Source organism: Canis aureus, chromosome 1 (genome assembly GCF_053574225.1).
Source record: "Canis aureus isolate CA01 chromosome 1, VMU_Caureus_v.1.0, whole genome shotgun sequence".
Lineage (NCBI taxonomy): Eukaryota > Metazoa > Chordata > Mammalia > Carnivora > Canidae > Canis > Canis aureus.
In genome coordinates, this window is record NC_135611.1 from 25,593,806 (window position 1) to 25,835,528 (window position 241,723).

The following is a 241,723-nucleotide window of genomic DNA, read 5'->3' on the forward strand; positions in this document are numbered from 1 at the left end:
CTTATCCATTCATCTTTCGTTGGACACCAAGGCTCCTTCCACAGTTTGGCTATTGTGGACATTGCTGCTAGAAACATTGGGGTGCAGGTGTCCCGGCGTTTCATTGCATCTGTATCTTTGGGGTAAATCCCCAACAGTGCAATTGCTGGGTTGTAGGGCAGGTCTATTTTTAACTCTTTGAGGAACCTCCACACAGTTTTGCAGAGTGGCTGCACCAGTTCACATTCCCACCAACAGTGTAAGAGGGTTCCCTTTTCTCCGCATCCTCTCCAACATTTGTTGTTTCCTGCCTTGTTAATTTTCCCCATTCTCACTGGTGTGAGGTGGGATCTCATTGTGGTTTTGATTTGTATTTCCCTGATGGCCAGTGATGCAGAGCATTTTCTCATGTGCATGTTGGCCATGTCTATGTCTTCGTCTGTGAGATTTCTCGTCATGTCTTTTGCCCATTTCATGATTTGGTTGTTTGTTTCTTTGGTGTTGAATTTAATAAGTTCTTTATAGATCTTGGAAACTAGCCCTTTATCTGATAGGTCATTTGCAAATATCGCCTCCCATTCTGTAGGTTGTCTTTTAGTTTTGTTGACTGTATCCTTTGCTGTGCAAAAGCTTCTAATCTTGATGAAGTCCCAATAGTTCATTTTTGCTTTTGTTTCTTTTGCCTTCGTGGATGTATCTTGCAAGAAGTTACTGTGGCTGAGTTCAAAAAAGGTGTTGCCTGTGTTCTCCTTTAGGATTTTGATGGGATCTTGTCTCACATTTAGATCTTTCATCCATTTTGAGTTTATCTTTGTGTATGGTGAAAGAGAGTGGTCTAGTTTCATTCTTCTGCATGTGGATGTCCAATTTTCCCAGCACCATTTATTGAAGAAGCTGTCTTTCTTCCAATGGTTAGTCTTTCCTCCTTTATCGAATGTTAGTTGACCATAAAGTTCAGGGTCCACTTCTGGGTTCTCTATTCTGTTCCATTGATCTATGTGTCTGTTTTTGTGCCAGTACCACACTGTCTTGACCACAGCTTTGTAGTACAACCTGAAATCTGGCATTGTGATGCCCCCAGATATAGTTTTCTTTTTTCCCTGGTTTCCCCTGGCTATTCGGGGTCTTTTCTGATTCCACACAAATCTTAAAATAATTTGTTCTAACTCTCTGAAGAAAGTCCATGGTATTTTGATAGGGATTGCATTAAACGTGTAAATTGCCCTGGGTAACATTGACCTTTTCACAATATTAATTCTGCCAATCCACGAGCATGGAATATTTTTCCATCTCTTTGTGTCTTCCTCAATTTCTTTTCAGAAGTGTTCTATAGTTTTTAAGGTATAGATCCTTTACCTCTTTGGTTAGGTTTATTCCTAGGTATCTTATGCTTTGGGGTGCAATTGTAAATGGGATTGACTCCTTAATTTCTCTTTCTTCAGTCTCATTGTTAGTGTATAGAAATGCCACTGACTTCTGGGCATTGATTTTGTATCCTGCCACGCTACCAAATTGCTGTATGAGTTCTAGCAATCTTGGGGTGGAGACTTTTGGGTTTTCTATGTAGAGTATCATGTCATCAGCGAAGAGGGAGAGTTTGACTTCTTCTTTGCCAATTTGAATGCCTTTAATGTCTTTTTGTTGTCTGATTGCTGAGGCTAGGACTTCCAGTACTATGTTGAATAGCAGTGGTGAGAGTAGACATCCCTGTCTTGTTCCTGATCTTAGGGGAAAGGCTCCCAGTGCTTCCCCATTGAGAATTATATTTTTTTTTATTGGTGTTCAATTTACCAACATACAGAGTAACCCCCAGTGCCCGTCACCCATTCACTCCCACCCCCCGCCCTCCTCCCCTTCCACCACCCCTAGTTCGTTTCCCAGAGTTAGGAGTCTTTACGTTCTGTCTCCCTTTCTGATATTCCCCACACACTTCTTCTCCCTTCCCTTATATTCCCTTTCACTATTATTTATATTCCCCACATGAATGAGAACATATAATGTTTGTCCTTCTCCGATTGACTTACTTCACTCAGCATAATACCCTCCAGTTCCATCCACGTTGAAGCAAATGGTGGGTATTTGTCATTTCTAATAGCTGAGTAATATTCCATTGTATACATAAACCACATCTTCTTTATCCACTCATCTTTCGATGGACACCGAGGCTCCTTCCACAGTTTGGCTATTGTGGACATTGCTGCTAGAAACATCGGGGTGCAGGTTTCCCGGCGTTTCATTGCATCTGTATCTTTGGGGTAAATCCCCAACAGTGCAATTGCTGGGTCGTAGGGCAGGTCTATTTTTAACTCTTTGAGGAACCTCCACACAGTTTTCCAGAGTGGCTGCACCAGTTCACATTCCCACCAACAGTGTAAGAGGGTTCCCTTTTCTCCGCATCCTCTCCAACATTTGTGGTTTCCTGCCTTGTTAATTTGACCCATTCTCACTGGCGTGAGGTGGTATCTCATTGTGGTTTTGATTTGTATTTCCCTGATGGCCAGTGATGCAGAGGATTTTCTCATGTGCGTGTTGGCCATGTCTATGTCTTCCTCTGTGAGATTTCTGTTCATGTCTTTTGCTGTGGGCCAAAACAGCACTTATCTCATGTTAGCCTTTTCTCCCAAGACTGAAATAGGTGTCTAGGGCACATCTGTTCTTTCCAGATGCTTTGCTCACCACCACGGCCTATACAGAGGCTTTAAGATCAAACAGCTCAAGCCTCCTTTCATTCTGATATCGTGACATTTTAGTAACCAGCTTTGAGAGTAGTCACTTTCATAGAAACACTGTTTTTGTGACATCCTCAAATGCCTATGTCTTTTGTATTACCTTGAACTCTGATAAGGAGCTGCTAAAAAGAAAATCATCTTCCTTATTAAAAGAGGCACTGCTGTGGAATTTTCTTCTTTCACATGGCTTTTCTTTTTTTTTTTTTCTTTTTTTCTTTTTTGGTTTTTCTGTTTATATGTTTATCTCTCCCATTGGACTCATCGAAGTCATGGACTGTTTCTTTTTCTTGGCATCCTCAGTGCTTGGTAGAGCACTTGACAGAGAGTAATGTAAGTGTGTAATGAAGGAGTTAATGAATGAGGCAGTGAATCAATAAATGTTGAGTCTATATATGACTTTAGCCTCTGTAGGGGTATGTGTAGAATAATTCTCCGACAGAAATTAGCAACACTGCAAAGTATCCAACAGTATTAGGCAGCATTTGGAATAAGATATTAGCCTAGGCAAAATTCACCCTGTTTATTAACAAAAATTTAGGACTTAGGTTATCAGTAAGTACTAATTTTAGAATATTTTCCAGGGAGGCTCCAATTTGTGAAACATTTTTAAGAGTGCTACAGAAAACTTCAAATTGGCCTTTCATATTTATGGCTAAAGTTGTATTAAAGAAAGCACAGTAGCCCTTCATTACTTATCATATGGGTCTATAATCTTCTTTGGACTGTATCTGGTTCCACTCTACGCTTCCAATCTAATATACTTCCACTTCCCATACACAGCCTTTCTCGAAGCAGAGCAGTATGCTCAATAACCACCTGTCACTCCAACACCTTGGGCACTTTTTGGTCTTTGTTCATTCTAGTGCTTCCTCTTTTATTGACCCCTCCCCAAACCTTCTTCAATCCTACTCTGTCAGTTTCTACTGGTCTTCCTCCACCATGAATCCTTCCCTGATAATTTTTACCAGGTGATTTTTTTTATGTGTTCTTTTTTAGAGCTCCTAGTATGTATATCTTTAGTTACATAGTTACAACCTAATTTCCTCTCTTTTTCTTAAGATTTTTATTTATTTGAGAGAGCATGCACATATGTACAAGCATGGGGGAGCAGAAGGAGAGGGAGAAGCAGGCTCCCCACTGAGCAGGGAGCTCAACAACAGTGACAAGGACAAGGGGCTGGATCCCAGGATCCCAGGATTATGACCTGAGCCAAAGGCAGACACTTAACTTACTGAGCCACCCATGCACCCCAGTTACAACCTAATTTCGTTTCTATTTGCTCTGTTTATTAGTTTTCTCCCCAAATGTAAACTCTTTGAAGGCAATGATTGTGTCAGTACCTCTGGATCTCCTACAATACCAAATAAAATGTTAAGCATATAAAAGCATTCTCATAGCACAGACAACAAAAGCAAAAATAAACAAGTGGGACTTCATCAAACAAAAATGCTTTTGCACAGCAAAAGAAACCATCAACAAAATGAAAAGGCAACCAATAGAATGGGAGAGAATATTTGCAAATCATATACTGATGAAGAGTTAATATCTAAAATACATAAAGAACTTACATAACTCAATAGCAAAAAAAAATCCTGATTAAAAACTAGCAGAGAATCTGAATAGACATTTTTCCAAAGTAGTCATACAAATGGTCTACATGTACATAAAAAGGTTCTCAACATCACTAATCATCAGGTAAATGCAAATCAAAACCACAATGAGATATCACTTAAGATATCACTTATACCAGTTAGAATAGATATCAAGAAGCCAAGAGCTAAGTGGTGATGGTGTGAAGAAAAGGGAACCCTTGTGTACTCTTGATGGCTTTGTAAATTGGTGCAACCACAATGGAAAAGAGTATGGAGGTTCCTCAAAAAACTAAAAATCCAGCAATCCTACTTCCAGGTATATATCCAAAGGAAATGAAAACAGGATATTGAAGAGATGTCTGTACTTCCATGTTCATTGCAACATTATTCACATAGTCAAGATGTGGAAATAACCTAAGTGTCAATAGATGGGTGAATGGATAAAGAAGATGTCGCATTTGTATGCAATGTGATAGCCATGAGAGAGAAGGAAATCCTGCCATTAGTGACAGCATGGATTGGAACTTAAAGGAATTACACTAAGTGAAATGAGCCAGACAAAGAAAGGCAAATACTGTATGGTATCACTAATATGTAGAAAAGTCAAACTCACAGAAATAGAGTCAGGGACTGGTGGTGGGGAAAATAGGGGAAAGTTGTTAAAAAGAAAAAAAAGGTATGCACAATCTTTCAGGTACAAGATATTTTAGAGTATTTCTGGTGTATAACTTGGTGACTGTAGTTGATAATACTGTACTGTATAATTGAATTTTGCTAAGAGAGTGAAAATTAAATGTTCTTACCAAAAGAAAAAAAAAGAGTGAAAAGAAAAAAAAGAAAGGGAAGAAGGAAGAAAGGAAGGAAGAACTGTGGGGTGATGTATGTGTTAGTTAACTAGATGGGGGTACCCTTTCACAATGTATGTACATCAAATCAGCAAGATGCACAGTTTAAATATCTTACCATGTTGTCATTTATACTTCAATAAAGCTGAAATTTATTTTTTTAAAGATTCCTTTTTTTAAATAATTTTTTAAATTTTTATTTATTTATGATAGTCACAGAAAGAGAGAGAGAGGCAGAGGCACAGGCAGAGGGAGAAGCAGGCTCCATGCACCGGGAGCCTGATGTGGGATTTGATCCCCGGTCTCCAGGATCGCGCCCTGGGCCAAAGGCAGGCGCCAAACTGCTGCGCCACCCAGGGATCCCTAAAGCTGAAATTTAAAATGTACTTGGCAGTGTTTTTTCTTGTCAGAGATTTTTATGTTTCGCTGACTTTTTTTTATATCCATTTCCTATTTGATCTTTAAAAATTAAAATCACTTGTCAAAATCATTCTTAAAACCTGTCATATCTTAATGCTATGTCTTAATCAAATGATATTCAAACTTGCCTGAAAGGAAAGTTTCCCTTCCTGTTTGGAAACTTGCACAGCATTCTGTCCACCAGATGTCAATGCTTCTTTTGGAAACACTTTTTGTATGGTTTCTCTTATCATGCAAAGAGCACAGTCTGTAGATTAAATATCTTGACAATTTTAACATTTGGGGGGACTTAAATCCAGGAAACTCAATGACCATGATGATAAGGATAAACAAAGAGCATACGAAAGATAGTCTTAGAGGAGAGAATATTTCTCCCCACTTTCCACTTACAGCTAAGAAGTGAAATGAATAGGGAATTGAAGGATAACCTTTAAGTCTGAAACAGCACTTTTCCAGGTGCAGGAGAGGATGTGAAATTGCTGACATTGGTTTAAAAAATCCAAACTATAAAGAAAAGGGAAATAGTACCTGGAATAGTGGTTTTTTCACTGAAGCTAAGATGAAAGCTCATCATTTCTAAGTATAAAGTAAATGGAGGCTTTGGGAATTGCTCTAATTTTAATATAGGACAATTTTCTAATTTTTGTTCACTTTCTACTGACTCATGCCTCTGTTTGCAGTTACATCAGTTTGAAATGTCTGTATTTGGGGAAAAAATAGTTTAACCACTTGTCTTTTAGCTTGGTAGTATGATGATTAGCAGTGAGGTCCGTTTGTTTAACATCTGGACTACTGTAATATTAATTAGAGAGGACAGTATTTTTTTCAGATCTCTGTGTGCCTTTATACTCTGAACCTTTTTTAAAAAGATTTTTTTAGGGATGCCTGGGTGGCTCACTGATTGAGCATCTGCCTTCAGCTCAGGTCATGATCCTGGGGTCCTGGGATCAAGTCCCATATCCGGCTTCTTGCGAGGAGCCTGCTTCTCTCTCTGCCTGTGTCTCTGGCTCTCTCTCTGTGTCTCTCATGAATAAATAAATAGAATCCTTTTTAAAAAAGATTTTATTTATTTATTCATTTGAGAGACAGTGAGTGAGCACAGGAGCAGGGGGGAGCAGCAGAGGTAGACAATGGTGGGAAAGAATCAGACACCCTGCTGAGGAGGGAGCCTAATGCAGAGCTCATCCCAGGACCCCAGGATCATGACCTGAGCAGAAGCCAGATGCTTAACACCCAGTCATCCTTAAACTGAACCTTCTGATATGTCTTACTGTAGTTGTCACACTGCAAGGCAACATTATTGGTAGCTGTGATGGAAAGATTTCATTTCTTGATTTGAAACATAGAAGAGTGTCCATATCTTAACTGAACTCTGCCTATTTGGGAAAGGAAGAAAAGATTTTGGAAATGGCAGTAATGATTGGGAAATGAAATAAAGATTTTGCTTTTTCTATTTTCCTTAGTATGTGGAAATTGCAAGATGTTCTGGGCCTCTGCAAAACCCTGCCTTCACCTTTTGTATTTTCTACCTTTTCTGTTCTTTGAACTGCCTTGGCCCTTTTTAAAAACAAGTGGGTCAGGATATTTTTTTCAAGTGCTACTCTTCAGACTTAGACTTTATAAGTACATGAGTTAACATCACGAATACCATGACTAATTATACTCTGTGCAATTAATCAAGTTTCCATTTCATCTAGGGATTTTGGTGGCAGATGACACAGCTTTGATGAGTGGATTAATTGGCCAGGAGAAAGGTGAACTCTTAGGGTTGGCTTGATAGGGTCATGGGAAACAGCCCAGATGCTAAGAAGCTGAAATGAGTCACTCCCCCCAAAAATAAAAATGATTTGAAGATTATATTTAAATTAGACAAAATATAGTCAGTCATGTGATTTTGCTTCTTGGGGCAGAGACAGTTTACATAAGCATTTTAATAAACCCTTTGGATATCTGCTAAACTTTGGTAAGAATGAGAATTGCCATGGATATTCTCATATCAATATGAGGGGTGAAGGAAGGAATTTTTTTGAAGTGAAAGCAGTTAAGAAAATTCAATTTAAAAATAGCTTTATTTAGACACTCTGTGAAGTTTGTGTAAATATTTCAAATGCCTGAAATAAAACCTTTGTGTGTGCAAGTCATTAGGGTTTGACACAGAGTTTGAGCTAGCAAAAAGAATTGTAACAAAACTGTTTTGAAGTGTCTCATAACTCCAACACTACTACACTTATGTTTCCCTGATTTGGAATAGGTATATATTTCTTAGAACAAGAGTCAAAAAAAAAAAAAAAAAACCCACAAAACCTGACTAGGACAACTGTTCCAATCCCATTGCTAGTTCTGATCTCAGGAAAAACTTTGTTGGTTATCCATGGTTGAAAGGTAAACTGAGGCACATTAAACTTTTCAAGTTTGAGTATGTTATAATTCAAATTGGGCAATGCAAAATGAAAGGTGGTTAGAAGAATTCTACCCATCAAAACTAGAGATAAGGTTTTTATAGAGCAGACACTGAACCAAAGCAAAGAGATGATTTGATAGGTTACAGCTTCAGTGGTTGCCTTATTTGGGAAAGCCTCCTTCACTATCTGTGATTGGTTGTTCTTAAGTTTCATTGTTCTGGATTCAAGTGCATTGACTCTGGCTCAGTTTTTAGTTCACTTATGCAGGCTGCATTAGAGCCACCCCAGTGTGCTGGCCTCCTTGTTTAAATACTTTAACATTATAAATATAAGATACTCTCTGATTTGTGCTGTAAATATGGACCAGCCTAGAATTCAAAATTCTGTGCCATACTATTGAAAATTAAATATCATATAGCATCATTATTGTGTATCCAGTTATTTATATATATATCATTAGCTCTGAACAGGTTTATTTATTCTAAGACTCTTCAATCTAAATTCATTAAACCTGTATTCAGACAAGCATACATAATCTAACCTCCCAACTGCAGACTTAGGGATTCAGGTCAAGAAAAGAATTGTAGCTACACAAAACCGGAGACACAGTCATGTGCAGTTGAGTTTCAGGTGTGGTGATCTTGGCAAAGGCAAGTTATCTAGGTTTAAAAGACACAGAAATCTTTTAGAATGGTATTTTGTTACCGCAGTAAAGAGACATAAGTTTTCATCATGTGCTTTCTCCTTAATATGTAACAGGAATGAGAAATATTTCTAGATTCAGAAGTTGAAACCTCAAAATCCCTTTTACAAAAATGATAATAGTTTCGTTTACTGATCCTTGAGCCAGAAAAATTTGCAACTGTACTTGTCTTCATGTGCTTGTTTCTTATACGCAAGATTGATTTGTTTCTATTCAAAGAAAAAATGTTATGTATTAATATAGAATATTTCTCACATTTACCTCTTTGCATGAGATAAAAAAGGAACAAGTCCATTTCCTTTGCTCCTGAGATTTTTAAAAATTGATTCTGGGGGCTCAACTTGGTGTTGTCTGTATGTCTTCCTAATTGCTGCTTGCTGTTGGCTTTCTAGATATCCTTCTGAACAGGCCTTTACATGAACTATATTTGTTCCTAGAGAATGCAGCATGACCACACAGATTTGGTCAAAATAATGAGTATTCCTTTAAAGGCCAGCTGATAAAGGATTTGTCCAGCACATTTTTACCACTGATGCAGCTCTCTCTCTCTCTCTCTCTCTCTCTCTCTCTCTCTCTTCCTCCCCCTACCCCCCCATACAAAACATCACATCATTCCTAGGGATGAAAAACTCACAGGCTAAAAATGTAAGGCTTTCTCTGTGTCTGGAGGAGAATTTTGTCATTTAAGTAAAATAGCTCTGACCAGGCAGGACAGTCTTCCTGAGTATTTCATTCCTAGGACTGTTTGCATTCTTTCCCAGTGAGCTATAGTGATAGGCAGCAGAACCTATTTATAGCAGGCAAGATGAGCTATTAAACTATTCAGTGCTTGGTTAAGAATAAAAGCTTCAAATGATTGGTTGAATTTCTATGTGCCTCTTCTCAGCAAGCATCCTTTGCCCTTTTGGGGGATGTGGCTATGTGTTGGGTTTGTGACAACCCACCTCAGGAATAGCATGTGATGTGAAAAGGGAAACAGATAGATTGAAACCATACATGGTGAAGTCAAAAAGATGCTCTTTCTGCAGGTGTTTCTGAAATATGCTGGGGTTATTTCAGTGCTTGCAGAATAAATAAAACTGGAGGCACCCTCAAGGATAATGTTTGATCCATATAGGACACATAAAGATCTGGGTCCAATACCTTCTTCAGATGAAGAAAGCAAGACACACTAATTAAAATAACCTAATACTGGGCAGCCCCGGTGGCCCAGCAGTTTTGTGCCATCTTTGGCCCGGGGTGTGATCCTGGGGACCCAGGATCAAGTCCCATGTCGGGTTCCCTGCGTGGAGCCTGCTTCTCCCTCTACCTGTGTCTCTGCCTCTCTCTCTCTCTGTGTCTGTAATGAATAAATAAATAGTCTTTAAAAAATAAAATAAACTAAACTATACCTTGGCCAGTTATCACAGAACTGGAATTATGTCTTATGGCTTCCTGTCTCCCTGTCCAAGAGTACCCTTCAATGAGAAATACACATCAATAGCAAAAATTACAAACAGCACGTCTATAAGGTGTTAGAGCAATGTAGTCCATTGGCAGTCTCTAGACCTATCAACCTATCTGTGCTCTGTAGCTGTGTAGCAGCCATAAATAAGGTACAACATCTTGATACTACTAGTACTTAGATTCATCTGGTTTGGTTATCTCCAGGGAGAATAAAGTCGCTGGGTATTTCAAGGGAGGGTGGTGCTGGTGTTGTGAAAAATAGATCGAGATACAGGGTATTGAAATGTTCTCATTGGGTAACCCAGGTGGCTCAGAAGTTTAGTGCCACCTTCAGCCCAGAGCATGATCCTAGAGACCCAGGATCGAGTCCCCACGTCGGGCTCCCTGCCTGGAGCCTGCTTCTCCCTCTGCCTGTGTCTCTGACTCCCTCTCTCTGTTTCTCATGAATAAATAAATAAAATCTTTTTTTTTTTTAAAAAGAAATGTTCTCATTGAGTTATTTAGGATTTAGTAGTGGGAATTGGATCTGTTTAATGGAACCCATTCTTTTAAACCTGCCTTCATAGCTAAACTTAATCTCCTAGCCGAAATTGTATGTGAGAAATATACTTCTTCCTCTCTATGAGTGCTTATTTAAATTGATATTGAGCTCTCCTGCAGACACAAAGTCATGTCTGTGAGATTCTCAGCATCCCAGAAACACATCTGTAGATGATGGTGTTTGTTATCAGTAGCATCTCTTCTTCATGCCAGGGCACAATGATGGGAAGGAATCTTTTTTCCATTTCAGCACTGCTAAGCCGTCAGACCCACTAGGGGACAATTACTGAATCTAGATCAGTTTGTGATATGAATTTGAGACTTAAATCTGAGATTCCTTCCTAAGCTGTCTATTTCACTACCTTTTTAAAAAAATTTAAATTCATATAGCCATCATTAGTTTCAGATGTAGCTTTCAATAATTCATTAATTGCTTATAAGCCAGTGCTCATCTGATCACATGCCCTCCTTAATGCCCATCACCATTACCTTACTGTAGCAAACATCTTCAGGATAACAGAGAAGGAAAATCTAGATCAACCTTTAGGGTTTTCGGAGTTTTATCTTAGCAGATTTTTTGGGTAGATCAAATGAAATAGTATACATACAAATTAGAGCCTATTGTTGTGACTTTAAACATTAATTGAGGAAGTTTTTAGTCAGTGTTAAAATACAGAAAGGGATAAATATTTATCAGGACATTATAATGATGGCACATGTATTACATTAGCCATAGACTTGAGTATGTGTGTTGATTATCTCACATGATCTTCTCAACCTTGTAAGAGTAACTGGCATGATTATTTCCATTCTTAAATGTGAAAATTGAGGCTTAAAAAGATCATGCAACTCATCAGTGGCAGGATTCCAATCTTTATGATTCCAGAATATATGCTTTTGACTACTAGATTCTGTTATCTGAAATACAAGTTATACTTTTCATTATATCATATAAACACATAGTAAATAACTTTATAACTCTACTAGTTGTGTGCTAAGCCTATTAGGTTTTGATTGGTTTTGTTAGGTCTTTTTGTTTTGTTTTATTTGTTTTGGTGAAAAATCTTGGAAGATTTACACTATCCTATGTTATGAAGAGAGATCAGAACAAAGTAGGCTGTCAGCAACTGGCAAGCATCAGTGATGCATGTGAAAGGCTATTATTGTCTTTGGTGTTACAATGAGTGCTAGGCTAAAAGCCCAGCAACAGGAATCTGCCTATCCTGGTTGTGAGATTTATATAAACAATATAACTGGGATACATTGTTTACTGTTCCTTTTTAAAAGCTTTAGGATGCCATGATTCTCTTAAAAATTTTTCCATTTGAAGGTCTGGCATTGTTTATTTAAAAGCATACTTAGTTTTAAATCACAGGAAAAAATAATGGTATCATTATATTAAATTCACACTTTATATTCCATCGAAACACTATTTCTCAGAAAAGTAGTGCCAACACATGGATTGTATAATGCCTAAAGTAATAATGTAGTAATGTGTAATATGAGGCACTCTGAGAATTATTGTCTGAGGCACTCTGAGAATTGTTGTCTGATGTAAGAAGAGACCCACAGAGGAAGGACAGGTGAAGCATTTTTGTGGAGCAGAGCTTTTGAGCATCATTCTCTACATCCCCTCCTCATGTCAACTTTAGCTCAGGGCTGAAGCCCTGGGGATTGTTCAGTACATACTTACCCCAAAGGTGTTCTGCCTCAAGAGAGTTGAGTCATTTTGAACTTCAACCCAGTTTTTCTGACTTCACATTCTGCAACTTCTTTTCATTTTTCTATCATTCTCCTTGTTGTCTTATAGGTATAGAAACTGAGCAGAAAAGGCATGAGTTACTTATCCTGGCAGAACTGAAACCAGGGTCTGGATGTATACACTGCTACTAAATTGCACATGGTAAAAAGACACTCTCGACTTTGAAATAGTTTACCACAGTATTGACTTGTGTAGACACAGCATTGGAAACTTACCTGCCTTTCTGCGTTCAGTTTTGTGTGGGACAATTGCCGATGTTTTTGTTGGTAGATGTTGGGTTTGCCTGGCCTTCCCCCCACCCTTTTCATAAGGCAACTTGAGATTATAAATAGATGATTACCGCTAGAAAATAAGAGTCGGTAGGGTCAATTTATAAATGAAGAACACCATATTTTATTCTTCTGAGTACACACAGAAACACAAAGTAAAGAAACACACAAAATCACATACAAATTTTCTCTAAATAAGATCTTTTCCCCATCTTTAGACCTCAGCCTGCTAAGAATGTTTTGGGATATCTCCAACTAACATAAAAAAAACAATTGAGTTAGGAAATTCCTGATTCTTTTAGCAAAATGAGAATTTTGTGACTGAGCTAAGTAGGCGGTTTTTCTAGTATCGATGCTATGCAATTTTGCGATCAGGTGTCATATTGCTCCTTAGGAGATGTTCCCATTCACTGAGCAACAATATCTTAATGGGAGGCTTATTCCTACAAAGAAAACTCAGAGTATGTTTCAAATAATGATAATATTAGCTATATGTTGTACTGGATATCACCAAGAATTCTGCACACATTTCATTTTTAGGATGGGAAATTTCTATTTAGTCTATGGCTTGGTGTGTGAATGTGAGTCAGTTTCTTATTCAGAAGCTGATGATGGTATATTTTTTTCTCTTGATTATTTTCTTGGGATTTCTGGTCATCCTATTTAGGCAGCTGCTGCTGGCAATGAGTCTCATCAAGATCCAAATGATGCAGGGATTGAGATGTTCTCTAAATGTCTATCTGGGGAGGTTGAAGTAACTTTCCTCTTTTACAAATATCCACAGGCACAAGACCACAAAAACATATGCCTAGCCTTTGTAGACATCTCTGTAGGATATATATATATTTTTTTTTTTCCCTCTAGGAGATTCCTGCCACATTTCTCTCAAGCCTTTTTAAAAACATGAATTTCTTTTCACACCTAGTCTGATTTTGCCCTTTGTAGATGAATATTATTCAAGGAGGAATTATTTTGTATAGAAAATAGTGAAACTGGAAAAAAGAAAACACACCTACCTTTATCATCGGTGAGATAACCCTTTTTCTGTTTTATCTCCTGTGTCATATTAAGAAAACTTTCATAATATGTAAATGTGAAGATTTGTTGCTATAGTCTGAATTGTGTGGGCTCCCCACCCTACAATCAGTATGTTGGAACCCTAACCCCCGATGTGATGAGACTTGGAGACAGGGCCTTTAGGAGGTAAGTAGGTTTAGATAAGTTTACCAGAATGGGGCTTTCATAATGAGATTAGTGCTCTTATAAGAAAAAAACCCCGGAGAACTTGTGCTCTCTCTCTTTCACTGCCATGTAGGGACACAAGCAGAAGGGATCTCTATCTATAAGCCATAAAGAGAGCTCTTACTGGAGAGCAAACTCTGTTAGATCTTGATCTTGGACTTTCCAGTCTCTAGAACTATGAGAGAATTTACTTCTACTGTTTAAGCACCTCGTCCATGGTATTTTTTTCAGCATGGATGATAAAGACACTTATCTTTAACAAATATCAATGTAAATATGATTGGTTAGTTTGATTTGCAAAGTGGCCAAGTTTTTTTTATCCATTTAAAAAGTCACTTATAGTTAACTGTACAAAATACCAAGAGGTTCTATCTGTAGGAAAAGTTGCCATAGTTTGTTCCAAAAAAGTCTCAGGCTCTCTCACAGCCTTAGAGACTCCTTTTTAGGTCTAATAATATATAGATTTTCTTGGATTTTTTATGTAGACAGCCATACCATTTACAAATTAAGTTTGTTTTGTTTTTATCTTCATGGTGTAAGCCATTTTATTTGTCTTGTATTATTAAATTGGCTAGCATACTTAATGTTTTATTGAATAAAAGAGATAGTGGAAGTTTTCCTTGTATGATATTTGCTGGAGACTTTTGATAAGAATCTTCTATCTGGTTAAGCAAGTTTCTCTTCTATTTCTATTTGCTAAGTTTTGTTTTTCTACATGAATGGGTATTGATTTAATTTTCATCATTTATTGGGAATATCATAAATTAATGACTCTTTAAGGGATGAATTACATTGCATTGCATTCTGAGATAAATTACGACTTTACTTTTAGGGTTCGATTTCTCTGTGTAATTTTTTTTCTTTCTATAAGAAATATAAAGGGGATATTTCTTATGTGAGTCCAAGTAGGTGGACTGGTCAGAGGTGGCCTCTCTTCTTCTTTTTTTTTTTTTAGATTTATTTATTTATTGAGAGAGAGAGAGAGAGAAAGAGACAGCAAGCACATGAGCCCAAGTGTGAGGGGCAGAGGGAGAAGGAGAGAATCTTAAGCAGACTCTGCACTTAAGGTGGTGTCTGAGGGGAGGCTCCATCTCAGGATTCTGAGATCATCCCTGAGCCATAGTAATCAAGAGTCAGAGGCTTCATTGACTGAGCCACACTGGTGCCCCCAGAGGTAGCCTCTTTAACTCCAGTTTTTTCATATGCATTTCAGCCAGTTGTAAGGACTATGGGGAGGAAAAAGAGAAGCTTACATTTTATGAGGATGTACATTTATTTTATGATACTCCAGTGGCCATAACTTACTCACATGTCTACTCTTAGTTATCAGAGAAGCCTCATCTCACTATTTTCTATTTAATATTTCCTGTATCCTATTTAATTTTGATATTTTCTATTATGTATTGCCTAGCCTAGTGTTATGGGTCAAATTTTTAACTCATTTATGGTCAGTCTTTTTAATTTGTTAATAAAATGATTGATGACTAAAACTAAATGTTCCCTGAAAATCATTTAGGTACATCTCACAAGTTTGATGTATAATATACCAACTATTGCTCAATTCTATACATTTTATAATATTCATTTGTGAATTCCACTTCAAACCATTAACTAGAGAGTACATTTTAAAATCTCCATATGGTTTAAGAATACATTTTTAATGTTGATTTCTCATATGATTGCCCAGAAAACATGAAATATACATTATATATTTTCTTTAATATTTGTTAAGATCGTCTTGTCATTTAATATGTGGTCAAATATTTCAGCTGCCCGTTTTGTGCTTGAAATAAATATATACACTCTATTTATTGGATCCAGGAGTTCTGTTGATCAAGATTATTAATTTTATCACTGAGCTCTTCCATACAGTTGTTAATTTTTATCTGTTTTATCTGTTTTACTTCCACATATTTCTAATAGAGGTATGTTAAAAAATTTTATTGATTGTGCTTTTGTTCATTTTTCCTGAAGTTTTTTCTTATATTTGTCTTTACTCACATTTAATTACTGATTATTGCATAAATCTGAACTTTTCTACTAGTTTTTACTTTAAATTCTAATGTATCTAATTAATATTGCTAAATTAGCTTTGCCTCTTCATTTGCCTATAACAATTGTCCCTTTATTGTACAGTTCTGTCTTTTTGTTTCAGGTATGTTTCTTAAAATAGACTTAGCTGGATTTCCATAAAATCAATTTAGTAATTTCTTCTTTTAATATATTAGTTTGACACATTTGCATTTATTATGTTTGCTGATTATAACATCTTACTTTGATTTTGTTTTCTGTACATTTTGTTTTTCCTCTTTTCTGCATTTTGTTTCAGTAAAAACTTTTAGAAAATTTATCTTTATTTTTCTTGCTCATTTGGAAGCTATGGATTATATTTCTTTTCACATAGTGCATACCTATTAAGTTTATGCTAGTTATTTAAATATATTTTTTAAAGCTCAAAGTTATTAAAAATATTTATACTTATTTCATGCATGATAATGGATCTCAGTATGCTTTAACTATTCACACAATACCCAATCCAATATCATTCTTATTAACTAATATATTGAATTTTATCTATCATTTGAAAGTAGCAAATACTCTTAAACTTTTTTCTGATCTAAAAAAATTTTTTAAATTTTCCCTCATTGTTGAATGTTGAATTAAGTATAGAATTGTAATTGCAAGTTATTTAATCTCAGTACCTGGAAGATACTACTCCAATGTGTTATATACAATCTGTTGTTCCTGATAGAGTTTGTTTTGCCTTTCTGAATGTTGTTCATTCATAGTTCATCTATTTTGCCCTTTCTCCATCCTAAAAGGCTTTTTATATTTATCTTTGATGTAAGTACCTTGACATACAGTTTCCTTATAATGTATTCAGATGTGAATTTATCCCTATTGTTCCTATATTTTACTTGATGTACACTTTCAATCTGAGAATGCATGTCTTTTTATTTTGTAATTATTATATCAATAATCCTTTAATCAGTAATCCTGGCTTTCATATTGACAACCCAGTGATTAGTTTATGCTTCTCCCCATGTATGCAACCATGTTAAATCTGGAATACAAGTCATTATTCTTTAAATTACTGTCTCAGTGTGAGTATAAAATGTGCTCTCAGGTAGCCACCATTTGTGGTAGGTTGTTATAATAATGGCCCCAATGAATGATGTTTCTTAGTAGCCATGGACTACATAGTCCCTTCCACATTGACTCTGGGCTTGAGCATGTGCTTTGCTTTGTCTGATTGAACATCCACAAATGTGACATAAGTGGAAGTTTAATATACACTTATGCATTAGGAGTGGAACCCCGAGATCACCATGTCACAAGGACTCATGGTCTAGCCTCTAGTCATGCCCCAGCCATCCCTCCAGTTGAATGCAGCCACAGGTGCAAGCAGGAGAACCACCAAGCCAACACTCAGAATTATGAAAAATAATAAATCCTTGTTTTAAACTACTTTAAACTACTGAGATTTGAAGTGTTATCCAATGCAGCAATAGTTATCTAATACAATGTCTGATTTTTAACCCTTCCCTCTTCAAAAATATGTTCCAAATGACATAGATTTTTATACCTAGTTGTGATGATGGTATACCAAAAACAAACTTTCAGTCCTTTGTTCTTTATGTTTAGTTATCCCCAGAATGAGGGCATAACACTCTGGGGTACAAGTAATCATATTTACAGAGCTTATGAATGACATCCAGGTTCCCAATGGGGATAAAAAATCAGAACAGATTAAACATATAAATAAAGTAGGTTTTTTAGAGCTGAGAAAGAAATTAAGATAGAATTGTAGGTGGAGCAGTGTCCATTTGAAAATCCCAGAGCTCTGAAGAAACAGTAGGGAGATGTTGGTAAATGAAGTAGAAGCTCTGAATCATGATCACTGTCATGATTCTCCTTCCCAATGGAATGAAATCCAGTTTTACATGGAAAAGACACATGGTTGCCTCTGTATTTATACAAAGAACTTTCAAGTCACACTTTCTTGGAGGCTATATGAGTAACTCAAAGATCAAACTTCAAGTTAGTCATTTGCTGGCCTTACATAAGGCAGGGTCAATTTCACAGACTACACATGAGCAGGTTTCCAGGATGCCCTAGGGAAATAGAATGTGCTTTTAAAGCAAATGATCCACTAATTTTTTTATTAACAGTGCATCTACATTTCTTTGGCTCAGGGCTGTTCCAATTTGAGACTAAAGAATGTATTAAAGGAACTGAGTAAATCTTTAATATATATATATATATATATATATATCACATATGTGTACACATTTCATACATAAACGTGTATGTGCATATGTATAAACTTAATCAGGACTGAGAGAAGCCATCTTTTACTGAGCAACCTGATAATTTCCTAAGAACCTGTTTAAGGGATAAAGTATGCCACCATCACAAGTATAAGCTAATAGTTATGGCCACTCACGCAGAAGACTCTTTATTTTAAAGCAATATTTTTATATGACCAACTTAAACTAAGGAAAAAAATATTCCTAACAAATTCACTGAAAACTATCAAAGAAAGATTTGAGGAACTGGACACAGATTTCACATCCTTATAATCAGAGGTCAAATAGTCCTACCCTCTTATACTCAGAGGGTCATTTGGCCATAATTCTTTTCATCTTCAATAAAGTTAATTGGAATTTGTAAAGCTTGCCAAAGTACAAAATACAGAAAGTGAACATCAATATATTTGCTCTTTCCTGATGCTTTTTTCCCTAATGACAATGTTTCATAGTTAACGGATTTTTCTTTTTTCTTTTTTTTTTATTTTACTTATTTATTCATGAGAGAGAGATTGAGAGGCAGAGACACAGGCAGAGGGAGAAGCAGGCTCCATGCCGGGAGCCTGACGCGGGACTTGATCCCGGGACTCCAGGATCGCGCCCTGGGCCAAAGGCAGGCTCTAAACCGCTGAGCCACCCAGAGATCTCCCATAACTGATTTTTCTAATTTATTGGTTTATTAGTAAGTTATCAGAGTAACAAAAACATAACAGAATTTGAAAGAGGAAAGACACAATTTATAATAGACCGGAAGGTAAGGAAATAAGAAAAGCAAACCTCAAGTTATGCTTGATCTTTACAAATAAGACTGAATTATTTTCCTCTGTGCCTGATTAGGTAAAACTTGGAAAAACTATCAAACATGAAAATAAAGGCCAACATCTAGGATTCACCTTAAGTAAATATATTCAAATATTAAACAGATATGAACTTACTCAGGGAAGCTTTCTCTGTTCTTCAAAAAGGATCAGATGGTGGGATTAATATACAAAGCCACAGTTGCCCATACTTTGTTTTTTGCTGCACTTCTGATAATGGAAATTTAAGAAGAATTGTTTGGTTAACATTTTTCTTCTGCATAAAATTAAAACTCCATGATGGCAAAGAGCAGATCTGTCTTATTTAGTGCTGTTAAATAACAAAAAATGTAGTCAAGTAAATTTCAAGCTCTTATTGGCTTTATTGATTCATAAATCAACATCCCATCTAGCAAGGAAAGGGGAGCTCCACAGGGTTCCAGTAAGGGAAGATTTTTAAAGGCAGGACAAAAAAGTCATAAACAGAAAAAAGACTTATTTCAGGTGAATATACCGTTCTTTGGGGAATGAAGGGGGCCCATGTGACACATGACCTCAATGGCATTGACCAGAAAATTCCTGACTTCCTGGTTAAGACTACATTTCTGGGGAAGGCTGAAAATGCAATTGTAGTAGGTATTAAGCCCTGGTTTAGTGATGTGGCTAGGCATAAGTGACTTCATTTTGAGTGTATGGTTTTCTTTTTAACAACCTCATCACCACCCTACCACTTTGGTCAGACTCTCAGCTTAATTGAGAGATGTGATAACAGTTTAAGGCATTGGTGCCACTCTATGCCACCTCTCTGAAGTTCTTGCAGTTTTTGTTGTTCCCTTTGTATGATGTCTGTAGTCATGATGTTTTTGCTTAACCTCTGTGAAATTCACAGGTCATGCTTCAGGTTTATGTTTTTTCATTTGGTCATTCTCTTTGTTCCTTTTCTGACAGTCCAGGCTTAGGGAGATCATTCACTTGATTGGTGGCCACAAATATGTATTTAATATACCACCCCAGGGAGATCATTATGATCATTATGAACAGAACAATTCCCAATGTTTGCAATGCACTTTGTAGTGAGGTCCCCAAGACCCAAGCCAATCAAAATAAAATGAATCATAAATAAATAAAAAAGGTGCAGGAGTCACCTTTTTGAGCCAAGTGGCTCACTCGGTGATCTTATGTAATTGAGTTTTAACTTCTCCAGAAGTATTAATCCAGGTGTAGCTAGATAGTGTTGGCCATAGCATAGACACTTCCCTTGCTCAGCTAAAAGATAATGAAGGGCTATTCTATTATCAAGAACAACTTTGGCCAGGGAGTCTACGGATCTTTGTGCATAGCTATTGCTTTAGCAGTGGATTTTTCAATAATTTCAAGAATTAGGGAGAAATCCCTGATCATAGCCTCATTTACATTTATCATTTACATTTTCAACAAGGTGAAAGGAGTGAATCCAAGTCACGAAAGCCTCCTGATAGGTGCTTTCTAATTTGATGTTGTAAATTTAGGGGAGTCAGTCAATGAGATGCTTTATTTGTTTGTGAAAAGGGAGGGGCTCAGTTAGATTTTCTCCTAGCAGTCTGAAATAAAAGGTTATTCTAAATTCTAGAGGTTATGCACCTTAGCGATGACTTAGGAGATACAGTGAGGGTCTTATCTTTTGAGGCTAATGCCAGAGTTAAGGAAGGGAAAAGAAGAAAGGGTTTCATGTTCTTTTAAGCAGGAAGTCGATCCATCATCGTGACTGGAAACAGTCTACCTCAATGTCAAATACTTCTCTTCCCTGTCACTTTGTTTTTTTTTTTTGGTTTGTTTTTTTGTTTTTTTTTTCCCTGTCACTTTGATTCAGAGGTCTCCAGTGTCTAAACAGGACCAAGTGTTAGGTGGAGTCTTTAGCTGTGTGATGTGTACTCAAGGCTTTTTGCAGCAGTGTCAGTGGTCAAGAGCACTTTATAGGGTCCCTTTAAATGGAACTTAAGGGTTATCTTCCTCTGATGGTATTTCCAGAATACTCAGTTACCAGGCTCTAAACTGTGAGCAACAAGGTTCTTTGAATTGGCATCTGGAAAGGTTTCTTTAACCTGTTGATGACAGGCTTGAGCATCATATTATTTGCCTAGTAAAGTGAGTTCCTTGATCACTGAAGATCATGGAAGGTACACCCTAAATGGAAAATACATTTCCTTTGCCACTGTGAGGGTATCAGTTTTAGGGCAGGGGGAAGTTTCAACCCATCTCTATCTAGATGTACAGTAACAAGTACATATTGATAACTTGTACTAAGTAGCAGTTGAATGATGTCCAGCTGCAGGTTTTAAAGAGTCCAGAGGGAGGACTCTTTTTTTTTTTTTTAAGTTTTTTAAAAGTTTAATGGAGCCAATAAGGCATATAAATCGTGTTCTGGCAGACATGAGACCTGCTTTCTCTTACCAAAGAAAATGGCACATGTTTTATCAAAATTTGACAATCAAGAGTAAAGGGTACTGAGATTAAGCGTCAGAACACCAACTAAAACAAAAACAAAAAAAATTAAAAAATGGTTATTCAACTCAGAAGGAGGAACTAGAACCAAGGCATAGAGGGGAGGTTATACAGGTGTTCCTCAATCTCAAAATCCTTTAGGAAGAGGAGTTCTGGCCACTCGTGAGCAATGCTTCACACCACCAAACGCCAATTCCAGAATCTAAATTTACAACGACAGAAAAAACAAAGATAACTCCAAATGCATTTCTGGGCATATTCCAAAGGGAAGCCTGAAAGTATTCATAATACACAGGCTTGTCTGTTTCAGGTAAAATGACAGGTTGCTGTAATTGCTGAGGCCTGTGGGGATAAAAATGGTTGTTTCAGGATTATGGACCTGACAGGTCAAGCATTGCTGGTAGACTATTTTCACAATTTTATAAAAGTCTCCCCAACAACATCTATTTATAATTTGAGTAATTTGAAATGTACTGTGGTGGGTGAAGGAATGCAAATGCTGAAAAATGGGATTTTTCCAGGGATCCAGGAAGAACCAAGTAACTATCTTGGGTTTCCCATAGTCCCAGCCTATTAATTTTCAACCATTGTTTCCCCATCTTAGTATCTCTGATTCAGGGGCATGCTATTGCCATGTTATAAGGCATTTGGATGGCAAAAGTATGATACCAAAGGTCTTTTTCTGAAGAAGAAGCAGAATGGACTTCATCCATGTGTGCCACAATTTTTATAGATTCTACTGCTACTGACTTTGCATGAAAGCCAGCTTGGTTACATATTAAAAAAAATCTTTTCAAAGATCCCTTTTCCACATACCTTAGTGGCTTTAATTACATATATTAGAATTTTTCTTAACCCTTTGAAACCTTAATTTCTAGTAAAAGCTAAGTATAAGCAAGTATGAACTTATACTAGCATTCTTTAGATTTTGCAAATTTCAAAGTTTCTAGAAGCATATGCTTTTTCTAATTTTCCAGTTTCTCTGTAATAAGAAGCCAAAGCATATAAACCCATGTTCAGTAATTATTTTTAGTATTTTGTCTTATTTGGAAATGATCTAGACATTTAATGACTATCCATCATCTAATTTAACTTGGCAAAATTCTTTGGTTTTAAGGTACCAAAAAGATCTGTGAAAACTAAGTAGACAAATTTCATTGAAAAGTTCGTTTATAAATGTTTATATACATCTATTTAATTCATTTGTTTAAATATGTTTAGATTAGTTGTTAAAACACCACACCACATTAAACAGCTAAGCACCATCTTTAAGTGATCTTTCATGCTGACAAATTCTGTGATAGAACATGAGCTTATTTGACTTATACTGCATGTAAGTAAACCAAAAGTATTGTATTTAAGGCTGTAAACTAAAAAACATGTCTGTTTTAGTTAAACCAACAAACTTCAATTAGATTTTACTTATTAAAGATTAATCCTAGAACACATGAACTTGAAAAACATCTGGGCTGAATTTCTGTTATATTTCTGAGTCTAATTTGTATAAGCATGGATTTTTAAAAAACATTTTATTTATTTATTCATGAGAGACAGAGAGAAAGAGAGAGGCAAAGACACAGGCAGAGGGAGAAACAGGCTCCATGCCAGGACCCCGATGCAGGACTCGATCCCGGGACTCCAGGATCACACCCTGGGCCAAACGCAGGTGCTAAACCACTGAGCCACCCAGGGATCCCTAAGCATGGATTTTTAGGTCCAATTAAATAGTACTCTTTTGCAAATGAATTTTGGCAATATCATCCAGAGTTAGAAAATACCACACATCTACAACATATATATTGGGACATACAGACAGAATAGGCAAACACTTTATTGTTTTAAAATTTTGAGCTATAAGAAGTATAATAATGCAAAACTCACTAGTTTATAAAAGAACACTTGGATCCAAACTGTTTTTTGTTTTTTGTTTTTGTTTGTTTGTTTGTTTGTTTTTTTGGCAGATGGGAAGAATTAAGCTTAGCTGCTCATATGGCTAAAGTTTTTTTCTCATAATATTGGTGGAGAAGACATGTAAGATTTTTATTTATTCTTGACAAATATAGAAGCCATGGGCTAGATTTTGGGCAAGGGTGCCATTTGTATTTTTTAAAAAGGCTTCTATTTGTGTGTTTTTTAAAAAATTCAGTCTTAGAAATTGGGAATGATCTGGATAAGTTTCCAATGTGGATCTGACTGAGTTCCAGACCAACCTGGTGCCCTATCCCCGCATCCACTTCCCTCTGGCCACATATGCCCTTATCATCTCTGCTGAAAAAGCCTACCATGAACAGCTTTCTGTAGCAGAGATCACCAATGCATGCTTTGAGCCAGCCAACCAGATGGTGAAATGTGACCCTCGCCATGGTAAAAATATGGCTTGCTGCCTGTTGTACCATGCAATGTGGTTCCCAAAGATGTCAATGCTGCCATTGCCACCATCAGCCTCCCACTGTGGTACCCGGTGGAGACCTGGCCAAATACAGTGAGCTGTGTGCATGCTGAGCAACACCACAGCCATTGCTGAGGCCTGGGCTCACCTAGACCACAAGTTTGACCTGATGTATGCCAAGCGTGCCTTTGTTCACTGGTATGTGGGTGAGGGCATGGAGGAAGGAGAGTTTTCTGAGGCCCGTGAGGACATGGCTGCCCTGGAGAAGGATTATGAGGAGGTTGGTGTGGATTCTGTTGAAGGAGAGGGTGAAGAAGAAGGAGAGGAATACTAAAGTTAAAAATGTCACAAAGGTGCTGCTTTTACAGGGAAGCTTATTCTGTTTTGAACATTGAAAAGTTGTGCTCTGATCAGTTAATTTGTATGTAGCAGTGCATACTCTCATATACAATTACTGACCTATGCTTTAAAACACAACGCTTTGTCCATTTCTCTGATGGGTTTGAATAAAGTATTCCTTGTCTTAAAAAAAAAAGAATTTGGTTGTAATCTAAATAATCTAATGGAATGATCCACCTATCCAACAACCTTATCTGCAGTTTGCTTCTATCTGGTACATTGCTCTAATTTTAACTTAGGGGAGAAGGCCTTTAAAAAAAATCCTATCAGGCTCTGAAATCAGTTTCCAGTTTGGCCAACCTTTTGACTACAGAACTACTTTACAAAATTTTTGCTTAAATATTGTCAGTCTTCAGCTGGCACATACAATAAATATTTCTGGCAGTATTGACTAAGCCCCTTTGGGTATAAGAGGGGTCCCCAAAGAGAGTGCAAAGGATACTGTCTTCCCAAGTTCCAGAGTCACTCCCCAAAGACACCCAAAGAAAGAACTAACAATCTCTTGGCAGAAAGCCCCACTCAGTTCTTAGGATGCAAAATGAGGAAACAAGAAGTCACTAGCTGTCCCTAGGAGAGAAAGGATCAATAACCAGTCTGAATTCGGGTCTGTATTGGAACAGGAAGGACAATGTGAAATTTTATTTTCTTCACTCAACTGGGCACTACAGACAGATTGGGAAGAACTGATTCTGGAAAGAATTCTTACCTTTCTCTGGATTCTGCATTTTTTGAGGATCACCTCTGCAGCCTCTGATATCCAGTTTCCCATTGGCTATTTAGGGGAATAATGTAGCATTTTACCAGAATTTTCCTCATTTTCATCAACTCTGGAAGGGGCCCATAGGAGGAGCCTTCTCTGAAGGTAGATATGGCGTGTCTGAAAAACCATTAATGGCCTTTTGTTTATGGTTATAGAGCACTTTTTTTTTCACAGTGGAAAAACAATTGAGACAGGATTACTAGAATGAATACTCAAAGGAGCAGAAAGAGAAGAAATAAGAATCCTGTCAGTCTTAATCTTTTGTTTCAGGCCTCTTACATTTTTAATTTTTCATTAGGCTTTTGCAACAACTCTTTCAATGGCATTTCTATACACTAACAATGAGACTGAAGAAAGAGAAATTAAGGAGTCAATCCCATTTACAATTGCACCCAAAAGCATAAGATACCTAGGAATAAACCTAACCAAAGAGGTAAAACTAAAAACTATAGAACACTTCTGAAAGAAATTGAGGAAGACACAAAGAGATGGAAAACTATTCCATGCTCATGGATTGGCAGAATTAATATTGTGAAAATGGCAATGTTACCCAGGGCAATTTACACGTTTAATGCAATCCCTATCAAAATACCATGGAAACTATTTTGGAATTATGAAACCTTTGAAGACTTCTGCATGCTGATTAAAACAGGTATCTAATTCTATTTCATTTAGGAACCCTTGCTTTCAAGTGTACTTCTTAAATGGTGTTATTTAATTGTAACATTTTACATAATGGCCATTATAATTCTAAGTTGCTTTTAGCAAGATTTTGCCATTTTACTAGATACCTGCAACTTTGGACACTACAGGTTTTAGACATAAAAGAAGCAGGTGTCCTGGAAGGAGGCACACTCAACTCTTTGGAATTTGAAGATCCTATTAAGTAAGACTTTGGGTCACTCAGAACCAAACTAATACCTAAAGAGAATGTGCCACTGGGTTAGAAGTTTTTTGTTTTTTTTAATTTTTATTTATTTATGATAGTCACACAGAGAGAGAGGGAGAGGCAGAGACACAGGCTGAGGGAGAAGCAGGCTCCATGCACCGGGGGCCCGATGTGGGATTCCATCCCGGGTCTCCAGGATCACGCCCTGGGCCAAAGGCAGGCGCTAAACCGCTGGCCACCCAGGGATCCCCCTGGTTTAGAGATTGTACATGTTTTACAGCGTACCTTAACGCACTGAAGTTTTCCTTGAGGTTGACAGATAACCTAGTCAATTTAACCTGTTCAGTGACTGATTTATCAGAACATAGGAGTCTTTGAGTTAGGTGGCAAGCACTTTAACAGCTTTAAATGCTTGACTTGTATCCACCAATTTCTGCCCATGGTTTTCTTTTTTACACCTCCTAGGTCCCCATGGGCAATAGCCTTTACACAAAAGAGAACATTCACCTCAACACGCCAGTTGTAGCCAAAAGATATCACTATGGACTGGCCAAGAGAAGACTGTGCCCACCATGAGCAATTCCCAGCAATGCCTCTACTATGGAGACTGCAAACTAGAACTGGGGAAGAGATTCCAGCGTGGAATTGTAGACTGAACCAAGGACCAACAACTGGCACTCCGTTAGAGCCTCCTGTCAGTCTAGGCTGACCTGTTAACCTTGGACTAGAAAGCCAATTGGTCAAAAGCTTGAGTGCAAAAAGAGCAGAGCTTGACTAGAGGAGCTCAACTGAGAAGAACTCACCAATGGCCTTGGAAAAAGGTTTATGGAGCACCACACCTGTGTTTCTCATTCTCCTCAAATGCCATCAGGGGTTCACCTTGGATCCCATTGCTGCCACCAAAACTTTTAAATAACAAAAATTCAGCCAAATAGATTTTTAAAATTTAATTGGCTTTATTTATTGATTCATGAATCAGGCAGCATTTCATCTTGCAAGTAGAGGGGAACTCCAAAGGGCTACAGAAAGGTAAAGGAAAGGTTTTTCAAGGTAGGACAAGGAAGTTATAAACAGAAGAAAGGGCTGTTTCAAATGAGTTCACCTTCCTTTGGGGGACTGGAGAGGATCCATGTGACAGATGACCTCATTGATGCTAACCAGAAAGTATCTGACTAGCTGGTTAAGACTAAATTTCTGAGGGAGGCTGAAAGTACAATTATTAGGTATTTGAAGCCCTGGTGTGGTGGCATGCCAAGCATAAGTGACTCCATTTTAGGCTTATGATTTTCTTTTTAACAATGCCTAGTCGTCAGTGAATGAATGAATGAATTCTTTTTTTTAAGTTAACTCATTAATTTACTTTATTAATCAATTAAAACACTTATATGTACTGGATCCTTTCACCTTAACTCTGGTTATAACAGAGAAAATTACTCTTGTATTCTTTTTTTTATAAATTTATTTTTTATTGGCGTTCAATTTGCCAACATATAGAATAACACCCAGTGCTCATCCCAAGTGCCCGCCTCAGTGCCCGTAACCCAGTCAGAATTCTATTTCATTCTACTGCATAGAACACTGGGAACAACCCCTCAGAGTATGGACAGATGGTTCTCCAAAAATAGAGTAGAGGCATGGTTGTCGATCTCATAGAAGATGAGCTCTGCTGTTACTAAAGTCAGTCTTGATGGAAAGTAGAAAAAGACTTTTGGACATAGGATTCTGTAAGATGCCAGGATTTTAAGAAAAGGCTCATTTCCTTGAAGAGTCTGGAGTGTTCCAATAATGCCTTTTCTGTATTGCAAGCTTTTGTTCCTCTCTGATGTCTTGACTTCTCAGGGTAGGGCTAGTGAAAAGTTCACATCATAGCTGAAGCACAGATGATCTTTGCAGGCTTAAAAGCCAATATTCTTATTATTTTATTATGTTTTTTAAATTGAAATATAGTTGACACACATTACTTTTTGATGTATGATACAGTGATTTGACAACTTTAAATGTTATGCTATAAGCCAATATTCTAACTTGTTCTTTGTAGTTTGACAAGTATAGATATCTTATAGTCATGATATTTTTCCCTCAAGTAACAGTGGCTTGAAAAATCATGGGAACACTAAGAACACACCATAGTAAGTGGTATATAAGCAGTTTTTACCTTCTGGATGGGTTGAAGTAGGCTTTCTAATAGAGATGACTATTCAGTGGGTCTATAGAGGATGAATAGAGATCACTAGGAAAATACGAGCAGAATTTCCAGACCAATCAAAGAGAAAGGGTAATTGCATGAGGTATTACATGGTAAGTTGGGGGAATTGTGTTAGTTGTCCTACTTAATTAGGATTCAAAGTGTAGGGCACATAGGGATAGTTATAAAAAGCTGATGTTTAGAGATGAAAGGTTGTTTGAAATAAGATCTTAAGCAATTTAATTACCAAAGCAAGCAATTTGCTTATCATTTATGAGGAACCAGCAGAAGTTATTAAGCAGAGAAATTATTAATGAGAATTGAGACAACTTTGATTTTTTTCTTTTTCTCCCAATATTTGTGCTTACCAGGAGAGAACACTGTATCAGAAGAATAAGTTTGAGAGTCTCAGCAGTCATGAATAACTTCAGTAGATTAAATTGGAGATTGCAGCTTGATGGAGAGTTCTAGAAATGAGAATTATTTTCATCGATGTGAGTCTTGAATATGAATGGAGATCAGAGGTCTATATTAACAGCCAAACTGGACAACTCAGTAGAATTTTGAGTCTGAAGAGGTGGCTGGGTACAACATTAGACTTGAAGTCAGTCCAGAGGAGAGTTTGGGGATATAGCTATGGATTAAGTTTCCAATTTCAGACTAATGAGGAAAGAAGCCAACAAAATCAGAATGAAGACAGAAGCCTGAGAATTGTGTCTGTGGATCTAGATTGAGGGGGCAAGTCCACACAACGGCTCAACTGGGTTATGACAGTTGTTCCTAGGCTGCCAACAACTCCCTCACTTTTGGGCCAGCTTTTGTGGTGTGGTTTAACAGCACAAGAATGCATGAGAAGTTCTTCTGAGAGGAACTCCCATTAAAACAAAGTACTTTTAGTCCAGCTGGTTCATATTTGGACCTTGTCATTGCAGCTCTTAGGGATATCAAATGGTCTTGTTAACTTGTGAGTCTGGCATAAAATAGAGCAGAGGTATAAAAGGATGCGGGAGTGGAAGCTCAGACACAAAGTCTAGCCTGCTATACATATGAAAGTAGGAAAGATGGCCCTACAAATTCTGCAATAGCCAATGAGAACATGGGCAGGGGAGAATTGGTCTATTTGAAGTAGAATTATTTATGCAGACACTTATAATCAAACAAAATGCAAAAAAAAAAATATTGGGAAAGGGAAATAAAGTAGGAGTCAATGATTTTTTGTTTTTTACTACCGATGAATTGGAATCCAAAATGCCAAAATAAACATTCTACAGGATATTAATATAACAATGCTATTTTAACTCAAAGAATGTTTAGTTTTAAATATCTGTACAAAAATGTCAACTGCTCACTGAATGCTTACGAAAAGGAAGAGGTTGCTTTCCAGCGTACCATATCAGATCTGAGCCATGGTAGCAGCCACAGCTAAAAACAAACAAACAAATATTAAATGAAAAAAAAAAAAAAAAAACAAAAACAAATATTAAATGAAAAACTACCTATCACTACTACTATTGTTTCTTAAAATACAGAGCCACCTTTTATGGTCCATTCCAATTTAGTTAACTTCTTTCTTGCTTTGAATGATACATGCCTCCAACCTCATTACTGAGGGCCAGTCAGTTAAATTTGCATCCAATAAAAGATTGGAACTAAAAAGTGATTATTAAGTAGAAAAAAATCCTTGGAATGTTAAGGGCTTCTTAAGAATATCAGATAAGTGAGCTCATTGAATGACAGAATCAGACATGGTAGAAGGTTCAGAAAGCTACAGAGGACCAAAGTTACTTAGGCTGTAAATTAATCCAAGTATTGAACTGATTTTGTTGTGCAGATTAAAAGCTATCTGAAGAAAAAGCCCAAATTATTTCATTGCACTGGAATTTTAAGTTTATCTGTTATGATTTGCAGGGAGTAGAATAGCAGTTTACTTGTTATAATGCTGTTTGTCCTAATCAGAGGAATTTGGAGAGGCAGAGACAGGGAGAAGCACTGACTGCCTCATTTCAATAAGAAGGCCCAATAGCAAGCAACTCTCTTCATGCAAAAGCACAGTATGAAAGAGTTGTCCTGAATTTCTGCCAGGGAACAGCTGCAACCCTGTGGTGGTCCAACTTAATGGTATTCCTCAATGTCCAGGGGAGGTTCAGATATTGTTATCTTTCTATCATTATCCAACCAATGTCCTGTGATTTGGGCATCTGAAAATAAGATATGATATGGAGTAGAAGGGAGTAAAGACAGTAATTTGAAATAAGGCCAACCATTTTTTAATTAGTATGAGATAACCATGTAACTACTTTTTAAAACTTGGATAGATATGAAAGGGGACCCAATTAATAATTTTACCAGGACCAGGGTAGTAAGTGGGAACTATCTTAGACAGGTAGGACATATAGTCAGTTAACTCCCAGAGAATATTATTTACAAGTCTAATATATTATTTCTTTACATCAGATGTATCTTAATAGCTAAGATAGCTAAAACATATCTAGGCTTCATAAAGTGTAAGGTCTTATTCTTCAACACTGCGTATTGTAGTGAAAATATTTGGTGCTGCATAGGCCCTGTACCTCTGATCTTATCAGGAATAAAAATTCATATTTGAAAAAAGAATTAAAGTATAGTTGACCCTTGAACAACACAGGTTTGAAATGTGCGGGTCCAGTTTTACAGGATATATATATATATATATATATATATATATATATATATATATATAAATAGTCCAGTACTGTAAATATACATGTCTCCAAACCTAATTAAAGTCTAAGTACATTTTCTCTTATGATTTTCTTAATAATGTTTTCTTTTCCCAGCTTACTTTAAGAATACGGTGCACAATACATATAACATACAAAGTATATGTATATTAAACTGTTTATGTTGTTGGTAAGGCTTCTGATCAACAGCAGACTATTAGTTAAATTCTTCAGGAGACAAAGGTTGCACATGGATTTGCAACTATGTGGGGGATTTGCCCTCCTAATGCCTAAATTGTTCAAGGGTTAACTGTAAATAATTGTGAAATAAGTGTCCCTAAAAATTTCTAAAAGATTACACACATCCAGATTTCTACTGGATAAATTTAATTAGTCATAGGGGAAAGTGTCCTACAAGGAATTAAGGACTTCATGAGGGGTAAATAATCTATTTATCAGTAACAGATTCAACTTTAAATCAATAACCATCAGAGAAAACTAGAAATACATTACGGCGAGTTTATTCATATTTTGTCTGTCCTTTTGAATATTTTTTAATTCAACCAACTTAAGCTTTAAATTCTTCAATTATAACTCAGAAGTTCTTTATTCAAAAACTAAAGAAAGTCAAAGAGTATTAAAAGAGAAAGGAGAGTGTCTAATTTGTATTCACTCACAACTGGAACCTAGGGCTGTATTCAAACAAATATGTTTATATTTATTTGATGACAAAAGCAAAACTGTGGTTTCCTGAGCCACCCTCCCCGCCAATATTGATATTGTTCTGCAATGCCAAAGTTATCTTTCTGAATTGAATCACTAATACTACTGCATCCCCTTTTGGCTGCTCTTCATAATTGGAGGAGTATGAATGCAGAACCCATGAACAATAAGACTCCCCTTTGGGAAAGGGTGGCACAGACCTCAGGATGGCCCTTTTATCTCTTTACCATTCTGTCTCCCTCTTACATCTTTTTATAGATTCCTTTTTATAAATAGAGTCTTAGTTCTTTTCCCTCTGTACTTTGAACCTAACCTATCAATCATTTCTCATAGGCAGTTTTCCTAATATGAGAGCAGGGAGATTTTTTCCTTCATTCTGTATGTTTTTGTCAAGAGCCCGCCCACCATGTTCTAGATGCAGAGATCAGCAATGAAAAAGAGCAATGGAAATCTCTGCCCTCATGACTACAAGGGGATAAAAGAAAGCCACTCTTTTTAGTTGATCAAAAGAGTGGAATATATACAAAATGACTCTTTCTGGTACTAAGATTAGTCACTTCTAAGTCATTCTCTGGCATACATTTCATAGTATATATTGCATTTATATGACATGTATGTGTAAATGCAGAGCAAAGCTTGGAATCACAATAATGAACTAGGTTCATTTTGCAGGGTTGTTTGTAGTCATGCAGTACATACTCAGTAATTTGCTTTGGCATTAATAGGTCATGTTTTTGGACACCTGTGTGGCTCAGTTGGTTAGGTGGCTGACTCTTCATATCAGCTCAGGTCATGATCTCAGGGTCATGAGATCAAGCCCCATGTCTGGCTCCATGGTCAGCGAGGAGTCTGCTTAGGATTCTTTCGCTCCCTCTCTCTCTCCTTGTCACATTCATGCTCACACTGTCACACTCATGGTCTTTATTATTTATTAAAAATAAATAGGGATGCCTGGGTGGCTCAGTGGTTGAGCATCTGCCTTAGGCTCAGGGCATGATCCCATGGTCCCGGGATTGAGTCCCACATCAGGCTCCCTGCATGGAGCCTCCTTCTCCCTCTGCCTTTGTGTCTGCCTGCCTCTCTCTCTGTGTCTCTCATGAATAAACAAATAAAATCTTTTATATATATATATATATATATATATATATATATAACATTTTAAAAATAAGTATGTTTTTTCTTTGCTTTTGTCATCAAACAAAATACATTTCCATATCAGCACATATAAATTTATCTCATCCTTTTAATGACTGTTAGTCATTAGTATAGATGTGCCTTGTCCCCTATTGATGGGACGTTTAAAGCCACTTCCAAATTTGCAATGTTTTACAAAATGATGTATAATCTTACACATCCTTTACACAGATGTGAGTGCTTTTGTGGCAGGATGTACTTCAGCACCCTGAAAAACTCAGCTCAGGAAAACTGTAGGGTACAAAAGAAAATAGTTTGTTCTAATTATCCAGGATAGAGCTGTAATGCTATTTTGTGAGAAAGCAAAAATCTTTGTTGTCACTTTAATAATGGAAAACAAATGTACAGAAGGCAAGTAATGATTCTGTACCTGCAAAGGTGAGATAAGAAAGGATAAGATAATTGGCATAGGAGAACTTTTACTTTTCCCTTCTTTTTTTTCTTAATATTTTATATATTTATTTGAAAGAGATTGAGAGACCACGAGTGGTAGAAGGGGCAGAGGAAGAAGCAGACTCCCTGCTGAGCATGGAGTGTGATGCAGGCCTTGATCCCAAGACCCTGAGACTGTGACCTGAGCCAAAGTGAGATACTGAACCAACTGACCCACCAGGCGTCCCTACTTTTCCCTTCTACATCATTGGACTGGTTTATAACAGGTAGGTATTCATTTTATTTAAAATTAATTTTCAAAAACCATATACAAAGAAAATATTTTCTCTCTATTCTGTCAGTAAAAAGCATAAGGCTTCATTGATCTGAAGAAAATTACAGGTTTTGTGTTTTTGTTGTTGTTGTTTTAATAAAGCCTAATTAAAGAGCTGCTTCTGAAGAACTTTAGGGTGATAGGAAAGAACTTGTCCAAGTAATCAGCTTTTTAAACAAGCAAAAATGAAAAAGAAATTCAAATCACTTCTAAACCTCAGTCCTGATTTCTCTGCAAATCAACAGAACCATTCCAAATTGAGAATTGTTATGTAAAAAATAAAAAAAAAAGACAAACACTTGGAGTTATTGGGAAATCCAAAATAATTTTGTTAAATTAATTGAGTAACTTCCTTCCCTGTAACCCCCACCCTGCTTTGTAGACCTGGCTCCTTTGGTTCCTCATTTATCTCCTGGCCTGGTTTTATTTTTGACCTTCCTAATTTAAGAGGTCCAAGAGCCACTTTATGAATGATGAATAAAAAAACCTAAAAATTATTTGTTCCATGATAGTCTGTATGATTTAATATTGCACAAAATACTATAACTCCTCAAATCACAAGTTTTTAGCTGTGAGCTGTTTGCCTAGGTTCCCCAGCTTAGTTTTATAGCTCCTGAGTTAGCAACTAACATCACATAATTTTTTATATAATTTCTGTGTGTACATGTGCAAATGTGTGTAGAGAGAGAGAGAGAGACTGGGAGACAGAGCAAGAAAGAAAGAGAGACAGAGATTTAACAAAGGCTTTAAAAGACCTTAAAAAGGAACATATTTTGAGCTTTCTCCATTATGTCCACTGAATGTGGATTTTATTGCTATTGTATCAATGGATACATTACTATATTTATTGGGTGAAAAGAGGATAAGCAGCAGATCATTTTCCTTCAGTAAGAAAGATCAAGGGAGAATCAAGACTTAGGACTGGTCCCAAAATTAAACTGATTTACCCAGGATACTGCAGCTCAGACATTACTAATCTTACATTTCAGCCAGGCCTGCTTGCTCAGAATGAGATCTTCCTTCAACTTTAAAATTCACCCTCAATAACCCTGCAACCCACACACTCACTAGATATCACCACTCAGGGAATGATGTTGAACTGATTTTTTAACTTTTCTGAGTATGGTGCCCAGTGAGACATATTTACCTCTTCGAAGGAAAGCTGGCCATTTAAAAACAACCTCCCACCCGTCCTTCAAAAAAAAAAAAAACAAAACAAAAAAAACAAAAAACAAACAAACAAACAAAAAAAAAACCAACCAAACAAACAAACAAAAAAACATTATGATACAGCAGTGCTTGAATGCAAAGGGAAGGAGGTGAACATTTCAGCTAGTATTGCTTTTTCTTAGGAGTGGCTTTATTCCTCCTAAGGCCCACTGTCTTGGTAGTTAACATTGGCATTCCTAATTCTGTTTTCTCTTGTTCCACTTCCAGTGCCTTTAGGAAAGCAGACTGCCATTTTGATCATATGAATGTTATTCAGAGTTGTTTTGAGGCCTTCTCATCTTACTCTTGGCTGCCCTGCACATATCAGGCAAACTAAAGTCCACCCATATCCTGCAGTAAATAAAATTTATACTGCAGTTATGAGAGTAGAGTTGCAGTTGACTACTTGATGTAATGTTATTTTTTTGTAGACATTTAATTAAGCTAATTAATTTTCATTTTGCAGCTTTCATTTTGTAGTTTGGAGCCACACTTTTTTTTCCCCCCAAGTTTCAATCATTTTTCTGGGCCTTTAAAAATCTCACAGCCCATTCGCACTGGGCTCAAATGTGTAATGGACAAAATGGCCTCAATAATGCTAATTTAATAGACAAGTAGATTTAAAACTCTTTTATTAAAAAAAGAACCAGTTATAATGGTTTGCCTTTTTAACATATATGTGTCTTTTACAGCAAGCTACCTTCCTGAATTTCTACATCCAACCTAATTATATAAGTTTTGAAATATTAAAGTACTTTCTTTCTTTATAGTCAATTTTCTTTTCTCTTTTCATATTTTGATATTTAAGATCTACAGGCACAGTCTGATCTTAAGGCAATTTCTGTAATTTATATTTAATGTCAAATCATTTATTAATTTTATTTCTTTATTATTTTTAAAGATTGTATTTATTTACTCATGAGAGAAAAAAAAAAAAAAGAGAGGCAGAGACATAGACAGAGGGAGAAGCCCGGTGTGGGTTCCCTGTGGGTAGCCTGATGTGGGACTAGATCCTGGGACTCCAGGATCCAGCCCTCAACCGCTGAGCCACCGAGGCATACCTACCAATTCTTTTAAACACTGATGTCCAGAGAACTATTTACCATTCAAATGGTCCTAAAGAGGGCAGCCCGGTTGGCTCAGCAGTTTGACGCCGCCTTCAGCCCAGGGCGTGATCCTGGAGACCCAGGAAGGAGTCCCACATTGGGCGTCCTATATGGAGCCTGCTTCTCCCTCTGCCTGTGTCTCGGCCTCTCTCTCTCTCCGTCTCACATGAATAAATAAATAAAATCTTTAAAAAAAAAGATCCTAAAGAGAAAGCTGGGAAAGACATCCTCGTATCAGGTAAATTAAACTTTATCCCAAAGACTGTAGTGGGAGATGAAGAGGGACACTATATCATACTTAAAGGGTCTATCCAACAAGAGGATGTAATAATATTGAATATTTAGGCCCTAATGGGAGAGCTGCCAAGTATATCAATCAATTAATAACCAAAGTAAAGACATACTTAGATAATAATACACTAATAGTAGGCAACATCAACACGGCACTTTCTACAAATGACAGATCTTCTAAACACAACATCTCTAAAGAAACAAGAGCTTTAAATGATACACTGGACCAGATGGATTTCACAGGTATATACAGAACTTTACATCTGAACGCAACTGAACACATATTCTCCTCATGTGCCCATGGAACTTTCTCCAGAATAGACCACATACTGGGTCACAAATCGGGTCTCAACCAATACCAAAGGATTGGGATTGTCCCCTGCATATTTTCCGACCACAATGCTTGAAACTACAACTCAATCACAAGAAGAAATTTAGAAGAAACTCAAACACGTGGAGGTTAAAGAGCATCCTGCTAAAAGATGAATGGGTCAACCAGGAAATTAAGAAGAATTAAACAGATTCATGGAAACTAATGAAAATGAAGATACAACCACTCAAAATCTTTGGGATACAGCAAAAGCAGTCCTAAGAGGGAAATACAACCATCCCTCAAAAAATGGGAGAAAACTCAAATACACAAGCTAACTTCGCACCTAAAGGAACTGGAGAAAGAACAGCAAATAAAACCTACACCAAGCAGAAGAAGAGAGTTAACAAAGATTTGAGCAGAACTCAATGAAATAGAGACCACAAGAGCTGTGGAACAGATCAACAAAACCAGGAGTTGGTTCTTTGAAAGAATTCATAAGATAGATAAACCATTGCCAACCTTATTATAGAGAAAAGACTCAAATTAATAAAATCACGAATGGAAAAGGAGAGATCACAACCAATACCAAGGAAATACAAACGATTTTAAAAACATATTATGAGCAGCTATATGCCAACAAATTAGGCAATCTAGAAGAAATAGACACATTTCTGGAAAACCACAAATTACCAAAACTGGAACAGGAAGAAATAAAAAACCTGAACAGGCCAACAACCAGGGAGGAAATTGAAGCAGTCATCACAAACCTCCCAAGACACAAGAGTCCAGGGCCAGATGGCTTCCCAGGGGAATTCTATCAAACGTTTAAAGAAGAAACAATACCCATTCTACTAAAGCTGTTCTGAAAGAGAGAAAAGGAAGGAATACTTACAAACTCGTTTTATGAGGCCAGCATCACCTTGATTCCAAATCCAAAGACCCCACCAAAAAGGAGAAGTATAGATCAATATCCCTGATGAACACAGACGCACAAATTCTCAACAAGATCCTAGCCAATAGGATCCAACAGTACATTAGGAAGTTTATTCACCATGACCAAGTGGGGTTTATCCCCGGGATGCAAAGCTGGTTCAACCCTGGTAAAACAACTAACGTGATAGATCATATGAACAAGAGAAAAAACAAGAACCATATGATCCTGTCAATAGATGCAGAGAAAACATTTGACAAAATACAGCATCCATTCCTGATCAAAACTCTTCAGAGTGTAGGAATAGAGGGCACATTCCTCAGCATCTTAAAAGCCATCTACAAAAAGCCCACAGCAGATATCATTCTCAATGGGGAAACACTGGGAGCCTTTCCCCTTAGATCAGGAACATGACAGGGATGTCCACTCTCACTACTGCTATTTCAACGTAGTACTAGAAGTCCTAGCCTCAGCAATCAGACAACAAAAAGAAATAAAAGGCATGCATATTGGCAAAGAAGAAGTCAAACTCTCCCTCTCCATCATCTTCACTGATGACCTGATACTGTAGAAAACCCAAAAGACTCCACCCCAAGATTGCTAGAACTCATACAGCAATTCGGCAATCTGGCAGGATACAAAATCAATGCCCAGAAATCAGTGGCATTTCTATACACTAACAATGAGACTGAAGAAAGAGAAATTAGGGAATCAATCCCATTTACAATTGCACCCAAAAGCATAAGATACCTAGGAATAAACCTAACCAAAGAGGTGAAGGATCTATACCCTAAAAACTACAGAACACTTCTGAAAGAAATTGAGGAAGACACAAAGAGATGGAAAAAATATTCCATGCTCATGGATTGGAAGAATGAATATCGTGAAAATGGCAATGCTACCCAGGGCAATGTACACACTCAGTGCAATCCCTATCAAAATACCATTGACTTTCTTCAGAGAGTTGGAACAAATCATCTTAAGATTTGTGTGGGATCAGAAAAGACCCTGAATAGCCAGGGGGAATGTTGAAAAAGAAAACCAGAGGTGGGGGCATCACAATGCCGGATTTCAAGCTGTACTACAAAGCTGTGATCATCAAGACAGTGTGGTACTGGCACAAGAAACAGACACATAGATCAATGGAACAGAAGAGGGAACCCAGAAATGGGTTCTATGGTCAACTAATATTTGACAAAGCAAGAAAGACTATCCGCTGGAAAAAGGAGAGTCTCTTCAATAAGTGGTGCTGGGGAAATTGGACAGCCACTTGCAGAAGAATGAAACTAGCCCATTCTCTTACATCAGACACAAAGATAAAACTCAAAATGGATGAAAGATCTAAATGTGAGACAAGAATCCATCAAAATCCTAAAGGAGAACACAGGCAACGCCCTTTTTGAACTTGGCCACACCACGTTCTTGCAAGATACAGCTATGAAGGCAAGGGAAACAAGAGCAAAAGTGAACTCTTGGGACTTCATCAAGATCAAAGGCTTCTGCACAGCAAAAGGAACAGTCAACAAAACTAAAAGACAACCTACAGAATGGGAGAAGATATTTGCAAATGACCTATCAGATAAAGGGCTAGTATCCAAGGTCTATAAAGAACTTATTAAACTCAACAGCAAAGAAACAAACAATCCAACCACGAAAAGGGCAAAAGACATGAACAGAAATGTCACCAAAGAAGGCGTACACATGGCCAACGAGCACATGAGAAAATGCTCCGCATCACTTGCCATCAGGGAAATACAAATCAAAACCACAATGACATACCACCCCACACCAGTGAGAATGGTGAAAATTAACAAGACAGGAAACAATAAATGTTGGAGAGGATGTGGAGAAAGGGGAACCCTCTTGCACTGTTGGTGGGAATGTGAACTGGTGCAGCCACTCTGGAAAACTGTCTGGAGGTTCCTCAAAGAGTTATAAATAGAGCTACCCTACGACCCAGCAATTGCACTGCTGGGGATTTACCCCAAAGATACAGATGCAGTAAAGCCCGAGACACCTGCATCCCAATGTTTATAGCAGCCATGTCCACAATAGCCAAACTGTGGAAGGAGCCTCGGTTTCCATCAAAAGATGAATGGTAAAGAAGATGTGTTCCCTATATACAATGCAATATTACTCAGTCATTAGAAACGACGAATACCCACCATTTGCTTCAACGTGGATGAAACTGGAGGCTATTATGTTCAGTGAAGTAAGTCAATCAGAGAAGGACAAACATTATATGGTTTCCTTCATGTGGGGAATATAAAAAATAGTGAAAGGGATTAAAAGAGATAGGAGGAAATGAGTGGGAAATATCAGAGGCAGTGACAGAACATGAGAGTCCCCTAACTCTGGGAAACGAGCAAGGGGTAGTGAAAGGGGAGGTGGGCGGGGTGATGGTGACCGGGTGATGGGCACTTGACTGGTTGAGCACTGGGTGTTACGCTATATGTTGGCAAGTCAAACCTGAATTTAAAAATTATACAAAAAAAGTATACAAAAAAAAGAAATGTAGGTAAAGAAAATGTCAATAAAAGTATACTGAGGAGAATAAATAAATAAATAAATAAATACCACTGATGTCCAGTGAACCCATTAGACCATCCCTTTCAAAGACTGCAGCTCCAACTTTTGCTTTTAAAAATATTTTTAGGGGATCCCTGGGTGTCTCAGTGGTTCAGCGCCTGCCTTTGGCCCATGGCGTGATCCTGGAGTCCCGGGATTGATCCTGCATCAGGCTCCCGGCATGCACCCTGCTTCTCCCACTGCCTGTGTCTCTGCCTCTTTCTCCCTCTTTCCCTGTGTCTATCATGAATAAATAAATAAAATCTTAAAAAAATAAAAATGTCTTTTAGATATTTTGGATGATGATGACCTCAGCCCGTCAACTATAGTAGTTCCTACAGAGATTTCCCTTCATGTTTCTCCAGACATTAATTTTTATTAACATCTAAACCATAGTGCACCTTGCTGTCCCATTTCGGAAAGTACATGAATGTTACTGTGGGATGCTATGAAAAGAAATCCCAAATTAGGATACACACTTATAATTCCCAAAACATGGGCCCCCTTAGTTCACTGAGTTCAGAATTTTGCATGCGCTTCAAGGAAATGAGCATTTTAGTGGAGTCTTCAAACTGTTCTTAGTTTAGTTGAGAAATTTCTCCCCTGTGGATTCTTGGTAAACCTGTATCTCTCAACTAACAGAAACAAAAAGTGTTTTTTTTTTTAATTTTTCTCTACTGTGTCTCCTATTTTACTTGTTGTCATCTGGGTTAAATGCACTTCCACATTGTTTTTATCCAGCAGAAAAGAAAAAAACTTTCGTAGGCTAATTGTTCTGCAAGGAGAGAAGATTTTGCGTGTCACAGAGGTTGGTGGAGAGTAGCAAAATAAGTGAAGTTTCAGTGCTTACATTAGAAAGACAAAACTTTATATCATTAAATCTACAGCTTGCTTTCTGATACAATGTTTTGTAGCCTGCCTAAATTATTGATTGTGATTTCAGGAGGAATCAAAATGCCATGAAGATATTAAATAAAGTATTTTTTTCTGTTTCTATTTTATAATCCTTAAGACAAAGGTGAATCCTATTTTTATTCCCATACACATTGCCTTTTACAAAAAGATTTCCACTTTACACCTTTGAGGGGCCTTCATTTTAGGATGTCTCTCTCTACAGAGTCTGGTTTTTCTTTGGAAAACCTGAGTATATTATTGCAATACAAACCTCTCATCGTGCTGTTCCCCCTCAGAGGGTGCCATGGAATTCAAAGAGACAAGAATGTTTTGGAATGATGGCAAAGAAGCAAAAACAGTGTGTCCTCCCCACACATTTAGAAAAATAAAGGTACGGAGGACATGGCGTACTTCTTATTAAAGGTTTTGAAAAACACCACACCTCAGTAAACATTCCTCTCGAGCTGAGGAAACACTCTGGTCAATGGCTTACCTCAGCTCCCTTAATTCTGTTTTAGTGAAGCAGACAATAGCATAGACACAATGCCTTCTTCCATGCAGAAGAGAGAGCAAAGCCAAGGACATGCAGGCACAGTCTTTAAACAAGCCCAGTGCCCTGCTCCAGGCAGTTTGTGTTGTCATCCCAAGACATATTTGGGAATTGCTGAATACTCATTACTAGGTAACCAAGTCTTGGTGCTTTCTTTTCCCTGAATGAAACACTTTACTCTGCCACTTCCTCCTTTATGGGCTTCAGAGCTTCTGGTGAGACTCTTTTTGGAGCTCCATGCAGGCCAACCCAAGTCCAGCTGCCTCTGATGTTAGCTTATTTACCCCTCTCCCTGGTTTGAAAATGCAGGTATCATCATCTTCTGTGATAATAACCAGAGAGAACCAAATATTCAGCTTGTGGCCAGATTGCATATTGTCATTCCCTTTTGCTTCCAACTGTTTCACCTACAGTAGGAAGTATCTTTTCCACTGAGAGGAAATGATCTACTAGGAGTGTTCCCATCATTTCTGAAAAGCCAGGCAACACTGTTGGTGGGAATGTGAACTGGTGCAGCCACTCTGGAAAACTATCCGGAGGTTCCTCAATGAGTTAAAAATAGAGCTACCCTACGACCCAGCAATTACACTGCTGGGGATTTACCCTAAAGATACAGATGCAGTAAAGCCCGAGACACCTGCATCCCAATGTTTATAGCAGGAATGTCCACAATAGCCAAACTGTGGAAGGAGCCTCGGTGTCCATCAACAGATGATGGTAAAGAAGATGTGGTCTATATATACAATGGAATATTCCTCAGCCATTAGAAACAATGAATACACACCATTTGCTTCAACGTGAATAGAACTGTAGGGTAGTATGCTGAGTGAAGTAGGTCAATCAGAGAAGGACAAAACTTATATGGTTTCCTTCATACGGGGAATATAAAAAATAGTGAAGGGGATTATAGGGGAAAGGAGAGAAAATGAGTGGGAAATATCAGAGAAGGTGACAGAACATGAGAGACCCCTAATGCTGGGAAATGAACAAGGGGTAGTGGAAGGAGAGGAGGGCGGGGGGATGGGGTGACTGGGTAACGGGCACAGAGGGGGGCACTTGACGGGATGAGCACTGGGTGTTATACTGTATGTTGGCAAATCAAACTCCCCCCAAAAATTTTTTTTAAAAAAGGGAACAAACTGAGTGTTACTGGAGGGGAGTGGGGTGGAGAATGGGTGGGGTAACTGGGTGATGGGCAGTAAGGAGAGCACGTGATGTAATGAGCACTGGACGTTATATAAGACTGATGAATCACTGACCAATACCTCTAAAACCAATAATACATTATATGTTAGTTAATTGAATTTAAATAACATTTTTAAAAACTTAAAAAATAAATTTAATGAAATTCTAAAAAAACAAACAAACAAACAAAAGAAACAAACAAAAGCCAGGCAATATTCTGGATTCATTCCCATGAGAGAGGTTAGTACTAAACTGGCTTCCTTTCTTAGTTTGTGAACCAAATATTCTCTTCTATTGCCATTTTCCTGAATCACCAACAAACTATTCACCTCACGCCAGCCCCTTTAAACAACCTGAGACAGCCTGAGCCATCTATCTGAGAGTTTTGTAAACAGCGTGTGAGAGCCCCACTTCTGTCTTCAGGTTTCTCCAGAGCAGTGGTTTCCTAACACGGCTCCACTAACATAGGAAGTCAGAAATGTGTGAGCTATAAGAAAAGACAGATGTGTGGGCCTCATTCTGAAGATTCTCATTCAGTGAGTATATTGGTGGGGACCCAGTATCAATGACTTCTTACTGCTTAGGTGGTCCTAATTCATAGCAGGTGTGTTAACTACCAATTTACACCACCACTTCTGGTCGTCTACTTCCGTCCCTCCTCAATTCTGATTCCCCTGTTCTATGATTCCTGTACATATCTCAGCTTCCCCTCTCTTCTCACTTACACCAATGACATTTTTCAGATTTGCCACCCAAGTGTCAGCCTCTGGCCCTACTCCAGAACATGACTCATGCTTACTACTATTCTGGTTTTATTCTCCTAGCCCTCTGAGCTCTTTTGTGGGCCCTACCTGCCAGGAAAAATTAATCAGACACAAGCACCTAGCAGGGCAGGATCTCCAAAGCACAGTACCAATGCAATTGCTTTATTTGCTACACTCAAAAGAAGACTTTATGCAAGGGCTTCATCAAAATGACTGTGAGTGATACATAAAATATAATTCAACAAGGACACCTCCACCTTCAGTCTTGGACTGCAAAAAGTGCATTGCCCTTGGCTGCATCTTTGGTGCAGCTTAGTTCCATCTTCTAGGGTCAACAAAAATGAAGAATATAGGCTGATGGTAACTCTAAGCAACTGTCATGCTCTGAAGGAGGCCATGCAGAACAGACAAAGTGAAGAGTTATCTGTGATTATCTGAAGCAGAGTTCCAAAAGATTTGACCATGCTGGGGACTGCTGAAAAGGAACATCAGTATAAAAACCAATTTCAAGGCAACAGTCCACAAAGGAGATGCTTATTTGGAGGCAAGTTACCTAAGCCACTCAAAGTGTAACAGCAAATACACAAAAACAAAAACATTAATTAAAAAATGAATAAGAATCAGCCAAACCAAGATGAAATAAATAAAACTTTGGAATTGCAGGCTACAGTTGTATTGCAAAATGTCTAGGGTGTATTGGTAACTTTGCTTATATGTAAAGACAGCGAATTCTTAAGATGGAAGTTTAGCGAGAAAACAAAAGGGTTGGTTGTGTAGAAACCAATCTAGAGTCAGTATATTGAAACATCATAAATAATTGGGAAAAAATCCTACATGTGAACATTTATTCTGTGCATATTTCCCAAAGAAGGCTCATTCAAGATCAGAAATTCTCTTCAGAAAGATGCACCAGGCCGACAATTCTGCACCTAGAAGGAGAGCACATTTATTAAGAGTCTACTTGGTTAAGATATGAATGACCTTGGACAGGGACAATGTAATATGAGCCCAACAGCATTCTTTTTAGCAAGGTCAGATCTTCTGCCTTTTCTGCCAGTTTCCTACTTTTTTCTTAGTCCTAAATAATGTTATATCCTGCACTGACTCTCTTACAAGGTTTATTCTATATTTTTATGTTTTAATATAATTTTTATTGATATATAATGTACAAAAAGTACACAAACTTTGAGTATGTACCCTAATGAATTATCACAAAGTAGACACATGTAATTACCACCCAATCAAAAGAACATTATCAGCATCTAAAAATTCCCCACCATATCTCCAAACACTATCGAACTACCTTTTAACATCATAGACTAGTTTTACCTGTTTTTTAATTTTATCTACATGGAATGACTGACTTCTTCCACTAACATTATGTTTGATTTTGCAATGCTGTTGGGTGTACCAAACAGCCTGCTCAATTTTTTTAAATAAAGAATATTTTCAGGTATGTAACATGCAAACATGTGCGTCAAAAGAAGACAGTTTAAGGTGCTCTTAAGAACAAACCATAGCAAGCATAGACAGTATTTTACTTACACCTAACTTGATATTATAATTTACTTTATCTGCCTGACTTGATTGGACCTTTTTAGCCTTCATGTTGAATCAAACATACAGCGTATATAGAATGATGGCCATACCATGAATGTACAGGCAAATCATTTTCATTAACTGACTATATCTATATAATGCCCACTCGCATAAACTCAGAATAGCATCAACACCCATAAAAGTCTTCTTTTTGCCATCTTCTAATCACTACCTATCCCCCAAAATAATTACTGTCCCGATTTCAAAAACATATATTAGTTTTGCCTACTTTTATATTTTGTGAAAGTGGCATGTGAAATATACTTTCTTCTGGTCTGGCTTTGTTCCTCTAATATGTTTGTGAAAGTCAACCAGATGTTGGCATATAGGTATAGAATACTAATTCTCATCTCTGCCTGGTATTCCACTATATGAATATAGCATAATTTATCCACATATTTATCATTGCCTTTGCACTCTATAATAATCTTTTGGTGAACAGATGTTTCTAACATTTTTATAATCCAATTTATCAATTGTTTCTTTTAAGACTAGTGCTTTGTGAGTCCTTTTTAAGAAATCTTTACATTCCCCCAAATCATGAATTATTTCCCTACCTTTTCTTCTAGAAGATTTTTTTTTAATTTTCTTTTAAAGATTTTATTTATTCATGAGAAACACAGAGAGAGAGAGGCAGAGACACAGGCAGGCAGAGGGAGAAGCAGGCTCCCTGCAGGGAGCCCAATAGGGGACTTAATACCAAGACCCCCGGATCAGGCCCTGGACAGAAGGCAGAAGCTCAACCAATGAGCCACCAAGGCACCCTTCTAGAAGCATTATGATTTTACCTTTTGCGTTTAGCTCTATAGTATACCTAGAGTTGATTTGAGTATGTGATATGAAGTAAGAGTCAAATTTTACTTTCTTTTTCTACTTGCACATCCAGAGGACCCAGCATCATTTACTAAGATGGGGTACCTGGACCTCAGTCTGGTAGGACTGGCAGTGTCACCTTTACAAAATATAGTGTTCATATATTTATGTTTATTTCTGGAACCTCTAGTCTGATCCATTGGTTTACTTTGTCTATCATTATACTTTGTCGTTATTACTGTTGCTTTATCATAAGTCTTTTTCTTTTCCTGGATATTTTTTAATTCAGTTGAATTTGCCAACATATACTAAAACACCCAGTACTCAACTGTCAAGTGCCTTTAATCTCTTTCACTATCTTTTATATTACCCGCATGAAGGAAACCATATAATGTTTGTCCTTCTCTGATTGACTTACTTCACTGAACATAATAGCCTCCAGTTTCATCCACGTTGAAGCAAATGGTGGGTATTCGTCGTTTCTAATGACTGAGTAATATTGCATTGTATATAGGGAACACATCTTCTTTACCATTCATCTTTTGATGGAAACCGAGGCTCCTTCCACAGTTTGGCTATTGTGGACATGGCTGCTATAAACATTGGGATGCAGGTGTCTCGGGCTTTACTGCATCTGTATCTTTGGGGTAAGTCCCCAGCAGTGCAATTGCTGGGTCGTAGGGTAGCTCTATTTATAACTCTTTGAGGAACCTCCAGACAGTTTTCCAGAGTGGCTGCACCAGTTCACATTCCCACCAACAGTGCAAGAGGGTTCCCCTTTCTCCACATCCTCTCCAACATTTATTGTTTCCTGTCTTGTTAATTTTCACCATTCTCACTGGTGTGGGGTGGTATCTCATTGTGGTTTTGATTTGTATTTCCCTGATGGCAAGTGATGCGGAGCATTTTCTCATGTGCTCGTTGGCCATGTGTACGCCTTCTTTGGTGACATTTCTGTTCATGTCTTTTGCCCTTTTCGTGGTTGGATTGTTTGTTTCTTTGCTGTTGAGTTTAATAAGTTCTTTATAGACCTTGGATACTAGCCCTTTATCTGATAGGTCATTTGCAAATATCTTCTCCCATTCTGTAGGTTGTCTTTTAGTTTTGTTGACTGTTCCTTTTGCTGTGCAGAAGCCTTTGATCTTGATGAAGTCCCAAGAGTTCACTTTTGCTCTTGTTTCCCTTGCCTTCATAGCTGTATCTTGCAAGAACGTGGTGTGGCCAAGTTCAAAAAGGGCGTTGCCTGTGTTCTCCTTTAGGATTTTGATGGATTCTTGTCTCACATTTAGATCTTTCATCCATTTTGAGTTTTATCTTTGTGTCTGATGTAAGAGAATGGGCTAGTTTCATTCTTCTGCAAGTGGCTGTCCAATTTCCCCAGCACCACTTATTGAAGAGACTCTCCTTTTTCCAGCGGATAGTCTTTCTTGCTTTGTCAAATATTAGTTGACCATAGAACCCATTTCTGGGTTCCCTCTTCTGTTCCATTGATCTATGTGTCTGTTTCTTGTGCCAGTACCACACTGTCTTGATGATCACAGCTTTGTAGTACAGCTTGAAATCCGGCATTGTGATGCCCCCACCTCTGGTTTTCTTTTTCAACATTCCCCCTGGCTATTCAGGGTCTTTTCTGATCCCACACAAATCTTAAGATGATTTGTTCCAACTCTCTGAAGAAAGTCAATGGTATTTTGATAGGGATTGCACTGAGTGTGTACATTGCCCTGGGTAGCATTGCCATTTTCACGATATTCATTCTTCCAATCCATGAGCATGGAATATTTTTTCCATCTCTTTGTGTCTTCCTCAATTTCTTTCAGAAGTGTTCTGTAGTTTTTAGGGTATAGATCCTTCACCTCTTTGGTTAGGTTTATTCCTAGGTATCTTATGCTTTTGGGTGCAATTGTAAATGGGATTGATTCCCTAATTTCTCTTTCTTCAGTCTCATTGTTAGTGTATAGAAATGCCACTGATTTCTGGGCATTGATTTTGTATCCTGCCAGATTGCCAAATTGCTGTATGAGTTCTAGAAATCTTGGGGTGGAGACTTTTGGGTTTTCTCAGTACAGTATCAGGTCATCACTGAAGATGATGGAGAGGGAGAGTTTGACTTCTTCTTTTCTAATTTGAATGCTTTTTATGTCTTTTTGTTGTCTGATTGCTGAGGCTAGGACTTCTAGTACTACGTTGAAATAGCAGTAGTGAGAGTGGACATCCCTGTCATGTTCCTGATCTAAGGGGAAAGGCTCCCAGTGTTTCCCCATTGAGAATGATATCTGCTGTGGGCTTTTTGTAGATGGCTTTTAAGATGCTGAGGAATGTGCCCTCTATTCCTACACTCTGAAGAGTTTTGATCAGGAATGGATGCTGTATTTTGTCAAATGTTTTCTCTGCATCTATTGACAGGATCATATGGTTCTTGTTTTTTCTCTTGTTCATATGATCTATCACGTTAGTTGTTTTACCAGGGTTGAACCAGCTTTGCATCCCGGGGATAAACCCCACTTGGTCATGGTGAATAAACTTCCTAATGTACTGTTGGATCCTATTGGCTAGGATCTTGTTGAGAATTTGTGCGTCTGTGTTCATCAGGGATATTGATCTATACTTCTCCTTTTTGGTGGGGTCTTTGGATTTGGAATCAAGGTGATGCTGGCCTCATAAAACGAGTTTGTAAGTATTCCTTCCTTTTCTCTCTTTCAGAACAGCTTTAGTAGAATGGGTATTGTTTCTTCTTTAAACGTTTGATAGAATTCCCCTGGGAAGCCATCTGGCCCTGGACTCTTGTGTCTTGGGAGGTTTGTGATGACTGCTTCAATTTCCTCCCTGGTTGTTGGCCTGTTCAGGTTTTTTATTTCTTCCTGTTCCAGTTTTGGTAATTTGTGGTTTTCCAGAAATGTGTCTATTTCTTCTAGATTGCCTAATTTGTTGGCATATAGCTGCTCATAATATGTTTTTAAAATCGTTTGTATTTCCTTGGTATTGGTTGTGATCTCTCCTTTTCCATTCGTGATTTTATTAATTTGAGTCTTTTCTCTATAATAAGGTTGGCAATGGTTTATCTATCTTATGAATTCTTTCAAAGAACCAACTCCTGGTTTTGTTGATCTGTTCCACAGCTCTTGTGGTCTCTATTTCATTGAGTTCTGCTCAAATCTTTGTTAACTCTCTTCTTCTGCTTGGTGTAGGTTTCATTTGCTGTTCTTTCTCCAGTTCCTTTAGGTGCGAAGTTAGCTTGTGTATTTGAGTTTTTTCCCATTTTTTGAGGGATGGTTGTATTGCGATGTATTTCCCTCTTAGGACTGCTTTTGCTGTATCCCAAAGATTTTGAGTGGTTGTATCTTCATTTTCATTAGTTTCCATGAATCTGTTTAATTCTTCTTAATTTCCTGGTTGACCCATTCATCTTTTAGCAGGATGCTCTTTAACCTCCACGTGTTTGAGTTTCTTCTAAATTTCTTCTTGTGATTGAGTTGTAGTTTCAAGCATTGTGGTCGGAAAATATGCAGGGGACAATCCCAATCCTTTGGTATTGGTTGAGACCCGATTTGTGACCCAGTATGTGGTCTATTCTGGAGAAAGTTCCATGGGCACATGAGGAGAATATGTGTTCAGTTGCGTTCAGATGTAAAGTTCTGTATATACCTGTGAAATCCATCTGGTCCAGTGTATCATTTAAAGCTCTTGTTTCTTTAGAGATGTTGTGTTTAGAAGATCTGTCATTTGTAGAAAGTGCCGTGTTGATGTTGCCTACTATTAGTGTATTATTATCTAAGTATGTCTTTACTTTGGTTATTAATTGATTGATATACTTGGCAGCTCCCCCATTAGGGCCTAAATATTCAATATTATTAGATCCTCTTGTTGGATAGACCCTTTAAGTATGATATAGTGTCCCTCTTCATCTCCCACTACAGTCTTTGGGATAAAGTTTAATTTACCTGATATGAGGATGGCTACCCCTGCTTTCTTTGGAGGGCCATTTGAATTGTAAATTTCCCTCCAACATTTCATTTTCAGGCTGGAGGTTTCCTCAGGTCTCAAATGAGTGTCTTGTAGCCAGCAAATAGATGGGTCCTGCTTTTTTATCTGGTCTGAAACCCTGGGCAGTAGGGCAGGGAGAGGAAGAAGCCTGGAGCCTTGGATAACCATTCAGATAGAAGGTGAGGGCTTCTCTCTGTCACCTCCTCCTTGAGGAACAGGGTGTGGGTTGCAAGAAGACAGGGAAAGCCCCCCTCTGGGCCACAGTCCCTTCCCTGTCCCTTTTAATGGGGTCATTTAGCCCTTTCACATTCAGAGTTACTATTGAAAGGTATGAATTGAGTTCATCGTAATACTTATTCAGTCTCTATTTTTGTAGATTATTTCTTTGGGCTTCCTCTTTCTTTTACTGGGTCCCCCTTATTATTTCTTACAGAGCTCATTTGGTGGTCACATATTCTTTCAGTTTCTGCCTATCTTGAAAGTTCTTTATCTCTCTTCTATTCTGAATGAGAGCCTTGCTGGATAAAGTATTCTTAGCTGCATGTTCTTCCCATTTAGTACCCTGAATATATGTTGCCAGCTGTTTCTGGTCTGCCAGGTCTGTGCAGAAAAATTCTGCTGTTAATCTAATATTTCTCCCTATGTAAGTTAGGGATCTTTTGTCTCTCACTGCTTTAACAGTTTTCTCTTTATCTTTGGAATTTGCAAGTTTCACTCTTAAATGTTGAAGTGTTGAATGATTTTTGTAGATTTTGGGGGGAACCTCTCTATATCCTGATCTGTTCCCTCCCCAAATCAGGGAAGTTCTCAGCTATGATTTGTTTCAATATGCTTTCTGTCCCTCTGTCCCTCTTGGTGTTCTCTGGATCCACAATTAAACGTAGATTTTTTTCTTCTGAGGCTATCATTTGTTTCCCTTAACCTTTCCTTATGGTCTTTTGTTTTTCTCTTTTTACCTCAGCTTCCTTCCTTGCCATCAACTTGTCTTCTATGTCGCTCACTCTTTCTTCTGCCTCATTAACCCTCATTGTTAGGACCTCCAGTTTGAATTGCAGGTCATTTAATTGATTTTTAATTCCGACCTGAGTAGATGTAAATTCTTCAATCATGAAGTCTCATGAATCCTTCATGGTTTTTTCTAGAGCCACCAGTAGCTTTATAATTGTGCTTCTGAATTGGCTTTCTGACATCGAATTGTAATCCAAATTCTGTAACTCTGTGGCAGAGAGTACTGTTTCTGATTCTTCCTTTTGTAGTTAATTCTCCCTTCTAGGCATTTTGCTCAGTGCAGAATGGCTGTATGAGCAGGCTGATTGAAGTATATAACCATGACCTACATAAATTTCACCCTACGTGATTTTGCCAAGGTTAGAGACCAGAAATTGAAAACAAAGATCAGAACAAAATAAAAGAAAAGGACCACTAAGTAAAAAAACAAATTTTAAAACAAAGTAGTAAAAAATAAAAGGCCAAAAGTTCCAAAGCAGAGGAAAAGAGAAAAAAAAGAAGAGGAAAAAAGCAGAAATGCTTGTAGAGAGGCCCACCATTGACCAGCAAAACAGAAATGAGATAAAATAGGGGGCCAGAATGGGAATGAGGAATCTTACAGAATGAACCAGCATGGTATACCACTTGGTTCTGGGTGCATGCTGGTCATGTATTAGAAGGTATTAACTTCTTCCATTGTAGAACAAAATGAGGCAGAGAATACAAAAAACACAAAACACAAAAAAATATCTTGTATATCTCCCAAAATTAAGTTGAGAATGTTGAAGGAATCTAGAAGTGGAAAATATATCTAGGACCTGTAATTGTAGAACTATGAAGGCCAAAAAGGAAGAAACTTCAAAATGAAGAAGTGGTGTAAAATATTGCAGTTAAAGTGGGAAAAGAGAAAAAAATCAGAAATTTATAGTCTGATATAAAATGAATTGTATAAGGAAAAGGAAGAAAACAAAAATCGGAGGGGTACCCTCTAGTTCTATATACTACAAATCCCTCTGACTTCCCCTAGAGCTTTCCAGTGCTACTTGGTCAAGAACATGCTCTTCCCCTGTCCTTCCAGCTGGTCTTCTGGGGGAGGGGCCTGCTGTGCTGTCTCAGATGTGTGTACCTGGGGAGCTGCCCTGCCCCCTGTAGGGTGCCGAGCTCAGTGGGAGTTGTTTACCCCATGAGGCCTCTGTTCCCTGATGGCACAGCCTTTCCCAAGCACAAGGTGAAGCAAGGAGGATCAACAGCACTGGTAACGGCCAGGTCTCCAGCTCTGGAGTCAACTCCCCCAGTAACTACCACAGTCTCGCAGTCCGCACTGGCCTAGATGCTCCTGGGCCAGCGGGGAGCACTGATCTGCAGGACAGCTTGGGGGCACCTAGAGGCAGGAGAGTCTTCGCTGTCCTGTGCCCTCCCGCCTCTGCCTGTCCTGGGGGTCATGCAGGATCCTGGGCTGTGCCCCCACGCCCTGAGATCTGGGGCCTACACCGCTGGAATGAGCTCCTGGGGCTGCAGCTCCTGAAGGCAGCAGGGTGCAGCCCCTCTGTCTGGAGCCCCCACCTGACGGGCTGGCCTCTCCCAAAGGCCCCACCAGCTGTGCACTCGAGACCTTTACTGAAATCGGCCAACGTTTGTGGCATGCTCTCCCCTGGGTGCACTTCCTCTATTAGTGACTCTGCGAAACTGGAGGTTTCATTGCCCCTCCTGTGATTTTGCTCAATTTCCTTCCTAAGCGCCTTTACTGGACAAAGGAAATAAAAATCCAGTGCAGATTTTTAAAGTTCCTGCTTTTCCCGGGCTGGGCTTTCCTGTCCCAGATGTTTTTGCCATGGGTCTTAGCCTGGATCCTCACAGGGCCCCTCCCTGACTTGATTCTTTTTTATTTTATTTTTTCCCACCTTCATCCCTTGTTAGAAGCAAAAACCTTTCTCTCTGTAGCGTTCTGGTTTTTCTCTCTTTAAATCTCAGGACAAATTCATAGGTTTTCAGGATGGTTTGAAAATTATCTAGGTAAGTTGGGGTGGGGGGCAGGTGAGTTGAGGACTCTACTCCTCCGCCATCTTGCCCCACCTCTCTCTATCATAAGTCTTAATATCTGTTAAAGTGAGCCATCCAACCTTATTCTTCTTTTCCTAGAATATTCTGACTATTCTTGGCCCTTTACATTTCCATTTAACTAGTGTGTCAATATCTGGATTCTCTGTGGAACTATTTATATTGTTTGCTTTTTTCCTTGGTTTTCTGTCAAAATTATTCAATGGCTTATCATTATCTAGAAGATAAAGTCCAAGTTTCTTATCATAGCATAAAAGTTGTGCCTTATATTTCCATGATTATCAGTGAGCAAACAAATAGTTGTGTTTCATGGACAGATATTCACTTTTGTACTATGCCTAGTAACATTTTTTGACCATATTTAAAATTTGACTGTCTTTTCTGGTTTGCAAAAGTTCTTTTCTTTCACTAGAGATAGATACTTGTCTTATTGTTGTTCTCTCTTCGCATTACTGACCAACCTTCATTTGTCAGTTTGAAGTCTCGTAACATTAAACTGCCGAGACTTGTTAGTTACTTTGGTTCTTATCCTCCTTTTAACTGCAGAACTTATCCCCTTCCTTCTTAAAGTGGCCAACTCCTACTCATTGTGCAAAATTTAATTTAGACCAGATTTCCTTTCAGAATTTCTTCCCTGGGGCTCTATCATTAGAATGGCTTCTATGCCACTCTATGCTTGTCTCTGTCTTGGAATTTACCTTACAATACTTGCAGTTATCTTTTTATATATTTGCCCATTTTATGTATCTTTTTCATGTCTGTGCACCATCATCTTGCACAGTTTCTGACTCATATTAAATTTTCAAGTTACTCAGCATTGATGGCAATCTCAAATCTAGACAGCTCTTACCCAAGAGCAGCTGCTAAACAACTTGAAGTATTGTTTGTATATTTGTGGCAGAAATTTTCATCTTTGAAACTAATTTTTGCATCTAAAATGAGTGAGTGAAAGATACCTATTAATAACATGTGAGACTTTGTCATGTGGAAGGTTTCTGATTTCCTAAGGCAGCCTGGGCCATAAGTCCAATGGGATACATCTCACTTGGGACACTTAGCAACTTCCTTTTTCTGGTCTTCAGAGTTTCTGATTGTGCTCCCTTCTTAGATCCATATAGGCTAACCTAATTCCAGTTTCCCCTCTAAAGAGTCTGGGGCCATAAATTCATGTGGAGACTACTGCCTCAAAACATAACATGTTTAAAGATGATTGCCAGGCAGGAGAAATGCTTCAACCAACATCTAATTACTAATGGAAATGAAAGGAATAACTTAATGTCGCATTATTATTCCATTCAAACAATACCCAACATGTTTAAATGCTCCTCTAAAATCTCCTTTACACAAATAATTTATATAATCTTTCATCAGCCTCAGTGGACTGGATTAAAATCCTGCATAGGTAAGAACAGATTGTGTCTGATGACTTTAATATATGTGAGACGTAGTATCTTTCTTTCTCTGTGGTTATATCTCTTAGTGTGAGTGACGTTTAGCAGGTGCGTACATGTGGGCATATTGAGTAGGAATAAGTTGTGCTGCCAACCAGAAGCAGTTGTTTCTCGTAGTTAAATTGGATTCTTCCTAAGAAGTGTTTAATTGAAATGCTTACTTCAAAATGACTCTGTTCTGCTGCAGCGAGGAGGGACTTCCAGTGAAAACATTTAAGTAATTCCTAATTTAGTCGGCCAGGATGATCGGCCTGTGTTTTAGAACTTGAGTTTGTGCGTTCCTTGGGATTGGTGAGTCTTGCCCAGCAGATGTGGTCAACTGTGAATAGTTAGTGTGCAGTTCACATCATGGAACAGATTTTCTCCAGCCCCTTGAAGGAAAGATAGAAAGGGATTAGGAAAAAGTGGGCAATACAGAGATAATCCTTCCTCGCTCTTCTCCTTAACCTCCCCAAAGAAGCATACAGCAAAGGTATCTCCAGGCTTAGAAGTTGCAGGTGCTGGAAAAAGTGTATGGAACTAAAGTGAGCAGGACTCTGGTTTAAACTGGTGTGATTGTTTTCACTTACTTTCAGGGTAATCAAGATCTGGGTAGTGCTTTTAGACATACAACATTCTAAGTAAGTATTTTTTAGCTAATACAAATAAATTGCTCTACTAGTGTTTATGTGAATTCGTGTGCTGAATGTCTGTGAATAATTTGATTTCTCAGTCCAACTCACCTTCTTGTTGATTTCCATAGCATAAATCTAACCTGTTTTTTTCTATCTGTACAAGATGATACGGAGTTCTGATCCAAATTCTTTTTTTTTTTAATTTTTATTTATTTATGATAGTCACACAGAGAGAGAGAGAGAGAGAGAAGCAGAGACATAGGCAGAGGGAGAAACAGGCTCCATGCACTGGGAGCCCGACGTGGGATTCGATCCCGGGTCTCCAGGATCGCGCCCTGGGCCAAAGTCAGGTGCCAAACCGCTGCGCCACCCAGGGATCCCCCTGATCCAAATTCTTTACAATAATGATAAGTCAGCCTAATGAGTTTCTGATATCTTGCTGAGAGAATACCTTCACCCTTTCTAAGTTCCTTCTAGCCAAGGGGACTTTGAGTGGATGAGCTCTTTCTCTCCAGCCCAGCTCTTTCTCCTTCACAGAACTCCAATCTCATCTGTCATATCTGTAATCCTAGCACTTAATGTTCTACAAACAACAAATAGCATAGATTCCTGCATTGTCCATCATGATATCTCACACAACTCTGATTTTGACTGTGCCTTTTATTTACCTGGGATGCCCTTGCCTGTGTCATCATCTGTACAACAATTCAAATGTGATTTCTTCCAGGAAGACATCCCTGAAACCTCCAGCTGGGCTAATGGCCTTTCCTCTGAGTTCCCTTCTGTCATGGTTAACACAGTGAGTGGTATAGGAAGATCTCAGTGGATGTGAGTGAATGCATAATATTCCAACCTATGCTGGTTATCTTTAGTGTGTCTCTGTTTACTAAACTATGAGCATCTTGAGATCCGGGACCCTATTTTATTCATATTGTTCATATTTGTATTTCTGGAGTCCAGCCAAAAGCCTGGATGGAATATGAAGGGTGCTCAATAATTGTTGAGAAAACTGATGGGAAACATTTTAATTCCTTGAGAACAATTAAAACTGGGCCTCATCCAGAAGGTAACACCATTTGTTTGAAATATTTTCCCATGTCCAAATTCTTTAAGATGCTAAAGCTAAAAGCTCACAGATGCATGTGTCACTGTGTATCACTACTTATGTCCTCCTGCCTTAGGCTATTCAGCTGGTGAAAGGGAAAAATGTCAGTGATTTACAAGAGATTTTTGATAGTAGAAAGAGCCTCTTAGAACTTCAGGATACTAATTGACATGATCTGATAAACATGAGTGTAAAGAAAGATTTCATGAACAATAAGTCATAGAAGGAAATTTTGCTAATGTCAAAAATTTATGAGGGAGAATTGGAACAGAAATAGAAGGTAAATGAATGCTACTGATCAGTGAATCATTTGAACAGAATCATAAGGGTCCATCAACTATATTTTCTTTTCACGTCTCATTGTTTTTAATGTAGGCAAGTGAGTTAAAGCAGGGATGAGGAAAACGTATGTGGGCTAACTGGCTAAATGCTTCCTAATTGCTTTGATTCATAAATGTCATTCATTTAAGGCTTATTTTCATAAAATAAGCTTTGTGAGCTTTGTAGTTGGCAAAGAATGCTTGAGTTGAGTGTAGAAGATAACATTCTTGGAAAGCTTTGTGAGATAGTTTAGTCTCTGTTTCAGAAATTAATATGAATAAAAATGAGAATGCTTATCTGGCAGAACATAATATCTCTGAAAGTATATATATTCAAATGATCTGGAAATTAGTTTCTTTGCTCTTAATCATTCTGCAAAACAATAAGAATTTTGTTCCTTTGGACTCAATCATTCTGCAAAACAATAAGAATTTTGTTCCTTTGGATTCTAAAGTGTAATACTCTACTTACTGTCAGATACCCAAAACAGCATGGAGCCTAGAACCCCGAGAAAATAAGCATGGTAGTGGGGTGTTAAAACCAAAAGCAAAATAGTCCAAAACAAAATGCTAGCACTTTGAAAGAATATGCCCCAATGGGAAAACTAAGAGCCAAATGACAAGCTGCTAAGATCACCCATATAGTGAGGTGGGTGCGTAATAGGGGCTTACCAAATAAATGATCTTATCAGATTTTTGATATCTTGGTTTTCTGAGTTATTATAATGGGTTGCCTATTACTGTGCTGAAGAAACAATCTTAGTTTTCACTTACTTGCATGAGAAACACGATTATTCACACATGGGGAGTATTTGAGAAGTAGATACATCAAAATATCCAGGACTGCCTAGGTGTACTTAAAAAGAAGGAATTGTGAGTTTCAGTAAGTTTTGGCGAGTCTGTTAGGTCCCACGGTTACAACACAGATCCCAAGTCTAGTGCTTTGGTAAATTCACACTCACATCATACTGTTAATATGCATGGGCTGAAAAACAAGACAGTCAAATAAAATATGAGTTAGCCTGATCATCAATAAACTTGAATTATTTTTAGATTAATTGCAGATGCACTCAACACTGCCTAGTGTTTAAATACATAGAATTGAAATGGTAGTAATAATACTGGCTATCCGGTTTGAAAGATTGCTATAGTTTCCAAAATTTTCTCCAAGAAATACTCTTATGTACACAATTTAAATAGAAGAAAACTATTACCTTAACTCCTTTTGGTAACTGTTGTAAATGGCACACTTAAAAATTTATTCCAGGTGGTTATAATCTGATGGCATAGAACACTACACTGTCTCACTGAGTATAGAGAGTATATTTTATGTCTCTGTGCCTTGAAATAGTAGCCTTCATTTACCTTTTTCCCATTTGCCCACTCTACTTTTGGAAGAGAAAGCTTTGGAAGAGAAAGCTTCTTGCATTGTGTCACATAAATCTTCGCCTTCCCCACCTTCTAGGCACCACTAGCAAAATTAAAACTCTTTCACTCTTTTATCTCCCCACGTAAACATCACTGAGAGCTCTGGCAAATCCTTTGCCTTCCCTAAAAGCAGTAGAAGGTTGTGTGTATATCTGCGGTTATTGTGCTTGGATATGGTGCCATACTGATGCTCTTTATCACATGAGGGGGTAAAGGGGGTCATACAGTGGGATGAGAGGATCGAGTATTTTCTACTGACTTTGCATAAATTATGGGAACAGGCCTGATTTTTTAACAGTATTCCTGGAGTTCCTTTCTTCCTTTTATTAAAATTGGTTCATATTGTTCAAACTGAACCACTCTACAACTTGGTGCCAGCCATGTTGGTTAGCCTTCATGAAGTTTATGGCCTAAACATAATGGTTCTTAAATTTAAGGCCTCAATATCTCTTTATAATCTTAAAAGTTATTGAAAACCCCAAAGTGCTTTTGTTTATGTGGGTTATATCTATTACTATTATATCTGTTAATATTAGATGGGAATACTAAGAAAAGAAAAAATGTTTGTTGATTGAGTCATTTAAAATAAAAGTCACAAATCTACTACATACAAATAGCATATCTTTATAAAAATAAGTATATTTTCTAAACAAAAAATTTTTGCAAATCTCTTTGGTGTCTAGATCAATAGAATAGAACAATAGAAGAGAACTGGATCTCATTTGCTCTGCATTCAATCTGTTGTGATACATTGCTTTGAATTAAAATATATACAGAAAATCTGCCCTCACACAAATATGTAGTTAGAAAAAGGGAAGGGTATTTTATTTTATTTATTTTTAAAAGATTGTATTTAGTTATTTATTTGATAGAGAAATCATGTGCAAGCAAGCATGTCGGGGGAGGAACAGAGGGAGAGGGGCAAGCAGACTCCCTGCTCACTGCTGGGATTGATCCCAGGACCTTGAGATCATGACTTAAGCCAAAGTCAAAAGTCAGATGCTTAACCGACTGAGCCACCAGGCAGCAAGGGATGGGTATTTTAATAGTGCTTTTAGATAGTCATGCATATTCTTCTCTGATATTGTATCAATCTTTAAGAAGTGGTAATTTCTTAAGAATAACAGTGTGAAATCTTCAACCTTATCAATGAACTTTCATACTCTTATTTTAAAATCTGTCCTGAAAAAAAATAAAATAAAAAAAATAAACCTGTCCTGTATTTTTACTGTATCTTTCATTTTGCAGAAATTCCACATATATCATTTGGAACATATTAATTAATGAAGTTATGTAAATCTTAGAATAATGACATTTCATTTTTTATTTATAAATATAAATATGTTAAAATTATATATAAATGTAATTTGAATATACTTTAAATGTTACATATAAATGTAATTTATATATCTTGCATTGATTAATATCATCACCCATCTTTTTTTAATAATAAATTTATTTTTTATTGGTGTTCATTTTGCCAACATACAGAATAGTGCTCAAGTCAAGTGCCCACCTCAGTGCCCACCTTCCAGTCACCCCCACCCCCCGCCCTCCTCCCCTTCGGCCACCCCTAGTTCGTTTCCCAGAGTTAGGAGTCTTCCAGGTTCTGTCTCCCTTTCTGATATTTCCCACTTATTTTTTCTCCTTTTCCCTTTATTCCCTATCACTATTATTTATATTTCCCAAATGAATGAGACCATATAATATTTGTCCTTCTCCGATTGACTTATTTCACTCAGCATAATACCCTCCAGTTCCATCCATGTTGAAGCAAATGGTGGGTATTTGTCGTTTCTAATGGCTGAGTAATATTCCATTGTATACACAAACCACATCTTCTTTATCCATTCATCTTTCGATGGACAACCAAGGATCCTTCCACAGTTTGGCTATTGTGGACATTGCTGCTAGAAACATCAGGTTGCAGGTGTCCCGGCATTTCATTGCATCTGTATCTTTGGGGTAAATCCCCAGCAATGCAATTGCTGGGTCGTAGGGCACGTCTATTTTTAACTCTTTGAGGAACCTCCACACAGTTTGCCAGAGTGGCTGTACCAGTTCACATTCCCACCAACAGTGGAAGAGGGCTCCCTTTTCTCCGCATCCTCTCCAACATTTGTGGTTTCCTACCTTGTTAATTTTCTCCATTCTCACTGGTGTGAGGTGGTATCTCATTGTGGTTTTGATTTGTATTTCCCTGATGGCAAGTGATGAGGAGCATTTTCTCATGTGCTTGTTGGCCATGTCTATGTCTTCCTCTGTGAGATTTCTGTTAATGTTTTTTGCCCATTTCATGATTGGATTGTTTGTTTCTTTGCTGTTGAGTTTAATAAGTTCTTTATAGATCTTGGAAACTAGCCCTTTATCTGACATGTCATTTGCAAATATCTTCTCCCATTCTGTAGGTTGTCTTTTAGTTTTGTTGACTGTATCCTTTGCTGTGCAAAAGCTTCTTATCTTGATGAAGTCCCAATAGTACATTTTTGCTTTTGTTTCTTTTGCCTTCGAGGATGTATCTTGCAAGAAGTTACTGTGGCCAAGTTCAAAAAGGGTGTTGCCTGTGTTCTCCTCTAGGATTTTGATGGAATCATGTCTCACATTTAGATCTTTCATCCATTTTGAGTTTATCTTTGTGTATGGTGAAAGAGAGTGGTCTAGTTTCATTCTTCTGCATGTGGATGTCCAATTTTCCCAGCACCATTTATTGAAGAGACTGTCTTTCTTCCAATGGATAGTCTTTCCTCCTTTATCGAATATTAATTGACCATAAAGTTAAGGGTCCGCTTCTGGATTCTCTATTCTGTTCCATTGATCTATGTGTTTCTTACTGTGCCAGTACCACACTGTCTTGATGACCACAGCTTTGTAGTACAACCTGAAATCTGGCATTGTGATGCCCCCAGATATGGTTTTCTTTTTCAAAATTCCCTGGCTATTCGGGGTCTTTTCTGATTCCACAGAAATCTTAAAATAATTTGTTCTAACTCTCTAAAAAAGTCCATGGTATTTTGATAGGGATTGCATTAAACGTGTAAAATGCCCAGAGTAACATTGCCATTTTCACAATATTCATTCTTCCAATCCATGAGCATGGAATATTTTTCCATCTATTTGTGTCTTCCTCAGTTTCTTTCAGAAGTGTTCTGTAGTTTTTAGGGTATAGATCCTTTACCTCTTTGGTTAGGTTTATTCCTAGGTATCTTATGCTTTTGGGTGCAATTGTAAATGGGATTGATTCCTTAATTTCTCTTTCTTCAGTCCCATTGTTAGTGTATAGAAATGCCACTGATTTCTGGGCATTGATTTTGTATCCTGCCATGCTACCAAATTGCTGTATGAGTTCTAGCAATCTTGGGGTGGAGGCTTTTGGGTTTTCTATGTAGAGTATCATGTCATCAGCGAAGAGGGAGAGTTTGACTTCTTCTGTGCCAATTTGAATGCCTTTTATGTCTTTTTGTTGTCTGATTGCTGAGGCTAGGACTTCTAGTACCATGTTGAATAGCAGTGGTGAGAGTGGACATCCCTGTCTTGTTCCTGATCTTAGGGGAAAGGCTCCCAGTGCTTCCCCATTGAGAATGATATTTGCTGTGGGCTTTTCTTAGATGGCTTTTAAGATGTTGAGGAATGTTTCCTCCATCCCCACACTCTGAAGAGTTTTGATCAGGAATGGATGCTGTATTTTGTCAAGTGCTTTCTCTGCATCTTTTGAGAGGATCATATGGTTCTTGGTTTTTTTCTCTTGCTGATATGATGAATCACATGGATTGTTTTATGAGTATTGAACCAGCCTTGCGTCCTGGGAATAAATCCTACTTGGTCATGGTGAATAATCTTCTTAATGTATTTTGGATCCTATTGGCTAGTACCTTGTTGAGAATTTTTGCATCCACGTTCATCAGGGATATTGGTCTAGAATTCTCCTTTTTGGTGGGGTCTTTGTCTGGTTTTGGAATTAAGGTGATGCTGGCCTCACAGAACGAGTTTGGAAGTACTCCATCTCTTTCTGTCTTTCCAAACAGCTTTAGTAGAGTAGGTATGGTTTCTTATGTAAACGTTTGATAGAATTCCCCTGGGAAGCCATCTGGCCCTGGACTTTTGTGTCTTGGGAGGTTTTTGATGACTGCTTCAATTTCCTCCCTGGCTATTGGCCTGTTCAGGTTTTCTATTTCTTCCAGTTCCAGTTTTGGTAGTTTGTGGTTTTCCAGAAATGCGTCCATTTCTCCTAGATTGCCTAATTCATTGGCGTATAGCTGCTCATGATATGTTTTTTTTTTTTTTCATGATATGTTTTTAAAATCATTTGTATTTCCTTGGTGTTGGTAGTGATCTCTCCTTTCTCATTCATGATTTTATTAATTTGAGTCTTCTCTCCTTTCTTTTTAATAAGGCTGGCTAATGGTTTGTCTATCTTGTTAATTCTTTTAAAGAACCAACTCCTGGTTTTGTTGATCTCTTCTACAGTTCGTCTGGTCTCGATTTCGTTGAGTTCTGCTCGAATCTTTATTAACTCTCTTCTGCTGGGTGTAAGATCCATTTGTGTTTTTTCTCTAGCTCCTTTAGGTGTAAGGTTAGCTTTTGTATTTGAGCTCTTTCCAGTTTTTGGATGGATGCTAGTATTGCGATGTATTTCCCCCTCAGGACTGCTTTTGCTGCATCCCAAAGATTTTTTTTTTAATTTATGATAGTCACAGAGAGAGAGAGAGAGAGAGAGGCAGAGACACAGGCAGAGGGAGAAGCAGGCTCCATGCACCGGGAGCCCGAAGTGGGATCCAACCCCGGGTCTCCAGGATCGCGCCCTGGCCAAAGGCAGGCGCCAAACCACTGCGCCACCCAGAGATCCCCTGCATCCCAAAGATTTTGAATGGTTGTATCTTCATTTTCATTAGTTTCCATGAATCTTTTTAATTCTTCCTTAATTTCCTGGCTGACCCTTTCATCTTTTAGCAGGATGGTCCTTAACCTCCACGTGTTTGAAGTCCTTCCAAACTTCTTGTTGTCATTTAGTTTTAATTTCAAGGCATTATGGTTTGAGAATATGCAGGGGATGATCCCAATCTTTTGGTATCCGTTCAGACCTGATTTGTGACCCAGTATGTGATCTATACTGGAGAAAGTTCCATGTGCACTTGAGAAGAATGTGTATTCAGTTGCGTTTGGATGTAAAGTTCTGTAGGTATCTGTGAAATCCATCTGGTCCAGTGTATCATTTAAAGCTCTCGTTTCTTTGGAGATGTTGTGCTTAGAAGACCTATCGAGTGTAGAAAGCGCTAGATTGAAGTCACCATGTATAAGTGTATTATTATCTAAGTATGTCTTAACTTTGGTTATTAATTGGTTGATATATTTGGCAGCTCCCACATTCGGGGCATATATATTGAGAATTGTTAAGTCCTCTTGTTGGATAGATCCTTTAAGTATGAGATAGTGTCCCTCTTCATCTCTCACTAGAGTCTTCGGGGTAAATTTTAGTTTATCTGATATAAGGATGGCTACCCCTGCTTTCTTTTGAGGACCATTTGGATGGTAAATGGTTCTCCAACCTTTTATTTTCACCTGTAGGTGTCCTTATGTCTAAAATGAGTCTCTTGTAGACAGCAAATAGATGGGTCCTGCTTTTTTATCCAGTCTGACACCCTGCACCTTTTGATGGGGTCATAAAGCACATTCACATTCAGAGTTACTATGGAAAGATAAGAGTTTAGTGTCTTCATGATACCTATTCATCCCTGTTTTTGTAGATTGTTTCCTTGGACTTCCTCTTTCTTTTACAGAGTCCCCCTTGATATTTCTTGCAGAGCTGGTTTGGTGGTTACATATTCTTTCAGTTCCTGCCTGTCTTGGAAGCTCTTTATCTCTCCTTCTATTCTGAATGAGAGCCTTGCTGGATAAAGTATTCTTGGTTGCATGTTCTTCTCATTTAGGACCCTTAATATATCCTGCCAGCCCTTTCTGGCCTGCCAGGTCTCTGTGGAGAGGCCTGCTGTTAATCGGATATTTCTCCCCATATAAGTTAGGGATTTCTTGTCTCTTGCTGCTCTAAGGATCTTCTCTTTATCTTTGGAATTTGCAAGCTTCACTATTAAATGTCGAGGTGTTGAGTGGTTTATATTGATTTTAGGGGGGATCTCTCTATTTCCTGGATCTGAATGCCTGTTTCCCTTCCCAGATTAGGAAAGTTTTCAGCTATGATTTGTTCAAATACATATTCTGGACGTCTGTCCCTTTCGACGCCCTCAGGAACCCCTATTAAACGTAATTTTTCTTCCTCAGGCTGTCACTTATTTCCCTTAATCTATCTTCATGGTCTTTTAATTGTTTGTCTCTTTTTTCCTCAGTTTCCCTCTTTGCCATCAACTTGTCTTCTATGTCACTTACTCGTTCTTCCACCTCGTTAACCCTTGTCGTTAGGACTTCTAGTTTGGATTGCATCTCATTCAATTGGTTTTTAATTTCTGCCTGATTAGATCTAAATTCTGCTGTCATGAAGTCTCTTGATTGCTTCATGCTTTTTTCTAGAGCCACCAGTAACTTTATAATAGTGCTTCTGAATTGGCTTTCTGAGATTTAATTGTAATCTAAATTTTGTAACTCTGGGGAGAGAGGACTGTTTCTGATTCTTTCTTTTGAGGTGAGGTTTTCCTTCTAGTCGTTTTGCTCAGTGCAGAGTGGCCAAAACCAAGTTTTAATGGGGAAAGGAGAAAAAGAGAGAAGATAAAGAAGGAAAGAAGAAAAAGAAAAAGAAAGATAAAGGAAGAAAAAAGAAAAAAAAGAGAAAAAAAAAACAGGGTGGGGGGAAGCAAACAGGAATCAAAAAACAACAACAACAAAAAAAAAAAACAAAAACAAAACAAAAAAAAACAACAAGGTGGAGTATCCTCTGATTCTGTATACTGTAAGTCCCTCGACTTCCCCTGGAACTTTCCAGTGCTGCTTGGTCACTAATTTGTTTTTCCCCTGTCCGTCTAGCTGGTCTTCTGGGGGAGGAGGCTGTTGTGCTGATTTCCTGGTGTTAGCACTTGGGGGAGCTGCTCAGCCCCCTGCCTGGTGCACGGCTCAGTGAAAGATGTTTAAGCTGTTTATCTGGTGAGGCCACTGTGAGGCTCAGTGGGGGTTGTTTACCCTGTGAGGCCCCAGAAGGAGCAACCCCAGTGGCGGAGGCCAGGTGTCCAGCCCTGGATTCAGCCCCCGCAGTTACTTCGGAGCTTTCCGTTTGCAGGGCCTGGTTGCTCCGGGGGCGGCGCCGCTGATCTGCTCAGCTGGGGCAGGACCGTCCTCGCTGTCCTGGGCCCTCCTGGCCTCTGCCTGTCCCGGGGGAGGCCGGATCCTGGGCTGTGTCCCGGCGCCCGGTGCTCCGGGGCCTGCGCTGTTGGATTCAGTCTCCGGCCGTGCAGCCCCCTCCGCGGAGCCGCTGCCCGAGCCCCTCCGAGCTGCTCCCAGGTCCAGCCGTGCAAGCTCCCTAAAGGAGCTCGGCCGCGGGGTGTGGCGCTCTCCCCCGGGTGCAGGTCCCCTGTTAGTGTCCCAGGGAGCCCGAGGGCATCCCCGCCCTCCTGGGTCCTGCTCCAGCTCCCTGCGAGCCCCTTTCCGCCCGGGAAGGTCGGTGCAGCTCCTGCGTCTCCGGGACGGGGCTCTCCTGTCCTGGGGACACTCGCCCCGGCCTCAGCCCGGCTCCTCGCGGGGCCCCTCCCCCTTGGAGGCCTTTGGTTTCTTTCTTTCTTTTTCCCTGTCTTCCTACCTGATAGAAGCGCGAACTCTTCTCACTGTAGCATTCCAGCTGTTCTCTCTTTAAATCTCAGGCCGAATTCGTAGATTTTTAGGATGATTTGAAGGTTACCTAGGTAATTTGGTGGGGACAGGTGACTTGGGGACCCTACTCTTCCGCCACCTTGCCCCACCCCCCTCCATCATCACCCATCTCATTAGAAGTCTTAATTTGTTGGGAAGTGTCAAATTCAAAATGAAAAATTTAAATTTACCAAAATCCCGATCTTCACTTTCACTCTGATTTTGCCATTGGTATCAAAAACTCTCAGTTGTTTTCCCTGGAGTAATAGAATCACTTCATTTTTGAGAAAATGTCTGATAAATACCCAAGTGTAAATTGTCTGTAGCCTGTCATTTTTTTTAATGAAAATCATGTTCCTTGACTCTGACACAAAAAGATCACAAACGTTTTTCCTGATGACAGCAAACGTATTTTAGCAAGGAGTGCTTTATATGTATTTCCCATATTTCCCATTTCATCATATATAATATTAAAAAGATACGTACTTAAAGGTTTAGGTTTACTAACATTAATTCTTTTTACTGAATATTTACAAAAATATTAAGCAAAACTAGATTTTTTTAAAGATTTTATTTATTTATTCATGAGAGACATACAGAGAGAGGCAGAGCCTTAGGCAGAGGGAGAAGCAGACTCCATGCAGGGAGCCCACTGTGGGACTCGATCCTGGGACTCCAGAATCATGCCCTGGGTGAAAAGCAGACACTATATGCTGAGCCACCTAGGTGTCCCTAGATTTTTTTTTTTTTTAATCACAAGAGCATAGCAGTGAGGATAGAATCACTACTAGTGTAGTTTGAGTCTACAGCCTTTGAGTCATGCTAAAGTATAATAACCTTTAACCTGGTATTTCTTGGACTATGAGTGTGTTCACACAGTGTAAGAAGCAGATACTATCAATATTATAAAGCAAATAATTTTTACTTTGCAGACCCCTGAAAGGATGTCCAGAAACTTAGAGTCTGGACATTTTAAGGACTGATGCCTAAAGGTATTTTAAAAAAACTTTTATTTATTTTTTATTTGAAAGAGTGTGCATGAGCCAGGAGAAGGACAGAGGAAGACGGAGAGAGGATCTCCAGCAGACTCCCCACTGAGCACACAACTGGAAGCTGGGCTTGATCACACTACCCTGAGATCATGACCTCTGTTGAAACCAAGAGTCAGCAGCTTAATTACCTGCTCCACCCAGGTGCCCCTTAAAGGTATCTTTTGGTGTGAATTTGCATTTTTATCCTTTGCATTTGAGTTCCATAGCAGCTTTTCAGAGGAGGTTTCTCTCATCTTTGCTGCCAGCTATTTTTCTAGATGCCAAGACAACGTTGATTACTATTGCCATGTTACTTGAAATCAGTGCTGCACATTTGCATGGTTGATGAAAAACTTCAAAAAGTCATGGAAGTAGAGGTTATGTTTAAGGCTGTAGGAATTCAATGGGAAGATATATGTGAAGTACTTACTGCAGGCAGGGCCTGACACATTAAGACGCTAAAGTGTCTTTCATGCAGTGGCTTTCAGGAAGCATTTGTTGAACTAAAGAGTCTATTTGCTGCTCCATTAGCCTCTCTTCTGTCCACTTCTATCCAACTGCAAGTACTGAGATCCACTACCTTTAGGCCAGGTGACCAGACCACTCTTTCTTTCATTAAATCTATATCCAGTGTGTCTGAAGAGAGATGCTTGCTCAGTATTCGACTCATTTTTTAAATTGTAGTTCTATCCTATTCTTTATGTCCCCACCTATACTCTAGGTATACCCCTATCTTAAATCTCAGCCAGCTTTGCTAGGACCCTGATGCCTCTACATACCTTTTTAATACCCACTGCTATTACTCCTCCATATCTATCAGATATCCAGGACAAGAATGCTGTCCTAACCTGTTCCTGTGTAGTGCCTGCTGACATCTCCACTGTCCTACTTACCCACTAGGTCAGCATTGATATCTGCCTGAATGCTGCTTGTTTGGATACAGATTTGTTCTGTATTTGTTCTGTCCTCCCTACCCATTCTGTGGCCAGCTATAGAAGATAGATTGGTTTCTGTGAGCCTAACCTAACTACCGCCCAATTTATTCACTTCCCCACTGGTCTCTTCACATTAGTTAGGAACCTACAAGACATCTTATTATTTTATGTCCACTACCATCATCTTCATCATCATCATTTTTGTCAATGTTCCAAGCAGTTCTAAGAAAAGCCCTCAGTGAATCTGAGCTAGTTTTTCTTTTGGACCCTAAATGACCTGATGAATCTTAAAACTCTAATAAACTCTTAGTATTACTGCTCAGTAGGTGTTAATCCCATTTTTTGTACTTGCTTTTCTGTTATATCACAGATATTTGGAAAGATCATTGTGACTTGAGCATAAATAAACAAGGGCAAGACTAGTCAGTGAGATGAGTTATGAGGCTCTTCAAGAAATCTAAGTTAGAGATCCTTAGTGGCCAAGACTAGGGAAGGCAATGGTGTTGTACACAGATGGAAAAACTAGCAAATACTTGAGGTAAAATCAGGAGGTCTTAACTAATATGTGGGTTAAAACAGAGGAGACATTTTTCTTTCTGGTTTGGACTCCTGGTGGACTTCAGTTCCACTGAAGATAGAAGTACAGAGAATCACGGCTTCTGGGGGAAGATATGGGAACAGGGTCAAGGTATCTGTAGAGTATCCAGGCATAGTAAGATAATTGGTAGTATTTACTTTGTGCTCTAGGTATTGGACTATACTGGAAATATATTGAAGTTGTCAGCATATAGATTATAACTGAAACATGTAGAAGGATAGTATTGTCAAGAGAGACAATTTAATAGAAAAGTTGAAGGAGCCTAGAACTGAGCATGGAAGTACCCAGAATTTAATAGACATTCAGCAACAGTAGGGCCACAAAGATACTGAGGTAGCATGGTCAACCCTCTTTCAATAAATATTATTGGTAAATCACTAAGCATTCAATCTTTATCAAACCTTATAAAAGACTCTAAGAGGGGAAAAAAAAACCTGAAAATTAAAATGAGGTAAACAGAATTTATAAGATTTTTGTGACCCACACTGATGCATATTCTGAAGCCATTTCAGTATTTCTAGGTTTTAAATCAGAAAAAGAATATCTCATTTAGAATTGATATTAAACAGAGTAAGCCTAAAGAGAAGGCTATAAGAGTTAACAGTACAGAGTCCAAAAGGTAGAATAATAATGAGCCTGAAGAGATGCTGAGTTATTTTACACTCTTTGGAAGGAGACAGATAAAACTAGTTAGTGAGTTGTCCAAGAGAGTTGGTTTCCTCTGGCACAATCTGGGATCCCTCTTACCTGTAGAAGGTAGTGGAGGTAGAATGGGTACAATGGTTTAAAGAGGTAGGGCTGAGAAGACTGGGAACCCTTAGCCATAGTAATTGCAACATCTTAGTAGAGCTCCCTTCAATTATTAGCCTCAACACTTCTTGACTCATGCTCAGTACTGGGACTATTGAGGGAGAGACTTTTTGTTTGCTCACCTTCATCTACCACTTCCTAAACTCAAACAGACTACTGATATTACCCATCTTTGTAGACAGATCATTAGGCCATACCAGTGAAAGCAAAAATAAAATCTCACACTATTATAATAAGGATAACATAATGGAAATGGCTTGGCTGTAATGATGATGTCATAATAATCATAGTTCTCATTTGAGTGTTTCTAGGTGCCAGGCCCTGGGGCAAGTACTTTACGTGCATTCTCTCATTAAATCCTTGTAATCCTACACATAATCTTCACTTCTAAAGAAAAACAGCCCCAAACTCACATATTCAAATACATTTATTTCTAATGTTGATTGTCCTTATATGTATATGTCAAGGTAGTCTTGAATTTGTCTAGGCTTTAATTTGTTGGTTGCATCTTTCTGCAGTTGCCAACTTATATGTCAAAGCCTGAAACTTTAGTTTGTAGTTGATGGTTAGAGATACCTTTCCTTTTACTTTAGTTTAGGAAAATAGTACTCCTCTAAACCTATTTGAACCCAACCCCAAATTTTATTTCTTTAAAAGCTTTGCACTATGGCATTAAAGAATTCTGAGCCCAGCTATTTTGAAGACATTTGTGATTCTATAAAGAAAAATCACTAAGGAATCACCAAATCAATAATCTTGTAATGGCAGTTTCTGGTTACATTTCTTTAATACATAGAGAATTATTAGCTCTTTGGCGGGGGAAAAAATCCCATTGCTCCTTTGCTTTATTGCATAAGCTTGTCAAACTCAGAGAAGTACATTTAAAAATGATTATTACTATTGGTAAACAACATGGTTCCTATTTACAACTTTTTCTTTTAAGGAGCTGTAATCTTTATGGCTTTGTTTTGGATTACTTTGAAAATTAAAAAAAAATAACAAAATAACAAAATAACAGTGTTACATAACCAAAGTTAACAAGAGTGAATGTGACTTGGCTACATTAAATCTTGAGATCCATCTCTGTTTCCACAAGTTTCTCCCTTTACATCCAGTGTGTACTCCTTTTCTCACAGGCTAGTCCTCATGATTTATCTGGGATTTTACCCAACCAACCTTCTTCAGATGTCTGAGAGGAAGGGGCAGGATAAAATTGTTATCTTCTACAAGGAGAGTACTATAGTCCCCCAAGACCAGAATTGATGGATATATACAATAAACAAAATGACATCGGCAGGACTGGTTTCTTTTTTATCTCCTCTTTTCTAACTATGGCATGTGAGGTTTTTTTTTGTTGTTGTTGGCTGTTTTTCACCATGTACCCCACAAAAACTGGTACCCTCACTCTTGCTTATTCTCCTGAGCAATATTCTCCATAATCACAGCTTCAAAGACCATACACTGATGACCTCCAAATTTCCAAACATTTCTCCTCTTCAGGTCACATATCCAGGCTGCCTATTGGACATCCCTCTGGATGATCTTGATATAACTAAAATCCAACATGTGTCTTTTGTTGAATACTGGGCATGCATAGGATAGAACTCCACAAAACTAGGCAGAAAATAACCGCATGACTGGGGGGCTCTGAACTGAACAATTCTTAGAACTCATGAGTAATTCATGATTAGGGCAAAGGATTGTCCATTTTCTCTGAAGTAGGTGTAGCAAGTTGATCTAATTAGGCCATCAAGAGTCATGTGCTACCTATCCACAGAGCATCAGTTCTAAAGGCGGAATATTGTGCTGTAAACACTTGAAAATGATATGTCCCCACTGTATTTGTATTTCTCTCAGCCACTCAATCTGATCCTTCCTCTCTCATTTGAATATAATTGAGGAAAACCAAAGATGATGAGCTGAGTTTCATGGTTAACTCTTAACTTCCTTAAAGGATCTAAGCAAAGTGCAGGTGGATGCAGTTTTGTGTATACTTAAATCTACATGACACATCTCTCCAGCATCTCTAATCCTCACCAATGCTGAGAGCCAAGTGCAGGGTCATCCAGCTGGTGAGAATAAACAGCCATTCAGGGCTTTTGGCTTGTGAGTCACAGAGAGGTGCTTGGAGTATAAAGAAAGGCAAACACATGGCAGCTCTCTAAAGCCTGTTTCTGGAAACCTAGCAGGAGGGAACACCCATTGTTCAGAGCTTATAAAGTATTGAGACTGCAGTGGGAAATGTATGCTTAGAGAAGACCAAACTTTTGATGGATCAGAAATTGAAATGCTTGTAATTAAACTGGAATTAAACAAGTGGTGATAGAGATTTTTTGAGTCAAAGGATATAGAGGCAGGAGAGCAAGAAAGCAGGACTCAAGATCAAGGAGTTGTCAAGTTCAGTTGGATCAGGAATTCTCATAAGAAAGCAAAACAAAACACTAGAGAAAACCCGATTTCCCCTGGAATAGACCAGACCATGAGAAAAAAAAATATTGCTGAAGTCCCTTTGCATGAAGTGAATCTATAACTGTATTCCTACATGGCAGTGGCCTTCTTAATAATCCAATGTAGTACATACAATCACCAAATTCTAGTCTGTCAAGGAACCTCATAGTGACATCTTTCTATGGAAGCTTGTTCATGCCTTAAGCCATTTTAGATTCTGCACATCTATGAAAGAGCTCAGAAAATTACCTAAATCCAGCACTACATTCACATGGGAGTAAAAGGTTTCCTTCCCTTGTCCTGCACTTCAAGCCCTGCCTATCAGGAACACAGAATAAAAGAATTTTGTAAGGAAACATGGGTGTCCTTACTATGAATCCAGTCGATAGCACCAGCACAGCACAACCTGTTACCATAGACACTGACACTGGAACTAACACTGTTTAGGCTCCAGGGTAATGTTCATGCTTATCTTGTGCCCTGTGTCCTAGAAAAGGTGATTATATCTGGGTCTCTGTTGCTGTTGGAGAAAGAAACTACTCTGGAGTGAAGACAGACTTTGGACAGCAGAAACCCTTAAGTACGAGAAAATGTATTGAGTGATTTATCAAGTCCCTCCTTGCAGATAATATGAATGCATATTCATTCTTGCATAACCCAGTGTGCTTTCCCACTAGTACTGAGTATCCATCGTTCCTGCTAGTCTTTGTGTTCTGATCCATGGTTCCACAGATACTCCCAGACAAGTGCGGTTGCATATGGTGGCCATGGAACATTTTGCAATATCTTTTAGTTTCCAGAATATTTATTATATTACTGTAAAATTTATATACCTATTACATCAGTCAAAGGAGTATCATTGGGCCAACAGCAGAACACTGAGATGTGTACAATAAAAATTAATATGCATGTCTTTGATAATTTGCTGACTTCCAATCATATGAAAACCATATATTTGTACATATTTCCCATTTTGTACAATTTAACAGTGACATATGTCAAAGTAAGAGAATAAGACATATTTTTTACAGTGTGTTAGCTTGATTTATAAGTTAAATATTGAGATATGGTATGCTGCCCTCCAATTTTATTTTTTTTTCTCATTTTATAGATATGTAATAGTTTACCATTGGTACAATAGGATTTTTTAATATGCAGAAAATGTGAAAAAAAATGGAACACTTCACGAATTTGTGTGTCACCCTTGTGCAGGGGCCATGCTAATCTTCTCTGTATCTTTCTAATTTTGGCATATGTGCCTCCGAAGCAAGCACTCCAATTTGAGTCCTGCAACCATTACTCCTGGACTTTGGCCACACTTCCCAAGTGACCAGAGTTAGATGACCTGGCTTACTAGGAGTGACATTTCAACAAGGAAAAGAAGTTATGTCACCTTAGCCTGAAAATATCTTCCTATTTACTCAGAAAATATTGTTATATGCTTTTGGTTCTAGGATGCAGTTTCTTTTCTAACAAGGATTTTCTTTTCCTGAAAAAAAATCAGTCATTTTTATTCTGCCTCTTATGAAGTCTTGTCACTGAAATTTCCATGCCATGAGTTGCAATACAGAACATGTGCAGAATAAATTCTGGTCTTGTGCAAAGATTTAGGGAAATCCTCACTTTTCAAAGGTCACTGCTTGGTGTCTGTGACACTTTATAATAACTTCCCCTCTCATTTAGTATTGTTTATTGCATTTTGTGTGGGGATAATAACATGGGATGTCAGATTATTGTTTGCCAGTCTACACAGCATACACAAACATATCTATGTTTATAATGAATTTACCTCTGTAAATAAACTATGATAAAGAGAGGGAAAAAATGTAACAAAATGTTAATATTTTAATAACACTGGGGGCTGATGTAGTGGCCAGGAAAAAATTTTCTATCATAGTATGAGTAAAAGCCTTCCATTAGGGCAAGTTGCCTAGAATAGAGAGAAGATAGTGGGTCATCCTCAAGAGCAAATGACAAAGATGGGATCCCATCCTGAAGAAGAGTCCCACAGCTAGGATGGATGGTCTATGACTCTTACTACTCTTTATTTTCAATGCATTTCCATTAACAAGGGACCTGAGCTTTTAGGTTCCAGAATGGGAGCCTCTATCCCCTCTTTCACATAGAGGCTCAAAACTATCTGGACCTGTCCTGCTGCTTGATTTTGTTCTTTGTTATTTTTTAACTAGTATTAGGATAAAGATTTAGACCTTTCTTCTGAAGTGAAGGAATCTTGAGTAGGTCTTTGAAACCAAGGTCAATAAGCCTTGCCCTTGAAACCATAATACCACTGCTAAAGATTATTTGTTCCAGATGTGCTTTGGAAACATAGGATAAACCACTTGGAAGATGATAAACTTTAAGAGAGAATATAATTTATGGCTTTAAAAATATATATGGTTTTTCCTAAATGTGTTGTGTGAAGCACATTATGTCAGTAAACTAAATGAAGCCTGGTTTCTCATGAACTTAGTAGCATTAGATTTATTCATAACATCCAAGGTTTTTTAAAAGTGGTTTAAAATTAATTATATTTTGAGGGATCCCGGGTGGCGCAGCGGTTTGGCGCCTGCCTTTGGCCCAGGGCGCGATCTTGGAGACCCAGGATCGAATCCCACATCGGGCTCCCGGTGCATGGAGCCTGCTTCTCCCTCTGCCTGTGTCTCTGCCTCTCTCTCTCTCTCTGTGACTATCATAAATAAATAAATAAATAAATAAAAATTTTAAAAAAAATTATATTTTGAGAAACATTTGGCAGTACACATCATTGGGAGATAATTATAGACACCCTCCATTAAATGTCTTATAAACCAGACTGATTTCCAATGTCATTGTTTGTATAAAAGAATGCCATCTGTTCTCCTTCATTATTACTTTCTTTTTTTATAAATTTATTTTTTATTGGTGTTCAATTTGCCAACATATAGAATAACACCCAGTGCTCATCCCATCAAGTGCCCCCCTCAGTGCCCATCACCCAGTCACCCCCACCCCCGCCCACCTCCCCTTCCACCACCCCTAGTTCGTTTCCCAGAGTTAGGAGTCTCTCATGTTCTGTCTCCTTTTCTGATATTACTTTCTTATTTCTTTTGTTTATTGCATAAAGCCTGTCGAATTGAAAACTCCATTGTAGAATTATCCAAGTGAAAATGATCTTTACATAAGACATTTGTTACTGTTGTTTTTTTATTATAAAGTTAGAATCATACATAAAAATGAAAAACAGTATTTATTTACATTATTTCCTCCCCTTCCAGTTTCAACCTAAGCCTCTATTTTCTTCATGCCTTGTGCCCTTTTTTCTTAAATTATGGTATACAGTCTTTTATTTTCTGATTTTCAAATATACTTGTCTCTCTTGGGCTTATCTGTCCCAAGCTTTTTTGTATTTCTATTTATTTTACTTTTTTCAACTTGGCTTGGTTCTCACATTCAGAACTCTTCTACAAGGGTCCCCTGCTTTCTAGTGTCTTTATGTTAATGGCAGTCTACATAATTGCTTTGTAATTTTGATTATTGGGCCCTCTGCCAATTCCATCCCTTCCATTCCTTGCCTCTTCACTCCTACAGTGTGATTTTTTTTTTTTTAGAGATTTTATTCATTTATTCATTCATGAGAGACATAGAAAGAGAGAGAGAGGCAGAGACACAGGCAGAGGGAGAAGCAGGCTCTTCACAGGGAGCCTGATGTGGGATTCGGTCCCAGGACCCTAGGATCACACCCTGAGCTGAAGGCGGCACTAAACCGCTGAGCCACGCAGGCTGCCCCCAATCAATGTGTTTTAACTCATAACTTAAATGTGGCTATCAAAGTTAATTAATCTGCTTGATGATTTGACTACCCATTTGGTTCTTTTCCCCATTATCTATCCAAAACCACACCAGATTTGACCATTTAGGGGCCCCCAGCCAAAGAAAACTACCAAAGTATTTCCGTATTTGCCTAACTTAAAAATCTTAATAGCCTATAAAAAAAATTCTGGATTGATCTCACCAATCTTCAAATTTTGTCTCTTCTCTCCAAAACATTATCTTCACTTAGAAAATCATATTCTTCTCAGACCATTTCCTTCCATAACTCCATTTGGCTTCTGGAAATGAATCATGTGGACCTTTCATTTTTCTTTAATGCTCTCACATATTGTTCCAGTAAACAAATCCCTGCTAAATTTTAATTGAGGCTCTCCTCCTTCATCCTGGGAATGGAATCAGAAGAAACTGCCCTCAGCTGCATTTTTATTTGGAAGACTTATTCTTTTCTTAAAGTGAGGCCTTATCAGGCCTCACTTATTTCTCCCCACTTCTCCTTTCAAATAAATTTTCCATGTGTCAAGGCTGCAGCCTAGACCAATATCACCATTCATCTATGGTTTCTGAAACTCCAGCTACTACCAGTGAAGAGTCCCAAGTGCCACAGATGCCATAACTTATCTAAGTTATACTGTCCCCTAGATGTTGGTGTATATGTGTCTTATCTCTCTGGTTAGAATGTAAGTCTCTTTAGAATAAGAACTGAATGTTTCGATGAATGTCAAACCAAATGCCATATATAGTGGGTGATAAAGTCCATTTAGAAAGTTGTGACCCACACTTAAAAATAAATCAAATATAAACAAAGAGAGGATATTCCATTAAATTGCTCATATTATGAATAAGAATTAGCCAATATTTGGAAACAATCTAAATTGTCAGTCAATAGATGAATGAATAAAGAAAATGTAGGGATAAAGAAAAAAGATATATAGAAATGGAATAATAGGGATCCCTGGGTGGCGCAGCGGTTTGGCGCCTGCCTTTGGCCCAGGGCGCGATCCTGGAGACCCGGGATCGAATCCCACATCAGGCTCCCGGTGCATGGAGCCTGTTCCTCCCTCTGCCTGTGTCTCTGCCGCGCTCTCTCTCTCTCTGTGACTATCATAAATAAATTAAAAAAAAAAAATTAAAAAAAAAAAAAAGAAATGGAATAATATTTAGCTACAAAGAAGAAGGAAATCTTCACATTAGTGACAACGTGGACAAACCTTGAGGCATTATGCTAAGTGAACTAAGTCAGACAGAGAAAGACAAATACTCTCTGATCTCATTTATATGAGGTATCTAAAAAAACAAACAAAAAACAGAACTCAGAAATATAGAGCACAGATTGGTAATTGCTAGAGGTGGGGGTTTGGGATGGAAGAAATAGATAAAGAGGGATAAAAGGCATAAAATAAATAAGTTATAAAAAAAAAGTCATAAGGAATGTAATGCAAAGCACAGCAACTCTAATTAATAATACTGTATTGCGTATTTGAAAGTTGCAAAGAGAGTAGCTCTTAAAAGTTCTCACTGCAAGAAAAGTTTTCTAAATATATGACAACTGACGATGATGGATGTTATGGGCTTTTTGTGTTGATCATTTTACAATATATACAAATACAAATCGTTATGTTGTATATCTGAAGCTCATGTTGTATGTCAATTATAACTCAGTTCATAAAGACAAAATTTAGAAATGGAAAAATAAAGGAGTAAGAATTATTTTGGGAAACATCTTAACGTGTGTCCACTGAGTCATGACCAGAATTTTGAGAAGCTGCACTACAGTGTAAGGACACAACAGATACCTGGTATTTGATCATTTAAGTTGTTAAAAAGAAGAGTTGAGGAAAGATTTGGAAGAAGCTTGTCTATAAAATTTTGAGGGTCTTTTTATGGCTCTTGCTCTTTGGCCCTTCAGGCTGTGGGCTCTACACAGTCTCAGGTTGCTTCATCAGCCTGATTCAGGACCTCCTTTCCTTGTTCAGAACAACTGAATGAGCCACAAAATCCCTAAGGGAATTCATATGCTGATGTAAGCCTCATGGTGGACACAATGCATAAACCCTACTGTGGGTTGTCTATCTCCCAAATGGGAAGTTAATTATTATTGACACAAGTGGCTAATTTCCATACCCTTCAGTTTAGTTTAGCAAATATTCATGGAGTGCCTCCATGCACTGGAGGCAGGGACTGAAGATATAGAGTTAAATCAGACATGGGTTACACTCTAGAAGAGTTTATGATTTAATATAGGAGCTGACAAATTGCAGCCCACAGGCCAAATCTGTTCCACAGTCTGTTAGTGTAAATAAAGCTTAATTGGAACTCAGCCAGGCTCATTTGTTTGAAATGTATTGTCTATGGCTGCTTTTGAGCAGCCACATAGAACTGAGTTGTTGCAACAGCAACCAGATGGCCCACAGAGCTTCAATATTTACTGAAAAAATCTGTGAAAAGGTTTGCTAATCAATATAACATTAAAATTTAAGGTAATACTTTTTTTCCTATGGTATCTCCATATACAAAAATGACAGATGTATCAAAAGCAATGTAATATTTTCCTTATTTTTTATGACTAAACAACATAGATTACTGGTCTGATGGGGCAGCCTTAAAAGTATCCAAGAAGTGACTCCTTTTGAAAAGCTGGTGAGAGAAAAACATGATCCTAAAGAAATGACATTCATGTTTTTCTCTCTTACACATACATAACCACCCTGCCCAGAACTTGGGATGTCTGCATATAGTGCCAATATTATCACAAAAATTACAGAACTAACTCAGCTGATTATTAGGTCAGAGATCACCAAGGGCCTGCCCATTAGCTGAGGATAGGTCATCATTATCATGTGCTTGGCCCTAAAGTTATTGAGCAATATTAATTTGAGAAATTAACTTAATTTTGCATTAAAATATGGGCCTCCCAATTCTTTTGAAAAATCACATTTGGCAGCACTAGGTCTCCATTCCTGCATGACCAAAGCTCGCTGGGGCTGAAAAGCAGCTTCTGTCTTTGAACACAACATACACACTCCAGATTACCCCAGTTTCTACTGCTCCCAGATAGTTCCCTGACTCAAGATTAATTGTCAATTGCCATTTACAACAAACTTACATTGCTATTTTTTTTTCAATAAAGACATTTCTCTGAAATTATTCTTTTTTAAAAGTAGTACAACAAGATTAACCAAAAGATTTATGTTTTTGTTTTAAAGATTTCATTTATTTATCCATGAGAGACACACAAAGAGAGGCCGAGACATAGGCAGAGAGAGAAGCAGGCTCCCTGCAGGGAGTCAGATTCAGGACTCAATCCCAGGACCCCCAGATCATGCCCTGAGCTGAAGGTGTGATGCTCAACCACTGAGCCACCCAGGTGCCACAGAAAATTACATGTTAAAAACAAAACTTTATTATGTACGTAATATGCAAACAAAGGATATGTTACCTGCAGTCATTTTACTGACTTATGTTCTTTCTTGGCCCCTGTGGAAATGATGATTAATGTCTTACACCCATAAGAAAAGTTGAGCTCAAATGTAGCTTAGAGCAGTGATCTCCAAAGAGACCCTACAAAGTATTTAAGATAAGCTATTGAAGTTTGGAGAGAAAATATTAGAATTTACATATTTGGTCTCCTTTTTAATTTGTATTCATGCTTTATATATTTTGTATATATGCTTCATATATTTTGTAAGTTTATAACATAGTTATAAAGCAATACATATAGCTATACACACACACATATGCACACATCCACATATAACTAGAAGGATATTCAAATTTATTTTAGCAATTAAGGCATGTGATCAAATTAGCTTGTAGACTTTAGTCTTGGGAACCTGGAGGGACCTGAGAGTCATCACATCCAAATATTCATTTTACAAATAAAGAATCTGAAGCCATGACATGTTAGCAGTCACCACACTGCTTGCTTTCCTAACAAGGCCTACATGAAAAATGAGACCAATGTGGTGATAAAGAATTCCCCTGAAACAGCAGAGTGATTTATAGGAAATGATCAGACTTCCTCCTCCAGCACAGCACACATTTCAACCACTGGTACTTCTAATAGTTTCTCCTTTTTTGTGAAAAATGGCATCTGATCAATTTCCCCACCTCCTGTAGAGGCCGCCCCTGTAGCTGCGTTCTCATTGGCCAGCTCCCCTTGGCCCTCATCTGCCTTCCTTTCCTGTGGAAATAAAATATAAGGGCAGGAGAAAGGACATATTTGGTAATGTTACACTCCTCAGCTTCCTGCTCGGGGCTGTTTCAGCTGCAAAATGTCAAGGGAAAAAATATCCCTCCAACTTGGAATGAATTCCAGACAGACCCTGATGCCTGCAAATTTGTCAGAGAGAGCCAAGTCCAGAAAAGCAGAACATGAAGAAGGTCCATTATTCAACTTCAAGAGACACTCACATAATCAGACACTCTGGTATTTATGATTTTCCCCATTTCAGATGGTCTGTAGTTCACAACATTCCCCTCCCTTTACCGCTGATTCTGAGCTTCCTTTCAAATTAAACCTCAACAGTTATAAAAAGACTCTCACATTACTTATAAGCCGCAAGCAGTACTGGGAGACACTGTTCCTACTGGGCTGTTTGGGGCTGGAGAAGGACAGCTCTTTTTGATTATTAGTCTGGGAAGAGCAGTCCAGGAAGGCAGACTCACTTCACCTTGACCACACCACTGTCCTCATCTTGCTACCACATCTATGCCAAGACCTCTTGCCACTCACAGCATTTGATACAATGATCTTTACTAAAAAGCAGTTATTTTATTCCATTGGCTTGCTTTTTCATTTTGGCTTTTATTTTTATGGGGCAAGGGGGCATGGAATAACCAGAAAGTTGATCCTGATACTCTCAGCTTGTGAATATACCAGCAAGACTGTCTGGAAGGTTGAGTTTTGGGGGATCTTAGTCTTTTCCTGGCATTCAGCACATTCTCTTTCTCTTTTTAAAACCATTGCCACATGCTGGCAAAAAGGTAAGGAAACAGAATTTGTAATCCAAACCTCATTAAATTGCTACATACACATTTTCCCTTCTGCTTCCTGTTCTTCATTTCCAAATGCCATGGCATTTGTTTGCACTCGGTTACCCTAAGTCCTTCCTTGGGTTCTCCAAAAGGCACAAAGGCATCCAAATATCAGTTTTAGCAACCAGTGGAAGTGCCCACATGAGGAATGGGGTGTTCAGTGCTCACATGTGGTCTTGATGAATGAGGGTCTTCTTTCTCCTTTTCCTGACCCGTCCAGCATCCCAACACTGGTTTTGCTCCTCAACAGTCTAAGGTTTGTGCTACTTCCATGGTGATCAACTGCTAGGTCATAAACATTAGATTGTGTCATCATTGGATGAGTCAGCTGGGAGGAAGCTGGGCTGGAAATACAGTCGAAAGGCTCTGTTGACAGATGCCATCTTAATCACGGCCTGCGTGGGAAGAGGAAAACTGTCCTGGGCCCATCCCCGGCATTGATTCACAGACCTGGGTGGCTCTAGTAGAGGCTGGGAAAGGCCATCCCCAGGGAATATCACTTTGCCCTCCTCCAGGCTTCTCACAGGATAGACACACAACTCAAATGAGGGGGAAACTGAACAAGGAAGCTTTTGCTGGTTACTTTGTGTCAGCAAAGAAAAACAACTTTCACCTTCTTTTCAATACCGGGTGCTGTTCCCTCTTAAATAGCTTACATGGTTAGCATTGCCTACACTTCTTGATGCATTCACTTTTGGTATGATTGCTTTTCCACTTTATCAGCCTTGTCTATAAAATGGGCAATGTAAGAACTCACCTTTTAGAAGGCAGGAGGTGGGACTACACAATACCATTATGTTTGTTTCAGTCAAATTTTCCCAGCTCTTTTGGGGCACCTGGGTGGCTCAGTCGGTTGAGCATTCGACTCTTGATTTTGGCTCAGGTCATCATCTCACGGTCTTGAGATCCAGCCCTGCATCAGGTCTGCACTGAGTGTGGAGCCTGCTTAGGATTCTCCATCTCCCTCTACCCCCATCCCTGCTCGCACACACGCTCTCTCATTTTTTTTTTCCTATCTCTTTTAAGCACTGGTGACTATTAGAAATTTTGCCATATTTTAAAAACACAATTTCCTGAGTCCATATTTCATTCTAGAAGAATCAATTTAATATTTCCAAATTTGGGTTTTTAATGAGTGTGATGTCCAGAGCCACTGTGCATTTGGCAGACTGGTCAGTGAGAGAAACAATGTCCTTCCCTGTGTTCCCTATCAAGAACTGCTCAGTATTCCTGCTAACCTGTTAGGCTTTATCATCCAGTCATTTTAGACCTGCAAGAGAACATTCCATCAGAGGATCAGGTCCTATCATGGGCAATGTAAGACCTCAGAAACTGTAGTACAAACAAATTTACCATGGCTCAGATTAATAATAGATAGCACTTAAATGGTCAGCCCAATTGTGTTCCTTCCCTGCTAAGGATAGAATCCAGCCAGGCAACTCAGACCAGAAGTAAGGAAGCATTTCTGGCCTTAAGTTACAGAAGTTGTGATGTTTGAATATCTTTATGATTGGCCTGGAAGATCATATTTGAATGGCTAAAGTGCATTTCTGAATGGAGATGGGGGACAAATTTATGATTCCTAAGCTTTTATTCAAGATCCAAGAGTCTCGAAGTTTTTGAAAAGTGACTCCATGCATTTCTCATTGCTATTAAGATTGTTATTCATGGTCAGGCTACTTTTATATAACAAAGACAAATTCTGCTGGTTGGAAGATAAGTGAGGAGTTATTTATTATATCTCTCTTGTTTCACTGAAGAGAAAACCCAAGGACAGGAAGGTCATTGTCAGAAAGCCAGCAGCAGAGCTGAGCCTACAATGCAGACCCCCTTGGCTCCCTGTGCTGTGTACTTTACTACACCATGGGCTTACTTATAATATGAATCTATTTAAGATGTAGCTCCAGTCTGCAGGAATTTTGTTTATTTCATGAGCAGCACTGAGACAGAAATATGAGAATCTCTGGGAATTGGCATGGATAAATATTACAATTTAGAAGAATAGCTTAGGCAAAGTACAAAAGAGGAAATGCTATTTAGATGAGTTCATTACTACTCACTAAAAAAATTAAGCTCAAGGTCCAACATTTTCCTTTACTTTGCCCAACATCAGAGGCTTTACACGGCAACTTCCCAAACAAATATGTTTCATACATTTTGTCTTTTCAAAGGAACTTGTTTTAATATCTAATCTTGTGTTTATTAACTTCTTTTAGAAAAAGTTCTATTTCATCTCTACAAATGCAAAATTGAACCTAATTTTACCTCTCTCTTCTTTTATAGTTCCTTAAATGGATAATGCTGGTTTTATAAGATATCAGCCAGCTTTAATTTCTTTTTTTTTTTTTTTAAGATTTTATTTATTTATTAATGAGACACAGAGAGAGAAGCAGAGACGCAGGCAGAGAGAAGCAGGCTCCATGCTGGGAGCCAGACGTGGGACTCGATCCCGGGTCTCCAGGATCACACCCTGGGCTGAAGGGGGCGCTAAACCACTGAGCCACCGGGGCCGCCCAGCTTTAATTTCTAAGATATAAATTCCTCCCTCCTTCCTTCCTTCCTTCCTTCCTTCCTTCCTTCCTTCCTTCCTTCCTTCCTTCCTTCCTTCCTTCCTTCTTCCTTCCTTCCTCCCTCCCTCCCTTCCTTCCTTATCTTGGAGGTTAATCTACCCATTTCACATAGGAATCCAGTTGAATTGTTCCTTCGGTTTTCTATATGGAAGCTACATTTGAAGGGTGTCCTCAGTTCTACTATTGATCAGAAGTCATGCCTCACAGATTCATTTACTTATGAATGACTTTAGGAGCTAACACTTTTAATGACACAAGAAGTCTAATTATATTAGATGATAAAATTCTCCCCTAAAACTGATATTAATATTATAATATCTGTTTTCTTTCCTGTTTTGGTCTTTTTAGATTCTTTGTTGAGTGTCTAACAAAATCATAATTTTAGTAAACTCCCCATGAAGGCCAAGTAGGCACATCCCTAGCTGGTTTGATTTAGGGGGTTCCAAAAGCCATTTTAACACCAAATATTTTTTCTGTCAATCAGTTGGAAATTAAAGTTCCAGCTAATGGATTGCATTGTTCAGATTAAGACATCATCTCTAAAACACTCTGTCGGTTGGCATCTGGCAGTATCAAAGTATTATTAACCCATTAGTCCCTATGAGTACATTGTTGTTTTTTTTTTTTTTTTAAGCTTTTATTTATTTATTCATGAGAGACACAGGAAGAGAGAGAGGCAGAAACACAGGCAGAGGGAGAAACAGACTCCATGCAGGGAGCCCAATGTGGGACTCAATCCCGGGTCTCCAGGATCAGGCCCTGGGCTGAAGACAGCACTAAACTGCTGAGCCACCCGGGCTTCCCCTGAGTACATTAGTTTTATATATGAATCCCAGCATGGGACAACAGAGGGTTATATTTTGATAGTAAGCATACATGGTCTAGATTGACTATGCTGGGTAAGGAAGCCCAGGTTGGACAATAGCAGGGGAAGATTAAGGTAAAAATAAGAGAAAGACTAAATAACAATTTTCTCTTCACTTGTTGTGGGATGCTGTATTTACATTACTCATATTTCAAGCATCCTTAATATGTCTATTGACTTCTTTGTCAAAGGTCTTCATTAGTGTTAATTGATTTGAATCTTCAGATTGAGTCTTAAGTGTGTATCATTAAATGAAGGCTGCTAGATCATTAAATGAGAGTCCTAATAGAATAATATAAGTGCATTAGATTAGGTGAAAAATTTTAAAAGCAAAAAAGGCTTGTAGTCAAATTTTATGATGATTTATATATGTCAGAGGAAGCAAGCAAGGCATAGAATATAAAAGAAAATGGAATTTACATAATTTTTTAAGTTAAGGAAAAATGAATTGGAATGAGAAGACTGGAAATTCTAGTACAAACTAACCATACATTTTAATTCCAGAGATAACCTATCAGCTCAGCCTAGTGAGGAGATCACTGTGGCCTTGCTTTCATTGCTGTTCTTTTCTGATAAAGCAACAAAATGCATTTTAGTACATGAGCACTTTGTGTGTGTGTGTGTGTTGACATTGATTTAGGAAGACACAGATAAACTATGAGTTACAGATTATATTCCTAATGTTCACTTGATAAGAAATGATCATTGGCAGCTATAATTGGCTATTTATGTCCAGCAGATTAGAGAAAATCTACTGATATGCAAACACTGTTTTCCAGAAAATGATACTTTGAGGTACAAAATCCTTCTAGAGATTGGATTTTGGAGATGTGTTAAACTCTGGCAATTTCACTGTGGAGTGGGGTCAAGAACAGAGTGATGTGGGCAGCCCTGGTGGGTCAGCAGTTTAGCACCGCCTTCAGTCCAGGGAGTGATCATGGAGACCTGGGATCAAGTCCCGCATCAGGCTCAATGCATGGAGCCTGCTTCTCCCTCTGCCTGCGTCTCTGCCTCTCTCTCTCTCTCTCTCTGTGTGTGTGTGTGTGTGTGTGTGTGTGTGTGTGTGTCTCACATGAATAAATAAATAAAATCTTTAAAAACAAACAGAGTGATATAATTCAAAATAAAGCTACCACTCCTCTCCTTTACCAATAGAGAAAGCTGGATACCATCTATTTAGGTTATCAGGAAAATAGTAGCAAGAGTTGTAACAGTTAAATTTTGCTTCTAAATTATGGAGTTTGTACAATAAGAGTTTTAATGATTATTTTGAAATAAAAAAAATTTGAACACATGCAAACATATCCACCGAAGAAACATACATACATTGGTCATGAATTAGTATTTCATTCATTCATTCAGCAAATGCTATTTGTACCTACTAAATTGTATTAGAGTTCTTTAGAGAAAAGGGACTACCTAGATGTGCATATATAATTTTTAGTTACATTTATAGAGACATTTATTTTAAGGAATTGGCTCTGGTGATGTAGAAGCTTGCCAAGTCCAAGATCTGCAGGGTAGGCCTACTGACTGGAGACGTAGGGAAGAGTTACAGTTTGTGTCTGAAAGCAGTTTTGCTGGCAGGATTACTTCTTGGCTTGGGCAGGTCATTCTTTTTTCTATTAAGGCCTTCAATTGATTGGATGAGACCCACACACATCATGGAGGTAATTTGCTTTCCCAAAGTCTTCTGTTTTAAATGTACACCTCATTTTTAAAATAGTTTCACAGAGATATCTACAAGAACATTTGACCAAATATCTAGGTACCATGGCGTAGCCAAATTGATGCATAAAATTAACCATAACATGAGGGCTAGGCATAGGCCTAAACATTATGGAAATAGGCATTATCTCATGGAGCTTACATTCTAGTGGCTTTTAGAAGTTTGAGACATGTTATCATAGAAGTTACAAAAAATACCCAAGTTAAATTCAATTGGTAGCATTCTTACCCTCACCTTTTGATGATGATGATGATGATGGTGATGGTAGTGGTGGTGGTGGTGGTGATAATGATGATGATTATTTAGCATCTTCTGGGATTACCTGGATTGAGAAAATTTAGGCACTTGTAAAGAGTTTGCTTTGTTGCCATTGTTGGTGAATGCGAGGATCATAAGGATCTTTCTGAAGAATAAAGCATCTTTTTCTTTATCCTAGTAAGTTTAGAGCAACAGAAACTATGATTATATGACACTTTTCCTAAAACTTTTAGAAAATTACACAGGACATCTCACCGAGCAGAATCAGACTGTGAGGGTCATGATAAAATAGCAGACTAACTATAATATCAGAGACATACAGGAAGTTTTATGGATTCCTGTTTGTTTACCTGCAAGGGAAATGTCTGAAAGCCTGAAATATACATTACATATAATTTGGCTGATTTCCATAGTGTAGTGGTCATCACACTTGCCTGACACATAATTTGGCTGCACTTAGAGGAAAATCTTGGATTGCCTTGCACCTTCTAACTCTTATCAAAGAACCTATTGTCACCTGTCTCTACCCATCAGTAAAACACAGACTTTATTAGTATTTTACTCTTTTTTTCCTTACAGTTTGCTTTTTCACTTCATTACACCTGTTTTCAAGTGCTAAGTGAAATCACTCCTTATCCTTGGGAGAAAATAACACAAGAAATGACAGTCATGGAATCTTCCTCTGGATATGGGAACAGAAATAATTCTCAAAATAAATTATGGCCACACACAGGTAGCTTCTTCATGAAATGACTTGGTGACTTCACAAGATAGGCCCCACCCCACTTATCTGGGATGAGCGTGATTTGGGCTGCTGTCCTTGCTGGGGGCCTATAATTATAGCACAATGATGAAGGTACATCTATGAAAGCAAACTTTGTCTAGATCTCTCTCAAAGATACATTCTGCTTTTCCAAATTACCTCACTTGGAGGCTGATAGTAGAAAACGTCATTATATGTCTGGAAAGATACGTAGAGGACCTGCTAACATTGTTTGCTCTGGGGTGGGAGCTGGGAATTCTGGGTAAGGGCAGGGTAGGAGTTTGCTTCTCAATGCACTCCTTTGTACTACTGAAAATTTACTATTTGCATATATTATCTACTTAAAATTAGCTACCTGTCTAGCTAATTAGCTAACTTAATTAATAAAATATAAAACATCCAAATAACTAGAAATACCTGGATCTTCTGTTACTATTTAGCTACTATCTCCTCAATTTACCTCTTAAATCAGTTATTGCCCCTTCCTTCCTTCCTTCCTTCCTTCCTTCCTTCCTTCCTTCCTTCCTTCCTTCATCTCTCTCTCTCTCTCTCTCTCTCTCTCTCCCTCTCTTCTTTCTTTTTTCCTTCCTTTCTTTCAAAGAAACTCTGTACCTTAATATACTGACCTTGTTCTTCCTTGAACAGATCAGGCATATTACTGCCTCAGGTTCTTTGCAAAAAGAGTTTCCAGTATCTGCAAAGTTCTCATCTCCATTATCTACATGGCTTGTTCCTTGCTACTTTTTTTTTTTAAGATTTTATTTATTTATTTATTTATTTATTTATTTATTTATTTATTTATTTATTTGAGAAAGAGAGAGAGAGGGAGCATGAGCAGAGGGGACAGGCAGCGGGAGAAGCAGACTTCCCACTGAGCAAGGAGCCTGATGCAGGATGAAGGACTCGATCCCATCCCCTGATTCTGGGATCAGGGTCTAAGCCAAAGGCAGTTGCTTAACCACCTGAGCCACCCATACTCTCTTGTTCCTTGCTACTTTAAGTCTTAACTCAGATATCACTTTCTCAATAGGGCCTATCTTGACTACCCTGTTTAAAATCGCAGACTTAAAATAGGTGATGGAGATTAAGGAGTGCACTTATGAGGAGCACTGGGTATTATGTGGAAATGTTGAATCACTACATTGTACACATGAAACTAATATTACACTGTATGTTAAATAACTGGAAGATAAATAAAAACTTTAAAAAATTAAGTTAAACAATAAAGTTGCAAACTTCCTTATCCATTTTATTTTTTGTAGTAACTATATTCTTTTAATGTACTGTATAATGTATTTATTCAACATCTTTATTGTATGTATCTCAACACTGAAATTAAGATCCCTGAGGGCTAGGATGTATCTGCTTAGTTTGCGGCTGTTTCTACAGTATCTAAATACTGCCTGACAATCATAGGTTGTCATGAAAAAATTGCTAAAGAAATGAGAGAGGGCAGCCTGGGTGGCTCAGAGGTTTAGTGCTGCCTTCAACCCAGGGCCTGATCCTGGAGACCTGGAATTGAGTCCCACGTCAGGCTCTCTGCATGGAGCCTGCTTCTCCCTCTGCCTGTGTCTTTGCCTCTCTCTCTCTCTCTCTCTCTCTCTCTCTCTGTGTGTGTCTCATGAATAAATAAATTTAAAAAAAAAGAAATGAGAGAGAAGATGAATGAGTTTTGTTTTCCAAATTTGTTATGCTTAACTGAATACCATTAAGTGATTTGAGACTGACACGTATAGTTTTTAATTCTATTAATGGTCATTGTTTTCCAAAAACAGTCCTTAATGTATATTTTGAACATAAATTCAAGAATAACCTCCTCTGTTTTTTGCAAAGTTAAGTGTACTTTTTCTTCTGTTACTTCACAAATCTTCTGCCTCGCCAGGATCCTTGTAGTTGTTAACAGTACTTTACAGTCGAAATTACTGTTATTAACATATTATTTTTGTTTATAGATTTTTGAACTTATGAGGCTATTTTGAACATAATCATTCTGTTTTGGACACGTTTACCATCATTGTTTTTTTTAGCTTTTGCATCAAGGATGTTTGCTAGTTTATTTGGGAGGTCATTGCTCTAGTTATGTGCACGTTTTATAGGTAAACCCCAGTGACAAACATGTATTGCTGTCCCTTTTCCTATATAATCATGCCACAATGGTCCAGACTGCTTGTATCTGCTCCCAAGACAGATAATGTCAAGGTGGGAAGTCCCAGCAATACCATAAGTAATCTATATAATATGCCGGTACAATAGTTTAAGAAAATGAGTAACCGTTGTTATTTTAAATTAATAATTTCCTATTATTTTCTTATAAATTATTTCCCTACCAATGCTACCTTGTCTGTAAAGTGAGGATATAGCAATACTCATTTCATAGGATTATCTTGAGGATTTAATGAGATTTTATATACATATAGAGAGAGACAGACACAGACAGTGTGGAACAATGCCTGGGCCACTGTCAGTGCATAGTAAGATAGTTGCTATCATGAGCATCACCATCATTATTATCATTATCATTATTTTATCCAGAAAAACTGACAGCTTTACATAATGGATTGATCCTTTGGGCTTAAATCTTTATTCCATTCTGTATCTATGCCTTTGCTATGGTCTCTTCATGGGCAGAGTGTGGTTCTTCATTGCTTGAATTTGAACTCAGTCATATGACTGGTTTCGGCCAATAGTCCATGAACAAAAGTGGCCATTTGCCAGCTCTAATTCTAGGCATTAAAAGCCCTGTATTTCCACTTGGCACCTTTGCACCTCCCCATTGCTGTGTAAGAGCTTTGTTCTAGGTTGCTCCTGCCTCCGCAGACTGGGCCCCGGAATGAGGACACAGAGGCCAGAGCTCCCTTGGTCAATCCACAAAAACACAGTGAGTAACAAAGCCATTGGCTGAGCCTAGCCTTGATCATCTGAACCCCATTCTGCTCACATAGGTATAAATAATGATAAATGATTGCTGTTTGAAACCTCTGTGTTTGGGAATAGCTTGTAGCATAGCAGGTGAGTTAACACGCTTTCCTTCAGATACACCTGCACAGAAGACTAACCAGGGACAGGGTCAAGTGATAACACTTACTCTCCGGCTGGATTCTATTACATGTTTTGCCCAGATGCTGGCCACAGCTGTCAGTGAACAGGGCCCAGAGTAGTGCTGCAAGGAAGTGAGTGGTGTGGGGGAGAAGCAAGGATTGGTGCCAGTTTCTGCCTTACGTGTTTTTGCCACCTTCCATGATCTGCCAGCGGGTACAGCTGCAGCCTATGGACAAATGATACAATATCCTGGGCATTAGACTAAATGGTATCACACATGCAAAGAGCCACAGCTGCTCTTTGTTGTGCTTCTTGCTGTTCTTGGCACTATTGCAGTGCCTGGGGGTGGCATGGATTTCTGCACATGAAATGCATCTTTCCAAGATTCATAGATAGTGTGTCTTTTCAAGATTCTCAAATTTGATCAAGGCCACCAGTAAGGATGAGGACTGTGCATTTGGAAAATAGGCCAGGTTCCTTTTTGCATAGTGGATTTTTTTTCCTCTCAAAGTAATCATGCAAGTAAATTAATCGTATGAAATTATTATATAACATCATCTAGTTTATCTTTCTGGGAGAAAGCTAAAACCTCACCCATATTTTTAATGTATTTTTTACATTTTTAAAAAGACAGGAACATTTACTGCTTTTTTTGCTTTGTATACTGACATTCATAACAGCACGTGTCAATAAATTCTATGGATTAATCATTCAATAAATCAAATGTATAATTAGTTTCCATTTCCAGGTAAAAAGGTGATTTATTCTGCATGTGTGTCCTGAGGTAATTGAAAATCGTTATTAATTAGTACGCTTCTGATGAATGTAATCCATCTCAAAAATTTCTGAGGTTGGTTTGAAACCTAAAAATGAGAAAGTAAGAATAAATATGAGCCCACAGAATAGTGTCATATTTCTAGTCCATCCAAAACTTAAGGTGTTTTTTTTCTGATGCTATGGAGATGGAAGAAGGAATAAAGATAAAAAAGTAAGTTATATATATTGATCCAACCAGAGTTCATAATTTAGTAGGGTGGAATAGAGCCACCTATCAGAACATTATCAGTGAGAATGTAGACAAATAAATATATAGAGTAGTTGTTTTCAATCCTGCTTGCAAAATAAACACTTGGGGAAATTTTTAAAACTATCACTGCCTTGCCTTACTCAAAGCCTTCTTCTTCTTCTTTTTTTTTTTTTTTTAAGATTTTGTGAATTCATTAGAGAGAGAGAGAGACCATGAGCAGGGGGAGGGGCAGAGGGAAAAGCAGACTGCTGGCTGAACCTGGAGCCTGGATACAAGGTTCAATACCAGGACCCCGAGATAATGACCTCATGACACCCTCAAAAAAGCCTTCTAATTTAGTTGATCCTGGGTAGGATCAAGGAATGAGTACTTCATGGAAGCTCCCCACATGATTCTACTGTGTGTGGGGTTTGCCCAGCTAGTACATGGCATTTTGAAATGGTTTTAATTCAAAGAGGATGCTAAAATGGATACACCACCTATTTTCAGACTTCTTTAGAGGATTTGAGCTTACAAGTAGGGTTTGAAAGGGAAGAAGGGTGGATTGACATAAGAAAGTGTTTTTCTTTTAAAATCAATGCTATGATTTGGATTTTCTCATATCCAAATATGTTTTACAATTTCAACCAGCAAAACTTTGATTGATTTGTAAGATGATAATTTTTGCCTACTAATTTCCTTTATCGGTATTTTTATCCAATGTCAGTCTAGATTGCATTTTCATATCTGTCTTCTTTGTAAAACTATGACTTCACTCAGTGATGTGCTGGAGCGGCTTACGGTGGCTTGCAAAAGTTGACTGTGCATGTTGCGTTCCAGCTCTTATATTCAGGAATGTCGGGTTGGTATATTGAAATTAGCCACACACAAAAAAAGTGTTTACATCATGGACATTGGCTAATGCTAAAAAATCAGATGCTCTCGGATCCCAGATGACGATTAAACATTTAGTGGCACACAACTGATTCCAGCAGAAGAGAAGTAAGGCACATAAATTGATTTTTTAATTCTTTAATTCAGTTATCTTTGAATTAGAAATCTCAATGTTTAAGTATCTATTGATCTGGGAGAAAGTAAACCTACATTTTCCAAGGATGCCTCTTCTGTATTTTTATTTCCTACTGAACCCCCCTCCTCATTTTACCCCTTTCACCCACAACAGAAATTCCCACATATTCTCTGCCGAGAAGAGATTTACTGTTGTTAGCTTAAGAATTGCTCTGTGTACTCTCATATAATCCATACTGCAGTGTTCAAGTCTTCATTTTGGCTACACAGCAGCCCTTCTTTGTTTGATGAGAAAAGATAACCAAGAAAATAAATTAGCAGTCTTATGATTGACCCTATTTTGTTGTTGTTGTTATTCAAGGAAACCCAAAATGAAGCAAAATAACCAGATTTTGCCAAGGAAAACATTTTCAACCATTTCAATTACTGTTTTAATTGGCTGGGTCTGGCTGCCAGACTATCCTCTAATCTCTACAAGAATGTTATTTGGGAAAAGTTGAAATATGCCCTGCATGGAAGCCACATTCATCTCTTCAGCACATTCTAGCTTGAATAACTCTCTCAGCATACTGGAATCATATTAGAGTAAAATTGGCAGTTCCTGGAAGAACATAATCCATAGATCACATAAAAGCCTAATTTGCTATTAGCATATTATTGAAAAGTCTGAAAAATGTTGCATACCCAAGCCCAAGATAAAGAAAAGTGAGGATGTTGAGATGTTTGTATAGCAAATACCTCCAGACAATGTGCAGATGTATGTGTGTGTGCATGTGTGTGCAAGACTGCATATGTGTCTGCGTGTGTATTAATATAACAATAGAAAGAGGAAAATGGTAGCAATTATTTGGTTTCATGAGAGCATTTTGGAGTGTGGGAGTGTGTTTTGTGAAAATTTTATAAAGAAATAGCCCTAGATGCTTATCAGACTTGGTTGAGATACAGGAAAAGGCTTTTCTTGTTTGTTTTAACTGAGTCTTGAGAAAATTGATATTAAGACAAGATTATTACATTTTCAGGCGGCCATTCCAGTGTGTTCTCATTCAAATGGGACAAAGAGTTATTTGTAGTTAGATTCCACAAACAGACTCAGAAAACACACAAAAAATATGTGTGGCTATGACAACCAATTGCATTTTTATCCTAGACAAGTCTCTTCAATAAATTCAGTTTGTCAGACACTGTATTGAAATTACAATATTTAAACTAACATAAACTTTGCTGGCATTTGTTTCATATGTTGGGACAGGCCACTGTTGCAGAAATATGTGTGATTGTGCAGTTGTAGAGAGAAGTTTTGTTGTAGCTGCTCAGAGGAAATATGTCTCTGAGAATCTATGTGTTGTTATGAAGTAAGGGTGTGAAAAAGTGTTTCTGTACTTCACAGGATTAGATGACTGGAACTGGGGTCCCATCCATTTATATTCTTCTATCAGCTTTTTAAAAATATTGTATTTATTTATTCATGAGAGGCACACAGAGAGAGGGAGAGACACAGGCAGAGGGAGAAGCAGGCTCACTATGGGACTTGATCCCAGGATCCTGGGATCACGACCTGAGCCAAAGGGAGATGCTCAACCACTGAGCCACCCAGGTACCCCTTGATCAGCTTTTTTACAGGAGTTGCTGCAGAGAAAGAAGTAGCTTGCAAAGCCCAGTCCCCATCATTAAATTCCACAGTGGCACTAATTCACCCAAAAATCATAATGTAATTAGTCTTTAGATCTGAAGTGATCAAGGGAAATGAGGGAATAGGGGGAGAGAGTACAAATTACGTTCAAGTCAAAAGAATTTCTGGAGTCCCAAAGCCCATATATCTCCAGGGACCATCAACCATTTCTTCCTGGTCAATGACCCATTTATTTGTACAACTAACTGATCTTCTCAGCTTCTTACTGGCATTTGTGATGCACCAGAATTAAGAGAAAATGGCTCAGGAGCCAGATATGGTACTCTTTACCTCAAGCTGAATCACTATTCTAATTTCCTTCCATCTTTGTTGTTTCTAACAAACTTGTATCTATATTACACTATTATTAGACCTAAATGGAATTCTAATAGTTCTCCTGTGTTATTTCTCCATCCTGTACACAGATATTTCAGTAGAGATTGAACAAAGTGTGCCAATGAAACCAGCACTTTCATCACAGTGCCTGAAGTTCTTAGTAACTAGGATTCTAACTGCAAGCCTAATACTGCCACTACTAGGGTTCACATGCTGCCCCAGAACTGGTTGACATCCTCTTTTAGAGCAGCACATTTCAACTTCCCGTCCTGGCACTGAATTGTATGGATTAAGTGTCATAAAATCATTTGATTTGGAGAAGTCTTAGAATACTGAGTTTGTAAATGAGTTAGTTTTTATAATATAAATTAGAATGCTTTAAAGCTTATTTGTGTCGTGGTGTCTCACTTGCCTGCATTCTGGTATACTTTGCAGGAGAGAATAGAGCTGTAGCTAACTCAGAAATTGTACATCCCTCAGCCCCTGACTAGAGGGTCATTAAAAACTGTGGAGATTCTGAATCACCAAAGCACTTGACGAAATAAAGTTTGTGGATGATGTGCCCATGAGAGTAAATTGAACACATAAATGTTGTTGCTTGGTGTGTCACTGAGAAGAGAAGTTTGTAAACCACTGTTTTGGAGTGAGAAGCAGCACAGAAGAATTTATTTCAGGTCAAAATGGCTTATTTAGCCATTGGCCATCAGACATGTAGCCAGAATCATGGTTTACTTTGACCTAGATTTGTAATGGGATACACCAAGTTACTTCAGTGAAGTGAAACTTTAATGAATCTTTAGGTAGAACTCTTAAGTGTCAAAAAGCATTTTCCCATAGTAAGTGTAAATTTCTTGACAAGATAAAGAATTTTTTTTGAGCCAAAGAAAAAATCTCTGTTTGTTATATATCCCCCATGCCACTTGATTGTTGAGGGAGGAGGAATGGGAGCAATATTCAGAAAGGATGGAAGAAACTTTGGAAGCAAGCACCATCTGCTTATTGTTGCTTGGAGTAGACCTTTTCTTACCTTCCATGTTTGTGCTAAATGAAGTGGGATGGATGTGGTTAGTCATGTGGTTTATAGCTAAATTAGATTGTCCCTGGGAATCAGCTTCTTTCACCTATAATGGAGACCTTAAATACTATTTTATAAATACTGAAAAAGAAATCTTTCTCTAGATAAACATCAGTAGAACAAGGATTTGGGGAATGCTAATTAACATCTTACTTTTATAGAGCTCTTACAGATTTCATACTTTTAAAAAAAACTGTTTTATAACCTGACATGGCAGCCAATACAGGAAATCCAAACAAGGTTCACATGCAGTGAGAGTAGTGTTCCTACAGCAGGAAATAATTATGGTCAGCAACGTAGGTGTAGAGTCATCCCAAAGTTAGCTGACTACAGTGGATTAAGTTCACATCTGGCTGATAGAGACTATCCACAACTGACTCTGAGAATGCAGGAAAGCATTAGACAGTGCTGTGATTTTGTCCTATCTTTGCAAGCAGCAGCTGACAGTGCTTCATCAGTGCATTCATTATGACATCATTTTATGAACAATTCTTAGACCAAGATCTGAGAATCCCTGGGGTGAAGGGAAATGCCACAGACATCCATGGTCCTGGATGCCCAGTGAGTAAACAATGGTTTTTAAGCAGTTCCTAAGGCCTGAGAAATAGTTAATCATCACACAGGCCTATACCCTTCAGCATGAGTTTTCTTGGGGGAGGAGTTAGATACATTTGCAAGCCCTATTCTGGCCCCACATGTTTTTAATACATTAGAGTAAATAAAGGTATTATGGAGGAGCGTCTCTTGAACTGAACTTTTTAATGGAAGATGTTTATATGAGGAGTCTGAATGCCAAGACACAATGCCTCATTTCATTGGTGCCAATTAATTCTCTGTCATAGCATTGACATGCATAAGTCATGAATGCAATTTTGCTCTGGAAAAAAAGAAACCCAGGATATTCTTACATCTGTGTTCATAAGCCTTCATGATTATATTTTGAGCATTATATGGAAAGATATTTCAGCTCAGTAGATGTAGGTATAGATATAGATAGATACACATACATATCTGTACTCATATATAGATATATAAAAAATCACCCATAATGGACATTCAACCTACTTTTCCTATATTAGCTCTCATCACTCTCAAGATTCTATATGGCATCTAAACAAGGCTTATTTCCTTCCATCACACCCTTATTCTCCATTTCCACTACTACCATAGCCCAGTATCACTATTCTCTGTAATGATCCTTTAAGACAACTGAAAATATATGACTAATTTTCTCTGAAATATTTAACTAAAAATGAATTCATCCTCTGTTAGCTTTTAGGATCATGTTGTCATGTCTCTCATTTTACATTCCATTCCTTCTTGTGTCATCGTCTTTCGGGTATGTACTCAAAGATATTGGGTGTGCACTTCAATAAATGTTACATTTTGGAAATGATCTGTTAGCTTTTATTTTAGGCAGCTTTGCTTGTGAAAGACAAAGCTGATCTGTGTTTTTCACTTAGGTTAATTTGACTTCTCTTTTTGTGACTAAACCCAGCCAATCAAAATATTATGTGCATATTTGTAGTGACACAACAAAAGGGCCATATACAGAAATTATTGAATTTGCAAATTGATCCCTAGTGCCATGATCTTTCCCTTTAGCTATGATTAAAAAGTTAATTAACTCTTTAAATTAAAAAGATCTGTATCTCCTGTATAGAGAGCTTACAAGGAAAATGCTTTTGGCCTATTGGAATTACTCTAATTATTCTAAAAAATTCACTTTACTTTTTGATCTCATGATGTCAAATTAGATATTTGCTGAACATAAAAAAATGAATGGTATTCTCTTGATTTATAGACATACTCCTAATCCTAAATGGACCACTTAAACATCAAACATGTTTAACCTAGCAAACACAAGTGAAGCATGAGGTTCTTTTGGTAGTTGCTAATTTATATGTCTACTTGTTCACAAGATGTATATTATTCCCTTTTGATCCTGTGCCTTATGAATAATGTGAACATTACTGACTTCTAATAAAAAATACCATCACATTATTTCAAGTATTATCTCACTGTGTATGTTTAAGAAAATATGAATAAACCTTCAAGAATAGTAAGAAAACAAAACCTATTTTAAAGAGGGGAATGAAGAAACAAAAGTTTTAGCAAGGCACTAATTCTCATATTGAACCCACAATTTCCATTACAAATTATTGTCTGATTTAATGTCTACTTTCAGAAAAAAAAATACTGGATCAAATTAAAGTTGTTTTAAATGACAGATATAGAGAATTTAGTGTTTCATGTAACAAGAATTCAGTACACTAATTTTAAATGAAAGCGAAACAAAAATCACTTAATACCTACATTGCCAGTCAAAGCCATTCTATGCTATTATAAAACACCAGACTTGGGAATGTAAGCTGGTGCAGCCACTCAGGAAAACAGTATGGAGTTTCCTCAAAAATTTAAAAATAGAGCTATCCTATGAACCAGCAATTGCATTACTGGGTATTTACCCCAAAGATACAAATGTAGTGATCTGAAGGGACACCTGCACCTCAATATTTATAGCAACAATGTCCACAATAGTCAAACTATGGAAAGAGCACAGATGTCCATCAACAGATGAGTAGATAAAGAAGATATGGTGTGTATATATGTATATACACATACACAATGGAATACTACTCAGCCATCAAAAAATGAAATCTTTCCATTTGCAATGACAGGGATGGAACTAGAAGATATTATGCTGAATGAAATAAGTCAATCAGAAAAAGAATTAAAATATGATCTCACTCATATGGGAATTTTTTAAAAAGATTTTATTTATTTATCCATGACAGACACAGAGAGATGCAGAGAGAGAGGCAGAGACACAGGCAGAGGGAGAAGCAGGCTCCATGCAGGGAGCCTGACGTGGGACCCGATCCTGGATCTCCAGGATCCTGCCCTGGGCTGAAGGCAGCACTAAACTGCTGAGTAACCCAGGCTGCCTTCATATGTGGAATTTAAGAAACAAAACAGAGGATCAAAGGGGAAGAGACGAAAAAAATAAAACAACAAAATCAGAGATAGAGACAAATCATAAGAGACTCTTAATGATAGGAAACAAACTGAGGGTCATTGGAGGGATGGGGACAGGGTGAAAGGGTAACTGAGTGATGGGCATTAAGGAGGGCACATGATGTAAGGAGCAGTGGGTATTATATAAGACTGGTGAATCACTGATCTCTACCTCTCAAACTAATAATACATTATATGTTAATTAATTGAATTTAAATAAAATCCTTAAAAAAGAAAAAATAAATGAAACACCAGAATTATCTTAATATGTATTCATCCCAAACTGTAAACAAATTTCAGTGACTGGCAATGTAGTATCTTACAAAGAACTTGGGCTTTGGAATCAGATAGACTCAGATTCATATTATATTTTTGCCACTTAATGCTGTGTACCATTGGTACTCACTTACACCAAACCCTAAGTTCTTCCTCTGTGAAAAGGGAATAATTATACTTTTTAAAAAAGCTGTATGACATGTTCATTGAGCACTATTTATAAAAGCAAAACTGGAAAACCACCTCAATGTTCAATTCCCGTTGTATTCATCAGATGTTGATACAGTACTACATGTAAAAAAAAAAATCTTATATTTCCCACTCGTTTTTTCTCCTTTCCCCTTTATTCCCTTTCACTATTTTTCAGAAAGGGAGTCAGAACATGAGAGACTCCTAACTGTGGGAAACGAACTAGGGGTGGTGGAAGGGGAGGTGGGTGGGGGGTGGGGGTGACTGGGTGATGGGCACTGAGGTGGGCACTTGACGGGATGAGCACTGGGTGTTATTCTATATGATGGCATATTGAACACCAATAAAAAATAAATTTAAAAAAATCTTCAAGCTCCATATCTGCAATAGCAAGCATTTATTATAAAGCTTATGTGTCTGCAGATTAACTGTGATTGGCCGATTTAGTCCAGGCTTGACTGGACTGCTCTGTGGTAATGGTACTTGACTCAGAGATCCAGTTTGAGTTCAGATTCACTCCAGATGTGCTTATTTTAGGGGGTCCCAAGCTGACAGGACCAGCAGCTATCTAAAGTGAGTCATCAAAGCATTGGAGCCAAACCAATTTGGACACCCATAATTAACATCTCTGCATAAAATTCATGAACTTCTATTGGCCAAAATAAGTTCCATGGCCAAGCTTGACCAACAGTGTTAGAAAATCAACTGCAGTAGAACGGGGGGAAGCAAGTATTTTCTACATAAGAATCCAGACGACGACAGTAGCTAAGCAGTGTTCTAAATATTAAGCAAGATTCATGTGATAAAGGCTATCATTAGAAAATAATAATGTAATAGGAAAAAAATGATTGGCATAGTATTATGCTTGTGATCTATTTTCTTTTTTCTTAAATAATAAATTTATTTTTTATTGGTGTTCAATTTGCCAACATACAGAATAACACCCAGTGCTCATCCCGTTAAGTGCCCCCCTCAGTACCCGCCACCCAGTCACCCCCACCCCCCGCCCTCCTCCCTTTCCACCACCCCTAGTTCGTTTCCCAGAGTTAGGCATCTTCCATGTTCTGTCTCCCTTTCTGATATTTCCTACCCATTTCTTCTACCTTCACCTCTATTCCCTTTCACTATTATTTATATTCCCCAAATGAATTAGACCATATAATGTTTGTCCTTCTCCAATTGACTTATTTCCCTCAACATAATACCCTTCAGTTCCATCCATGTCGAGGCAAAAGGTAAGTATTTATCATTTCTAATGACTGAGTAATATTTCATTGTATACATAGACCACATCTTCTTTATCCATTCATATTTCGATGGACACCGAGGCTCCTTCCACAGTTTGGCTATTGTGGACATTGCTGCTAGAAACATCGGGGTGCAGGTGTCCCAGTGTTTCATTGTATCTGTAACTTTGGGGTAAATCCCCAGCAGTGCAATTGCTGGGTCATAGGGCAGGTCTATTTTTAACTCTTTGAGGAACCTCCACACAGTTTTCCAGAGTGGCTATACCAGTTCACATTCCCACCAACAGTGCAAGAGTGTTCCCTTTTCTCCGCATCCTCTCCAACATTTGTGGTTTCCTGCCTTGTTACTTTTCTCACTGGTGTGAGGTGGTATCTCATTGTAGTTTTGATTTGTATCTCCCTGATGTCAAGTGATGAGGAGCATTTTCTCATGGGCTTGTTGGACATATCTATGTCTTCCTCTGTGAGATTTCTGTTCATGTCTTTTGGCCATTTTATGATTGGATTGTTTGTTTCTTTGCTGTTGAGTTTAATAAGTTCTTTATAGATCTTGGAAACTAGCCCTTTATCTGATATGTCATTTGCAAGTATCTTCTCCCATTCTGTAGGTTGTCTTTTAGTTTTGTTGACTGTATCCTTTGCTGTGCAAAAGCTTCTTATCTTGATGAAGTCCCAATAGTTCATTTTTGCTTTTGTTTCTTTTGCCTTTGAGGATGTATCTTGCAAGAAGTTACTGTGGCCGAGTTCAAAAAGGGTGTTGCCTGTGTTCTCCTTTAGGATTTTGATGGAATCTTGTCTCACATTTAGATCTTTCATTCATTTTGAGTTTATCTTTGTATATGGTGCAAGAGAGTGGTCTATTTCATTCTTCTGCATGTGGATGTCCAATTTCCCCAGCACCATTTATTGAAGAGACTGTCTTTTTTCCAGTGGATAGTCTTTCCTGCTTTGTCGAATATTAGTTGACCATAAATTTGAGAGTCCACTTCTGGATTCTTTATTCTGTTCCATGGATCTATGTGTTTCTTTTTGTGCCAGTACCACACTGTCTTGAAGGCCACAGCTTTGTAGTACAACTTGAAATCTGGCATTGTGATGCCCCCAGCTATGGTTTTCTTTTTCAAAATTCCCTGGCTATTCAGGGTCTTTTCTGATTCCACACAAATTTTAAAATAATTTCTTCCAACTCTTTGAAGAAAGTCAATGGTATTTTGATAGGGATTGCATTAAATGTGTACATTACCCAGGGTAACATTGGCGTTTTCACAATATTAATTCTGCCAATCCATGAGCATGGAATATTTTTCCATCTCTTTGTGTCTTCCTCAATTTCTTTCAGAAGTGTTCTATAGTTTTTAGGGTATAGATCCTTTACCTCTTTGGTTGGGTTTATTCCTAGGTATCTTATGCTTTTGGGTGCAATTGTAAATGGGATTGACTCCTTAATTTCTCTTTCTTCAGTCTATTGTTAGTGTATAGAAATGCCACTGACTTCTGGGCATTGATTTTGTATCCTGCCACACTGCCAAATTGCTGTATGAGTTCTAGAAATCTTGGGGTGGAGTCTTTTGGGTTTTTTATGTAGAGTATCATGTCATTGGTGAAGAGGGAGAGTTTGACTTCTTCTTTGCCAATTTGAATGCCTTTTATGTCTTTTTGTTTTCTGATTGCTGAGTCTAGGACTTCTAGTAATATGTTGAATAGCAGTTGCGAGAGTGGACATCCCTGTCTTGTTCCTGATCTTAGGGGAAAGGCTCCCAGTGCTTCCCCATTGAGAATGATATTTGCTGTGGGCTTTTCTTAGATGGCTTTTAAGATGTTGAGGAATATTTCCTCTATCCCCACACTCTGAAGAGTTTTGATCAGGGATGTATGCTGTATTTTGTCAAGTGCTTTCTCTGCATCTTTTGAGAGGATCATATGGTTCTTGGTTTTTTCTCTTGCTGATATGATGAATCACATTGATTGTTTTATGAGTGTTGAACCAGCCTTGCGTCCTGGGAATAAATCCTACTTGGTCATGGTGAATAATCTTCTTAATGTACTGTTGGATCCTATTGGCCAGTATCTTGTTGAGAATATTTGCATCCATGTTCATCAGGGATATTGATCTATAATTCTCCTTTTTGGTGGGGTCTTTGTTGGTTTTAGAATTAAGGTGATGCTGGCCTCATAGAACGACTTTGGAAGTACTCCATCTCTTTCTATCTTTCCGAACCGCTTTAGTAGAATAGGTATGGTTTCTTATTTAAACATTTGATAGAATTCCCCAGGGAAGCCATACGGCCCTGGACTTTTGTGTCTTGGGAGGTTTGTGATGACTGCTTCAATTTCCTCCCTGGTTATTGGCCTGTTCAGGTTTTCTATTTCTTCCAGTTCCAGTTCCAGTTTTAATTTGAGTTTTCTCTCCTTTCTTTTTAATAAGGCTGGCTAATGGTTTATCTATCTTATTAATTCTTTCAAAGAACCAACTCCTGGTTTTGTTGATGTTCCACAATTCTTCTGGTCTCGATTTTGTTGAGTTCTGCTCAAATCTTTATTAACTCTCTTCTTCTGCTGGGTGTAAGATCTATTTGCTGTTTTTTCTCTAGCTCCTTTAGGTGTAAGGTTAGCTTTTGTATTTGAGTTCTTTTCAGTTTTTGGATGGATGCTTGTAGACTGCTTTTGCTACATCCCAAAGATTTTGAATGGTTGTATCTTCATTCTCATTAGTTTCCATGAATCTTTTTAATTCTTCCTAATTTCCTGGCTGACCCTTTCATCTTTTAGCAGGATGGTCCTTAACCTCCACGTGTTTGAAGTCCTTCCAAACTTCTTGTTGTCATTTAGTTCTAATTTCAAGGAATTATGATCTGAGAATATGCAGGGGACGATCCTAATCTTTTGGTATCTGTTCAGACCTGATTTGTGACCCAGTATGTGATCTATACTGGAGAAAGTTCCATGTGCACTTGAGAAGAATGTGTATTCAGTTGCGTTTGGACGTAAAGTTCTGTAGATATCTGTGAAATCCATCTGGTCCAGTGTATCATTTAAAGCTCTCGTTTCTTTGGAGATGTTGTGCTTAGAAGACCTATCGAGTATAGAAAGAGCTAGATTGAAGTCACCATGTATAAGTGTATTATTATCTAAGTATGTCTTAACTTTGGTTATTAATTGGTTGATATATTTGGCAGCTCCCACATTCGGGGCATATATATTGAGGATTGTTAAGTCCTCTTGTTGGATAGATCCTTTAAGTATGATATAGTGTCCCTCTTCATCTCTCACTACAGTCTTCGGGATAAATTTTAGTTTATCTGATATAAGGATGGCTACCCCTGCTTTCTTTTGAGGACCATTTGAATGGTAAATCGTTCTCCAACCTTTTATTTTCAGGCTGTAGGTGTCCTTATATCTAAAATGAGTCTCTGTAGACAGCAAATAGATGAGTCCTGGTTTTTTATCCAGTCTGACACCCTGCACCTTTTGATGGGGTCATAAAGCACATTCACATTCAGAGTTACTATGGAAAGATAAGAGTTTAGTGTCATCATGATACCTATTCAGTCCCTGTTTTTGTGGATTGTTTCCTTGGACTTCCTCTTTCTTTTACAGAGTCCCCCTTGATATTTCTTGCAGAGCTGGTTTGGAGGTCACATATTCTTTCAGTTCCTGCCTGTCTTGGAAGCTCTTTATCTCTCCTTCTATTCTGAATGAGAGCCTTGCTGGATAAAGTATTCTAGGCTGCATGTTTTTCTCATTTAGGACCCTGAATATATCCTGGCAGCCCTTTCTGGCCTGCCAGGTCTCTGTGGAGAGGCCTGCTGTTAATCGGATATTTCTCCCCATATAAGTTAGGGATTTCTTGTCTCTTGCTGCTCTAAGGATCTTCTCTTTATCTTTGGAATTTACAAGCTTCACTATTAAATGTCGAGGTGTTGAGCGGTTTTCATTGATTTTAGGGGAGGATCTCTCTATTTCCTGGATCTGAATGCCTGTTTCCCTTCCCAGATTAGGAAAGTTTTCAGCTATGATTTGTTCAAATACATATTCTGGACATCTGTCCCTTTCGGCGCCCTCAGGAACCCCAATTAAACGTAGATTTTTCTTCCTCAGGCTGTCACTTATTTCCCTTAATCTATCCTCATGATCTTTTGTTTGTCTTTTTTTTCTCAGTTTCCCTCTTTGCCATCAACTTGTCTTCTATGTCACTCACTCGTTCTTTGACCTCGTTAACCCTCATCGTTAGGACCTCTAGTTTGGATTGCATCTCATTCAAATGATTTTTAATTTCTGCCTGATTAGATCTAAATTCTGCTGTCATGAAGTGTCTTGAGTCCTTTATGCTTTTTTTCTAGAGCCACCAGTAGCCTTATAATAGTGATTCTGAATTGGCTTTCTGACATTGAATTGTAATCCAAATTTTGTAACTCTGTGGGAGAGAGGACTGTTTCTGATTCTTTTTTTTGAGGTGAGGTTTTCCTTTTCATCATTTTTCTCAGTGCAGAGTCGCCAAAAACATGTTGTATTGGGAAAAGGAGAAAAAGAGAGAAGAGAAAGAAGGAAAGAAAAAGAAAAAAGAAAAAAGAAAAAAAGAAAAAAGAGAGAAGAAAAAAAAGGAAAGAAAAAAAAGGAAAAAGGGGGGGGCTTGATAATAGAAGCGTGAACTCTTCTCACTGTAGCATTCCACCTGTTTTCTCCTTAAATCTCAGGCCGAATTCGTAGATTTTCAGGATGATTTGAAGGTTATCTACGTAATTTAGTGGGGACAGGTGACTCGGGGACCCTACTCTTCCCTTGTGATCTATTTTCAAGTGAAAAGTACACTATGAAAAGACACCTGTGTGGAATATTACAGAAAGATTTTGGAGCAAAATATTAACAGTGGTTATCTTTGAGGAATGAGACATGGATGATTTTGATTTCTTCCCCTCTACACGTTTTTCAATATTTTCCAAGTCAGCTGGATTGATTACATAAGGTTTTGTCATTTTAAAGTTAATTGATAAAACTTGTTTTTCATACTTTGAAAAAATATAACCTTTTATTTGGGGTAAGAGCATCACCACATATCTGTGGTTCAAGCAAGAACAGAAATGTGAAAGAGTGTTGTAAATTATAAAGAAGAATAAAATGTAGGAGATTATTTTTATAATTTGGATTATGTCTTACATTTAGTATTCTATATTCAAGTATTTTTCCCTTGGATTACAAAAAAAGTTTTGTAATGTTTCATTTCTTTTTTTTTTAAAGATTTTATTTATTTATTCATGATAGTCACACAGAGAGAGAGAGAGAGAGGCAGAGACACAGGCAGAGGGAGAAGCAGGCTCCATGCACCCGGAACCCGATGTGGGATTCGATCCCGGGTCTCCAGGATCACGCCCCGGGCCAAAGGCAGGCGCCAAACCGCCGCGCCACCCAGGGATCCCGTAATGTTTCATTTCATCCTTATTACCAAAAGATAGTTTTACTGAGTATAAAATTCTATGCTGACATTTCTTCTTTGCTTTCTGAATTTACTTTCAGAGCTTTGAAAATATTATTCTGGCTTCTAGTGTTACTATTGAGAGATCTGCTTTGGTTTAATTTTTATTTTTTTGAAGTTATTTTATCTTGTTTCCCTTTTAAGATCTTTTTGTCTTTAGTGTTATGTTTGACAGTATACCTGGACGAGTTTTTATATTTGGACTTCCTGAAGCTAAAATTGATATCTACCAGACTTTAGAAAAATTTTAAATTATTAACACTTTGAATGTTTCCTTGTTTACATTCTTCCCGTCTCTATCACTCTTTCTCCATCTGAAACTTCAATTACTTTCTTTATCTCCTGTCTTGCTTAACTATATTTCATATTTTTAATCTCTGTCTCTGTACATTTTCTTGTAAAACCTTTATTTTCAAATTCATTTTTTCATTTTTTTACAGCTATCTAGTGATTTTTGAAAAATTTCTTGTCTTTTTGGATAATCTTGAACCTTACTTCTCAAAACATGTAACTGATATTAATTTCATGTATGAAAAAAAGTGTATGTCTTTTCAAAATCTATAGTACTTAGAGTCTAATTATTTTGGTGATTCTCATTCACAGTTGTTTGTATGGCTTCAATCTCCTGAGAATGTTCTTTCTCAGTTACTGGGATGTCACCATTGGAGGCTCTTGGTTTTGGATTTTTTTTTTGTTCTTATATCTCCCCTTGCATAGACTGCAGGCTTTATCTCTAATTTGCCCATGTAACTGTGGCCAACAAAGTATGGTAGATGCCCTCTGGACAAATATTGATTTTGAAACTTGCCTACTTCTTTGAATTTATACCTTCTTACTATCTGCTCATCAATATTTCCTTGTCTTTATCAACAGTTCAGACAAGTAATACAAAAATGTATCATTTTACAAAAACTTATTCAGTTTTTGTAGAGAATGCAGTGTTTCAGAAAAACACTATCCTACCATATTTTCAAAAATAAAAGTGCCCAATCATCTTTTCAATTACCTTATTACCTTTAGGCAAATGAAATCCCCTTGTGGATATGTGCTATGTTACGTATGTAGAAATCCCTGAAACTTAATTCCATACTTGACACACATAATGTAATGAAGGAATAAAGAAGAAATGTATGGAATAAATCATATAAACTTATATCTTAAGATCTTTGAAAAATAACTACAAAGTCAGGAAATGTGGGACATTACTATTTTCCCAAAAGATTGGGATATCAAAAAGAGTTTCTCATTTTACTGTAAAGATGCCTGAAAGAGATTCCATAGCCTAGTGCAAATGTTAATTATCTGAGAAAATTAAAAGGTCAAAATAATGCTAAAAACCTATAACTTATGCATAACTAGGTACTTTTTGAAATGTATAGCAACTGGCAAAAAACTATTATTTGATATTAGGCCTCTCTGCTTTAATTGCCTAGTTTTAACTTGTTTGCACCCAAGGAAAAGTTAACCCATGAGTGTCTTTAATCCCTAACTTTATTTTGTTCTCTACATAAATGAACCTCAATGACAGAGGGGAAAAAAGATAATTTGTACTAAAAATACCTATATTTTAGGGAAAGATTTGGGGTCTGAGTCCTAGAGGAAGATTTGAGGCATAGTAACTTATTTTTAATTTTAATCAGCTATGGATGGCCTGCTCATAAGAAACTGAATTCCATGGATTGTATTTTTTTTATTTTTTAGGTTTTGTTTTGTCTTTTATATATTCATAATATTTGTAAAGCCAAGCATTTAAACATGAAAAGAGATATGAAATTGTTCTATACTTTTACTTGGATGTTAGTCAGCTTAAAAAAAAAAACAAAAAAAAACTACATTGATGAAAATTCCCTGGGAAATGGGCCGACCAGTGTTAGTGTGTGTGTGTGTGTGTGTGTGTGTGTGTGTGTGTGTGGTGTCTACCTGTGTGTTTACACTTGTTTGTGGTTCACATATTTTGTGGTTGAATTATCCAAAGTTTGTTCCCTCCCTTCTGATGAAGACATGCATTCCAACTTCACTGCAGTGTGCAGTTCTGTGTGGTTTGCTTTTTCTTGCATCTGAAAATAATTTGGGAGAAACAGAAACATAAAATTTGATTTGGCCTGAAAAAAATTTTCTTCATTTCTTTTTAAAATATGACCTGTCCAGCCATTTCTATATAAGGATAAAGAGTCAAAGACTGGCTAATCCAGGAAAAATGTGAACCTGAAGACTTCTTCACATCCGATATTTGGACAAACCAATCCCAAAATATCCAAGACTTATTCCTTGGCTCTGAGAATTACAACATCATACGGATAGCTCTTTTCCCATTATTGGCAGTTCTTTTGCTTGTTCACACTTTGCCATTGAGATTTTCTTCTTAAGATTCTTCTTGAAAAAGATTGAGTTAACTAGAATGAACACTGCACTCCTAAAATCACAAGAAATGAAAGGCAAAATGATTTTATTTTCAGGCATCAGTGCAAAGTATTTAAATATGGAGGACTTTACTCCAAAATTAGGCCAAAAAAAGAAATCATTTTCTAAGCTATGGAACATCCAATTCAATGAAACACCACCCAGACATATTTATAAAAGTTTTGAAACTATGGTATGTGTTTATTATAAAACTAAATGGAAAAGTAAGCTCTAAAATTATATGATGCTACATTAGTACAACTATGACTTCTTTTAAAGCTAGAATAGAAGAATAAATCAGATGAAAACACACAAACTGGGCAGCCCCGGGGACTCAGAGGTTTAGTGCTGCCAGGGCCTGATCCTGGAGACCTGGGATCGAGTCCCACATCAGGCTCCCTGCATGAAGCATGCTTCTCCTTCTGCCTGTGTCTCTGTCTCTCTCTGTCTCTGTATCTCTCTCTCTCTCGTCTCTCACAAATAAATAAATAAAATCTTTTAAAAAAAGAAAACACATAAACTGTTAATAGTCTTTATCTTTTTGTTTAGAGAGTATGGAGCTTTTAAAAAACCTGTCACTTTTCTAAACTTAATGATACTGTGAGTATTCTTATGATTTTAATTTCTGTATTATTGACATATGTATTTATTTTGAAAGGGCAGTGTGTTAAGGCAGAACAAGTTTCCAGGAAGCTGAGCTCTGATTCTGTCAGAATCAGTCATGAAGAGTTTATACTGGAAAATTTATAGTACAAAAATACTATTATACTGAAATTGTATTTCATTCATGTCTTATTCTGGTGATCCATAGAGAATGTATTTTCTATTCTGCTTACATTATATAGGAACCAGATAGCTGTTTAGAAATGTATTCATATTGACAGATGTCATACAAATCACATTTTTCACATTGAAGTGACATTTCAGATGCAAATGTTTGTCTTGATGACCCCAAAATGCCTGGATCTGCCAAGGTTTAAGGTGATTGCTGCTTAATGTAGTACTGACACAGCCACTCTGGAAATCAGTGTGGATATTCCTCAAGAAGTTTAAAATAGACCTACCCTATAACCCAGCAATTGCACTACTGGGCGTTTACCCCCAAAATGCAGATGCAGTGAAACACCGGGACATCTGCACCCCAATGTTCACAGCAGCAATGTCCACAATAGCCAAACTGTGGAAGGAACCATGATGTCCATTGACACATGAGTGGGTAGAGAAGATATGGTCTATATAAACAATGGAATATTGTATATATACTCAGCCATCAGAAAGGATGAATACCCACCATTTGCTTCAACGTGGATGGAACTGGAGGGTATTATGCTGAGTGAAGTAGGTCAATAGGAGAAGGACAATTTACTCATATGTGGAATATAAGAAATAGTGAAAGGGACTATTTTATTTTCCCTATAAGGGAAAGGGAAAGGAGGGAAACTGAGTAGAGAAAAACTAGAGAGGAAGACAAACCATGAGAGATCCCTAACTCTGGGAAACAAAAGGTTGCAGAAGAGGAAGAGGGAGGAGGGATGGAGTGACTGGGTGACAGGCACTGAGGAGGGCACTTGATGGGATAAGCACTGTGTGTTATACTATATGTTGGTAAATTGAAACTGAATTTTTTAAAAGGGGGAAAATGTGGTACTGACAGAAAAATGAAAACAAATGTGAGTTATGAACCATTGCTTTTATTCGTTTCTGTGTGCTAGGTTGTCTCATGCAAAGGCCCATTTATTTAACTCTTAGATATTGCTTTAAATCCTCAGGCTCTAGTAGGTATTAATCTTAGTAAATACTTCATGCAAAATTATTTATCAAAAAGCAGAGAATATTTTCTCTCAGCCCAACTTTTTATATCATTATACTCAGTCAACTTGGCTCTAAAATAAAAGAAAACCATGAAAACTCCTAGAATGTTTTACTCTAATATATACCCTGGTTCCTATTTTCAACTGACATATCCAGCTTTCAGTATGAACTGTAGAATGTCCCTTCAATCCATTAGAGGTTATATATATTTCTATTCTTTACTGTATTTCACCAGAAACACTTTTCCTTGTAATCAAAGGCTGATGTCTTCTAGTATCTTCAACTAATAACTTCTGTGTATATGATTTCTTAGAAGTTTTTTGAAAAATGTTATAAAATAGTCTACAGGGGACCACAAACATTCCCCTGCAACATAGTGCAAATTATGTGCAAGTCTCATGAACAATCTACCTATTTAAATTATCCAGGAGGGAATTCTGACAGTGGTTTGTCTGTAAAATTGTAGCCTGTGCCTTTTAAGGCAGACCAACTGCCATAAGTGTTTTAAGAGCACATTTGTCTTGACCAGTCTGGTGGAGTTTTTTCAAGGAGAAGATCAATTTTCTAGCAGTAAACATTCTTATGGATATAAAATCCGTGTGGAAACCTGGCATTTTCAAGTGAATACTGGTGGATATCCTACAAAGCCATGGTCATCACTCAATCTAAATGTTCAGATGGGTTTTATTCAAGATGACTATAGACTTTATATTAGGTGAATGAGGCTAGTGAAAAAAATTTTAGGTAGAGACAAATATTATTGCTTTATTGGGTCTTATTAAAGTTTCTAACATTCTGTATTATACATACTGATTGACCTAGCTTGGGTAATGGGCTTACCACATCTCTTAGAAAGCACAGATCTCCATAGTAAAACTGGGGTACTATTAGCAGGTGGATGGGAATGAAGTTTGAGAAGGCAAGAAAAAAAATCCCAGTGCTTTTTATTTATTTTCCTTATTTTTTACATCCAAGCATATATAGAGAGCGATCATTTTATACTGAAGTAATACAGGTGATGGAGCTGATTTCAAACTATCTCTTTGAGTGCAAATGCTTATGGAGGTAGGTAGGTGTTCAATTAAAATTGTCAGTGGGAGGAGAAGATGATGTAGACATATTTTTCCTTATTCCTCTTGCTGTGGACAACTACAAATCCTGATTATTATATCCAAAACAAACATAGGAAGACTGAAAGATGAGAGAAGACAGACTGACTAGGGACTCTGAACCCAAGAAATGGCACAGTGGTGAGTTCCCTGTGTTTTATTTTTGCCTTATATATCTGAAACTTGGAGCTAAAGAAACTGGTAACTCAGAAACACAGGTGGATATGGACCAAAAAAGCCCCAACAAAAGCCTATTCTCCTTAGCTAAAGAACCAGGAATAGGATGGTCTAGCTAGAAAGAAAATATCTTCTTTACTTTAGCTAAATGCCACAGGAAAATAATTTGGCCCCACCTTCACCATGACACTGAATGCTGACAGGGTATTCTAGACTTCCACCGTCAACAGGCTATGAGGAGTACCCCCCAACATTGTGGTAAGGTCAGAGAAAGCCTAGTGAAGCTTCAGGATTTTCACCACCATCCAGCAGTAATGAAGCCATCTCCCTACTCTCTGGTGTCACATGCGGGGCAGTAGGATACACTCCTTTCTCTATAAGCAGGGTGGTATCAGAGGATGCTTAGTGGGGAGTCTGAATTCTCACCCACATCTAGCAGTAATAAGGAGAGCCTTCTCTTTTTAGGAGTCAACAGAGGCTAAAATAGAAACCAGAAATACATCTAGTAGTAATGGGGTAATGCCCACACTTCACCTGCCATAATGGTGTCAAAGGAAGCTAAAACTAAAGCAAATAAAATTACCAGATACACGGAGAAACAATACAAAATGTTAAAATGTCAATTCACTGAAAATACCTACCAATCCTAAATGTATATGCATAAAATAGAAACCAGAAATACATCTAGTAGTAATGGGGTAATGCCCACACTTCACCTGCCATAATGGTGTCAAAGGAAGCTAAAACTAAAGCAAATAAAATTACCAGATACACGGAGAAACAATACAAAATGTTAAAATGTCAATTCACTGAAAATACCTACCAATCCTAAATGTATATGCATCAAAGAACAGAGCAGCAAAATATGGGAAGCAAAAACTTATAGAATTGGAGAGAGAAATAAATAAGTCCACAGTTGTAGTTGAGAATTTCAACATCCTTCTCTCAATAATTGATAGAACAGCCAGACAGAAAATCAGCACAGATGTGGAAGTACTCAACACCACCATGAACCCAATGGCTTTAATTTGTAGAAAACTCCCCCAAAACCTGCAGAATACACATTCTTCTCAGAGATCCATGAAACTTTGCTGAAATAGAGTATATCCTGGACAGTAACAAAAACTACAACAAAATAATTGAAATTGTATGAAGTGTAGTCTTGAATCACATTGGAATCAAACTAGATACCAATAGCAAAAAGATAACAGGAAAACCTCTAACCATTTGGAAACTAAACAACACAATTGTAACTATGGGTTAAAAAGAAAGTCTAAGGAAAATTAAATATATATATTTAATAAATAATTATTTATTAATTAATATATATATTTGAATGAAAATTAAAATACAACATATCAAAGTTTGTGGGACATAGCTAATGCAGTTCTGAGGGGGGTAATTTATATGTCACTGAATGTTTATATTAGGAGAGAGGAGATATTTCAAATCAATAATCAACCCACATAAGTTTGATAACTTAGAATAAATAGAGCAAATCTTCAAAAAGCACAAGCTACCATAACTCACTCAATATGAAATAGATAATGAGAATAATTGTAATAGCACTAGAACAATTGAGGGAATTGAATTCATAATTTAAAAACTAATTATAGGTATTTAAAGAAAAAGTAACATCCATTATACACACCATTTTCAAAAAAAATAGGAGAAAACATTTCCCAGTTAGTTTTATGAGGCTAATATTGCCCTGATACCAAAACAAGAAAAAGATAGTACTAAAGTGAAAAGTACAGAATAACCCTCATTAATATAAAAGCAAAAATCCTTAACAAAATATTACCGAATAGTATTTAACACTATATAAAAAGAATTATATGCCACAACAAAGCAGGGTTTATTTCTGGGACGTAAGGCTAGTTTACTATTTGAAAATCAGTAATGTAATCCACCATAAAGAACAGGCTAGAGAACAAAAATCATATGTAGCAATCAGTTGGTACATAAAATTCATTTGACAAAAATTCAATATTCATTCATGATAAAAAAAAAACCTCCCAGAAAATTAGGAATAGAGGGGAAATCCCTCAATATTGATAAAGAGCATTTTCAAAAACAAAAATAAAAACCCCACAGCAAAGATAGACTTAATGATGAAACACTGAATGCTTTCCACCTAAGATCAGGAACAATCCAAGGAGGTCTGCTCTCATTGCTCTTATTCAAATAGTAATGCCAGTCAATGCCATATGACAAGAAAAGGAGATAAAAACCAAAGAGATCATTATACCCTCCAAAGTGAAATACTTCAGTATAATGCTAATAAAATATGTGCAAAATGAGGAAAATTACAAAACTCTGATGAATTAAATAATAATAATAATAAAAGAAATAAGTGGGGAGATAATCCATGTTTGTGAACTCAATATTGTTGAGATGTCAGTTCTTCCCAACTGACCTATAGATTCAGTGCAATCCCAACCAAAACGTCAGAGAATTATTTTGTAGATAGCAATAAAGTGGTTCTAAAGTTTCTATAGAGAAACAAAAAATCCAGAAGAACGAATATAATATTAAAGAACAAGTAAGAGGGTGGACACTACCTGACTTCAAGACTTATATAAAACTATGGCAATTAAGACAGAGTGGTATTATGAAAGAACAGACAAATAGACCAATGGAACAGTATAGAGCACTCAGAAGTAGACCCACATAAATAGGGTCAAAGGATCTTTGACAAAGAAACAAAGGCAATACAATGAAGCAAAGATAGTCTTTTCAATAAATGTGGTAGAACAACTGGACATCCACATTGCAAAAAAAATGAGTCTAGACACAAGCCTTACACACTTCACAAAAATTAACTCAAAAAATGGATTATTGACATAAATGTAAAGTGCAAAACTATAAAACTCCTAGAAGATAACATAGGAGAAAATCTAGATGATCTTGGGTATGGTTTAAGTACAACATCAAAGACATGATCCCCGAAAACAATCATTGAAAAACTGAGCTTCATCAAAATTAAAAACTGCTCTGCACAAGATAGTGCAGACTGAGAGAAAATATTTGCAAAGACACATCTGATAACTGTTACCCAAAATATACAAAGAACTCTTAACACTCAATGGCAAAAAAACAAATAACCCAATTAAAAAATGAGTCAAAGATCTTAGCAGACACATTGCCAAGGAAGATATACAGATATCAAATAAGTATATGAAAATTTGCTCCATATTATGTCATCAGGGAAGTGCTAATTAAAACTATGAGATACTACTACACATCAAGTGGAATGGTCAAAATCAGGAATGCTAACATAAATGTTGGTGAGGATGTGGGACCACAGAATTTCTCACTCATTGCTGATGAGAATGAATGGGCACAGCCACTTTAGGAGACAGTTTGGCAGTTTGTTACAAAACTAAACATACTCTTATCATATAGTACAGCAATTGCCCTCTTTGGTATTTACCCAAAGAGTTGAAAATTTATGTGCACACAAAAACTGTACACAGATTTATTTATAATTGCTCAAACTTGGAAGCAACCAAGATGTCCTTAAGGAGGTGAATGGTTAAATAAACTGTGGTATATCCAAATAATAGGATATTATTCAAATCTAAAAAGAAATGAGCTTTCAAACCATGAGAAGAAGAAGAAAAAAAAACAAACCATGAGAAGACAGAGGAAGCTTAAATGCCTATTACTAAGTGAAAGAAGCCACTCTGAAAACACTGCATCTGTATGATTCCAACTCTATGACATCCTGTAAATAACTAATGAGGGAGATGGTAAAAGAGTCAGTAGTCGCAGGGGTTGGGGGATAGACAGATGAATGGACAGTGCACAGAGGATTTTTAGGGCAGTGAAAATACTCTGTATGATACTATAATAGCGGATGCAAGTCATTACACACTTTACACAAATCAATAGACTGTATAACACCAAGAGTGAGCCCTAAGATAAACTGTGGATTTGGGGGTGAAAATGATGTGTCATTGTGTAGACTCATCTAGTGTAATAAAGGTAAGGAATGTTGATAATGGGTGAGGCAATGCATGTGTGTGGGCAGGGGGTCTAAGAGAAATCTCTGTGCGTTCCTTTCAATTTTTTTGTGAAACTAAAACTGCTCTAAAAAATTAAAATATTTTTAAAAACACACAAATATTATAAAGGAAAAAATAAAACTGGCCGTATTTGTAGATGATATGATTGCCTCTGTAGAAAATCCCAAGGAATCTATAAAAAGTCCTAGACTTGATAAGTGAGTTTAGCAAGATTGCAGGCTAGAAGACTGGCATATAAAAGTTAATTGTAGGTCTCCCACTGTGTCAGGCACAGTCAGCAGGATCAGTGGGTCAGTGGTGGCAGCAGCAGTGGCAGCAGCTGCAGGTAGGAAATGATGCAATAATTTTTTTTTTGTTTAAAAAAAGCTGATTTTAATTCTGCATACTAACAAAGAATGCACAGACATCAAAATTAAACATAATAAAGATGCCAATTTCCCCCAAATTCCCATCCAGGTTTAACACAATTTCTATAAGAATCCCGGGAAAGTTTTTGTATAGCTAGGGAATGATTATTCTAAAACATATGGAAAGGAAAAGGAACAAAAACAGTTTTTTAAAAGAATAAGTGAAAGGAACTCCTCTTCCTGATTTCAAGACTTACTATATAGTGGCAATAATGAAGATTGTGTGATGGTGCCAGAGGAATACACACATAGAGCAATGCAATAGAATAAAGAATCCAGCAATAGACTCACACAATTATACCCAACTCCTTTTTAATGAGGAGGCAAAAGTAATGCAATGGAGGCAAAATAACTTTTTCAATAAATGGTACTGGAGTGATTGGATGTCCATAGGGGAAAAAATGAACTTCAGCTTCATCACACCTATATTATAAATCAAAATGGATCATGGGTTTAATGGTAAAATGTAGAGCTACAATACTTTTAGAAAGAAACAAGGGAAAAGAGAAAATTTTAGGGATCTAAGACTAGGCACACCTTTTGGCTCAGCGAAAGACCTTGTTCAGATGCTCAAAACAAGCCAGAGAGTAAAAAAAAAAAAAAAAAAGTTCAAACCACATATCCAACAAGAGATGAGTATCTAGAATATAGGATGACTAAAAAATTAGTACACGAACAACTCCATTTGAAAACAGACAAAAACATTTCACTGGACAGGATGCACAGATAGCACTTACGCACTTGAAAGGATTCTTAACATTAGCCATTAGGGAAATGCAAATTAAAATCTCAACGAGATAGTACTACATACTTATCAAAATGACCAAAAGAAAATAGTGACAACCCAAATGCTTGTAAGAATGTGGAGAAACTAGATCATCACTTATAGGTTGCTGATGAGAACCTAAAATGTTCTAGCTATTCTGGAAAACAGTTCTTTGGTTTCTTAAAAACCAAACATGTAACCGCCTTACAGCCCAGCAATTATACTCCTGGTCATTTACTCCAGAAAAATAAAAACCTATGTTCACACAAAAATTATGCACACAAACATTAATAGGAGCAGCATATGTAATATCAACCGGGATGGGAGCAGATAGATATTGTTTAATGGATGAATGATTAAAAACACTGGTATATTCATATCATCAAATGTAACTCCACAATAACAAAGAATTCACTATTGAGGCACATAACTTGGATGAATCTTCAAAGAATTATATTACATTTAAAAAATGCCAATATCTGGGATCCCTGGGTGGCGCAGCGGTTTGGCGCCTGCCTTTGGCCCAGGGCGCGATCCTGGAGACCCGGGATCGAATCCCACGTCGGGCTCCCGGTGCATGGAGCCTGCTTCTCCCTCTGCCTATGTCTCTGCCTCTCTCTCTCTCTCTCTCTGTGTGACTATCATAAATAAATAAAAATTAAAAAAAATAAAAAATGCCAATATCAAAAGGTAACACACTATATAGTTTCATTATATAATATTCTTAAAATACCAAAACTTAGAAATGGAAAATAGATTAGTAGTTCCCAGGAGTTACAAATAACTGGGAGGGAAAGAAGATAGAGGTAGGTGGCTTATACAAAGGCAAAATGAGAGATGTTTGTGGTGATGGAAATGTGCTGCATCTTTTTTTTTTAATCATAAATCCTGTTTCTTTTTTTGTTTATTAAGTTTTTTTAAGTTTACATTCCAGTTAGTTAACATATGTGTAATATTAATTTCAGGTGTACAATAGAATGATTCAACACTTCCATACAACACTTGGTGCTCATCAAAAGTGCCTCCTTTATCCCAGTCACTTATCTCACCCATTCTTCTACCCACCTCCCCTCTGGTAGCCCTCAGTCTGTTCTCTGTAATTAAGAGTCTGTTTCTTGGTTTGCCTTCTCTCTTTTTTTTCCTTTTGCTCATTGTTTTGTTTCTTAAAATCATATGGTATTTGTCTTTCTCTGACTTATTTCACTTAGCATTATACTCTCCAGCTCCATCCACATTATTGCAAATGGCAATATTTCATTCTTTTTTATGGCTGAGTTATATTCCATTGTATATACACACCACATCTTCTCCATCCATTCATCAGTCAGTGGACACTTGGGCTGTTTCTATAATTTAGAATTAAAATTTATAATTTTAATCTGTAATATATAGATAATGCTGCTATGAACATCGGAGTGCATATATCTCTTTGAATTAGTATTTTTGTATTCTTTGGGTAAATACCAAGTGGTCCAAATGCTGGATCATAAGGCAGTTCCATTTTTAATTTTTTGATAAACTTCTGTACTGTTTTCCATAATGGCTGCATCATTTTTTTGTTCCCACTAATAGTGCAAAAGGGTTCCCCTTTTTCCACATCATTGCCAATACCTGTTATTTCTTATTGATTTTAGCTATTGTGACTGGTGTGAGGTGATATCTCATTGTAGTTTTGATTTGTATTTCCCTGATGGTAAGTGATGAGCATTTTTTCATGTATCTGTTGGCCGTCTGTATGTCTTTTGGAGAAATGTCTGTTCAAGTCTTCTATTTTTAAATTGGATTATTTGTTTTTCAGATGTTGAGTTGTGTAAGTTCTTTATATATTTTGGATACTAACCCTTTATCAGATATGTCCCTTACAAACATCTTCTCCCATTCCACAGGTTGTCTTTTGGTTTCATTGTTTGTTATTCTTTGCTGTACAGAAAACTTTTCTTTTTTTGTAGTCCCTGTGGTTAATTTTTGCTTTTATTTCTCTTGCCTTAAGAGACAGATCTAGAAAAATGTTGCTACAGCCAATGTCAGAGAAATTATTGCCTGCGCTTTCTTCTAAGATTTTTGTGGTTTCAGGTCTCATAATAGGTCTTTAATCTTGTGTTTGGGTGGAAGAAAGTGGTCCAGTTTCATTCTTCTGCACGTAGCTGTTGAGTTTTCCCAAGACCATTTGTTGAAGAGACTTTTTCCCATTGCATATTCTGGCCTCCTTTGTTGAAGATTAATTGACCATATAATTATGAGTTTATTTCTGGGTTTTCTATTCTGTTCCATTGATCTGTGTGTCTATTTTTGCCAGTACTATACTGTTTTTTTAAAATAATAAATTTATTTTTTCTTGGTGTTCAATTTGCCAACATACAGAATAACACCCAGTGCTCATCCTGTCAAGTGCCCCCCTCAGTGCCCATCACCCATTACCCCCCACCCCTTGCCCCCCTCCCCTTCCACCACCCTTAGTTCGTTTCTCAGAGTCAGGAGTCTTCATGTTCTGTCTCCCTTTCTGATATTTCCTACCCATTTCTTCTCTCTTCCCTTCTATTCCCTTTCACTATTACTATACTGTTTTGACCATTAAAGCTTTGTAATATAACTTGAAGTCTGGAATTGTGATGCCTTCAGTTTTGTTTTTATTTTTCAAGATTCTTTTGTCCATTCATGGTCTTATATGGTTTCACACAAATTGTAGGATTGTTTCTCCTACTTCTGTGAAAAATGGTGTTGGTATTTTGATATGGATTGTATTAAATCTTTAGATTGCTCATTTTAACAATATTTATTCTTGTAACCCATGAGCATGGAATGTCTTTCCATTTCTTTGTATCATCTTCAATTTCTTTCATCTGTGTTTTATAGTTTCATAGTACAGATCTTTCATCTCTTTGGTTGCATTTATTCCTAGGTATTTTATTACTTTCAGTACAATTGTAAATGGGATTGTTTTCTTGATTTCTCTCTCTGCTGCTCCATTATTAGTGCATAGAAATACAACAGATTTCTGTATATTGATTTTATATCGAAATTTTACTACTTTTGTATCCTGTGACTTTTTGGTGGAGTCTTTAGTGTTTTCTATGTGTAGCATCACATCATCTGCAAATAGTGCAAGTTTTACATCTTCCTTAACAATTTGCATGCCTTTTCTTTCTTTCTCTTGTCTAATTGCTATGGCTAGGACTTCCAGTACTATGTTGCATAAGTGATGAGAGTGGACATCTTTGCTTGCTTCTGGCCTTAGGGGAAAAGTTCTCAGTCTTTCCCCCTTTGAATATGATGTGTGTGTTCCCCCATTGAAAAACTGTGGGGTTTTTATATAAAGTTTTTATTATGTTGAATTATGTTCCCTCTAGGCCTACTTTGTTGAGGGTTTTTTTTTAATCATTAATGGATGTTGTACTTTATCAAACACTTTTTCTGCATCTGTTGAAATGATCATATGGTTTTTTATTCTTTCTGTTATTGATGTGATGGATCACATTGATTGATTTGTGAATATTGAACCACCCTTGCCTCCTAGGAATAAATCCCGCTTGATTGTAGTAAATTATTTTTTTACTGTATTGTTGGATTCTGTTTGCTAGTACTTTGTTGAGGATTTTTACATCTATATCAGAGATATTGGCCTATAGTTCTTTTTTATGGTATCTTTATCTGGTTTTGGTATTAGAATAACACTCGCCTCATAGAATGAAGTTGGAAGTTTCCTTTCCTCTTGCATTTTTTGGAATAGTTTGAAAAGAATAGATAGAATAGATATTAATAGATATCAACTTTTTAAAATGTTGGTAGAACATCACTATGAAGCCATGTGGTTCTGGATTTTAGTTTGTTGGGAATTTTTTGATTATTGACTATTGATTCAATTTCATTGCTGGTAATCAGTCTGTTCAAATTTTCTATTTCTTCCAGCTTCAATTTTGGTAGGTTATATTTCTAGGCATTTTTCCATTTCTCTTAGATTGTCCAGTTTGTTGGCATACAATTTTAATAATATTCTCAATATACAATTATATTCTCTATATAATATACAAAAATACAATTATTTGTATTTCTGTGATGTTGGTTTTTACTTCTCTTTCATTTTTGACTGTTTATTTGAGTCAGTTATTTATTTATTTTATTATTGTTTTTTATGTGTCTAGTTAGAGGTTTATCAATTTGGTTGATCTCATCCAAGAACCAGATCCTAGTTTCACTGATTTGTTCTATTGGGTTTTTTTTTTAGTTTCTATATCATTTATTTCTGCTCTAACCTTTATTATTCTGCTTCCTTCTGCTGGTTTGGGGTTTTGTTTGTTCTTCCTTTCTAGCTCCTTTAGGTATAAGGTTAGGTTTTATATTTGAGATTTTTCTTGCTTCTTGAGGTAGCCTATCTTGCTCTCAACTTCTCTCTCAGAATCACTTTTGTTACATCCCAAAGGTTTTGGTTCATTGTATTCAATATGATGCATCTTTAATATAGCCACATCAATATCTTTGTTGTGATAATGTACTACAGTTTTGCAAGATGTTATAATTTGGGGAAAACTGGATAAAAGGTCACGGGATCTCTGTGTTATCCCTTACAACTGCTTGTGAATTATCACCAAAATAAAGGTTAGTTTTTAAAAAGTATCCAATGAAAGTTACCAAAATTAAGGTTTATGTTGTCAACTTCCTACTGAAAATTAGTTATTTTCAAATATTGGAGTGAAAATTATGTTTCCTAGAGGCATTTGGAGTTGGAATAATTTCCATTTACAGTCATGTAATTTCTTGCTGTCAGTTACTTCTCCTATCCTGTATTGGAGAAATTCTTTAAGTGCCATTTTTAAAAGTCATTAACAGACTGAAATGATGCAATGATACATTCTGGATTTATAGTCAATTATTAAATACTTATAAATACTCAATTATTAACTACTCATATAAATCTGGTATCCTCCTTGTCTCAAAGGATACTTATTACCATTACATTGCTCAAGAATAAATAATATATATTTGGTCAATTTGTGAAAATATTTGCAGTGTTACTATATTTCCATAAAATGAAACTCGAATAAGTAATATAGCAGGTATTATAATGAATAATCTCTAGTACTTTTTTGCAGAAGCCATTTATAGTGCGGTGAGCTTTTTATTAAAGACAATTTTTAGTGGAATCTGAGATTACCAATGATAAATGTACTGTTGTCTTGGCAATGGGAGATTCCAAATTCACTAGTTGATTATTGTATGGATTCAGCCATTAAATTTAATGCTTGAGTCAAAATACAAAAAGACAGATATAAAGATAGAGATATAGATCCTAAGAAGTAGACTTCTACAGGCAATGACTGAAAATAGGATGAGTACATACTGATCCTATATAGAAATAAAATAACAAGAATGATAAAAGAGCATGAAAGAGTGATAATAATTAATACTTAAAAATTTTAGCTTTTAGAAATAATTACTGACATCGTGGAGTAAAATAACATTAAAAGAATTTTCAGTTGGAAACAATGTTTTATATATTCTAACTACTTTAAAAGATGGATAATTTCTAACATTGATAGGGAAACAGGCACACACACACAGAGTTGGTGGGAGTATTAATTTTATTACAGATTTTTTTGAGAGAAAATTTTTTTAAAGATTTTCTTCTCTTTCTTTCTTTCTTTCTTTCTTTCTTTCTTTCTTTCATTCTTTCTTCATAGAGACACAGAGAGAGAATGAGAGGCAGAGACACACGCAGAGGGAGAAGCAGGCTCCATGCAGAGAGCCTGACGTGGGACTCGATCCAGGATCTCCAGGATCATGCCCTGGGCTGCAGGCGGCACTAAACTGCTGTGCCACCGGGGGTGCCCTTTTTGAGAGAAATTTGGTAATAAATAATAAAATGTAAAATTTTTTATAGTCTTTGGTTCAGTTGTAGGCTCTTGTAGAAATCCAGTGGAAACAAACAATCATGCATGAAATATGTTCACTATAGATCTTTTAGGATCATGAATAACTATCGGTAATCAATAATGGAATTATCAGACAGATTATGTTATATTCACACTCTGGAATATTATACAGCCATTGAAAAAGCAGATCAGTATGAATTCCTGATTTTAGGGAAAAGGGAATTGCTGTTTCTTCTTTTTACTTTATATGCTCCTCTGTTATTTGAATATAGTTTCAACAAACATACTACTTCAGTAATTTTTATGTAAATTAAATGACATATACGATAGATAAATAAATCATGCTCACTTAAATAGAACCAACACTGTGAAAATTATGGAAAGATCTGCATATTTTTGTGGAAAATAAGCTTCATAAAGTAATTTTTACAATAATTTTCCAATAACTAATATTTGTTAGCAGCACAATCATGAGGACAATTATGTGTGAGCAAAATGTAGATACTGCTCAGCTTAAGATTTCAAAATTTTAAGTAGATTTAAGAGTGTCTATAAGTGTATCTTGTCAATTGTAGGTTTTTTCTTTAATTAATCAGATATCAAAGAAAGTAAAATAAGACCTAAAGTTTAACCATTTTCTAAATACCTGAGAAAAAAGTGCTGTTACCAAAAAGAGGTGAACATGAGTAATGAATGTGTGGGCATTGGACTGGACATTGAATAATTTCTGTATACAAAGCATATCTTGTATTAGCAATGGAATTAAAGGTTTTTCATAATATTTAGGTTAAATAAATAAATATGATTCATTTTTCAACTTATTTGAATAAGCTTTTAGAGGAAAAAGAGTATTTCAAAGTTTGACATTAAAATCTTTACGATATCTTATATTTCTCAGGATTTTGTTTTCTTCCCTAAAAAAAGGGAAGGGGAGGGGCAACTAAATCAATGGTGAGCAAACTATTGCACAAAGTCAAATCCAAAAAACAAAAAGGCTACATTTTTAGCAAGCAATGGAAATTATATCTTTTAAAATAAGAAAATGCAGGGACTATCACTGGACTCAAGCAGTCCATTAATTTGCTGTCACTTGAGGGTTTCAAAATGTTAGCCATTTTCCAAAAATTTCATAAATGATACATACTGTAGTATCCAATTATAATGTTGTGGCTTGAACAAAATTTGGTTCTGAAAACAATTCTGAAACAAATGTATTTTATAATCTGTGTGATGGTTAATTTTATATGTCAACTTGGATGGGCCATGGTGCCCAAATATGTTGTTGAACATTATTCTGGATATTTCTTTGAGGGTGCTTTTAGATGAAATTAACATTTAAATTGGTGGACTTTGAGTAGAGCAGATTGCTTTCTATAGTGTACATGGACCTCATTCAATCAGTGGAAGGCTTGAAGAATAAAAGACTGAGCTCCCCAAGCATGAGAGAATTTTGTAACACTCTAAACCTGAGAGCAACATCTGTTTTTCCCTGAGTTTCCAGCCTGACAGTCTTTAGACTTGAACTGTAACATTGGCTTTTCTCTGGGTTTCCAGACTGCTAGCCCATGCTGCAGAGTTTGAACTTGACAGCTTCCATAATTGCATGAGCCAGTTCCTTAAAATAAATCTTTATATATGTAAATTACTTACACACACGCGCGCACACACACACACACATCCTATTGGTTCTGTTTCTCTGAAGAACCTTGACTAATACAATCTGCTTAGTTTTCTCAAAGTGTATTTAATTAATTTTAAAATCATTTTCCCATTGCAAATAAATAAATCCTCATACCTCACAGTCCCCATCTCAAGGTATTTTTCTGACGTAGCCAATAGCTCTCAATGATTGCTTAGCGAATTCGTTCTTGAATCTCCTTTCTTTGCAGACCTAAGTGCACTCAAAGTATTAGAGACTACAGAGGTCCCAAGTGGGGCCAATGAAACTGGGTTTTCCCTCTGACAGATTAGGTTACATGTGGCCAGAAGACTCAGGTAGTACTCTTTAAGGTTTCTCCCAGAGATATCATAGAGTCTATAATTCTCAACACAACATTTACTATAAATTGGGTATGTAAATGATTGTGCAAGTTGAAGCAGAAAACTGAGTAGTGAACAGTAATGTTGCTGCTCTGGGCACAGGATTTCCATTGGCTTCGGAAACACTGGTTTTCTCATAATAATGATTTAACTGGTCAGGATGGTGAAAATGGGGCATTTGAGGTATTCCTAGATAAAATCATGTAAGGGACCCATGGTCATAAAGCAAAGGTACAATAGTTGTCAATGTTTATCATCCTGCAAAATACAAAATTATGCTTCCTCTCATTGAATTCTAGAATTGGAAAAGATGTTATAAAGATGTTATTTCATTAAACCTCTCATTTTAGAGATTAAAAAATAAGAGTCAAAGAGGTCAAAATAGACTTCATCAGACCTATCAGGTCTTAAGATTGAAATGATCTATAAGGATTACACACAGGAAGCACCAGAAGGCCCAGGCAAGCAGTAGAGTCTGGAGGCTTTGACTTACATTTCCTCCACCACAGTTGTATAAAGCAAGACTTCTTAACCAGCATTTATCTATTCTGCATAGGATGCCTTACAACAGCTGAAAAAGTAGGAAAAGAACAAAGCTGATTTATGAACTGACAGCTCAGTAAGAGTGTCCAGCTAAAAATGGATTGGGACTTCACTGCAGCCCCTCTCCATGGTGACCTTGGAAGACATTGGCTGGGGAAAATCTTTGCAATAGGCAGAGCTCCAGGTGGTACAATCGATATTCCTCTTTTGATGGAAATAAAATAGCCCAGGATTAAAATTATATAAATATATAGGTGACATATAGCTTGGAAGGAAAAAGATGGGAAGATCATGGAGAGGAAGGTCTGCAGTCATGTTTTGTGGATGGACTAATGGGAGTGGGCATACAGTGTGAAGATCTTTGTATTGTATGTTTGTGTCCACTAGAGAACATCTACCCTGGAATAGGCATTAAACAAACAAATAATCAGAGTAGACAAAATGTCAGCCAGTCCATGTCAGCCAACTCTCTCTGTCATCAGAGCCCCCAGTGTTGAACATCAGATACAAAGAAACACAGTTAACTGTGGTGTCAAGAGTGGAGACTTGGCAAGAGAAACCAGTGCTAACCCCCAAATATAGCACCATCCCTTCCAGGTGCCAAGCAACCACCCAGTGGCAAATTGAATATGTTGTACTTATTCCATCCTACAAGAACCCTCCATTCATTTTGGATTGACACTTTTTGAATCTACACATATTCTACGTATGGATTTGCCTTTCCTGTTGGAAGAGTCTCAGACAGCATCATTATTTATGGGGTTACAGAAAGTTTCATCCATCCACATGAATTCCCAATAGCATTCAACAGACTAAGGTAGTAGTTTTTAACCAGGAGTAATTCCCCGCCCTCCCAGGGGACATTTGGGAACATCAGGAGCCACAGTTGGTTGGCACGTTTGGGTGGTGCTACTGACATCTAGTGGCTAGAGGCCAGAGTTGCTGCTAAACATCCCATAATGTGTAGGAAAAACTCTGGACTAAAGAGACTCACTTATGGCAACGGAGTGCAACAGTGGGCTTACAATCAGAAGATCCACAGGTCTTGTCACATAACACAGCATCTGAAAGCAGCTAGCATTGAAGAGCAATGGAATAGCTTATAGATGGCACAGATAAGACAGGTGCTCAAAAATAAAACCATATTAAGATAGGGAGTCATCTTCCACAACACAGTATATCCTCAAATTAATGACTACTCTAGAGTGTTGTGCCCCATTAGTTAGAATACATGGTGCCAGGAACCAAACGGTGAAAATGGGAATGACCTATAAGGAATTTCTGCTTTCTTTTTCTGAAAATTCTGACCTATGTGTGTTTTGTGGTTTTTGTTCCTAAGATGGAAAACATCCACCATGGAAATTCAAAGTGTGATTTATGCCATGTACTTCATACTCCTTATGCTAAGGAGCCAGTGGCAAGGGGAGGATACCATATTGATAGAGGCGATTGATCTGATCATCAGGAGGAAGGCTTTATGACATATTGCGGACAGGGAAGAATATGGTGTATGGTTATCTCGTAGTACTTCTTTGCCTAATTTGGATGGTAAATGGACAAATAGAGTAGTAGCCACAATTTCAAAAGGGCTTAATGACCCAGGGTTTAGGCAATCAGATATGACTTTGAGTTGCTCCACCAGCTAAGCCACTAAGACCAGCAGAGATACTAGCTGTGGAAGAAGAATCTAGGATAGATTGTGGAATAAGGAGACAATAACTTATCATAACTGTAGCTTCAATCCCACATGCACCAGTGAGAACTAGAGTTTTTTCTTTTAATTTTCCTCTAGTAAGTCTACCCTAGGAAAAACAATCACCATAGTCCTGGAGGAATGACTTTTGGGGCTTAGGTAAAGCAAGAGGAGCAAAGACTTGTACAAATGGACAATAATGGATGCTGTACTACCCTGCCTGGATTCCTCTTCCAACAAGGAAGGACTAATCCCCTTAACTGCTGAATGTGTTGCTGGCTGAGAACTCTCAGCTGCCAGTCCTCTCTGGAAGTTGCTGTCCCCTAAAGAGAGCCACATTGCATAGTATCACTGGTCCCTTTTTGAGGTGTATTTAAGGTGTATCGAAAGGCCATTCTGACCTTAGGGCTCCCCTTGGGCCTGCCCTAGGTGTTGTTGCTGCACCACAGCTCAGTTTCTCCCTTGGCCCTACTATGCTTCCTTACAATCCTGCACAGAAGCTAATCCTGACAGCAACTCCCCCCAAAACTATTTGTGGACTAAGCTCCATTTCCTGGGCAACTTCCTGGGGAACCTGACCTGCAACATTAATACATGTACTGCAGTCCATGCCCTTCAAGATACAGTGAAAGTATGCTGCTTAAACTTGCCAGAACTTTCCCTATTCCCTGAAAACTTACCTTTGAATGTCTGTTCACAGACACACAACATTCTCTTCCTTGCTTTTGCCTCTTCTCTTTCATGTTTGGGAAAGTTTTCTGCTAGAAGCCAGAATGACAGTTCTTAGAATGAGAAAGAAAAACATGTAAAAGGCTTACTTCATTTTTATCTGCAACAAGTACTCTGTGATAAAAAGATTGAAAAGAATTGCAATTATTTCAGTCCACCAAATATTTGGCCTGCAGCATTTGTTTATGAAACGCAAAACTCACCTTGATCTAAGCTCAAATTTACCATTACTCTTTTTTCTTCTTCTTCTTTCAAACACACTGACTTTGTTTATGTCAATCTTGATTTTAATAACCTTCAAGAAAAGTAAAACTTTTATCCATTTTCCCAACAGCAGTGTCAGGTTCCTATGTTTGTCATTTCTCTTCTTGTGCATCAGTCTCTGCTTTGGGTGGGAATGGGGGGACTGGCTGGGGTGAAGGATCAGCATCAAGTGTTAACTGAAGAACAAATGGATAATCTCAACCACTTGCAATTATAGTCAAATTCTTTATTGGCCAGACCTGAGTTCGAAGTATCTCCATTCAGCAAATAAACTCAGACCATCCCTGTTAAGTGCACATTTCTATGGGGAAAAAAAAAAACAGAAAAAGTTAAATATAATTGGGATGATTTATTTAAGTGCTTAATAGAATTCACTGGTGAAACCATCTGAGCCCAGCATTTTCTTGGGGGTTTTTTTAAAAACAAAGATATAATTGATATGCATTATATTGAAAGTTTTGGTGTACAACATACTCATTTAATATATGTATATGTTGCAAAAGGATCACTACAATAAACCTAATTAACTTCCATTACCACACTTAATTACAAAGTTTTTTCTTGTGATGAGAACATTTAAAATCTACTTTCTTAGCAACTTACAAATACACAATACATTATTATTAACCATAGTCACCATGTTGTACATTACATCCCAGGACTTATTTATTTTATACCTGGAAGATTGTACCTTTTGATTATCTTTTAATTATCACTTTTATTTATTTAATGGGACTATTCCATTTTCCTTTCATTTCTATCAGTTTGATTAGGTGTTTTTCTCAAAAAAAAGTTTATCCCTTTCATCTGATTTAATTTTTTCTTTAAATTTATCACAGTATTTAATGTTTCTGGTTTTTTTTGCATAATTAAATTTTCACCTGTATCATTTACCATCACCCAAAAACTTTAGCATTTCTTGTAGTGCAGACCTGCGGCAGATCAGTACTTTCCCAGGTTGACAGGTTTATATTTTTCTTTAATAAGTTTAAAGATGTTGTTCCATTGTCTTCTGGCTTTTTCTGATGAGGGGTCAGTCTTCATACTTCAGATCTCTATCTTTAAGATGTATTTTCCTCCTGTTCTTTTTATGTGCTATTTAACATTGGCTTTCCACAGTTTAAAATAATGGACCTAGCAAGGGAAACAAAAGCAAAAATGAACTCTTGGGATTTCATCAAGATACAAAGCTTCTGCACAGCAAAACAAACAGTCAACAAAACTAAAAGACAACCTACAGAATGGAGAAGATCTTTGCAAATGACATATCAGATAAAGGGCTAGTTTCCAAGATCTATAAAGAACTTATTAAACTCAACAGCAAAGAAATGAACAATCCAGTCATGAAATGGGCAAAAGACATGGACAGAAATCTCACCAAAGAAGACATAGACATGGCCACAAGCACATGAGAAAATGCTCTGCATCACTGGCCATCAGGGAAATACAAATCAAAATCACAATGAGATACCACCTCACACCAGTGAGAATAGGGAAAATTAACCATAGGAAACACCAAATGTTGGAGAAGATGTGAAGAAATGGGAACCCTCTTGCACTGTTGGTGGGAATGTGAACTGGTACAGCCACTCTGGAAAACTGTCTGGAGGTTCCTCAAAGAGTTAAAAATAGAACTTCCCTGTGACCCAGCTTTTGCACTGCTGGGAATTTACCCCAAAGATACCGATGCAGTGAAATGCCGGGACACCTGCACCCCAATGTTTATAGCAGCAATGTCCACGATAGCCAAACTGTGGAAGGAGCCTCAGTGTCCATTGAAAGATGAATGGATAAAGAAGATGTGGTTTATGTATACAATGGAATATTCCTCAGCCATTAGAAACGACAAATACCCACCATTTGCTTCGATGTGGATGGAACTGGAGGGTATTATGCTGAGTGAAGTAAGTCAATCGGAGAAGGACAAACATTATATGGTCTCATTCATTTGGGGAATATAAAAAATAGTGAAAAGGATTATAGGGAGGAGAGAAAATGAGTGGGAAATACCAGAGAAAGTGACAGAACATGAGAGACTCCTAACCCTGGGAAACAAACAAGGGATGGTAGAAGGGGAGGTGGTCAGGGGGACAGGGTGACTGGGTGATGCCCACTAAGGAGGGCACTTGACGGAATGAGCACTGGGTGTTATAATGTATGTTGGCAAATCGAACTCAAATTAAAAAATAGGAAAAAAATTAAAAATTAATTTTAAAAAATAATAAAATAATGGACCTGGGGTTTCTCCCTGCATACTGGTTGCTTAAATTCTTATAAATTATGGGTGGATTTTTGATAAAATTTTGAAATTTTCCAACCAATATTTCCCCAAATAATTTTTATGCTCCATACTGTCTCATCTCTCTAAGTCTCCAATTATACAAATGTTAACTCATTTGATGCTTTTGTATGGGTCACTAATGTTTTGCTTTTACTTTCTAATCTTATGCTACATTTAATAATTCTGATAGAAAAATCCAAAAAAAAGTCAAAAGGTGAAGTTTAGACCTCACTTTCTTTTTTTGTTTTATTGTCTTGGCCAGGACTTACAGTTTGTATTAATCAAAAGCAAGGATAATAAGCATTTTTATCTTTAATCTTAAGGGGAAAATATCTAAAATTTCACCATAGGGAAACAGTTTTCTAAGGTTATTGAAAGATATCTTTGATCAACCTTAGAGAGTTTCCTAACTTTAAATATTTTGTTGGTTTTAAGTAAATTTTGAAATTTATTGCTTTTTTTTTCAACTCTTGGGAAAATATGGGGTAGTCATCACTAGTGTTGCTCTCCACACTTTTCAGAATGTCTCCATTTCTGAATACGTGTAGGATTGCTCTTCCTTGTCCCCTGGAAGTCAGGTTGGTTGTGTTATGTGGTGAGCAGAAGAGATCTGGGTCACATATGGGCAGAAATCTTCAAAGCCAGTGTGTTGTAGTTTGCCAGATTCCCTTCTTAGTGATTATGTAAGTATGTTTAGAGAAGGAGCTTCCATCATCCTGGTTCCCTCATTGACTATGATGAGCAGGGTCTTTTTGCCAATATTCACTTGATGAGTAACATGAAAAAAAATGTAATTTTATCATGATCAACTGTTCAGATATGAGGGTTATTTATTCACGCAGATTAACCTAGCCTAATCCCTTATTTTTCTTTTTATGCTAAGCCACTCTTTCATTTAAGATACTTACATCTGATTATAATATATTACTTACTAATATTTTTTATTTCATAGCTTCCTTTCATAGATAGTATTATACTTGGCATACCTAATAGTCAAAACCAGGTAAGGAATGCAGCTTAGGGAATATTTCTTTAAAAAATGTTTTCTTCCTAGTTGAATATATGGTCCCTTCCCTCAGGGAATGATAACTAGACAGTTTATTAGAAAAAAAGTGAATAAGTCCTGAAAGACAATTCTACATGTGCCATGCAAGCTTGGAGTAAAAAGAAAAAGAAATATTTTCTGGAATAGCAGAAATAGTGGAATAGCAAGTTATACAGTTTGCCTTACTAATAATAAACAGCAAAGTTAATCTGTAGGAGTGTGAATTTGATTCTATAGACATCAAAGATTTTTAAATAAGGGAGTTTTTTTTGTTTTAAGAAGATGATTAATATTGCAATAGGATGAATTGCAAGAGGTGGGTACTAGAGGTCCTGAGAGGTTGGGAGGGGCAAGGATTTTTCATTGTTGATGTGAAACAGTGAGGATCTGGACAAAGGGATGGAAAGGAAGGAATAGCTTTGAGTTTTGCTGAGCTACATGGTTTACAGGTTTATTTGTCTGACTTAGCACTTGAAAACCTAACATTCTTTATTTTTGTATATTGTGAGCTATATAAATAGAATCTGTAACTAGATACACCTTTATTGGACAACCACCTCAAATATATTAGTTTATATTATTGACTCAATATGCTAATGTTTAACACTAAAGCCAAAAGTGAAAACACAGATGCTATAAGGAAAGAAAAGTTGGCAGCACAAACCTCTGGCAATTAAGGTAGGGTATATTTTGTTTGTTTGCTTGTTTTGTTGCCTTCTGTTGTACAGCAGGCATTTGTGATTCAGGTATATTTTTTTATTCTGATAGAAAAAAATCCTCCCACTGAAACAAAAGTACCATTATAAAGAGCTAGATGGGATCAACAGCACCCTATTTTGTCATGTCTTGCATGACTAGAAGGGGTCACATTCAGGGACTGTTGATCAGACTTTTTTGTCTCCTTTTTAAAAGACATTCTGGGAGTTCTGATATTTTTCCATGTTCAAAAGTATTGTTTGTCCAGGGAAGAGGGTTTGGGTGTCAAGCATAGGGCATTTTGGAGTTTCTAAAGTGGTCACTTTGAGAGTCATTTCATAATATATTTGTTGGTATGTCTTTCTTCCAGTTCTGGTTTTGTTACCTTCTCTCTGTTTTCAATGTAAACAGCGGTACAAAGGGAGCTATCTTCCTGCTGCTCAAAATAACTACTTACTTGGGTAAAATTTATAATGTTGAATTCTACTTTTAGCCAGGAAATGCAAACAAAGCTTGGAGACTGCTTGTTCCCTGACCCCAAATTCATTCCATGTTGCTATAGCATCACCCCTGAGAAAATGGGCCCGCCTGTTTTCCTCCCCATAGATGCACTCAATGGGCTTTTGTCAGCTCTTGAATTATAACATTAAAATTTAAACACCAGGGATTTAATGGAGGATTATTATGACACTCCAGTGCATTCTTTCTGTTGCCATTAGCAACAACCAATGGATGAAATAAAATAATTGTTTTAAGAGATGCTATTTTCCTAAAAGATGAAGGATCTACCCCACATTCTGGAGGTTTATAAACTGGTTTGTGTGGGACTGTTACCATGAGAGGAGTACTGGTAGTCTATAATATCAATCCAAGGATTGAAGGTATTTTTTTTTCTTTTGGTTCACCAATCTACAAAAGCCAGATATTTTCACAGGCTCCCAGAAGATGAACTTCAATTTGCTGCTCCCAAACACATTTTCCACTGTCTGGAAGATGTGCAAAGGCAATAGTACAGCGTTCTTCATCTCAAATCCTTCAAAGTGCTGTGAGAATAAAAGATCGCCGCCAAAAGCCCCAAAGAGATCTGTCTGTCTGTATGGTATGGTAATAACTGAGGTTAGTCCAGATAGGATTCTGGGAGAAACTCGGCTATTGAAACCTAATGAATGGAACTGAGAATTTCTTGTTACAATGCTGTTTGTTTCTTCAATTGGTCATATTGTTGGACATAAGAAGACATCAAAATAAATATTAAAAGCAAGATATTGTTGGATTGGTTTTTGAATTTTCATTTGGTTACATATTCTGTGCAATTTTCTTATAGGTAATTTTGTATCTAGATTTATTTTCTCTACCACCTCTTTGCCTACTAATTGTGTGACATTTTTACTTCCTCCCTGATCTAATGTCAGCATCCAGGTTTACATTCAGGATTGTATTTTTCTTTTCAGCAACAGAGATTACAACTTTCATTGCTCTCCCAGCTACTAGAATATGGATGCATCCTTTCCTCTCTTTTCTCAAAATATTTTGAAATTTTTTTGGTCTTTGGAGTAAATTTAAGTTCATTATATAAATAATACAAAATTAATAACAGGCAATAAATAAACTGTTCTTTGGATTTTCACCACCCAGAGATAATACTTCTTAACCTAAGTGTGATTTTTCATATACAGCAATGAAAATTAGTCTTGTTTTCACCAAAGATTTTTTCAGGGTCCCCCTGGCCTCTTCCAGAGGCAACTCTATTACGAGTGCCTATGTTTTCTTTCACAGGTAGTCCACACAAACATCTATATATGTGCTATTTTTGCATGAAAGTGATAAATTTTACATTTTTCAGTGTCATGCCTTTTTATGAAACAATAGGTCTTGAAACCAGAATTCATATGAGGAACAATTTAGGTAATATTGTTGTGGGCCAGAGGGCTTGGAATTTGAGGGAGGAGTGGTAGGGATTTTCCTTAAGGTTACCTGTAAAAGCAAGCACAGTGTTATTTGTTAGGTTGTATGGAGCTGATCAATAAATGGAAAAGACTATGAACCATGTTCTTATTCACACTTAAGATAACACTGAGAAAATCTTGTCCATAAAAACAAAAAATTATCAACATTATTTTTACTTGTCATGTTTTGGGATAATTTGACATGGTTTGTATAGAACAACTAATTTCTCTCTCTAGTCCCTAAATTAGAGATTTTTTAATAGTTCCCTGTCATTTGGGGTGGGGCAAGATGGCAGAAAATTAGGACCCCCAAGTCACCTGTCCACACCAACTTACCTAGATAACTTTCAAATAATCCTGAAAACCTACAAATTTGGCCTGAGATTTAAAGAGAGAACAGCTGGAATGCTACAGTGAAGAGAGTTCACACTTCTATCAAGGTAGGAAGATGGAAAAATAAATAAAAAAGCATCCAGTGGGGAAGGGGACCGGCTAGGAGCCGGGCTAAGGCCGGGCAGTGAGAGCCTCAAGGACAGGAAAGCCCAGTCCCAGAGAAGCAGGAACTTTATCAATCTTTACCAATCTTTACCTGCTTTACCAAAGCAGGAACTTTACCAATCTATGGAAAGGCGCTCGCAGGGAACTCGGGCAGGATCCCAGGAGGGGCAGTGGAGTCACCAGGTTGCGGGGGTCACTAACAGAGGAAGTGCGCCCTGCGGGAGAGCACGCCACACACCACAGGCTGAGCTCCCTAAAGGGCTAGAGCGTGTGCCCGGCAGGTCCCTGGGAGCAGTTCAGGCGGAGGCTCAGGCAGCAGCTTCCTGCGGAGGGGGCTGCCTGGCCCTGAGAGCAGTTCAGGTGGCGGCTCTGCAAGGAGGGGGCTGCGCGGCCCGGGAGCACAATTCCAGTGGTGCAGGCCCTGGGGACCAGGGCACTGGGGGACACGGCCCAGGATCCGGCACTCCCCTTGGGACAGGCAGAGGCCGGGAGGACACAGGACAGCAAGGACGCTCCTGCTGCTGGGCGCCCCTGAGCTGTACAGATCAGCGCCCCCCTACCCCGGAGCATCCAGGCCCTTGCGGAGGGGAAGCTGCGGTAGTTACTGCAGGACCGGACTCCAGATCTGGAGAGCTGGCCACTGCCAGTCTTGTTGTTCCTCCCTGTGTCACCTTATGCCTGGGATGGAGCAGGGCTACCAGGGAACAGGGGCCTCACAGGATAAACAGCTCCCACTAAGTCCGGCACCTGGCAGGTGGCAAGGTAGCTCCCCCAGGTGCACACACCTGAGAGTAAGCACAGCAGGCCCTTCCACCAGAAGACCAGCTGGAAGGACAGGGAAGAGCAAGTTCTTGACCGATGAGTGCTGGAAAGCTCAGGGGAAGTCGAGGGACTTACAGTATATAGAATCAGAGGATACCCCTCCTTGGTTGTTTTGTGTGTGTGTGTGTGTGTGTGTGTGTGTGTGTGTTGTTTTGTTTTGTTTTTGTTATTTGTTATTTGTTTGTTTTCCCCTTTTTTCTCTTTTTTCTTCATTCCTTTTTCCAGTAAAACTTGTTTTTAGCCACTCTGCATTGAGCAAAATGATTAGAAGGAAGAACTCACCACAAAAGAAAGAATCAGAAATAGTACCCTATCCCACAGAATTACAGAATTTGGATTACAATTCGATGTCAGAAAGCCAATTCAGAAGCAAAATTATAAAGCTACTGGTGGCTCTGGAAAAAAGCATAAAGGATTCAAGAGACTTCATGACTACAGAATTTAGATCTAATCAAGCTGAAATAAAAAAATCCATTAAATGACCTGCAATCCAAACTGGAGGTCCTAATGACAAGAGTTAATGAGGTAGAAGAATGAGTGAGTGAAATAGAAGACAAGTTGATAGCAAGGAAGGAAGCTAAGGAAAAAAGATAAAAACAATTAAAAGACCATGAGGATGCAATTGTAAATGGGATTGACTCCTTAATTTCTCTTTCTTCAGTCTCATTGTTAGTGTATAGAAATGCCACTGACTTCTGGGCATTGATTTCGTATCCTGCCACACTGCTGAATTGCTGTATGAGTTCTAGAAATCTTGGGGTGGAGTCTTTGGGTTTTCTATGTAGAGTATCTGGCCATCAGCAAAGAGGGAGAGTTTGACTTCTTCTTTGCCAATTTGAATGCCTTTTACTTCTGTTTGTTGTCTGATTGCTGAGGCTAGGACTTCCAGTACTATGTTGAATAGCAGTGGTGAGAGTGGACATCCCTATCTTGTTGCTGATCTTAGGGGAAAGGCTCCCAGTGTTTCCCCATTGAGAATGATATTTGCTGTAGGCTTTTCATAGATGGCTTTTAAGATGCTGAGGAATGTTCCCTCTATCTCTACGCTCTGAAGAGTTTTGATCAGCAATGGATGCTGTATTTTGTCAAATGCTTTCTCTGCATCAATTGAGAGGATCATATGGTTCTTGTTTTTTATCTTGCTGATATGATGAATCACATTGATTGTTTTACAAGTGTTGAACCAGCCTTGCATCTCGGGGATAAATCCTACTTGGTCATGGTGAATAATCTTCTTAATGTGTTGTTGGATCCTATTGGCTAGTATCTTGTTGAGAATTTTTGCATGCATGTTCACCAGGGATATTGGTCTATAATTCTCCTTTTTGGTGGGGTCTTTGTCTGGTTTTGGAATTAAGGTGATGCTGGCCTCATCGAACGAGTTTGGAGGTATTCCATCTCTTTCTATCTTTCCGAACAGCTTTAGTAGAATAGGTATGGTTTCTTCTTTAAACGTTTGATAGAATTCCCCTGGGAAGCCTGCTGGCCCTGGACTTTTGTGTCTTGGGAGGTTTTTGATGAATGCTTCAATTTCCTCCCTGGTTATTGGTCTGTTCAGGTTTTCTATTTCTTCCAGTTCCAGTTTTGGTAGTTTGTGATTTTCCAGAAATGCGTACATTTCTTCTAGATTGCCTAATTCATTGGCATATAGCTGCTCATAATATGTTTTTAAAATCGTTTGTATTTCCTTGGTGTTGGTAGTGATCTCTCCTTTCTCATTCATGATTTTATTAATTTGAGTCATATCTCTCTTCTTTTTAATAAGGCTGGCTAATGGCTTATCTATCTTATTAATTCTTTCAAAGAACCAACTCCTGGTTTTGTTGATCTGTTCCACAGTTCTTCTGGTCTCTATTTCATTGAGTTCTGCTTGAATATTTATTAACTCGTCTTCTGTTGGGTGTAGGATCTATTTGCTGTTTTATCTCTAGCTCCTTTAGGTGTAAGGTTAGCTTTTGTATTTGAGTTCTTTCCAGTTTTTGGATGGCTGCTTGTATTGGCAATGTATTTCCCCCTTAGGACTGCTTTTGCTGTATCCTAAGGATTTTGAATGGTTGTATCTTCATTCTCATTAGTTTCCATGAATCTTTTTAATTCTTCCTTAATTTCCTGGTTGACCATTTCATTTTTTTAACAGGATGGTCCTTAACCTACACATGTTTGAAATCATTGCAAACTTCTTCTAGTGATTTAGTCCTAATTTCAAGGCATTATGGTTTGAGAATACGCAGGGGACGATACCAATCTTTTGGTATCGGTTAAGACCTGATTTGTGATGCAGTATGTGGTCTATTCTGGAGAAAGTTCCATGTGCACTTGAGAAGGATGTGTATTCAGTTGCGTTTGGACGTAAGGTTCTGTAGATATCTCTGAAAAGCATAAGATACCTAGGAATAAACCTAACCAAAGAGGTAAAGGATCTATACCCTAAAAACTATAGAACACTTCTGAAAGAAATTGAGGAAGACACAAAGAGATGGAAAAATATTCCATGCTCATGGATTGGCAGAATTCATATTGTGAAAATGTCAATGTTACCCAGGGCAATTTCCACGTTTAATGCATCCTTATCAAAGTACCATGGACTTTCTTCAGAGAGTTGGAACAAATTAATTTAAGATTTGTGTGGAATCAGAAAAGACCCCGAATGGCCAGGGGAATATTAAAAAAGAAAACCATAGCTCAGGGCATAACAATGCCAGATTTCAGGCTGTACTGCAAAGCTGTAGTCATCAAGGAACTGTGTACTGGCACAAAAACAGACCCATAGATCAGTGGAACAGAAGAGAGAATCCAAAAGTGGACCCTCAACTTTATGGCCAACTAATATTCGACAAAGGAGGAAAGACTATCCACTGGGAAAAACAAACAGTCTCTTCAATAAATGGTGCTGGGAAAATTGGACAAACACATACAGAAGAATGAAACTGGACCATTCTCTTACACCATACACAAAGAAAAACTCAAAATGGATGAAAGATCTAAATGTGAGACAAGATTCCATCAAAATCCTAGAGGAGAACACAGGCAACACCCTTTTTGAACTTGTCCACAGTAACTACTTGCAAGATACATCCAAGAAGGTAAGAGAAACAAAAGCAAAAATGAACTATTGGGACTTCATCAAGATAAGATTTTTCACAGTGAAGGATAGAGTCAAGAAAACTAAAAGACAACCTACAGAATGGGAAAAGATATTTGCAAATGACCTATCAGATAAAGGGCTAGTATCCAAGATCCATAAAGAACTTATTAAATTCAACACCAAAGAAACAAACAATCCAATCATGAAATGAGCAAAAGACATGAACAGATATCTCACGGAGGAAGACATAGACATGGCCAACAAGCACATGAGAAAATGCTCAGCATCACTGGCCATCAGGGAAATACCAATCAAAACCCCAATGAGATACCACCCCACACCAGTGATAATGGGGAAAATTAACAAGGCAGGAAACCACAAATGTTGGAGAGGATGCAGAGAAAAGGAACCCTCTTGCACTGTTGGTGGGAATGTGAACTGGTGCAGCCACTCTGGAAAAGTGTGTGGAGGCTCCTCAAAGAGTTAAAAATAGATCTGCCCTACGATCCAGCAATTGCACTGCTGGGGATTTATCCCAAAGATACAGATGCAATGAAATGCCGGGACACCTGCACCCTGATGTTTCTAGCAGCAATGTCCACAATAGCCAAACTCTGGAAGGAGCCTCGGTGTCCATCAAAAGATGAATGGATAAAAAGATGTGGTTTATGTATACAATGGAATATTACTCAGCCATTAGAAATGACAAATACCCACCATTTGCTTCAATGTGGATGGAACTGGTGGGTATTATGCTGCGTGAAGTAAGTCAATCGGAGAAGGACAAACATTGTATGTTCTCATTCATTTGGGGAATATAAATAATAGTGAAAGGGAATATAAGGGAATTAGAAGAAATGGGTGGAAATATCAGAAAGGGAGACAGAACATAAAGACTCCTAACTCTGGGAAACGAACTAGGGGTGATGGAATGGGAGGAGGGCAGGGGGTGGGGGTGAAAGGGTGACGGGGGGCACTTGACGGGATGAGCACTGGGTGTTATTCTGTATGTTAGTAAATTGAACACCAATAAAAAATAAATTTATTATTTAAAAAAAAGAAAAAGAAGTTACTGTGAAAAAAAATGACAAATACCCACCATTTGCTTCGATGTGGATGGAACTGGAGGGTATTATGCTGAGTGAAATAAGTCAATCGGAGAAGGACAAACATTTTATGGTCTCATTCATTTGTGGAATATGAAAAATATTGAAAGGGAATAAAGGGGAAAGGAGAAAAAAATGAGTGGGAAATATCATAAAGGGAGACAGAACATGAGAGACTCCTAACTCTGGGAAATGAACTAGGGGTGGTGGAAGGGGAGGTGGGCAGGGGGTGGGGGTGACTGGGTGATGGGCACTGAGGGGGGCACTTAATGGGATGAACACTGGGTGTTATTCTATATGTTGGCAAATTGAACACCAATAAAAAAATTTGTATATATATATATATATTTCATATATAATGAAAATTAACCACAGTCATCATATATATATATATATATGACCATGAGGAAAGATTAAGGAAAATGATTGCCTCAGAAAGAAAAATCTGTTTAACTGGGGTGCCAGAGGGCCTTGAAGAGGACAGAGGGACAGAAAGTGTATTTGAACAAATCATAGCTAACAACTTCCCTAACCTGGGAAGGGAAGGGAAACAGGCATTCAGATCCAGGAGATAGATCCCCCCCTAAAATCAGTAAAAACCGTTCCACACCCTGACATTTAATAGTGAAACTTGCAAATTCCAAAGATAAAGAGAAGATCCCTAAAGCAGCAAGAAACAAGAAATCCCTAACCTTTCTGGGGAGAAGTATTAGGTTAATAGCAGACATTTTCACAGAGACCTGGCAGGCCAGAAAGGGCTGGCAGGATATATTCAGGGTCCTAAATGAGAAGGACATGCAGCCAAGAATACTGCATCCAGAAAGGCTCTCATTCAGAATAGAAGGAGAGAAAAAGAGCTTCCGAGATAGGCAGAAATGGAAAGAATATGTGACCACCAAACCAGCTCTGCAAGAAATATTAAGGGGAACTCTGTAAAAGAAAGAGGAAGTCCAAAGAAACAATCCACAAAAACAGGGACTGAATAGGTATCATGATGACACTAAATTCATATCTTTCAATAGTAACTCTGAATGTAAATGGGCTTAATGATCCTATCAAAAGGCAGGGTTTCAGAATGGATAAAAAATCAAGACCCATCTATTTGCTATCTACAAGAGAGTCATTTGAGATCCAAGGACACCTACAGCCTGAAAATAAAATGTTGGAGAACCATTTGAATGGCAAATGGCCGTTCAAATGGTCCTCAGAAGACAGCAGGGGTAGCAATCCTCAGAGCAGATAAATTAAAGTTTATCCCAAAGACTATAGTAAGAGATGAAGAGGGACACTATATCATACTCAAAGGATATATCCAACAAGAGGACCTAACAATCATGAATATTTATGAATATTTATGCCCCTAATGTGGGAGCTGTCAAGTATATCAATCAACTAATAACCAAAGTTAAGACATACTTAGATAATAATACAATAATACTGGGAGACATTAACATGGCACTTTCTGTAAATGACGGATTTTCTAAGCACAACATCTTCAAAGAAACAAGAGCTTTAAATGACACACTGGACCAGATGGATTTCACAGATATTTACTGAACTTTACATCCAAACGCAACTGAATATTCTTCTCAAGTGCACATGGAACTTTCTCCAGAATAGACCACATACTGGGTCACAAATCAGGTCTTAACCAATACCAAAATTTTGGGATTGTGCCTTGCATATTTTCAGATCATGCTTTGAAACTAGAACTAAATCACAAGAAGAAATTTGGAAGAAATCCAAATACATGGAGGTTAAAGAGCATCTTCCTAAAAGATGTAAGGGTCAATCAGGAAATTAGAGAAGAATAAAAAGACTCATGGAAACAATGAGAATGAAGATACAACCACTCAAAATCTTTGGAATACAGCAAAAGCAGCCCTGAGAGGGAAATACATCGCAATACAGCCATCCCTCAAAAAACTGGAAAGAAATTAAATACAAAAGCTAACCTTGCACCTAAAGTAACTGGAGAAAGAACAGCAAATAAAACCTACACCAAGCAGAAGAAGAGAGTTAATAAAGATTTGAGCAGAACTCAATGAAATAGAAACCAGAACTGCGGAACAGATCAACAAAACCAGGAGTTAGTTCTTTGAAAGAATTCATAAGATATATAAACTATTAGCCAGCCTTATTAAAGATAATAAAGAAAAGGAGATTAATGAAATCACGAATGGAAAAGGAGATATCATCACCAATATCAAGGAAATTCAAACAACTTTAAAAACTTATTATGAGCAGCTATATGCCAATAAGATTCTAGGCAATCTAGAAGAAATGGACGCGTTTCTGGAAAACCCACAAACTACCAAAACTGGAACAGGAAGAAAAAGAAAACCTGACAGGCCGATAACCCAGGAGGAAATTGAAGCAGTCATCAGGTTGTACTACAAAGATGTGATCATCAAGACAGTGTGATACTGGCACAAAAACAGACACATAGATCAATGGAACAGAAGAGAGAATCCAAAAGTAGACCTTCAACTCTATGGTCAACTAATATTCGACAAATCAGGAAAGACTAGCCACTGGAAAAAAGACAGTCTCTTCAATAAATGGTGCTGGGAAAACTGGACCGCCACATGCAGAAGAATGAAACTAGTCCATTATCTTACAGCAGACACAAAGATAAACTCAAAATGGATGAAAGATCTAAATGTGAGACAAGAATCCATCAAAATCCTAGAAGAGAACACAAGCGACACCTTTTTTGCATTTGCCACAGCAACTTCTTGCAAGATACATCCAAGAAGGCAAGAAAAACAAAAGCAAAAATGAACTATTGGTACTTAATCAAGATAAAAAGCTTCTGCACAGCAAAAGAAACAGTCAACAAAACTAAAAGACAACCTACAAAATGGGAGAAGATATTTACAAATGACCTATCAGATAAAGGGCTAGTTTCCGAGATCTATAAAGAACTTATTAAACTCAACAGCAAAGAGACAATCTAATCATGAAATGGGCAAAAGACATGTTCAGAAATTTCACAGAGGAAGACATAGACATGGCCAACAAGCACATGAGAAAATGCTCCGTGTCACTTGACATCAGGGAAATACAAATCAAAACCACAATGAGGAAACCCCTGCCGCCACCAACATGGAGACCTTGTACCGCGTCCCGTTCTTAGTGCTCGAATGCCCCAACCTGAAGCTGAAGAGGCCGCCCTGGGTGCACATGCCGTCGGCCATGACGGTGTATGCTCTGGTGGTGGTGTCTTACTTCCTCATCACCGGAAGAATAATTTATGATGTTATTGTTGAACCTCCAAGTGTTGGTTCTATGACTGATGAACATGGACATCAGAGACCAATAGCTTTCTTGGCCTACAGAGTAAATGGACAATATATTATGGAAGGACTTGCATCCAGCTTCCTGTTTACAATGGGAGGTTTAGGTTTCATAATCCTGGACCGATCAAATGCACCAAACATTCCAAAACTCAATAGATTTCTTCTTCTATTCATTGGATTCGTCTGTGTCCTATTGAGTTTTTTCATGGCTAGAGTATTCATGAGAATGAAAAGTGCCGGGCTACCTGATGGGTTAAAAAATGCCTTTTGACAAGAAATCCGTGGATATTGGATTTGCCCCTGTTAATGAAGTTTTAAAGGCTGTACCAATCCTCTGATGTGAAATATGGAAAAAGAGTGAAGCAGCAGAAAAGAAGCATCTCGTGAGAAATAGGAATCATATTAAAGCTTGAACTAGAATGTCTTCTTGGTATCAAAGAGACAAATTTCTCACAGTATTTCTCCTGCTGGCCTGTACTGACACACCAGTGATGTTTAGTGGCATTTTCTTCTTAGTTTTTCATTTCTTAAAAAAAATATACTCCCATTTCCACAACTATAATATTGAATAAAGTGATTATTTCTTATAGCTCCCTTAACATTTTGTGGAGATGACATTTCTGACTTTCAAAAATTAATGTAAAATCAGGAAGCGAGATCCCATAAGCTGAGAACTCTGATCAGCTTTACCTATGGTGCTTTGCCTTTAAACAGTGTGACAGTACATTATTCAGATATGTGTGAGACTGTTTCTGCCCAATAAGATGTATGAAAGGAGCAGAAATAAATAATTTTTCTAATTAAAAAAAAAACCACAATGAGATGCCACCTCACACCAGTGAGAATGGTGAAAATTAACCACAGGAAACACCAAATGTTGGAGAATATGTGAAGAAATGGGAACCCTCTTGCACAGTGTTGGTGTGAATGTGAACTGGTACAGCCACTCTGGAAAACTGTCTGGAGGTTCCTCAAAGAGTTAAAAATAGAACTTCCCTGTGACCCAGCATTTGCACTGCTGGGAATTTACCCCAAAGATACTGATGCAGTGAAATGCCGGGACACCTGCATCCCGATGTTTATAGCAGCAATGTCCACAATAGCCAAACTGTGGAAGGAGCCTCGGTGTCCTTTGAAAGATGAATGGATAAAGAAGATGTGGTATATGTATACAATGGAATATTACTCAGCCATTAGAAATGACAAGTACCCACCATTTGCTTCGATGTGGATGGAACTGGAGGGTATTATGCTGAGTGAAGTAAGTCAATCGGAGAAGGACAAACATTATATGTTCTCATTCATTTGGGGAATATAAAATATAGTTAAAGGGAATAAAGGGGAAAGGAGAGAAAATGAGTGAAAATATCAGTGAGGATGATAGAACATGAGAAACTCCTAACTCTGGGAAACAAACAAGGGGTAGTGGAAAGGGAGGTGGGTTGGGGATTGGGGTAACTTGGTGACAGGCACTGAGGGGGGCACTTGATGGGATGAGCACTGGGTGATATGCTATATGTTGGAAAATTGAACTCCATAAAAAAAATTTAATTTAAAAAATAGTTTCTTGTCATTTGCTATCAAAAACAATGTTTCAGTAAACATCCTTGCAAATATAACTATTTTTAAACATATTAATATACTTGTACTCTAAATTAGTAGAAGTTGAATTACTTAGGTCAAAACATAATGTACATAGATGTTCACCATCAGAGAACCAGACCAAGCATATAGGAGTACCTCTGTGATTTGAGGGCCCCTTTGAACCAATAGTGTCACTTTGGAAAGCATAGTGGAAATTGAAATTTCCTCAGGAGGAAAGCTCCACTTTTCATATCAAGCTGAGAAGTAGCTGGGCCAGGCTGACTGTGCTCTTGAATAAATCATTTTCACCTGACAAATGAGTCTTATTAGTCTATTTTAACCATATAAGTAATTGAGTTCCAGTTGACCCACCCAAAAAAATGGGACTGTCACTCCAGAGAGTCACAAGGCCTCCGTGGATCAGGTGTTTAGCTTTGCCAAGAGCACAATAGCAAGCTATAACTGGTTTCAAAAAGTCATACCTGGTAGCTATGCCAAAGGGACAATGAATCTGAAACCCCAATGTCCCTCAGGGTAGAAGCTGTTTCACTTTGCCAGAAACCCCAACTTCCTGAAACTTTTCAATGAAATTTGAACTCAAAGGTGTGTTCTATAAGCACTTACCTATATGAGGCTTCCATGATTGGGAGAATCCCCTTAGCACTTTTCAGATGAGGAAGAACATTCAGATATAGAAGCAACAACAGCCATACATTGAGATGGCCCAAATTTCTCAACCTCTAAAGTCCCATTAGCTTATTTTTCCCACTGTAAAGCCTGCCCAAACTCCATTCACTTGAATCTGGGTGCCCACTCACTCTATGGGACTGGATAAGATAGTGACCTGGGTGGTTGTACCCAGTAGTTTCCCAGCATAATGAGAGGGACTGGTGTGTATGTCCTTTGGTATCTCTGGGGGACAGGAAGACCTCTCTGTAAAGCAATTGGGATTGGTATAGATAGGAAGACAGTAATCAAAGGGTATGGAGGGAGAAAGGGGCTCCATGCCAGTAAAAGAATTGCATTCAATTTGAGCAGGTTTTATGCACATACTAGCTTATAGCTCAATAAAAAGAACTTCTAATGATTTTGCTCTGTCCAAAGTATTGTGTTGAGTAGCAAGGTCCTCAGTGCTGACACTAGTTATTTTTTGGCTGTGGAGCTTCTTTGGTTCACCATTTATAGCCACATTGCCTTTTAGCTGAGGTTGTAAGGCTTGCTTTCCCATTGCCCTGGTAAAATTAGCTCATCCACCCTCCCAGAGTAGAATGAGCAATAATCAAGGCACTGTTTGGGCAGCTTGGTTCAATCCTACCTCTCACTGCTCTAAACATTTATTAACAGGCAAGACAATAGACCACACCACCTTCCCCTTGCCCAGTATTTGCTGTCAGATCCCAAAGAGTCTTATCAGATTCTCAGACCTGGCCTGCAGGACCCTGTGCTTTCTTTTCCACAAGTAGCATCCCATCCTTGTCACTAAAACTGTTAAAGACTTGAGAAGGGTCTAATTTGTTCTCTTACAAGTTAACAAGTTAGGATTTGTATGGAGGGTGGGGGGACATAAGGGTGATATTCTTGTAGGACCAGAGGGTTGGGGCCTTGATAGGGAAGACTAAGGGACGCCTTGACAAGCATGATAAGCAACGTGAACATCGACCTATTTTTCAGGGTTCCTTTTGCTCCTGAGTCCTATGGAGGTGACATAGATGGGCCCAGATATAGTCTACATATGAGTAGTTTGTGTTCCAGGAGAGGAACCCTTAGCATAAAGAATGTCAATTTAAAAAAAAAAAGACTTTATTTATTTATTCATGAAAGACACAGAGAGAGAGGCAGAGACATAGGCAGAAGGAGATGCAGGATTTGATCCCGGGACCCCAGGATCATGACCTGAGCCAAAGGCAGATACCCAACCAGGAGCCCCAAGAATGTCAATATTTATAATGAGAAATAAGCATGTCTGTTCTTCAATCCAGAGGGAGATATTATCTTTATTTTAGCAGACAGTAAGCATGCCTGTAATTTGTTCCAGGGGGAGATACCATCTCTATCATTCAAAGTTATTCAGTATACAAAACAACCTTAAAAAGGTAGTCTTAGAAGAAAAAAGTCAATGCCTCTGTTCCTAAGATGTTTCAAGCTATGAGACCATGGAAAACTGTTTCTCAACACATTCTATGGTTTGGATGTTCTTAAATGTATTCAACTCCTCATTCTCCATTCCCCATTGGTTGCCATTCTTTTATTAAAAAGCAGTGCCAGCTGCTGTAATAATCCTTATATCTTGTTGAACAGGTGTGTCCAAGAGTGACTCACTCCCTAATGTGGAAAAAAAGAAATGATAAACCTCATATTCTTATTTTTTCTAGAAAAGTAACTGAATGCAGAGACTATAGAATATAATTTCTTAGTACATTTGGGTTGCTCTAACGAAAACAGACTGGTGGCTTTTAAGTAACAGAAATGTATTTTTCATGGTTCTGGTGATAGGGAAGGCATTGACTGATTCAGTGGCTACTTCCTCCTTCCTAGACAGCCATCTTTTCACTGTATCCTCACTTGGTAGAAAAGATAAAGGCACTCTCCAAGGTTTATTTTATAAGGGCATTAATTCCATTCATGTGGACTTCATCATCATGACTTAGGTACCTCCCAAAGTCCTACCTCCAAATATCATCACACTAGGGATTATAGGTTTTCACATATGAATTTTGTGGGGACACAAACATTCAGTCCATAGCAAAATTAATAAAGAATCTTAAAAAAAAGATAATATCAAAATTCTATGAACCTTTAAGTAGAGGAAATTTTAAATTCTTGGGGAAGAAGTTGCACAAAAAAAGAATAATCATATAATAAGAATAACAATAAGATTAAGATAATCTGATGGGCTTTAGGACATGCTACCTCAAAATATTGACACATTGGCATATTAATTATCTTAAGCTGAAGGAGCTTAAGAAAATGGCATAAGTAGGAAAGTCTTTCTGGTCTTTCCTCCCCTTCTCCTCAAAACAGGTCATAAAACCCTCCTGTGGGATGTGTCTTTCCTATACCCAGACGAAAGAAGCATCCTTATCTCCAAAGACAAAGGAATGCCAGGAAGAATCCAAAAGTAGGATTTACTGTTTTCCTCAGTTAACTACAATTACTTCAGATTCCTCAACCTATCATATTTCTACACTACTGCCTACTCTTCATCAATATTTTTAAAATTTTATTTAAAAGACCTGTTTAATTAAACACATTAAAATATGTTTATATTTTTATTTAAAAGAGGGAAAAGAAAAAAAGAGGTAAAAGACCTGTTCAAAAAAGATTCAGAAGTCCTGAGGTAAACAAGAGGTGAAGATTGAGAGAAGGGGGGAGTGCTAACTACATACTGGGTTTAAAACCATGTTTTGACATTTGAATGCTAAATTTATGGGATACACTTTTAAAAAGTTCTCTTCTGCTGCCATGGTAGAGTGTTCTTTCAGATCTGGAAGAGAAGGTCACATTTATTTATTTATTTATCTTTTTAATAATAAATTTATTTTTTATTGGTGTTCAATTTGCCAACATACAGAATAACACCCAGTGCTCATCCCATCAAGTGCCCCCCTCAGTGCCCACCACCCAGTCACCCCACCCCCCACCCACCTCCCCTTCCACCACCCCTAGTTCGTTTCCCAGAGTTAGGAGTCTTTATGTTCTGTCTCCCTTTCTGATATTTCCACCCATTTCTTCCCCCTTCCCTTCCCTTCTATTCCCTTTCACTATTATCTATATTTCCCAAATGAATGAGAACATATAATGTCTGTCCTTCTCCGATTGACTTACTTCACTCAGCATAATACCCTCCAGTTCCATCCACGTTGAAGCAAATGGTGGGTACTTGTCATTTCTAATGGCTGAGGAATATTCCATTGTATACATACACCACATCTTCTTTATCCATTCATCTTTCAAAGGACACCGAGGCTCCTTCCACAGTTTGGCTATTGTGGACATTGCTGCTATAAACATCGGGGTGCAGCTTGCCATCAGGGAAATACAAATCAAAACCACAATGAGATACCACCTCACACCAGTGAGAATGGGGAAAATTAGCAAGGCAGGAAACCACAAATGTTGGAGAGGATGTGGAGAAAAGGGAACCCTCTTACACTGTTGGTGGGAATGTGAAATGGTGCAGCCACTCTGGAAAACTGTGCGGAGAGTTAAAATAGATCTGCCATACGACCCAGCAATTGCACTGTTGGGTATTTACCCCAAAGATACAGATGCAATGAAATGCCGAGAAGGTCATTTTTAAATACTCATCCATGATATAATAATGTAGGATATTTTTCTGAGTAGGATTGCAGGAAAACCAGCAGAAATATTTTTAGTTTTATTAAACATTTTAAATACCATTCCAGTTTGGTACAGATTCTTCCAGAAAATGTAAATAGAGAGAAAAGAACCCCATTTCATCTTATAAGTCAAATATTATCTTAATAATAAAACTAGATATATTAGTTTTCCATTATTGCTGTAACAAATTATCACAAGCTTTGTTGCTTTAAACAACAGATATTTATTAGAGTCCTAGAGGCCAGAAGCCTGACCCAAGTCTCACCAGAGTAAGATCAAGGTGTTGTGTCTCTTTCTGGGACTTAGGGGGGAGAATTGATTTTTAGAGGCCACCTGTGTTTCCAAGCTTATGGCATCTGCCATCTTCAAAGACATCAGTGGTAGGCTGAGTTCTCACACTGTCTCTGCTTCTCCACAGATGGGGAATGTACTTTTAAGAACTGAAAGAATTAGGTTGGGTCCACTCAGGTTATCAAAGCTAATCTTCCCTTCTCAAGATCCTTAATCACATTTGCAAATTTCCTTTTCCCAAGTAATATAGATTTCAGAGATTAGGATATGAACATCATTTGGTGGGGGGGCCACAATTCTACCTACCACACCCAAGAAGTTAGTATGAGAAAGGAAAACTAGAGGTCAAGTATTTTTTTTAAGATTTTATTTATTTTGAGAGAGTGTGTACATGCCCCTAAATGCAAGTATTTAAAACAATATTTTAGCGAAAGAATACTTTGTGCCTCTTAATCCATGATCATATTATGATCAAGAATTTCAACATTGTTGAATAGCTTAGAAAAACCTATAAATATAATTTGGTATGTTAAAAGAAGACATAAGGGTAGGTTGGGCGCCTGACTCTTGATTTCAGCTCAGGTCGTGGTCTCAGGGTAGTGAGATCAAACCTGGTCTTGAGCTCCGTGCTCAGTAGGGAGTCTGCTTGAGACTCTCTCCCTCTCTCTTTCTAAAATAAATTAATAAAATCTTTAAAAAATAAAATAAGAGGACATATAATCATCTCAGCTACAACAATTGCTAAAATTCAATTATTTATGATCTTAAAAACCCTTAGTAAACTAGGAATAAAATAATTTTTGTAATCTGATAAAAGAAGTCAACAGAAAACCTTTGAGACAAAACATTCCTTTCAACATGGAAGTCTAAGTCAAGTAAGACAAAAATAAAGTTCTAAAATTTGGGGAAAGGGACGCCTGGGTGCTCAGGGTTGAGTGCCTACCTTTAGCCCAGGGTGTGATCCTGGAGTGCCAGGATCAAGTCCCACATTGGGCTTCCTGCATGGAGCCTGCTTCTCCCTCTGCCTATGTCTCTGCCTCTCTTTCTGTGTCTCTCATGAATGTATAAATATAATCTTTAAAAATAATAATATAAATAAAATAAAATAAAATTTGGGGAAAGAAGCTAAAATATTTATAATTCACAGATGAAAAAAAAACAAAAATCAACAGAATTAATAAGACCATATGGCCAGGCGCTTAAAAAAAGTTAACCTAGAAATCTGTATATAGTTGCAATAAATTGTTAAAAATGTAATTTTAAAATAGATACCATTTTCTTATGTCAACTTAGAGTACAAGATGTATAGAAATATACCCAATGAAAATGAAAATATGTAAGGCCTTCATGGAAAAAACCTTTAAATATTATTGAGACATTAAAGAAGATCTAAAAAAAATTTAAAGCTTTGCCACCTTCAAGAAGACTTCCTATTGTACAGATGTCAGTATCCCCAGCTATTCCACAAGTTACCATCTAAATTAATCTTTTTACCTCTGGATCTTGAGACATAGCTAATAATTTTCTAACAACATTATGCATATACTTGAACCTTACGTGATCATGAACAGAAAACATTATAAATAAATAAAGGTATGGTGATAAACTGGAATATTATACAGGAGTGAAAATAATGAAGCTTTAAACACATGTGGGAAAAAGTGATAAAGATTATATATATGATTCCACCTCATAAGACTCAAAAATAATAAAAACTAAGGAATATATTTTGGAAAACTTTTTAAAAATGGACAATAAATTCAAAATTCAGGAGAATGGTTACCTTTGGGGACAGGAAGATAAGATATGAAAAAGTATAAATATACACAGGTAGTTCCAAAGCTGTTGGTAATACTCTCTAAGTCCAGAAATTGATTGTTTACTATTATGCTTCAGAACCTACATATATATTATGTCTATTAAACACTATGTAATAAAAATTTTAAAAGTTAGGTGTTACAAGTAAGAGGAACAATATTATTAAAATAAAACAAAACACAACTATAATGTTCTCACCATTAATGATAACCTTGATTAATATTTTGTTGTATTTCCTTCTAGTACACACACATACACAAACACAAATATTTCCCTTATTTCTCTAAATAGCATCATATTATTTAGACTATTAGACTTTTTCCCTTTTTATAAGCATTATGAGCATTTCCTTTTTTCTTAAATAGTGCTTTAAGATAGAACTTCTAAGGTTTCCATTAGTTTCCATTATCTTAATCACTGTAACTTATTTACCCAACACACCAGTCTTAACATTGACATTGCATTCCTGCATTGTTATGACTGTGATGAATATTCTTGCACCTAATCCTTTGTAAATATAACTTTATTTCCTTACTGTAAATTTCTAGAAATAGAACTGATGAATCAAAGTATACAGATTTTGGTGGTCAAATTGACCTTTACTTTGACTGCCCCCATAGTATGAGGCATAATTTTTTCTCTCTCACATACTGCAGTATTAAATTTTGTATTTAGCATTACATTTAATGCTGTAATATAGATGCTAAAATAACACCATGTAAATTTTTAGAGGAAGAATGAACCTAGTCAATGGAGAGATCAAAATACCCTTTTCTTATCTTTCTTTCTCCTCTCCTTCCCTTCTTTCATTTGTATACATAAAAAAGCAAAACAAAGAAAGAAAGAAAGAAAAAAAGAAAACAAACCCACTATAAATCACCAAGTACTGGAAGAAAACCAAAAGAACAAAGAAGGAAACTGATACCCTAGGTAAAATAAAGAATTCTTATCAATAACAAATTTAAAAGAATCATCCTCCACAAGATTCCAGAAAATATTTTATCACTAAAACAAAAATATGTTGCTAAAGAAGAAAAGCCAGAGAACCAAATTTTCTTGGACCTTAAATCTATGCTTCCAGAAATAAAAATCTGTTAAAACCATGATTTTGGAAATAAAATTATTCATAAAGAGATTGAATTAAAAATAGTCCTGGTAGAAGAACCTACTCACATCAAGGAAAATATCCCAATGAGAAGCAAAAAGAGATGAAAATTGGATTATGAATGTGGAAGTGTTTTAAGCTACTACATACATATAAGGTAGCATTAGTAGTAGGTAGTGGAATATTATATACAATGGAAGAAAATAAATATTCATACAGAAAATTGGGACAAATATATTTGCCTAATATATAAAGATGTGAAGATATCCATGTGAGTGTATCTGGTTGAACAGCTGAGTTGTCTAATTTGACTAAATAACTTTGTCTTTCAGAAGATAACATTTATTGTGGAATTATTTCTCAGCATTGTGGAAATCACATAGGTTCCTAGAAGTTACAAGATACCTTTTCATTCAGGCTGGAAATACTAGTAGCATGGAATTTCATGCATGGTCTGATACTTCTGTGATTACAGGTAAGCAATGCTTGGGTAGGTATACACGAGAAACCAATGATGGTTTTTAGGGAACATGGGTCAATTTTACCAACTTCTTCCAGGGCTGACTTAAGTTCAGACTGACAACAAGGATTCTGCATCATTGTCATTTCATCTCAACTCAATTTTCCTTTTTAGTGACTTTAAAACCAAACAGCACAGATAATTTCATTGGTCTGTCAAGCTCTCTGTAATACACTTAGGTTTTCATTATTATGCAATTTGAGTGTCTACACATGGATTTTTCATAAAGACATGTGATTCCTACAAGATATAAATGACCTGATGACCCCAAGCTCCTAAAATAGGATGGCAAATATACCTGAAACCCAACAGTAATTCCAGGAAGTCCGCTAATACCCATGCTTTCAAACCACAGATACATGGTACTCAGTGAGAAAGCACCTTTAGCCTAGTCTTACTTCTTAGTAATAAGAAGTAGGTTGGTGACATACACCATTTCCAACAAAATGAGGAAACCTAAACCACTGACTAACATTGTCAACTCCAGAAATTGGAATTAGGTTATGGAGAAAATAAAAATATTAAATGAAGTGACCCTGATAAATATTGACTTTCTGGCAAGTTTGGATCTCTTCATGCTAAATAAAAATATGAGGTTTCTTACTGACACTTGACCTATGAAGTCATCTCCAATAATGTTATAATATATTGGACAAGAACTGCAAAACAAATGATTCCCCTAACTGAGCCAAATTATTACAACAACCTTTGATTAATTCTTTCCATATTATGCTTTCCTTTTGCCAATTACCACCTACTTCCTCCATATGGTCTTCTTTGTTTATGGGAATTTCAGGCTATTGGTATCATAAACTTAAAGTGCAATGACCACAGACAGAAAGTATAAACAAAATGTAATCATAATTCAATATCTTAATTTGGGAAACAAAGGTGAAAAAGACCACAAAACTACTGAAAAATGTACAAAAAACGAGAGATAAATTTTCTTGACTGGGCTAAGTTTATCTAATTATACTCTGATAATTCTATCTTCCAACCCATTTCTAACTTCTCATAAAGAAAAGTCAAAGTTTTCATAGCATTTCTTCTTTCTCCTCTCCTAAATTGGGCTTAATTTAATTTGTTATCATATTCTTCTACAGGAAACAATCACTGTTAATACAATAATTTTATACTTTGCACAGGTATATTTCCAAGTAAATAATATCATGACTAACATAAATTTTGATGGTATGTATGCTAGATGAAAAGCAAATTGGCTCCACACATGTTATGGTGTATGGGAGAAGGAATGTAAATATGAAAAATAATGCATGGTCCTTGTACTCCAAAAACTTGCCAATTACAAGAGGTAAAAGACCTGTTCAAAAAGATTCAGGAGTCCTGGGGTAAACAAGAGGTGAAGATTGAGAGAAAGGGGGAGTACTAACTACATGTTGGGTTTAAAACTATGTTTTGACATTTGAATGCTAAATTTACAGCATGAACTTTTAAAAAGACCTCTTCTGCTGCCGTGTAGAGCATTCTTTCACATCTGGGAGAGAAGGTCACTTTTAAATACTCATCCATGATATAATAATGTAGGATGTTTCTCTGAGTAGGATTGCAGGAAAACCAGCTATGCATGAAGTCAAGATGTATATATATGGCTCCAGCCAACTGGTTGTGATACATAGCTCAAGAAAATGCCATTTACACTATTTACATCTAACTTTAATATTGACACAATAATTGTTGCAATTTATCAAAGAAAAACAATCCACCACAAAAATTTTCTTTTGATGTTATGGAGATAAAATGATTGTTCAGTTGACTGATTAAACTCACTTTCAACCAACTATGGTTTTAATAGAAACATGATCCTTGCTTCCCATCCTACTTTTTTTTTCCCAATTCAATTTTTGGTTCATTTTATGACTGTGAGAATGTAACAAACTAGTGTTCCACCTATCAGTGGTTTAAAAATAATTTCTTTGAGGATATTGAATAAATCAGCAGAATATCAATTGATAAGACCAGAGCAAAAAGAATCTAAAAATGCAAAATAGTCACAAAAGAGGCCTATTTGCTGTTCTTTCCTATTCTGCTGTTCAACATGCTGTGTTTCCCTGGGCAAGTCACTTGAGCATGTCAAAGGGAGCCCTGGTAAACATAAAATTGCCAGCACCCATTCCCTCTGGCTACATTACCAAGAAATGATATTACCATAGAATACTAAAGGTTCATTTTGTTTTGTTGTATTTTGTTTTAATCAGGAAAGCAGAAAAACCTGTTTCATAGGTTTGGTTCTGCCTCTTGGTCACTGTATGACATTATGCACATTTCACTCCCTCTTTGGGCTTCAGTCTTCTTATTTGTGAAATAATGTTGGACTAAATGATCTCTGGTTCTATCTAGCTCAAAATTCTATTATTGGGGAAAAAAGTGCCTCTGGGCTTCTAATTTGAATGCCAGGTTTCAGCCTGATGTGAATTAAACAGTTTGGATTATAAACCAACTAACTACAAAACAAGGGTTATAATGGAAACAACAAGTGACCTTTGGCTGTGGCAAAGCTAACAATTCCCGCTATAATATTCAGTTACCGCTCAAATCCCTGGGCAGCAACTGGAGTGTTATGTAACAGTGACTATTGCAAGATTACCCAATCCTCTCGCCTAACCCTAATTGTACAGTCTGCTTGTGGCTCCTGTAAATACCTGGTTCTCTTCAATGACAAGCTCTAGGATAGATGTGGCTGCCACCACTAAACCCAACTCTTGGTGGTTTAAAAAACACAGTTATATGCAACTTGCAAGCACTGCCCTTTTTAGAGTACATTATTTTTGCTTTCCCTTCTGCCTCTTTTCTAACTGGCAATGACTTCTGCCCAAAATGACCTAGCACTAGGAAAAATTCTAACAAATAATAAAATGCTCCAGCACAGGTAGAGTACATACTGTCCTCTGCCTTAAGGCGCAAACCAAGTAGAGAGGTCCAGCTGGAAAGACCTAGAGGAAAGGAAGAGAGAGATGATTTATGTTAACTACAACAAATCTTAAATTGATGGAATTGACTCCTTTTTGTCTTTGCATTTAGCCTGTACTCCTTTTATTATACGCAAATGTTTGGCTTTCAGGAAAAAAAAATGATAACAAATTTAGAAGAAAAAGAATATTTTTAAATTAGAGTGTAATTGACATCATTTTTATAACACAAAATAGAAATAGATATCAAGCTAAATATCAAGTGTGACACTTAAGATGAAATAATAGATTTATTACAAGATGTGCATATCACCTAAAAGTTCAGTGATTAGAAACAATGTAAACATATATTCCTCAAAATAGAACAATCCAATAACATAGTTCTCAAGATGTACTAATTTTTTCTGCTTATGAAATTTTTACATTCCTATTTTTTAAAACACCAGGTAAACAGAAAAAACAAAAAATCAAAACTGTTAGCAACTTATCAAATCTTCTATACTTCATCAATGCATGGTTATATTAACATATAAAGAAATTATGTTCATAAATTTTGCATGCTGTTTATCAATCACTGTCATATAAACACTGATAATATTTAAATTTTTGATAATAGTGTAAATGGGCATGTATTTTATAAATTATAATATACTTATCCATTATGATGAATTTTAGATTGTATACAATTTTTCTATGTATTTTTATGAACGATATAATAAACATCCTTTTGCAAACATTTTTGCCTGAATTTCTAATTATTTTATTCCTTAAGCTACATGTCTTAAGCTATTATACAGACTGCCATCTAAATCTAAAAGCTATAGCTAAAATTAAAATTATTTTCCATGTGCTACAAGGAATTTCTAAGGCCAAATAAGTGTACACTATAAAGATACAAACCATATAAGTTAGAAATAAAAATTCTTTATGTGATTCAAAATGTTTATATACCTGGATGCTTTATATTTCAAAACTATGTTGTAAATATTCTAAATTCTAAAAACTGTCCAGAAAGAAGAAATTCATTTAATTTCATTAATTATGCTAAATAAGAATATTAGTGTAAAACCAGGCTTATGAATGACAATCATATAGAAACTTGGCTATGCTGGGATCCCTGGGTGGCGCAGCGGTTTGGGGCCTGCCTTTGGCCCAGGGTGTGATCCTGGAGACCCGGGATCGAATCCCACATCAGGGTCCCATTGCATGGAGCCTGCTTCTCCTTCTGCCTGTGTCTCTGCCTCTCTCTCTCTCTCTGTGTGACTATCTTAAATAAATAAAAATTAAAAAAAAAACTTGGCTGTGGATAGATTTTTAAATATCATGATATAAAACAAAAATTAGTGGTAAGATGAGAACTTCCAACCATCAAAATTACATATGCACCTGTATTCACAAACCATCCTCTTGTCTTTTTTATATACATATACAATGGTAAAGGTACTTTTCCTTCAATCTGAAACTAATTAACTAATTCTTTCACTCATTGTGTGGGTCCAAGCATCCTCACCTTCTTTAGGGGATTTTGTTCTATCCATTGTGTACCACTTCTTCTGTATCCACAGTTCCTTACTCTCTACTTCATTTTTTCCATCAGCATTTTAAAAGTATACAACCCTCTTCCATTTTTAATATCTTTCCAATTTATACTGTCTCCTCTAGTTATTACTCTATTTCTTTCCTCCCTTTGACAGTCAAGTATTTTTTTGAAGAAATGTTTGTACATACTGACTCTCTTTCTCATTGTCCTATCACATCTTAAGTCACTGTAAAAGGGATCTCACTTCTATCATTCAATAACCCTTGCCAACCCCTTAATTTTCCTATTATGTGTCATCTCAGTCCAGTCTTTTTCTATCTCTTTGACCCTCCTCCTTTTCACTCTTCTGTAGAGATGTTCCTCAGGTTTTGCCATTTAAGTCATGTCACAGTTTATGACCTTCTGTCTTTGAATTTTGAATCCTATATTGTTAATTAAGCAACACAATCAACTTTGTAAATACATATTAATAAATTTTTTCATCATCATTAGCCATTCAGCTTTTATTCACAATTATACATTCCTTTAGGTGCCATAGTTTTTACTTCTTCTTAAGCCAGCTCCTGGAGCTAGAAAATCCCCCATTTAAATCCATTTCCAAAATCCTAGAATTTTATAAATAAAATAGCAAGTTTACAAAGTGAAAAAAATATTTTAGATGAGTATGTCTATCTATTTGCTGGGGGGAGGGGGGAGGCGTGAAAGCAAGCAAACTGCTTTCCAAAATTTATTTCTAACATAAATAGAAATGGGGGATGACCCTGAGACCTTGGATACCCAATGGACAGCTCCATTCTTGTCAAGGGTGCCTGATACTGGCACCAGAGAAGATGTCCTTCTTTGTATGCTTCGGACTTGACTCAGCAACTCAATGTGCTGCCCACACACTGGCACAGTTAAGTACTCATAGAAAAGAAGAGTCCAAGCTGACAGCCTATGGCTGGGACTCTGTCTATCAAAGCAGTTCCTGAGAAGAGTGGGTGGTGTTTGGTCACATACATAAAAGACCAATGTCATGCCTATTCTTCACATATCCTAAGATATTGTACTTTAGTTCTTTCAAAGAAATTTGTATATCTAGGAAGTTTAAAGTTGACATAGTAAGATACTGTTTTCTAGTTATGATCTTGGCTAATGCAATTGTCTGATAACACATTTAGGATTTTTAATTGAATTTTTGTATTGATGTGGCTTGAAAAGTGTTTACTTTGTGTGCATATGTTTTGGACTCTAATTTTAGTGAATTACATGGTAATGAGGAACAGAAGGACTGTTATCTGCTGACACATTCTTAAGTAGGGGAGCTACTCAGTGATAGAACCAACCAGATTACCTCTGAGTGCATGATTCTGAACATCTAGATGCCTATTGTTTTGTTGTGTATATTTTAATTTTAATACAACTTTTTGTGGGTTCTTTAAGTCTTCTCAAAAGTAACACTGAGAAAACCACTAAAACATATATCAAAAAAGCATTCTTTAGGCCAAAATAAAATTGTTACTTGGACTTGTAAATAAAAATACAAATAAGGATAAAATTCTGAGTGGGAGAAAGAGCCCAAACACCAAACACTCTGCTAACAGACCTACAATTGGTAAAATTATGCTCTTGTTTGGCACTGAACAGACATTCCCAAAAATTGTACAGCCACATAGTGGAAATCAGACATAAAACAGCCTTAGCTATTGGGTGAATTTTATTACTTATCCAAGTAAAAGAGCATTTTTAGGGCATGACAGGCTGAAATGTAGGAGTATACAGTACAAACTGTACACTAATAAAACTTTGTCTTGCATGTGGGTTGGAAGCATGAATTTTCATGACTAGACCAAGTTATAATCACATTCTTGGATTTTGGATTTTTTCCCTTTTTTTCCCTTTTTTAATAATACAGGTATAACCTCCTATTTTGTAAATTTAATCTTAAAATATAGATTATAGAAAAAAGATGGAAATGGTGATAATATTTCAGTAAAGGAATCTGAATAAACCTTTGACAAACAGAAGGTCACTTTCCAAATGATTAGTCAGAAGTCTATCTTAATTTGGAACAGATTTCTGCCTAAGACAATGGAGGAAAAAAACCTTACCACACACACCAAAAAACAAACAGAAAATGATAATGTATATCCAGCACTATGTAGGTCTGTATTTGTGTAGGATAAACCATTTAATATAGGAAATGACAATGCTTATTAAGCCAGCCAAAGCCAGGATGCCATCAATTATAAACATCCTTCCCTCATATATATCAGGTAATATTACTTGGGACAATGTAATGTGAACACAAGGCTTATTCAAATAACAAATAATCCCACTATATTTTAGCTGTAATAACTTTGTTCCAAGACAATAAGAGATGGGAAAAATCAAGTCGCCAATATTTCCTGAGTACAAATAACCCCTAAAAATGTTTGGGTGGGTTTCTGCAGGTCTGCATCTACACTATCTGCATGTACACTATCTGCATGTACACTATCAAGCTTAGCTTCTTGAGGAACAAAGATTTATACTGTTTTACCTCCAGCACAGAGCATAATATCTGTAATATCGAATTTCTAAACAAAAGTTTATTCAATTAACTTGCTAAGAATTTTGGAAGTATAGAGCACAGAAGATTTTCAGGGAAGTGAAAATACTCTGATATCTTAATGATGGTTACATGTCATTATATAATATTTGTTCAAACCCATAAAATGTACAATATCAAGAAAAAAACTCTAAAGTCAACTATGGACCTTGGGTGATTATGATATATAGCTTCATCAATTGTAACAAATTACCACTCTGGTGGGGGATTTTATCATAGTGGAGGCTGTGCCTGTGTCAGGGAAGGAAGTATATGGAAAATCTCTGACTATCCTCTCAATTTTGCTATGAACCTAAAGCTGCTCTAAAAAATATATATAAAATCTTTTTTAAAAAGATACCTAGACCATTGTGATATGTGGCTTTGCCCAAGTCCATTTAACCTGTCTGAGCCATGGTTCCTTATTGATATTAAAAAAACTTCTCCAACTCTAAAAGTCCCAGACACCATGAGATCAGTGATCTCAGCTGGAGATGACCATATGCCAGCACTATTTACCAACATCCTTTTACTGTTCCAAGTCAATTAGAGGGAGCCCCTATGACTTATTTTTAGGCATAGTCAAGTTCATTCTCAGTAAGTACCCACATCATTTTGTTTGTTTCTGAAGCAGATAAATGGTTAAATCATAGAAAATTATATTGTTCCTACTCTAGTCCCATTTCACAAAATCGTACTTTCTCAATTCTCCAAATTAGTCTTGTTAATAAGTAAATTCTTTTCTGATAAGGTAAGGATGTCCAACAAACTAAATTTAAATATTTGAAGTCAGACTAGTCACTTTAGTACATTATAAATAAAGCCAGCAACAGCATCCTTATGGCATTGTTAACCTTAAATAATCTTTATGAAATTCTCATTTTATGGGTGGATCTTTGTTAAAATATGCCTATTTTGGATGTTTTGGAATTCAGAACTTTAAAATATGTAATTTTCCCTACTGGAAAATATTGATTCCTCCCCCCGAAAAACCACATTAGTTTTAGTGTCTCATATTCATGAAACTAGTAAAAATTAACAATTATCTATAGGTTTAAAATACAATCCCCTTGAATAATCCAATTTCCCATAATTCCTGGATGCTGTAGCCATGACCTCTTAAGGACCTTATAAGTAAGCAAACTCACTGAATTTCCTTCAGACCTGTCCTTGCATCCTGTATCTTCAGGGCAACATTACTTCATAGGCCAGGGATCTGCTATCAGGGAATGCACACCAGTGAGCTGGCAAGACAGTCAGAGTGGCCAGCAGGAACAATCGGGGAGGCTGCAGGCTTGTTTATGTTAAAAGCTCTTGCTGCTAGACAGCGGAACGAACTCTTTTAGAATTTGTTCCCATAATAGTCCTCAAGGCAATGACGCACAGCTGTGGAGAGGAAATAGGCTTTTTAATTTGTTAACCATGCCCAGAAAAGAAGAAAACCAAATGCTCAAAAGAGACTATGAAGAGTTCTTTTTAAAGTCTCCTCCAAAAATAGCTTTAAAAAAAAAGGAGTACAAACTCCCTCTCCCCCATCACAATGTACATATATATGGTTTGTTTGTTCCTTAATATCTATCCAAACTTTGATTTGAATCTAATGAAATCTTTTCTTCTGAATTCTCAATTTCACCTTCCATTAATGATCACATTGTTTAGAGACGCTGCTATCATAAAACAGAATCATTACTATTGAAATATCCCATTTGGAAAAATTCAAAAAGTCAGGGAAAACAGACCTAAACTTCTGTCCAGAAGATTAAGGTTAAGATAAGAATGTGATTTCTTTAAACTGAGGGCCCCAGGTTTTTAGAGCAGGAAGTTAAATATTTTAATCCAATTCCACCCTATATATATAGCTCTTACCCAAACCCATTTTCTCTTTTTAAGAATTGTTTCCAGTTTCTTATGTTTTTAATGCATTTACCTTGGTTATCATGAAATATTTCAAATATACAGCAGGTAAGATTTACCACAGCAAATGTCTGGAACCAAGACCTAGCTATGAATCTCCATCAAGTTGTAATAGTTTATCATACTTTCTTCAACTTTTAATTTTCATTGTTGTTGTTAAGAAACAGCTCATTACAAATATGACTGACATTTCCTGACCACCTTATTCACATCTTATGGCACTTCCTTCCTCAGTCTTTGCCTTCCCAGAGAAAATCATCAACCTAATTTGAGTATCATTCTCATGTATACATACACTATTATAACACAATGTCCAGAGTTCTTTGGCATGTTTTAAGATTTTACATAAATGGTATCATATGCATCCTTCAGTAATGTCCCTTCATCAGTTAATATTATGTTTGAGACTTAATCAAGTTAATATGGGCAGCTGTAGTTCATTTCTTTTCACTAGTGTACCTTATCTATTCGCAAGATTCTTCCGCAATATATTTGCCTGTGGTTTTTCATGTTTTTGCTATTATTCATGACACTGTGAACATTTTCATACATGTCTCTTTGAAGACATATGCCACAGATTCTCTAGATTTCTTTTTTTTTAAGATTTTATTTATTTATTGAGAGACAGAGAGAGGCAGAGACATAGGCAGAGGGAGAAGCAGGCTCCATGCAGGGAGCCTGATGTGGGACTTGATCCCGGGACCCCAGGATCACGCCCCGGGCCAAAGGCAGGCGCTAACCCCTGAACCACCCAGGGATCCCCCAGATTCTCCAGATTTCAATCCTATTTAATGTAGTCAAACTTCAAAATAGATGTAACAATTTACACTTCCAGCAGCCTTAAATTCTTAGCGACACTAGATATTACCAACAATAGATGTAATTTTTGTTAATCTTAGGTTTTCAAGTGTGAATTTCTGTTTTTACTAGCATCTTCACCATGTTTATGAGATTTCAGTCTATTCCAATCTATTGCTTGGTTTTGCTATATTTATAGGAGTTACTCATTATTTTTATGTATTCTTCTTTGGATATCAGCATTATAAATATCCACTCCAAAATGTAGATTTTTCAAAATTTTGTTCATGGATTTTTTTTTTTTTTGGCTGAATAGATGTTTTTAAAATCAATATACTCCAATTTGTAGTGAACTCCTTCCCCATCCTAAGGGCATAAAGATATTCTCTTAAATTTTATTTTAACAATATTAAGTTGATCATATAATGTTTCTTTTTCAACCTACTAAGGTAAGTCCTTAATAACTGTTATATTTAATTTCTTGGTACCTCATTTAAATTTTTATCTCCAAGTTCACAATGAAGTTTGGCCTATATAGTTGACTTTTCTTGTACTATCTTTGTTTGGCTTTGGTATTAATATATACTAATCTAATAGAATGAATTGACAATTTTCATTCCTCTTATGGTCTACATTTAGTAGAGGTTATGCATTCTTTGACTTTTTCACAAAACCCTTCTTGAATTTTTCAGCCCTAATTTGGAGAGAAGGGTCAAAATTCCTTAGAATAGTGAAACAATTATTTATGCCAAGTTAATGATTATTTTCTTTTTTTTCTGTTTCTTTTTAACACCATTAGTGGCAATTCTTTTATAAATTCTGCATTTTATCTAGTTATTTAAATGTATGGAACAAAAATTTTTACTAGCACTCACAAATGATTTTTCAAATGGCATTGGGTCTGTGTTTATGCCCTATTACTATTTGTTATTTATTTATGTCTTTCCTTTTTATTATATCAATCATGTAAAATATTTGCCATATTATTAGTCATTTTAAAAACTAGATTTTGGTTGCTGACCCTTTTATTGTTTCTTGGTTGTCATTTCATGGATTTCTGCTTTTCTGTATATAGCATCCTTTCTTCTTTCTGTAGGCTTTTTTCTGTTCTTTTTCTAGCTTCTTGATTTAAAAGCTCATCAATTTTCCAAGCAGTATTATTTTCTAATAAATGCATTTAAGAGTCTAACTTTCCTTACCCTTCACCATCTTATGTATGAATCTTGCTTCATCAGATAATACACACATTTTTTTTTCTTGTTTCTTTTTCCAGGGTTAATGATAATTCCATTCGAGGGACAAACAAGAATAGTAAAATTTAAAAATTACATATATCTTCCATTCTTATAAATCATTAGTAATAACACTTGAAGGGTCAAGAAAATTACTATTTACTTCCTGTCTTATGAAAAAGTAATATACAAAAACTTTTACATATAAAGAGAAAGAATTTGAGGGGGAATGATCCATATGAAATGATAAAATGTTTGCCTTAATGGTAATATCCTGTTATGCTTCTCCAATATTTTGTATGTATCTGTTGATACTTAGCTACTTGAATGGAATGATAGATCAGAGAAAGAAAAATGTAGAACTAGATAGAAACCATTATCAGTCAAAAATAATCAGGCACTGTCTTTGGACACATGCAATCAAAAAATGAAAAAACAAAACAAAAGATGGTTTCTAACAATAAGGAATGTGTTGTCTAGTTAAGCTACAATAATCTTTAAATCATATGTAAATGTAATTATGTAAATGATGAAATAAAGCCCACTTTAGAAAATACTATATTTAAACATAACTCTTTGGGTTGTATCTATGTAAAAGAAGCATTCAGAAATAGAAAATGGAAGTATGAAAGATATATTAGTATTAAAAATGCCAGAAATAGCATATATTTAAATTGTTTGAAACTCATTTAAAATATTACAAAAAGAACGTAATATAGAGAACTTAAATCTGGACTTTTTTTCTTTCAATAGAAGTATCATTTAGTGCTCTTGAGCTTCAAATTACTTTGATCCCTTTTGTTTACTAGTTTTTAATGGTACTTTCCACAACTTATAAACCAATGTTTCAGCATATATTCTTACATTAGCCTTATAAGGAAGAAATACTAAGACAGAAATCTACAAACCTAGCTTTTGATGTGGTGCAGCAGAAAAAATACTTTTGAAATTTGACACACCTTTGACTTCTGCCTCTTCCATTTACTCATATAGTCAGAAATTTCACTATGTAATGTCCACATAAGGAATTTTGATGCCACTAGTAATGTTTACTTATCTAGCTAGTTAGTTAGCTCTACCTACCTACCTCTTGTCAAAAACTTATGAAAAAAGAGAAGGGAAACCAACAAATCACTCAAGTAGAAGTCAGTAAAAATGTATTGTATTGTGCACACACCAAAAAGACTGTTTGCAAATCAGAAGCACTCAAAGTAAAACATGGAATGAAGCTCAGAGGTATATTGTTATAAAGTGGCTTACAATAGTAGGAACACAGTGTTTGTTTTTTACAGTGGTTGGTTACAACATTAGAATTTTCTTAAATGAAAGGGAATTGGTTAGTGGTCACCTCATACCAATTTTAGGTAACTATTCAAGTTTTGTTTATGATTTTTTAGAGGCATTACCAAGAAGTGATCCAGGTCAAATTAACTTCGCTCGTCTTGTAACATAAACTAAATTGAGCTTTGCTTGTATGATTAACTGGTTTTATCTGCTCAGGGAATTTTTTGGTCTATTCTCCATTTGTGTTTGATTTGAACACTATTGTCTACTTGAAATCCTCCCCCCTTTTTTAAGTAGGCTCCACGCCCAGCATGGTGCCCAACATGGGGCTTGAATTCATGACCCTGAGATCAAGACCTGAGCTGAGATCAAGAGTCAGACACTTAACTAACTGAGCCACCCAGTCACCCCTATTTGATATCTCTTTCAACCTACAACTTCATTAATTCTTTGTGTGTTGTGACCCAACTGACTCTTCTATAACTTCTATAAGATGATGTCACAACTTCTAGATATACCGTTTTTGTCATTTAATTTTTCTTAAGAAATGGAACAGTTTTCCTTTTCTTTATCTTTTGTGGTATGTAAGAATCCCTTGGCTTGATCTTTCATCATGTTGATTTTTCAATTTAGGTTTTTTAAAGATAATGACTTTTAGTCTCTTATCATGGAAAATTTCAAACATGTTACAATAGGAAAAATATTATAATGAAATCATGTATCTGTCATTAAGTTATCTTTAATAATTATTAACATGTGACCAGTTTTGTTTCGTCTACCAGTAGTCTTAAATTTTAATTGTTATGATCAGATGTTTAATTTTCATAATCTGTTTTATTATTTATTTTATTTGCTCCATGTTTACTTGTAGAATTCTCAGTTTGGTTTAAATTTAAATTATTTGGTTACTCAAATCTGTAGGCTCAATTCCACTGTATTCTTAAATGTTCCGTGATTCTTGATTGTGCTCTCAATTTTATGGCTGAAATTTCTGATTAGACTATCTGCTGTGTGTGTTTGCACAACCCAAGGAGGGGTTAGCGATTGTGATGAGCTGCTGGAATATTTGCAGCAGCCTGATTGCAGAGATGGCTGAGAAGAGACAGGTGCCACTGCACTGAATACCCTAGCAGCTGGTCCTCTGTGTGTATGAGTACACACCACTTGACCAAGGTCTTGCCAACCACTTGGAGTTCTGCTTCATTTTTTTAACTCAAGTGCCCACAGACTGGTGCTTCCAGTATGCAGAACATCCTGTGTAGCTGAGAAGTAACGTACCAGGAGTTTGACTGCCTAGATGCTCCTGCTACTTACCCAAATAACCAATTACCCTAAGAGTTACCCCTATTAACTCTGCTCCTATAGTCTACCTAATGTTGCTCTACTCCTATTTGCTTTCCATCTTATAAAAGAAATGCACATCCAGGGAGATGCATGCTTTAAAGATGTCAAACAAAAGGACTTTGGAATAATGGTGTCTTTGGGTAACATCATACTGCCAGTCAGGTGCTCTTAACACTCAACTTCCAGTGAAACTGAAGAAGAACCCAATGAATTTATTAATTGGTGGATCATTAAAATTATTTTGATGATGGATAAATAGGTGATATTTTGCTTAAGTCAAGTGCTGTTCAACAAGTGAATGCTAGTGTTCTAAAAGTCTCTTTCACAGTTTTAATTTATGTGATTAAAAAATTTTTTTAGTTTACATCTATGAAAAGTATGAAAGTTTAAAAATGAAACAATTAAAACTGAACTCTCTCTCATTCTAGCAAAAAGTAATAGTCCCTCTAGGGACATGACAATGAAAATAAGAAAAGCCCCCTTCATCTCCCTGAGAATTGTATTTCTAACAATATTTTACTTTTTGTCTTAATAATTACCAACATTTTAATGTATTTTATATCATTTTTAAAATTGGGTGTTAATAATAAATGTCATGATAACTCAATCTAGACAAAACATTTAAAACATAGAGTCTTATGATTATAGAAAAGCTGAAAACTTATAAATTCCACTTTCATTTATTCAAAAAATATCCAGTCAGCAACTACTCTGTATGAGTCCCTGTCTCAAGTACTAGAAAGTCAAAAGTCACAAAACAGAAATGAAATTTCTATTCATATGAAATTTGCATTCTAGTAGGTAAGATTCAGATAAACCAAATAATAAACACATAAGAAATATAAAGGTAGAGACATGTATTTTTGTGCCAGAAAAATGCCATAGAGTGTTTAATGACTTCCAAACATAAAATATATTAGGATACTTGGTGAGGAAAAATATGAGTTTAAGGAGAAAAAAGAAACATTCATAGGAAAAGCTTGATCATGCCTTTTTAAAATGGGTGATTGATGCTAAGAGCCATATGGCTATAATCTTAGATCCCAATGGAATATTTAAAAGACTAATATAATAGTATCCTAAAATTTTTATTTTGTGCCATTTTTTTAGAATACACTGGAAATCTCATTCTTCAAAAATAATGAAAAAATATAGATATCTTCTTTAAAATGTATAAGGGTGTACAGAGTTTTGCAAAATCATTAAGCAAATATGAGGACCACTAGATACCTATAGTGCACCTTAGGGGAGGAAAAGATGATGCTAGAATGTAAAGTAGTGACTAGAATCTTGATTTTATTAAATCTATTTCAGTCATGATATATCACTTAACCTGAGTATGAATTCATGTCAGTTTTTCCTAAATATTCTTTGTATTTATGTCAAAGCAAACAATTGCTTGAAATTTGAATACCAAATATCCTTTTAATAATATAGTGATTGAATACCTTTTTCTGATGTTTAATCAGAAACAATTTGACAAAACAAACAAAAATGGTCAATTCTGAAGCTCTTGATAAATTCTTCAGAAAAAGAAAAGAGACCCATCTTTATAATAGTCATCATTAGTTTGGGAATTATTTCTAATGATAGTAGAAAATATTTGTGTTAACATTCCTCTGACTAAACAGCTCCTGAGCCCTGTAATGCTGAGGGTAAATGAAGCCTAAAATACCTCTATCTGTGATGATTCTGAACCTCCACTACTGCATTAACCTAATCCTTTTTTTCCCTATTTCAACTCACAATAAGAAAACATCACAGATGAAGTTAGGAGGGCTTGCCTCCATCTAGTGGTCAGTGTATTATACTAATACTATTATTCTAAAATTAAAATATTGGCATTTTATTTTTTAGACTATAGTGAAAAGTAACTTTAACCTGAATACTATTGTTATTTTCTAATCATGTCTGCCAAATTTGACAATAATCAGCTATAAGATACACACTCTTGGTGTGCCTGGGTGGCTGTCTGTTGAGCATCCAACTCTTGAGTTAGGCTCAGGTCATGATCTCAGGGTCCTGGGATAGCTCTAGCAGGCATCATCATCCAGCTCCACACTCAGCAGGGAGTCTGTTTGTTCTTTTCCCTCCCCTTCCTTCTCTCCCCCACCTCACCCTTGTGCATTTTCACATACTCCTTGTCTCTCAAATAAATAAATAACATCTTAAAAGATACAGAATCTCAAAATAGATACATTGATACATATGGCTTAAATATATTGTTCCAAAATCCTGTGAGGCTGTTTCTCTGCTCCAAAAAAAAAAAAAAAAAAAAAAAAAAAGGATTTTTTTTCCTATTAAATGTAATTTTAGGTACCTTACTCATGTTAGAGAAAGATAGACTAAATGGTTTGATTTTATTTTCATATTAGGCATTTCACTTTGACACCTACATGTAAAACAAAATTCGGTAACCTATACTGAAGATTGATAACACAGTTTAGGGCTGTTCTTAACAGAAAGAGTATTGTGTCTAATTAAATTTAAAATCTTGCCCACCGTGGACACCCGGGTGGTTCAGTCAGTTAAGCATCTGCCTTTGGTTCAGATCATGATCTCAGAGTTTGGGATCAAGTCCCTGCTCAGTGGGGAGTCTGCTTCTCCTTCTCCCTCTGCCCCTCCCCCTTCCCTCTGTTTTCTCTCTCTCTCTCTCTCTCTCTCTCTCTCTCTTTCTCTCTCTCTCTCACTCACTCTCTCAAACAAATAAACCCTAAAATATTGCTTACCAAATAGAGACTAATTCCTAAGGGGTCAGTCACACCTAGTATTTTCTCTGTAGAAATGTGCCACTTTTCATAATGACTTTTTTCTTTTTCTTTTTTGTAAACCCATTAGAAATAAAAATGTAATTCACATATTTAAATTATATTATAAAAATAATATTACTTTTCTGTAGAATGTCACAATTTACAAATGGTTGTATATAGTTTCTATTATAGTCTCCATTTTCATTTAACAAAGGTGCTGGTGACTCTTCCATCCCATTAAGACGTTAATAAGATTGGCTTATAGATTTATTTATGCTTGTAGAGGTTAAAGCCCCCAGATGTCCAGAGGGTTCACATTCTCAAAGCCATTTCTTTCTCTGGATTTCTGCATTCATGCCATACATCTCTTGTCTGCAAAACAGCAACCCAGATATGAAACCAGATGCATTCTTAATTTCTAAAAAAATACTCATTCAGTCTGGACAGTAAGAGTATAGTAAATATTGCTGACAATTAGAAGATATGGAAGGAAGATAGAGAAGTTTAGCCACATCTATTCAAACTTCAACTTGAATATTGGGCAAATGAGTTCCGAAGAGGTTCTTCTGTTCCTCCTCTACTGGGAAACTTACAATGGTCCTTCTCTCCACCAGCACCTTAGACACAACCAAAGGCCTTATGATAGATAAGATGTACTCTTTAAAAGGAATTGCAAGCACATTTTTCTAATACAGAAAAAAAGAAATTGATGCACAGTTTCACAGGAGTACTGTGCTCAGTATTTGAAACACAGGTGAGTAAAGAAGCCCTCTAGATCTCAAACCTTATATTCTGTTTAAACTTTAAAAAAAAATGCTTGGCCTATCAGGTGAGAAGTTATTTCCTATATAAACTGTAGATTTAATGTGCAAGCAACTCAAATAGAAGCCTACCCAGAAGAGGAGGAGAAAAACATTGTCTTTAAGTCATTTATAGCACAATCAAATGGCTGTAGTTTTATTTTGTAACCTACAAATTGCTTGCTTTGAGGTCCTAAAATCTGTGAGAAGGGGGGGTTTATATCTAAATTAAAAATGCAAACTATTAGACATGAAGTTTACCCCCTGCCTTCACGTTCGTTAGCAATAAAAGTAGGTTGTCTTATATTTATTACAAGTTAGGCTTGTCTTATTTTTAAAAATCATGGTGTTTGGGATATCTCCCCTCAGCTTTCTCAAATTTTCGACTAGTTTTCTTTTGGCCCTGATTACCAGAGGAATAGAAAGGAGATTAATCAGCAGAATAAATGGATATGGTTAGAAGCTTGCTTCAAATTAAGAAAAGGACTTCATATTGCATATTACAAAAAGAGGTAACAAAGAGGTAATGGGATGATAATAGAGACCAGTTAGTATTAACTCATCATGTTGACCAGGGTGTCACATACAGGCTGTACACATCTTTCATGTCATAACAAAAAGTATTTGTTCTATAGCTCAAACTTGACTTTATATACTGGGTTTGAGTAGTTCAAAGATTTCTGAGCCATTAGGGCAAGGGTCAAATGGCAACAGATCATGGCCAGTGACTTTTATGGTTTCTTCCTCTCTCTGGGAAATTGGAAGCTGTGCAGGCTTCTTAGGGAAAAAAAATGGCTAGATATATTATGAAAAATCTTCCAAATACTAACTCCCAAATGACAAGTATAATTCAAATTGGATAAAGAGAAAAAGGAGGCAAATATCATGTGTATTACTCGACAGAGTATAGAACAGTTAAGCTCTCTAATTCCTCGAAAATCCATGTTCTCCTTGACTGAGACTCAGTTTCTCCTCTTTTTCGCATCACCTGCTAAGGTAGCTAGTCTCCATAGATGGCTCCCCGGAGAACCTTACCTCCTCTTAATCATCACTTTGTGTATCTCTTCTTCTTGTATCTAGACTTTCCCTATTATCATTAGGAAACAACATAATGCCAAAGAAGTGATGCTGTAGGATAGATGAACCTTGGTCAGGGAAAGTCTTACTGATTCCATCTCTTAGGCTTTCAGTCTCTGTGAGCCTTGAGCCACTGTGAAAAAAAAAAAAAACAAGTGTTCCAGTTGTGATAGGGTTTGGAACATAGCACACTGCCTGAATATCACATAGAACACAGGATTCTCTCAGGCAAACCCTGCCCAATTCCTTACCCAAACAACTGTAACATATAATAAAATAGTTGCCTAAAGCTTCTAAGTTTTGGGGTTGATTGTGATGCAGCAGTTGGTAACCAGAACACTTGCTTCTCATCATATCACCTTCTGGGTCTCAAAACAGATTTTGTACCTTTGAGGGAAGTCTTTTCCAACCTTATAGTCTGGATTGAGCATCCCTTCTAGGTGCTGCCTCACAATAGCAGTTTACATACTGTGTTATAATTGTCCACTTATTCTTGTCTGAGATTAGTGACAGTAAGGATAATGTCTAAATTGATTGTCATTGTACCTTCAGAACCAACAGTGCTTGGTATTATGGTAGGCAATAAACAAACGTACCCCATTGAATCAATGAATGCATTTCTTATGCAAGTAAATGCTGATATCTTACTTCACTAGAAATAAGCCCCTTGCCTATCATACTATTGGATAACCACCTTCAGTATAAGTGATCATGCAAAATATATCTTAGAAAACTGTAAGAAGAACATGCATTGCACAATCCATGAAACCACTCAAATTATTAAAATACACGAAGAATTAAGAAATAGTTTTGAGCAGTAGAATTTCTTTTTTAAATATTCATTGAACTCTATTGTTTTGGATTTTAACCAATGGAAATTAGTTTAATCTTGGATCAGTGCTATTATCATAGCTTTTAAGGATAAGGAGAATTTTAAGACTATGAGGTTCATGATCTGTGTGTTCTAAATGGAGAAAAATGCCCTCTTGTATCCTATAAATAAGATTTCTGTGAATTGGCAGATGTTAGCACAGACAAGTTCATTTTGTGACTGTAAAACTGTCACGAACACGTTTAAACTGGAAATACACAACTCAGAAAAGATTACAAGATGCAGATGTCATGTAAGGCAGTAAATGACCCAAAATGTAATGGGCAGGAATTTTTAATGAAATGAATAAGAAATCAGAGAAATCGAATTGCAGGTACACAATAGGATGACCCTCACTATTGTGTCATTTGGTGGGTTGCTGGAGTCATCTGAAAAGTGGAATATTTTTCCACAAGCATCTGACCTTGATTAAAGAATTACCAAAAGAAAGGCCAAAGATATGACCACACGCTCATCTCAGTCATGAGCTTTGGTCAGTGTTCTTAACTCTTGGCAGTTATTTAAAATTCCTTGTGAGACCTACCTCAGTGCTCTTCCATCACTGTGAGTCTGAGAAGGTACTCTGGGATGAGTGGTATTACAGCTTCTGCCACACACAGCAGCCCCCACACATTGCCTTCTCTGTGGGATTCTTTAGGAAATAAAATTCCAATGCACTGACATCTCAATTAGAGCTGAATTTTTCCTACAACATATCCCTTACCAAGAATTTCCTATCAAAGAAAAGTAAAATGTGAGAACGCTGGACCAATGTAACTTAATACATTTTTTTCTGATATACAGCAAAATGTAATATATATTTTTTCTATATCATAATTTGTTTTTCCATTGACTTTAAAGTCTTGATTGTCAACTGAATGTTTAAACATTATCTAAGGGTACATGCAGGAAGGGAAATCCCTCTGAAGTCAATACTTTTTTTTTGTTTGAGAGAGAGGTGCACGTGGCATATCATCCTCTCCCTGACTGAATTACTGATTGTGTTTTCCTATCTAGTCAATCCTTAGCCAATAGGAAATATTCTTATAATGCTACATCATATAACTTGCATAAGGCATAAAATTAATTTAAGAATAAAGTTTTAATTAGCTTCTCATGCCAAAGATTAACAGCAACCTTCCCAAGGTTGTGTTTTCACTATATCCTTACTATATAACATTTCTTTTTTTTTTAATTTATTTTTTATTGGTGTTCAATTTACTAACATACAGAATAACCCCCAGTGCCCATCATCCATTCACTCCCACCCCCCGCTATATAACATTTCTATTGACTTTCTGAACTCAAGTATCAAGCAAACAAAATGGCAGCCAGTAAGCCCTACAACAAAGGAGTAAGGATAAGTCCATGGACAAGTGAGACACTTCATGTACTTGCAGACAACACTGGTTTCCCTCACACCTCATAATTAAGCCACCCATTAAGATGCTCTTATCGAGGTCAAAGAAGCTGATCAAGGAACATATATTTAGAAAAAATGATTGTCACATTAAACTTGAGGTTGCTTCCTTAGAAGTAAAGTAAGAAATGAGAGAGATTTAATATGTTACTGTAATTAACACGGTCTTCGGTTATGGCTCTTAATGCAACACAACTGCTAAAATTTGCTCCAAAGTTTAAGAAGACAATAAATCTCTGATATTCCATATAATGACAACTCTGTTGAATTGCTCTTCCCAGAACCAAATCCAGAACAGGGGATTGAAAATAGTAGGGCTCAGAGGACCCCAAAAGATGAAAAATATTTCTGTAAGTGGAAGCAGCACAAATATTACAAATCAAAGATTAATTCATTTAGGCTGGGAAGGAATGTTAAAAATCCAAATCACTTCATCTGGGCTTTGTTGACATCATCATATAGTAATATGATAGCAGGTACCCAATAGGGTAGTTAACATAATATTTACATTTTCTTTCTGTGGTTCTTTTCCACCTTTCAGATTAATCAGAAACATTACAAAATCTTGGGCAGCTGTATTGCTGTTTTGTCTTTCATATCTAGGAAATCCAGCAAATGATTTTTGGATGAGCATCTTTATGAATAACTCAAGATAGCTGTATATGTGGAGATAATCATGAAGAAATGTTGCAAATATCTCTTCATAAGTTATGTACATATAAATAATTGTACAAATCATTTCTTAGAGTTTGGACAAGATTAACTGACTTTTCAAATTGAGGAGGAAAAAAAAGTCTTAGGGAAGCATAAAGGAAGCCCCAGACTGTCTTCTTACTAAAGACTATTTTTATTTGTTTGTTTGGTGGGTGGGTGAAATAGAATAGACTTTTTTTTTCCTTAGAAAAGTAATACTGCCTCATGTCTGGTTCTTGAGATAATTTTAAGGTTTCCCTGGATGACAAGAAGTAAAATTGGCATGGAGAGCAACACATATTGAAGACACACTTCTCCATGTGAAGACATGCTAGCAACCATACTTGGTGCTTCATGCTCTTTAATTTTATTTAGACTTCAAATCATCCCCATGACATGTATTTTATGATCCTCAGTTTATAGATAGAAAATTTGAGGCTCAGAAAGCTGGAGATTAAACAGGATATTGTGGGAAGAAACATTTTCTTACAAAAATCTTCGCCCAGCAGAATTTTCTAGTGAAGTACTCACAAATCTTTTCATAAATTTTTCTCTCCCTTGTGCTACAATTACATTATTTCTTATTTTATTGATTTATTCAGTAAATATTCACAAATTACCTACTCTGTGCCAAGTATCATTCAAAGCATTGAAGATGCAGGAGAGTAGTTAGCATAGAGCATAATTCTAATAAAGGAGACAGCAAGGAAACACATAAATGAAATGGATAGTTGTATAATTTTATCAGGTGGTTTTAAGTGCTACTTGGTAAAAAAAAAAAAAAAAAAAAAAAAGCTGGAAAGGGGACTAGAGAGTGCTAGAATGCAAAAGGAGTACAAAAGGGAACAGCTGGAACAAAGGAGGAAAAGCCCTAAAGCAGGAAAATGCCTACTGTGTTTGAGGAAGAGCAAGCATATCAACATCACTAGGAAGGGTGGGGAAAGCTTCAGAGAGATTATGAAGGTCACATCGCAGAGGGCCTTAACAGCTTTGGTAAGGCTTTGTCTTTGGGTTTGACTGAGATGAGAAGTCACAATGAGTTTTGAATGGGATTATTATTATCTGATTTAAGTTTTCAATGGATCCCTCTGGATGTTATACTGAGATTAGTTTATAGAGGAACATAGGTGGTAGTTGGGTGACAGACTAAAGGATCATTCTACATGCTAGGCTAAGACTAGTTTATGTGGAGCCATGTTGGAAATAGTCAACGTGGCTTGTTTCTGTGATTCCCCATGCATCTTAGCCTTCCCAACTCTTAAGGCTTAGTCTCAAATGGTGTCCATGGGACCTCCACATAGCAGTCCATATAGCATTTCCATGGTTGTGAGTAGAAGATTTTTATTTAGAAAACATTTTACGTGCTACTTATTAGGTGAAAGTTGCTCCAGAATAATTGACTAAATGCTGAATCATTCATTTCCTCCATCTTTCACAAACCCTTATTTGGCCTTCTCTATTTTGGTAGCCTTTCTCTTTTCTTTTTTTCTTTCTGTGTGTGTATGTGCATGTGTGAGTGTGTGTCTCTGTGAGTGTGTGTCTGAGGTTTCAAGATATCTCAAAACTACATTGAAGATAAAGATTGGTTTCTCTTTATCATTCTTCTGATGATTTGTGGATGATTTTCTTTCTGATGCATCTTCCTTATTCCTGCCAATCAGAGTTTTCACAAGTATCACTTTCCCTTCTACAGAAGAACTTCTAGTGTTTCTTGTAGTTCAGAGTTGCCGAAAATGATTCTCTCAGCATTGTGGGTTTTTTTTTTTTTTTCAGTTTTAATATGATATTCTCTTTTTTTCTTTTCAGTCCTTTAAAGTCATCTTTCTGTATTCTAGCCTCTGGTTGTTTCTAATGAGAATTTAGCCTTTCATATTCTTATCGATATCTCCTGGAATATAATCTATCAAGATCACTTTATCCTTAGCAGTTAGCAGATTGACTAATGTACTTGGTTTGGGTTTCCTTTATATTTGTCTTGCATGGGGTCCACTAAACTTGGATCTAAGTACCACAGATCTCAGACACTGGCCAGTTTGTGGCTTTTTCTCTTTTCTTCTTTTTGCATTATTTTTTCTTTGTGCTTCAGTATGCATAAGTGTTACTGGTCTATCTTTACATCCAAGTTCACTGATCCTTTTTTAGCAGTGTCCAGTCTACTATTAAGTCCATCAAATGAATTCATTTATGATAACCATTTATTTTTCCCTTCAAGTTTCCATATTTTTGATGAAAAGTCTCACTTTGATATCCGTGAGTTTTCTTTTATTAACTGATTCTTCTTTTGATTTTGGATTACGTCTTCCAGTTTCTATGCATGTATCATAATTTTTTGTTTGCTGGACATGCTGTGTCACCACCTCTTTTAAGCAATATTTTCACTTGATCAACAGGCTTAGTTTATCTATTCACTGCCAGCACCTTTCTGCTTTTTGTCCTTCCTTTGTGATTACATCTCCCCTTGGCTTTTATCACATTAGTTTTTTGCTTTGGGGTTTTTTGTTTTGTTTTGTTTTGTTTTTGACTGCCTCTTGGGAGTAGTGAACTAGTTTATTGTGAGATAACCAAGGCCTTGCAATCCACTAAAGATGTAAGACAAACAAATGCTTCAGTTCTTCTATTTTGGAGAATTCTAGCTCATAGCAGTAAAAGTTGAGATCAGAGTGGATAAGAGTAGTCAGGGGAGGTATTATGAAGGATAAAGCTTGAAGAGTGGGTTAGACATTAACCAACAGAGAGGGAAGAGAAGCACTTTTGACAGAGAGAAAAAACTTAAGGGAGAAAGAAAAATAAGTAGGACATTTGCAGGTCTGTGAAGAGATGAATATGAGAGCTAAGGTTAATGTGAGATCAGAAGAAATCATGATGAAAGAAATTTTTTAATTCTCTTTTTCCTCCTGGTTTTTTATTCTTCTATGATTAAATGATATGAGTAATATGATGTCCTCTATGCTATTCCATTACTTCTCTACAAAGAGCTATGAATGCTATTTCCTGCCCTAATATCTTTATGTGTTCTCCTCTATGTTCAATAGCCTTATCAAAATACAATTAGGATGTTTTCCATTTTTATTTAACTTTTCCTCACCATCCTAGATTAATTCTTATCCTCAAAAAGTCAAATAATAGAAAAGTTAAAAATGAATTGTCAAACAAATTAATATTTCATCTGTGAGGGATTAAACTACCAATATGAATAATTATTTTGGTGAATTTTTTTTTACCAAATTTACCAATCAATATAGTTAAAATAATTGAGGTTTCTATATAAATAATGAATCATGAGACCCAAACTTAATCATCATTTTTCATTTTGTTAGTTCCCAAGCTAGAAACTATTTTCTCTTCTATTAGCCTTTAAATTCTCTTCAAATTCTTCTTTATGACCTTTAAATTCTCAGCTCTGTTGGACTTCTAACACATCAAGAATTCCATCAATATTCTACAAAGAACAAATAATCACAAAATGTGTCTGCTCTGTGGTAAAAGAAATTCCTGACAGGTTCCTCCCTAAATAAAAATAAATGGAATGACTCCCATAAAATTCATGTGGTCCACACAGAAATAGTTGGACTTCATCAAGACCTCAAAAATGTCTGGTTAAAAACATAAGAACCACACTAGAATAAACTTCCTATTGATGAGATCTCTTGGATCATGGAATCCCCATTAAGAGAGGCTTATCACTGGAACCCCTGAAACACACACTAAACAAAGCACTAAACAGTAAAAGTAGCAATAACATTTTATGCGGAGGTGAAGCAAAACTCCATCTTGCCTCCAAATACTAAGATTCTCAAAGATTCATGTAATACGCATTTTTTCCTGCCACCTAAACCTGTTTCTTCAGTTAGAAATTATATAGGTATATCTTGCCTCTCTGGTTTTGGTTCAGCATCTTTGACTCATGAGATTGTTGATAATGAAACAAAATGAAAATGTTCTTATTTAGAACCTACTGTCTCTAAGTCCTAGGATTTCAGTAGTGTGCTCAGCATCAGTAATGGAATCCAGTTTTGATTCCCTATCCAATCTACTGTGGGGCAAAGGACTTATATTTGTGAGAGGGCTAGCTGGGACAAAGCTGCTTTCCCTGGCCTTATAAGAGAAGTATGTTAATTAGATTGCCAGGGATTGAATGCATACCCTATTCTTCATTAATTTTATTCTGGTCCTAACATGAAGTGTTGGACTAAATTGCCACTTAAAAAACTAGTACAAGTGTAAATAGTAGCATTTTTTAAGGTTCCTGTTTTTATTGTTTTTATTTTTATTTTTTGTATATTAAAGAAATCTGTAACTGGCTGTGATCAATTAATTGTAAACACCACTGCATTCAGACCGGCCAATAAATAGTAGTATTTAAGACACTTAGGCGGTATATAAATTTACACAATTGATATGACAAAGTTTGGTCATAAAGTGATTAAAATTACAATATATTGTGGAAGTAGAAACAGAACTGTGGAGACACAGATAATAGTAGTAATCTCAAATAAAGATGCTATATTTGAATAGTGACCCCACACTAAAATAGCAAATAAAGTTTTATGCTCTTGGAGTTATTTAAGCCAGAAACTTCTACTCTGGTTGCATGCTTCTTTTAACTAGCTATAGAAGCATTCATAAAAAATGTGAGTTAAGCCTGCCCCTTATATAAGCACCTGAGAATGTTATTTGTGTCATCTTTCGATCTGTCTTGCCTCCTAGACTTGGGAGAGGGAATATTTCTTTTTATAGTTGCATCCCAAATTCCAACTCTGTTCCATCATGCCCTTTAATGAGCATTTATGCATGCAATGCCTAAGAAACTGAGAGTTCAGTACCTGGTTTATTTGCTTTTTTTTTCTTTTTTTGCCACATATAAAAATAATGCAGGGAAATGGAGCTGAAATAAACAAGATGAAAGGAACATATTATCGAAAATATGCTAATCAATTGGTTCTTCCATATGGAACTACCTAAGGCTCTTAAATACTTTCACCAAGCCACTGACAGTTTATAGACCATAATGTGTATAATCCGAGATCTCTAAATATATAAATCATATTAAAGATTTCTGCAAAAGAGTATATCCTATTTAAATTAATTGATCACAAGAGTGTCATGGCTTCATCTCTATGAATGGAATGATTGGCAGAATTTTACTCCTTATCAGTTGCATAACACAACCTAGTTTGTGTGTGGTTCTAGTGTTTTATAACACATTTTATGTGGCCAGCATGTGATTCTCTCAACAGCCTGTACACCAAAGCTGTGGATCACTGGTGTGGTTCTTGTGTGGTTCATACAATATTTCTGTAACTTGGACACAGTTCATGTTTCACTGATGTGATCTATACACACCTTAAGGAATCTTTTTCAGTTGTTGTTTCAAGAAGGAACTTATTTGGAATTCTTTATGCTGCAGGGTTTGGGGTTTTCTGAAGGTTTGCAACATCGAAGGGAACAACTTTGTCATATTGGGAGAGGAGGAACCACTTTCTTTGATGGCAGGTTGACAAAGGCACTTTGTCCCTGGAGTCATTTTATTATATGACTACTGTGTTCTGCCAAGAAGGCTGAGACCACCTACCTGCACATTGAAAAACACAGCTGAGATCTGTCTTTGTGACCCAGACACATGGCCTCTCAACTTCTCTCTGTACTGAAGGAAAACATCATAGCCCAGGCCAGATGAAAACAAGTACTTTTTTCCCCACTTTTTTCTGTGGGAAAGATGAGCTGAAACCAAAGTTAATATATTTGAAAAATCTGGGAGAAAAACAGAACAGATTTTCTAAAAGTCATTCCTTTAGCCCCATCGGTATGCTACTTGAAGGAGTCTTACAAAGAAAACTTCTGTTGGAGTGGAAAACACTGAACGAAACCTATGTTATGTGAGACCTTAATTCCCTGGAGCCTGGAAAGGTGAAAGAATCAGGTCCCTATATTCTTGGACTGTTTTCATTAGTTACCAAGAATGTTTATGCAATCAGTTGTTAGCCACTTCATTAGGAATCCCCTTCATCTGTTTGATAGAGTTAACACAAATCAGCTGAAGCTAATTTTTAAAAGCCATACTACTATATTATGTACAACACAATCTTGAGGACAAAGATGCAGTTGAGGAAGAAGAATTTGTTTTGTTCTGTTTATTTTTTAGAATGTTTTTTATTCCCCAACTGTATATCTGCACACATTGTCAACAGTGCAGCCTGACACAGCTCCCCTGAATCACTGATGTAATCTAATTTATGTCTCAATCCTTTCATCTTGGAAGGGGTACATTTGGCACAAAGTACCTGATTTTACACAATGAACTCACAGACCCTGAGCCAATCTTGTGAAGCCATTGGCTCATGTAAAGCTAAATCACTTAATATAATTCCTACATATAGCCTCTTCCATTTTTTAATCACATTATCGGCAAATTTAATTCAACAATACCAAAATGAAAAATGCTGGGCCATTTGGTATTTTGCATGATGAACTTTCCCCTTTCCAGCAAGAACAGAGGTTTATTTTCATCAGCCTAAACAAATTGATTTAACAGAGTGGACTTTAGATCAGTGCGTCTCTAGCTTTTTGGATATGATTCACATTAAGAAATACACTACACCAGGATACATAGAGATAGATATAATGATATAGATATAGATAAAGGATATGCATGCACACATATATTCCATCCAAATATATAATCTGAAACAAATTTTCATGAAAGAATACTCATGCTTATTTTTTCCTAAGAAATGGAATTTATTATTTTAAATTTTATTTATTTTTATTGGCTTTTTCTCTCTTTTGTTATAGTATGAACATTTAACATGAGATTTACCCTTTTAACACATTTTTAAGCATACAATACAATATTGTTATCTATAGGCATCATGTTGTACAGTATACTCATACTTATTTTATATGGTGATCTTTAATATGTTCTGTTCTATTCTACTTCATGAATGGGAATTTATTTTTACTACCCAGTTATGTGTTGTGAATATTAATTTGAAATAAATGGCTTTCGATGACATTCACTCTGGAGTTGAAAGCTGGGCACAGAATAAAACTGCACCTAAAACAGCTAAAAATAGCAAACTCTTACTGAATATCGAGCTAAGCACTTGCTTTCATTTACTCATTAACCTATAAATCTCCATGATAACCACACAAAGGTTTATAGAATAAGGGCATAGATGGGAAGCTATCTTGCCAAAGATTACATAGCTAGTGGCTGTTGATATATCTTCACAGTCATGAATTTCAATGAAGGCTGAGTCTTGGGTCATGTCCTTGACTCAGAAATATTTGGTTGACTCCAGACTTTCCAAATCACAGAGGATATTTGGAAAACCTTATATGGTCCTGAGAGGATCTCCACAACTCTAGAATATTTATGGTCTCCTCAACACTCTTTTAAATTGCATATGTCCTTCAATGGGAAGGCAGTAAGAGTTCTTTGCCCGAGATTGGCCTTTGCATAAAAGTCAGTCTATTCTAAGGCCTGGAGTACTAAATATCTTGGATGACTTATTCTAGAACTAATAATAGAGAGCACCAGCCTGTAGTATGACTAACTCTGAGGGCAAGGAGGTAGGTGGGATCATAGCTTGAGGCCTTTTCTTTTCAGCAACTGGCATGATCATAGCACCAAAGTCATTCCAGATATGGAAGAGAGAATCATAGATGCAGTTCCCCATTGAGGTTTTCAATTTTGTTTGACCCCTGGCCTCTGTAACAGGTTTGAGACTGTTAACAGTCTACTCATTTACCACAATCTTTCACTCCTGTTGACAGATGGGGCAGCAACCAACAAGTCAAATTTGTTGAGAAACAACCTTATCATGATGCCTCAGAGTTAAGTTAAACACAGGTCTACCCTCATAGACTACTAGATTAATGTGTTCTGATCAAGTCAGACTAATTGATGAGCAAATAATTAATTGGTTTACAGAGTGGTTGAAATGAGTAGGTAATTTAACAGAAATAATTAAAACATTGCTTGAAAATTTAATATAGGGAACCCTGGGTGGCGCAGCGGCTTAGCTTTGGCTAAAAAAGCTTAGCTTCCTTTGGCCCAGGGCGCGATCCTGGAGACCCCGGATCGAGTCCCACGTTGGGCTCCCGGTGCATGGAGCCTGCTTCTCCCTCTGCCTGTGTCTCTGCCTCTCTCTCTCTCTGTGTGTGACTATCATAAATAAATTTAAAAAAAAAAAAAGAAAATTTAACATAATCCTGGGCTAAAATCAATCAAAACAACTAATCTAAAAAAGACTATAGGTATTGATAAAAGAGCAAACAAAAGCAAAGGGCAGGCCTGCTGTGGGCCAAAGGATGAGATGTGGCTCTTTTACAGGTAGGCAGTTATTTAAAAATTTTTCATCCATTTGTTATTTTTGGCTGAGAGGGGAAAAACTTTTTACCTTAAGTGTTTTTTGACTGACTTCTCTGGAATGTCTAAAAAGAATTAGAAATAATTTTAAATGATTCCTGCTCTGTGCTTCTTTATCCTTGGAAAAGAAATAAGTGGAGTCACAGCTGAATGTCAGGAGCACATTTCATAGTATAAATATGCTCAAAAATGACATGTTCTTGCCTTCTCCTCCCAGAATGTAAACTCTATGAAGGTTAGAATTCAATCTGTCTTTACTCATTGCTGTATTCCCAGCATTCAATTTCCTATAATTCTTCAGTCACTTATATTCTAAAGGGTTACTTTTTTAAAAGTAAAAAATTTTAGATCATTGAAACGTTTTTACAAATTATTTCAATGTTTCTTTGAAGCATACTTTTTTTTTTTAAAAAAAAAGGATAATTCTCTTAAGGTAATATTTGTTTCTTTGTTTGCTTAATAAAAACTGAGTATCTATCATATGAGCTGAATGCAGACTCTGCATCTAGTTAAAGTTCAGATCATCAAAACCTCAGTTAAAGACACTGCAATATTTTGTTCAACTTCAGAAATTAGAGGTCTGTTTTTGAAGGAAGCATCCTGTGATACCTTTGTATTTGTCAGTAATGAGCAAAAATTACTAAATGACAGTACTTGCAGTGATTGTAAATCATTTTTAAAATAGTTAACAGTGAATTAATAATGAGGTACAAGAGCCAGGTGACTAAACTATTCCCTGAAGGAAAAATTCTTACCTATGAGAGGTATTTTTCCTAAATTGGTTGTTGGTAACAGCCCTGGTTTCATACATAGGGTTTTTAATTACTCTAGTCACTGATCAAGTAGAAACAAGTCTATGAATTCCTTGTGGAGATGGAATATTTTGAACTACCCAGGAAAACAGCACCCTATACCAAAAGTCTTTTCAAAGATGCAAAATGTGCATGGCATTTGTTTGCACATGAAATTGTAAAGGGGATCTCTAGAAAAATCAAAACTCTCTTTATACATACCACAGTGATAATTATATTGAAAGACAACTATTATCTAGGCCTGGAAAACAGTTTCTCATGTTTCTTCTAGGTGATGTACATCTGCATATCTTGCATAGACTTTATGGCCTGTAGGTCACAAAGATCCTCAAAGATGCATGCAGACTTTTAGATCCTGTTCGGCTCATTTGCAAAATAAATTAGAGATTTCTTCTGAACCTTGAAACCAATATTTACTTATGAAAACATTTTTGCTTTAATGGTATTTCATGTGTTTGATTCAATAATTACATTTCAGGAAAAGTTATGTGTTTGTGTACTATAAATAAATTTATATGCTAGTATATATGTGTTTATACTACAAATGGAGATAATGTACATATATATATATAATGTGTATGTGCATATATATATATATGGCCCTGGTTTCAGTAAATTATATGTCTTTTCATTGCGTAAGGTCAAACCCACCAAGTTTTATTGACACCCTCAAGATAAAAGCAGAATTCAGGTCACCCCTTTGGTTTTTATTTCACCTAGTATTTGCCCTCTAATTATCCTTTTCTTTATTGCTAGGTTACTGATGTATTTGTTTTACTCAGCATTTTAGTTATTTTCCAGCAGAAAGTTGTTAGAAAACCTTGCCCACCATACTGCCATAACCAATAGTTGGGTTTCATGGATTTTTTTAAAAAAGTAAAATCAGGGATCCCTGGGTGGCGCAGCGGTTTGGCGCCTGCCTTTGGCCCAGGGCGCGATCCTGGAGACCCGGCATGGAATCCCACATCGGGCTCCTGGTGCATGGAGCCTGCTTCTCCCTCTGCCTGTGTCTCTGCCTCTCTCTCTCTCTCTGTGACTATCATAAATAAATAAAAATTTTTAAAAAAAGTATAAAAAAGTAAAATCATTAAATGTGACATAACAAAGATATACAATTAGTTCATTATTCTATCTAAGCTTTACATCAATCAAATCTCATCTCCAATATGCATTCCCTTTGTGACATGGCAATTTAGTTAACTTTTACATCTCATTTAGAAATAAAGATAATCACAGGTCCTATTCCTCAGATTTGTAGTATGGTTTAAATGAGTTAATGAACATAAAATAGTACAGAGCTTGACATGGTATTAAGAGTTCGCTTGACATGGTACTAAGGATTGATAAAAGGCTAGCCATTATGATTTTTTTTTTTTTGGTCTACACTCTATTCAGAAAAACAAGTTTTTGTGTGACTGATATAGTTGACTGTAAATGGCTAGAAAGGCCCTGCTCAAAGACATGCTCACTTACTAATTTGAAACTAACAGAAGTCTGAACAGAATTTGAGAATTTTTCTTGACGAAATGCCAGAAATTTCCATTGATAGTTTAAGTAAAACAGTGAATACATATATAAAGTTCATTCAAAATCAAGTAGTAATACAATAGTATTACTAATGTAGTAGTAATACAAAGGAAAAATCAGAGTACACTATGAAAAAAAATAAGTGGGGGAGGCCTGGATGGCTCAGCAGTTGGACATCTGCCTTCAGCTTAGGGCATGATCCGGGAGTTCCAAGACCGAGTCCCACATTGGGCTCCCCTCATGGAGCCTGCTTCTCCCTCTGCCTGTCTCTGCCTCTCTCTCTCTCTCTCTCTCTCTGTGTGTGTGTGTGTGTCTCATGAATAAATAAATAAAATCTTTAAAAAATAGAAAAAAGAAGTGGAAGCAATTAATAAGGATTAACACATTATTCCAGAATAGTTGTTTCATGAGCAGTGATGCTTATGGTTTGTAGGCAGCTACACATTCTATGCACAAGATTTTTAAACACTTTAATATGGTGGTACTTAACTTTGCTTCATGTCCCTTCTGGATTCAGACTCTGGTGATACCTTATATCTGAGAACCTGGGGATTTGAACAGGTGATTTGTAAAGAATTCTAAGCTGTGAGATTTATGTCAATAAAGTATAATTAAACTCAGTAATGAACAAAGAACTAATTTTGAGGACCATCTGAATGTCAGCTCTCAGGATAATAAGTTCATGAATGTCAAGAACAACAATAAATTGATATTCTGGGGACTGCAGAGTCTGTGGAGATTTCTTCTCTGGGTGTTCGTTGCCATTGCTGCCTCTGCTACTGTGGGTGTTGATGATAATGATGAAGAAAGTCTTTAGCTCCTTAATAATCTTGATCTTTAAGATATGAAATACACCTCTTCAGCATTTTCTTTCCTTAATTTTTAAAATGAATCTTCAAGGAATGAAAGGTGATTTAGGGACGGTATCTCTGGAAGCAGAGGGCTGTTTGTACACAGGTTGAGGAAAAGCCTGGGTGGCTTGCATTTGCAGCTTCCCACAGTGTTATGGAAACACAAGTTAGCCTTGGTCTGGAAAAATGGCTCTCTGTCATTCTCTGGATGTGTGCATCTTCAGGGCACAGGCTGCCAAAACAAACAGGCACCATCAGATTCCTTTCCACCTCCCACAGAAAAGTGGCCTTATTGACGATGACCTCTAGAGTGGTGAGAAAGGATGCATTTACCCATCACTGCCTTTGCCCTCCCTGAATTCTTAGACCCCTCACTTGAACCCTGCAGGGGATGCAGACAATCAGCAAAGGAATGTTTTTATGAACACCATTTTTCAGATAGGTTTTCATCAGTGAAATATGAAGACACTGGAGCCTTCCTCAACCTGTACTGGACTGGATCAGTAAAATGACACCTTGCTGTTGATCATGACTTTTAGAGACTGACATATATACATGCAAATACATTTCATCTAAAGGTACTCGTTAGCATGATCTGAGATTTGCCCTTGGTGCTCAATAGTAGGTGTCAGGAGGTGGGAAAGATCTTAGAGATTAATTAACCCAACCCTTTTTTCCATATAAAATGTGCCTTACTTGTTGCCCATAATAAGTGATTCATAACCACTCAACAAAATGCTTACAATGGGAAATTTATTGAATATTTTCGTAAATTTGTCTGTCAATCCCCAAACCTTTCGAAATCATTTATTCTCAACTGCCGGAGTAACCTGTTAATGATCACAGTGAGAAATTCATTCTGATGCTTGCATACTGTGAGACCAATGAGAAGATACTTCTAATTAGGCGGAGGGAAAATATGTTATTAAGTATCAGCAATATAAGTATCATTATTATAATCATCTGATTCTGGGTACATTTTTTATCTGGTCATGTTTTCGAATGAGTAAACCAAAAGCAAACATTTGACTCATGGCTCGATATGTTCTAAGCCCTAAACTTGGTGTCTTGAAGCACAGGAGAGAAGCGGGAAGCATCTCGTGCACACAGAGAGCTGGCAGGCAGAAGGGAAGGCTGGTGCTGCCTCGGGTCAGCAAGAGCAGGGCCTGGCCAGGGGCGGCTGCCGCCCAGAGCCAGGGGCAGGGGGCCGAGCGGGGGTGGGGGGCTACCTCACGGAAGAGCGAGCTTGAGCTGGATGCTGGTTACTAGGAAGCCTTTTGTTTTTTTCCATTCAGTGTGGTCTTCAGCACTGAGCACCTCCTACGCGGGATCGGCATCAAAGAGCTATTTCTGACCACTTCACTGAATGAAACGGCCAGCAAGGGAATGATGCGGGTTTTTACAGACCACACATCCACCAGTCATTAATCGGGTCTTCTGGCCCCTAAGTGGTAGTGTTTCACTTACCAGTTCTGTTTCAATATCTGGTGGAAAGAAATGTAGGTCTAGAAACACGGATAAAACAATGAAGTAAAAACATACCACTTCTTCAATTATAGCATTTTGTAGCGGTTTAGTCCCTATAGTCTGAGTGTACTTTTCAGATTTTCCCATAGTAAGTCTTTCTTTTTTTTTTTTTTTTTAAGATTTTATTTATTTATTCATGAGAGACACAGAGAGAGGCAGAGACACAGGCAGAGGGAGAAGCAGGCTCCATGCAGGGAGCGGGATGGGAACTAGGATCACGTCCTGGGCCGAAAGCAGAGGCTCAACCGTTGAGCCCCGCAGGCATCTCCCCATAGTAAGTCTTTCATCGGTAGCTAGCATGTAAAAAAATGAATGTTTTGCAATTTATTGATGATGCGACAACAGGACCTGTACAACCAAATTCATAGAACAGAAGGTCTTGCCTGAAGTTTGTTCAGCAGAAAAGTATCATGTGTAAGAGAAAGCGCTGGCTGCTCCATCATAGGAAAATATTTATAAAGTTATGCCACACACCCATAGTTACAAGTTAGCACCACCCAACAGATTTTCAAACTTTTTTCAGGCATATCCTATTAGTAGTTTACCCAAAGACAGATCAAATTCATCAGTTTTTATGGAATAAAAAGATATATAATTTAGCTGGAACCAAGGCTAATTATAATATATATATTTTTTCATAGTATATTTGAATATATATATACTCATAGTATATACACACATACATATACATATATAGTAGCATATGTCTATTTATACTGTATATTCACATATTTGCTCACACATTTTTTCTTGAAATGTAAGGATTGACTTTGAACATGTCAAAAGCCTTTTTGTTATGATATTCACCATTAAAGCACCCATGTTTTTATAAGTATATGATGATTTCATAGTTCAGAATAAATCTCTAATTTATTTCACAAATGAGTTAGGATGTGAAAGTTTGTGTGCATCTATGAGGATCTGTGTGACCTTTAGACCAAGTCTATAGCATAGAGTAAGCTGCTGGTTAGTGATCTACTGGTGTGTGAAAAATTACCCTGAAACACATGACTTCAAGCAACAATAATTATTTATTATCTCTCACTTTCTGTAGGTCACAAGTTTGCACAGAGAAAGCAGATACAGCTTGTCTCCATTTTACAATTTTGGGGGCATCAACTGCAAGACTGAAAGCTATAAGTAGAATAATTTGGGAGTCTCTTCCGTGCACATGTCTGATGCTTGCTGTTGGTGTCAGCCATTAGCTCAGCTAAAGTTGTCAACTAGAGCATCTGCACATGACCTCACCTCAAGGAGTCACATACCATCATTTCCACAAACTACATTGATTGGTACCTTTTCTAGCCTCTGCCTGGATTCGAGTAACAGCCATCATAAGTATAGGTCAGAGTTACTTCTGGTTGAGGAGGAAAGAGGACCTAGCTTTCTGGAAGGGCTTTCCAAGTTCTTCTGAGGTGATGAGTAATGTTCAATTTTTAAACTGCAACCGAGGGATCATGTGAGTATCCTCCCTGCAACTCTTCTCAAACCTGTCAAAACACACCTTCTCATATCCATCCAAGGAATCACCATTGTTCTAGAAGTTCAACCTTCACTGTATGTCATAACAGACTATGTACCCTCCAGACTCTGCCTATCTCATCAGTTTTATCTTTCACTTTCTATCCTACACCTGATTTTTATTACCCAGCAATGTTTCAATTATTAAAAAAAAAAAAAGTAGGCCAGTACTAGTTATGATTAGAGTCAGTGACCTAAAAACTGTTCCATTTTGGAGTGGTCTATATTAATCCTTGGTCTTTTGTAAATGAGTTGTCCTTTTGTTGTTGTTACTATGCTTCTTGGCATTCCTTTGTCTATTCCTTGAGAGTAAGGCCATGAAAACAATTCCTGAAATGATGCTGATTCTTCAAGTCTCTCCTGGAAGCTTAAGAGGAAAAATGTGTTTTGCACATTTGAAAAGCTGGAAATAGCTATTCAGACTCTGGGTTTATTCAAACCACTGATTTCTAATTTGTAAAATTCTTCAAATGGTGTTGGACATAGAAAGCTCTACTAAAATTTTTGAAGGTGTTTACTTCTCTGAATTACGTATGTGTATTTTGGTCATTTCCTTGAAGGGCATGTCTAGTTAGCATGGCTTGTGCTTGACATTCCCCTTAGCTAAAGATACATCCCTGAATTGACTTTTCTGTCGGGACATATTTTTTATGTGCTAGTCAGTCAACAAGTATTTGTTGTGCAATCCTTGCCCACCAGGCACCATGCTAGGTCCCTGATATCCCAGGGTCAACAAGACTTCCATTGTTCTGGCCACTATAAATTTGTAGTCTAGTGATTATGCAGGAAGCTTTGGTTTTGTTGTATTTAAATTTAAAAACAGATTATTTTACTTTTGTCTTGAAAATTTATGAAAGGAGGAATTCCTTTACAACTTTATACTTATACTTTCTTAGTGACAGCTTGATTATCTGATCCATTTGCAAATATAGGACAGTATTTAACTGAAAAGGAAGTTCAGAGAATAAAAGAAAAACAACATAAGAAACAACACTATGGGGATCCCTGGGTGGTGCAGCGGTTTGGCGCCTGCCTTTGGCCCAGGGCGCGATCCTGGAGACCCGGGATCAAATCCCATGTTAGGCTCTCGGTGCATGGAGCCTGCTTCTCCCTCTGCCTATGTCCCTGCCTCTCTCTCTCTCTGTAACTGTCATAAATAAATAAAAATGTTTAAAAAAAAAAAAAGAAACAACACTATGAACTTATTTAGAGAAAAAAAAAAAAGAACAAAAAGGCATGAGTGAATACGGCTAATCTGTTAGGCAACCATTCTTCCATATACTAAAAATTGCAGTCCATGCAGTGAGAGCAGTTTAGTGGCAGCATTATGTATCTTGTGTTTTTTGGATGATGCACATTTCAAAAGGATGTTTTGGCTTCCTTTATTTTTGAGAAAATGTTATTTTTTATATATATAAGCATAGCATTTAATAAGAATTTGTCACAGTTGATAAAATATCAATGCCTTTGATGCCAAAGGGACCAGTGAGTTGGTTATAAAATGACTACAGATATTTATAGTTGCAAAATTGATAAAATCTATGCTGCAGGATTTTTATATTTATATTGTTGGAGACATATAATGTCTGTCAGTTGTATAAACAAATGAAATAATTTAAATAATTTTTGCCTATGACTCTTTTATTTTCCAGCTACAAACAGTAGTGTTCTCCTACTTCTGCATGCTCTTCCAAACAATTGGGAAGACAATGATACTCCATAAGACTGGTTTGTTGTAGCAGTCCTAAGTATATCCACTCATTATTTCTTTTCTGGGATAGCTGCAAAATAAATGAAATCTACTAAGGTTTAGAAATATGCAGGGTTCTCAAGAAATGTTCCCCTCAGGTAAAAACAACAGTAAAATGGAATGAAAATCTTCTTACAAATCACTACTTGACTATTTTTTTCTCTCCTATTAAAACAAAACTTGTAGAAAATTGACCCAATTTCAGTTTTTAAACCATTTTTCATATAGAGATAACTTTCCAAGTAACCTTGAAGCAATTTGGAATATATTTCTCCTGTAACTAATTTTCCTAAGAGTTTTGTGGAACTGTTAAATTGAGATATATACCACAGTTTATTTCTAATTATCTATTTATATACACTGCATGTGTATGTGTGTGTATGTATGTACAATATTTATTTATAAAAGAACAAGGCAGATCTGAAAGAGGAAAATGGACCGTTTATTTTGCTGTCTCTATTTCTAAATACTATGAAAACATCCTCCTTTGCTGCCTATTCAAACATTGGCAAATTACTTAGCAACAAGAGCATATATTTGGGGTATATTTTTTTAGTTACCACATCAGTGTCAGGGATAAGAAATATTATCAGGTATGTACCTTCCAAAAACACCACATTATCAAAAAAAATAAAATTGCACCAAGTAGGTCAACCATTCATTAAAGTCTGGGATAACAGCAGTCAAGAAAAAGTAGGTCTGGCACAGGATAGAGAAAAGCACTTTGTCTGCAGAAGAATGAACACTAAAATTTGGGTATGGAAGAGGAAATTGCTTCCTCTTCAAGGTTTTTTTTAATCTTTAAGTATTCATTCATTCAGCGAATATTTATTAAGTGTCTACCATGAAGACATTAAGGCTGGGAGATGGAAGAAATGGAGAGACGTTCAATGGGTATAAAGTTTCAGTTATCCTAGATGAATATGTTCTAGTGATCTACTGTACACATACTGCCTCTGGTTAATAGTAAGGTATTGTGTACTGCAAAATTTGTTTAGAGAGTAGATCTCATGTTAAGTGTTCTTACCACAAAAACAAAGACAAAACAAAAAACAAACAAAAAAAAAAACCAAAAACAAAAAAACACAAGGAAACTTCAGGAGGTGTTGCCTATGTCTATTATCTTGATTGTGGTAATGGTATCATGGGGGTTTACACATGTCCAAACTCATCAAATTGTCCACATTCAATACTTACAGTTCCTTGTATATCTATTGTATCTCAATAAAGCTGATAAAAATATTAAAAAAGAAAAACCACTGTTCTAGGCATTCAGGACACAGCAGTAACAGTCTGCCTGGACGGATCTTACTTTCTAGAAGAAGAGAGAGAAAATAAACATAATAGAGTATGTTTGTGATATCCAATAACTCCAGGTGACATATCTTTAAAGTTTTTCAGTATCATCACATACATCCACATTAATATCAGAGTGGCCACCTTAAAAGGATTTTTATTCAACACTCATAGAAATAATCATTAGACCAAATACTACGCAAATTAAGTTAAAAGATGCTATCTCTGCACTCTGGAGGCTATCTGATGCAGATGAAATTGACACAAGTTAATAATGGAACATCTAAGAGTTACACAAAGTTAATTTCTAGTCAATAGTTGGTATTATGGAATATGAGGTTACAATTATGGAAGGATTAAGAAGTGATATGTAGGTTGACTCTCTTGTTTCATGGGTCATATATTATATTATATGTGGGAAAGGAAATTTTCACCAGAAAAAGAAAAGACTTTCATTTAACTCAGGGAATTACCATGATATTTTACCCTTACTCAATTATTCTAGGAATGGCTGGGTAATTCTTTAACACTTTCTGGTGCAGTAGAGCCAGAAGTTGACATGAACCAGGTAGACTCCTTCCTAAGATTAAGGCATCATCTCCAGGAGATCCTTCTTGTCATCAATGTCATCTTGGTTGCAAAGAAAGCTCCAGCATTCAGAATGTCACAAAAATAAAAATTAAAAAAAAAAAACAGAAAGCAAAGTATGACTGGGTTTCAGGTGAACTTAATGTGAGTACTGGAAACTCTAACCCTTCTTAACCACAGCCATTAATCCATATTCCACACTATGACCTCGCAAAATCAAACAATAATAATTGGTGGGCTTCTTTTTTTCTGAGAAATAATAAAATTGACACAATACCTCTCTATGTGAGCAGAGACTTTGGTACCAGGTGACATCCTAGGATCCCAAACAATAAGTTACTGTCCTTAGGTTACACACATCAAGGTAAGATCAAATTAGGAATAGCATTGTGTCCTGAGGTTCATGTTGCTGCAGTTCAATGTTCTGAGGATGAGGAAATGAGTAGGAAAGAAATTGAAAAATGTGAGGATCCACATTAAATGAAACTCTGTAGTCTGGAATTGACTACAGAATAATATACTGAACTATCAGATTAATTAGTTATCCCACAGTGGATCTCAGGATCTCAAGGTGATGGGAAAGAAAGCAGGTAAATTTAGTTTGTTTTTTTTTTTTTTTAAAAAAAAGCCAAATAGAAAAGAGAAGGAGAAAATTAAATAAGCTATCAAATCCAAGAGGTCATGTTCAGGTGGTATCCAAATGTGTGATGCTTTGGGAATATACAGATAATAGCAGGAGACCGGGTCTCCTGTAGGAGGAAGAGGGACTTGCTATAATGAAGTGTGGTTGTCAAAGTGGGATCAATATAAAAACCACTTTCTCCTCTTTCTTAATTTTGCTAGAGGTCAGAGCTTTATGTTTGACATGAAATGGCAAATTTTCTGTTTTCATCTGGATGATTAACAACATAGATACTATCTTGATGTCCATGAATAATCTAACAAGGAGAAGGATAAAGGAATAAAATGGAGAAGCCAGAAAAATCCTTCTGAGACTGAAGGAAAAGTAAAAAGGAATGAGCTGAACACATCTCCCCAAGCCACATAGTCCCTTCTGGACATACTCAAAGACTCAACTCCTTGTCTTCTACAGGAAGGGGATATAATGTCTGCCAGTAAAACTACTTACCATGCACTCTACAAGACCCCATTCCTTCCCAGAGGGTCTAGCTCTGTGCTAAAAAGCACAAGGAAAAGCAAATGGTTTGGAAAGAAAACTTGTTGATGTCTCTTTTCCCCAAAGGTACTTCAAGCAGTAAATGAACACACACAATCTGTGTTTATTTTTTTTTAAATATATTTTTGAAAATATTATGTGATCCAAAATATGTGTTTTCAATTTTGCTTGCCATTCCCTGGCCATGAGTGATGTATTTTATCCATATTCATAACCATGCACAAACTTTCTATTCATAGCTCACTGCAGTATAAATTCTAGTGGTAGGGAGGAATTTCCTTGTGGCCCACGTATGGTAATCCTTTACCAGAGGCCTGGCTCCAAATCAGTGTTTGCATTCTTCTGATGGCTCAGGTTAAATGTAAAGGAGTAAGGTATTTAGGTCTTCCTTCAAAAGATTAACTGCATTTATATGTCCAGGGAGGATAGGACAGTGTGTTCATAAGCTCTTGCTAGTTTCAGGAATGTCTAACCTGATTTCCTGTCATAAATATTACATTTAGAAAAAAAAAAAAACAGGTTAGAAATATGCCTGTTCAAACTCGGTGCAGACCCTTCTAATACCAGCTCACTGTGGCAACAGGAAACCAGCACCAGTCCCCAGTGCCCAAGGAGGTTATGGGCATCCCCACTGTCCTTCTCTTCATCCTCAGTGTGAGGAAAGTCATGCCCACTAGGGTTTCTTCTGGGTGGTAGAGGTAGAATTGTGGGTGGTAGCCCAGTGTGTGTGCACAGCTTGGAGAGGGGATATGTTTACTAAGGGATGACTACAAAGTTGCTCGTAGAGGAAGTGTCTGTCCCCATGTCCACCCCTGTTCCAGAGAACAGGGTTTTTGTTTCAGGAAGGAATCTCCGTTGGATCTCCTTCCTCTGCATAACTATGGCCAGCCTCTTTCCTTTGCACTTTGCTGAAGTGACTGACACCAGCTAATCACACATTCTTCCTGGTGCCCAGCCTTGGAGGGTACTATGCAATGCATGCTTGTGGGCTGCTAGCTCAGATGATTTGGCCTTTGGAAATGAGTGAAGTTTCCTCCTAGGTTCAAACAGTGAGCCCAGGACATTTCACTTTTCAGAGTTCTTCCCTCCATCACATCTTCCAGTTGGCACTCATTCCTAGGGCTGCCAATGAACTGAATCTGAGAGGCTATGAAAATATACACAGGAAAGAGAGGTAAAGGAAGGGCATGGGCTGCTCTGCTGGGCTCCAGTCATAACTTTCTCTAGTTTCTTGTTCTTGATTTTCAATACACGGCAGTTTCACTCCAAAGGAGATATCCTCCTTCTTCCTTTGATTTGCCTTTGTTGGGAATGTAGGATCAATTTGGGGGAGGAAGCAATAGGATGTGTTTACATCCAAAAAAAAAAAACAATCACAGAGTGCTCCTTCTTTCTGATAGGCAGCATTCCTCCGAGGTAAAACAGGAGCAGAATTTGAGTGTTGTTATCGTACATTTCCCAGATGCAGTCCACAGATTTCTGGCAATGCAACTCTGGGAGATCCTATTTTTACTATTCAACTTGGATTCATTCATGTAGAGCTGTTGCAATCACTAATACAAGTTTTTTCAAACTGATTGGCATAAAGTTAGTAACATAGACCAAGGCCAGCTGTGTCAACAGAGGCCTAGAAATTATTGAACGGTCAATTCATTGATGATATTTATAATTCTCATATGGATAATGTCAGCAATTATTATAAACAACAGGTAGTGAAAGGTTGATCTATGTTCTGCATATACCAAAGATAGCTACATCAATAACCCTCATATTAAGAATTTAGATATATGTCTCTTTCCAGAACAAGTCTACATTCTGCTTCACTCATTCACTATATACTCAATTATATATCTAAGAAAGGATTTAACGAACACTTACATTTTCTGGAAACTATGTGATACCTAGAAGATACAAGATATGGCTTTCTTCTTTAGCAGATAATGAACAAGCATTAAGTATAATTAAATATAATTTTGAAGATGAATAAGCCAACATTATGATATAATACTATAAATACAATTTTGGAGGTGTGTTTAAGATATTGTAGAAGCAAGAGATATATATCTATATCATTTTGGGGAGTGAGATGTCAGGAAAAATTTCTTTGTAAAAGAGAACTTTAGTTGACTTCTGACTGATGGAAAGGATTTACCAGCCAGGATGGGATAGGAAGTGCGATGGATTGTTCTAGTATGTACAAAGGCAAGACTATGGAAGAGTATTGGGAATTTAAAGAATCCATATTTCTCTAGGATTGGAATATAATATGCACTTTGGGAACATGAGAAGTTAAGTAGAAGTGTTAGGTAAGGGAGTGGTTCTTGAAAGCTTTGATGTCATTCCATGCAATTTGTAATTATCCTAACATCATTACTTTCCTGGGAAAGACAATGCAGGATTTTAGCAGGAGAATTATCTACAGTTATTATTTTAGAAAGATCATTCTGACAGTAACATTGAGGACTGATTAAGGAGAGAAAGGCAAGACTTGTCTTTAGGAGGTTATTAATTAGCTACAGAAATTGGATTTCAAAGGAAAAGAACTTTAGAGCTCTGAAAGGGAAATACTTCAGTGCCCAGTTTAGGGGAAGGGTAGGTACATAAGTGAGGGAAATGTCAAGAATTGTAAAAGATGGGAAATTTTACCCTACTTTCAAGATAACAGTTTAGCCTGCCATAGTTTCATGGACGCTGACAGCAGATATAAGTATCCAGGGTCAGACAAAGGAGAATCTATTACTCATAACAATAGCAGTAGCCAGGATATTTGCATTTTGGTGCCAGTTCCCTGAGTCTCTGTGGTTATAAGGCAGCACAAAGAAGGGTCAGATGACATCTGCCTATGCAGTAGAAGGCATTATAAGGAAAGATCTCTGAGTTTAGGGATCCCAAAACTTTTAGCATGAGCATTAAGCATACCTGCCCTTTCCTCTGGCAGGAGACACTATCTGTGTCTTCCATAACTATAAGCATATTTGAATTTTGCTCCAGAAAAACATGTTACTTCTTTAAAGGCTCTTCACTCTACAAACATCCTTGTTAAGATCATACAGAACAATAGCACTCAGTGCCTTGCTTGACTAGCAGAAATGCAAGAAACCCATAGAGAACAGTCTCCCAACAGGCAACTCTTCAAGAAAAAGGAGAAACTAAAAAAAAGAAAAAGAAAAAGGAGAAACTACAATGATTTCCAGTTCTGTGGCATGAGCAACTAGGATGAAGGGACAATGGTAGAAATGGGAGGAGAGGGTTTGGCTTCACCTATGTATTAAAGCCAAAATGGGAAAGTAAAATGAATCTTCAGTATCACCAGATATATCTACCAAATCATGTATGATAATGGTTAGCCTCTAAGTTTATACAGAGTTTAGAGTTCTCATCCCAGTATTTCAGTGATGAATCTCCTTAACCAGTATAGTCCTCTCTGGAAGAAATTCAGAACTGCTGCCAAATTTGATATCCAACTTGTATATCTTGATAAGATCTCTGTTCTTCAGGTCTTCTAAGAAGAATCAGTGATATTAAGAGAAAGCATTGCAAAAGCAGAATTAGCAAAACATGCATCCATCTTTGACACACATTATGAAAACAATAGATCTTTCTGAAACTTTCCCAGACCAAGGATAGGAACAGTTGTATAGAGACTGTTATCATTCACACAGTATCCTCCAAGCTTAAAGAAAGACCACTGAATGTGCTATGGACCAGACTGTGGTTCGGAAGACCCTCGTACATCTCTTCCCAGGCCCACCATAGCATCTATTTCTCTGAGTTGTAATTCTTTTGTTACAATCGTTTATCTCCTCCAATAAACCATAAGTTTCTTGAAACTAGGAAGTGTCTTCCTCTTCTTTATATTTTCCCCATACCCAATCTTCAGTCTGATCATGTTATATAAATCAGAAATGAGAAGTCAATTTTTTTTAAAGTTTAACTTTTGCATTTTAGAACCTCTTTTGTCCTCCATACCATATATCTTAGATTCTATCCAGTAAGTCAAATTACCTTCAGAATTTAAGTAGAATGGCTCAAGTAGTTTCTACGAGCAAGATTTAGAAAATCTAATTATGTGCCATTTATTTTTCTTCTTGGATGAGCATAATCCCCACACACCAAAAAAATAAGTCACTCTAATCCATATTTTCCTTTTTAAGGTCATTAACATTTTTGGCTACTTTGTTGGAACAATAATTTGTGTTGTAAAAAGAAAAAATAGTAACATCACTCTATTAATCAACAGATTAAGTATAAAATTTTAGTGTTTCTGAATTTTACCAGTCCAATTAGCATTTGTCTTGCTGTTAGCTTTTTATAGATACAATCTATTTACACCCATTAATGTTTTGCAGTTGCTATAGTTTGCCTTGGCCTCAAGGCTTATGTTACTAAAACCATTACAACATTATAAAGTGATTTTATAATTACACAGAGAACAATCATTAGCTTTGTAAATCATCATTGACTCACATCTGAAAAATTCAAAGTCTAGAGTTTTGCCATAGAGTGAGATGGTAAAAATTAAATTTGACAGGAAAGGAGGAGAGTTTCTAGATACCTGATTAGAATGATTTGGAGCAGGGTCAGGAGACTTATCAAGATTTTGTTAAATCAAATACTTCTTCCCTAAAGGATTCAATTAGAGATGCCTGGGTGGCTCAGTGGTTGAGCATCTGCCTTCAGCTCAAGGCGTGATCCCAGGGTCCCGCATGGAGCCTGCTTCTCCCTCTGTCTTTGTCTCTGCCTCTCTCTGTGTGTCTCTCATGAATAAATAAATAAAATAAAATCTTTTAAAAAATAAAAATAAGGGTTCAATTATTGTGTTAGTTTCGGAATGCAGCTTTAGCAAAGTACCACAAACTTCATGGCTTTAACAACAGAAATTTATTTTCTCACAATTCTGGAGGCTGGAAGTCCAAGATCAGGTTGCTTTTTTTCTGAGAGCTAAGAAGAATCTGTCCCACACCTCTCTTCTCTTCCAGTGGTTTGTTGGAAAATTTTGGCATTCATTGGCACATCACCCTCAACTCTGCCTTGATATCCACATAGAGTTCTCCGTGTGTGTGTGTGTGTGTGTGTCTACTTCCAAATTTCCTCTTCTTATAAGGATACCAGTCATATTGGATAAGAACCCACCCTGCTCACCTTGTTTTAACTTGATTACCTCTATAAAAATTCCATCTTCAAATAAGGTCGAATTATGAGGTAGCTGGAGTTAGGACTTCAACATATGAAATTTGAGGAGACATAATTCAACCTGTAATAGTCAATAATACCCAAATCCCCCCTTTAACAGAAAATCCTCTTTTGATACATTTGGCTTTCTTCCCCGGAAGCTACAATCTCTTTCAATGACACACATTAGCCACAAGGGAACAAATAACATTTCAATGAGTTTGCTGAATTGGAAAATAATTTCTCAATTTTTTATTTCAGACCTCAGGCATGATCTTTTTTAAAGATTTTATTTATGAATTTATTCATGATAGACATAGAGAGAGAGGTAGAGACACAGGCAGAGACACAGGCAGAGGGAGAAGTAGGCTCCTTGCAGGGAGCCCAATGTGGGACTCGATCCCAGGACCTCGGAATCACGTCCTGAGCTGAAGGCAAATGCTCAACCACTGAGCCACCCAGGAGTCCCAGGCAATTTTTTTTTAAGGTCAGCAGGAAATAAAATTCCAATAGAAGTGAAATCATAGTGGTGTGCATCACCACTCTCAACTTCCGTATAGAATTCCAAACATCAAGTAAAAGATACTGAGTTACGTGTTTAATTATGTGCCAGCATGCCTAGGACTATTTTGAGCACATACCAGACCCTTGATAAATATCAGTTAATTTTCTTTAAACATATCAGTTATAAGTTCTAGGCTCAAGAAATAATGCATCTTTATTATCTACAAGCCAAGCTAATTTCCTCATAGAGTATTGATTGGGTCAGAAGGAAATCCCATCTCAATGAGATTCTAATGTTTAGCACAGACATATCTTATTGAACTATATTCATCTCATCAGTCCAAGGACAGCTCTATTTAGTTCAAAAGGAAATTCCTTCTTATCTCATTCTTATCCAAACCACTCCCTCTGGTCTCAAAACTTATTGAAACAATAGACTTTATGTCAGAGTATACTCAGAGCCTAACTTATTAGCAACTAGAAAACTTATCCTTGGGGATCCCTAGGTAGCTCAGCAGATTAGCACCTGCCTTCGGCCCAGGGCCTGAACCTGGAGTCCCAGGATCGAGTCCCACATCAGGTTCCCTGCAGGAGAAGCAGGAGCCTGCTTCTCCCTCTGCTTGTGTCTCTGCCTCTCTCTCTGTGTCTCTCACGAATAAATAAATAAAATCTTTAAGAAAAAAAAAAGAAAAATGATTAAAAAAAAAAAGAAAGAAAACTTATCCTCCTTTCCATTAGGACAAACAATTTTAATATTTAAATCTTCCCAGAAAGTGAAAAGAAATATTTTTATTTTAGTCCTCTTGTAAATTAAAGAAAGAAAAGGCAAGGAAATTACATTGACATAATAAAATTCACATCCAGGCTAGACTAGACTAAAACTCCTTTGAGGGCAGGAGTCAGACCTATTGAAGTCAACTCTCCGTAGACAGTGAGCTGCTAAATGCAGGGAAGTAGTTCTTTTTTGCCATCAACATTGGAAAAGGCCTCAGCTATTCTGAGGAAAAAGGTGGGGCAGTGTAAGTTCAAAAGACGTATAAAATATATGCCAAGTGGGTCACATTCAAATTCCAGTTTTTACTTTTTCACCCATTTTTAAGCCTTGGTTTCCGCCACTATAAAATGGAGATAAAAGCTTTCAAGATTTTTGTGAAATTTAGTGATAATTTATCTCAACTGTTTAGCACATAAAAGTACTTCATATAAGGGTAGCTGTGGTATTTATTACTATTAATGTTTTGTCATTACTATTGTTTTATTCCCAACAAATTATGGAGTTTGGGACACAGTTGCTGTTCAATGAAAAGTTCGCTGTGAAAACCTGAAGCTGTCTTCTGCTTTCTATCTGATAGTATGGGCCGACTTTAAAGGATTAAACTTTAGTGTTTCACTACTAAGACATCATGGTAGATAGAATAATTCCCAGGCCCCACCCTGGGGGAATCCAGGTCCCAATGCCCAGGTCTTGTGAATATGTTACCTACATGGCAAAAGAGTTTGAGGATACAATTCAGTTAAAGATCTTGGGATGGGAGCTTATCCCATGGGACTCCATGTAATTCTAAGAATCCTTGATAGGAGGGAGCAAAAGGGCCAAAGTCAGAGGACAGAGGCAGAAGCAGAGGTGGGGACTTGTGCAGAAAACGGAAGTCAGACCACCAGCACAGAATACCACGCACAAGGTGGCTCATAAAACAGCAATTTAGAGATCTTTTGCTCTCCTGGGAAGTGACCGAGCTGTAGCAGGTAAGGCTGGGGCTGCAGCCCATAGCTGATCCCGGCACAAGCCAAGCTGCGGGGAGGCTTGCACCGTGGGCCTCAGTTGGCAGCCACACTCCAGGGGGCATACTTATTCTCGAGTCCTTCCATTTTTATCAGATTAGATTTTACGTGGCTTGGCTTGACATTACGGGAGACTGACTGCAGGTAACGTGGAAAGAAGAGAGATGATCTTCCAGGGCACAGGGAACACGAGGCGAGAGAGTCAGACAGTTACCAAATGGCTCAAGGGCCAGAGAGCAGCCACCAGGATGAGAGATGGCTGGGTGCAGAAAGGTTAGAGAGCTCCGCAGAGAAGAGAAGAAAGTTGCCAAATTCCAGGGTGATTTGTACAGTAGGTGCTTCTTAAAGGGACAGCTGCCAGGAACGTTTTGCCACCAGTTTGTTGAAAAAAAAAGGGCATCAGACCCAGCTAACGATTGGTACAGTAAGAGGAAAACCAAGAATATACAGTTTCCTGGAACCCAAGTGAAGAAAGTGGACAAGGGAAGATCATTCATGTCAACTGCTGGTGATTGGTCAGATAAGATGTGGGCTGAGTGATAAACTGAGATTGTCAGCTGCTATATTTAAATAAAATCAACTCATATTTCATGTAAGCATCTATTTAATGCCCAGACAGTGCAAAACTGGGGCACATAATCAAACATGTAAGTTATTCTCTTTTACTTGATATTTGTGAGTGGGGGTGGCAACTCACCCCCACTTGTGCCATCACTGGTAGCACCAGTCATCCCCAGCATGTTATTCAGCCCCCAAGCTCAGTATGCTCCCAGTGCTCCTTTGAGGGCAGGAGTCAGACCTATTGAAGTCAACTCTCCGTAGTAATTTGTTCTGAGTAATTTGTTCTGAGTAATTGAGTAATTCCACCCCCTGTACTCTTCTAGCTCATGTTTCTTCTGCCAGAAATGTCTGCACCCACTAGGTGGAGCCTAGTCATCCCTCAACCAAACTTGTCTTCCCCAACCAAAATAGCCCTCTTTTTCTCTTTGTTTTTGACTAATGGTTATTAACGGTAATCGTACCCTGACACTGAGCTAACATTTTTCATGTATTACCTCATTTAATCTTCAAAGCAACCCAAGGAAGGAAGGTTCTGATATTACTACCATTTTACATAAAAGGTGCAGGGAAGATAAACAATTTGCCCAAGGAGCACCAATTATTAAGCAGTAGGCTAGGTTTACAAGCCAGGTTTGGTGGCTGATTCTGGAACTGAGGATTTTAACTTCTATACCATCTTCCTCTCCTCCTTTCCCTCCCTCCCCACTCCCTGGCCAGAGAGCAACTTGCTCCTCTCCTTGCACCTGTTTGTCTGCCTGCCTGCCTGGCAATAGGATTCTTGTATCACTTGCTGTGTTGTTTGTTAGGCAGCTTTATATATGTCTGTCTCCTCATTAGACTCAGAGTCACTTCAGAACCTACTCTGTTTTTCTTTTCCTCCATTGTATATTCCCTGTGTGTGCTATAGGGATGGATATACAATAGGATCGATAGCAGGTCCTTAGTGCTTATTGACATGTTTTCTCTTCTCTAGAGAAGAAAGGCCTTCTATGTAGTATTCTAGGCTTAATATTTGGTCTAATGACAATGTTTTCCAGTTGACATCTAAAACCAAATATATAAATAAGAAGTTTCCTTCTAACCCTTATTTTACCACATAGGCTTCCAGGGTGACATCATTTAACTGGTTTTTTTTTTTTTTTCAAGCTGAATAATTATGATGGAAAAAACAGCAGATGAAACAGATTTGACTGACATTTTAATGCAAGTTGATGTTATTTGTAAAGAAGTGCTCATTTTCCAAAACCCGAGGGTTCAGAGTAAGTATATGAAATAAATCAGAATTTGAAGGGAATGTTTTCCACGTTTTTTTGCTTCCCATGCAGCAGTAGATACACTCTTAAATCATTGGTTCTATATGAGGAGGGCTATGTTTAAATTAATAAAGGAAAAATTGCTTATATACATTTTGCTTCTCAAGCAGGCACCTCTAGTCCATTATTAAAACAGCATTTTAAAAAAAGATTTTATTTATTCATGAGAGACACCGAGAGAGAGGCAGAGACACAGAGGGAGAAGCAGACTCCCTATGGGGAGCCCAATATGGAACTCGACCCTGGGACCCTGGGATCATGGCCTGAACCAAAGGTAGATGCTCAACCACTGAGCCACTCGGGTGCCCCTAAAACAGTCAGCATTTTAATTAAAACTTCATCAGGTGTTTATAAGACGGGTCTGGATCCTGAGTCCTTTACAGAAATATAATTTATGAATCTTTGCATGCTAATATGTGAATCATATTCATTTGTAAACACCTGTTACTGTAAGAAAAAAAGAAAGAAAAGAAAAGGCTATTTTGAAGTTCTATCACCAGAAACACAACCTCCCATCAGTTCTGACTGGGTCTTGTAAGCTGGACTCAGTCTGATAGATGCTTCCAACTGGCAACCCCAACCTCCCAGAAGGCACCGTGTGCCCAGCAAGCACCAGCTCAACCTGCATAAGGCCAGGTTGTGCAGGAGGCCATGCTATCTCACAAGAGTGAAAAATGCAGTTAATCAACCTCAGTCACACAGACCCATCAGGGAATGTTTTATGGATAGATAAGTGTTGGTTCTAGTAGAGTATTTATTCTCTGAAGGATGGTATGTCCGTTTTGAAAGTAATTTCATATATTTTTCTTCTTAAACGAATAATCAAATGTCATTTGAGATTTTCTTCATCATTTAGTATCACCAGCATGAACGTTTCTTAAATGAGCTCTGTTGCCAGGCTAGAATGGTTCTGAAGTTTATCGAAGTTGATAAGGATTTGGGCTTAGGCACTAAATGACCTTATATAAACCGATAAAATGTGAGGGTTTTTTTTTTTTTTTAGAGTTCCCCAATCTTTCCCTGTGTACTCACTCCTTTATGTGAATTTAGATATCAATGATTGCAGATCTGAATTGCCTTGGACTTGGTAATCATTAATGTGCACAGTCACAACAGATAAGTTGTGTGATAGTCACAACTCTGATGTATATGCAGTAACAGTAAATCCAGTTGGCGAGGACCAGCTGTGCCCTCCCGAGAATACTTTATCTGTGCCTTGTTGCCTTGATCCAGTGTGTACTTTCTAGCTGTTCACAGCTGCTTGGTTTTTTTTTTAATCCCTGGTTTGCAATTATATTTGAAATATATAAGGTTGCCAAATAGATGAGTTCCTTAATAGACCAAGTGCTGAAGTAATGAGTTCATCTACTTTATACTTGTACAATTATTTTCATCTGCAGCATTCTAGAGTTTGTATTATATAGTGGTAACTGGGTTCTGTAACCTGGCCTGACAACTTGTAAATCCTTTCTCACACGCTTAGCAGCTGTGTGACTTTAGGCAAGTTGCTTGACCTTTCTATGTTAGTGTTGTCTTATCTATAAAATATCTATCTATAGATCTATCTATAAAATAGCAGTAATAATAGTATCTGACCCATGGGGCTATTGTGAAGATTAAATCTATAGAGTCTATAGCAGCATGCCTAGAACATACCAAGCACTCAAAAAGTGTTAGATTTTATTGACATTGTCTTTGCAAGCCTACAACCATGAATCCCAAGTGTTAAATTGAATCACCACAGGTGGTCAATATCCACGGTCCATCTGTAATTCCACTTCTTACAAAGATCTTTTCCAGATGTAATTGGCCTCCACTTCAAAATATCAGGGAACTTTGACCTACTTTTCTTTTGGTGATCTTACTGGACTTCCAACCACAGGGATTATAGGGGAAGAAAAATATCTGTAGAGGGCAAGAACTATAGTATCAATCACCATGACCTAAAGCACCAGCACTTAATCAAAAACTAATTCTGAGGGGTGCTTGGGTGGCTCAGTCAGTTAAGTGGCCAACTCTTGGTTTTGGCTCAGGGTCATGACCTCCGGGTTGTAGAATCGAGCTCCATGTTGGGCTCTGTGTGCTCAGTGAGGAGTCTGCTTGTCCCTCTCCTTTCCCCTCTCCTTGCTTGTTCTCCCTATAAATAAATAAACAAAAAAAATGAATAAATTTTTAAAAACTAATTTTAAATTGAGAGCAGACAAGAATTTAGTATTAGGCAGCTTTTTCACTCAAAAGAAAAAACATATATATATATATATATATATATATATATATATATATATATGGACTATCCCTGATTAATAATGATCCTCTTCCAGAGGAAAACTTGTCCCAGGAGTGAGTAATCATGTTTCCCAGGTAAACAAAGTTTTCAAAGTGCTTTTCTAGCTCTGCAAATCAGTAGAAAAACCAACCCCCCCAAAGAATGTGACTCTCAGTAATAACAGCAGGACTTTCCTCTCATGCCCAGACCTTTCTCTGGGAAGAGGAAAATCAATACCCCGCAGGGGATTTTCCAAGGTTGACTCCATTCAGTGGTGTTCAGCTCTGGCAACACATGTTGACAGCCCAGATGGAAAATGTTGACACACTTAGAAGAGCTCTCTTCCAGCTACATCAAGCTGAAGCCTGCGGAATATCTCTTTGATATAACCACTCCATTTCATACTCTTCCAATTCTCTCAAGTTCAGAAGGGAGGAGTGTGGATTTAATGTTTTTTTTTTTTTTTTAAGATTTTATTTATTTGTTCATGATAGTCACAGAGAGAGAGAGAGAGAGGCAGAGACACAGGCAGAGGGAGAAGCAGGCTCCATGCAGGGAGCCCGACGTGGGATTCGATCCCGAGTCTCCAGGATCGCTCCCTGGGCCAAAGGCAGGCGCCAAACCACTGTGCCACCCAGGGATCCCTGGATTTAATGTAAAACACTTACCAGTGATAAGCAGTCTATTTGGATCATCCATTATAGATGACAGTACTTGAGCGGTTCATGGTCTATGAAAATATTCATTGACTTAAATATGTGTTATGGCTAAAGAAGAAAAGTTGCACACTGTATGTATTGTTTGGTTACTTCCAAAGACAAAATTCACCTTTGAGGGCAGTTTAAAAAGAAAAAGAGGAATTCACCTCGGTTAAACAGGAGGAAGTATGAGGAGAAGCATAGCTGTCTTGAGGACAGGGAGGAAGTGGTCTCCGAATCCAGTACTGTGGGTATGTCCCAAGTATTTCAATATACAAAACCCCTACCCCTACTCTCTCCCTGCTGTTCCTCTTCCCTGCTTTACCTCCTCTCAAGGACACTCCCCTTCTGACCTCCCTTAGCCTCTCCTAACTGGCTGAATTGGACTTTTCACACCACCTTGTGGCAACATCTAAAACTCTTTTTAAAAAAAGCGTGCTTTTGGTTTCTTTTGCTCAGATGTATTCCCAAAGCTTTCCCATAGCTCTTCTTTTTCTAATTAAACGAGCTTTCTTTTTTTTTTAACCATTTAAGGTAACTAAAATAAATTTTGTTTCATACCATTAAATACTGTCACATATGCTATTTTATGACTTCGTAGCATTGTTGTTGAGGCTGCTTCATCATCATTTGTTTTTTTTGTGTTTTTACCTTTGTGCTGCTGATTAACAACCCGTATAAGATAAACTTTATTTCCATTAAAAAAAAGCAGGACTCCTGTTGAACCAATGAAGCAATAATTATATGAGATAACAATAATATAACATTTTAATGCCAGGAAGGATGTGGAGACAGAATCATATTCTGGGCTTATTAGAAATGACGAATACCCACCATTTACTTCATGTGGATAGAACTGGAGGGTATAATGCTGAGTGAAGTAAGTCAATTGGAGAAGGACAAAGATTATATGGTTTCATACGGGGAATATAAGAAATAGTGAAAGGGATTATAGGGGAAAGCAGAGAAAATGAGTGGGAAATATCAGAGAGGGTGACAGAACATGAGAGACTCCTAACTCTAGGAAACAAACAAGGGGAAGTGGAAGGGGAGGTGGATGGGGAGATGGGGTGACTGGATGACAGGCATTGAGAGGGGCACTTGACAGGATGAGCACTGGGTGTTATACTATATGTTGGCAAATCGAACTCCAATAAAAAATATTTTAAAAAAATATTCTGGGCTCCTGGATGCTCCGGGGATGGGGGGCATTGATCTGTACAGCTTGGGGGTGCCTGATGGCAGGAGAGTCCCTGCTGTCCTGTGCCCTCCCCACCTCCGCCTGTCCCAGGGGGAACGTGGGATCCTGGGCTGTGTCCCCCACTGCACTGGGTGAGTGCACTGCACTCCAGTGGTGGGGTGGGTGGAGCCACAGTGAGTGGCCACACTCCACTTGAGGTTTCAGGACTTCGTTCCTACACATCACCAGGAAGCACAAGGAAATTGGTTGCCCCTCTTTTTTCCTAAGCGAAGGCCTCCTCAAATAGATTATAGCAGTAAGAGGCCTGCTATTATTCCCCTCTCTTCCAATAAAAACTACAAAATTATTGATATCTCCCACGCCCTCCTTTGTTCTTAAAAATTCAGTAACTTCATATATATGGTGTGTCCTACTCAAAGAATAAAGTCTCCATGTAAAAGAACTGTTGAATATGAATGAGGCCCATTGTAGTGTTTAGATTGTTAAAATAGAAAGGATATGAACAAATAGCTAAAGGTATGGAGGTTCCATGGATAGAAAGAAATGTCATCTTCAAAGAAAATAACAGAGAGAGACTTGTAGATTTAGAAAGACTTCCAGGAGGGGCGTGGCAAGGTGGTGGAGGAGTAGGGACCCCTCACTTGGCCCCACCAACTTACCTAGATAACTTTCAAATCATCCTGAAAACCTATGAATTCGACCTGAGATTTAAAGAGACAACAGCCAGAATGCTACAGAGAGAAGAGTTTGCGCTTCTAACATGGTAGGAAAGTGGAAAAAAATAAAAAAGAATCAAGTGGGGGAGGGGCCCACGGTAGCCGGGCTAAGTGGGGGCAGTGAGAGGCTCCAGGACAGGAAAGCCAAGGCCTGGGAGAAGCAGGAACTTTAAAATCCGCATCAGATTCTTCCCAGATGGAAAAGTACTTAGCAGGCAAATAGAGCAAATCGCAGGAGAGGCAGTGGTGCCTCTAAGTCTCCAGAGTCACTAACAGAGGGGGACTCCCGGGGGAGAGCACACCGCAGACCGCGGGGCTGAGCTCCGTACAGGGCTGGAGCACACCCGGGGGAGCCTGGGGAGGAGCCAGGCGGTCAGGCAGCATCTCCGCACGGAGGGGTCTGCGTCCTGCTGCCTTCGGGAGCCGCGACCCCAGGAGTGCAATTCCAGCAGCACAGGTCCCGAATCCCAGGGCGCTGGAGGACACAGCCCAGGATCCTGTGTTCCTTGGGACAGGTGGAGGCGGGGAGGGCACAGGACAGCAGGGACTCTCCTGCCACCGGGCACCCCCAAGCTGTGCAGATCAACGCCCCCTGCCCCAGGAGCATCCAGGACAGTGTCGACTGGGAGACTACAGTAGTTACTGTGGGAGCTGACTCCAGAGCAGGAGAGCTGGTCCCTGCCAGTGTTGTTGTCCTGGTGTCCCCCTGTGCCTGGGACAGAGTGCGGATGCCATGGAACAGGGGCCCACAGGATAAACAGCTCCCACTGAGCCAGGCACCCTGGAGGGGGTGGGGCAGTTCCTCCAGGTACACACACCTGAGAGTCAGCACAGCAGGCCCCTCCCCCAGAAGACCGCCTAGAAAGACAAGGGAAGAGCAAGTTTTTTGTTTTTTTGTTTTTTGTTTTTTGTTTTTAAGATTTATTTATTCATGATAGACATAGAGAGAGAGAGGCAGTGACACAGGCAGAGGGAGAAGCAGGCTCCATGCCGGGAGCCCACATGGAACCCAATCCCGGGACTCCAGGATCGCGCCCTGGGCCAAAGACAGGCGCTAAACCGCTGAGCCACCCAGGGATCCCCGGAAGAGCAAGTTTTTGACTGAGCAGTGCCGGAAAGCTCCAGGGGAAGTCGAGGGTTTTACAGTATATAAAACCAGAGGATACTCCTCCTTTTTTTCTCCTTCTTTTTCTTTTTTTTCTTCCTTTTTCCAGTACAACCCATTTTTTAGTGACTCTGCACTGAGCAAAATGACTAGAAAGAAAAACTCACCACAAAAGAAAGAATCAGAAACACTACTCTCTGCCACAGAGTTACAAAATTTGGATCACAATTTGATGTCAGAAAGTCAGTTCAGAAGCATAATTATAAAGCTACTGGTGACTCTGGAAAAAAACATAAAGGATTCAAGAGGCTTCATGACTGCAGAATTTAGATCTAATCAGATAGAAATTAAAAATCAATTAAAAGAGATGCAATCCAAACTTGAGGTCCTAACGATGAGGATTAATGAGGCAGAAGAAAGAGGGTGTGACACAGAAGACAACTTGATGGCAAGGAAGGAAGCTGAGGGTAAAAGAGAATAACAATTAAAAGATCATGAAGAAAGGTTAAGGGAAATAAATGACAGCCTCAGAAGGAAAAACCTACATTTAATTGGGGTTCCAGAGGACACGAAGAAGGACGGAGGACCAAAAAGCATATTTGAACAAATCATAGCTGAGAACTTCCCTAATTTTGGGAGGGAAACAGGCACTCAGATACAGGAGATAGAGATGTCCCCCCATAAAATCAATATAAACCATTCAACACCTTGACATTTAATAGTGAAACTTGCAAATTCCAAAGATAAAACAAAATCCTTAAAGCAGCAACAGACAAGAGACCCCTAACTTATATGGGGAGAAATATTAGATTAACAGCAGACCTCTCCACAGACACCTGGCAGGCCAGAAAGGGCTGGCAGGATATATTCAGGGTCCTAAATGAGAAGAACATGCAGCCAAGAATACTCTATCCAGCAAGGCTCTCATTCAGAATAGGAGAAGAGATAAAGAGTTTTCAGGATAGGCAGAAACAGAAAGAATATGTGACCACCAAACCAGCTCTGCAAGAAATATTAAGGGGGACCCTGTAAAAGAAGAGGAAGCCCAAAGAAATAATCCACAAAACAGGGACTAAATAGGTATTATGACACTAAATTCGTGTTTTTCAATAGTAACTCTGAACATGAATGAGCTAAATGATCCCATCAAAAGAAAAAGGGCTTCAGACTGGATAAAAAAGCGAGACCCATCTATTAGCTGTTAACAAGAGACTCATTTGAGACCTAAGGACACCTCCAGCATGAAAACAAAAGGGTGGAGAACCATTTACCATTCAAATGGTCCTCAAAAGAAAGCTGGGGTAGCAATCCTCATATCAAATAAATTAAAGTTTATCCCAAAGACTATAGTTGGAAATGAAGAGGGAAACTATATCATACTTAAAGGATCTATCCAAAGAGGACCTAACAATCATAAATATTTATGCCCCTAATGTGGGAGCTGCCAAGTATATCAATCAATTAATAACCAAAGTAAAGACATAGATAATAATACACTAATAGTAGGCGACTTCAACATGGCACTTTCTGCAAATGACAGATATTCTAGGCACAACATCTCCAAAAAAAACAAGAGCTTTAAATGATACACTGGACCAGATGGATTTCACTGATTTTTAGAACTTTCCATCTGAACGCAACATTCTTCTCAAGTGCACATGGAACTTTCTCCAGAATAGATCACATACTGGATCACAAATCAAGTCTCAACCGATACCAAAAGATTAGGATTGTCCCCTGCATATTTTCAGACCACAATGCTTTGGAACTTGAACTCAATCACAAGAAGAAATCTGGAAGAACCTCAAACAGGTGGAGGTTAAAGAGCATCCTGCTAAAAGATGAAAGGGTCAACCAAGAAATTAGAGAAGAATTAAAAAGATTAGTGGAAACCAAAGAAAATGAAGATATAACCATTCAGAATCTTTGGGATACAGTAAAAGCAGTCCTAAGAGGGAAATACGTCGCAATACAACCATCCCTCAAAAAAAAAAAAAAAAAAAAAAAAAACTGAAGAAAACTGAAAAAAACTCAAATACACAAGCTACCCTTGCACCTAAAGGAACTGGAGGAAGAACAGCAAATAAAGCCTACACCAAACAGAAGAAGAAAGTTAATAAGATTCGAGCAGAACTCAATGAAATAGAGACCAGAACTGTAGAAGAGATCAACAAAACCAGGAATTGGTTGTTTGAAAGAATTCATAAGATAGATAAACCATTAGCCAGCCTTATTAAAACAAAAGAGAAAGACTCTAATAAAATCACGAATGAAAAAGGAGAGATGACCACCAATATCAAGGAAATACAAACGATTCTAAAAACGTATTATGAGCAGCTATACACCAACAAATTAGGCAATCTAGAAGAAATGGATGCATTTCTGGAAAACCACAAACTACCAAAACTGGAACAGGAAGAAATAGAAAATCTGAACAGGCCAATAACCAGGGAAAATTTAAGAAGTCATCAAAAACCTCCCAAGACACAAATGTCCAGGGCCAGAGATGGCTTCCCAGGGGAATTCTATCAAACGTTTAAAGAAGAAACAATACCTATTTTACTAAAGCTCTTCCAAAAGATAGAAAGGAATGGAGTACTTCCAAACTCATTTTATGAGGCCAGCATCACCTTAATTCCAAAACCAGACAAAGCACCCCAAAAAGGAGAATTCTAGACCAATATCCCTGATGAACACAGATGGAAATATTCTCAACAAGATACTAGCTAAGGATCCAACAATACATTAAGAAGATTATTCACCATGACCAAGTGGGATTTATCCCTGGGATGCAAGGCTGGTTCAACACTCATAAAGCAATCAACGTGCTAGATCATATCAACAAGAGAAAATACACGAAACATATGATCCTCTCAATAGATGCAGAGAAAGCACTTGACAAAATACAGCATCAATTCCTGATCAAAACTCTTCAGAGTGTAGGGATAGAGGGAATATTCCTCAGCATCTTAAAAGCCATCTATGAAAAGCCCACAGCAAATATCATTCTCAGCGGAAACACTGAGAGCCATTCACCTAAGATCAGGACATGACAGGAATGTCCACTCTCACCATTGCTATTCAACATAGTACTAGAAGTCCTAGCCTCAGCAATCAGACAACAAAAAGACATTAAAGGCATTCAAATTGGCAAAGAAGAAGTCAAACTCTCCCTCTTCACAGATGACATGATACTATACATCGAAAACCCAAAAGACTCCACCCCAAGTTTGCTAGAACTCATACTCACACTATTCAGCAGTGTGGCAGGATACAAAATCAATGCCCAGAAATCAGTGGCATATCTATACACTAACAATGAGACTGTAGAAGGAGAAATTAAGGAATCAATCCCATTTACATTTGCACCCAAAAGCATAAGATACCTAGGAATAAACATAACCAAAGAGGTAAAGGATCTATACCCTAAAAACTACAGAAGACTTCTGAAAGAAATTGAGAAAGACACAAAGAGATGGAAAAATATTCCATGCTCATGGATTGGAAGAATTAATATTGTGAAAATGGCAATGCTACCCAGGGCAATGTACACATTTAATGCAATCCCTATCAAAATACAATGGACTTTCTTCGGAGAGTTGGAACAAATCATCTTCAGATTTATGTGGAATCAGAAAAGACCCTGAATAGCCAGGGGAATATTGAAAAAGAAAACCAGAGGTGGGGGCATCACAATGCCGGATTTCAAGTTGTACTACAAAGCTGTGATCATCAAGACAGTGTGGTACTGGCACAAAAACAGACACATAGATCAATGGAACAGAAGTGAGAACCCAGAAACGGGCCCTCAACTCTATGGTCAACTAATACTTGACAAAGTAGGAAAGACCAGCCCTTGGAAAAAGGACAGTCTCTTCAATAAGTGGTGCTGGGAAAACTGGACAGCCACGTGCAGAAGAATGAAACTAGACCAATATCTTACACCAGACACAAAGATAAACTCAAAATGGATGAAAGATCTAAATGTGAGACAAGATTCCATCAAAATCCTAGAGGAGAACACAGGCAACACCCTTTTTGAAATCAGCCACAGTAACTTCTTGCAAGATACATCCACGAAGGCAAAAGAAACAAAAGCAAAAATGAACTATTGGGACTTCATCAAGATAAGCAGCTTTTGCACAGCAAAGGATACAGTCAATAAAACTAAAAGACAACCTACAGAATGGGGGAAGATCTTTGCAAATGACATATCAGATAAAGGGCTAGTTTCCAAGATCTATAAAGAACTTATTAAACTCAACACCAAAGAAACAAACATGGCAGGCATGTGATCAGAAATTTTACAGGCAATATGATCAGAAATTTTACCAAAGAAGACATACACATGGCCAATGAGCACATGAGAAAATGCTCCACATCACTTGCCACCAGGGAAATACAAATCAAAACCACAATGAGATACCACCTCACACCAGTGAGAATGGTGAAAACTAACAAGACAGGAAACCACAAATGTTGGAGAGGATGTGAAGGGGAACCCTCTTGCAGTTTGGTCGGAATGTGAACTGGTACAGCCACTCTGGAAAACTGTGTGGAGGTTCCTCAAAGTTATAAATAGAGCTGCCCTAGGACCCAGCAATTTCACTGCTGGGGGTTTACCCCAAAGACACAGATGCAGTGAAAGACCAAGACACCTGCATTCCCATGTTTATAGCAGCAATGTCCACAAGAGCCAAACTCTGGAAGGAGCCTCGGTGTCCATTGAAAGATGAATGGATAAAGAAGATGTGGTCCACATATACAATGGAATATTACTCAGTCATTATAAATGACAAACACCCACCATTTGCTTCAACGTGGATAGAACTGGAGGGTATTATGCTGAGTGAAATAAGTCATTCAGAGAAGACAAGCATTATATGGTCCTATTCATTCAGGGAATATAAAAAAATAGTGAAAGGTAATAAAGGGGAAAGGACAGAAAATGAGTGGGAAATATCAGTGACTGTGACAAAACATGAGAGACACCTAACTCTGGGAAGCAAACAAGGGGTGGTGGAAAGGAGGTGGGCAGGGGGTTGGGGTGAGTGGGTGACAGGCACTGAAGGGGGCACTTGTTGGGATGAGCACTGGGTGTTATGCTATATGTTGGCAAATCGAACTCCAATAAAAAAATACACACAACAAACAAAACAAAAAACCAAGCTCAATGTCTTGTGTGCAATATATGTACCACCAATGCTTCTAAATGAATTTTATCCATTCATTAGAATGGATAATTAAAACTGCATCACCCACTCAAAAATCTGATTCTGAAGCTAAATTCAACCATATTTCTTTTCTTGTCCAATTCTGTCTCTATGTTCACTATTGTACTTGAAAGATAAACTCTAGTTTCTAGTTTCTAGTTGACTTTAGTTATTTCCCCACTTAGACTGGTTTTTCTATTACTGTTTAACAAATTACCACAAATTTAGCAGCTTTTAAAAGCAACCATCTATTATCTCATTATTCTGTAGGTCAAAAGCCCTAGTGAGCTCAATTGTCTCACAAGGCTGAAAATCAAGCTAATAACTGGGCTGGCTCTTTTTAGAAGTTCTGGGGGACTCTCCATCCAAATTATTTTTTTTAAGATTTTATTTATTTATTCATGAGAGACACAGAGAGAGAGAGAGGTAGAGACACAGGCAGAGGAAGAATCAGGCTCCATGCAGGCAGCCCGACATGAAACTCAATCCTGGGGCTCCAGGATCATGTTCTGGGCAGGGGCTAAACCACTGAACCACCCAGGGATCCCTCTCCATCCAAATTAATTCAACTTGTTAGCTGAATTCAATTTCTTACAGCTGGTGTACAAAAGTCACCATCTTATTGGCTCAGAGCTGGGAGTCACTTCTAGCTTCTAGAGTCAGTCCTTAGCTCCACTCTCTCCATCTTCAACCAGCAATGGCCAGTCCTTCTTATGGGTGAGGGGAGTACTTCTCATGCTTTAAGTCATTCTGACTTCCTTTTTTGCTTCCTGCCAGAGAAAACTCTCTGCTTTGAATGGGCTCATGTGACTAGATTAGAACCACCTGGAAAAACCCCCTTTGTCATATAACATAAAATAATCAGAGGAATAATATCAGGGGCTGAGGCTCATGGAGGCTATCTTGAAATTCTGCTTACCATACCCCCCACAGTTTCTTATATCCATTGAATATCAAGTGTTATGAGTACTCACATTCACACCATTGCATTACTACTACATACTACTTAAGGAAGTGGATTAGTGTATATACCAGTAAGTGTTAGGACCTACAGAGTACATGTCCCACCTAGGCAATAGACCAGTGTTAGGTTTCCATAAAAGCCTAAACATCTAGATTTGAAAAAGGAAAAGTATCTCTATTTTAACTATATCTATACATTTTTTTAAAAAAAATCTGTGCAGATCAAAACAAACATTTCTGCTGGCTACATCTAACTCTGGGTTACCAGTTTATAATATAGACTCTGCATAGATTTTAGCTCTTTTCAAAACAGGCATTGTGTCTATATATCTCCAGGATCAGGAATTGCTCTGATACCTGTTAGGCCCCAAATTATTGTGTATTCAATGAATTAATGATAACACTGAACTTTTAGTTAAAATAGGGTAATACTGTATGTAATCTGCTTATTTCACAGAAATATAATGAGAATCAGATATTTTTCATCTCCTTAGATAACAGTCCCTGCACCTGATTTGTGACCACAAGGAAGGATGTATTTTAATACTTGAGAAATAATGTGTGTTCTAGGAGCAATGACATTCACAATATATTAAAGAAAACGTTTCCACCATTGAAGCTGAGATTGCTTAAGAGAATAAATCAGGTCTTCGACAATATTTATATCCAATTCATTTAGACCTTGCCTGGAAATATTTATTCTGTGCACAAAGCTATACTGTAAACGTCCACAACTACCTGAACTATCTTGTTGAATACTTTACAATTGGGCTCTTACTCTACCCAAAGCCCAGATTTTCAAGTACATTACCAGTCTCTGATACCCCAACAGATTCTTGTATAACTCCTTACTAGTGTAATAGTCTCACTTCTTTGCTTAGCACCAACTTCAAAGTCTTATCAAAAATTTAAATGTTGCATATTTTCAAAAAAAAATGGCACAAACTAGTGGGCTGGTATTGAGGGAAGGAGGATTGAGAGCATGAATGATGACGTTACTGGATTACTGAATGGTACCTCAGTCAATGACACAAATAGAAGGTCCATCAACAAAACAATGTGCAATAGATTTTGAACTTCTGGAATGACTACTGTGCTTCATTTCCATGAACCCTCAGAACCTATTTGTTTCCAATGGGGGAAAAATACATTTTTGAGCTCAGAAGCTATCAACAAAGAAAATTAGGGGAACTGCCAATTCTAGGCAGTTTCTACTGTACAAAGATAAATGGCATCCACTAGATTAGCCTGAAGATAAATTTGGACATTTTGAGCTAGAGTGTTGTCATAATGTCATACTTACTATCAAAATTAAAGAATACAAATTTAATAAAATATTTTGTTAAAAGATCGCTCTTGGGGGGGCACCCAGGTGGCTCAATAGGTTAAGCAACTGACTCTTGATTTTGGCTCAGGTCATGATCTGATTCCTGGAACTGAGCCCTATGTTGGGTTCCATGCTCAGCACGAAGGATTAAGGATTCCTTCTTCCCTCTGTCCTTCCCTTGCACACATGCATGTGCATGCTCTCCTCTCTCTCAAATAAATAAATACATCTTTTAAAAAAAAATCTCTCTGGGTTCATGATTAAAATATATGGCTGCACAACTGTTTCTCAGCAGATATATAAAAATGTTATTTTCTCTTTAATAACCAAATAGTACATTTCAAAGGGTGATAGCACTGGATTTAAATGGAACATTAGCCATTTCTGGTTGGCAAATCCCACTTACTTATTTGAAATTTTAAGTGCTTTATGAAGACAATGACATTTATGAACTGAAGGGAAACCAGGCATGCTTACCAACTATGAAGAAAGTTAATCTATACATTGTGGTAGGGTGTCTGATTTTATTTTATGATTACAAAACTAAATTTAGTTATCCAACCAATAACGTCTATTATCCTAAGCCAATTGAATCAACAGTGTTCTCAGAAAAATAAATGAAACAAAATGAGTTATTTTAAGGGAGGTAAATCTTATATCATAAAAGATGGCTGCTTTTCAAATAACATCAATTGGATTCTTAATATAACCTATTAGAATTTTGTTTTCTTCCCCATTTTAAGAGATTTTTTAAGTGAAACATAGTAACTAAAATCTACAATTTGGCTTTCTTTCCTCCAAGGCATTCTTATATTTAATTCCCAATATTTTTAGCTTTGTGCAGTTGTTCCAAGAACATACTTTTTTCTCAGAAAGTAATAGTTTCTCCATCTTCAAAGAGAATATTTAGGAAAGCTTAGAAAATGCAGACTCTCTAAAAATTTACTTGGCCTACTTCCCAGAACTTTTTTTTTAAAGATTTTATTTATTTATTTATGAGAGATGTGAGAGAGAGAGAGAGAGAGAGAGAGAGAGAGAGAGAGAGAGAGAAAGGCAGAGACACAAGCAGAGGGAGAAGCAGGCTCCGTGCAGGGAGCCCAATGTGGGACTTGATCCCGGGACCCCAGGATCATGCCCTGAGCTGAAAGCAGACGCTCAACCATTGAGCCACCCAGGCATCCCTCAGAACTTTTTAAAAACAGTCGGGTTCCTTTAGTTCAATCTCTCTAAACAGCAAAAGCAATAGCAGAATCTATACCTGTATAACTTGACCAAAGGCAAACTATGAAACTTAGAGCTCAGGATCACCACTTGTGTCCCAACTGGTAAGTAGTTTACCTACTTTTGTAATTGGTCCCTTATTGTCACTGATTCTTGGAGTCAAGACTGGTCTTTATAGTCTACAACACATTAGCCCAAAAGACTTTACTGCTTTTTTTTCAGGTATTAGTTTAAAAAAATCAGGAGCATGACAATAGAATCATGTCTAACCAACATGTGCCAATCAGGCAGGATATGCAGTCACTGCATCTATGTTATATTGTATGGATGTGATATCATGATATGATGGTAGAATGTAGAGATGTGATATAATGTGATATGTGATATAATGAGTTACAAATAAATAAGAATAAGTGTTACCTACAGAATACCTAGAAAAGCATTAGGTCAGGAATCAAGTATAAATCACAGGGATTGAAAAGTATTAAAAATGAAAATAGTGGTGATTTCAACTTTCTAGGGAGCTGAGAAGATGTTTGAATAATAGTGGAAAAATAAATCTCTATTCTGTTTCTTTCCACTTATAGAGGCTAGTAAGGAGGGATAAAGGCTGAAATATCAAAGCCTCCACTTTATGACAAGACCCAGAATAGATGATTCTTTGTTGAGTGACACATATTAATGCATCCTTTGAGCTAGAAGTAGTCTCATAGATGAGTGAATGGTGGTAGATTAACTTGAAAGACATCATAAGCTGATGGGCTAGAAAAATGGAGGAACAGAAGAAGTGATAATATAAAGGAGGCCTTGAGAAAGGGACAGACTGAGTAACATGCCAATCAAGTAGTGAAGGCAGCCTAAAGACTTAAGAAAAAGGATACACAATAATTAATTTTGAGTTATTTGCTTTCCTTCACTATAAAAACTCACTATGTTACACCTCAACTTTGGCAAGATCTGAAATACAGTGCCACCAGTCAGGTGAACTCAATCATTTTTAAGAATTAGCTCAAATGTCAGCCCCTCTTTGTGACTTCATCTGACCCACCCATACCCCTGGGAGTCCATTAGGGAAAATAATCTCTTTTTGCTCTATGTTCTAATAGTACCCCACACATAATATCTAGAACTTGCCTACCTGGATTATATAATGTTGCTTTAAAAATATGTCTCAACCATTAGACCATTAGCTATTTTAAGTCAGGGGCCTTTTCTATTCATCTCTGTAAGCCCCAAATCCTAGCGCTATTTTGGGCTGGCATCTAATAACCATTCAATAAATCTTGATTGAAATAAATCAGTCAAGACAGCCTTCTAGGAATAAACTTTAAAAAGAAAGAAAAGTTAAAAATAAAAAGCTTCAACAACCACTTATTGATGACATAGATAGGTAAGTAGAGAGATGCCAAAATTCCTTGTATTGCAGTAGCAGTTAGAATGGACATCTGTTTTCAGGTCATTGTCCAGGACACATAGCACTTTGTATACAAGTCCCTTATGGTGTTTATATGGTTGTATTGCTACTAATTGTTTCCAAGACTCCCACAGACTGTGAGCATCTCATGTCAGGGCTGTTCTGTACCCCTATAGCTGCACAGTAGCTGATGTACATAGTAAAGTTCTCAAAAAAGTTCGAGAAAGGAAGAAAGGACAAGTTTAAAAGAGTGAAAAGGAGAAAGAAGACAAAGGGTAAACTTTTAAGAGTGTGATATTAAAATATCACAAAAGAATTTTTTGCTGGGCTGGAGGTGTCTGGGCCAAATAAGGCAGTCAGACATACAAGAGTTTCCAAGTTGACAGTGACTGAGCCAAAAGAAAATCTGATTCTTCCCAGTCTCCTTCTGGTTTCTCAGGTGCCATGTGTGTCTCTGACTAACATCAAAACAGAAAGCTGGACTCCTCATACAACAATGTGCTGATGAGCCACATTTAAGAATGTGACCTTTAAGAATCAATTACTGAAAATGGGCACTGGAGCAGTAGGCTAGCCATTTCTCTCCTACATAAGCTGGCTGGTGAAGTGGAGACACAAAATGACAAGGAGTACAATTTTCTTTTTCAAACTGCCTGCCCAAACCTTTCAGTATTTTCCATAGCTTTACTGCAAAAAAAATAACACTAGCCTTAAGCTTAACAGGTGGTGAGACTCCCTCCATGTTTCAAGACAATTCCCCTCCTATGCCGCTGCTCAGCCCCCTGGCCTGTCCATACTCACCCAGTGTGATCTGCATAAGTTGTTTTAACAGACAGATACCAAGAGCAAATATTGGCTTTTCTTCTTCCTCTGTCCCCAAGTTTTCTCTTTCTCCAAATGCACCTGGCATCCCGCCAAAGTCAGAAGGTCCTATTTATTAGCTCAGTGTGGAAAAACAGTTCATTAGCAGCCCCTCACCAGCACTGTCTTCCTTCCTTGCTTCCTTCCTTCCTTCCTTCATGCCATTTGCAAGCATAAGGACATAAGGTCCAGCTGCCCACCTGAAGCTGCCCGTCGGTGGTTCTTTTTAGCAGACCAGGTAGCATGAAGTATCAGACAGCAAGTGCAATCCCTGCTCTGACCTGTAAAAACAGCCTCTAGAATAATATTACTCATTTGGCATTCCTCAAGGTACCTGCTCACAAGCTTACACACGGTTTGCTACTGAATAATTCAAAGAATTTGACAGTTCCTGTTATTTTTCTAATGAAGACACACAGGCACACAGGCAAACTTTTATTTCTTTCTCTTTGTTTTTGAAATGGAAGGAGGAAGTGTTTTTTAGCATACGGTATACCTTATTTAAGATAAAAGTCTTTTTTTTAAAAAATTCTATTTATTTATTCATGAGAAACAGAGAGACAGAGAGGCAGAGACACAGGCAGAGGGAGAAGCAGTCTCCATGCAGGGAGCCTGACGTGGGACTCCGATCCCAGGGCTCCAGGATCATGCCCTAGGACGAAGGCGGTGCTAAACCGCTGAGCTACCCAGGCTGCCCGAGATGAAAAAGTCTTTCAAAAAAAATCTCAAAAATCATACTATATTTGAACTTTGAATATAGGTCACTTTTTTCCTAAAAGATAAGTTTCTAGTACAAGCAGAGGATGTCAGTCAGAAATAAAGTTAAACAACTCTCTAAAGCAATGCTATATTAGATAATTCAGATTTGGGGACACCTGGGTGGCTCAGCGGTTGAGCGTCTGCCTTCAGCTCAGGGCATGATCCTGGGGTCCTGAGATGGAGTCCCATATCCGGCTCCCCACAGGGAGCCTGCTTCTCCGCCTATGTCTCTGCCTCTCTCTCTTGTCTCTCATGTATAAATAAATAAAATCTTAAAAAAAAAAAAAGAATAATCCAACTTTGGCTGTAACACTTTGTCACCAGCTGATTAGAAGCAACTGCCTCACTAAAGAAGTTTATATATTGTTCAGAAGCAAATCTACTATTGTAGATGAAACACTACTGAAAAAAAATATTTTTTTCATTTTGAATAAGTCTGCAAACTGTAACACACATAACGGTCACTGTATATCTAGCTTTGAAAAACATGTGAGGATATAAATTTTGAATAGAATTTATACTATTTTACCATCTAAAACATTTCATTATCTTGTCTTTTCTTATTCATGTATCGTATGGGAACGAATTTCAAAACCTCTTCATCTTTGTCCTCTCCTGTTCATATTTCTTCTTAGAAATTTTCTGTGAATGTGTCTTCAGGGCTGCTTGAGTTCTTCGAGTCCCTTCCTATGATCTTAAAGTCTATGTAAACGGTGGGAAAGAAGCCTGGTGTAAAATAGGTTTGTTATATAGCACAATTGACATGCTCCATGGTTCCAACACGCATATTAGACATCGTTAATTAAGGAAGCTACTTTCTCCTGCAGAGAACAGATTAGACTCACCCTTGCCAAATATGGAGATCCAGGCCACTAAGGAAACCTATCTCTTGTATTGCTTATGGAACTAAAGGAAGTTAGTTGGCTTCTCTCAAGTCCCTCTATGTCTTCTAATTGCAATATTTTATAGATCATGATCACTCTGGGAGTTCTGTCAAGGCCAATTGGAGAATCATGGTCAGGATATAATTAGCTACTGCTTTTCGACAGTTCTGAATTAGAATGAAGTTTTTGACCTCTCCAGTTTTAGGAGTCAGAGAACTTTCCAGAATACTAACAGTACTAGACAAACCCTGATCCTGGAGCAGCTGGTGCCACGACGGTAGAGTTCTACAATTGTAGAAGCAGCACATTCTATTCTTTTTCTTGATCAGCCCGCCAGAATAAATAAGAGTAGGGCTCCCTTCATCTCTGGGGGCGCATTCCAGTGCGGACTAGAGAGGTGCCCCCAACATACGGTGTTTCCTACTGGGAAATGTGCTAAAATTAACCAGCAGTTCCTCAAGTCCTGGCCTGGGAGGTATCACACAGTCAGCATAGCTCACTTTTCCTCCTTCAGCACACTATTTTTTGTTGTGCCCAAGATCGGGAATCTGAGAAACCACCAAGGAGCCGACACCGATGCAAACACACGAGGGTTTATTTACAAGCTCGAGCTTGGGTCCAAGTGTACCCCACACAGGGGAGCAGAGACTTGGACCCCGAGACCTAGAGGCGTAGCAGCTTTATAGGGGCCAGTGGCCAATGGGATACGCAGAAAGTTGCACAGTCATGTAGGTCCCCACGCAGGTGGCCAATTGAATTACACCTTCCCCTATAGTATCCACTTGAGCGGGCCTATTACTCTGGTCAGAATTGGGGTGCAGTTTTGGCGGGCACAAGGCGGGGTGACATTGTTATGAGCCCATTTCCGATTAGGGTGTGCCCAGCGGCTTGACTGGGGTGGGGCAGCGCCTTAAGCAATAAGCAGGTCATGTGGGGGTCACACAGGAGGTGGCGGGTGCAGCACAAAATGGAGTTAGTCCTGCTCTGCTTGTCCAGGGGCAGGGGATTTTTGTTAAATTTCCTGGGTCCCACATTTTTCTTGCTATCTCTGGGGCAAGTTCTCTTAGGCCTTCTGGAGAATTTATCATTGCTGTGTCTTAACCTTGTAACTCCCTAGTCATGCTCAAATAGTGGCCATTCCAGTGACCAGAGCATTTTACTATACTAATTCCAGGAATGAGCTACCTCCAGAACGAGTCTGAGTGTGGCTCTTTCTCCCACAGGCCCAGCCTGGCTTCCACCGCCGGAGGCTGAGGACACCCCACACCCCAACGCAGAACGAAGCCCCCGGAGATTCCATCTGCCATCTCTCAGGCCACCTGTCTCACGCTGCCTCTCTGGGACAGCGAGTCACTCGGGGAAGGCTGGGCGCGGGCTCACCTCCAGCGAGCTACCCGCTGCGGGGGCACCCAGCGCCCCGGGGTCCCCTCCCCGAGGTCTCCAGGGCCGCAAGGAGGCATTCCTTTCCCCTACCCCAGGCTGACTCCAAGCGCCAGCGCAAGCATTTGACTTTGGGTCCGCTCACCGGCCCGACCTCCAGCGCGGCCCCACCTGAGCCCACTTCCCACCCTCGTTCAGCACCCCTGGCCCCCTCCCTCAGCCAGCCTCTGCCTCTCCCCCGTGTCCCACGCAGACCTGCAGCCCTGTCTTCCTGCTGACCAATGTACCTGGGCCTTCCTGGGGTCCTTTCCCCCTTGCATCTCTACTGTCTCTCTGAAACCCTTCCGATCCAGCAGGACGTGGGGCCAGAGTACAAAACAGCGGCTGCAGGTGGGTCGGGAGAGGGCTGGAAGTCCAAGTCCAAGTCCCTGCTCTGCTGTGTCGGGTATACTTGGACCCAAGCTCGAGCTTGTTAATAAACCCTCACGTACTTGCATCGGTGTCAGCTCCTCAGTGGTTTCTCGGATTTGCAATCTTGGGCACAACATTTGGGGGCTCGTCTGGGATCCGAGAGAACCCCAGGACCCCATCCGGAGGGTTTCACATGTGGTGAGTGCACTCAACTTTTTCCACCTTTTGTGCACATATTCTCTGAGAGCTCTATACTGTATTTTTACCTGTAGGAATTCCAATCTGTATTAGGTCGACATTGGCTTAGGTGGATGCACCGGCAGGCCATCAACTGGGGGTCTTGAGGAGACATCCCTTGCCCCCGCCAGGAGGATGGAGTCCTCATCTGTAAGGAGGACGGGAGTCCTTGTCTGTAAGGAGGCCTGACTGCCAGCCCTTCGGTTTACTTTCTGTTTTGTTTCTGTGGCTGCATTGGAATGTTTGTCTGTGTTATTGGGTCCTTGTTAATCATCTTTACTGTCTGTGTCTTGGTATGGATTGGGGACATAATGGGGTAGACACAAACCACTCCCCTGTCTCTTATGCTCTCCCACTTCTCCGATGTTAGGGAAAGAGCTCATAATCTGAGCACAGACATACGGAGAGAGAGAGATTTCAAATTTATTGCACATCAGAATGGCCAACCTTTGATGCAGGATGGCCCCAAGAAGGAACTTTCCACCTACCTATTATCTTACAGGTTAAGGCCGTGATCTTCAGGGACAAACCGGACGGCCACTCTGACCAGGTGCCCTACATCCTGGTCTGGCAGGACATGATGGAGAATCCCCCTCCTTGGCTAAAACCATTTTTACCCCCCAAAGCAGGACCTACCAAGATTCTAGCCCTGCGGAAAGCTGAGGAGACCGACCCTACTCCCCAGGTGCCCCTATATCCGGTCTTGCAGGATTCCTCCCCGGAGGACCTGATTCTCCCGCCACCCAACCGGGCACCCCCTCCCCCTTCCACCCCTCCATTGGAGTCACCAGGGGCTGCAGAAGGGGTGCCACCCCTCCCTGACGAGGGAGTCCCTGTGCGCGGGCCAGCAGCGGGGACACTGCAGATGGACCCACCGGGTGGCCCCACCTCCAAATGCAGGGCCGGTGACTCCACCGCCCTTCCCCTCAGGTGCCATGGGACCCCCCGACGAGACTGGCGAAGAGCTAATGTTATATTGGTCATTCCCCACCAATGATTTATATAATTGGAAAACCCAAAATGCAAAGTTCTCTGATAATCTGAGAGATCTAATCGGGCTTTTAGATACTGTTCTCTTTACCCACCGGTCTACTTGGGATGACTGCCAACATCTCTTGCAGGTTGTCTTCACCACCGAAGAGAGAGAACGAATTCAGGTGGAAGCCCGGAAGTTTGTCCTGGGAGAGGACAGACAGCTGACTCAAAACCCAGACCTCATAAATGCTGCCTTCCCCTTATCCCACCCTACCTGGGACGACAACTTGGCTGAAGGTAAGGAGAGGCTCTGGGTCCACCGCCAGACTCTAATGGCAGGTCTCAAGGCTGCCGTGCACAAGCCTACCAATCTGGCCAAGGTATCCTTACAGGGTAAGGATGAGAGTCCAGCAGCCTTCTTAGAATCATAGAGGCTTTTAGGCAGTACTCCCCTATGAACCCAGAAGCCCCAGAAACAAAGGCCGCAATTATCATGGCCTTTGTTAACCAGGCCGCTCTGGACATTAAAAAGAAATTGCGAAGAGTAGAGAGACTAGGAGAGAAGAGCTTGCAGGACTTAGTAATAGTAGCAGAAATAGTCTATAGTAAGAGAGAAAGTCCGGAAGAGCAACAAGCCAAACTAAGTGACCGGCAGACCTGAAACCTGGCCAAGATCCTGCTGGCCACAACCATGGACGACCCACAGGAAATATGGAGGCACCTCAAGAAGCTGGCTTCAGGGACTGCCTGCCTTTAGCACCCAAGAGCCAAGACGTTTTTGTCTTTGAATGGACAGACCCTGAGAAAGGCATCAATGGCCAGCTCTCCTGGACTCGACTACCGCAAGGATTCAAAAATTCACCAACCATCTTCAATGAGGCCTTACATGAAGACTTGGGTGAGTTCCATTCCAAGCACCCTCATTTGACCTTATTGCAATATGTAGAGGATATCCTGTTGGTGGCGGAGGACCAGGGCACATGCCTGCGAGGCACCAGCAACTTGCTCCAGACAATAGCAGCTCTAGGATACCGGGCCTCAGCTAAAAAAGCCCAGATCTTCAAAGCAGAGGTGAGCTACCTTGGGTACAAATTAAAGGATGGACAAAGATGGTTGACGGATGCATGGAAGGAAACCATCCTAAGGATCCCATGGCCGCAAACCGTCCACCAGGTACATGAATTCCTGGGGTCAGCAGGGTTCTGTCGATTATGGATTCCGGGTTTTGCCGAGATAGCCAGACCCCTCTATGAGGCCACCAGGCACCAGCAAAATTTTGAATGGACAGAGGCCATTAACAGAGCCTTCAATGACCTTGCTGTCTGCCCCGGCTCTCAGATTGCCCGACCCAGCCAACCCCTTCTACCTGTATATGGACGAGAAAGACGGGGTGGCAAAAGGGGTCATTGTCTAGTACATAGGTCCCTGGAAGAGACCCATAGCCTATCTCTCCAAAAAGCTGGACATGGTGGCCGTTGGGCGGCCCCTATGCTTAAAAATTATTGCTTCAGTGGCCACTATGATCAAGGATGCAGACAAGCTGGCCATGGGGTAAGAACATACTATTGAAGGGGTACTCAGCCCCCAGACCGCTGGATCAACAATGCCCATCTGACTCATTATCAGAGTCAACTGCTAAACCCTACCAGAATGTTATTTAAGCCACCAACAACCCTGAATCCAGTAACGCTACTCCCTAACCCAGACTGGGACTCCCCTCTGCATGACTGTCAAGAAATTTTGGCACTGGTACACGGAATTAGAGCTGATCTCCAGGACAAGCCACTCCTAAATGCAGACGCTACCTGGCACACAGACTGCAGCAATTTTGTCCGAGAAGGAATCAGATATGCGGGGGCAGCCATAACCACGGAAACGGAGACCAGCTGGGCAGAGCCATTGGCAGCTGGAACTTCGGCTGGATGGGCAGAACTGACCGCACTGGCCAAGGCGCTGACCATGGGAGAAGGTAAACGAGTAAACATCTACACCGACACCAGGTACACCTTCACCACTGCTCACATCTACTGAGCCTTTTACAGAGAGAGAGGGCTTCTGACAGCAGAAGGAGAGACTGTTAAAAACAAAACAGACATCCTTGAACTCCTGAGGGCCTTCTGGCTGCCCAAGGCACCAGCTATCATCCATTGTCCAGGACACCAAAAGGCAGACACACCAGTAGCCAGGGGAAACCGGCTAGCTGATTCGAAAGCAAAGGAGGCGGCCCTTTCGGTGACCCAGGTCTTAACAACCATGCTACCCAATCCAGGGGCACCAACTCTTCCAGACACCCCCAACTATACTGATGCTGACTTACACTGGATCAAACGCTTGCCTATGACCCAATGCTTGCATGGCTGGTGGAGGGCTGCCAGAGGAACTAGGATGACAAGTCCTATCCAAAATGCATCAGAGTCTCATATGGGAACAAGGAAGATGGAAGACCTCATACGATATGCAAAGATCACTATTAAAGACTCGAGCAAAGATGGAGCAGATTGTGGCAAGCTGCCATGCATGCCAATTAACTAATGCCACTGCCCATGGATCTAACCCGGGTACCCGGCTCTGGGGGGACCGCCCAGGAACCTACTGGGAAGTGGACTTCACTGAGGTAAAACCTGGAAAATACAGATCCAGGTATTTACTAGTGTTTGTAGATACTTTTTCAGGATGGACAGAGGCATTTCCAATCAAACATGAAACAGACCGTGACCAAGAAACTGCTGGAAGACATCTTACCGAGGTATGGTTTTCCTGTTAAGATTGTGTCAGACAACAGCCCAGGATTCATCTCTAAGGTAACACAGGGAGGGGCACTAGTACTTGGGGCAGATTGGAAATTACATTGTGCATATAGGCCCCAGAGCTCAGGACAGGTAGAGAGGATGAACAGAACATTAAAGGAGACCTTAACTAAATTAGCCCTGGAGACTGGCGGGGACTGGGTGACTCTCCTCCCCTTCGCCCTATATAGGGTATGAAACTCCCCACATAAGATGGGACTGACCCCCTACAAGATCATGTTCGGTATTCCTCCACCTATTATCCCCAATTTAAAACCTGAGGTGCTTGCTGAGTTTGATGATCACCAACTCCCTTTCTCCCTCCAAATGTTACAATGAACCTATGAACAGGTGTGGCCTAAGCTGAAGGCCCTCTACCAGACCGTGACACCCCCAGACCCCCATCAATATTGGCCGTGACTGGGTGTACATCTGAGATACCAACACCAGACACTTCAACCACACCGGAAGGGACCCTACATCGTGATCCTGACCAAACCCACCGCTCTCAAGGTCAACGGGATTACTCCCTGGGTCCAGCTGATCCACACGCCATTCTCAAGGACTTTGTTCCAGAATGGAAAAGCCAACCAGACAAGGACAATCCCCTAAAGCTAAGACTGTGTCATTCTCACTTATTTCCCACCTCCAAGACTCCCTAGTCTGAAGTTGTCCTTCAAAATAGAAGGGGATTAGACTTAGTCTTCTTAGAACAAGGTGGGGGGGTTATGTGCTGCCTTAAACGTAGGATGTTGCTTCTTCACTGGGACGTAAACGGGAACGAGAATAGCAACAAGGTTGGTTCGAATCCTGGTTTAATCATTCCCCTTGGCTCACTCTGAGAGCAAACTGGACCCATGATTGGGTCCTTCCTTAGGTTCCTCTGAGAGGGGGAAATGTGGAGGCCAAGAAAATTAAGGCCAGTGTTAGCACAAGCACAGCCATCTCAGGCCCCTGTGAATAAGAGCTGAACTTTACCTTACTTCAGTTGGGGGTGGGGGGGGGAATGCAGGGAAACAGCCTAGGGCCCTAGAAAGCCCCATATTAGAATGAGAACAGAACTTAATGCCCTTGAAAGCTCCTTATCAGAATGTAAACAGAACTTGAGAAATTCCTCCACCACTTCTGGAGGTCCCCTAGACCAGCCCATAAAACTAAGCTGGAACCCACCTTGGGGTCCAAGTCCCTGCTCCACTGTGTCGGGTGCACTTGGACCCAAGCTCGAGCTTGTTAATAAACCCTCGTGTACTTGCATCGGTGTCGGCTCCTCGGTGGTTTTTCAGATTCCCAGTCTTGAACACAACACTTAGCATACTCTTTGAAAGTGAGAACTTATCTTTTCTCTCTATTCACCTTGCATATAGTTAGCTCCTGATATTTTGAGGCACTATGAACACTCTTAATACAATAATTTATCTCCAGGTAGAAATATTAATATTAAATATTAAAATTTCTGTTTTAAAATATAAAAGTTCCCAGATTTCAAGTTCCCAAAACAGATCCCACCAGTTCATCTGTTTAATGAGAAGAATCATACCTCAATTCTTACAGACAGGTAAATGAAATGTGAAGCTTTCTGTTCATTTAAAAAAACATATCAATGAAATCAATACATTTTTATTATGCCAGACACCTGCTAAACATTCAGATTCTTGAGATAAATCTAAATTTCCAGCACTTCTCACAAATGGACATTGGCAATAGATTTGCTTGTTTCTTTCAATTTGAAGTGACTAGGAACAGCTGGATGTGTCATTGTTTTTGATAGATTTCACTAATGTGTGCAAGACAAGAGACTGGGAAGCAAGGGGTTCAAAACTAAGACTGAACTTTATAATGTATGTCTTTAAAAGTCTATATTAAGATTAACTTTCTTATCCTTCTTATGTAATAATAGAAAATATTAAGTATATTAGGATTGCATTCAAGATTTCTAAGTCTATTAGGATTTCAGATCCTCAAATGCCCACCTAACCTTTGAACAATATCCAAATCCTTCTTAAATTCTTTTTTGGATTCCTTCCAGAGAAATTGCCACTCTCTTTGCAAAGGTGACAAATCTACCACAAGAGGGCACAGTGCTCCTAATTGGCTCTAAAAGAAACTAAAATCCAAAACGCCCTCTGTAGTGGCCTATCCCGGAAGGTTCCAGTTGTTACAAAAGGAACGTTTGCGTGTGTCTGTTGTATTTGGCGATAAAACAGATGCCCTTATGAACTCCATGGTTCCAAAACAAGAAGTCAAGTATGTGATGAGAGCTGTTGGCTTGCTTGCATGTCAGATCATTCCTCATTTGTACCACAAGATGGCACCTGCTGCCCGCTCCTAACCACATGGCCCACAGGGACCCGCGACCATTCCTTTTGTTGAACTGGGTTGACAATCAGCACTGTCATGTTGAAAAAAAAGAGTATGTCTTATATAGGAGTTTTATTTAAGAAACTCTGTAACTGTTACTTTAGTTTTTTAATTGTTTTCATCTACTTATGAAAATGTGTTCTTTTTAGAATCTGTATTCCTGTTAAAGACGAACAAATGTCTGAATGATAAAATGGAGAGCTATTTACTATGTCTGAGGGATTTTCGCCAGTCCCTTGATGTAGGCAAGGCTGCATTTCACGTGTCTTTCATTTCTAGTACTAGGCTCAAGTCTGTCAACAAAACTGACAGAAATCCTTCTTTTAAGCATTCAGTAACAATTCTTCCATGAGAACCATGAGGAAGATAAATTATTTTTTGAGGAAAATGATTTCATTTCTTGGTGTTGCAATTAGGTTTTTGGCTCTGAGTTTCTGGATAGTTTTCTAGCTCATAAAACTTGCCCTTATTTTTCCTTTTGACTTACATGGTCCACTGTTAAAGTTCTGAAGCTTGAGGCATTTCTGGGCTATCTTGCAGCATCTTGAACTATGGTTTCTCTTTGTAGTGAGATGATGAGGTACTGTCTTCTCTGGGAAGTGAAAGGAAGAGAGCAGCCCAAGTGTGAATAGGTTTATTGGAAATACAGAGTGATGTGATATAATAAGAATATTGATGTGGGGTGTTTTTTTGTTTGTTTGTTGTTTTTTAGAGAAAGGAAGAGAGAGGGGGAATGGGCAGAGGGAGAGGGAGAGAGGGAATCTTAGGTAGGCTCCACACCCAGCATGGAGCCTGATGTGGTCCTCAAAGAATTTCACAACCCTGCAATCATGACCTGAGCCAAAATCAAGAGTCGAACTCCTGACAGACTAAGCCACTCAGGTGTCACCTCCTGAGTATTTTTGAGAAGCTAGTGCATTGCTAGAATTAACCAATTGTGAGTGTTCCAAGCCCGTCCCCTGAGATTATGGTTCAGTAGTTATGACCTGGGGACTGGGAATGGGAAGCTTGCATGAAATGTTCAATGTGATTCTGACACACATCCAGATATTAGAATCACTGACAAGGTAACTATGATGAAAGATCAAATGAAAGATAATAATTTTTTTTTTTTTTATGATAGTCACATAGAGGAGAGAGAGAGAGATTGAGAGAGGCAGAGGGAGAAGCAGAGGGAGAAGCAGGCTCCATGCACCGGGAGCCTGACGTGGGATTCGATCCCGGGTCTCCAGGATCACGCCCTGGGCCAAAGGCCGGCGCCAAACCGCTGCGCCACCCAGGGATCCCGAAAGATAATAATTTGAATTGAATTGAAGATAGAGATAGTATACAAGGATCTACAAGACATAGGGGATTGACGATCTCATATGAGGATTGAAGAAGTGGGTAACATCTATGATAAACTTAAATTCCAGTTTAGGTAAATGAGAAGCCTATGGAGCTAGTTCACAAAAAAGGAAATAGATAAAGGGTTCCTGGGTGGCTCATCAATTAAGCAGCTGCCTTCAGCTCAGGTCATGATCCCAGGGTCCTGGTATTGAGCCCTCACATAGGGCTCCCTATTCAGCAGGGAATCTCTGCTCCCATCCCCCTTCCTTCCCTCCCCCTGCTCTTGCTCTCTCTCTCTCCCTCTCTCTCAAATAAATAAACAAAATCTTCTAAAAAAAATGGATAGATAAGAACATGGACTTTTTGGAGCAAGTTGAGTTCTATTAGGGTTACAACAAATACATATATATATGCCATATATATTCTTATATAATATATACCATAGATTACATATAATCATATAAGTTACAAAATATATAATACATATATATAAATTATATAATTTTATATATATTATCTATGTATGTATATATATATACATATATATATGTGTGTATACATATGTATGTTGGTGTATGTAGTCCAATATGTTTGAGGCCAGAAATTATCATGATACAAACAACAGTGAACCCCAAGAAAGACAGAACCCTGATGAACACCAACATTTAATACTGGAAATTGCTAAATCACATAAGTATGTTTTGTAGGGCTTACTCAGCATTTAAAATTTTTATTTAATTTTAAAAATTGAAACTTTTAGTTGAGGTTTATGTTCTTTGAATTAGCCACAGACCTCTTCATTCCAAATTTTCTTGTAATTGACAAATATAATGCTTATTTCTATTATCGGGTTGGCCACCACAGATACCACAGATACCGAGTTTGCCACCTTAAATTCAAAGAGTGGATAAGATTTAGGAAAAGATGAAACTCCGGGAAATAATAAGAGAGAAATATGAAGAAAAAAGGATCATGGCATTAAATGCAACAAGGAAGTTAGAGGAGATTGGTCTTCAAAGCAACCTGAATTTTCATCTAATAATTTATAAAAGAATACATTTATTCAACAAATATTTATTGGACACTTACTGTATGTGGTAGTATATTACAAGCGAGACATCAGTAAACAAGACAATTATAATTCTTGTCTTTGTGGAATTTACAGGCCAGAGGACATACAAAAATATACAGGGAATATATAATAATAAATCCTCTGAAAAAGGGAGCACATGGTGCTCTTGGGTAATAGATGAGGAGTTGCTAATTCAGATGTAAGGGATGGGAAGAGTCAAGAAAGAGTCCTGGAGGAATGAACACCTACAACTGGCCCCTTGGGTTTGGATGTCTGGCTTCCTGTGGCTTGCACCACTCTGACTTGAACTTTGGCTTTCCGATCCTCTTAGCTCTGCACTCCATTCTGGTCTTAGTGTTCCTTTTAAATCTGGGCCCCATGCACCTGGGTGGCTCAGTCAGTAAAATGTCTGTCTTCGGCTCAGGTCCTGATTCCAGGGCCCCAGGATCCAGCCCCACATCAGGCTTCCTGGTCAGGGGAGAGCCTGCTTCTCCCTCTCCTTCTGCCCCTCCCCCCAGCTCATTCTCGCTCTTTCCATCTCTCAAATAAATAATATCTTAAAAAAGAATGAAAATGAATAAACTGGGCCCCATAAAATGGATAGAAACTTCCCATTCCTGTCCCATGCCCAAGGAATCTCACTGATGAGGTACACAAGCTTTTCTCCTCCTTTGTGGGACAAATGAAAAGTCAGATGGAAACCAGGTCATTTCAAATATCATGCATAATGAGATTTGATGACTGATAAGCTGATCAATTTTATGAGTATCTATCTAGACTGTTATCAAAGGAATCCAGTAGTGTCCCTGAGTTGAGGAGACAGAACTGGACTTACAAGAAAGCCAAGGATGCTGGAATTCACAGGAAGGGTATGAGACAAGAAAGAAATGCAGAGAGAAAACCCCAGAAATCTTCAGGGGCTCCCAGTAAGTATTCAGGTGACTACTAATCAGCTCATGCTGAACTGACTGGAAGGAATAGTGCCTGGAGGTGACCCAATACTGGAAGTAATGCTAGTGTCTGCTTCCATGAGCCAGAGTGAAAAACTCCTAATTAATGGGGCACTGATTAAAATGCTAGGACAAATCTTGCTTTAGTAGTGAGGAAAAAATTAACCCTGGACCAAATATTTCCACTGACAAAGCTTAAAAGATCTGGAGATTACACTGTTTCCAGGTAACTTTCCTGAACAAAATTCAAGACTACATATAGTAATATAAAAATATCCAGCAACCATTACTAAACTTCAAAATGTCCACCATTTAATCAAAAAGAACTAAAAAAAAAAAAAAAAGTCCTGTAAAGAAGCAGGAAGATCCAATCTATAGTTGGAGGGGAAGGTAAATGGGTTAGAACTGATCTAGAGTTGTTCAAGTGATGGATCAGTAGCCAAGGCTGTTACAACAGTTATAACTCTGTTCTACATATTCAAGAAACTATAGGAAAGATTGAACATGTTAAAAAGAGAAAGGATAGATATAAAAAATTCAATTCAAATTTCTAGAAATGAAAGCTATGATTTCTTTGATGAAGAATACACAGGGTAGTAGCAAAATACATTACTGGAAAGACATTATTGAAAAGACATAGCAATAAGAAATATGAACATGAAGCATAGTGAGAGAAAAGACTTCTCTGGAAAAATAAGAAAGAAAGAAAGGAAAAGAAAGAAAGAAAGAAAGAAAGAAAGAAAGAAAGAAAGAAAGAAAGAAAGAAAGAAAGAAAGGAAGAAGAAAACACCAAATACTGTGGGACAACTTCAAGAAGCCTAATATAGAAATCACTGGAGTCCCTAAAGGAGAATGGGAGACAGAAAAAAAAAAAAAGTTAAAGAAATGATAGCCAACCCTTCTCTAAATAGGATGAAAAGTATAAATCCCAGATCCAAGAATCCCTATAAACTCCAAGCACAAGAACGATGGAGAAAATTACATCAAGACATATCATCAAATTGCTTAAAACTGTAGTGACATATAGAAAGCCGTCAGAGAAAAAGACCCACTATGCAAAAAGAATAAAGATGATGACTGTACATTCTCTTCAGAAATCATGGAAAAGGGCCACTATGTCTAAAGCACTAAAAAGAAAACTGACAACCTGGAATTCCCAGCAAAAATGTCTTTCAAAAAGATGGTGAAATAAAGACTTTTGCAGAATACAAAGGTGGAATGAATTCCTTGCTAGCAGCCCTGCAGTGCAGGAAATGTTAAGGGAAATCTGACAAGCAAAAGGCAAAGGATACCAGATGGAAAGCTGCATCTACACAGAGAAAGGAAGGTCACTGGAATGCAGATCACATGGGTCAAATGTTTCTTATTATCAAAATTTCCTGAAGGGTCATACACTGTTGAAACAAAAATAATGCCACATATCCTGGGGTTTATAACACATGCAGAAGTAAAGTATATGACAATAACAGCAAAAAGTTCCGAAGAGGAAAAATGGGAATATACTGTTAAGGGTTCTTACACTCTATGCAAAGTAATGATAAATCTCTTGAAGGTAAGATGGGCAAAGTTAAAAATATACACTCTAAACCCTCTGGCTACCATTAACATGACATAACTTAATAGTCATAGGTAGTCAGCAAGAAAACAAATTGGAGTTGTACATAATACTCAATTAACCCAAAATAAGGTATAAAAAAGAGAGAAAACTGAACAAAAAAGAAACAGAACAAAAGGAAATAGTAAGATAAATAGATTTGAACCCAACCATAATAATAATTATATTGAATATAATGGTCTAAAGGCTTCAATTAAAATACAGAAATGAGCAGGGGCACTTGAATGGCTCAGTCAGTTATGCATCCAACACTTGGTTTGGGCTCAGGTCATGATCTCACAGTTGAAAGATAAAGCCTCCCTTTTCTACCTACCCCATACCCACCCCCTCCATTCTGGGAGTGGAACCTACTTATGGTTATCCCTCTGTCCCTCCCCCCTTTAAAAAAATAACTGAAACTCAGAAATGACCAGATGAGATAAAATAGCAAGACCCAGCTATACACTGCCCAAAAGAAACTCACTTTAAATATAAAGGTACAAATCCATTAAAAGTTAAAAAGATGGAACAATAAGTACCATGCTAATACTAATGTCTACTAAATATGTGAAAATTAGAGGATGGCAGAAGAGTAGGGGCCTCAACTCACCCAGCCCCACCAACTCACCTAAATGACTTTTAGAACATCCTGAACACCTACAAATTCGACCTGAGATTTTTTTTTTAAATATTTCATTTATTTATTCAAGAAAGACACAGAGAGGCAGAAACCTAGGAAGAGGGAGAAGCAGGCTCTATGCAGGGAGCCTGATGTGGGACTTGATCCCTGGACTCCAGGATCACTCCATGGGCTGAAGGCAGGCACTAAACTGCTGAGCCACCCAGGCGTCCCTTGACCTGTGATTTAAAGAGAGGACAGCCAGAACACCACAGAGAGAAGGGAGAAGGGTTTTCACTTCTAACAAGGTAGGAAGGTAGAATAAGATAATAAATAAAACAGAATCAAGTCAGGGAGGGGCCCTCAAGGAGCAGGGCTAATGCAGGGCAGCAGGAGCCTCGGGACGGGAAAGCCCCACACAGGAGAAACGGGAACTCTAAAAATCTGTGCCTGAGTTGTCCTGGACAGAATAGTGCTCAGCAGAGAAATCGGTCAGAACCACAGGAGGGGCAGGGAAGCCTCCAGATCCCCGGGGTCACTATTTGAGGAGGAGTGGCTTGGGGGAAAGCGCACCGCAAACCATTAGCTGATCTTGGTAAAGGGCTGGAGTGTGCAGCCCCTCGGGCATCGGGGAGAAGCCAGAGAGTCAGGCTGGGGCTCCGGATGGAGATGGCTGAGCCCCGGATCGCCGTTGGAGAGGTGGCCCTGGGAGCAGGGGTCCAGCAGCACAGGGCCCAGATCCCAGGGCACCAAGCAGATATAGCTGGGGATCCTGCATTACTCCCTAGGGCAGGTGGAATCAAGGAGGGCACAGGACAGTAAGGACTCTCCTGCTGTGGGTGTCCCCCACAGCATGCTCCTCAATGTGGGAGCATCGAGGCCAGTGTGGACTGGGAGCTGCAGATGGTTACTGAGGGAGCTGACTCCAGAGCTGGAGAGCTGGCCGCCGCGGTATTATTGTGCCTCCTTGTGTCACCTCATGCCTAGGAGGGGCAGGGCCACCAAGGGACAGAGGCCTCATGGGGTAAACAGCTCCCATTGAGCCCAGTACCTGGTAGGGGACGGGGCATCTCCCCCAGGTACACACACGGAGTCAGCACAGCAGCCCCTCCCCCAGAAGACCAGCTGGCAGGACAGGGGAAGAGCAAGTTCTTGACCCAGCAGCCCTGGAAAGCTCCAGGACTGAGGGAAACTTGAGGGAAAATAGTATATAGAACTAGAGGGACCCTTTTTCTTTTCTTTTTTTTTTTTTCTTTTTCCATTATGACTTGTTTTTATATCAGACTAAAAACGCCCAATCTTTTTCTCTTTTCCCACTTTAATATTTTACCTGCTCTTCATTTTTAAGTTTTTTCCTTTTTGACTTTCATATTTCTACAATTACATGTCTTAGATATATTTTTCACTTCTGGACTCCCTTCAATGTATTCAGTTTAATTTTGGGAGATATACAAGATATGGGTTGTTCTTTTGGGGTTTTGTTGTTGTTGTTATGTTTTCTCTGCTTCATTTTGTTTTACAATGGTAGAAGTTAGTACTGCCTAAAACATAACCAGCATACACCCAGAACCAAGTAGAACATGTGTTGGTTCACCCTGTGAGAAGGCTTTTCCCATTCTTCCCCCTCTTTTATCTTGTTTATGTTTTGGTGGTCAATGTTGGGGCTTCCAATAAGTATTTCTGGTTTATATAAATTTGGGATTGAGCATCTTCTAAAACACGGAACAAAATACACTCAGAGCCAAGAGGATCACCCTCTAGGACCCCTCAGGTAGACTACATTCTCCCTCCACTACAACTTCTTCACCACCATCCCCCAGCAGCCCCTCTTCTTTTTTCTCTTTTTCCTCATTTTTTCACTTTCCTTTTTTCTTCTTATTTTTTCTTCTTCTTGTGGTTTTCGGCTTTTTATTTTTAATACTTTGTTTTAAAATTTGCTTTTCACTTTACTGGTTCTTTTGTTTTATTTTGTTCTGATCTCCTTTTTCATTATCTGTTCTCTGACCTCTTTGGAATCATCTAGGGAGTATTTACTTAGGTCATGGTGGATATATTTAACTCAGCCCGCTCATATAGCCACTCTGCACTGGACAAAATGACAAGAAGGAAGAATTCATCAAAAAAGAAAAAAACAGAAACAGTGCTCTCTGCCACACAGTTACAGAATATGGATTTCAATACGATGTCAGAAAGTCAGTTCAGTGGCACAATTATAAAGCTACTGGTGGCTCTGGAAAAAGGTATAAAAGACTCTAGAGTCTTTGTTACTGCAGAATTGAGATCTAATCAAGCCAAAATTTAAAATAGATTAAATGAGATGCAATCCAAACTGGATGCTCTAACTCCACTAGTTCAGAGTTTAAATGAGTCAATCCACCATTCTTGTCTTTTATATGATGAGTTTTGTATATGAATAGCTTTAAGGTCTGCTTTCTTTTTTATTGCTTTGTGAGCCTTTTTTCTCCCATATTTGATTACAGTAACTTCACTTCACCTTGAGAAATTATTCCATAACTTGTATTCTCTCATTAGTATATGTCTGGAAAAACAGGCTTTTCCAAATAATCCTAACTAAATATAATGATATTCTGGTAAGCAAAAATAAGGAAAGATATGGACAATGAAATAGAGTGGGGTGGGAGTGGGATCTGTACTCCAAAGGAAGTCTTTCTCCTTACTAACCACTGGAGAGCATGCTGTGTACCTGGCTGCAGATCTTGTGAGCCTCAGAACTTGAGTGTGAACCTTTCACACTCACCCAATCTACTTCCTTCCCTATTATGTTTATTGGTGCTGACTCCAAATTCAGTTACCTGAAGTTTAAACTTTCTGAGGGTTTAGCTCAGAGATCAATCTCAGGTCTCTTAACCTTTTACAGAGATGATTCTAAGCCTCTTTTTATTTATTTTTTAAAAGGTTTTTTACTTATTTATTTGCAAGACAGAGACAGAGAGACAGAGACAGAGAGAGCACAAGTAGGGAGAGAAACAGAGGCAGAGGGAGAAGCCAACTCCCTCCTGAGTTGGGAGCCTGATGCAGGGCTCTATCCCAGAACCCCAAGACTGTGAGCCAAAGGAGACACTAACCATCTAAGCCACCAGGTGCCCCCTAAGCTTCTTTTTAAAATTTCCAATTTAGGGGTGCCTGGGAAGCTCATCCTATTTATCCTTGATTCTTGGTTTCAGCTCAGTCTCATTAAGCTGACACCAAGATGTGAGTTCAGTGCAGTCTGCTTGAGATTCTCTCCCTCTGCCTTCACCTCTACACCTCCCTCATTCACTTTCTCTCTGTCTCTAAAATAAATGAATAAAATCTTTAAAAATAAAATAAAATTTCCAATTTGTTGTTTCACTGTGACTTGCATCTCATACTTCACCTTCCATTTTGAAATTGTTTAGGTCTTTAACTTTCTGTTCTCTTATTTCTCATTTTTTTCGTTTTGTTATCTAATGTAATTTCCCCCCTTTTAATTCTGATCTTGCCATCTTCATCATTACTTCCAGTCTCTATTATTTAATCTATTCATTCTTTATGTTAAAAAAAATATACTTCTGTACTCTACTAACAGCTTGAAGCTCGCCAGCAGAATCATGAGCATGGGTGAGAACATACTTTGTAAACAGGAAACAGTGGAGGAATTTTCCCCCAAACTCTTGGCATCTGCTTCACTAGCTCCCTGTAGAGGATTTCCCTGGACAGTTGAGGAAATTCCCCAATGCTTGAACTCATTTGTTAATCTTGCTAGAGTCAGAGATCCCATCACTCAGATGGTGCAGTGGATTTGCAAGAATGGTGTTGCTTTCCACAGACTCTTCAGTCCTGATATGAAGTACTTTGTTCTTTAAAACTCCATAATCCCCAAATTTTAAAACCACAGTGTCTAGAGTAAATTTTGACAGTTTCATCCCCTAGCCAGAAACCATACATATATGGGCATGGCACTTGGAAAACTGGGTAAATGTGGTATACTTAGCTTACTTCTTAGGCTGTCAGTTTTCTTCTGTCACTTTTGTGATTTCTAATTAGAGAAATTTTCTCTTTCCTTCTTTTAAAATCTACTATTTTTATGGCTAACAGAGATTTCCTGTAGTCTGTCCTTTTCTTAATTGAGATGTAGTTGTACATATGGGCTCTGCAGGAAGTCTGTATGTATCCTTTAAACAATTTTAACTTTTCATCAGCCACTCACCTTGAGTCACACACTTTGCTACAGGCTTGAAATTCACTCATCAAAAAGAAAGCTGAAGCTCAAATATAGTGGGAAAAACAGGTCCTAGATATGATTTTTTAAAATCTCTTATTTTTGAGTCCTCTTTACATAGCTAATATATCATCAGTTCTGATGGCCATAAGACATAGTTTCTTTTCACTTCTTGTGTGCAAAATTACTTGTAATATTTGACATGCATGTTGTACATAGCTAAGTGTTGTATTTACCCTAAGTGTTAGTGGTATTTTTAGAACTTTTAACTTATTTTCGGTTATTACTTATAGATGAATTTATTTAAATTAAGATCTTTAAGTAAGATATGCCTGTGTCTCCAATAAAAATATTATTTTTATGTGATTTAGTCTCATTCAACTCTAATTTATGAATTATACTCTTGAACACTATCTACCAGGATGAAAGGGGAACTGAGAGGTAGAAGTAAGCAAAGAAAGAAAAAAAAAAAAAAAAAAGAAGTAAGCAAAGAGCCTGCAGAGGAGGAGAGCTTTGACTGTGGTCAATATTACCTATATACAAAAAAACATGTTCTTTACACATGCTTAGATTCCAACTCATAGTAGCTTTAAGTACCTACTTTGACATGAAGAACTGACTTTAAATCTTTGCCTTACTTCATTATGATGAACAAAGGATTGACTTAAAGTTGACCCAAGTACAGCAAAAAAGCTATAATAAAATATTGAACTTTTAAAAATCCTCTTAAGATATTTAAAAATCCCTGTCCACTGGATTGTCTAATGTGATTTAACTGAAAAGTTTCCATCATTTCCTTTAGTAATCCCTATAGAGTTTAGCATGGTGAATTGCCTGTTGTTGTTTCATTATAAATATCAGTTGAATAATTCTGAAATATGTGGTTTTAGAATATCTCCAATGATGCTTGAAAATTTTTTAAAGTAGGTTGCCAAATCCCAAGAAGCTAAATATATTTATTATTTAAAATTCTAAAAAAATTCTGAATCTTGGATGTTTTGTACCAAATGTGATACAGTGCATGTAACATCAGACTAAATAAATCAAGCATTTTCATATAAAGTTCTTTCACAGGAGAAGTTTATTTTTATAAAAACGTAGCAAACAGAACCAGTATAAGGCCATGTCTTATAGGTAGGGTTCACTTTGTAAATAGGCAAAATGAATAACCATCCGTGTTATCCAGCTTCCTGAGTTCAGAGGCTTATGGGATGGACGGAAACACTCTGCTTCACTGGCTGTTGCCTAAAATTCCCAAAAAAGAACAGTAGTATTTGGTAATGGGAAAGATAATAGAGTAAATCTTATCATTCCTTCAGAAGAGAGAAGGAATTCAGTATGTAGTGGTGGGGAAGGATTTGAGGCGATGAGCAGGGTGGAGTATTCAAGTGAACGAAGGAACAGGAGTTCCTACAAGAGGAAACGATCACTAGAAAAGAATCTAAAACAACCTTCTCTCCCATTTTCTTAGTGGGCACAAGGAATGTGTGTAAGCCACACCCACAATTTGTCAAAATAATTTGCCTTTACTGCATTCTCTCCTGTCACCCACAAAAACAGCATCAGTATAAAACAGGAAGGAAAACTAGAGGCTTCCCAAGAGGAAAAGTCTGGCTCAAAGTTGAATACAGCCCCCTGCATGCAGCAGATGCTTTTTCTTTCAGTCTGCTCTAAGTAGAAATGGGCCTCATCTAGAACAAAGTACTGAGTCGGAGGTCAAGGGAAAAGAGGTGCTCCTTCTCCCCTCTTGCCTTAGGTGTGATCTTAGCAAAAAATGGAAGGGGTGACATATCGTTGAAGCCCTCATTTGTTTTTAAGGAACAGCTGTCCAGGCAATAGCAGAAATATTCTCATGATTGGACAATCCTGTAGTCTGGTGTCACAGACAACATAGTAGCCTGGACTTTGAGCCAACACTGTGTCTCCACAGATTCTCCATTCTTTTCCCTTGTTCTCCCTCCATCTCCTGCCTTCTGCCTTCTACCTTCCACCTTCAGATTCACCCTTACTTTCTTGGCTCTTGCATCCTCTCAGCTAGACAACACATGTTTAGTGAGTGCCAACTCGGTCAGGCCATAAACAAGACAAATTTCCAAACTCTAGAACTGACCACCTAATGGGAGAGAAACACAATGAACAGCAATCAGACAAATACCACTATACATATGTCAGAGTGGCTAAAATAAAAAAAATAATAAGAAGAAATGCCAATGAGGAAATGAAGCAAAAATGTATCTATTTTTCACACATCACTGGTAGGAATTTACAGACATGTTAATAAAAAGTTTGCAATTTCTTATAAAATGAAACATTCATTTAACATATAACTCAGCCTTCACACTACTGGGTATTTATACTAGATACAGGAAGCCTGTGTTCACAGAAAAACTTCCATGAATGTTCATAGCAGGTTTATTTATATAACTAAAACTCGAAAACACCCCAAATGTTCTTAAATGGATGAATGCAAAAACAGACATGCAACCACTGAAAAACCACTCAGCAGTAAAAAGGAATGAGCTATTGACATGAATGTTTGTGGTTCCCAATGTTATTATGTGGACTGAACAAGACAATCTAGAAAGGTCACACAATGCGCAATTCCACTTTCATAGTACTATTCAAATGACACCACCATAGTGGTGGAGAAGGGACTCAGAATTAAGGTTGGGTATAGGATTTGACTATTAAGGGGTAAAATGAGGAGGTTTCTCTGTGGTGATGGGATAGCTCTGTTTTCTGATTGTGATAGTTACACAAATGTATACTTGTATGTGACAAGATTTCCTAGTCTAGGTACCCTTCTCCTCCAAAAAAAAAGGTACCTGAAAACCCTGACAGAATGACAATGCTGTCTGTAGTTTAGTTGGTGATATTGTACCAGCAACTTGCTGCTTCAGACAATGCACCGTGGTTATATCAGATGTTCTCATTTGGGAAAGCTGGATGACTGGCAAACGACTCTGTGCAATAAAGTCTTAAGCTATTCAAAAGTAAGCACAAATCAAAAATTTTAAATAACAAAAATAATTCACTAGGTATTTTTTGGAAAACTCACACAAATAAATAATATTAGGATGGTGATCTGTCCTCAGTGGGAGAATAGAGGGTGTCAGGAGAATGTTTAATATCAGGAATGGGAGTTGAAAAAGAGCATCTGGAATGCTTGCTTTGCTCCAGCCTGGGGCTAGCTGCAGCTACACCCTTGACAGGAGTTACAGTGCCCTTTGATTCACTTGAGGTCATTTGTGCTGCCTCCTTTGCTTGGTGACTCATCTCAGCTGGAGCTGGGAGTGCCCCTGCTGTGTCTGAGAATGTTCCATGGTCTCAGCTTCACTGCCAGGGTTGATGTAACTTCTAATGAAAATCTTTCCCCGAAAAGCCTAACTTCTGTGGAATAGCCTTTTGTATTCAAAGGCCACTGCCAAGTTCATTCTGTCAGTGTGCACTGGGGCAAAATAACAATGTTTTTGTCCAAGGATGTCTGGATAGCAACAATACATATCCTGCTGCTGAGGTCCATTCTTCTATGGAACATGCAGTTGCTTTAGTAGATGGTCTAAAATGTCACAACACCCTAAAAAAAGAAAGTTTTATGACGTCTATGAAACATAATCTGGATGATGTTGAAGGGAAACTTAACAGGGTCCTTGGCAGAAGATACTTAAACAGTTCTAGATATTGGTCTTTTCTTTAAAAAAAAAAAAAAAAAAAAAAAAGCTTTTTTTTTTTTTTTTTAGAGTAGTTGAAGGTTTAGAACAAAATAGAGACAAAGGTATAGAAATTTCTCACATATTCCATGGGCTGCACACTAGATACCGTTTTTCACATAAATAAATTTAAGTCAGGACACTGACCCTATCCATAGCCAAGTAATTTTCACACATTTTGTTTTATTATTTATTTATTATTTGTTTTTATTGAAGTTCGATTTGCCAACACGTAGTATAACACCCAGTGCTCATTCCACCAAGTGTCCTCCTCAGTGCTCATCACCGATTTACCCCAACCCTCCCTCCCACCTCACCTATCCCAGAGTTAGGAATGTTTGCTATAAACATTGGGGTGCAGGTGTCCTGCTGTTTCACTGCATCTGTATCTTTGGGGTAAAGCCTCAGTAGTGCAATTACTGGGTCATAGGGTAGCTCTATTTTTAACTCTTTGAGGAACCTCCACACAGTTTTCCAGAATGGCTGCACCAGTTCACATTCCCACCAACAGTGCAAGAGGGTTCCCCTTTCTCCACATCCTCTCCAACATTTATTGTTTCCTGTCTTGTTAATTTTCACCATTCTCACTGGTGTGAGGTG

At 37.8% G+C, this 241,723-nt stretch overlaps 3 long non-coding RNA genes, 1 other non-coding gene and 1 pseudogene across 19 annotated transcripts; 2 read left to right on the forward strand and 3 right to left on the reverse strand.

The window, feature by feature from the left end:
- Window positions 1–11,452: 11,452 nt before the first annotated feature.
- LOC144311142 (uncharacterized) lies at window positions 11,453–94,869 on the reverse strand. Of its 16 annotated transcripts, XR_013376726.1 has the most exons (14): window positions 94,630–94,869; window positions 85,484–85,571; window positions 80,254–80,480; window positions 75,233–75,434; window positions 65,367–65,465; window positions 57,166–57,188; window positions 56,978–57,059; window positions 54,326–54,535; window positions 29,500–29,561; window positions 28,508–28,606; window positions 25,012–25,182; window positions 19,175–19,367; window positions 12,634–12,760; window positions 11,453–11,574 (listed from the first exon to the last, which is right to left on the reverse strand). It is a non-coding gene; the product is annotated as an uncharacterized LOC144311142 (long non-coding RNA). The 16 variants fall into 16 exon arrangements; XR_013376746.1 differs by lacking the exon at window positions 57,166–57,188; XR_013376700.1 differs by having other exon boundaries at window positions 29,529–29,561; window positions 56,978–57,188.
- Window positions 72,406–72,512, reverse strand: LOC144289692 (U6 spliceosomal RNA). Its single transcript, XR_013357591.1, has one exon. It is a non-coding gene; the product is annotated as a U6 spliceosomal RNA (small nuclear RNA).
- Window positions 94,798–121,191, forward strand: LOC144311176 (uncharacterized). The gene is made up of 2 exons (XR_013376758.1): window positions 94,798–94,985; window positions 121,002–121,191. It is a non-coding gene; the product is annotated as an uncharacterized LOC144311176 (long non-coding RNA).
- Window positions 121,008–159,253, reverse strand: LOC144311180 (uncharacterized). The gene is made up of 5 exons (XR_013376762.1): window positions 159,087–159,253; window positions 153,803–153,853; window positions 127,395–127,596; window positions 126,402–126,763; window positions 121,008–126,251 (listed from the first exon to the last, which is right to left on the reverse strand). It is a non-coding gene; the product is annotated as an uncharacterized LOC144311180 (long non-coding RNA).
- Window positions 141,035–141,976, forward strand: LOC144311139 (oligosaccharyltransferase complex subunit OSTC pseudogene; annotated as a pseudogene).
- Window positions 159,254–241,723: the final 82,470 nt, after the last annotated feature.